We start from the raw sequence: 246,386 nt of genomic DNA on the forward strand, positions 1-246,386 counted from the left end.
GCTCGCTTACAATCATAGCAGCTCTCAAACGGCTCGCTTACAAAAACGGCTCGCATAATAACGACTCGCATACGGCACACACACCATACACACACCCATTAGCATAAGAAATACACGTGGAAGAAATAAATGAAGTATCACGTGAAAAGTGGAGTGTTTTCTTGTGGGCCCGCTAAAACATCGAACCTTAGCGCCAAACTCAACACTCGGTTTCCGAAAGCTCCAAAAGATATTACGAAAGAATAGAACTTTTCGTTACGCTCTAATGTAATCAACAGAATTAGCAGTCAACATTGGACAGAAAGGAAGAAAATTCTTGTATTCCGTATCACATTCTTATGAGATTTATTTATATTTTGTAATAATCGTTATTTAAATGAGGCACCGTTTAAAAGATATGCATTTTGTCTTATTGTTAGAACTTTACAAGATATTTTATTAATTTAACCCTACTTCCTTACAGTATAATTTTTGACCCTTTTTTTTTGGTTTTGAAAAATAATTAATTGCTTGACTAAAATAAATTTTTTCTCTTCGTAAACCTATTTTGGATATCTAGTTTTCTTGAACGTGAAAAAATGAAAAGTTACAAGTACCTTGTTAAGGTCAAAATTGACCCCACATGAAAATCCAATCGGCTATGTTACGAAAGATATATGTCCTAAAATAAATGTTCATAAAAAAAGCTTTGATGTTTTATAACATGATAACATGTCTTCAAATAATATGATCATTTTATATTTCGTTTTGCTCATCATAATTCACTTTGCTTAGTAGACTCATGGAATTCAGATGTAAAACTCTTGCCAAAAAATATGTCCACACTGAAGACTTTATATTTGAATGAACTTGGACCTTACGATTTTGATAAAATTTAAGAAATAGGTTCTAATCGGGAGACCAATGTTGTCTTCAATTTAGACTTGGAAGGGTCACAAATCGAGCATGAATGTAAGTATAATCCAGACTTCGTTTCCAAAGATGGGAAAGTTTATTAGCATACAGAACCGACCGCCAAACAACTGAGTTAAAAGAATCTATCAATTCAAATCGATAGGTAAATAGACACAAATAAGTTGACAACATCAGAGGATAACTGCGCTTGCAAAAACCGGGTTCCCCACATAGCACCACATGAAGGAAGTCAGTGTTGAAGATAATAAAAAACCGATCATGCTCATGATACAACAATAAACCAAGAAGGTGTGGACACTTGTGGCCAAATGATTGACACATTCTCCTGCAAACAAAAATAGGTCATTCCTATTTTTATAAAAGTATGCTAGGCATATCCGGTATTAGAGCATTTATCATTTATGAACACATATCAACATAAAGTCTGCATCCGCAGTTGAGATATGTAGGCGAGAGTATTTGGAATCGCTTTTTCTTCGATGAGAAAAGAGGGCACACGCAGAAAATGCTATTGCTCTCGTCAAAAATATTGAAAATCAACTGTCATCATAAAGTCAAAAACGGTCAGCTATAGAGCCTATTATAACCAATCCGAAAATAATTGTTCGATGCGAATTATGTCCCTATAACGCAGGAGGGAATAAGTATGGGAACTTCTGCTGTTCTTGGCAGAAGTCTTGATGTCCTAATCATCAACTAAACTAAAACATAATAAAACACAACTAAAAACTAAATATATACCAATTTTCGTTAATTAAATTAAATAGTATTATTTATGACCCTAACAAAGAACTAAGGGGGGTTTTTAAACAAGGAAGTTGGGTTAATATATACAACTTTAAAATATAGCAAAGGAAATCTATATTTCAGAAGACATTTCTTAATCTTAGTATACAATATAATATAAGTAGTGAGAAGTAGTAATAGTAAGTAGTACTCAGTGTAAATACAAAGATTATTTATTTCCCAGTTTTATTTTTACTGTTATCGATTTTGTTTATCGATCTAGTGGAATTCACATATTTTCCCTGGCTTGCACACTTATTGCTAGTTAAACTAATGAAACAAATCAAACTTAAGCATACAGTTTGGAAGCACTGCGATTTGGATTAAACTAAAACTAACCTTCCGTTAGTTATCTTGTTTTTAAATTCTAATGTTTAGATGACGCTGCAATTTTTGCTTCTGTTCATTCTCCGATCTTTCCTTTCGCAATCTCAACAGTTCGAGGCCCTGCAAATCCTTACAAGTTTCCAACGATTGTCCTGGGTTGTGAGCTGGCAAGCCGTTCAGAAGCCTCTTGGGCGACCGACGATAGATGACAAAATCAGAGGAATCCCTGCCGAATAAATTCTGTTGACGTATCCGTACCGTGCGCTTAGGCGTTAGATTGTATGATTCGAGCTCGTTCTTAGAATGGTTTTCACTTTCTGCTTCTTCCAGCTGGAGCATATCCTGGAACATTTCCTCAACGGCTGTGAAATAAAGTGTCGAATTGAAGGACATTGTGAACCTGATGCTGGTGCAAAGAGAACTGAAGCCGAAAACTGATTGAAAACGAGAAATGCACAAATTTTCAACCCTCAATTAGTAGCGTCTACCTGTTTCTAACAAAACCGTACACAGGAAAAAGGAAAACAATTGAAAAAACAGCTGGTAGTGAAAACAGGTTTACCTAGGTTGCAATCTACCTCTGTTTAAAAACGAGGGCAGTCTGTTAAGTTCGTGATTATGATGTAGACTCAGTGACGTCATAAATTTTCTTGTTGACTAGCAATATTGTGCTTCATCTTCATATTAGTGCGCCATTTGAAAACAAATTTCTAACATTTTTAATTTCTGTTTAGCCGTTTTGGTGTGAGTGTGTGTATTTGAGATGTGTGTGGGTGAGGCTTGCAGGAAATATGAGCTAACTGCCTGCCGTTGAATTTATTTGCGGTTTTGTGTCCCACTCCCGAGTCGACGCCTCCTTCAGCAGGACTTCACATAGTCGCAGTAATGCATGTGTCTGGAAAACTCTGCACACTGGCGTTGACAGTTTCGTTGCAACAGTTGAAAAGTGTCCTGCTTAAACACAAAGCATAAATTTAATGTGCCACAATAACAGCAGCAGCAGCAGCAGCAGCAATAGAAGCAAAAGGAGTAGTTGTCGCAGAGCACCTACCTACCTATATGGAGTTGGCAAAATGAATTTCCACTTTTCTTCAAGCCATATTAGACTAGTGCCGTCTCCCGGAGTTTGTGGAGTATTATAAAAACAAATTTCTTAAGTTTTTCGTGGCGAGTTTTAACGTTGATTCAATTTCAGTGAGAGGTAAAAAAACTTTTACGAGTTGCTGTTGGCGGATGCGAATCGCTGGCAAAGTTTCCAACACCAGCAGCAATATCTACGACGTGCAATTAGTTATAGTGAGAAAAGAGTGGTTGAGGGAGGGAATGAGGGAGCCAGAGAAGTGCCGGCAATGTTATGAGATAATTGCTTAACAATATCAGACAAAATGGGCTCACAACCCCACGTTTACACGAATTTCAGTTTCACTTTTATAACGCCCGCCAAAGCTGTCAAATTTCAGACACAAACAAGGACACACACACACACACACACACACACACAGAGAGACAAAGACACAATGAATGCAACGAGGCTTTAAATACAAAAAGGGGCATATCATAAACACGCTCAACCGCACGTTGACATGAGCAAACGTTTAAACCGCAATTCCCGACCCGGCAGAGGCCTATCCCTTCCGCCTCCCCCCACCACTCGCTTTCCAAAACAGAATGTGTATGAGTCTGGTGTGACTAGGTATTATGCACCTGAATTCCATTTAGTGCATCGAGCATTTAATTTAAAATGTGTTGGCCAATGAAATTGTTGGCATCATAGCAGAAATTATTTAGACACACCCACACAAATTGTTAGTTAGTGTTGCCAAGATTGAAAGGCATCTGAAAGGAGAATCTTTTTGGCATAATCTTCCCTTGTATCTAGATATTTCTTTTATGCCTTTGACAAGAACCAGGCAAAGAGTCATTTATTCTTTTGTTCTTATCTCAGAGACATTTGGGTTTGGGACATCGTTTGTCTTTGACACAATCTTAATGTTGGTCAAACTTTGATTGTAAGAGCCGTATAATCCTTTATGGCAATTAGCTAGTTAGCCAATGGTCAAAGCCAAAGATTTAGATAAATTTAAGTTTCTTTATGCTCTGTTAATTTAATGTTCAAGCTAAAAGCAGCTGCCCAGAGTTGAAAGAAAAAGAGAAGTTAAGGGATTATGAATAAAGACTTATTCACACTCACTGTCTCACACACATAGCCCGTTTCGTATTTCCTCTTAGTCAGAGTTTCTCTGCATCTTGAGCCAGTGGCACGTCCTTGCCTAAAGGAAAACATTAAATATAATTAGAGTTGTATTACACACACACACATACCACCCAAAGGGGAGGACCATTTCCACATTTACTAGTCTTTAAATATGAGTTGAAAGCATCTGTAACTCAGCATCCTTTTTCCTTCCACAAGGCGTCCTAGAAATGTTAGCAGAAATTCATTGCAATTGCAATTTCGTTTTTGAATTATTATTTCTGCAATGCCAAAATATTTCAGCTATTCAAATACAACCTTGATTAAATTCCACTGACTTGCCCTTGTCCTTGTTAAAAGTAAAGTGTAGCCAAGTAAATGGGGCTTAAAGTGAAAGGGTGAGGACGAATAACTAGGAAAAATCAATAGCAAAACAATTGGTACTTTTCCCAGGAGCAAACGCAGTTGATGACAGCAACTTTACTCCATCTATCCCATTCCCAGTTCACTTGGCTGGCAGGACACAAATTGAATGACTGACAAATGCACTTATGTCTAAGCATGCAAAGGATGTTTGGCTCAAAACCTCTGGGATTTGCATACGCAATAGCTTAAACAAAACCAACCACCAAGGTGGTGGCCAATGTCGGAAAACATTTTGCAATATCTAACCGAATGACTTGAGGGTAAACTCTACACACATACACACACACAAGTATATATATATTATATATTTGCATCAATAATAAAAATACCAAACTAAAGCCTTTTCTATGCTAATAAAAAATATTCAACGAAATTAGATTGATTGAAATTTATGTGATTATTTCAGTTTGCTTGACAGCTTTGCCACGAACCGCATTCTAGAATATTTATTGTATGTTGAATGGACAAGATGCATATAAAATATGTCAAAAATCATAATTTTCCATAAAAAAGATTTCGTTTTTTTTTTTTGGTTTGCACATAATAAATAACTACAAAAGCAATGCAAAAGAAATAACTACACACGATGGAGGCAAGCAAGCGAAAAGGAGAAAGGAACTTGGCTGGGTGAAATCAACGAGAAAGTGGTCAACAGAAGAAAAAAGAGTATTTTTTTTTTTAATAAAAGCAAAATGACCATCAAAGCTCTTAGGAATTGTTGGTTAATATTAAGGCAGCCATTTTGCCCAACGGGCAAGCCAAGAAAAATGAGAAAAAATACAATAAAAATTACTGAACCAAATGCATCATAATGTTTATGTCAAAAATGAACAACATAAAAGGGCTGCATAGTCCACAAGGAGTGCAGTCGGCAAACCGCCAGATGGCTATGAGATCCCTCCCCCAGTCCCCCAAGGGCCGTAGGGTCACCAGGGCCAGGCAGAGTCGACTCTAGCCCGGGCCCGGACCAAGCTGAGCCGTACTGTTTTGGGCTGGGCATATTGTTTGTGGTCTTTGTTCCAAGAAAATGCAACGGCAAGTTCTTTCAGCCCCTTAGACGGCAGTGCTTCAGTTAGTTGCAATGTTCAGAGTACACATAATTGTTGCTGCCTTTGTTGTTTCTGTTGATGCTGTTGATGTTGATGCCAAGGAAGCAGCAACTAAATTGATTATGTGCAGCTGCTCTTAAGGTATGTGCATCCGTTACAGACCAAGAGAAAAAAAAGACCCAAGGGACGAGCAGTTAGAAAGAGGGGATCCTTGGGTAAGTCGGAGTTTATTTCCTACAAAAAGTTGGTAAGCTCAATCAGAAAGTAAAGTTAAATCGGCTTTAAGTTCAACAAAGTTAAACAAAATATAAAAAACAAAACAACAATTTAAAAAACAAACTTTAAAATAAGCTACTAGACCAAAGTCAAGACTGCCCGACTTGAAAATCTTTAGTGTGAACACAATTGAAACCTTTGGTTATTCAAGAAGGCTTTTTTGTAAAAGCTAGAAGATTGAAATGATAACGTCCTTATTCTCGTTTGTTAGGGTAAGAAGTAGTCTAACCTTTGAAGACAGCATAATTATCACTTTCCTACTACCATCTGCCATTAGAGTTGAATCTCCGTCACGTGAACGACCACAAAGTGTCATAGAAAAGTGGAATAAAAAAAATTAAAATGCTTTAAAAAAAACAGCATTTATAGCGACATTTCTCTATCACAACAAACGTTTTTTTTCTCATTTCCTACTCCAAAACGCCGCAAAAAAAAAACACCCAAGTGCACACTTCATTCACACTCGATGCGTTTGCCAGGGACGGTCGGAAAAAGGGGTTCAGTTCTGATGGCAGGTGAAAAGGAGCCAGCTCCTTCTCTTGCGATTCTTCCTTGCCTTGCCGTACTTCGTCCGCCTCTTGTGTGAGTTGGTGTATCATGGCAAAATATTTACGATTTGGCATGTAAAGTGCCATTTCTTGTGCGCTTTTCCGGCTAAATTCAGGCATGTTGTTTAGTTGCAGTTAGTGTTTGCCCCTTCTAGGATTTTTTTCCCCCATTTTCATTTTTCATACTGTTTTATTTTTGTTTTAAAAGCCTTCTGACGTCTGGCTTTTGTTTGCTTAGCAATCCTTTTAATGTGTCGCCTCAAGTGTTTGAGTTAACTGTAGAAATAAATGGGCTTAAAGCTCCATTGCATCAGGATGGAATTAAAAAATATTCAAAGGTTGTTGGTTCTTGCTCACCCACTCTAATCTTTGCCATTTGGTTGATTGAAACTCAGCCCTCAGCGGTCATATTTATTTCCATGGCGTTTCCATCATCCCCACCATCATCATCATCGAGATAGACTTGATGTGATTTCCTTGTGTCTTGGCATGCCCTTGGTTCTTTTGGCATCCCTGGAGCCGATCCAAGGCTCGACTGGCTTTGTTATTGCGCCCGCCTGTCAATTTATTTTTCTCCCTCTCTTTTTGTGGGTTTTTTTTTGTTCCCTCTTTGATTCGTCCACTTATTTCTCGTCACTGCCGTCGAATGCATTTTTAATTGGCTTCAAATTTCCTGTCAGAGCTTGAAAGTACAACAGAAAGCAGAAGAAAAACTAAAGAAATTGAATTTTATTATTAAACACTTAGTGCAGAGAGCGGAACAGAAGCAAAGGACGTGCCAGGATACTGGCCAGGACAATTTTATTTTTTTGAAAGTCGAAGCCTTGGCTTTTACCGTAAGAGAAAGAATAAAAGAATAAGGAACACTCAACGGATTCAGATTGCATTTTAAAAGATGGTTTTATTGATGTAAATGAATGTCCTTTGGTTGGTTCACTTTTTCCTTAGTTCATTCACATAGATAGATCATTAGCTCAATGTAATCGATAGGTTTATTTGTTTCAATTTACTCATACTTCGTCCTTGGCCAATCTAAAAAAGTTTCACTCTAAATGAGCTCAACTTTGACTTTTTCTCATGTCACTAGCACACTGAGCCATTTTTTGAACATTTATTGATTTGGATGATGACCCCGAAAATAGCCTCAATGAAAGTAGCTGCACTTCGTTTGCTGGATCAGTTTACTTATGGCACCAGAAAAACATAACACAAAAAATAAAAGAGGGGGTGAAATTTAGTTGATAAAATGAAGAGCTATTTGTTGGCCAAGTCGAAGTTTCTATGCACTACAACAATATTTTTTGCGCCAAAGTTGCATCTTAATTTAAAAGAAAACTCTCTAGATTAAAGACCCCTGTATGATTAATGTTTTAGCGGATAATAATCAGTTTAATTAAAAGAAAAAGAGAATTATTAAAGTGCATTAAATCAAAAAAAGGAAAAAATTTAAGGGCAACATCAGAAAGGTGTTGAAATTCTTGACATCTTGGCTTTTGTTGATATCATGATTACTTGGCAAAGTATTTAATTAAAATGGAACGATATCACACACACACAAGAGTCACACACACACTGATATATATACAATTAATCCATCTGCACTTTGGGGGCTGTCTTCAGTGCTGCATTTTACCGCAATAAATTCAAAGCCAACTGCGTGCAATGCTCAAACAAACTACTCGTAACTAACACACACACACATGTAGTCACAGGACGAGACATACATACACATATCTACATACATATACAACATAGAGCCTGCCTGGCTCTGCACATTTTTGTTACCAAAGATTTTAACTGTCAGCAAGTTGGGCGACTTAATTTGAATTTACGGTGCCGCCAGGAGCGCCTCGTTCTGGTCTCTGGGCTTTCGGTTGGGCTTGGGGTTTGCTTCCTCTCTGGTTGCCGGTTGCCAGTTGCAGCTTCAGTTATAGAGTTCTCACCCGTTTTGGCTATTATTTCGCACAAACACCATTAAATACTGAGTAGAGTTTACTTTTCCGGCTGTTATTGGTGTTGTTGTCTTCTGGTCGATGGGGGCGTGGGTCCTGTCCACGTACATGTCGCCAAGTAAGTGTGCATGTGTGTTTGTGTGTGTATGTGGGCGACAATAATATTCAAATTCTACTCTGTTGCAGTGGGTTGCAACACTTTTTTTCCTCTTGTGTGTCCAAATGGGCCATGGGCGTGGTATGACACTTTTACACTCAATATATTTGCCTAGGTAGTCGCCACTCGGCTGCTTATGCACTGAAAGAAATACTTGTCCAGAAATTTGAAAAAAGATAATAAGCATAAGGTCATAAATCAAAAGGTCATAGGATAAGGTTAACTATATAGGGTAAGAATTCTTTATCCATGTAGGACAGAATAATTTTGCGTTATTTTTATATATTTAATACTTCAACCATTTAGTTTTGTGTAGTGTCGCCTTTTGACTCCCGCTTGCATTTTCATATTTATGTGTCTCCAGATAGCGGCAACGTTGCAGTCAAAAGTTATTCTTCGTTCGCACTTCAGTGTGTGTTGCCTTCTCTTTCTAACTGTGTGCGTGTGTGTGTGTGTGTTTATATGCTAATACTTTAGCTCACATGCAGGGCCCTGGCGCTATTATCGCGACTGCCACTTGGGCGTCGAACTTCGGTTTTAACGCCTTACCACCCAACCAGGATCTCTGGCCCAGACCGAAAGCATTTGCAATTTCGGTTTGGAGTTTTCTGCTCTTCACCACTCGTACGCTGTAAAATGAATTTTACTTCATTTTGATATGTTTTCCCAGCTGGTTTTAGTGCCAGTCACATAAATACTTGCGGGTATATGTGTGGGGCGTTCAGTTTCAGTTTGTTGTTGCCCCACTATCACAATGATAATAAATTTTATTAATCTCGCTGTCACACAAATACACATGCACCCACATCTCCATCTACTCACACTCGCACTCACACTCACACATACATTGTGTCTATCTTAACACTCGCTGATCAAGTGTTCAGCTAACTATATAGTCAAATATATACATTTGTTAAACCTGGCATCGCCCCTCCGAGAGAGAGAAAATGCCACGCGAATGCCTTGCAATTTATTTCCATTCCCATTTCGCTGCACCCCGCACTCGCCAGAAGCCATAATTGTGTGGAGCGGCGCATGTGCAGCCAACGAGCTTCAGCAGAAGGGTATTTATTATGTAATTATTGTTGTGCATTCTAATTGCGAAACTTATTTATATTGTTGATGCGGCTCTCAAAGGCGGCAAGAACAGAAGCGCGGGTGGAGTGTGGTTGCATCGTGGTTCGAGCATAGAAATTCTCTTGAGCCCTTTTGGCACTTAGCGTCACTGCACAGTGGTTCTACTTAACCCAATAATAAAGTCAATTAATTGAAATAAAAAAAAACAACAACTCGAAATATGTGATTAAAACGCAAAGCAATTTACATTAAACCAGAAGAAGTCTTTTAAACTTAAATAAAATTTTCTTTAATACTTATGATGTTTAGTTTCCTTTGGATGAACTCACTTAGGAACAACGATAAATATTAAAATTGCAGTTTAATAAGAATAGAAAACAAAAAAAAACAAAATAAAGTCATAAACCCCGTATAGAAATTCACCAACTTAAAGATGTTTTCCCTATTCAAGTACTGCAAAAGAAAATTCTCAGTAATAAAAAACAAATTAAATTCTAGAATAAAAACTGCCAACAAAACATTGTGTTCTCTTTTTATCGTTTCACTTTATGACACACTGATCGCTGAAAAATATATTTATCAATACTGAGTTACTTACTAATTTATAAGATTTTTAATCATAATCAGCATAAAAGGTAAAGGTTGTCTGTATAGCTATTTCAAGAACCACCAAGTTCAATTATCAGCAGACTTCGCTAAAGAAAAGTTGTAATCTTGTTTATATTCAGTTTCTATTAGTAGAAAATGTCTAAATTTAGCACGAAACCTAATAAACGTAACTACAAATAGGTAGTAACAGGGTTATCGAAAAAGTGTGTGGAAATAACTGCATTTGCAATATTTTATTGTATAATGTAAATAGAATGTAATTAAAAACGTTATTGTTTGAACCTATTATATATTAGGTGGCTTAAAGAAATAATATAACAGCAAATTACAAAATATCACAGAGGTTTTTTTTTGCTATAATACGTAATATCTCGCGCTTTGGGTAGGGTTCAATATGTGAAATTTGCACCCAAATAGGAAGTAGAATAATTTTTTACATTTTTCAATGGCTTAGTATTATTGTTGGCAATAATATTTCCGAGGTCACCCACACGAAGCAGAATACAATGTAATATATGAAATAATAAATAATAATAATAATTTAATAATTTTTAAAAGTAGTGTTAGAGAACTATCAACTCATGCATCGTCAAATCACATCATTACTAACAACAGTCAAACTCAATTTAATCGCTATTTCAATTTAAACAAATTTTAAATTATGAGAGCTTTAGAAGCCCTTCCTGTGTCCCAAATGCTTGCATGACTTTTACATATATTTCTATTTACGTTCCTATAATTTCATTACAATGCAGTTCAATCCACTGTAAAGTAAGTGCACCCACTAGAAAATGCTGCCCAAAACCGTCAACCGCTGGTCACAGAGACGGCCTTAATGTGGCCTCTAACATGGCCAAAGAGGAAAGAGAACAAAAATTTCTTTTTTTTTTAGATATTACAGGCAAAGCACTTAGTCAGTCAGCAAGCCAAACAGTTGGCCAGCCACTCAGAACACCGTCGCCACAGCCAGCACCCGCCACCACAACTGGCTAATCAAAAATTTATTTAATTTCTTGTCCAGCACAAAGACCGACCCTTGGTCCTAGTGAAAGTGCGTCCAGGCCAGCATTTCGTATGAGGCGGGAGCCCAGATGGAAATTAGGCCCCCGAAGGCAACAGAAACAGATTTGGTTGCTCTGTCCTTGACTGAGCGACTGAGCGAGTTAAGCAACCAAATTTGTTGATGTTGACCGCAGTGCACAGCTCTCTGTGGCAGAGTCCCTTGCTGCTGTCGCTGCCACACCCCGCCCCCGCTGTAATGCTATGCCTCTGTCCATGTCGTGTCTGTTAGTATAGCTGCAGGAAATGCAGTCTAAAAACCAACAAACGGCGGAAATGCGCCGTGGCCGAATTCGCGTCTGCGTCTCTGGCATTGCGATTAAACTTTTTGCATTAAATATTTCGACGCGCAACTGGCTTGGGAGCGCCACTGAAGCTGTGGATCTATGCGGATGCTGCGGCTACTTTTTTCACAAATCTAATTGCAAATTTTATGTAGCGGCAGCCGCCGGCCGTGCGTCCAACTTCACCCACATCCAGCTCCAACGCCCCCAGGCGACAGCTCCTCTCGAAAACTATACTGTATAAACAATGTGGCCGCTGGCAGCAACTGGCAGCGTTTTTTCCTCCTGTTTCCTGTTTGCCAGCAGTAAATCATGAAATTTATTTACCAGCATGCGAGCAGACAACAGCGAAAGCGACAAAAAAAAGCAAAAACTAAAATTGCAAAAATAAATTGCAAAATGTTGTCCGCACTTCGAGTGGCACTAGGCACGCCTCGAGCAACATCCAGCATCAGGTCAGGGGTTAGGGGTGTCCGTTAATTTAGATGTGTTTTTAATTTGGTTCTGTTGGCTCTGGCCAAAAAAGAAAAACTCTGTTGACAAAGCCACAAGAACATCTTTGCCTCCCGCCTCTAGTTGCCCAGTGAACGCCTACTCCTATGCCTAAAATTTCGTTTTCCGATTTAATTAAAACTAATGAAAACTTTTGTCTATGAGCAGTCAAGTAGTCGACCACCAACACCAACTGAAGAAGAAGTAGCCACAGCAGTCAATCTTGCAATTTTGCAAACGACAAAAGTGACAAGTGTTGGACCCACCAAGGACGAGACGAAATCTAGCACAAGGCGAGGCCAAACACCAAAAGAGGGGCCATCTGTGCGGACGTGTGGGGCACTTCACCATCGACCTCAAGGCGAAAAATGACAGGCAAAAGTTGTGCCACAATTGCACAAAGTGAGCACTTTAAGCCCTCATCCGAGAGCCCCACGAAAATGAGCAGCAAAGGTGCGTTGGGCAAGAATACTTAGCTGCACCTGAAGCCAGTGGAAGCAATTAAGCAAACCGTGCAATTTGAATCTCCACTCGGAAACTCAAGTAAACTACTTGAAATTTAAATTATTTCTTGGCAATGGGAATGCCAGGATAATCGTAAAATACTCTTAAATGCTAAAATTACGGGGCTGCTGCTAAAGTCAAACTAAACGAAAATAAAAGATCAGATGGAGAATTGGAAAGCCATTCAGTTGAGGCTTATGTATTTAAGCAACATTAATTAAAGAAAATAGTTTTATTTGAAATATATTTGAACTTTAATTTTTTAATACTTTAACTAACATTTCAGCATAAGTTGCCCTCGATGCGAATAAGAGGAGAGATTAAGGACACTTTGCATTAGATAATCTTCTTGATGAAAACTCTAGAAATGTGTTTTTAAATGCATCCAAAATGACTAATATTGAGGGTTGTTTGAAGCTCGTGATCTTCGTTGTATGCCCTTTAAAGTGGGAGACGTTCGTGGTATATCCAGCAAGCCCAACATGATTCCAGAACAATTCCGTTTACTCTGCGCCGAGAGGCGTGGCAATTTCTTAGTGTTTCTTTCATTTTCAATTGCCTCAGTCTTAAGGGAACGAAGGGATGGATTAGTAGTATCAAATCTATTGGTTGATCTTGGAGAGAATATGTTTATAGTGGGATTTCCTAAAGCTGGCATTGCAATAGTGACATTCGATCGAGACTCTGTTAATAGCAAATTCTGTTCTTTCTCGATAAGTGAATTGGGATTATCAATTGGCCGCAGGATGCATTTGTTAACTGCAGCTTCTGGATTGATAGTGACCAAGTAGGAATAGGTGGGTTTCTTTCCAAAGTTTTGCAGATGACGTTGCTTCTGTTGATATTGCATAATTAAATCTCCAATTTGATTTATAATATGACAACTTTCAAGATCTTTTGGGCAAGTATTAGTCTGTTCTGGGGGCACATGTGAAGTTAGCTTGCTATCAGTATGATAAAGGGGTATCTTGGAAAATTTTGATGTCGAAGCGGAATCTCCCGACTTCGGAGACTTGTTGCTTTGTTGCATAGGGATTTGAAGGCTGAGCGGACCATCTAATCCCTCCCGATGAACGTCATTTGACACTCGCTTGATGTCAAAGGTGGCCTGCCTTCTGATGCTAGGTCGTTCGGAAAAACCAGAGGAAACTTGTAGCATTTTCTCCTGCTGATGACGCAACTCCTCTAGCTTGCTGCGTATGTGGTCCAAATTTGAGGTGGTCTGACCCAGCGTAAGGTTTTGGGCATCAGCAGTTTTTGAAACTGAAGTCTCTGAAATCTCGTTGTTTGAGGAATGGACAGTGGGCGCTTCCGAGTCTGATACAAGTTCATTCTTGTATTCAAGCAGAAGCATGGGTAAGCAGAGATCTTGCATATCATTCTGGAATTTAAGCTCATCCTCGATTGCCTTTAGTGAGGCCATGGCCGCAGCTGCAGTGGCTGGCGTTCCTGTGAAAGTCGCATCAAGTTCGGGAGGTGGGACGATGGACTCCAGTTGAATCAAATGTTCGCATTCCCTCATCGCTTTAGTCATACGCTCGCCCTCTTGCCGGGCCAGAGACTTGTCCAGTCGGGTTCGAGTGGCCACAGCCACTCCATCGACCAGAATAAAGGGGACACCTGCACTCAGGCCATGTGCTATGTCCTCCATGCCCGATAAGCTGGCATCGTTGTCATTATTGAATGCATGAGATGTGCCTGGGATGGCAGGTGGCTTTGCGTGTCCACTTGACTTGTGGTCGCTGCTCTTCTTCTTGCTCATTGTGGCTAATGTGGAACAAATAAGCTCGATGCGAAATGCCAGATAAATAAACGCAAATAAACGCAATTCAAACTAACAAATGGATGTGCGAGCGAATTGGATTGAGTTTGATTTGCATTTAATTGAGGCGGAAACAATAGCCAAATCTGTGAGCACTCACCTGACCGCGAAATAGTTGATGCTACCGCTCCCACGATTGCCAGCACCAGGAGTGGGGGAGGATGATAGGTGGCGGGCGGAATGGGGCACACACACACACAACACACACAGAAACGCACCGCAGAAAAGCACCAGAGGCAAACGAAATTTAAATCCTTCAAAAAGTACTCCACAGAAAATAAAATTGAAAAGGATAAAAGTTTTTAGAACAAGCGTATAAAAGAAAAGGAAAACAAATGTTGCTTCAAATCTTTTTGGCCGTCCTTTGGGCTGCCGCAGTGAGCACTTGTGGCACAGGGCAAAAGGCAGTCCGGAGTGGGAGCTGGGAATAGGTGGGAGGGTGGGTGGTTGTATTTGGTTATACTGTTAGGCAATCCGTAAACCAAAACTTTATTTTGCTGCTGATAAAAACTTAAATGTTGTTCCTGCTGCTGCTGCCGCTGCCGCTGTGCCACGCAATCGTAAATGTTTGATATCCCCAAAAGGTTAACAATTTCCGTTGGCTTTGCCTCACTTTGCTCAAGAGTTAGTTTTCTCCTTTTGTTGTTGTTATTATTTTTGGTCTTCTGTTCTGTGGTTGTTGTTTTTTGTTGTTGTTTTTCTGCTGATGTCAAAGAATTTTGCGGTTGGCCAAATAAAACCACAGAGCTGGCAAATACGTTGTGTAAATGTGTGTGATCTACGTTTCGTTGTTTTTGTTTTTTAAGATAATTTTTCATTTGTTATTACAACATGTGGAATAGCCAACCCTGTTTAATTTTGTTCAAACAAAGAAAACGAAATTGTTGTTGAGAATTTGATGTAATTGAAAAAGTAAATAGCAAATAAATATCTTAAATATCTTTATGACAAACAACAGAAAGCATCAATGACAAAAAGGAAGACAATGTAAAGAGAATATTTTCTCTTAGCCACATTTACGATAAAGTAAAAGCTCTCTCCTGTGTACTAAAATGGCGAAAAGAGACAAGCCGAATTGCGAGACGAACTCCAGCCGAACGCAACCGAAGCCGAAGTAGCAAACAAATCAAACCAGTTCATATACATGTCGCATGTCCTTTCAGTTGAATACGGTACGAGTGACGGCAAGGACGCGAGCTGCGGCAAATTATTTGTGTTTCCCGCTTAATCCTTAGCGTATCCGTTCACGTTGGCATGTTCGTGTTTCGGCTAAAGCAGCAGGCGTGAAATGAAACATTAGTGGCGAGTCCTTATTATTTTTTACCTCAATTAAAGTTCACATAAATTGCATGTCAGGTGGCAAAAAAGTGCATGTCGCTGTCGTTAAACTGCAAAAGAGAATTGAGTAAAGCGCGAAATGAGAATTGAGAAAGTGAGTCCCAAATAAAGTAATTCATATACACATATGTAGATATATGCATACTTATGGATATATGCTAGAAAAGTGTGGCAAAGAGTTCATTTCTGGAATTAATAAACACAAATTCAAACTCAAACACAAACAGAAGTAAAACGGCAAAGGCAAGTACAACAAATTCCATACCATCCTGCCCCCTCCCCCACAAAAAAAAAGAGAGAAGAACAAAAATCCAATTAAAGGCACACAGAGACATATGAAAATGAAATTGTTTGATATGGAAATTGGTCCAAAAGCAAATGAAAGTAATTTATATATACACATTAAAAGTACAGTGAAACCTCGATATAACGAACTTCGTTATAACGAAAAACCCAATATAACGAATTTTTTGTTAAGTCCCTTGAAAGGACTAAGGTTTTACATTTCAGTACCTATAGCGAATCAATAGATATAACGAATAATTTTGCGATCCCCCTCAGATTCGTTATATCGAGGTTTCACTGTATTTACTTATTTATGTACATATTATATACGTACTCAAAAAGACAGAACTCGCATTTTTGTAGAATATAATGTATAGAAAGATTTGTTGGATATGTGTAAAATAATTGTTGGGTATGTGTGGTCAATCATTGAGCAGTGTTTTGCTTATAGACAATGTGAAGTTAGTAGAGCAATTAAATTATAATTGTTGTAACAACAGTCCGCCACAAAATTGAAATCCCAATTCCCTTTTCAAGGTGGTGGGCGACCCAATCCTTGGGCCATCTGTATTTGACTTTTAACCCCACTTTGCTCTGGTTACGAGGACCTTCCCGCCGTCGCCCCGTAAACTAACAGCGCCTCAAAGTGAATTCCCATTGGGGGTCGATAACATTGCGTGAGCTGGATTATTGGGCAAACAATACATATTCTAATAAGCTAAATGCTTGGCCCCGCCCACTCAACAACGTACACCCTTCGACCTATGCCTTTGCCTCCATCTAACCGCAACTGAAATCATGGGTCCTGCTTAGGCAAACAAAAGCAAAACAAAGGCAAACAATTTGGTATACTGGTAATGTCGTAGGCGTCGCCGTTGCTGTTGCTGTTGCTCCTGCCGAATCCTCATAATTTCAATTAAAATTCAATTGAAAATATATGCAAAGTCGACAATCGAGTGTAAATCATGAGGCGTGGCAATGCAGCCATAAAACTCAATTGAATTATGCATCGTATGATATTTATTACGCTCACACTCGCTCCCACCTTCTCCCACTAGTAACAATTATCTACACGTATATTATACATGTGTACATATACATACATATATCTAGGTACATGTATTGATGTTATTCCCTTTTCCATTTCGTATCGATTAGCCATTGAAAGGTAATTGACATTTCAATAATTCCATCAATATTTAAGTAACTGGCATCACCTTGTCCTTTCAATTAGTTTATTTGCTTTAGTTATAGTTTCCAATTTTGCTTCTTTTATTCGATTTATTTTTGGTTTTTGTTTTTTTTCAATTTCTTGTATGCCACTTAAATATATTTCTTCACACTTTTTCTTTCTGTCTGCATCGTTGAAAGTTTTCCAATTATATGTTGTTCGCTTAGTTTTTTCTATTTTTTCTCCTCTTTTTGGCAGCAAAGATTTTGGCCCAGAAAGCGTGCTTTAAACTTATTTGCCTTCATTTTTTAGCAGTCTTGTCTCTTGCGAATCGCCTTTTTTTTCGTGGAGAAAGTTTTTATCGCTGTTAAAAAAACAAAATATAATTCTGTCTTTGCCTTTCCCCATATGATTGGCATAACCAGGAACAGGGCCAAAAAAGTTTTTCCTCCCTCAAAAAAGGAAGCAGAAATAAAGAAAATCTTAAAGTAAGTGATTCAGCATTGGATGTAGGTGAAGCTATATGGCATAACTATATAGATCGACCAATATTCGATTTATAAAGAATTTATATGAACAGAATTGACAATTGTTACAGACAATTGACATCAAGATACTTTTCACTTCGTTCTGTTTTTGCTACATTCCGTCCATGTTGTAGTTGAGAGTTGTCAGCAAGTAGAAGGTGGGGTTGGGGTGAAGTGGGGTGGGGTGAGTGCCTACCTACACGTTATTTCACTTTAGTACATTAAGGCAGACTTCCTTTTGCCGGTGCGTTTAATTTCCGGCATAAACAACAATGGCAATGGGCTTGGTCGTTGGGCTCACTTTCTGTTGTTTTGCTTCTACATTAAACATTCTGTTTTACAGTCAGTCGACGAATAAGTTGACAAAATGTGAAAGTAACCAAAACAGCATGGGTAAATTGGAAAGAGACAGTCAGCCGAAGAGTAGAAAATAGAGATAGATACACATTGGGCGAGAGGTCAACCTTAGCCTAGATATCGACAAATAAATAGTAGACCATGAATTTTGTGAATTTCTTCTTCGCCAACATTAATTTATCCTTTTGCGTCCCTTTTAATGAAATAATTCAGGTGTGACAAACCTTAATTCGTTGACCTCATTTGAAAAAGTGGTTAATAAAAACATTTTCCCCCCCTTTGGGCATAAAGGTGTAGGTGGAGCTTACTCTTAGTTTTCCTTTTTTTAAAGACTTGAATAAATTTGATTTAAACTCTTTAGAATTGAAGATTTTAATGTTACGACTTAATGAAAGTCCTTTGCCTAGAGTTCCAATATTTAAGGTATTTTCAGACAATTTTATCACAATACAAAAAAAAATTTTTAAATTTTGTAAATGAAAATATAAAACTGAACGGTGTAGTCCGATTTGTATTTGACACACATCAAATTTGTATTTTTTCTCAGTTTTTGAATTAAGTTTAAAGTTTTGTTCCCGGCGCATGACGCAACTGACTCTAACTGCTAAAAACGGTGTTAGGATAGAAAATACTAAGATTTCGAACAATTTGCCACTATATATCTATTATAGTAAAATTAATTACTTAATTAATTAAATTAATTATAAAATTACTTTATAATTATTTTGGGATACATTTTCTGTTCAGGTTTTATATGTTTAAAACGAATTTTTTATAATCGTTAATTTTTAAGACACAAATTTTACATCGAATTAATTGTCGTTTATTGTCAACAATAAAAAATTGATTTAAAACATTCGAAAACCGAGGACAGTTTAATGCCATTTTAACTGCTACATTTTGATTTTGTCACATTACATTTTTTGACTGGCTACTAAGAATAATTCTTGTAAATTAATGATTGGAACGAAATCATCCACTAATATTTTCCAACATATAACAAAATATAATAGAACAATATCTTAAAGCCATAATATTAAGGATTCTATAATAAAATCTGCAATAACTTTACATTCTGACCGACTCAATTTCGATTCGGACAAAATTGCGCCCCTTTCAGAACTGCTCAGATCTGTTGACCAGTTGATTTTTCTGGAAATTCCAATTTCCCATGAAATGTGCAATGTTAACACACAAATTAAATTATTGTGTAAAAACTTATTTGCGCGGTAATTTATAATTCTGTCGGTTCAGGCTTCCCATTTATGAACTCTACTCAAATTATATATTTCGAAAACAAAAGCATTCTGAAATAGTTGAAAAGTAGAGTGGTTTACTAACTTAAACATGCCCCAACCAAACGTCTAAAAATGTTTAAATTACCCTTATTAGCGAAGTTGCTGAAAAAAAATAATGGAGAAAACTTAGTTAAACAATGGATTGTAACTTAATATAATTTGTAATTGGTGTAGATTGAGTTTTCTATTAATTATGGAGTTATATTAATCAAATATTTATATGCTTTTAAATTTGATGAGTTGAATGTAATTTAATTAATCAAATATTTATGCTATTCCTCTTCTCGCTCTCGCTCTCTCTCTCTCCTTCTCTCTCTCTCTCTCTCTTATGGCCAATCAATTTTAGGTTGATTTGTTTCACATGGAAAATTTATTTTACGCTTCACGCAGCCATAAAACTTGCCACTCACATACGCAAAAATTATATATGCATACATATATATGTATGTATGTACATATAACTCATACGCACCGTTGCCCTAAGGCTTTACAAGCTCAACGCACACACTCACACACACGCACAGAAGCCATGGCTTTATTTTGGCGTGCCTCTGCCGTCTGGCTGTCTGATGTACATGAAGGCATTTTCATAACCAACAAATCGTCCGCATAACATTTAATTTTTTGACTTCACTTGACGCTCACGCGCAAAAGTTTATTGGGAGAGTACACACTTTGGCGGAGGGCAGAAGCCGGATGAGTAGCATACCCTGCAGAAGCTGCAGGAAAGGTAGAAATAAGCTTTGAACATTTTGCTATCGTGTTACTGAACGGTGGAGATGAATGGAATTCCATTGAGTCGCTAGATGCCAATACAATTGCCATGGCAATGCAACTTGTGGTTGGAAACATTCTACTAAAGCTTTAACTTTGACTAGTTATTTATATATATGTATTAATAGGACTTAAGCAGCAAGCAGCTTGCGTGGAATGGGAGAAAAAAGGTCGAGTTTGGTTAAACTTAATTATACATTTAATGTCAATGTTCCTTTTCAAGTCTTAAGTTTTCGTGGAAATATTTATTCATGTTTTTGCTTTCAGCACTTTCATTCACTTATTCCACTTACTTTCACTTTGTAGCCGCTTTTGAGTTTTCCTTTGTGCCATATTAAGTACTTTTTCATTTCCTCTTCCGTTGTGAGAAATTCCAGCTCATGCTGTTCCTATCACCCAACCAGCCATCTGCCCACCTTCCCTCTTTTCTGTATACTGTGATTCACTCCCTTGCTTTGGGTTAAAAGACAACAAAATTTGTTTGCCATAAAAAATTGTCGCAAGTTACGTGGCTGGGTGACAAAATGTGGAAGATTCTTTTGCTCTCTCTTTCTGCCTTTGCTGCCACAGCCTTTGTCGCGGCCTTCACATAAGCCGCACAATTGCGGCCTGCCATGGCTTTCCATTTGCCTTTACGCTACTTGGCCAAGACGAGACAAACCAAGCCAAGCCGTGAATACGTTTTTTGTTGCGTTTTTTCGTTTGGTTTTTTTATGCTTCTCTCAATTCTTTTTTGTTTTTGATCATTTATTTTTTATGTGCCTGGCACCTGAATCAACTGAAACCACACGCAGAGAGTAGCAAAAATGCTGGCATTAAAAATTTAACTTTTATGTCATACGAATTTCATAGTTTGCCCTTTCTCCGTTCTCTTGTGTTGCTAGTTTTTCCAGTTGTCGTTTATTTTAGTTTCCTCAGAGTGTGGAAAATGTGTATGTAACTGCGAAATATATTGACACAAAATGTTGAATGTTTAGCACACACACATATACACACACTCGTAGACACATCCTTTTTATGTTTCCTAACTCCCCCTACGTAACCCACATAAAATTTTGACTCATTAGCTTTTGTGTGTGTGTGTGTGATGTATGCGATGAAAATGATAATTTATTTGTAATGTGGTTAGTTGTGGTTAATTTGTGTTAGGGACTATCAACAGGACAGGCTATAAACACTTTGTAGCCACGCCCATTGCGCCGCTGCCACATGACAACAAGTTTTTATCCCTTCGCTCATAAACTCATTTTATTTGCAGCACGTGAGCCACTTCAACACAACACAAAATATGCTCAGATGTTCCCTTGCCCGCAGTCCTCATAACCATTTATCAGTTTGCCACTCTATTCAAAGGACATGAAAATGAAAAAGAAAAACAAAATGACATCAAAAGAAATGTTGTTTATGAAATTGCAAGAACAAAGTGAACGTTGTTATAATAAGACTCATCATATTGCTTTCCATGAATCGGCATTGTTCAATTTTGTCATCGGTGAGTGATCGAAATGTAGACAGAACTTAGCAGCCATCAAAATTTTATGTTCAAAAAGACTTGATTTTGTTGATTAAACTTTGACTATATGGGAAATTGAAAATGTCTGCAGATGGAAAATAAAATTTGAAAACCAATGTCCAATAAATTGTCTTCGCCTCGTTCTAGTGTGGAGTTAGTGTCTGGTCTAGTCCAACAATAAGCTGCCACATGTTAGCCACATGAATTTTGTTGTCGAATGCCATACGAAAATGTCATTTAATAAATTGCAAGACCACAAACTTTCGCACACACTCAACATATAGCCAAAGTCATAAAGTATCTGACAGATTAGCAGAGATTGAGTCTGCGGCGGTTTGCAAGATGTTTCATGGCCATTTCTAAAAATACTGTCGACCAAAAGGACACTTGATTTGTGTTTATGATAGAGAAAAATGTATTTTTGTTATTATTATTTAAGGCTCTCACACACATACGTAGTAGTAGTAATAAAAAAAATGGAAACTTGCTCTTATGCCCCAAATATTTTATATCCTTATGACTGAAAAAGCCAACTGACTGAAACTCTAACCTCAAGTCAAATTGTGCCATGTTTTAATATTATTGCAACTACAATTTCTCTCGTTTATTATTACAAAATAGTCTGTACTGAAATCAATGAGTTATATGTGAAATCAACGCACTTCATTTACTCCTTAAAGTAAAAATTGTCTATTGTATTGCCTACTTTAGGGAACTAATTTTTCTCATATATCGACCACTGCGTCAAAATGTGTTTGAATCGCTTAGTAGATATAATTTTTGTGGCTAGCAACTTCTAAATATATCGTATTAGACTAAGCAACCTCTTTTGAAACATTAAAGACTCTAAGATATTGCCTTAATAATAGTTTTAGCATTAGCTAAACGCACAAGTTATAAATAGAAAGGATAAGCAAAGTTATTCAGTAATCTTGGAAATTTAGTTGCCACAACAGTTTATTTATGTAATGTAATATCATAAGCCGAATGGGGCTCCCTTATCATTATTATTTAAATGTATACTTAATGTGGATTATGTTCAGCTCGTGCCACTTTAATTAACTGCCAACTTTGTGCGTGTGTGTGTGGGTGAGTGTGAGTGTGAGTGTTGCAGGTGTTTCAGATGTTTTACATGTTGTGCAGCTGCGTTGCGCTCCCATTTAATTTCGCTTTGAGCGCTAATGTAAAATTTATTTTTAATTGGATTAAATGTCAAACATTTTGACTTTATGCCAGAGACGGCTAGGGTCAACAACAATACTCCCTTTTGAATTTTAATGCGATTTTTGGTAATGGTAATGCAACACCCACAGATGTGGCTCTTCTATCCATTGGCCACAATGTGTACTCTTGCCCCTGTCCCTGTTTATTTGTCAATTCGACAATTTATATACAATCTATATGCAGAGTGTGGGGTCAATCCGAAAATCAATATGAAATACACACAACATACAGGTGAACATATTTGCATGTGTGTGTGTGTGTGTAAATTAGTAACGATTTGACATTTTGACAATAATAAACCAGATACATGGTACCCCACCTAGAGGTAGAAAGGGGGTTTATTAGGTCAGAAGGTTGCATTAAAATAAAAGTTTAATACAAAAATAAAACATTTGTAGAAATTTATAAACTATTATGTACTAGAAGCTGGAAATGATAACCCTCAAAATAAACACACACACACAGAACCATAAAACTCTTCTTCAACAATAGACAAGACAAACAACAACATAAAACTCCACTCAACGCTGCGGCAGGGTGCAGAAGGAGGACCCAACTTGTGGCTCGAGTTGTTTGCTTATACTTTTTTTTATTTGTTTTTTTCTTTATTGTTGCACAATAATAAAGTGCGGTTGCAGCTTTAATAACTTCTACAGTAACAAAAGTTCTTGATAGAGACAAAAAGATTGCAAGAGAAAAGGAAAGAGTATAGGATGCAGGAAGCAAACACAAACCCACAAACATTGCACTGGCAAAAGTTCGCGGCGGAGTGGCATGAAGTTCCATTCTAATATCAGACCAAGACCGATGCAACCGCAGACGCCAGAAAACTAGAAAACTTTGTTAAGTTGGTGGGACAGACAAAAAGATAGCAAGCGTAAGAGAGATAGAGAAAGAGAGACAGAGAGAGGGCGCTTACAATGCCAAAGAGACGAATTACATTTGTCGTGCAATGTTTGCACATATTTAAGCAACTTAAAAATTAGCTAACTTTGCCAAGGGAAAATGCAGTGGAAAAATGCTTGCATCTCTCATTCCGGAGCACCGAAGCTCCGACACTTTTTCCTCATCCATTCATTCATTCATTCATTCATTCCGTTAGTCAGCCAGTCATCCATTCAAGCCAACATCAATCCAGCTGACAACTCTTGAGCAACCCAATTTGAGTTGCCGCGCGCTTTGCAATGCAAAATGGCAAAGCGTTGCAAAAGTTTTTGCTGCATAATCGCAGGCGCAGCACTTTGCGTAGCAAAACAAACTCCACAAGGGATAATGGGTCAGAGGATGGAATAGAAAGACTCGGGCGGGGGAGCACCAAAACTTTCCTGGTTGTACGCATAATGAAGCGACGAGGTAGTGGGCTGGGCTTGCCTCTGCAGACAAATTCGTCTTCAAATGTGGACAGAATGAACAAAAAACGAAACAAAAAAGCCAAGCAAAAAAATGACAACAGAAGGAAGACAGAGAGAGAGAAAAAGAGAGAGAGAGAGAGAGAGAGAGAGAAAAAAAGAGAGTAGGACCAAAAGCCAAAAGTTTAGTGCCAAATGCGAAAAGAATAGGCAGCCACCCAGATGATGATGCTGATGCTGATGATGATGATGATGATGCCAGCGTCGTCACAGTTTACTTGGCATTTACATTTCCGTTATAGCCCGCCTGCCTCTCTGGCTTCAGTCTGCAGGTCCTTTTTGTTTTTATGATTATTTCAGCTTCATTTTTCATTAAAAGCAAAGCTACGCCAAATGTTTTCAAAGCTTTAAGAGCCACAAGACGGACTGCCAGATGCCGTCGCTTTTCAAATCTGCTCCTCGCTCCCTGCTCCTTTCCCTCTGCTTCTTTATTCGCCACTCTTAGCCTCCGCCGCGTACCCGCTGAACTGCTGGTTCGTTTTGATTTATGCACATTTCATGAGCACATTGACGGCTCAGGGCCAAAGCACATGTCCTTGGGCATTTTAGGTTTCCTACATAGTAAGCTCCTGATGCTCAGTAGGCGAATGGGTAGATTAGAATAAAGTTAATTGAAATATCATTAATGGCAATATTATTTTCCACATAAAATCTATTCATGCCATGTTTTCTGTTCAAATTTTCTTACAGGATAGCAAAAAGTTTTCCAAATCCGCTTATACAATATTTCGATGATGTTTTATTTTCCATATATTTTCATATTGGACAATTTGCCGCCAAATGTGTTTTGTTTTAGTTTGGTTCGCTCAGATTTTCTTTTTTGTTTTGTTTGGTTTCCTATAAATGAATTTGTAATTTGATTTGGTGAAATGTTTAAGGACTGCATAAAAAAAGGACACACTTAGCCTTGTGACCTCAGTTCAGCTGTGGCATATGCCAAATGCCTGTCAACGCCAACACAAATACATCAGAAACACCCACACACGCATACGGAAATACATTAACCTTTTATATTTGGCTTGGCCATTTACTTGGCTTTTTTATAAATAGACTTAATTTTACTTAAACGAGTTCCTTTTTTTTCATCTGTTTGATTGAAACAAAATCAATGCGAATTGCCGCAAAAAAGATCAGAGATATTATACCCGTATATTTATATAACATGTTACCATAACGATTTGTCATTTTTTCAATGGGCAAAGTGTTAACAAAAGAACAATAGCTCTAAACGTTAGTCAACTAAGCGGCTGCCTCTATGAAAATCAATATAAATCAGCAAAAAAAAAAAGAGAGGAAAATGTCCTTTCAATTCAGTAGCAAACAGAACTCATTTGGCTGAGTACGAAATTGAGGTTGCTGTCGTGGTTGCTTTTCCCACATGGAAAGGAGAAGATGAGAAGGCGGAGGGATGACATTGATGGGGAAACTGTACTCGTATTCGTTTTTCTATTCATTATAGTTTTTCCGCCACTGTTTATTCAGTTAGATGAACAAAAAAAAAATATAAATTGTACTGTCGTTAGTAAGAAAAGCAAAATTTATATATTTTGAGCTCAGCCTTTAAGTACCCATGGATTCTAGTTCTAGTTTTTAGAAGGATAAGTTACAAGTCACATTTATTATGGATTTACATAAATTGCCATAACTTTTACCCAACTGTAAGCATTCCAAGTTTATTAAAAGTAATTTATTGTCTTTTTTGCACAGACTTTGAATGACTTGAAGCTGAATTTAATGAGGCCGTTGCAGTCCATAGCACATGAGACTAAAGATTTGAGAGAGCGAGTACGAGAGCAAGACCAAGTCATGCCTATCGAATTGAGCCAACTTATAAATGGCAACATGGGCCAAGTTTATGCGAAAAGTTGCAGAAAGTAATAAGGAAACGGAAAAACAGAGAAAAACAAACCGAAACCAAAGAACAATGCAAGAAGCTGTGTAAATGAGAAGAAGCAGCAGCAACAAGAGAAGCAACAGTCGTAAACAAAGGCATCAAAAGACTAAGCCAAGAAACTATCAGTGAAACGGAAAGAGGAAAAACGCTTAAATCAGCAAAAAGAAAATACACACTCAAACAAACACACATACAGCTTATAAAGGATCACATAACGGAGAACCGAAAAAAAGAGTCACAGGAAACTTCTACAGTGCACAAAAGGAGGCGTCATCATCATCATCATCATCAGCATCTGCAAGGGCATCGTCATCGTCATCATTATCGTTTCATAAAGGATTATATATTATGTTGTAAACATGAAATACACAAACGATATACGCATCATTGTGCTGCTCATTTGCTCTCTGCTGCAAGGTAAGTGCAAAATTTCTTACGAATACATTGCCAAAGGATGTGATGGTCGGGGTTAGAGAGGATGAAGCGGGGCATGCCGATTTCCACTTGATTGCTCGTTTCGACACCTTGCAAGTCAATAAAAAGCAAATTGTAACTGCTGAACAAAGTCACTTGTGGCATTTTAACACCCCAACGCACACATAGAGCTCTCGCCCATAGCCAGCTTGGCATATGTAACTTTCTGTGCGTGCCGGCAACCCAACAACAAGAAAATGAAACGAGAAAAGAAATCCCTATCAACTTACCTACGTCAATCCACAAAGCGCCTGCTCGTTTCACTTATTTCAGTTATTTTTCTTGTGTGCCACATGCGGCGCGCATACAAATGAGTCGGACTTACTCTCACTGTGAGATAGGGCGGTGGGTGGTGGGGGGAGGTGAGTTTGTGTTTGGCAATTTTCGGTTTTTTATTCCAAATAAAACATGATAATTTTTTTAATACAATTTTCAAGACTTTTAATATGCTTGAGTTAGCTGTCAGTTTGGAATTTTTCTCAATTCCCCCCGCCACGTACATCACATACATATGTATGTACATATGTGTGCGAGAGGGTAGCAACGATTTGTGTGGCAAATGACTGCAGATTTGCTACAAGAGAAATCTCGAATAATCTCGAAAACGACTAACCTTCAAGTGCACACATAAGAGCTCGACAAATATAAATACCATAAAAGTTAAAAGAACAAAAAAGAGTGCTGTTGCCTGGGCAACACTTTGATCTAATCTTCACGTTCAGATAGTTCAGTTCGCTTAGTTGAGATCTTTTTTATTTCATTTACCTTTAAGTAGCTGTGGCGCAGTCCCCACTTTTCATTTCCAATTACAAGTCAACTTGGTAACTATTTTACTCACTCTTTCACTCTGCTTTTTTCATTCTTTTTTTACCCGTCACCTGCGGTTATTTTGCTTTTAATTTGTTCGCCTTTTTTGCTCGCTTGTTACTAGCTTGTCATTTGTTGTTGCTGTTGTTGCTGTTGATGCTTGTTGCTTGTTTCTATTTTATTCATAAATGTTTCACTCACAACAGACACACCCACTCACACAGATATGCGAACGCTCAGCTCGCCTTGTCAGAGTCGTTTAGAGTTGTGTTTGTTTGTGTGTGCGAGGATTTGCGCCAGATTTGTGTCAACTTGAATACATCAGAAGCGCTTGAACAGATTTGCATGTTGTTGCTGTTGTCGCCTGCTAGCAATGGCAACAGAAAAAAAAACAGCAACAACAACAACAACAAACGCAGTAGCAGCAGTAACAATGACAACAACAAAAAGTGCACACGCAATCGCGTCGGGGCAACGAGGCGTATGAGTATTTCTCTTACCCCTAACCTCTCGTTGCCTTTGAAAACTGTTGCATACTTTTTTGCTGGCTATGTTTGTTTGAAGGACTCGGCTGCTGCCGCTGCTGTTGTTGTGGTGGTGGTTCAGGCTGCGGCAAGGCTAGCCTTTGTTGCAGTATAAACTAAACTAAAACTATCCCAAAGGCTTTTCATTACTGTTTTTTTTCCACACCTCTCCTCCTCCTCCTCCTGCTGTTGTCTGCTTAACGCTCACTCTCTGTCTCTTGCTTGCTAGTTTTATTCTTTAATATTATTGTTTGGCGTATTTAGCACAAGGACGAAACGCTTTCCACCACAGCAAACTTTTGTTGTGGTTAAAAATTCAGTAAGCCCCACACAATAATTGTTTTTTAAATGCAATTAATAAACAGCATTAAGAAAAGTTTAAACTGTCAATGCCGAAAATGAATATTCATCAGGCGTACGAACAACAAATACAAAAAAAAAACAACTAAAATAAATAAGAAGAAATAAAAACGGACTTGAAAATTCAGAATTTTTAATGAAGTCTAGACACCGCAAATGAGATAACAACACCAACAACAACATCGGCAACAGCATATTACGAGAACAATAGACGAGTCCTTAATGAGCTGCCCAGCATTCGACTATCAATGACAAAGGCGTTGTTCCCCTTCCATCTATCGCCAGTTTCTCCTATCTCTAGGATTGTCCCCTCTTCGACATTTTGACATTTTCTTTTTTTTTTCCGGTTGTTGTTGGCAACTTTTTCATTCATTCCCCATTCAGGTTGGACAGCAAGAGTAGGAAAATGATTTAGCAGATAGCAAAGTTTGGTTCTGAGAACCTCTCTGACTGAGGGGCGCATAATTGCTGTGAAGGCGCAAACTCATTAGTGGTGTAAAGTTTAAGCCGCATGTCCTGCCCGCCATCATTTTGCCTTCCATTTCCATACCATCGGTATCCGTTGCCGAATTGATAGCACAGAGCACTGAGCTGCCGCACAATTTCACTTGATTTTTGGCTTGTCTTATCTTCTAATGGCGACCTTCATTATGCGCTATTTGGCAACAAAAGTGTGGGCCAGTTCACCCATCTCAGTCTATTCTCTCCTTTCCACCCCTCTAACCACTCCACTAGCGTTCTCTTTCTCATTTTATTCCATTGATTGTGTTTGCTCGTCCACTTTTCTTCGGCCTTCCACTTTCAGTCTATTTTGTTTACCAATTTTATCGAATTATGCTAAACTCCCGCCCGCTGGCTCGCTCGCTCGCCCATCTACCCACTTGGAAAAAGTTAAGTTATGGTCCGTGAAAGTTGCCTGACCTGTCTGTAGGCAGGTAACTTGGCATCTCCTTCACCTGCTTAAATATGCGTTAATGAACAGTATTATTATGCATACTAAATGATTTCTTCGTCCTTGCTGCTTATGCATATTCAATTTCAAATTTAAGTACATTGCTGCCCCACAGATACTAATTTGCATAATTGTGAGAGTGAAATGCCATTTGGGCTCTAACCAATCTAGTTTTTTTTTTCGCCTCCCCTCTCAACAATTGGTAACAAAGGGCATACAAATCAGACAAATTAATCCAGAGAGACATACACACTTTTCTTTACTTATACATATGCACATATGTTTGTATGTAGGTCGACATTCATTTGTTGGCAACAACATCATGACACAGTGAGCCATTGCAATGGATGGAAAAGTCTGGTCTTTAATTAGCCAAATACTTGGTTGGCTGTGCATACGATATCAGTATTACCTACAATTCTTCTCCTCTTTTTTTCGTTTTGCTTTGTTTTTGTTGGCAATTTAATCTGATTTTATGCAGCTTTCAACCATTGTTTGTTCTTTCGTATGGGCCTTTCATTACCATTATCATCGTCCTCTTCTTCGCCTCGGGCGTCCTTCTCACAGGGTAACAATGCTTTGTCTTTTCGCCTTCAGTCGCTCAGTTTGGTTATGTGCCCAGAATGTTCAGTTGCTTTTTTGTTCTGATGTGACTTTGTTGTTTTTAATTAACATTAAGATACTTTGTAATGTAGCCAAAATGACATGTGTTTACTCTGCTTGTGTGTATGTGTGTGCTTTGGGTGGGCGTGTGTGTGTGTGTGTGTACATGTTGATTTTGTGTTGCCATTCTTTAGTTTTGTCCCTGTGGACGTATTTGAATCCTTGCTTTGGCCTTTTTGCTTAATTTTATTAAAATTACTCAGTTGGCTTTGCCATCTTGCTAACTGTGTCGTGACATCAGCATAGAGCACAGATAGAGCCCAGGTTTGAAGGCGGTGTCTTCGGTGTAGGTCGTCCATCAAAGTCGTACTCATATAAATTGGCCAATTAGATTACGTGTGCCAGCCATTAAAGCCCACACAGCCTGAGAATATCACAAAATTTGTGTCCCAATTAATGTTCAAATGCAATTAGTGTTAATTGAATTTGAAATATATTTATATGAGACATCATCAATAAATACCTTTGCACCATATAGATGGCCAAGATAAGTCAAGCCATTCGTTCGTATACATTCTGTGTGCACTTCAAACAGTTTTCACTTTCAACTTGCCCTCAGGGGTATGCCAGAAAATAGAGAAGCCAATTCCGTTGGCTGTTCGAAGATTGCAATGAAATGTAAAAGTTTCAGCTTGTCCCACATCAGAGACTGTCTATCTGATGTAATTCAATTTCATTCAATTTAAATTCACAATGTTGTTAAAGTCGGTTTTGTTAAAGGTTTCAAGTTTTACCTAACAATTATTGGTCAGAGTGGGGGCAATTTGGTTGGCTATAAAAACATTTATGACCAAAACCTGTGTGTGTGTGGGTGTCGGCGTGTGTGTGTGTGGCTGAGGGGAAATTCTAATTTAACGCTCAGTGAACAGTCGCTGAATAAACGGCTAAACGGCGTATTTATTTAAGTCCAACACAAAATGACAAAAGCAACATCAGCAGGAGCAACGGCGGCAGCAGCAACAGTAAGGATGCCTCCCAATATCCTGTTCCTGTTGTGTGGGAAGGCAGTTCATAATTTGTGGCCTGCCGGAGTCGTAATTTCACAAAGGATTACGCTCCGATTACGCACTCATTTATTAATATTTACGACCAAGAGCCACAGAGGATAACAGATAGCTCTAGCCCTGCTGAGGCTAACACATGATAACACATTGGACCGCTCCATTCAGAATTCCACCCAAAACTTTTTTTTTCTGTTTTTTTTTTTTTTTGAAATGGTCACTCATAAATACGCAATTCGACAGAAAAAACCTTTTGCCTTTTTTAATTAAAACGATAATTGTTAGTTGCCGAACCAGGCAATCCAGGGGATGATGGATTTCGTTAGAATATTTCGCTTTAAAAGGGCCAAGGGACAAATCAATTATGCAAATTTTACTTTACTCAAGCAAACGATAAGCGGAAAACGGAACATTTGCGCGCTCCACAAAACTTGACTGTGCATATAATACATGAATATATCTATATGTATGTGTTGGTGGTATATACATATATATTTTCCTTTTGAAATATTTTCCTCTTGTTGTTGAGGATTGCCGTTGGGTTTTTGGCGCCGTGGCATCCGCTCGGCATGTCTCAGAAACTCAGCTTATGCAAATATGTTTAGCATATCTTTCGGCGTCTCTTGGTCTATTGATTTTTATTTGGCAAGTTGCATTGATTTCAATACTTTGTTGTTATTCTTTTCTTAGGTCTGGCTGTAGGCCTGCGCATGATCAAGGTCTCCATACCCGCCTACAAATTGCGCGGCGAGTCCGCATTCCTCGAGTGCCAATACGAACTGAATCGCACCCATCATCACTCAGTGAGTCATGGTCATACACATCATCATCCCGATCGCAATCAGGATCATGGCAGTGATTTCAACTATGTAGACGCCGAATCCTTAGATGAGGAGAGTAGAAAGGCAGCGATCCGTGGAAGAATGCGTTTACCGCGTCCGCACAGTCAGCGACGCCAGCAGCCCATGGCAATGAGGCAATATCAGGAGCCCATGAAATATCAAAGCCAGAGTCAAGCTCAGATGCCACCCCAACAATCGCCCTATGGGCACAGTGTCTATCGGGGAAGTGCAGCCTCTGGCTATTTGGGGGCCCAAGTCGGGGCCAGCACGCACAATGGTGGATTCAATGCCAACTCCAATTTCAATTCCAACATGGGCTCTGTCTCCTATGTGCCCAGCTTTGAGCGCGAGGATAGTTTTGATGACAGCGCCAACGAAGAAGACGAAGAAGAGGAGCAGCAGCCATTGGAGGAGGGCGAGTCGCTTTATGCCATCAAATGGTACAAGGACAACGAGGAATTCTATCGCTATGTGCCAAAGGCGCGTCCGCCCAAGACCAGCTATCGTGTGGATGGAGTGCGAGTGATTGTAAGTACTAAAAGGAAAAATGCAAAAGCCAAAGGGAAATGTAATGGCAACAAACTGCCAAAGCTTTCCCTTCATTTCTCCCGATTGAACTCGTAGTCGATGCCTATCATACACAATGTTTACACAGGCTAAAAATAAGCTATTGTTTTTGCCCTTTTCTGTTCGCAGGAGGAACTCTCTGATGCTAGTCGCGTCCTGCTGCGTGGCCTGACTCTAAACTCCACGGGTCTCTATCGCTGCGAGGTATCCGCCGAAGCGCCTAACTTTTCATCTGTTCAGGGCGAGGGACGATTGGATATTGTCTGTAAGTATTACTTAGTTGAATATTTAACCGAAAAAAGCGATGTGTGAATGCCATCAGAATCATCACCAATTGGGTAAATTTTCATCAATTCAAAGTCACGTTTTCGTATGCTGCAAATATTTTGTTGCAATGCGCAACCGAAAATTCCAAAATCAAACACAACTGAGTCAATATTTGATCAGAAATTTTTGTGCAATTACAAGCAAATATTGAATTTACAAATAAAATACCTACATACACACACAAATGCATCATCCAGCAACAAAATAAAAACCAGGATAAAAATAAATGGTATTTGTTTAACCAGAGAGCAGATTAAATTTCAATCTTTTCCCCCACATCGGCGACAATATTAAATGGATATTTTTCAATCCATGTGAAAGAGCTTATTTCCATTGATATTCAATGAATATTTACACACAAGTTTGATTTAGCTATGCAATTAAAATTGAAAGAAAAGACAACGAGCTTATCTTTACAGTGAAAATTAACTAGCAATGAATATGAAAACTTATTATAAATATACGATTCCACATCTTAGTACTGAAGCTGACAAACTACGTACAAGTACATTATTATATGTATTTAATCTGCTTTCCTGAAGTGTGCCTTAAATTTATGAAGACCAATAGTCAAATTTGGTAAACCGGGAGTTTCCCGCGTTTTAATTTTTCAACTCAAAAGTTATCCTTTCAATAAAGCCGTTTTAAGATTTAGGCAATTGCTGTTTCTTTTGCTGCTTCTAATACTTTCACATTTGTTGTTTATGATCCTACATTTGTAGTCCCAGATATCTGTGGTAGTATAGTACATATGGTAACTTCAGTTTAAGTTTAACCCCTTTATAGGCATCTCAGAAGCTTAAAAATTTCATAATTTTATAGGTATTGTTGGGGTCCTGTGTTTCTTATCTGTAAAAGAAACACTCATATGTTAATATTAGTTGTGGCCAACTGTTGTGCTCGATAATTTTCCCTAACTCTGCCTGAAATAGTTAGGGAAACGATTTTACGCATGTATGCCACTAAAAAACTTCTCGGATTCAATTCAATTTGGACGTAAGCTCTACTATATACGGCGAGGGGGCAGCTGACAATTACTACCACATCTGGATACTCAATGTAAATCATGTTCTTCTGAATCCAGTACGATTACCAAATATAAATGATTTTAATTTAAAATTTCTATACCCTTGCAGACCTTGACAATTAAATCTTAACTCTCAATGAGTAACTGAAGAGAACCAAAATATTTTCAGAAATAGGTCAATATTGTGTCCTTTTACCCTTGTAAATGGTTCAATTCAAGAACACAAGCAGATATAGCCTTGTCTTTCTGTCCTTATGTCAGTCTGTGGCTATTAACTTCACTCGCTCAATTAAGAACTTATTAGAATGCATTTAGGCTTTTTGTATATTCGACGGCTCGGACTAGAATAAGATATAGCTGACATTAAAACCAGCGTACGAACAGCCTACTTTGAGAAATATCTGTTAAATATTTGTTAAAAAAATATTAAAGTGAGAATTTTCTCGTAATGTGAAGGAACTTACAATTTTGAAAGAGTTCGCAAGATAAGGGTATATAAACTTCGGTGCAGTCAGAGTTAGCTTCTTTTTATACCATACACCCATAGGGTGAAATGGTATATTAAAGTCGCCAAAATGTATGTAACAGGCAGATCGAAACATCTCCGACCCCACAAAGCATATATATTCTTGATCAGGATCAACAACCGAGTCGATCTAGCCATGTCCGTCTGTCCGTCCGTCCGTCCGTCCGTTCGTCCGTCTGTCCGTCCGTCCGTCTGTCCGGATGAACACCTAGATCTCGGAGACTGTAAGAGCCAAAGAACCAAATTTGGTATGTAGACTCGTGTAGTATGTAGAGTGATCAAGTTTATTTCAAATTTTTGCCACGCCCCTTTCCGCCCCCGCAATTTAAAAAAAGCGTTTATCTCAAAAACTATTCCAGCTAGAGACACTATATTTGGTATGTATATTCGCTTAGTAAATGCACACATTTTGTATGTATAAAAATTTTGCCACGCCCTTTTCCGCCCCCGTAATTTGAAAAACTTGATTATCTCCCGTATTTTTTTACCTTATGCAATCAAATTTGGCACACTAATATGTAGCAAAATATCAAATTTGATCAAAATCGGACAAAAAACAGTCGAGTTATGCATATAAACGTTTTTCCATAATGCCGGAGTTGGCCGTTGGCTGGTGAGGGCGCTAGGGTGCTCGTATGATTGAGTGAACGAGATACTAAGATATGCTTGTAAGAAGCATGTGAAAATGCATTTGTTTAATAAAGTTGAAATATTTGCCTTACTGGTGTATGGTATACCTAAGTCGGCGAGACGACTTACTTACTTCATTTTTTATTTTTCGTTTAATTTAAAGAATTTGGTACTGCACTTCCCTCTCTTCCAATAAAGAGAATACTATTTGAAAATCCTTTGAGTGAATTTCAGTCTCGTTTGTTGTTGCTTTTGGTAGGTTAATGTGAATTTTGCAGAGTTTTTTGTTTTGCTTTGGAAACGCTTTTAAAAAGCCATTCATAAGCCTTAGTTTCATAACAGCATATTTTTGTAATCCAACAGCAACTTCCGTATATATTCTGGTTTGTTTTTCGTTTTCGTTTTGTTTTTCCAGCGCTTTTTTATCTCATTTTTGTTTTAAACATTTTACACTCCTCGGTATAGTGGGCATTATTTATTTTATTTGCTGACAAACCAAATGGGCAGCAGCCACAGAAGCAGCAGCAAGAGCAGAGGTTTGAGGATTGGGCGGTCGATTGTGGGAATGGAATACATAAAAATGCAGGCGTAAAATCAACATGGCGCTGGTCAGAGCGGATTGGGGATTAAGTCTGAACTGGTGGGATGGATGGGTGGCTGGATGGCTGGGTGGCTGGGTGGCTGGGTGGGGGTGTGCGCGGGGACAGGCACCGGCATTTATGGGCATTGGAGCACGTTAGCGATTTATAAGTTAAAATGCCATTTTAATGGATATTTCCGCAGCGAGGCCGCTTACAACATATTTTGTGTAGTCCTCTCTCCGTGTGTCTATTCGTTTGTGCTTCTGTTTCTGCTCCTGTTTCTCTTTTTTAAAACTGCCCCATCCTCCCGCCATTTGGCTCTACTTCTCTCCATTTACAACTGAATTGCTTTATCTATGGGTTTGTATGTATTTTATGTTCTAAAAAAAAGCAGAAAAAAAAGAACAAAAAATGCGAAAAGGGAAAGAGAAATGTGGTTCTTTCCATTGAAAAACGTTTGCCAGTCTCGCTTTTATTCTGGTTCCCTTGCTCCCAATCCGCTCCTTAGGGTTTTGGGCCCCCTACCAGTTTCCCTGTGTGTGTGCCATCCAAATATTTGCAGAGCAAAATAAGAAAAAATTGTTAATAAATTACTTGGCCAGCGAAAGCCGCAACAAATATTTATTATGGTTTTTCGGAAAGGGAATTCATGTAGTAGTCGAAGGACAGTACATCATATGAGTATACGACCATATGGCCATCATTAGGTCTGCTTTTCTTTCAACTAATTAACGAAAAGTCAACCATAGATGAAGATTTTTGTAAGGGTGGGAGAAAGAGTGTCGTAGTTCGTTGATATATGTACAAAGTTTACCAAAATTTGACTAAATTTATTTGCTTAATTCTCCAAAGCGTTTAATGTTAATCCTTGTTTTCTTATTTGCAGTTCTACCACGCGATGGCCCCCACATCAGGGGACAGCAATATCAGTATCAAATTGGTGAAAATTTATATTTAAATTGTACATCGGGGAAATCGCATCCAGCCTCCCATTTGCAGTGGTTCGTCAATGAACAGCCGGTGAGTTTTTTCAGTTTGTTAACACGAAATTTATACAGAACATTTTACAGCCAACCCTTTTTTGCTTTTTTAGTTAGGCCGACCCTTTTTGCACCTAAATGCGATTCATACGCATTCGCCCTCCTTCTTCACACCCGCTAATCAGGGACCAGTAAGAGCGGCGATAAAAAAATGTAAAAATTATGCATACAGTAAATATTTAAGCTGCTAACAAACAGTAGCAGACAAACGAATTGAGCGTGGGGCAAAGGGAGCAAAAAAAAGAGTATTGTGGGGGGAGAACTGCAGAAATGATGAATAGAAGTGAGACAAAGAGGAGCCTCGACTTAAAGGCTGCTTGAAATTATTTCATGAACAAAAATCATGTAGACGGGGCAAACATTTTTTCCCATAGACTGTCTCTTGCCCTTCCCCTACCGCATGCTGTTGCCGTTGCTTCCTTTTTTCGGCTTTGGCATACTTTATTATGGCCCAATGTTGTTGGCTGGGTTTAGTTATAAGAGGTGTAGCTTGGGTAACGGTGGCCCATCCATCTGGTCGAAAGCTCGTTACATGTCTGGCATGGCCGGAACACGAAATAGGAGAAAAGCGGGCAAGAAGCAGCAAAATCAACTGCCTTCTGTCCGTACTGCATTTTATCGGGCCCAAACCCATCTTTTTGCCCATGCTCATAGTTCTCGACTACATGGCACTCAAATTGTGTGAATCGAGGCGTTAAGGTACGAGTTAGTTCATTGTACCATGTTCGTTTTCCACGCTCAACCCATCCAACCCATCTAACCATCCAACCACCATACATCCCCTCCAGTGCTTCCGCATTTTCCACCTCTTTTTGCCTTGTCCACTTTGTATAAATACAAGGAAAATCAATAAGTGCGATTAGGCACGTTTCCCGGTTTATTTGCCTTTCGACAATGGGGGAAGACAAAGAGAAAAAAAAAAGGCTAGGTAGACACAGACTCTGCGGGAGAGCCAATTCTCATACCAAAATATAAGGTCCTAGCATTGATAAAACTGTTGAACGTTTATTTAATAACGTACATTTTCATTTCCAATGTGGACAACATGTCGTATGCTTATTGTACTCGATCCAACCATCCATCCTTCTCTTGCTCCCCCATGACTTTGAGGATATTTGTCCACATTTGTGTATAGGACAGTAACGAGAATATATGTATACTAAATATTTTGCAAATTTCAAAGGACTTTTTAATGCTTTGCATGCGTAGAAATAAATTTTATTCCAGGCATTGTCGGAGGCCTTGGAATGCGACAGGCATTTAAAATGCCCTCATTTTAGGCTTGTGGCCAGACTATTGCCAGGATACAGGACTTGGGACGTAGCAGCATGTTTGTTCTTATCCCCAATCTCTCTCACTCTCCTCTGCGCTTTCCTTGATGCCTTTGCTCGAGTTTAATTTATGCTTTTCACTTTGAATTCAAGTTTTAAATTCAGCAGCTTTGTAATTTTTATGGACACCATAAAGAAAAGGCAGGCAAACCAATCGACTAACAAATGGCAACAATTTCGTTGGCAAAGTGCTGTTCGCATTCAATCGCAAACCCAATTCCAAACCAAATCGAATACACCACTACAGAGAGTTTCAGAAAGAGAGAGAGAGAATGAGAGCAAACCTAAAAGAGGATGATGGTGCGTTGGTATGGGGTAGCCTCTTGAAAGAAAAGTTCAAGTTATTTATTTGAGCATTTCACATTTTTTATCTTTTCCTCGCATTTTTCTTATTTATGGCAAATGATTTTTTTCTTGTTGTTCTGTACTCATTTCTTTTTGGCCCGTGTTCTTTTCCTGCTCCGCCATTCAATGTGCACTTTGCTGACAGCAGCAACATTGAAAGGGAGGAATTGTAAAGCTCTTGTAATTGTAACCCTCGGCATAGCATAGACTTTAACTCTCACTCCCAATCTTGAAGCATTCGCTAGACATGTCTGACACGCCCTGTCGCAGTCTCCACTCATCTAGTGTCATGTCATGAGACTGTGTGTGTGTGTGTGTGTGTGTCAACCCTTGGCATTTAATAAAATTGCATTGCAGACAGTTTAATACAGCCCTGAACTCTCCTACAACCTCTTATATGTCTCATCTCCCTGCAGATTCTGGACGAACGCTACCTATACAAATACAACGACATTGTGCACAAACACGGGCTAATCACCTCGACATTGGGCCTACAGTTGCCTCTGGAGTCGCGACACTTTCACGATGGCGACATGCGAGTCAAGTGTCTAGCCAGTATATCACCCGTATTATGGAAGGGCGGCAAGGAGAGTGTCCTTCAACGACGACCGGGTATCATCGACAATCGCGAGGCAATGCTGCTGGGTGAGTGAACTCAATGGGCCCCCCTGGCCATGTATTTCTATGCATATAACTAATTCTCGTTCTCATCTCCTCCCCCGTCTATATATATATATATATATATATATATACAGTTCGGAGTGCAGCTGGCCATTCACAGAGTACACTATTACGTTCGCTCACCATAACGATTATTCTGGCGCGGGCTAGCCAATGGCTATTGGGCTCAGAACTTACCTAAGCTGCTGCTGGTTTAGATGTTAGATCAATTAATGGACACGTATTCGTTTTCAATTCAATTCAATTCAATTGCAATTGCAGAGCATAAACGGTGATTTTGTATACTTTAAGTGTAAAATGTTTAGTTGATAAGTTAAGATGAAACGAGATGGCCGAGTTCCCGATTGCCAACCGCATTCAAAGCATGATGGCATTCAATCAAACAAAAAAAATAAAACAAAAATGAAGCGAAAGGCAAACGAAATTGGCTAAATGTGTTATAGCATGTAAAAAACAAACAACCACAGATAAACCAAACTGCAAAAATATATACATACATACATATATACTTCATTTCAGATTTAGAGATACATCCCGACACTCAAGCATTAGAAAAATGTGGTGAATTTAGTGAAAATAAATCATTTTCCCCTTCAATCTGGCAAAAGTTGAAACCACTTTCGTCCTTGTATGGGAATGTGAGTTCTTTTTTCTGGCTTTCAATGTGTGACCAAAAACTGAAATTCAATTAGCAAATTTGTTGAGCGACAAAATCTTAATGCCAATCCTGCTCTCTTCACTCCAAATGAAAGCCATCTATTCATCCAGTTGTGCGTAAGTTCAGTGTGTAAACAAACATATAAAAAATAGTAGTGCAAAAATGTTCAAAAAGAAAACCTTCTGATGTCAACTCTGATGGCATTTCAATTAGAAACAAAAAAACAAAAAGCATTTCAATCAACAAATACATCAATTACATTTGTTTTTTGGGTATTTTTTGTAATTCAATTGGCCAGGAATACCTTTATTACATCTGGCAATAGTGTAATTGGTTTAGAATCGAATCCAATCCCCTCATTGTAACACACATATCTATTCTTAAATGTATGTTTAACTAGAATTGTAAGTTAATTGATTAAGTTGTAGTTGAGTTACTTTTAAATCAAATTTAACTAAGTTTCGATTTCCATACACCTATTGACTTGTATGTAGTATAAATTAACTTGAAATAAAAAAAAAGTGTCATAAATTACCATATATACATATATATATATATATATAGAGAGAGAAAGAGAGGTATATAACTTAGTTATGTATGTATAAAAAAAAAAAATAAAGCAAAAACAAGAGCCCTCTTCCCTGAGTGTTTAACGAAATATAAATGTGAAAGCAAATGTTCAGTTTTATATGATTTTTGGCTGGTTGTTTTTGGTTGGACTCAGCATTTTATCAGCAAACGACACGCATACGAACATTAACACCTGTAAGACCACATGGCAAAGTTTTGTGTCTCCCTTCATCTTTGTGTGTTTGTGTGTGTGTGTGTGTGTTGGTATTTTGTTTCTTTTGGCAAAGGTGTTAAAGTTGCTACTGAAATTGTTTGCCGCTTTTGCTGTCTCCTTTTGCTTGGCGTTGTTGTTTTTCTGCTGACACACATATACATATACAGGCTCACACAACAATAACAAAAAGATACAAAAATTATATAGAGCATAAAAGTGGCAAAGTTAAAATAACACGTACACAAATTTTGTATGCAAACAAAACCACATCCAGCACACACACACACACAAAGACACGCACGTCGCCCATGCTGCAAATGAAAAAATTGCGTGCAGCCTTTTAGGCGCGCACTCGCGTAAAAAGTAAAAAAAGAACATTCTGTCGCTGCCTCAGCTTCTGCTATTTTTTTATATTTCTTGGTTTTTGTTTTGTTTTTTTCTTTGTTTGTTGCTTGATGGTCCCTCCTAAACTTTATGGCAAGCACATAAATAGAAATGCAGGCAAAAAACTTTCTCAACCAAAATGGGAAAGGAAAAACGCGCCAAAAATAAAAAGTTTTGTGATAAAGAGAGAGAGCAGGAGGGAGACGTAGCTAGGCCATGCAAGTGGGCGGGCACGCAATCACCTTTAAGACATGCGTGGCCTGGAGTCATCGCCTCCAGCAGGACTCTCTTAGCTGGTGGCTGTTTACCTTTCGCCTCTTGGCCAATCTAATCTGCTCCTTGCACCAACCTCGGAGGCAGTTTAACCAAGATTTATGTTTGCCTTTGCATTGCATAAGCGATGCCATTTATAGTAGAGATGCCTACTTCAGGGCCAAGCGACAGCACCGGAGATGGGTGTGGCTTTTGCCTACGGTGAGTGCGCAAAAATTTATTGCCCAACAAAGGATGCCGGAGGCGGCGGCGGCATAGCTGATAAATTTCGTTTGCACTCGACTTGGCTGGCTAAGGAGGCAATTATGACGCCAATCGAGAAACTAGAAAGCCCACGAAGGATTGAAGGTGCGTGTACTACGGAAGTGGCTGACTAAATTGCAGCGCACAAGAAACAACAACAACAATCGCTGTTGATTTAAGTTGCATCAAATTAGTTTTCCATTCCTTCTTTCTTTTTCTTCCTTCCTTGACTTCGAAAGCGAAAAGTGCATGAATAGCAAGTGGAGAATATCGTTGTCGGCTGCAAGTAAACATTTAAAATAGCATACGAGTATGGGCAATCGAACGTTTTCTAATTTGTATTTAAGACAGAAAAGACATTTTCACTTGTTTTTCGGAATTTCAGTGCAAAATTAAATAACGAACATAAATTTGCTTTTAAAAGCACACACGCTCAGACACACACAAATACATAATATATGTATGAATTCATACCCATGTATTATTTAAAATTTTTGCCGTTTCTTTGCCTGTCCGTGATCGATTTTCCTTCTGGCCATTAAAGGCAAGCGCAGAATGCATTTTTACGGCTACAACGAAAAGAAAATGCAACAAAAATATATAATGATGGAAAATCTTCAATGAGCCAGACAGTCGTGTTTGGCATTGGTATTGGTATTGGTATTGAGAGGGAGATTGGCTCTGTGGGTATGAAATTGTGGGCCTATTTGCATAACATTCATTCCATTTGCTGCAATGCTTCTGCTTTTGGTTGGTCCAGTTCAATGGAACATGAAGTCATGGCATAACGTAACATAATGTCCATTCATTGCTCTGGCCTGGTCTGGCCATGACGTGGTCTTTTTACAAATAAATTTTGCAGTCCACTGTAACCGAATGAATTGAGTAAATGGAAATCACTGAAACATAAACATATGAAAGTCATCAGCTCCTCAAACCCTTTGCAGCACTTAAACTGAGTGAAATAGGAGGCGAGACGAAAACTGAGAAGGAGGAGAGAGGGCTGAGATTGGAGGACATGGTAGTTTGAAGCCAAATTATGGAAATGAACATAGTGCAGAGGCCGAAACGTCGGCCAGGATGAACTTGGTCAGATGAAAAGCAGTTAGGAGACACCATTAGAAAAACGCATTTAGCCAAAGTTGAACAATTAAGAAGCATCTCCTAAATGCAAAATTGAAAAATGTCTACTGCGAGTTCAATGAAAACTCATACGAATCGTTTCCATTCCCGCAATGGGATTACAGAGAACTGGGCAAGCTAGCTCCCTTAGCAACGTAATGATGTTTCACTCGGTTCCTGATGCCACTGTCAGGATGCCTAGATGCCGCCTGAATACCTCTGTGCTTCTGTTGTCAGCTGACTGCTGCTGCAGCTGCAATGCCTCAAAATTGTTTGCAATTGAGTTTTATGCATCTCCCCATCCATCGTTCCATCCAACCATTTAGTGGCGTGCCTTGCCTCGACATATGTGTGCCTATCAATGGTCATGACGATATTGTTGTTCCATGGCCGTACGACATTTGCATCTACAACTCTCTCGTTACTCGTCGCGTTATGAATAAAGTAGTCAGTGGTCTGTGGAGTAGGAATCAGAGTTGTAGCCTGATCCTGGCATATTTACGCCCCAAATTAGCGGCCAAATGTTGCACATTTGGGCATGTCAGTCATCAGACTGACATGTTGATTTGTTCTGCGCATCACGCATCGCGGAAATTAAGTGGCCAACTGAACCGAACTGCACTACACTGCCACAATGATTGATGACCGTTCCATGTGGTAATAGTTCCACCATTCTCAAAGAAAATTCTTAAATTGATACAGACCCAGTGGGAGATCTTAAAACGATGGTATTTTTCGGTTGCCATGGCTCCCAACCAATTGACTGTCGAGCACGCTGGGACGTTGCAGGTGCCTTGTTGTTAGCCCTCAACGAAAGCCATGCATATAAAATTGTTACAAGTATGCGGCAATTAGCATTTAACGAGCGCCACATGCCGACAACCACAATGGCACGACAAGGCTCAAAAAAGAGGGGACAAAGGAAGCATCTACCCAGCCTGCTGCTTCAACTCCGACTGTTGGCTCCTGAAAGTGTCCTGTCGACATAATAATATACATAGAACTACAAATATGTTAGCCTGCTCCACCTCCCAGAGCACACACACACACACAAACTGAAGCCGGAACAATGTCATCGACAAAATACAACCCTGAGCAATGGCGGCCCTGACCATGCCAGGAAACTCTTTTGTTATCCTAGCCAACAATTTGAAAATGAACATTTTGTGCCTCTCAACCAAGCCAAGTTCGTTGCGTCCGTCCACGCCCCTAATCCACCAGAGACTGTTCGCCTCAGTTCCTTTTTTTTGTTTGGTTTCTAATTTTTGTTGCTGTTGTTATTTCTGGGACAACAGTTAAAGCCTGATTACTTAACTAAATATGGCAGCTTATGGCGAGACACGAACTCGAACTGGGCCACTAAACGCTCTGATTTACTCAATTTGCATATATGGTAAGCCAAAATGCGTGTGAAGGTGTGTGTGTGTGTGGGGGGGTGGGGATGGATCTGGTAATCGTGCAGGGTTTTAATTAGCCAGGTTAAAACTGTACGCTGTTACCCGTATCATTGGGATGTAATTAACCATCCAGCCAACTGTGGCCTGGCCTTTTCATTATTTAATTGATAGCCATAATTAGAAATGGATACAAAAATTATCTCATCAATGTATTAATTACATAAGATATATACATTAAACGCGGTAAACACCGTCAACCATTCAATTGAAATCGATTTTTTGACCCTTGCAACAAAACATTTAAATGGCAAATTGTATGGAGATAATTAAAGCTTTGCTCACAGACTCAGTCTGTATCTTTCCCTATCACATACTAAAAACCATATTTATTTACGAAAACTTTTAGACAAAGACTATATATTTTTGTTCGAGTTCATTAGCATGCCACATCGTATACTCGAATACTTCGAGGCATAGACAAGACCCGTTCCCCCGTTCCTTTTGTTGGCCAAAGGCTCCGCGGCATCGTCTTATCACGCAGCTCTTATCTGGGATACATAAATTCTTGGCCCGACTTGCGTCGGCAAAGTTTTTTTTTGTTTTTGCGGTTGGCATTCGAAGTGCGGGGGCGCTAATTAAGACACGCAAAGTGCGGCGGCAAGACAAATGGTTTTCTGGCACGTAAGCGGCGCGTCAATCTTGCCAGTGCTCGGAAAGGGTCCTCCAGCTCAAGAAAAAATGGCATTTTTCTAGTCCAGAGACATGGTTTTCTTCAAAATTTTTCTTTTCCTTTTGGTTTTGAAGGCAAAAGTTTTTGCGCCACCAATTCGACGCCTCATAAAAAATGTCAATGAAGTGATTTATAAAATAAAATAGCAAACACATACACATACACCCACACTCACACACACACACACACATATATAGGCAGGGAAACATGAAACTTGAAGAAAAGAAATATGCTAATGTGCCTCGGTTAATCAGAGGCTGGACTTTGCGGTTCTCCATAGCTTATTAGGCTAGCCGCTAGCCTGTTATTTGGGCTTAGCCAATGCCCAACGAATTCCTTTTTTCATTTTTATCAAACATAATGTCTTTATTTCCCAGTTTTTTTTTCCCACCCCACCACGGATTGTGGTAGCTTTTCTTTTTTGCGTGCTTAGAGTTGCACATTAAATTTTAATGCCATATTTTATGCAGGCTGAATTTACATAAATTTATTTGCTGGCCGAGTGGTCGGTCTGTATGTGTGTGTGGGCTAATCAAATCAAAAGACTGACGGCCCCCGCACATACACACAAACCCCCCACACACACACTCCGTATACATGCAAAGTTAAACCAAGTCTCTCTAGAGTAGAAACTAAACAAAAGTCCCGCTCCCATAGAGTTTTGGCAATCGTTCATGTATGTGAGTGTTTATGTGGTTAGAAAAAATAGAAAAAAAAATACGAAGCGACGTATTCTGGCAAAGGGCCAAAAGCATAGAACAACAAAAACTAAAAAAAAAAGAGAGAAAAGCGAAAACAATAACAACATTGCCATGGACGTAAGTGAAATATATTGTTAAAAGAAGGGTCCAAGTGAATACTTCCTACCCTTACTTTTAATATTCCTAATAAGTAGAGCATCGATCATACTGAATTTTAATTAACGTTATTCAATTGCTAATATGAAAGCAGTTTTACTTTCACCATTCTTCACCAATTACTTAATGTATATGACATTCTTTTGAAATAAAATTTCTAAGAAAATAATGATTTTGTTATTGTGGCTTCTATTGTCAGTTACGCCTCTGAACCTTCTGTTCTGCTAGAGGGTCAGTGTAAGGATCTAGAATAACAACAACAACAACAACAACAACAATGGCAAGTAAAATTTTTGCTTTTGTGTTTTCATTTCCATAGTTCTTGTTGTTCTTGCACGAGGCTCCAAACGTTAGCGCCAACAAAAGCGGCGGAAGGCGTTTCTAGGAAGGCGCATGTATAATTAGAGCTATGAAGCATGTCCGGTGAAGTTTGGCATTTAAATGCAACAGCAGCAACAACAACAAGAGCAACTGAACACACACACAAGATCGAATTTAGCATTTTAGCCTCACTATATAGTATACAAATTTGTAGTTATATATGCCAACTTTGAAGTTTTAAATTGGGAAAAAAAAAGGGAAAACTTTTGCACTGAGCTGCGATATTATTGCCACTGCCTTTTGCCCAAGACTCATTGGTCTGGTCTGTGGCTTGTTGTTGTTGTTGCTTTTGTTAGCCAGATATATTTTATAATGCCACAAACATGCAATGTGACTTTGTATGCATTCGTTTAGTTTACGTACTGCGTCCTTACATGCAAAGAACACACACACACACACTCACAGACAGAAGCCAAGCCATACCAGCCCAATATAGTTCCATCCAGACGAGACGTGAAAGGAGTGCAAGAGAATATAGTAAAGTGGAAATAACTTTGTGTATATGTGCAACTTTATCTTTTGATTCAGACAATAATAAACAGAAATATTCAGAGTTTTTGGTTACTCTGTCAAAGGGAGAAAGAATACATAAAAACCATGTTGAACTTACAAATATGCATTTCGAAATAAATGTTGAATATTCACTGTTAATTGGCATAAAGCAATGGGATGTCAACGGTTTGTAAATCAAAACTAGGATAATATCAAACTCATAGTCCTCTGTAGACAAATAAACACACACACAGACACACACACACACACATGTTGAAGAAGAAATCTTTGTACACATTTCAATCATTGAATCATGAGTATTTAAAAATCAGACATAAGCCGGAATTTAAAGGAGTTAGTAAATGGATATATATTGCTGCTTGGTTTACCCAAGTACATGTAACGACTTACTTACTTCATTTTATACAGTTTAACTATTACTTGCCAGTTAGAACTATTGTTTCTCGATATCTTATAACTAAAGAAAACTTAGAGCGTTACGTCTGTGGTTCTACTTTTAAGGAGTAAACAAATTTTAAATTTTATTGATTGTTTTATCATTTAAGCATCAAGATGAAACATCAACATTTTTAATTTAAGAATATCCTATATATAATTTTAACAAATCAATATTGACATTTGTCAGATTTGTCAATTTTTGGCATCGGTGTACGTCATTACTTGAACGGCAATGTAGTTTGCGTATACTTATTGCATTTCTCGTTAATAAATGGAATCATACTGTTAGGCATGCTTTACGGTTTCGAATGTTGTTCAAGGTGTCGACCATTTTCTTTGCGATTCGCCAAAACGAATTGTTTGAACGAACTTTGCTTCATCCCAAGACTTGACGTTATTACAGATGGGACGCTTTTTTAAGGAATTTTCAGCGGCCGAAGCATGAGAACCCGCGTCCTGGTTAACCGTATCTGCGATCAACTTGAGCGAATGCTTACAGTTCATGATCATTTGAGTTCCTAGAGACTTTTAATGGTACAATATTTCCAACATATCATAACATATATATCTGTAAGAACTAAATTTACTTGAACCGATTTCCGTAGCGATATATGTAAGAGGAGAAAGGAGCCTGTGAGCAAAGCAAGCGTGCGGCTATAGTTATAAAAAAATATATTTTTTATCTTTCTGTGTTTTTAACCATTTGCCGATTCAAAATATATAGGTTTACAACCTTCTTCACTCAAATGCATCGTAAACGTTATGACTTTAGCTGGCACATCGGGCGTATACGTTATGTCCTTGGCTAGTGCTACTAGGATTCCTATACCTATACCTATGGCAGCTTTCCTGTTTGCCCCTAGCAAAAAAGGTGCTTTTAATTTTATGAACCTTCCAAGGCATGCCCCCACGTTATTTGCCTCACTCATCTACCACGTGGCACATGGAGGGACCATTTAAGTAGAGAGACCCCGGCAAAGGAAATGGCAAATGGCGTCAATGTGCTACACATTGAACGGTTAACGCCATTTCGATGCGAATGCAACCTTAAGTTTTTAAAGTGCTGACTGTAATGGGTGCAGAAGCAAAGCATTTGGTATTTACTTCCAGACGCCGCGTAATAATATTAAATGTCAGGTGCAATGCAGTTGGCAATTTCTGTGGCAGGCTGAAATCGAAGCAGTTCTGCCAACTGGCAGGCAGACCCTAATTAAGTTGGCTCGAGCCGCGTAACTGCCATAAAATATGTAAGCGCAGTGGGTATTCGAACTTGGATCCGCATCCGGATCGGGTTGGCCTCAACCGTAACACAGATGTTGCCATTGCCGCCGTTGCTGTTGCTGTTGTTGTTGCCGTTGCCGTTGCCATTTCAGTCGTTGCAGTTGGTGTGGCGCGTATTTTATTGGCATTGGCCGGAGAAGTCGACTTGAGTCGAGAAGTTTTTCATTTGTTTTGCGGCTTAAATTTACACAAAACATGCAAGCAATGACGGTAAGGTGGTTGCTCTCTCCTTCCCTACGACCAATGAGCTAGTGGGTGGAGCAGCAGCAGCCGGAAATGCACACCACATAGATTAATGTCTTACTTCAGTGGCCACTGCTCGCTCGAGCAGCCGTATAAATTTTACTTGCTCCTAAGCACATACATAGTTCCTGCAACCCGAATCAAGAACTTTTCCATACACTTAAATAGTTATACAAATACCTTAGCTAGATATCTACTAAAGAAAAAAAGTATTCTACTGGCATTTCCTAAAACAATATCCTTACGAATGTATGCCTTATCAGCTGCCCAAAATCACAAAAGCGAAATTCGGGCAATAATTAAACTCAGGAATTTGTATGGAATTAAGTTTACGACTTTAATTAATAAGGCGTCCTTTTTTTTTGCAATGGACAGAGACTAGAATACAGAGGTATTTTCTATAATCCTTATTCAAATAAATGATTATCTTGTAATGATATTAAATTGTGTTTCATAATAATAAGCATTCGAGATTTGACACTTTGCTATATAACTCAGCTAGATTAGTTCTTTTCTCTTTAAAATACCATAAATAGTCTAGTTAACAATTCTAATTAGGGGCAGTGTCTGCAGCATTTTTTTGTTTCATCAATTTGACACCTCGAAATTTACTTAAATTGGACCAAGGTCATTGTTTTAAGGGGTGGGTTTTTTGTGTAAAAAAACACCTTTTTGTGAATTTTGTTTTTAAATCTGGGTTAAGCTGTTTACTCCAACCTTTTGTACATTATTTAGTATACTTTTAACAATATTTTTGAAGTTTTTCATGGTTATAATTTTGAAAAACCAGCCAGTGACGGAGCTTTTCCCAAAACGTCTTAAAAAAAAACAAAAAACATGCGGAGTTCACAGTATCTCGGTCTGAAATTATCTGAATTCAAAAACCATCAAAATTTAGTTAAAGTATCATCAAATCCTCCCCCCGATAGACTCTGACAATTTTTATTTTCATTTAAAAATTTTCGATTGCCATCTAAAGTATAAATTTCAATTTTTCGCGAAAAATTTCGCCATATTAAAAGTAAAAAACACTCATAATTAAAAAAATGAAGTAAGTAAGTCGTCTCGCCGACTTGGGTATACCATACACCAGGTGAAACAAATATGTAAAATTTTAAAAACCAAATGTATGTCTATTAAATTGTTTTATTATGCTCATACCATGTGCTATCTCGCTCACTCTACAAACACACGAGCACTCTAGCGCCGCCACTAGCCAACGGCCAATTCTGCCCTTATGGATCGCGTAGCAAAATACGTTCATATTTATATTTTGTATGTTTCTAGTCCGATTTCAATCAAATTTGGTAGTTTGATAGAAATAGATAAGATTTATTAGTCTGCCAAATTTGATCGCGATCGTCAAAATATTGCAAGAGCCAATCGGTTTTTTCTAAATTATGGAGGCGGAAGTGGGCGTGGCAACATATTAAAATATATGTATTCTGCGCGCATACTAAGCCAATATACATACTAAATTTGGTGACTTTAGCTTTGTTAGTTTTCGAGAAAATCTGTTTTGTTTAATTTTCGGGGGCGGAAATGGGCGTGGCAAAATTTTGAAACAAACTCGATAAGCGTACATACTACACGAGACTGCATACCAAATTTGGTGGCTCTAGCTCTTATAGTCTCCGAGATCTAGGTGTTCATACGGACGGACGGACGGACGGACGGACAGACGGACATGGCTAGATCGACTCGGTTGTTGATCCTGATCAAGAATATATATACTTTGTGGGGTCGGAGATGCTTCCTTCTGCCTGTTACATACATTTTGGCGACTTTAATATACCATTTCACCCTATGGGTGTATGGTATAAAAAGGGGAAAAAAATTTTTAAAAAAGCAAAACCCTACCCACCCCGTTGGCACCAAAAACTACATTCTGGTAGGAACTACAAACATTTTATGCTATGTATGCATGGCCTAATATGCTTCCACTGGGGACCCTTCAGATCTAATTTAAGAAAGATGGATACTTTGCAGTATTGACCTTTAATTATTATTCAATAAGGGTAAGCAACTCATAATTTCTTATTACGATATAAGGTTTTGCAGGTTCAGGTTGCCGTCAAAATTATTACAAACACATAGCATGTAAAAGACCTTAGTCACGTTAAATTATTTATCATAGTTTAGTTTTCTAACGAGAAAAATTTGAGTGTGCTGTGAACAGAAACTGAGCACTTAAATCAGCAACAATCGGCAGTTTACCGTTATCTTTGACTTTGCTTTTCTGTAACAGGCATAAATGAAAAATAAATGGCCTCGTCACGTAAAAAACTTTGTATATTTCTTGAAAAAGGATATAGTGTCAGATAATCATGAAAGGGCATAACAAGAGGCATAACTAATTTTCCACAAGTGATACTCGGGTTTAAGTTCCAAAGTTAAGAGTAAAGAGCTTCTAGTTCTCTTTATGTCTTTAAACCTCCACTAATTAGCATTAAGCATTATTTATATTTGTTCAAGGACTTTACGTTGCCATAAGTATGAACAGTTTATCAACTCTTACCTTTCGTCAGACACACTCATATAATAGATATAACCCTGAGTATTTTTAAATCTAGCAACACCATTATGATGTCCACCTGACGTTCTACCATACTTTGATATAAAAAAATATCTAATTTGTTCTTTCGACTTAATTCTTATTAACTCCTTACTCTTAATCTATGTATACTACATTTAAAAAATTACTTGAATGGACAATTAGTTTAGCTATTTTGAACATAACACAAGTATTTTTGTAACTTAAATAAAGTTTAATTTATTTGCTATGTTTTCTATGGAAACTGACAAAGTTTTTAAAGTTTTTTGAGTTCACCTTATTGCTCTCCACTGAGAGATAATAGCTCATTTATAATTTTTTTTATTCGTGACCTAATAATGACTAAAGTCCTTTGTGTATGCTTATTTGGAACTCCTTCGTCTTACTTAATGCTTGAAATGACGACTTAATGAACGCACTGTAAACCTATTAATTTTTGTTGAATTTTTGCCGGGCACTTTTGCCAATAACTTTCAAAGCATTAGCTCATCATCAATTTGCTGCTTTATGAAATTGGCAGCAATCACGTTATGCTCACGCTAAGGCACGCCCCCGCAGCCTAGTTACACACATATACACACACACGCGCACAACCACCCACCCACTCATCATTTCACATAGATACATTTGCTTAATTTTCGAAATGAGTTCGCATGACTTACATCCACACCGTTCCTGCCCCCTTCACATCACCATCGCCGTCATCATCTAGCGTCAATCCCCACTCCCAATGTGGCTTCTTTATGACTGGTTCTCCTTGTATCTTTTGCCTTTTGCTGTTGAAGTCTGATTGTGAGTCATTCGTTTGCTTTCTCGTTGATTAAATACGGAAATTGTTTGACTTTAGTTGGGCGCATGCAATTAATAAAATCCGAGTGCCTCCCGTCTCCTACCTCAAGGAGAGGAAGAAATAATACCCTTCCTCTCAGAAACCCATTAAATATAAAAATCGTAAAATGTGTACAAAGCAAATGGAACACGCATAAAAACTTTTGCTTCTCTGATTTCAATAGGCTTATTGAAATTGAATTATCATTTTCGTGACACTCTACGTTCTTCACCGCACCCACTCGATTAAGTTTATGTAAATTTCAATTTATGCAGCGCCAAACATCTCGACCACCTCCTTTAAAAAAGAACAAGGAGAAGCAGAAGAGGAAGGCTGACATAGAGGCAGCTCCTTAGCTACAGGGTTTACGACTTTATTCCATGACAGTTTGTCATTTCGAGTTGTGGGTGGCCGACGAGTTGAGGTAAGTGTAACACGCCAATATCGGTTGCCCTGGCCATAATGACGAAATGGCGTTTTCTCTTCATATTTTATAGACCCAAAGCCTATTCGTCATGTATTGCATATACACATACCTACATAAGTATATATAGTAGTATATATTGGAATTTACAATGATGGATTGAGGGACCGTGGGGGTGTTCATGGCACGTGCCATAAAACGGCGCGGCGTTTCCAATAAACTCCTGGCACGATAATAAACATGCTAATGCCCATTAAAATGCGAATTTGAATGAATTCAAAATCCCTGAAACTAAAAACGAGAAAGTACTGTAATTAAATTGAACATGTTGGCCGTGTAAACGCATAATTAAATTACTTGCCAGAATACTTCAAGTCGAGCTATATCATCTGCCAAACTAAACGTGCAAAAAGAAATACATAGGTAAGTTGGTAAAAACACCGCACAAAACTAATTACTACATATAATAAATTCATTTAGTTAAACGGCGTCGAAAAGTGCGGTAGCATAATTAAATGCACTCTATCTGTCTGTATAATTGCTGTAATTAGCTTCAAATGTCATTTAATGTTTATAAAACATACAAAGGACACGCAATTATGTCCCAAGTCCAACAAGCAACAACAAATTGTAACCAAAATAAAAAAAAAAAGTTTTATATAAATAGAAAACATCCAGCTTAAATGAATAACATTGTTTCCATACCCTTTTTGAAAACATAATGGCCAAATTCCTAAAATCATACCTGAATGTAAATCGATTATGAATATACCTTACTGTAGGTTTCGTAAGCAATCGCTCTGGAGTCGCACCGATGATTCCCTATATCAATAATAATAATAGTGAGAAATGTTGTTCAAATAATCTAATTGAGATATTATTTACAGAATAATTAAAAATAATAATAAAAAAGAAAACAATAATATTTTGCCTAGATATTTATTATATGTACTTAAAATAAAAGAAAAAAGAACCATTTTTATAAGACTGATTAAATAAGAATATCAAAAAACGATAAAATATAAACGAAACCCTTAAAACTTATTCTTTAGTACACATTTTGATGTACTGAATAAAAATTCTGAATAAATGTTAGATGTGAATAAAAATTGTTTTTAGACCTTTAACCTTTTTATGACCTATTTTACTAATGTCTTTATAAACTATATATTTTATTTATATTCATGTACATCATTTATATAGGTATTATTGTATATTGTATTATTCATTAGTCAAAAATGGTATTTTGATTTCCATTAAAAAATGTGTGTGCCTATTGTCAATAGTAATTGTTCAATATACAGAAATACTCTGTATTTTAACGGTTGATAAAAAAAAAGACCGTATAAAAAAATAAAATTTTGCTACATTTAAAAAAAAAAAAATAGAAAAAAAAAATTTTGTCAGAAGTGGGATTCGAACCCACGCCCTCAGAGAGGACCAGAACGCTCATACCACCTTTCTATGAAAGGCAAGACTTATCATCTTGAGTCTGGCGCCTTAGACCGCTCGGCCATCCTGACATGTTGCGATGGTTAGGCCAAAGCTCGTATACATTACACAATGCTCACACTGAAAGCTATTTTATCTATGTATGTACCTATATATTTTTATTTTGTGGGGGTGAGTTCGACGGCTGATATGGAAGAGCTAAATACAACAACACAGGTTTTCGCACCAGAGCGGTGTGGCATGTCTGGAGGTTATTTATAGATGAGAACATGTGGTTCTCTCGCTCTCTTGACTCTTATTTTCTTTCTGCCTGCGTTCGAAAGCTTGCGGGTTTGAGGGCTTCGAAAACTCAAACTTTAATTACTGCAAGTGCATACTTTTAGGCTTTAAACTTAAACTGTTTTGTATGCATACTTTCGGGGTGTACAATTTAACGCTTGAAATAATCAATCTGAAGACTATTGGAAATTTGATTTCATTAAATTAGTTGCTCTAATAAATACAAGACTGGTAATTGTTAACGCTTTACAAAGACAAATCCGTCAAACCTTCTCCTCCTTACACAAAAATGCTGCGCTAAATTCAATTTCAATTTAACAAATGCTTCAGCAATTTCTCTAATTGAATTTTATTCCGCTTTGGCAGAATATAATTTACAAAATATTACATTTCCATTGCTCTGGACAAAGAGAATTTTGCACAAAAAGATTCAAACTCCCATATTGATGCCCATTCACTCTCTAATCTATTGTAAGTTTCAATGACCAAGATGAACGTGGATGGCCTAAGACGGTAGGGGTGTTGTCTGCCGTCCGTTGTCGGCCATAACGTAATCATTTTGAGCGCATTCGCAGCATTAAGTTTTGCTTATAAATCACAAAACGTCCTTCGGCAAGAGGAAGCTAGCTGCCCAGGCTCCTGCACAAGGATGCCAAGCTTTTAAATCGATGAGCATCCCAGATTGACAATAATATTTTAAAAATAATTTTATTATTCGATTCCCCCGCCAAGCCAAGGCAAGCGGTAGCATGGGGGCACCGAATAGTGCAAAGACGACCAGGAGCAGGGCCAGTCCATCATGGGTAGGCAGTCATGCGTGAATGTAAATGCTTCTCGAGTCCACTGAAGGAGCAATAATACAAATTTGGCCAGATTTCTTCTTTCAATTCATTTTTTTATACGTATGTACATATATTTGTTCGTTAATTAAATGACAAAAGGCAAAATCTAATTATGTTTGCGTTTCCGCTTATTTTTTCTCTTCTTGTTTGTTTCTCTTTATTTTGTTTTTATTTATTGAAAGAATCAAAGCAATATCTTTTGCCATTTAACAAAAACGGGCATCATATTGCTTGATAATGTATGTCAGTTTCTTGATGACCAGTTCCACCTGTTCGTCGTTCACCTGATGATAGAGCACCAATCTGGCAAAGGGCCAATCACGGGCACAGGCTTTAACAACAATGCCCAAGCCATCTTTGTCGGTGACTCCAGCTGTCAGCTCTTCAGGCTCAACGGTAGCCAAACGTTCGGCCAATGCAGTAGGTAAAATCTTTGGCTGTTTGATTTCTACCAAAAGTATATTACTTTGAACACTTGGAAGAGTTACACCGATATTGGGACTGTTTAAACTATCAATGGCTGAGAAATAATTTCACAATTACAAAACTGTATTACATTATCTCTCTCTCTCTTGGTTAACTCTTACCCTCAGCAATGCGCTTGGTGCGCTCATGATCTTTGCCAAGTAGTGGAACTACTTGTTCTAAAGCTACTAATCCAGCAGCAGCTAAAATGCCCACTTGACGCATGCCTCCGCCCACAGCTTTACGCAGACGTCGAGCTCTGAGGGAGAGATTGTGATTGTGGAGAATGAAATTCAGAGAGACTTAATCGGCACAAAACTATTTACCACTCACTCTGAAATGAAGGCCGCTGAGCCTACCAGCACGGAGCCTACTGGCGCCGATAAGCTCTTGCTCAGGCAAATAGACACCGAATCGAAATCCCGACAAATGCGCTCCACACTCACGCCCAAGGCGGCGGCTGCATTAAACACTCTGGCACCATCCATATGCAGAGCTATGCGCACCCGGGGACATCCCAAGCCCGGCTGTCGCACTATCGAGGCAAGTTCATCCAGATAGGCCAGTGGAATTACCTTGCCACCGCAAATATTGTGGGTGTTCTCAACCACAACCATAGAGGTGATTGGCTCATGGATATCATTGTGTCGTATCTTGCGGCGCAATTCCGAGAGACTAAAGGTGCCATCTCGCTCGTTCTTAATCGCGGCTAATTGCACACCAGCCAACTGAGCGGCACCGCCTAAACGCATAAACGTAGATAGTCCATAATAAACAGAGGGGAACTCCAATATAAAGGTACAACTACTCTTACCTTGCTCATACAGAAAGATGTGCGATAAATCGCCCACTATAGCCTCCGTGCCGCGTTGCTGGCAATGAACCATAACTGCGAAAATAAATAGGACATCGTTGAAAAAGTTTTCACTTAACTAACAACTTTGTGGTGAAACATTTCGACATATATATCAGTGCATTTGCTTTCAATGAAATGCAAATTTCAAATTCCATTACAAATATTAATTTGAGACAGAGTATAAATTCTAAAGCAATTGCCCAAAGCTGTTTTACATCTACTCACCCATCTCCCGGCCCCCAGGACTGATATTAAAGTCCATAAAAATTAATGTTATGCTCATGGCCGCCCTTTACCTTTACGATAATGCTTGTGATGCATGATATGAGAAGCTCTTTTCTGTATTTTCTTTTCCGTTTTCTTGATTTCTCTGTTTCGGTCTTTTGTAAACTGAAGCTACACTCAATCCCCCCTCTTTCCCATCATCTGTTTAAAGCCATAAATATAAGGCACTGTGTGTCTCGCTGACTGACTGAGCAGAAGTCTCTCAAGTTCAAGGTGTGTTATTTATTACTCACTTGCCAGCAGATTTCCCATGGTGCCACTGGCCACAAATAGGCCAGCTTCCTTGCCAAAAATGGCCGCTGTCCTGGACTCCAGCTCATTCACTGTCGGATCCTCCCCATAAACATCATCACCAATCACAGCCGAGGCCATGCGAGCTCGCATTTCGGGAGTCGGTTGGCTGACAGTGTCCGAACGTAAATCAACAACATGGCTAGACATTCTTGTTTAGTCTGGTCTACCTACTGTATAAGGGCGGAACTCGATTAGCTTTAGTTTGTCATATGTGGACTTGCCTTATTTATACACTGTCCGCGTATCAAGCTACACTGACAGTTTGAAAGGCATTACTACCGGCATACACAAATAATTATGAAATTGATTAGTTAGCCAAATACTGATGTGGCTTGTTCCAATAGGATGAGTTCCACTTCAAATATTTTCCACGCTTTTTTATATAATCTTAATGACACTTCGGGGAAAACGAAAGATTTGCTCGGCCACTTAAACACAATCAGTTCAATCAACTTATCAAGAAAACCATAAATTTGACTTTGTCCATTAAAGAAAACTATGACACACAATTGCTTGGGTGCCCCAGTAAGAGCGAAAAACTCACACAAACAATAATTTAATTGATAAAATAATCAGAAATAAGCACCATGTGCTCTGCCCCAAAGCGATCAAGTAACTAATGAAACGACCTCCAGCAAAGCGCAGAGCACGAGCAAATCCAATACAGTGGACCCTCGGGTAACAAGCATCTTATCCGTTAAGCGAAGGTATATTAGGGATTTCCCCCGTTTTCGTTGACTAAAACGAACAATTTTACGTGCAATTAAGGTTTCTACCTTTGTGCGTTAACTTTTTTCCCCAAAGAAAACTGTTCGTTAACCGAGAGACCACTGTACTTTGTTCTCACTATGAAAGTGAGAGTGAACAAGAGAACACCACGTTCTCTCATTCTCTTCTTACCGAGAGCCCCACACTATCCGCCGAAAAGATAAATACCCAGCGATAAATAGATAAAAATTTGACCGCTCCTAAAATAATTTGTGAAGGTGTAGGGAGACTTGGAATTGAATTTGATCTAATTGTTAGTATAACTACATATATCAATACAAAATGAATCCATAAGACATAATTATTATAATAAAACCTTGTACCTCTACAAAAGCTGATTGCTTTAAAATTCAAATATTCTTTCAATATTACAAAAAAATTAATTAATTATTAATAAACTAAACTAAACTATTGGCCGACCGTGCAAGTGTACGGGAGCTTTGTGGCCTTGCCAATTCTCCCAAGCTAAGACTAGTTGGAAACTAAAATGTCCAAAAAAAGATAAATTTATGTGAAATTAGTTAGAAAACCATTATCTTATTTAATGCAAAAGTTAAGTTGACTAGTTATTTTCGATTAATCGGGAAAATTTATGTCAATAAAAAAAACCAATTAATAAATTTTAAAATAGATTATGTAAGATATTGTTTTTATTTAACTTACCATAAATCATTATAAAAAAAAAGAACGGTTATTATTTTCTTTGGTATTTATTTTTTGTTTTTTATATATTTTTTATTACTGAAATTTTTACTAAAATTTGTTCTAATTCTAGATTTTCTTAGTTATATTTTCTGTTATCGGTTCTTTTCATTATTTCATTTTAATTTTACATTGTGGCCAACAAACAAACTCTTGATCTAGGACAAGGTACATACATAATATATAATATAATAAGGTTGAAAATGATGATGCGATAATAAAAACCAATTAACTTATTTTATACACACTCAATAATGACGATTAGTTAACAATTAGTTTGTTGTACATAGTAGTAGTTGTAGTTCATGGTTTCAAATGTTCAAATGTTCATTTCTTGAAGTACATAAATTGGACTAACTAATAAAAACGAATTTCGGTTTGAATTCGGATAAAGCTACGCCTGATATCGATCGTATTATATAGTAGTTACATATAGTAGATACATAAATATATATATATTTATATAAACTGTAAAACCTATTAACTAAACTTTGCAACAATTGTTTCATTGAATTTGTTTGCCTTTTTTTCAACAAAAAATTCTAAATAAATATTTAGCAGTTTCGATTTCTCCTATTTAAAATTGTTTTAGATTGTTGTATTTAAATATTCTTTTTTTTAGTCTTTTAAAGATGTTTTTTTTACTTAAAAACATTGAACAAAACATTTGTTAAATTTGTTTTTTTTCTTTCTTTTGTTTTGTTTTGTTCAGGTTGGTTTACTTTTGGCACCCACTGTGATAAGCAGCAACATGAATGTTTAGTTAAATGAATGGGTGTTTGAGTGAATGAGTGAGTGAGTGAGTGAGTGAGTGAGTGAGTGTTTATCTGGAAAGGTACTCAAATTCCATTGCCAATCATTTCAGAAACAATCCAAATGGTTCTTATGAGCTAACTTCCTAAGTAACTACTCATATACATACAAATTTATTCGTAAAGTATATAAAGAAACCAAACAAAACTATCAAATTATTAAATTTGATTTGATGCTTGCCTTATTGTTGCTGCTTTAAGTTTTTGTTTGTTTTTTGGTATGTGCAGTCCGAGCTACAGAGGATAATTCACTTAGGATCTTGATCTTTTTCAAAGATCGCCGACACAGGATTTAACAATAGAGCTAACAATACACAGGACACGCAGGACTAATAGCTAAGGTTTAAGCTTACGCTCTAGGATGATTTTGCGAATTGATTTAGCGCTATGACGACAAATCCGTCTCTGAGTTGTCCATCTCGCCAGGTGGATTTCGTTTGATGCAGTCACGTATGCTCTGTAAAATAATGCCAGTACGTCTATCGAGAGCCTCCAGATGCGGCTGCCAGAGCACAGGACTCACTGGATCATTACTCAGTGACTCCTGCATCAATTGCGACAAAGGCTGCGGTCCATTGTGAAACCTATTTCAACAAAAATGATGCATTCAAGGTTATGTACTGGGTCGATTTTCTGGATTATTCCTTATGGGTTTCACTTACTCGAGCAGCTTCATCAGTGTTGATTTGCGCAGCAGGCAGCATTGCAGCACCGGTGCCAAAATCGATAGTTCATCGTGAAAAGGACGACCAAAGCCCCGACCGTGGTCCAAGTGCAGGGGAAAGGTCTCATTGCCATAGACCCTGTGCAAAGGTAATAAGGTGATAAGTTTGCATTATAATTGGCTGCCAAATGTGTACGGCAAACGGGGGAAGGGGCGGATAGATATAGAGCAGGTGTGGTTGGAGCAGCAGCAAAATTTTGAGATTGGCTCAGTCATGTATGAACAGGGTGACATCGCCATAAGCCCGACAAAACGCTTTTGCATAACAAACAATTTAGAAGCAGCCAACCTGGCAAGAGGACACGCTGCCACCCACCACCACCTCCTTCTCCCATCATCTATGCATGCGCTATTGTAGCATTTTGCAGTCAGAGCATTGAGCATGGAAATATCTTTCCAAGGCATTGCCTGCTCCTGATGCTTATGCTATGGCAGTGGCTGTGGCTAAGGCTCCTGCTGTTCCTGCCGCATATCCCTGCCAAATGCATGCTGCATATGGGACGAGTTAGAACGCGTTGGGGACGGGTTGTGTAAGTAACATGCTAAAGCTTGCAGGCATGAAGCCAACAAAGCCATTTGTGCGGAAATAAACCGATCGCATTAGTTGCGCCTGCCAAGGACACACCACTTGTAGTGGTGTGAGTGTGGCCCATCTACTCATTTATGCATTCATTCATTCATATGTATATATGTATGTACATATGCATGTATATAAGCCCCTCTCCTTGGTCATAATACTCACTTGAAAGTCTCGTAATGATGACGATCCATGTTGCCAGTTAGAAAATCGAAGACTGCCATATCCATTAGGTCCAACAGTCGCCTTCCCTCATCATAGGGTGGTGTATCACGGACCTGGGTGGAAATCAAATGCAAAATTAAATTGCAGCCGAGGAAAATGAATGCAAAAAAAAGAGAGGAAAACAAAAAAAAATTGTTGAAGAGCAGAGTCAAGAAAATGGTAAATGGAAAAGTGGCAAAAAGGAAACCCTGTTGGTCGGCAAATGTCTTAATTAAGTCAGCTCCAAGTAAAGCTTTAGTAGCGTTCCACAAGCAACAATAAAAACATTTGCATTTCATTCGAGTTTAAATGCAAATTAAATAAAAGTAGCCGCAACGCCGCAAAAGCTTCAGACCAAGCAAGGATAACTGTGGAAGGAAATGGAGGAGCCACAATTCTTCCCCTTATCCTACACATATACATATATATATAGACCACTAGAATATGTATGTACATACCAAGGCACAATAATTGGCATCTGTCTCCCAAAGAGCCTTCTTGCGTTTGTGATAGGAGCGTCGCCAAGGATGCCGCCAAAGCTGCCAAAAATGAAAAGAAATGAAAGATATAACTATAACCAATTGAAATATTAATATCTAGCTTGAAATCAGGTAAAATGTAGGTATACACATATAAATAGATATATAGTTGTATTTATCATCCTTGCCAGCTTGATTTTGAATATCAAAATTTTATCATTTTGCAAGGGAAATTAATTTTGCCGGCTTAAATGAAATTAAATATTTGCGCAATGCAGCCAAGAGCAAACCAAACCAAATCAGAAAGAAAAACAAAAAAAGGAAACTTAAAAAAGAAAAAGCAATAAAACTTTATCTTGACCCCTTGGCTTGACTTATGAACGGAGCTAGGTGAACTCTGGTCATGGTTACGGCAACAATAACAATAACAACAACAACAACGGCAACGGCAGCAACGGCAACTTACCTTCCGTCCCTAAGAGGGAAACGCAAGCGGTTTGGTTTTTTTGGTTATTGTGGGACAACGACAATGGTAACGGTACAGGTAACGGTAACGGGAGCGGGTACAGGATCAGGACCAGCAACAACAGAAATGAAATATATATGGAGGTTGGTATTTGTATATATTAAAGAAATTTCAAATATTTAAACCAAACCAACAACAATTATAATAATAATACAAAAACTAGGCGTCTAAGCGTTGAAAGTTGTTCGTGGCGGATGGCGTTTGGAGTGTGTAATGACCGGATGCGGCGGAAAGCAACAAAATTAAAAAAATAAATAAATAAAACTGCAGCGAACTGCAAAATGCAAAAAACAACAACACACAACGAAGGAAAAAAGTACAGAAAAATTAAATGAAATGAAAATAAAAAGCAAATATAAAAGCAAAACGCAGCAAACCAAACTAAAAAGGTGAGCTAAAGGCAACATGCTGACAGCGGGGAATGGATGGTTAGAGGTGGCGAAGGAGGAGGAGCAGGAGGGTGTTAGTTGGGAAAGCAATTTTTGTGCAAAAAATGCAAAGTTAGAGAGTTCTCCCTCATGGTCCCTGACCAATCCCCCCATGAAAGCTGGCAAAAATATGCATAAATCAAGCAAAATTAAATTCTTGAAAAAAAAAATTGAGGAAACCCAAGATGAGCAAGGGGAACTAGTTAGAATGTGGTACAAGTATGAGAGGTGTGGCCGAAAATAGTGAATGAGTGGGAAGGTGGGCAGGGGAATGTACGCAATTTTTAAATTTGTTAGTTAATGGGTTTGATGTATGAGGTAAAGCATGAGGGTGATTGGAAACGCAAACGAAAGTCTTTAAAATTGATAAAGTTTGCTTCAAAATGGCAAACAACTTGATTTTTAGCTCTTGCCCAATTAAAAGTAATATGCGAATTCTAAAGAGTAATTTAATCATAACGTATATTTAATATGGCGATAAATAGGTACTTAATTATTAAGCAATATAATCGCCAGACTCAAGGCTTAAAATACCCATTTGGACAAACAATTTAGCTCATTTGTGACAATTTTGTTTTGGAAACTCTATGTACGGTAAGTGAGGCATATTTCCAAGCTGACAAGTGTCATTGTGGAGGAGTGAAATAACTATAGTTATTGCAAAATTATCTGACAAGCAACATTGCCATAAGAAAAATAATACATTTTATTTACATTTCATCTAAAAAGTTATTGAAAGAGTATCGAAAGAAGTATATATGCAAGTGTACTTCACTTTATATTTTGCATTCTTTCCTTACATTCTTCCCCTTGTTCTTCGCTTATTTTGTCTCAATTCCGATTTAGTATTGTTTTGTTTTCGTTCACTCTTTACTACCAATTTAGTTTCATTCTCCAAGCGTTTAACAAGCGTACAAATCAAATTTGCAACTTAATTAAAATTCTGCACGGTTAGAAAAGAAAACACAGCAAGAAAAAACGAACGTAAAACGGACGAAAAAGAAAAGAAAAATTGTTGCTTGTTGTTTAGCTGCTATACACCCATCTAGGTTGGCAGCCCCAAGCCAGGGGAAAAAAAAACTTGGGCACTGCTGGAAAAGTGGTAAAAGAAAAATGATCTCTTGTGCATAATTTACAGTTTCGCCTTACGCCAAATCTCAAGTATACACTTAACCATTTTCTACTTGTAAAACTGTTTGGAGAGTAAAAAGCCGCACAGTAAAACGAATAGAAAAAAAGAATATCAACCTACCAAAAAAAAAAATATATATATAGTATAAAGAGAATTATTCCTTTGAGGCCTCACTGACCGTAGGAAAAAACAGAAAAAAACTGGGAAAAACACGAAAAAAAGGTGGCACGAAAATAAAATGCTTTTGCTGTGGCAAATCTGTGAGAAAAATGATTGTGCCCAGAGTCCAGAAAACAGCCGAAACGATGAACCCTTTTTCACTAGGCCAGCCCGTTTCTAAACGTCAAAATTGCTGGAGATCCTTTTGGCCAGGGAAGGGACTTTAATTTTTCAGTAATTTGCATTTAAAAGCTGTTGCCTTTGCCCGTGTCTGGCTGCTTCTTTTTCGGATGATGAAGTGGACTCTGGAATTTATTAACGCCACAAGTCACTCCCCAAGTCCCAGTCCCAGTCCCAGTCCCGCGATCCGAGCTCATAGCTGCCAGCTTAAAGCTCCGAGGTCCTTGTCTCTGCAATTTTATATTTCTCATTTTACGCTTTACCAGTCCACGAACTGAAGAACTGATACAATATTTTTCCTTTTAATTCAACAAGCAAAATGAATGAATGAATGAATGGAATTGCCGAGTGGCAACAAGGCGGAACAAACAAACAAAGCATACGAAAAATAAAAAACAACAAATACAAACACACAGTAAAATAACAACAGCAAAAATAAAAAATTATGCAAATTAAAAGCGAATTTCAAGTCTTATTTTTTACCGTTTTCTATGTTATTTTTACCCTGTTAGAAGAGTATACTTAGTTGACTTAAGGACAGTGGCGTCCCTTTTTCATCTCCAGTTAATAAATTTATTTTGTATCCTCATCGTTTAAATTTATATGTCTAAGTGTCTCTTGGGATCAATTAACATAAAGAAGAGTCTCTCGAATTATATAGTAGACTGTTTGGTCTTTGCCAATTTTCCTTCCGAAAAAATAGACAGGAACATTGAATCAATTCCTATCCAACTTCTAAACTTTTTAGTTGAAAAGTAGTTTTATTTTTAGTTAGAGAATACTTTTCTGATTATATTATTTGCTATGTAGTGTACAAATGTTTCGTTGGTGTCACATATTTGGTTGGTTTATAAAAAATTCACTCATTTAAGTAAGTTGTTTTATGCTTAGAGTTGCCCTAAAATGGTCTACCCTACGGACAAAGCGCCTGGAAGTTCTAGGAGTTTACCTGTTGAGTCTTAGCCTACCCCTGGTAGTGCCACCCAGCCATACACTTACATACTAAGTAAATAAAGTGATTTGTTATTTAGTCTGACCAAGCGTATGAATTTCAGTAGCCACTATAATGAAAGCAACGACTGCGGGAAATGACCAAAAGAACATAAATTGTAATCTGCCCCGTGTTGAGAGGTTGTTGGTCGTGCATTAATCAAAAACCACTTAGCTGTCCAGCCATCCAACTGTCCAACTGCCTAGCCAGAAAATCCAGACAGACAGTGTGGGACAGGCCAGATAGGAAGCTTCTTGCCCCGGTTGCGAATTATGGACATGAATATGTGTAGGCCAGCAGTATGAATGAATTGGATGGACTTGGTGCACCTTTTGTTCTTCACTTACCTTGCGATTGCTGGACTCAAAGTTGGGGAGAAAAGCAGCAAAGGAACCCTCCAGCATGTCCGGATTGCCACAAATGGCATGCGAGGTGTCACAGTAGTACGAGCACTTGCCATGGAAGCATAAATTCAACGATGGCGAAACAAAGAAGGTTTTCAATAAATTCTCTTCGGCCAGTTGATAAATTTCTGTCGTAATGTTCAGTGTGCGACCCGCCACAGGCATGGCTCGACGAAATCCTAGTATTCTGGAACAAGGGAGAGGTGAGAGTGTTAAAGCACGTAGCGTTAAATACAAATGAATCACACAAAAACCGTAACAACAAAAACACAAAAATAAGAACCCAAATAAAAACCCAAAACAAAACAAAACATTAAGGGGAAAACAAAAAAAAACTTTTCGCCCACAAGAGAACGTGTGAAAAGGAAAATGTAATCAAGAATTTAAATTCTGTAACATCGACTGAACAATGCTCTATCAAAAAATTTTGAAATTGTATATTTAAATTAATATTAAGTTCTTGTTTTTAACATATTCTTACTTTAGTCTTTCTAATAAATATTATAAATATTTCACCTCGATCTGGTTTGCCTCAGCATTTATTAAAAGAGAAAGCATGTCTAGTAGTAAGTCTAGTAAGCATGTAATTAATTTATGGATTCAATTCATTAAACAACACAACGCTTTGAGTAACCTCATTGTTCTTGTGTGTCTGTGAGGGTATGTAAGAATAAAAAAATACCGAGAATTGCTTTATAAGTGTTTGGCCAGGCGAGGTGCCGCATATGTCAGACGACGGCCGACGATGATGATGGTCAGAAACAGCAGGACCTTAAATAATGGTGGTCAGAGTCAGTGGCTGGGTAACTGACCAAAAATATTATCGAAATTATTTTGCAACACGAAGAATGTTCACTGTCTGGGGTGCGTCCATTGCCTGAGGTCATCTGGGAATGGCGGTTTTGGTATGGGTATGTTTTTGTGTGGGGTAAAAATTGCCATAATTTTATATTTGGCCGCAGAATTCCTCCATCTCCGTCTCCATCTCCATCTCCATCTCCACCAGGGCCACCAGGGCCCACAACTTTATACGCAGTCTGTTCCGTAGGTCAAACAACACTCCATTTAGTGGGGCTGACAACAAGTTGAGAATTGAAGCTAAAAGTTTGGCTTTAGAGCGACGAATTGTGTGGATTGGGGCTAGCTTTGCGGATTGTGGGCGATTTGGGGACGTTGCGTGTGTGCGTATGGCAGCCACAACAATTACACAAGTTATGACGCCTTATCTAAATTCAAAAAATGCCTCAGCGGGGGCTGACTGGGATTGCAATTAACCTTGCTGTCAAAGTTTTGTCAAGAGCGAGCAGCTGCTAACTATGCAGACAATTTGAGTCTAAATTACGGCAGGACATGTCAGTTGAGTCGACTCCCTGAAGTTAAGGCCGCAACCACTTGGCTCAGTTAATTAGCCATGAAAAGGTCGCCTGAAGTTGGAATTTGAGTTTGGCCCAAGTGAAATGCGGGTTACACCGCACACAGAGGTGTCCGGCTGGTGTCGAGAATTATGAGCTCACATTATTCACATGCAAGGACATTAGACTTTGGTTCGTTCTGGCTTTTCTTTTTTATTGTCATGTTCGGTTTGAAATATACTTTTAAATATCGTTTAATGGCAACTCATTTTTACAACTCACAGAATATACATATGTGAAAGGTGTGAGAATTTTAATTTGTTGAATTTGTGTTCATTATTTTCTAATTGCAAGAAGCTTTAAACTGAAAATGCCCAATTTGTTTGTTTGTATTATTTGTGTTATTTCCGAAATTGTAAATGTGAATGTAAATTATAAAATATTATTAATTGGCAAATGTAATTCAACTTAATTGTCCATCAGTTACAATTCATGTAATTGATGTAATATTCACTAATAGATATATAGAGAACATGCAAAAGTAAATAGTGCAATGTCGTCCCTTTAGTTTTGATTTAATTGAACATTTTAAATTATTTTTACAATTTTGTGACCCTGCATAAATATTTGTATATAATAATTGAAAGAATTTAAATTGAAAATAAATAAATGCTTGCTATCGATTTACATTGGGTTTTTGTTGTACAATTTCCAACTGATTTTTTCGCTTTGCAATTTGAGAGCTGCTATTAAAAGGTTGAGGGACAACTTACCTGTCCAAATGAAAGGCAGCAATCTCGGCATTGTGTCGCTCATAGTCCGTGAAGTAGAAATGATTGGGCAACGTTTGCTGGTCCCTGGGAAACCTGAGAACACGGAATGCATGGTGAGTAAGGAAGAACGTAATAATAATGAAAAAAAATGAAGCTGTGAAAATTGAATAGAATCCTGCGGGTCGGAACACTTTTAGTCGAATTGAAGTTGCTGTCGATGTTAACCACCTGCATTACTGTTGCTGATGTGTGTGTTTGGTTGTGTGTGTGAGCTTAATTACTTACACGGCAACACGAAACGGGAATGCAATTTAAAAAACGTTTCATTTAAATTGCAAATGAACAGCATTAAAAGGACACTTTGCACTTTGGCAGCTGCCCGGTTTCTGCTGGCTAGCCACCAACTCAACTGTGGCTAGAGAGGGAGAGACAGAGAGAGCAATAGCAACAGAAGCGGCAGCAGTTAAAACCACTGACCAAGGCAACGCGTTTAAATCTCATTAAAAAACTGCATAAATGTTTTAAATTGTGCATTGGTTTATGGCATTTTCATTGACAAGCCGCAGAAAAGTCAGCGTATGGCATATAACAAATTTTATTTACTCAGAGTCAGAGTGGAAAATGTTGCGGACAAGTGAGTGAACGGAATGACGACAAACAGTGAAAAAGGGAGAGGGAGAAAAAGCTGGAAAATTCTTCAACATCCTTCTCAAAATGATATATATTGATTGTATAAAACACATGTCCAAAAAATACTTACCGCATGGGCTTCATTAAGGCCTTGATATCATTTGGATATTGAATGATCAATTTCAGCTGGGTGCCACCCTCTTTTTGCACTGAAAATAAAAAGAAAACCAATCAGTGAAAGGCAAGGGAGAAATTGAGGGAAAAAAATCGAAATCGGCAAACGAAATCAGAACCGAAATCGAAGTAAAATGAAATGCAGGCACTCGAAATTAATTGAAGCAAAAACCTTTTTGCACTTGGCTGAGTCGGTCAGTTTGAATTATGCAATCATTAAAATTGCTGCAAACCAAAAGTCCATGGGCATATTAACACTTGACTAAATAGCAATTAAATTGCAAAGCTTTTCACATCACCAGAAAAAGCCTCAAAAATGCAACAGCAACAACGTACGATAAATAAAAACAACAAATGCAACAAATAGCTATACAACATGGCCGCACAAAAGAATTATGCATCTATCTCTGTGTGCGCGTGTGTGTGTGTGTGAATGTGGGTTTATGTGTGTATTCAACCGTTAAAATTGACCATTACAATAATAAAGCTAGAAAAGAAGAAAGAGACAAAGTAAGAGAAAGGGCAATAAATGAAATTAAAAGCAAATCTTGAATATGGTAGACAAAACCACACACACACACACACACACACACACATAAACTGAAAAACAACATTCCATTAGAATTCATTGGCTATAATAATAAACTTTTGCAGTCTGTTGTCTCTTGTCTATTTCTATTTCAAAAGGGGCCAATGAAACTTAGTCTAAGCCAAGTGAAGCAAAATGCGAGAAAGTTAGCTATTATGTAGTTGAGGCGGCGTATGCGTGATAAATGTTCTCAAGACACTTGGCAAAAAGTTGTTACATTTATGAGACATTGTCTGTCATTCACTACAACTAACTCTCCATTCTCTCATTCTCTAGCTCTCTTCTCTTTTATGTTAAGACTCTTCCTTTTACAAGTAATTAGTTTTCCCTTTTGCTTATTTTAATTTTCCTATTTGTTGTCATGTTTCTCATTTCTTTTTATTTTTTGTTGTTGTTCGTGCTGTTGCTCATAACTGCATAAAGTTTCTTATTAATAAATTGTAACTTTAATGAATGTGCAAGGGAAAAACTTTCAAATTGAAAATAGTTTCCTGCCAGCACCTCAATATAATAATCCAGGCAAATTTTTGCATAATTAAGTTAAGCATAACTTAAAATAAAACAGAAAACAAAAAGAGGAAATGTACTTATATAAAATGCAAAGATGGCAAGGCCAACCAACTATATTGTATTTATAGCCAACATTTCGTTTGTTGTTTATTTTTGCTTTCTTCCGTGTTGTCCTTAAGACAGTTTAGACAGTGTAGTTCAAATACTTACCCACATGCTGAATTGGCAGCTTGATCATGTCACGTAGCACCGCATCGACCAGAGTGTCGTGCTCGCCATATAGTTCCTTTTTCGTGATGCGCAATTGGAAGCGCTCCAAATTGCTGGCATTTGCTCTATGAAAGACGGAAGAAGAGAAGAGAAGAGAAAACGTAAAGAAACGTATAATATAAATCGGAAATCGAAGACAAAAAAAGAAAGACGAAACCTAAGCCAGCTGTCGTTTTTTCGGATGCAGGCAGAAAGACAATCATCGTCTTCATTGCCATCATCAGACTGCGCTCATAAGTATGCTACATAAATGTTCCTTCCTTCCTTTTTTTGGGTTGCACATAAAAGATTTCTTACATTGATTTGTCAAAGCAATGCAAGCGGGAAAAAAGAACAAGTTGAAGGCGAAGGGGGATAGTGCGTGTTCTGTAAAAACAATTTGGTTTGCAAATGTGGTCGAGTGCCAGCTTTTTACACACACAGTCACATCATCTGTCATCAGCAGCAGCAGCAGCTCCAGTCTCTATTATCCTTTGCCAGGCAAAGAGACGAGCACTAGATATTTCTTAACCGTTAGGTTGCTTTTCCCCCCAAAATAATCTTTCCTTTTTACGTAAACTTTATGCTTATGCAGTTCTGTTTCAACATCTTTGGATGTGGTTTTAATTTTTTCCTCTGTTTTCTGTCTATTCCTTTATCTGGTTAGTACCTAGTTTAATGTTTAAGAATCAGCTTTTCTAGCAAAACTCAGTTACTCAACTTTTGTCATGTTTATCACGATAATGTAGTCACATCCTGTGCATATCCTCACCTCCCTCGCCAGCTCTTGCCATTGCACTCACGTAACCCGATCCATTGTCTCTGACTTCTATTCATAATTTGCTTGTTGACGTCTGTGATACTTCATTCTCAACCACCTCAGCACCACCACCACTACCACCGATACGAGGACTAGGACCTTTTGTTCGTTGGCAGGAAACAAATGTCTACCCTCCACCCACTGGAATGACTTTCAATATTTTAGCTTTTTATGGAAATGGCGACAACTTCCTGAGACTGCAGACTTTTCCACTGATATCCATTTCATAGTCAAGAGAAAGGCTTTTAAATTTTTAAAGTCGCCTGGCGGCAATTAGAGAGTAACATGGCAAGAGTCAAAGGCAGTTGGCAATTGTCATGAGCTATACATGTTGCTAGGCATAAGACCCAGAAATGAGGATGAGGATGATGACGATGATGATGAAGACAACCACAAACGGAAGGCCCAATGACAAGGGTTCGTTTGAGACACCAAGTGTGGTTGAGTCGCGTTGAGCCAAGTTGAGTTGAATTGGGTTTAGCCCCTCACATGCTCTCGACAGTAACCCCCTCATCATACTTCATTCATGGTGCAAAGTATGTTCTGTGCTGTTGCCATGGTAAGTCAAATTTCAGCGAATGTTTCATTTGTCAAATGCGGTCCACACTCACTTGGACTCAAAGTGGGTGTGGGAGGAAGAGATGTTAACGGAGCTGGGGAGGGGGGTTCGTGAAATTGTAATTGATGAAGCAGCCAGTTTTGGACATTGACTAAGCACTGGACGCTGTCCAAGTGGCAATATGTTGTGGTTAGCGGCTTGTTAGGATGTTACAGTAGCCAATAGGTTATACATAGACTCAAGAAAGAAAAAGGGGTGCTAGATAGCGAGTGAAAAAGAGGGGAAGAGAGAGAGGTAGTAACTAAACTATCAGCTGTTGCTGCTGCACCCGAAATCCCTTTGGTAATTGAGTCACGTAAATCAGTTGCAGCGGCCGGTAGTCACCAAAGCAAAATCGCATTATTTTTATGCAATGCATTACCCATAGAGAGATAGACAGACACACACACACACACACACACATATTGAGACAACGATAGAAAGCAAGCGCGAAAACGGTGTTGAGGGGAATTAGCATGGGCACGCGGCACATGGCCAGAATACAGACAAAACGCTGACAGCCGCACTGACAGCAACGCATGGCACTTAAAACCCACCATCCAACTAGTCAAGACCCAACCAGCCATCCAACCAGCCAACCGACAATGTCTCCTTCCCTAACTCTTTATTTAATCCATCCACAGATTCGTGTTATTCCCTTGTGATGACAACTTAAACAAAAATACCACAGACCAGAAAAGAAATACATATAATTGAAAAAGGAATTTTTTAAATAATTGTTTGCTTTAACTAAAAGTTTACTTTGAATTATGTTTTGAGGAAATAATATTAAATTGTGGGAAAGGGAAACCAGTCCTTACTCAAGGATCACGTTAATCAGCTTAATTATGCTCCGTTGAAAAGGGGGCACAGTGGAGTATATAAGCAATGCAATGTCTTCTTAAAAATATGAGTACAAAGCTTAGAAGAGATGGAAGAGAAAATTGACCATAATATAATCTATACATATGAAATAAGTTGAGACTTTCAATAAGTCTTCTCGATGCATTTGATATTATTTTGATATTAAGTCACGTATTTTTGCCCATTGTGTGCATAAAAGATTCTTTCAACTTTAAATAAAACTCGGTGAATATTAAGACCGGACAAGTGTCTTGCTTTCACTTGTTATTTTTCCTCCAGCCCTTCCCGCTCTCGCTTCCGCACTCGCTTCTGATGATTTTGCTGCTGTTGTTATCCTGACTGTAGGTACTATAATAACAGCTGTCAGTCGGCATGTCCTGGCCTTTTGCCTAAGCCTCGACATCGTCCCTTTACTGTTTAGTCCCTTCTCTATCCTGGGCTGTCCTTTGCTATGCTGCTGTCCTTTTACTCCTCATGCTGTCCCCGCCTAGCAATTGTTTCAGCATAAGAAAAACGCCAGTAAACTTTTTACCAAACGCAGTACCTTCTTGCCAGCTGGGCCATCCTCAAAGTGGAAGCCACAGCAGAGGACACAGACAGAGACAGCTCCAGCCACAGCCACATCGTGTGCTGCTTAGAACATACACACACACACACACACACATATACACATAGAGAAAGAGATGGATAGAGTAAGAAAGATGGAAATGCAAGGGCGTGGGGTACTGAAAGTAGGAGACAAGCGAAAACTTTGTGCGTGTGAAATTTTGCGGCCGCGACCAACCAACCAATGGATGGACCAAGATTGCAGCACACAGCTCAGATGAAAGGACCACGGGGCGGACACTTTTAACCGAGTTCCAAGGATGGTGGGGATAGGGACTTGAAAGAGAGGAAGAAAAAAAAACAAAAGTGAAATTAAACTTATATTGTAGCGAGGATAAAACTTCAGCGGCGAGCATTAAAACCAATGACAGCCCAAACAGCTGCAGCTGGGATCGAGACGACCAAGCTGAGAACTACAAGAATGGGCGGCTAACAGCCGAGAATAGCACAAGGAGTGTACAAGGCAGCGGCACCAGGATAGGATGTGGCGCAAAATGTCAGCACGTTCTCAGAGTTTTACACACTCACCCGACATTGAGCATAGTCTTTGATTACCCAAACCAAGATCCGGGTCGACAGCTGCTCAATTTGCAGTCGAGTGTTTTTTCCGTTTTTTCTCTTTTTTTGTGATTTTTCTTTGTTGTTTTTGTTGATGAAATAAGATTTCGGATTCACAAACTCTACAAACCCCAAGTTTAACGCGACCGCAATTGCAGGCTAATTAAAAATTTGTCATACTAATTAAACGCCAGTCCAATGAGGATGCCAGGACATTCACAGGACTTGTGCTGATTCAGTGGCATCTGTGAAAACTTTTTTTTAACTAATTATATTTTAGCCAATTTTGGCCATGTACCTGACTTTTTAGACTGTCGCCCTGTGTAATATATCATCTTGTGTAATTTTAGATGAATTTGCATTTTTTTCTTCCCACCTTTTCTTTATATTCTCTTTGCCTCTTAGTTGCTTTTTTTTGCTGCAGAGCTACCTGAGTAGCAGCAGCGGCATGAGCGTTGCATACTTTTCGGCTGTATGCAAAAGCGCTGACTGAACGAGAACAAAAAGCCGCAAAGCGAAGAGGCTCGAAGAGATAAAAGACAATGTCAGGCATATATAACTACATAGACGAGATATGAGGAGAAGGAGATTCGAGGAGCATGGAGAAGCATTGCACCAGGCCAGGCGTGTCTCCAGCGGCTGCTCAACTTCACAATGCCAAGCGCGAAACGACAGAATTTTAATGAGATATAACTCTCTCTCTCTTTTTTGGCGACAGCAGCCAGCCAACTAACTATATGTTGATCCAATTTCAGCTAACATATAAGTACAAAAATTTTAACAATAGCCTTAAAGGGTAACATGAAATAAGGATAAGGCTTGTAACGGAATGCAGTAAAAAAGAAAATTCCTATCAGGCAAAAATATATGTAAGAATCAATTTAAATGAATGGATTGAATCGCTAGTTGACAAGTTGGAAATTTCATTTTCTTTTACAACAATTTCCTTTTTACCAAGTAAAAGGCACAAAACCTTCCATTTAACTTACATTAACAAAAATCTTAAAAGTTTGCAAAATTTAAGATAATACGATTCTTGAAAGATTCTGAGATCAATTTTGCGAATTGTGAAAAAAAGTAGCATCTTCTCCCTCTTTTGATTATTCTAAGCGTGCTTATCGTGTAAGTGTATCTCATACCTTCATATCCCTCCCTCTCTTTTTATCTCTATAAAACAAGCAATCCCTTTTCCTTTCTTTTTTTTCACTTGTTGTCGTTCCCTTTTTTTGCACTTTTACTGGCAGCAATTTCGCTTGTTAATGAAATTTGCATTTGTGCTACGTGCAGCACAAAAAAATAAAAAAAAATCAAAAGTAAAGAAGAGAACAGCAGAGGAGAAGGAGAAAAGTTTCAGCTTGGTTTTCGGTGATGTGCTATAAATTAGAAAATCAAGCATTTTATGCTAATGCCAACGCCCACTTATCCACACACAAACATACAAACATATATACACACACACACACACACCAACAAACAGACACACCCACTCGTCTACAACAACAATAACAAACAGCAAACTTTTAAGTTTGACAAGTTTTTGCCACTTTGCATTTTCCACCTAACCCTTTCTCCTTCTCGATTTCGCTTTCTCTCTACCATTTTGGCTTCTTTTTTTCCTCTTCTTCTTATTTTCTCTTCCTGCAACTTTAGCCAACTATTGAGGCAAATGAAATTACTCATACGCTACGTTTTCAATTTTCAATAAAAAAAAAATAAAGGGAAGAGGAAAACGAAAACGATTTTGGTGCTTCAACATTTTTTTGAGTGTCTGTGCGTCTCGTAAACGTAAGAAAGAAAACGTTAAGAGGTGAAGAGGGGAAAAGAAAGAAAACTAAGCTGATTACTGGAAAACTCAACGAAATAAATTTCATTGCAGCATTAAGTTGAAGATGGAAGGGAGACCACGACTTTGCCACGGTAACTGCTCAAGAGTACGGTTTTGGGTTCAAATTGAGAGTCGAGCTTCCGTTTTGGGCTTGGGTTTTGGGTTTTGGTATATTGGACTTGTGTTTTTTGAGAGGTTTGGGTTTTGTGGATGGTGGAAATCCACATTGATTTCTTTATTGCAATTTTATTTGATTGTGCTCGTATGAAATTACGCATACGCAATGTTGAGACAAGCAAAGTCATCAACGTTATCGCTAAGCGGCATCTCTCATCGTTGTCAACAGCTACAACAACAACAGCAATAAGAACGCTAGCAACGACAATCAGGCAACACTTAACTAGAGATGGGCCATGAGGGAGGGAGAGACACAGAGAAAAAGCAAAGCGTAAACGTTGGAGCAAATGGCTAAAACGTAAATGTGTCACGTAAATGGAGCGTAAATTTCAATAAAAATCATTTCAATTCCGTTGAAGCCAAAAAGTACCAGTAGCATAACGATAGAGGCTCTTCGTCTGTGTCTGTGACTCTGGGATTTTAGACATGGTCTAGTCTTGGGTCTGATTCTGGGTCTATGTGTGTAAAAAAACACTCTAAGCATTATACCTTCCGCTCAGGGGAAATTGAATTTTTCCTCTTTTTTTTTCTTGGCCAACTTATACTGAATTTTCTTTTGCAAAGGCACTTACCCCCCTCTCAGGTGCAACATCTCGCCCAACGTTGGATTATCCATTGTCACATCCGGCGCATTGTCGGCTATGACATGCGAGTACTCATCGGTAAGCAGAAGCTTCTGTAGATCCACATACCGATCGTGTGGTATGGGTTTTCGTGTGGACATGCCGCCAGAGCCGGCTCCAGCACCAGCACCTCCGCCAGCTGCACTGCCTCCACCATCTTGACCGCTTGTGCCGGCCACCCCGCCACTTTGACTGCCAGTGGCTTGAGTGGATGCCTCTTTGGAGCCCGATGAATTGCTGCAAATGCCAAAACAGAAAGAGGAAAAAAATTGAGAAAGATTAATACATGGGCAAAAAAAATGTGGTAGAGAACAAATTTACGGGGCCATAATTAGTTGGGGCACACTTGACAATGGTCTGAAGCTCTCCTGCTGCTAATTGCAACTGCCAAGTGGTCCTTGCTCTTAACTGCAGCAGACCGAAGAATGGCAGTAGCAGTAGTCGTTCAGCTAAGTGCCCCATGGCTAAGCATATAAAGACACGCACTGGCAGGTAAGTTGAAACTTTGTTGAGCTGCATTTATCTAAGATGTACATACATATACTGAGTTAGGTTCCCAAGGAGTGTGGGGCCATACAAGAAAAATAAACCCAACAGCAGTAAACTAAAACTGCTGGCTCTTGTCTCACTCTCTTTCTCCAAGTGTATGTGTGTGTCTGTGTGTGTTTAGAGAAGACATCCTCGGTCTCCGATTCTCATGTAAGCAACTCTCTGGATTTTCAAAAGTGTTACAGTGGCACAAATTGACTGCTTAAATATTAGAAGTCGCCTTAAATATTTGTTTAAAACTTTCTGTATCTTCCTTGCTGCATCCCTCAGTGATACCCCTTTCAATATAGTCATTTAATTTAATAATAACTATTAAGAACAGATTTTCAACAAAGAATCCAACAAAATAAAACACACATTTCCTCATTAGTTTTCACACAACTATTAGCTGATTTAAGAAACTAAAAAAAAAATATGAACTGCATCTGCCCTGTATAATTCAATCCAAAATTTTATCAATATGTTGGATTCCTAAAGATATAATTTTCAGACTTTTATAAATAAGTCAAACATTGCCCTAATGTACAGCCCATAGTCATATGTGTAGTAATCTGTCGTAGTTTAGTCCTTGTACCAAAAGTGCTTTTCAGAAATAAATTAAAGTTTTTGAATTTGTCATAAAAGTCTTAACTGTTTTGCAGTTGCAGCTGCTTGAAATTTTAAGATCGTTTTCTGTATGGGAATTGCTCTTACCTTAACCTTAGGCCTCCACCTGGCCCTGGGCCTAGGCTCGTTAAAATAAATGACTAAATATATATGTATTTAAATGTTTTTAGCTTTGCAGTATAATGACGAGGTCTAGTTAGTTACACATGAGAAAATAGGAAATGTGAAATTTGCATCATTAGACGAATGGCTTAGAACTTTTGGGCCCAAAAAAAAAATCTGAGCTGGGCCACAGCATAAAGGAATACAACAAAGGAAAATAAAGATAAAATAATACTTGGTTGAAAACTTTATGTGCTGTCGTATTAAATTTTTTCCAAATTGTCTTAAGCCTTTTCCTCACTTTCAAGTTAAATGTGCGAGTGAGTGTGGGTGGAAAAGTATTACAAGCCAAAGGTGAACGATTAAATGTGTGCTAGGAGTAGGTATGCGAAAGTTTTTCAATTAAACAGTTGCCATCAGTCGGCGTCGGCTGGGTGTACTTTTAACTTTTTTCAAGTGTGTGTTGTGTGTGTGTCTCTATGTGAGTATTTGTTATGGTTTGTTTTGCAGTCGCCAAACCGAGAAAGCCGCTTTCATTTTGCCAAAGGGCTTATTAAGAATTTTCCTCACCATAACAAAAGGCATGTGCAGATTTTACTCGCTTTATGGCCAAAAACAGAGTAAATGCGCACACACACACACGCGTACTCAGAACCACACAAACACACAGGCACAGTTAGAGAGGCAGACAGACGCACAAACACTTACCACATAATGCCACTTTATGTGGTAATAAGTATTAAAAATCTCTATCCTTCTTTTCCCTTCGCCATTTGTCTATCTGGCTGTGTTATATCAGGGGCGGATTAGAGCTTATTGGGGTCACGAAACAATTTTTGCGAATTCTGATATGATTGTGTCAATTGGCTTAAGATTCTAGCAGCTTTTGGGAACGTTTGCTCTTAAGAAACACATATAAATAGATTGCCTTAATAAGTAAATGTCGTCAGGGTTTCACACTTGCAAAGTTTTATACCAACTTAGTAGAATGCCATAGTTAATTGTTTTTGTCCTTCTACTGAGGTATAAAACTTTGCAAGTGTGAAACCCTGACGACATTTCCTTATACCATCTAAAATTCCAATACGAAAGGTTCACATGCAACAACTTTGGTAAATTAATCTTTGATCCCTAGATCAATCAGTAGTGCTAGGATTGTACCAGTCAGAATCGGTCACTTTTGTTTTGTACTGAACACCATTATTACTTGTCATAAGGAGAGTCTTTCAGTCCAGTCTTCACTGATTTTGGCTTAGACAATAAAAAAAGGCTCACAAAGAATGATAAAGTTATGATTGGGCTTAATAGATGGCTAATCTATATAATGTTATAAATATTTAAATAGGATAATCCGATATAATGTTCACCAACTCAGATCACATAAACTATCTTGCTGTTTTTTCAGTGTCTAACCTTGACTTCAATGTACAAACTTGACATTCAAAAGAACAAACGATTCACTCGGTTTATGAAAGGTCTCAAAACTCAAAACTTTATTCGCTTGAACGAGTTCATGAAACAAAGTATTTGATGTTCGATAAACAAATAGAGTTACGTCTTCAATTGGTGAATTGTGAGTCATTGACTTGTCACAACTAACTGTAAGAGAAAATAGGATTCGATTATACCTAAATCTTTTTAACAAAAATTAGCAAGAATTCATTTAACAATAATTATTTAGTTATTTTTTGAGCTTGTGTCCTTCAACGAATTGAATACTTGAGCTCCATTCACACAGTTATTTGGTTTATGAATGTATTTATGTAATTGTCTAGTGTTTAGGGAAGTTAGGATTTGTAAATCTCCATTAAAGTGAAAAATATTAAATTTTAGGGCAATCATGTGAAATAAAAAGTAACAAAGTTTTGATAAAAGCCACTGTTTTCGACCGGTCGTTTCTATGGGAGCTGTATGATATAGGACGGACGGACATGATATTATAAACTCGTAGCGTCGTGCTGATCAAAAATGTATATTCTTTATATGGTTAAAGTTGCTTCCTTCTATGCGTTGCACACTTTTAATCAAAATCACTATACCATATCACATCTCATAATCCGGACCTGAATGAATCGTAAGTATTCCTCCCCTACATTTTATCTAGTACTCGCTCCTGCCAGTGGCTTTGTATTTATGCAATATGCTAAATTGATTCTGTGGCCAAAGCCGATTAACAGGGAGCCTTTGTCAATAGCAGCTTTGCCGCAAGTTGCGTTGTGTTGCACATTCAAAGCTTGATCGATGATTTTGGGGCATGCACTTAATTAAACATTATTGCAAAACTTTCCTCATTAAAATGTCACGTGCCATTTAGCCACGGGGATTGAGCCAGGCCATACGAATAAAAGGATGTACAATATACATATAACAGACTACAAGTCACCATTGGTCGATAGTTGGACATGTGTTGGACACGTGGATAATTAAGCTATTATTTAAGTAGTTGCGACAATGTCACTTGCAGCCGCTGAAGCTCCCAAAGCAGAGTAATTTTAACCCCTTATTTAATACATGGAAGAACTTTTGAGAAATTTAGTCACAGTTGAGAAGTTAAGGATGTCGTCAAACGGTTTTCGTCCCAGTGAATCCTTTACGGGGATTATGCGCTTTGTGCGCTTCATTGGAAAAATACTTGGCGCTGATATCTATGTGCCGAACTATCGATTTAATGTGATTACAGCGATAGTTACGGCCATAATTACGATCTATATATGCTTTACGGTTTTCACTGTTATCGAAGAGATGAACTGGATGTTTGGCTTACAAGCATGTTGCATGATCGGCAGCGCCGTCCAGGGTGTAAATAAATTGTATACTGGAGTATCTACAGCACGCCAAGTCTACGATTTGATGCAGATAATCACTGGAATTTATGAAGAATACGAAATGGAGGCAGATCCAGAGGGCATGGAGTTGTACGATGATGGCTATAAGGATATTCTGTGGCAGAGTTTACATCGTACAAAGCGGTCACTTATCGCAACTGCCATATCCTATATCCTGGCAATGTTCGGCATGGTGGGTACACCTCTAATTGCAGGCTTGGTGACTGGCAATCGTTATATGATTATGCATTTTCGGATTCCTGGAGTAGATCCAAGTGGCCAAATTGGCTACATATTGACACAAAGTGCACATGCATTGTGTATTTGTTGTGGTGGTTTCGGTCTTTATGCCGGAGATATATGCATCATAATCTATTTGCTGCAATCGTTTATCTTTGCCGATATATTAAGGCTCAAGGTGCGGTCTCTTAACTTATATGTGGAAGAGCAGTCGGAAGAGCAGTCGAAAGAGAAAAACAAACAGGCCACCAAAATGTTAACAAATATTATTGAATGGCAACAAAAATATCAATCGTATGTTTTAACACGGTTATGTGTAAATTTCTTGACATTATTCTCGAAATAATTAATATTTCAGATTCGTCTGCGATTGTAATGATGTTTTCTATAGCATGGTTTCGGTGCAAATAACAACCTCAGCTGTCTGCATTGTGTTGACCATATTTGTTACCCTGACAACAGAATGGCTGGCCGCCTATCCATATTTAATATGCATTATTCCTAATATGTATCTCTATTGCATATTGGGTACCCTGCTTGAGAATTGTGTAAGCATTAATTAGTTACAAGTTACTACTGGAGCCTGAATAATAATCACGTTTTGGCCATTTGACAGAATGACGACATCATGTACGAAATCTATAATATATCATTCTATAATCTGAGTGCAGAACAACAACGTATGGTGCTCTTCATGCTGGCTAAATCTCAGAGACCGGAAACGATTCAACTGCTTGGAGTTTTGCCATTGGCCGTGAGCACGGCCCTGGCTGTAAGTGGGCAATTAAAGAGATGCTGCAGTAGGAATTCATATTGGTTTTTTTCCCCCGTTTAACCGCTTTTCCAGATAACAAAAAACATCTATAGCATCACCATGATGATGGTACAGTTTTTAATGAAATAATTAAAAACTTATAAAGCAGGAGGAGAATCACTAGATGACACGAAAAGGAGGAGCAGCAGGAGCTGGGTGTCTCTGGTGGAGGTTGAGGCCAAACATTTGATGCTTAAATAGAATTTATTACGTTTCACGGAACCGAACAAACCACCCACCCAATGCAGATACAGCCACAAGAGACGTTTTGGACGTGGGGTAAAGGAGGAGAGAATCATGGAAGAAGGCATCATAATTTTGCATTTGCCTTGGCAAAAGAAGCTCACGCAGCTTTTGACCGGGAAAATATGGCAAGCGTTTTTCTTTTCCGTTTTTGTTGTTTTTATTTTTTCATTCCATTTTCTTCATCGTTTTTGTTGTTGCTTCTGTTGAGGCAGTGGCAAGCGACTTATGAATTAATTAAATATTTACTGGCTAAACATTGGCGTTTTATGTTGCCGCTGCTGTCAGTTCAGGTCAGGTCGAATGGAGTCGAGTCGTAGTCACAGACGGAGTCTAAGTTCAGTTCTGTTTTGGTACGCTGGTTGGTTGGTTGGCCCGATGGTTGGTTGGCGTTGCCATCGTTTGTTGCACCTGAAAGGAAAGGACTTAACAGGTTGCCTTCCGCCTTGCGCCTTGCTGCGTCATTTTGATGTTTTATTACTCGGCTTCCGCCGCAGACCCGCCGCACATACCATTTAACGCAGCTGGAGAAAAGCGCAAATGTAAAGCGACTTGGGATCCCCCTAAAGCCCTCTCCAAACCTACTTCTACCCATGCTACCTATTATACAGGGGCATTAAAATTTTTCCCTCCCACAGGTCGACGTCGACTTGTGTAGTTTTCCAAGAAGTTTCTTGGGGTTTAATGTACCCATTTTTTGCGTTCCCTTCTACTGTCATTTTTTCCCTCTTCCTCTTTTTGAGGGTAGTAGCAAATTACGTTTTAATACCGAGCCAACCAAGTTTTATTGCAACTTTTGTTGCATTCAACTAAATTGAATTATGTACCTGGTCGTCCTTTTTTTCTGTCTGTGGTATGGAGGTGAGGGTGAGCCGGTGTAAGGCCATAAAACTAAAACTGACCTCCTTGAGATTTGTGTATAATTTTTTAATACCCAAAGAATGTTTATCCAGAGCATGAAAGCCACACAATCAATGCCCAGATCCAGTGATATTTGGTCTTAATTCAATCATATCGGATTCACCTACCTCTTTTGTAAGAATTTGCGTTTGAACTCATGCAATATACCAGCACCCATTGCTCCTTTGCCGCTGGCTGCATCGTAATCGTTGACGTTGCTGCCAAAACGGAGTTTTTGATGTTGCTGTTGTTGCTGCTGTTGCTGCTGCTGCAAGAGGTGACGATTGGCCACACCAAAATCCATTTGCACATCGACAATGAGCAGAAGTGTGAGTAAGACTAAAGTGGCACCCAAGCTTATGGCCAGACGCTCCTTTAACTTCATAGTTCGCAGGACGGCCATGATTGGATTGTTGCTGTTGTTCTTGGTTTCTAGTTGACTTTGAGTTGCTGTAGATGTAGATGTTGGTATTGATGTTGATGTTGTTGTTGCGCCAACCACTTGATTGTTCTTTTCGCTTTGCAGTCTAGAGAGCCATGCAATGCCACTTTTTGGTTCCCTCTTTGTTGTTGTTGTTTTTTCGTTCTTTCCCTCGTTGGCTCGAGCAGAGGCCAAGGGCGACTGCTTGGCAGTGCGCACAGTGCGCCGTTTGATGAGCACACGTTGTCGTCGTCGTGGCGTTAATTCTTCTTCGAACTGCTGCTCTAACTCAAAGTCTGGCTCTAGTTCGGGCTCTGGCTCTGTCTCATCAAAGGCCTCCGGCGAGTAACGCCCGATGGCATCAACTAAACTTGATACGTTGCCCGCACTTGACCGACGATTCGTTGAATTTCCGAAATTGTTATGGCTATGCAAATTGGCTATGCCTATTTGTTCAGCTGATAACTGAACTTGGCCAATGAACGGTATGTTATCGATATCAGCACTAACGTAATATTGCTGCTGTTGCTCCTGCTCTTCGTTCTGCTCTCGCTGCTGTTGCTGGCGGTTGCGGAATCTCTGCAATCGCTCGGCTAGCGGTGCTGACCGCCCTACCGTTGCCTGATAGCTGTAAATAGAGCAAAAGTTTTTTTTTTATTATCATCAAGAGCAAAATAAATAATAGGCGGCCTCATATTGATTGAGATGATGGAGGCGGGAGGCAGGAGGCAGGGCAATGTGTTGTTAGTGCGTAACCAATATGAAATGCAATCAAATGTGGTCGTAAAATGAAATTATAACGCGAATCGTATGCAGTACAACAAAAAAAAAAACTAAATAAAGTGAAGCAAGCCAAAAAAAGGAAAAACCCAATCAACTAAAACAAGTACTCAATTGATCTATAGACTGTTTGGCTTGTGTGAACTTCCTAAATCTCATTTTTCCTTCAATTAAAGACATATAAGTGACATTTTGTGTGACAAAAAACTTAATTCATATAATCATAATTTTTTAAAGGTATTTTTTATAGGTATGAAATTTTATAAGGTAAAACAAATTTACTGTTAAGACAGCAATTGGTAAATATTAAACGGATTTGTGAATCTGTAGAAATCATCAAAGAAATCAGGATTTTGGAAAAACTTAAATTGAAGGAGAGACCGCATAAGTGCGGTTATAAACACAAAGTTAAACTATTTTCCAACTGAATTAAGATCATTTTCCCCATTTATTAAATAACTTTTGTAGTATGTGTTATAAAATCGAATGCATTTTATGTTGATGAACAGATCAAAATAGATTCAAACTCTATTTTCTAGTGATGCCAGGATGTCAGGATGGTTGTCATTATTATGTAGACTGTCGGTGGGTGTATAATCAACAGAATGGCATCTTAACTGATTTTATATACAAAAGTGTTGAGTTTCTATAAATTGAAGGCTCTATTGGTTAAATATAATTTTGGTGAGACTCAACATGGAGTTGGAAACTCGGCATTCTGCGGTTGTGTTATTCTAGTCTAACTTAAAATTTCACAACGCGTGTGGTTATCTGTCATTCTAGAATATTCAACGCTATGTTAGTTAATTTTGAAAAAATAACAGTTGCATTGTATTTTTCCCCAGTGTATCTAATTTCTTTATTACTGTTTAAAGACAGAAAACTTAGACCGATTTTACACCTTTAGAGCCATAATATTTTCAGAGTTACATTCGACACAAGTGCCACAACTTAAATCTCTGCCAACTTGATGAGATTGTTTCTCAGAAAGTCAAAACAAAGTGAGAGAGAGAGAGAGAGAGAGAGAAAAAAAAAGAATACAATATTTTTGTTTGGGCTTGCATATACAGACATTTGGTAGTTTGGTTTACATAACGGCGGCAATGGCGGCGTCATGACATCCGCCATGTTGACTGCTGCCGGAAATGCGACAGCAGCCATTTATTTTTGTTCTTGTTATTTCCCTTTTTTTTTGTTTTGTTAATGTTGTTGCCGTCTGGTTGTAGTAGTTCTATTTTATTGTCTCTCTTTGTCTCTCGTCCCCTGTCTGTGTGTGTGAAGCATATTTTTCATTTTTTTTTTGTTTGCAATTTGTTTGTTGTTGTTTGGACAGGATTTGAATTGTAACTATAACAGGAACGGTTGTTGGAATGGCTCTCAAAATGGTGGCCATGGCCATTGTTGCCAGTTGACTGTTAGACGAGTGTAAAGTTAACGAACCTTTTTCGCTTGCCCACATGAAGAATCAACATGGGGTTATTTAAGCCTGCCCGAACCTGACAAAACCAAAAACAGGAGGTTACCCGGGGCAACGTCGTTTCCTGCTAAAGGATTATGGGGTTTTCTCTCAGCTAGCTAACTAAGTATTGCAAATTGAATACAATGCTCAGTGATTGACAGACTTATGCTTGCATAACACTTGCACTTGTCTTACTCCTTCAGTATTTTTCGCTGACGTGACATAACCAAAACTTGCGACTGTTACACAAATTAAATGTCAAAAAGACAGAAACAAAAAGAGGATGAGAAGGTAAGGACGAAAATTGCTGATTAGAGACGAAGCAACCGACGAACGATATGCAGATAGATAAGTAAAGTGATATAACAAAGGCAGGCACCAGAAATTGACAGAAAACGGCATATGCCTCTCTCTGTCGTTGGCTAAAAGGAGCAATTTGGTTTGGAAGGGTAGAGCATAGCATAGCAACGTCAATCAAATCAAATATCGTGCCAATTGCCAACGCTGCTGGCGCCTGAAAACTGTAGTGTGAGCGTAAAAAGACACAGTAGCTCATATCCATGACGAGATGATTTGACAGGCAGACAGCATGACTGGTTGAGCCAAGTGGCATTGAAGGGATCATAGGCGTAGCTCAATAGTTTCATCCGGTTAGACCGTTCCAAAGAGTCTACAAAACAAAAGACGTTTCACAAACACAACGCGGATTAAATCAATGTACAGTTTCAAATGAATCCAGAATCACCTTTTTGGACTAATATCGTTTGAGTATTTAACACAATGCGCTCTACGTCCATGTTTCGGATTACCAATCGGGTTATGATGGGGCAACACAATGGCCAGTTGAATGCAAAGCACACACGTAATCTATAGACAGGACTGAATGGAGGATTTGCTTGGAATGATGGTGATATATACAACGTTAGAGAGAGAATCATCCAGACAAAACATCAGCGATAAGCGCTAGCCATCGAATGTCTACACACACACACACACACATATGTCTGGGTGTGCGTGTTGCGTGTGTGTGTAAACGGGTGTGAGGTATAGCTTCAGTTAACAACAATTGCTTTCGTCGCATTTTGTTGTTTTAACACGCTGTTGTTGTTGTCGTTGTCGTCGTTACTGTTGCTGTTGTTGCCTGATAAAGTTGCTGCGTTGCATTAAATTAAACTGATGCGGTATATTTAAACGCCGCACTTACGATTGAGTCGAGTTCACTAGGGGAGACTGTTGGTCAGAGGAGAGGAGGAGGGGACAGAGCAGAAAGGGCGAAAGCAACATCAACTGAAGTCATCGTTTTAATGCAATTGCTGACAACACAACGCTAGAGCAAAAAAGTCGTCGCGTCGCTGAGTGACAGCAATTTCCCTTCCAATTTGTGCTTTGTTTTTATTAATCAGGGGGAAGCAAAGAGACAAAAGATAAATGAAAGCAATGGCAAAAATTGAGAAGAAAACAAATTCACAGAGCTAAACTAAATTTGACTATACAGCAAAGAGCTATATACTCTTTTGACTGATCACCCTGTAGGCCTAACAGAAACCAGTTTACTTTTCTTCCAACTAACTACATGCATTAAATGTTTGAAAAGAAAATCAACTTGCAAATATAAAAAGCTTTCAGTAGTCTTATTAACTATTACCAACTGGCTTGATATCAATTTTACTTTTCTTTTTTCGGTTGCAAGCTTCTGGCCATAATAGACAAACCTTTCTTTTGCAAGAGTATACAATGAGTACTTAAACGCGTCATAGTATGGAAAAATTAACACGTGTAAGTTGTGGCAAAAAAAAACACAAAATTACGTAGACAGTGATAAGAATTCATGCCGATCGAAATTGATTAAAGATTGATACGGGGAGAAAAACTAGACAGCCGATTATTTAGATATCACAAAGATAATGACAGATAATTTTCCCTTAGATGTAGTGGAAAACATTCAGATTGCGCAACCAAAATTAAAAATATATATATTTTTAGACGGGCCTAATTGGTATACTCTTGAACTGGCCAAAGCATGGTATCTATACAATGTTTGGTGCCAATACAATTGAGCTTCATTTTCAATAAAAGTAGAATTTTAATAGAAACTTTAATAAGATATAAGCAATCTATTTAATATGTATTCGTGTTTTCTAATCAACTTGAATGTTTTTAAGTATATTTTTAATGTTCAACGAAGCACAAAAAATTTGCTTATCAATAGAAATATTTCCTTTTTCTTTTCCATGTTAGAAAGGAAAAGGGAAATTGCAATAAATCAAATTCACTTTCAATCAAAACTTGACAAATGCCTTAACGCTACCTTTCACTCAGCTCAATTAGCCTGTTCAGTCAATGAACGCGGACCCTAAAACTCAATCTTTCCCCCCTTCCTGTGTGTGTGTGTGTGTGTGTGTGCCCTCCATGACCGTAGTCATTGCTGCCCTCCTTATTCGGCATGCCTGATTGCATTTTGGATGGCTGCGTAACCCGCGTACCCAACTTACTCTATAGTTACAAATCAAATCAGCGATTGTGCAATAGCTAGAAATTGACACGCTTAATGCATTACTCCACCACTCCGTCTCTTTTATACTCCATGGCTTCTTCTCCGGCTCCCTTCTCGCCGGATTCTAAGCATGATTTTATTCTCTGGTACGCTTGAATGCAGTTCGAGAATGTTGTTCATTGTATATGAGTGTGCTTGTTAAAACGAATAGATGTATGATGAGAGGGATGGAGGGTGAGAGGTAGGGACTATCAATCGCAAATTGAGTGCAGCTGACATAAGACATATCGATTTGTTGTTGTTGTTGCCTTTATATGCAATACAGCGGTTGCACTTGAGCTACATTTCGATTTCCGATAGGGTTAGTAACCCTCTTCTATCCTATCGACCATGCAACCAAGCGACCAAGCGTCCAAGCAATCAATTCCAATTGCAATTCGATATGCAAATGCTTGGACAAACTGTTGCGATTGCAATTTCGGTTAGCTCAGGGGTGTCAAGGTTAGTTTGGCTTACACTTTTTGGCTCATTGAAGGACTGTAGATGGACAAAACTTCAACAAATTGTTCAAGTCTTGATGGTGGACTAACAGGGGAAAAGCAAGAATGTTGGCATTGAATGGAAACCCAAATCGCAATTGTGTTAGTTGGCAGCATTTTAGGGTTTTTATTTTATTCTTGTACTTATTACTTTTCTTTGTTTGCCTTTTTTTTGTGTACTCTTTTTTGTACTCTGCTTTGCTTTGGCGCTTTGTCAATTTACCTTTGGCTGTGCAAACTTTCACGCTGCTCCTTGTCCGGCAGCAGCTTACCAGTGGCAGTGGCAGGGGCGTCATCATCATCATGAGCATCATAATCATCAATGTTAAAATCATTATTATCATAAGCATTAGCGGCAAGGGAAAATCTTGCTTGCACTGACGACAACGATGAAGGCGACAACGTTCTCAGGTGATTCAATGCCTGCGATTTCTCTACAGATTTGCCCCAGGTCATTTCATTACCAAAGTCAACAGCCATGTCCTGCTGCTGCTGCTCCAACTCCAGCTCCATCTGCAGATGCTTTGACTGTTTCTCTTCGTTGCTGTTAATAAAATTTTCCAGCTGGCTCGTTGACTTCCAGCTTTTGTGCTGACGAGAACGCAAAGGCACTGGTGGTGGAGCATGAACTAAGGCTGAACCAGAAGCTGGCTTCATGGCCAATTCGAATGCGCTCTGATGCCAGCCATTGTTGCTTTTGTTACTGTTGCTCTGGCCGTCCTTGTGGCTGGCTTTGTTCTGGCCATAACCGTTAACGGCATGGTATTGTTTCATTGCTGATTGATTCCCAGTCATTGGCAATTGATTTATGCCCAAGGCGTTCAAGACTCCCATGCCATGTTGATCATCATTATCATCAGCATAGTGATTACCATTATTGCCATTGTACAAGTAGTTTTGGCCCATTTCCATTTCCGAATGGTTACGCTGGAGACTAACACTGCTCTGGCTACGCTTTCGTGCCTCCTTACGCTTGGCCATTGCAGCCGGCGTTGGTGTAAAGAGATTCCGTATGTTGGCATTGCGTTGACTAACATCGATTTCACTGCCGCTTGATTTGAGCTGAAGAATTTCGATTAATTCATAACACAATTTACACGAGTTCTTGACAAAAAGTATGCTAATCATGCTTAAACACTGCTTGTAGTTAGTTAGTAGAACACAACGAAGTCAGCAATTATTATTATTATGCTTAAATGGAGAACGGATAACGAAGAATTGGGAACTCAATGCAAAGGACGAAAGGGCCAACACTTTGGTCAATTTGTCACCCTTTCATAATAGGAAAAGAAGTGGAATAACGTAACGAAAGCTACTTACACTCATCCTCGAAGTGCCACTAAAGGAAGGAAGACAGGAAAACGATGAGGAACTTCAAGTAGTAGCAGAATGTTTCTTTCTCTCTTTCTGTCTTTTTCTCTGTCTCTGTCTCTTTCTATAGTTCCCACCGTCTATCGTGTTTGGCTATCTTTTAAAGCTGGTTTAGTCTGTTCATGTGTGGCAGAAAAGAAAATTGGACAACGGATACTAACACCATAAAAGACAGTAAGAGAGAATAAGAAATTTTTGAAACGTAAGACAGATTAGCATAAGCGGATAATTCCCAAAAACAAAAAAGGACGAAAAAACACAACTGTAAAAGCATTACCAGCAGCAGCAGCGGCAAACAATTTTCTAAACAAAACAAAACAAAACTAAGGCAAAAAATACATAGGAATAGAATAAGAAGTGGGAGTAAAAGTAAAAGGCACTTGAATAGTATGTACTTTTAGTATGTGTGAAACGTTCAAGTGCTGATACAGCTAAACGACTCAAAATGTTGGTTGAATTTGTTAGGTTGAAGTGAGTCCGTGACCCCGGCCACATCAATGCCAAATGGCGCATTCGACTGACTGAATGCATGGATGGATATATTGATGTATGGATAGCAAAAATGAGGATAGAAAGCTGCTTTTGTCCCAAACTGAAAGCTTCCGGGATTCCTTTAAACAAACTACAAACACTAATACATATGTTTCTTACTTGCATACACATTCACTACAAGGCGACTAGGTAAAAGAAAGCAAAATGCAAGCAAAACGGAAACAGTATTGCCATCCCTGTTTGTATGCTATAGAAATTTTGTTTTCCTTTAGAGCATTATAACAAGATCAAATTGAATAGAAAAAGCAAAAGGTAATTCGATTATAAATGTGTGCAATATATTTTTGAGATACCAACTTAATCCCTTACTCAACTACAGCTCAATTAAATGCTAATCCTTAGAAAGTAAATTCAAAATACAACCCAAGGCCATAAACAACCTCTGCTGGTTTGGTTGATTTCATCAAACTAAGATATTAAGCTGTTTTAAGTTATAAACTAAGCGGATAAGAAACACTTGTTTGACTGATTCCTGGTGAAAATATTATTTAAACCTAAATTGCATACGGGGAAATCAATGGAAGATAAGCATAAAGCATTCCCTTATCAATGCCCCGGTGTGCATATGCTCTTTGTGCACTTCTTCCATTTGTCTTGGCATTGACATTTTTCACTTTTGCGCAGCTTTTGCGGTTAGATAAGAAAATACTTTCGTTCTTTTTTGTTTGTCAGGACAGAGTGGGACAGGGAGAAATGGAAAATCAAAAGTGGTTTGGGGACACATGCTCGTCTCTCTGTGTTTAGTTTCATCTCTATCTGATGCAACGTTCTTGCTATTCCATTTTGTTTGTGCCAGAGAAAAAGACCGAGATGGTGACACGCAAAGAAATAAAGGGATAGAGAGCGAGATAGAGATAGATGGCTCACAAAAAATTGCATGTCAAGTGAAATTACTTGTTTGCTCTAGAAGGCAAAAGTGGGCAACGGGTCGTATGGGATCGGGATATCTAAGAGACTGAAAGTCATTCGCATGACAAGTGCAGTACGCACACAATGCCAAGTGAGAGTAAGTAATCGTAACATCAACTCCACACAACTGAGTCTCTGCCTCCGTGTGGGGGTGTATGTATTTCTGAGCTGGCGACTTTGATATACGTAGACGACACTTCGATCTGCCCCGGATATGCAGCTAAGTACGATAAATTGAGATGAATGTCTGGTATGCAACTAAGTATTGCTACAGCTATCCATCTTTCTTTTTATCTATCTATATGTCCCTCTAGCTAGCTTGCTAGTAACCTAGCGACACCATGCGGAGACTGTCTGTCTGATTTTCTAAAAAAAGAATGTAATCCTAGATATATATTTCGTTTTATACCTTGCTTTCTGTCTCCTTGAAAGTACATGCATACAAATATTACACAGTTTAGCTGTTACTTGTCTATCTTACTGTCAACATATCGAACGATTTTTGACACTGTTCATCGATTGAAATATTTGTGTGACTTTAATATGTTTTTACATACATAAATATGTATGCCTCCTGTGCACAGAAAGGAATGAAGATGCTTTTTAAATAAATTATAGTGAAAAAAACTTAAAAAAAAAACAACAATATGAAGAAAGCATGCATTTTAACTTGCATTGTATCAAGTGTTGCATAATTTAAGGCGTACGCTTACGCAGCCAACTGAAACAATCGGCAAGAAGCAGAAAACGCCACTAGCAATACCCATAAAATATTCATTTAAAATGCAACACGCAACACTTTGCCATGACGCATTTATGTTAACTCCATTGGACTCCATATACCCCAACGCTCATTTGTCTTGCCCCACCACCCATCCATACGATTCACGCATTTAATTGCGAGCGTCACATGCAAATGTCAAAAGCAGGCGAAGAAATTTGCATGCCGATGACATGGCTCAACTGGTCAGAGCCCCATGGTGAGAGAGTTGGCAAACAAAATTCTAATCCCACGGATATCAGTAGGTATGAAGGTATGCATATATCAGAATGGTTCCCCCTCTGTCAATGAATTCCCTCACCAAGCACACTGACATGTCGTGAATGTATGAACATATGTGTCGGTTTGTCGTCGCCCCCTACCCCACATTTCTACTGTGTGTGATATCATGGATGGGCATTTTAAACACTTTGACGATAACGAACGTAACAATTCAAAAAAAAAAGAATAATATATATAAAATAACCAACTAACCAAACAACGAAATAACAAAAACTTACCACACACACACCACTCACTCTCCCTCTTCCTTTCTTTTTCCTCCACCTCCTCCTCCGCCTCCTCCCTGCTGTTGCTGCTGTTAGCTCCCAGGCAGACAGACAGATAGACTGACACAATTCAATTGTATGCAAATTCCTGCTCTCTGGTCCAACACAAATTGTCAACTGAAAATGGCATTAAATTAAAACATTTTGATTAGCATTTAAAGTAAAAACAAACATCAGCAACAATCAGAAAATAATATCACTAAATGAAATGTTAAGTGAATAGCTCGAGAGACAATTGATTCAAATGCAAATTAAATATACCTACATACATACGTACATGTGATATGAAATACACCCAAAGAGACAAAATGATGATGCTGATAAATAATACACTAAACTGCAAACTGATTGAAACTGCATCAATGACAATTAGTCTTTTAAATGTATTGACTTGATATAAAACCCTTTAGCAGAATTATTACTATGGGTGGAGACGGAACCAAAAAGATCTGAATTAAGTACGTTACTCTTAGCTAACCATGGGCTTCATATGAATAGGTATAATAAGGAACGAAAAGAACTATAGCAAACTACCTTTTGGTCAAATTAAAATGTATGACGTTTTAAATACTAAGAATAGCCCGCCTTATTGTCAGCAATTTTCTATTTCTATTCTATTTCTATTGTCTGTTGTCATTGAGTTTGGCAAATTTCTTTTGAAAGATTTCGCACGTTATCGATTGTCTTACCTCAACTTCACCCAAATGAGCATATGTTGTTGATACTGTTATGGAGTTCATATAATGTTTTGGTAATTGTTAAAGTTTAGCTAATTGTAAATCGAGCAAGATTGGCTTAGTGTAAAATGAGATAATTTCAAACAACGTAGCGACATCCATGTGTAATAAATACTTTGAAAATTGTTTCTTTTGCTAAAAATTTATGCAGGATTTTGCAGTTGCGGCAGATGTTTTATATAAATTACTCATTGTCAGTCAAATAACATCAAGTGAACCACGAGGATGTGCCTAGGCATCTATATGCAACTATGCATTGAGATACAGATAAAGAATTTGGAGCATATATAAATATTATGGACAACGACTGCAAGGCTATATAAACTTCAACATTAGCTTCTTTGATATAATCAGATTCTATAAAGCTGTTATGTGGCTAATATTTAAAATTGCAAGCGCTCATAATCAATAATAACTGCACTCAAGCCCAATCAACCACTTGTAGCACAGTGTTGATTGATTGTCTTAAATTCTAATACTATCGCTTTGCCTGCAAATGAAGCCAGAGAAACATTTCTGTCAGTGCCATTGTTTCAGATATTACATCAACTGCTACGACTTGCCCATGCCCATAGGCCCACATAATGGACAAAACATGTATCCACACATTTCTGACATCAGTAGCGAAACAGATAACAACAAAAGCATTCAGAATTGATATGATGACGTTGTCCTTATATTAGGGTGAAGATATAAGGTTAATCCATATGCCCAAACGTAACAGATAACAGAGCTTGAGACTGGGAATCGAAACTGAATGTCTAAGTGACTGCATTGGATAGTAAATGGAGCTGGGTAATTCATTCGGCCCACTGTCTGAGCCATTCAAATTATAACCAATTATCCAATTCACTCAAACGTAGCCTCATCATCCTCATCGTCATCGTCATTGCCATCGTCATCATTGGGTGCTGGTCCTCAGTCTTATTTAGCTTTGAGGGCTGGCCTCACCAACAAGCTCACGTTTTTTTTTTTACCCAAAACTGCGATCATGAGCCTGAGATTATGAGACACCAGAAAGAGACTCGACTTAAGACTTGCACGTTTTGTGTGAGCAATGGAAAAACCGACAACCAAAGGCAACAAACAAAAACGGGAAAAAAAGAGACTAATAATAAATAAAAAAAATCTCAAAAAAGGGAAAATTTTACGGTGCTCACGTAATTGAATTGCAGTCAGCTAAATTGGCATTTATTATAATAAAAGCAAATATGCAATTTCGCTTTTTGCCTGAAACACAACAACAACAAAAAGCAACAACAGTTACAGTAAGAAAATGTATAAAAGCAAAAAGGAAAGCAGTAAGAGGGAAAGGAAAATCGTTTGCCAACTCTTATGGTAAATGAAAATTTTTCGTATTTTAGATTTGAAAAGAGCTTAAAATTGACTCACTCGCTTTATCCGATTATATGCTTATACAATCCATATCTTTTCACTACAATTGTCAGGTATTCACATGGTATATATTAATTTCACAATTTTCGTTTTGTAAAGAATTTTTAATTATCTCTCACTGACAAAAGCAGATAGATGGCTCCCTTCTACCTCAATTCTGGCCTATTTACGTAACTTACTCATTTACAATTCTCCACATACATATATAAATGACGAGAGAACAAAAAAACAACAACAACTTGCCACAAATCAACCGCACGGATATTCAATTTAAATAAATAAATTCACAATAGTAAACCACATAACCAAAAAAAAAGGGAAAAAATGGTTGCCAAATAGACACGATATATAAATATATTCTCATATATGTATATATATATATTATAAATAAAGCAGTGGTGCACTTAAAATAAAACAAATTAATCGCATAAATATTTAAAATAATAATAACAAAATATAAATAGGCTCACATAAAATAAGCCAAAAACTCAGCCAGTATCATGAGATGGGATTTGTATGAAAAGCTCGGACAATATTATAAATATAATTGTAATTTATGCATAATCTTTTATTTAGTTAACTATGGTGTTAAACAAAAATATTATTTCACTTTGCTCATTTTTTCTATTTTGAGAAAATTAAATTATCGTTTCATGCTATTAAATAGAATATGGAAATGATATTGAAATTGATATTGAAATGGACTAAAAACAAACAGACCATCCTTAAATTACACATTCTCTGTTTCACTCTCTCTCTCTCTCTCTCTTTTTATATGTGTCTCTTTCTGCTCTCTTTAGTCCTTGTACTTCTATGGCAAATGCATTTATATTCCAATTTTCTAATTATGTGGTTGAACATTTTGGCGGCGATGTTGTATTGAAAGCAATTAAGCTAAATAATTGCGAAATTTTCATTGCGTGTGTTAGTGTGAGTGTGAGTGTGTGGTTGTGTATGTGTGTGTGTGAAACGACAGCCAAGTTCCTGACTATTTGATGAGTTTAGCTGGTATGTCTGACACCATTTGAAATACCCTTTCGAGGGGTTCATAAACGAAAAGTTCAAAGAGAAGTTAAGAAAGAAACTCTAGAAAGAACTCCAACAATAGGTATCTATTGCAATTACTATCCGTCTCAATATCACTTTGCGATATTTGAAAATGTGTTCTATATATTATTCGGGGTTGAGTATCGAGTCTTCGTATTTCTGAATAAGTTGCCAACGCCCATTCTTTTTTCGGTAACTTGTCTAATGATGTTGGCGCCGATTTGAAGCTAACGCTTCAAATGGAACGGTTAACATCCAAGTGCCAAAATGAGTTTTTCACTGCGCCAAACAATTTCCGCATTTAATTACATTGATTATGCACTCAACAGAAAGAAAGAGAGAGAGAGAGAGAAAGAGAGGACGAAAAAATGGAGAAAATGGGACTCCTACAAATTTTCATTCCCTTCTCTCATGTGGAAAATTTCGTTTCAACATTGAACTTGAAATTGATTTAGTTTTTTTTCCCCTGCTTTTTGCAAAAATGTTGCAAATTGTTTTTGGGGCGGTGATAAATGCCCAACAAGCGTGTTGACAACAACACAGCTAACACTTTCATGGTCTGTCAATCAACAAAAGCAACAACATTGACAATAAGAAAAATATTGCTTTTGTTAAAGTTTTTATTGCTGTTGTCTTAGTGCAAATATATATGTTCATATGTATGTGGTTACAACTGCCAACCAGAAAACAATTGTGCTTATATAAAAATTATACACATTATAAAAATATACACAATATATATGTGTGTGTCATGTATATTTAACCAAATCCATTAACTCATAATTTTCTGCTATGTTGAACACACACACACAAACGCACACCAATCGAATCGGGGAACTGAGCCAGAGTGTTCAGTTTGTTGTCGTTAAAGCCAAAAGGCAAAATTGTGCGCAATTTTACGGCAGAGCGCATTTTGCCTGCCAACACCATTTTCATTCCCATTTCCATTCAGTAACAACGACAACCAAAAAAAAAACGATGAGCACGTATGCGTGAAATATTGTGCAAATAGCAACAACAGCAACAACAATAACTGCAGCAGTAGTGGCAACTGCAATCGCAACAATAGCTACAACTGCAAATGCAACTGCAATGGCAACTACAACTAGAGCTACTTGCAGTTAAGTGCTGCCGCACAATTGCAATTGAAATCTTCCCAAAAACCAAACAAAAAAACTTCAAAATAAAGTTGACGGAACAAGTTTTTGAAAATGAAACAAAAACAACCCAAATAGTGACAAAAAACAAAACAAAATTCACACGACATCATCGCCTCTTGACAGTTAGTTGATTATGGGAATTCATTGGAAAACAAGTTTTTTTTGCTTTAGTTTTTTCAGTTTCGCAATTTGACTTTTGCATGTGTCATGCATGCATTTGTTGCCTTAGTTTTATTTATGATTAGACCTAACAAGTTCTATCTAATTTGAGGGATCCAATAACACTTCCTATAAATTGTATAATGAATCACATATTAATGGTCGATACTTAAATTGCAATTTAAATTATTTATCAACCATATGAATAACAATTTAAATATGACTAAGGTTTATGATGCATACACTACAAAATAGAAATTGTTTTAATGCTAATAATTCAAATGTTTATTTTAAACTGATTTATTTCTGCTTTAAAACGGTTTCTACATTTTTTATATTATCTGAGAGATTTACATGAGTCTGTTGTTTTCCAAGACATGAATAAATTAGAAAAAAAATTTACTCAGACGAAAAGAACACAATATTTAGTATTTGGATTCTTTTTTTTTTTTAGTTTTTAACTGTAAAAAATGTTTAAAATTTTAAAATAATATCATGTCAGCAAAATAGTGTTCTAGCCTAGAAACTTTAATTATATGCAGCACAAAAGGTGAGTATATTGTCTGTAATAGAGATTCATGTAGATGGAATTTCCAAATGCTTATACCATCGAAAATATGGTATTAATGAGCATACCATATTTCCAATGCTCTTGACCCTTTAATAAAGTCAGCTGATGATAGAACTTGGTGGTTCTTGAAATGGCTATACAAACTTATAGCTTGATCGCCTTGTGTGCTGTTGATGATATAAAATTTGAGATTTATTGCTTTCAGCTGTCACAACCAAATTTTGATTAACTTCAAAGGGTCAAAATCTAGACAAAAATTATAATGTTAATTGAAAAACTTTAGTTCAAAACAAACGTTTGGTTATACTCGTATTTTCGTAAATAAAAATAAATATACATAAATTAAAGTCACTTTGCCTGCTACTTGACCTGCCTCAAATCTGACCCTAAAATATTTACTTTAACCCGTTTGATTTCGCTTTTGGTTACAAATTATTAATCAAACTGCTTCTTTTAGTGTAGTATGACTTTTGTTTTTTCTTTTATATACATCTGTATATACAATAATAATATTTTTTCGTTTTGTTTGTTTGAAACGAACTAATTGAATTTGTTTGTATTGTGGTTATTTTTGACGGTGTTTGGTTTATGCATTTTTATGAACTGTAAATTGGTAAATTATAAGCAATTATATATAATTTCATTACCAGGCCCCGGCCTATTCAAAGTTATTTTGTTTTTTTTTTTTGCTCACACGGCAGCAGCAGCGCATTTTGTCAGACAATTTCATTAACAACAATTGCCGCTTCGGGGCTGTGAGAATGTGTGTGTGTGTGTGTTTGTGCGTTTATATATATTATATATGGATGTTTTCAGGTCTCTCGATGTGCGCATAACCGCTTCATTTCCATTAGCCATACAATTTGATTAAGTTCCCGAGCAACATATTACAATAATTTCTTTATCAACCAGAAGCACGCACAAAAGCAACAACAACAATCAGACAAAAGAGAGTTGCATGTTTAACAAACAACAATAACAACGCCAAAAAGAATGATTTTCTTCGGTGTTTTTTTTTTTTTTGAGGGAACTTCATCTCATTGCATTGAGATGGATTTGGAGTTGGAGATGGAAATGGAGATTGTGATGGGGAGAAGGCAAAGGATGGAAGACGTTGACAACGACCGGAAACTAGCGGAAATCATTAGACTCTGCACAAATGACTACGAGATGCCAGTTTTCCTGTTGTTGCTTTAAGCAGTTTTTTTTTTGTTGCTTCCTTCTTCTGAATTCACTCTGTCCACAATGGGCCAAAGTTAAGAATTGAAAATTACCAAAAGGCAAATTAAATAGGCACCATTCTAAAGGGCAAATACATATATCATCAAGAAAAAGTAAGTTTCTGCTTACTAATGATTAAACGGAAGACTTTTTGTTATTTACCTAAATTTAAGACAGACTATAAATCACTTCCACTTTGTGTTATTTTGAAGACGAAAATTATCATTGAATATTCTATTCATTAATATGATGATAAGCTCTTTAATCATAAAATTCTTTTATTTCAGTTAGTTCAGGTTTCTTATTTCATACACTAATGAAATGTAAATGGAATATTCTTATAAACACCGTTTTCAACCCACAGGATATTTTCCTTTACATATGTATGATATCTAGCCTTTTAGGCCAACCACTTTTAAGACCTTATTGAGGCCAGAAAGTCATATTCATTCAAGTTTTTCATGGTTTTACTACCACTGTACTGTGTGGCAATAGACTTTCCACTGTCTTCCTATGCTGCCTTTTGCCTTTTGTTCTGGTTAGATTTTTCTTCGTCTGCTGCTGCTGCTTCTGGTGGTCCCCTGACCTCTGCCCGTGGCTATTGGCATGTCTGTTGTTGTTACTGTTGTTAGTCGTCGGCAGCTTATGCTCACAACTACTTAAATATCCGGAATCATTATTATAAAAATCAAGTGGGGAGCCAGAAGAGAGCAAATGAAGGGACTGAGCATAAAGCGAAGGAAGCAATTAGGGGAGCTAACGCATAATTGGTAAATTTTTCGCCCAACAGCGTGCGAAAAACTTACTCTTTCGTTTACTTTTTTCCCCCCAATATTTTCAGATTTTTCTTTTGCCATTGTTTGGCTTGAAAGCCAAGTGGAGAGCAGAATAAATAGCCAGACAATATGGCTGGCAGCGTTAATTAAAACGATCTAAAGGTGCAAAAGGATAAAGGTATGGATAAACCGTTGGCTTTGTGCTGTGATTAGCGGCGATGAGGATAATAACACCCCATAACGAAAGGCCAACACAAACTGTGAAGGAGCCAGAAACCCCATAAGAGGAGTAAGAACCAAAGTGTTGAGACTTTCAACCAACTTGCACATTCGTCAGTGTGGAAGATGCTTAAATAAAAATCAACTGGACGTGCAAATGAGACGCCAAAAGCTTACAACATTCAAGTAGAAGATTGTGTTAACAAACAAGAACAAAAAAAAGGACAAGCGAAAAAATGAGAATGAAAATAAATAAAAAGCAGATAAAAATCAAATTAACAAAAAAACCAAAAAGAGAAATGGCGCTGAAGTAAATAAAATTGCCCCAGTTGTTGGCGCTGCCAGCCGGACGGAGTCCACCTGATAAAAAATGTTTTTTGATGGCAGACCGAGGCAACATGAAGTAGGTTCTTTTGGGTGGGCAGCCGACACGCCCACATCTAGCTGGGACAACCCAATTTATATTTCACCGTTTGCTGATTGCGAATGAAATGAATTCAGCTGCTCCTACCGCTGCGTTGAGAAATGACATTGGAGGCGACGCGTCGGCTGGTTGGTTCAAGGATGTGATGGGCGCCGTGTGTAGCCAGAACATTTACAAAAATAAATTTAATGACTTTGACTGTCCAGGAGGATGCTGATACACAAAACATAAAAAAATAAGCAAGAACGAAGAAAAAAGTATATGTAAATGAAATGAGCATGGACACACGGGACTGAGACGGACTGGCAATGGCAATGGCGAAGCCGAAAAGTGTCCTTAATCTGTTTAAAAGAGCGCTGAGAGCCATCCCACAGACCCAGTGAGGGCATCAAAATTAATGGCAAGAAATTTAAAATGTAATTGACAGGCCAACTGACGGCCTCCAGCCACGCCTGACATTCCTGCCACGGCCGGCAGTTATTAAAACACACATTGCGTATACGCAACACGGAAACGGAAATGCAGCATTAAATGAAAATAAAACAGAACGACCAAAAAAAGGACATGGCCAGACATCGTTTCATTTCACTGCTCCTGTTTCAGCTTTGGCTCGAGCTCGAACTCCAGCTCATTTCAGCTCAGCGTAATTGCTCTCCTCGGATCGTCCACATCCTGCAGCATCCTCTCTGCTTCTGTGAGTGTATGAGTCTGTGGATGCGCAGGATGGGGGGGACCTCTTGAATCGTTTGTCAATGCTTTATTTGCGTTTATCGCAATCATTTTTGTTGGCCGCTTAATATGGCAATTTACATTGACATTATTTTTATTATACAACAAAATGAAAGTGCGCGAGAAATCCTTTTTTTTCCATCGTTCTTTTTTCATTTTGTTTTACATAATTCCATCATTATCAAGTTGATGAGCGTTTATCTCCCAATTTAATTGCTGGATTGCTGTTGGCTCAACGCCAGCTTAAAAAGTTGACAAATTTTGTAAAACAAAAATGAACCGAAAATAAAGGTAGAGTGCAAAAGCAAATGATAAAGTTGAAATGCTCGTGGCCATAACGATTAGAAGCAATTGCTACTCTACCCCAAAGCCTGAGTGCAATTTCTCTTTTTTCCACGTGACGACAGCCCCTGACTATGACTGTGCCACTGCACTTCGCTTCAATGGATGGCAGATGCAGATGCTGATGCTGATGCTGACGCTGGTACTGATGTTGTTGCATTTGCCATTTGCCTTTGCTGGCTGCTGCAAAGGTAACAATAAACTTGAACACCTTCCCACTCCTGCCCTCATGTCAGAGACGGAAGCAACGACGAGCCAAGCATGTGAAAATTTCACTTTCATGTTTAACTTAGACATCTCACAGTATATCTACACACACTTGCACATACTCACGCACACACTCATCTTATGTAGCATGCAGTTTTTGTTGTTTTCTTCTTTTTTTTTTTGTGGCATGGGATGCAATAACACATAACAGAAAAAGCCAAACAATGCCTGTTGGTGTCTGCCACTCTTCCTTCTTACTTTCAACCGCCCGCGCTTCTATCTGCCTGCCTTCAACTCTGCCAGTGACACACTTTGAGTCTCATATTGCGTTTTGGTTTTACCTGTGTGCGCAGGCATTATGTGACATCCACCAGCCACCATCGAGGAGCAGGAGCAGCGCATTTGAGCATGAATGTCATAAGGCGCTGCCAACTAAGAGCAAATAAAAAAGCGAAACGAACGAATGAAACGTTGAGGCACGAGAAAAAGCCTCTGCCACATTGTTAACTGTTAAAGCAATGTGTCCACTTAAAGCATCCAAATGCTACAGCATTCACAATTTGACAGCCATTGCATAAGTCACTAGAGACTGAGTAGGAAGCGTTAATTATTAAGCGAAAATTCAACAAGCAACTGTAAAACTGAAAGACAAAATGCTTTCTATAAATAAAGTATAATTTGATGTGTTTTAACCACAAAAGGTTGACCTTTTTTATGAAGTTTAAAAAAGAAGAAGCTTCAAAAACCATTTCGTCACCATGGAAATCGAGTCGACTGATGTGAGTATTGGCTAGAAACCAAACTGCAAAGTTTTACTTACTTATGATACTTTTAGCAGTTAGGTAGAAGTATAAATTTATCCCCAAATTAGTTTCACCTAATGATAGTTAAAACTTTCAGAGAATGAATCAATATAAATACCAACTATACCGAATCTAAGCCAATTGCGGTTTAAGTACCCATATGTACCATATCAAAGTACTTTATTATTATTATGAGTAGTTTAGTTGAATGAACAAACAAAAAAAATTTCAAAAGTTTGTTATTTATTTTACCCCTTTCACTGGGATAGTTTGTTTTAGTTGGAACCAGGAGCATCAGGAACTGGCCAAGCCACCAATCAACCATCTACAGGCAAACAAACAAACAACAAGTAAACAACAAACAAAAAACAACTGCAATCAATTGCATCTTCTGCCGCATGAATGCGTGACTGAATAGCAGCACATGGTATGAGCTCATGTGTAAGCTGAAGCCCCCCATCCTAACTCTCACACATATGAAACACCCTACTACCCCCTACTACCCCCCACCACCCTTCACTCCTTGGCATTTTTGAGCTGACCAATGTGGTAACAAAATGGCCGCATCAAGTTATTTTTTATTTCCATCTACAACTGCAATTCAAGTGCATTGCACTGCATGACTGACTGACTGACTGACTGACAGACTGGCTGACTGACTGGGGGTGAGTGGGTGGGTCGGTTGATTGTTTGAACGGTTGACTGAGTGAATAAGTGAATGAGTGTTGCTGCTTCCATGGTGAATGTGTCATACCAGCGGCGCCAAATTGAAAGCATCGCCTATGAAACACAATTCCAAAAAGCCAGAACTGCGAAACACCAAACCAAAAAACGAAATGAAACAACCAAAACCGAGTTACAATGGGGAAAAGAAAAGTCTGCTACTTTGGTGGACCCAAACGCTGCCCCGAGGCCTTGGCCATGATGATATTGATTTGCTGTCATTATGGGAAAGAAATAAAAAAAGAAAAAGGTTGGCAATAACAAAATTGTAATTTGTGGATAAAAACTACTACTTGCTGTTGCTGCTCCTGATAGTCCTTCGGGTGTATGTATACCAATGGTGGCAACAAACAAAATTTGAATTTACGCTGCGTTCGATACGCGAAATTGAAATTGTTATTTGTTGAGCAGCAGCGTAAAAGTGCACAGAGAAAAGTTATCCGTATTTTTGTTGTTGCTGGGTTTTTTTTCCTCCCCACGACCCCTCACGAGATCGCCTAGGGTGACCACTCAACAGGCGCGATTCGTATACTGCTCACACTCAGACTTTTAACATCATATTTTTTCAGGGCAGTGCAGCACTTTTATACCCCTCATTCCTCCTGGTTAAAGCGGAGTATATTCAGTATATTTAAATCATATGCACTAGGCAGGATTGAAATGCCTAAAGGGGCTAATAACTCAAAGTTTATCATTCGCTTGCAAATACACACACAAGGATTATCTCGTTTGAACATAAATATCCAAATGGTCTAGAAGACAGTTTCAGAAACCTTTGAAATGTTGTCAAAAATATTAAATCTTTTTTTGGCTAGTAAAAGGTATTTCAAAGACCATCATTTTTTGACATTTTCCCAGTTTTCCCGTTCCTGTTTCCTTTCAGCAGTTATTGACTTTTTCTCCTTGCAGCAAACAAATGCAATTTGCATTTTGATAACAATTTCCAGCAGCTGCTGCATTTTAATTGCATTCATTGAATGGCATAAGTTTTTCTCCCTACAGTTTCGTTTTTGGGTTGTACAAATCTTGAAGGGAATGTGGAGAAAGAAAGCAAACCCCGAAATCAATTGTCAGGTCATCTGTCAATTTGTTTGTTTTTTTGCTGCAACTGTCAGCTGTCAGTTTGGTTGAACAGAGCAAATAAAATGGTTTTAATGTGACGTCGCCTTTTACCCCCGGCTGCAAAACCCAATGCTGTAACTTGCAACAAAATTGCAGTAAGATAGAAGGTGGAGGACAAGGCATAGAAAAGGAGTGGAAACATGATGGCGGTAGCCTCCGAAATCTACAAGAAAAAGTTCAAAAGTTCGTTTGCCGCTTGTGTAAACAAATTATTTGTTTTAGCTGCTTTTTCCTGTCAGGTAATTGCCACACGACGTCGTCGACAATGGCAAAGACGACGACGAAAAGTCACAGTCAGAGACAAAGACAAATTCATAGGCAGTGAGGAGAATTAGTCAAAGACAAACGTTTTGTTTGCCTTTTGCCATTTTGTGTGCAAATTATCAAGTTGTCGCCCCAGCTGTGCCATTGTGCAAGAATTGGGATAAATCCCAGCCAGGCCATCAACTGGCCCAGTAATTAGTTTACACTGGCTAAATCCTGGGTAAAATTAACCACAGCAATTACACGCACAAAATGGCAAACAATTAATAAAAATCTGAGATGGAGGCGGGGGGCAAAGCGAAGGGAAATCAACTCAATGCCAAACAAAAGAATCTGCGAAAATCTATTAAAGGGCGGCCGTTCGGGGTGTTTTCCATAAATCAAATTAATTGAAATTAATGGTGTACCTAACTAGGAATACGTTTTTTTTGTTTTTTTTGTTTTTTTGAGGTTCTGCTACTACCAACTAGCCCTTCTGGTGCTTGTGGGCCTCCATTTGCCTTTGCCTCCTTTCAATTGCGCGCACTCACGCAAATGTTTATTTGTTTTTTGTTGCAAGGATTAAGGACCGAAAAAATGGCAAGACGAAACGCAGCCAGCAAACAGGACTGGCCAAATGCTTTACTCCCCTTTCTGGCCCACTAATTATTTTGGCTTACTGGTCTGGTCGAGCGCGTTAAGCCTTTTGAAGCCAAATGGAACCCTAATAAATCGAAGGCAAACAAAATAAACAAACCAAAAAAAAAAAAGCAAAATACAAAGCAAAAGGATAATACGTTTATGCGCTCAATGAATGTAAAATCAGATACTACATTAATAGATTAACTTATGCAAATTTTACAAATAATTTTACAAAGAATTGTTTTAGATTACAAAGTTATAAAGATCGAAAGTTGATTACCCCCTTGTCCATAAAATGAAGCTATGTTCTATATGTTCTTCATTTGAATTTGTTGTTTTCTTTTTAGTCTGGATAGTGTGAGTATCACCCATACGAAATGTTCTCCAATCATTATTTCGGATGTAAATATAAAGTGAAATCGTAGAAAGTAACCCTAGCAGCCCAATCCTGCTTTAAACTGAATCAACATCCGAACTTCTTTAATTTCTCTATTTGAGCCCAAAGCATTTGCTACTCTGCAAACATGGGAAAAGTATCGCTGTGTCCTTGTCTTTCAATTTCAATGTGCCACATCTGTAAATTCAGTTTCTGAAACATGCTCTTCAGTTTTCCTTTCTAGATCTCAATTTTGAGCCAAGCATAAACGAACAACGAAAACCCACTTCTAAATATTTGAACTTCAAAGGCTTGCTTTGGTGTATTTGGCAGAACATTTTACGCGATGCTGAAAAAAAATTAATGAATTATTTGTCTGGTGCCGGTTTGCCACACTCATTAAAATGATTTAATAGGGCAAATCCGGATATCCGAAAGCTCCATTGAAAAACAAACAACGAACCAGCAAACAAACATTCGAAATGGCTGGGCCAGGAGCAGAAACGAATGAACAACCAAACGAACGGACGAATGTCATTTGTTGCCTGACTAAATTCAAAATGAAATTCATCAAAACTAAACGTGACCATTAGTGAATGCATGAATAATGAATAAAGCCTACAAACAGATTTTAGTATGCCCAAAATACTTTGCTCATATTTGCATATTAAATATTTAGGCTTATGAATGGAGACAGGGAGCCAAGTTGGACGGAGACGCAAGAAAAATGAAAATCACATTCAAATTCATATGCCATAATATGTTTGTACATACGTACATATGTATGTATGGGTGGAGGAATTTATAACGGAAAGACATATGGAAATCGGCTCTCTCAAATCACCATGAACATACTTAGCTAACTATGTAGGCGGGGGCGTGTCTGAGGGATTGAACGAAAACATCGAATTTTCCAATCAATTGAATTTCAATTTGCATAATTTTCTATATGTCAACGTAATGTATACGAAATTCGATTATTTTCCATTGAATTGAACTGAAGACATCGAAAGTGGACAAAAGGCACTCGAAACCACTACAAGCAAACCGAGTCTATGGACTCTGGACACGCACATAAAACAGGCAAGGACACAAATGGGTGTGTCCTGGAGTGAACAAACATTATTGCAAATTTATATGTTTTGTCTGAGCGTCTCACAGACATACACACACACACACACACCCATCCGCATCCACACCCACATTTTGACCTCAAAAAGTAACCTAAAACGTATAAAATTCAAAAAACTTTTCGGTGCAGGGGTTAGAGGAATACAGAGTAGAAAAAAAGGGTCAAAGCGAGTCGAGCAATAAAAGGCATGGCAATGAAATGCTCCGTTCGGTACGGTTCGTTTCAACTCTGAAAAACTATCACAAATGCGATGAAAACGAACAAACGACACAAACAAAAAAAAACAAACCAACCCAAAGCACAAAAATAAAATAGGAATAAGAAATTTTTACTAAAAGAAAAATAATAATAACTTCACGAATTGATGGTACTCTTGGAGGAAAAAACTAAATAAACGAAATAAAAATAGTCACAAAAATTAAAAAGTTTTCTAGTTATATTTAACGTTTGACTCTTTCTCTTTTTTGTTAAATCTTACTTAAAATTTTGCTTTGTTGTTTAGGAATTTTTGTAAAACGAAATTGTCATTGTTATTAAAGAAGAGGGGGAAATCAATTTCTAAACAGATCATAGTCCAAGAGACTTATACCCTATAACCCGAGAGTAACAACAACAATGTGCGTGTCCTTTTTTGCGCATTTTACACGCCCACATGGCAGTCCTTTTCAAAAAAAAAAAAAAAATAATAAAAATAAAAGAAATGAAATAACTAAAAAAGGGTTCAAATGTATTTACCGTCCTGAGGCACGCTGCTTTTATTCTCTCTCTTCTTTATTTCTGTATTTTTTTGTTCTTCTCTTTTTATTTTGTCCAACCATTCCTTATGCTTTGTTACAATGTGCACGGAAAAATGCACCCAACACGCAAAGCAGCCCACAGACACCCTTACGACCCTAATCTCTACCCGCGACACGTCGCTTCCTTCGTCCGTGTCTTCAAGAGTGGAAGTTTTGTGGCAGCCACAATACTATTCCATATATATTCTAGTACACCAAAAAAGAAAAAAAAGAACAGAAAAACAGTTAAAAGATTCAAGTTTTGTCCATGGCACATGGAAGTTTTGTTTTGCCCTTTTTTTGGTTCTGGCTCACTCAGCGCGCGCGTGTCGTAAAAATTTAATTAAAAAATAATTTTGTTAACAATAAAAATCAACACTTGGGGAGTAAAAACCGCAAGGCAAATAATGATTAAGAAGCATACGCCCAGGAGTGAGAAAGCGGGTTTATGTTGTTGTTTGTTTTTGTTAGTGTGTGTGATTTGCCACACCCATTAGCCAAAGCAAAATGTGCGAATTATGTGCATGAACAGCGGGCATTTATGGCCATTTATTGTAACGCCTTGCTTTTAGCCACAAGATCCGCCCACAATACCTTATACCCATACCCTTAGCCTTAGACACACACCATTTTGTATGTGTCAGGCCAACGAAATTATGATGACGACTTTTTATTGAAGCCCAAAAAGCCATTGTCTGCTCCTTATCCTTGTTGCCTTGTTGTCCTGGCTGACTCAAGTGGTCCTGTCTGTCTTGCTTGAATTTTAGCCTTCTCTCCTTTCGGTGTCTTCTGTGTCAAGTCAATAAAAATTCAGTAAAAACGCTCTCGACGTAGGCTCAAGGATTATTATTGCTACTTTATGACAGTTTAGGTGAGTGTTTGCCTATGTCTGTATGTGTGTGTTTGTGAAGGATACCAGATTCAAAAGGTTATAGACACAGGCAAATATCGAGTGACTTGTCATGCGGCATCATCCAAAAAGTATACAAGGCTCAATTTGCCTCCATGGGATAGCAAAAAAACTGTTGTCAGACAAGTTGGTAATCCGACCTGGTAATACCCTTTACTTTTACGGAAAACAAAGCCGCTACTCTCTATTTTAGACACTGAAGGGAAACTTTTTTTTGTTGTATGCTCGCTCTATAAATAACAAATAAATCGGTAAAAAACTTATTGCAGTATCTGTCATATTCAATTAAACATTCCCAATATACTCTTTAACCAAAATATAATGTTCAACTCACTAAACGACAATTTGGGGGGATAAGTGAAATGTTACATTTCGCTCAACGAAAATGATGAGTGCGTTAGTCAGGGGATGAATTAAAATTATTAAAGTTAAATGCCTCTTTAGTTCTATTTCCCAATAGGTCAATCTAAATGATAACTTTGTGCATAGCTGACCAGAAATTTTCCTAAATAGACAGCTCTTTCTTAAAACAAAAACAACCAATTAACAATTTTTTTCCGCCCACTGCCAATTTTGATTTCATCGTTTGCATTTCCTTGACTCGAATGTTAATTTAACCAGAAAAGTTAGCTGAATGAAAACAATCAACAGTTTTCATTTCATCTTCATTACAGCAAGCTTTCCAATGAGATGAATGAAAACCCAAGGAAAATTAAGAAAAACCTCTCTCGAGAAATGCAACCAAATTCACAGGCTAATTGTGCTCGGACTAAAGAAAAACTCCAAACCCAACAAAAGTTAATGAAGACTTGACTCGAGCTGAACACCAAAAATATGGCCACGTTTCAATGTCAAGTCATAAAATTTGCATATTTTTCCAACGCAGCTATTAATGTTACTTTATTTTTTCTAATTTTTTCTGTTTTTTTCGTCTTTTTCGGCTTATTTTGGGAGGGGAGAAAATAAGTTGACACCTTTTATGTTTCGTATTAATTTTTTTTTTTTGTTTCGAGGGGAGGAAAAGCCGTTTGCTAATTGCCAGAGCAAGGCTCAGCAATGGCTTAATTACGTTGTTTCTGCTGTTTTGTGTTCATTTGTTGACCTTTTGGCATTGGCCAAAAGTTCATTTGCATAATTTGCATGGCTTACACAATATTCTTGTTTTTTTTCTTTCGGTTGTTTCCCTACTATGCATAGTACACAGCGATTTTCACGTAGAATTTGCATAAAGCTAAATTTACATTGTAGGCAATCAGCATATTTTTTTCTATCGCTGCCTTTTGCTTTTTAGCCGGCTTATTGAGTAGACAGCGAAAAGTTTATTTGCACTTTTCCTTTTTTTTTTTGTTCGTAATATTATGGACAAATATTGAATTTTTTGTACATATAATATGTATATATGTATCTTTATGTAAAAGTATGTATTTGTATTATTTTTCAACTTGATATTTGCTCTTTAAATTAGTTTTTTTCCACAGGCACACGTTTTCAATTTTGGCAATACTAAAAGTTTATGGCCGAAAAGAAACAGTAGGAGCAACCAACAAGGAGTCAGTTATGTAAATGTCCAACTGACAAAAACTGTTATGTGAGATCAACACAAATAAACAGATAGACAGACAAACAGACATAGAGACAGATACGCACACATACGCAGAAAGCGTGTCAATTGTGTAAAAGGTTTAGTTTGTTCAAAATTTGAATGCCACCTGGGTGAATTTTGAATTTAAATTTGCAATTCCACCATCAGCATGATGGCCCAAACAATAATAATTACAATGCATAAATCAGCCAGCTTGACAGTGCAAAAATTTTTTTACTCTCTACCGCATACTGCATGTTTTTGGGCTAGTTTCGGCTATGGCATTTAATCGGGATTAACTAACTACTGTTGCATTACTTATGATCATTGTATGATGATTCAAAACATGCAGTACCCTTCATTAGTAAATTTGTTCACTAAACCTATTTTTTCTTATTTGGTTGTTCCCTTACTAGATCTATTCACTAATTCACTCCTTTAGTTCATGATTTTTCCAGTAATCGCTCTCTGCTTATTTTCTCAATCGGTTAGTAGCTTTCTGATCTAGCCTTATTTCTTTGTCGCTAATCTGCTCGGGAGAAAAATGTTTACAAGGATCATCTACTATATAAAAATGATCAAACAGCATAATTACCAGAATCTAAAAACATCATCTTACGGTGAAAAATAAACTGAACAAGTGAGTCAATAGTCAAGTTAACAAATTAATAAGTGAGCTACTAAATTAGTTATCCTATTATTTGATTGTTATTTACCTAAAATCGTGTATATCAACTTTGTCAAATTTGGTCACTTTTACAGGGTAGCAGAGTGCATTATTTAACATAATTGGTAAAATCCCTTTTGACAATTCGGTTTCGCTCGATGTTTTTCTCACTCTTTGTTTCTCTTTTTGCATAATAGTTAACAATGTTGCAGAATGTTAATGCAATTGAAAATTTGCTGTGCCAAGTCTTTTATTAAATCATTGCACTATGGCCACATTGCGTATGCTCAATATTTTAAATGACTAGCCAAATATAAATATTTATATACAAAATTTATTTGCTGCCGACTAGTGTAATCGATATGCTACATGTACATACATTGGACTAAAACTATTGATTGCTATTAGCTCTAAGTGGATGGGAAGAGAAAGCAGGAGAGATAAATTTATTAACTGCATTGCATTTCAAAATCATTAGGAATTTTCGATTTGTTTGCTATTAAGCCAATTGAATATTTTAAAGTTCAACAATTTAATCAATTGCTTAGCCTTAAAACAGAAATCAGGTACATCTTAGTAAAGGTGAACAAACGAAATGAAAATTATGTCAAGTCACAGCAAATAAATATGACTTATTGTTAGTCTGTGTACTCTTTGATTTAGCCATATTTACTCAAATGTTTTCATTGATAACTTAATCAAACAGATCATCTTATTTATGAAATCTACAGCCGTATCTATAGACACATAAACTCTACCTTAAGCAAATATTAAAAATATGATAACAAACTTATATATTTGTTCTGATTTGTGCTGCTAATTGAGGATGACTTTTAGGACTTAGTTTTATTTTTAGACAAAGAAATATCTACAATTGTTAATATCTTTTACTTCGATTTGTTAGTTTGGCCTTGAAATCAAGTATCAAGTCAAGAAATTGATTAAAATTTCATAATATCTGAACATTTATTTCGTATGCCGCAAAACCGCAAATTCAACCAGCAACTGTGTGTGTAGTAATACTTAGCAAATAATATAAATACATACACACATGCTCACAGTTCCACACATTTGTATACATACATATTTTGTTGATTTTTCCACAGACAGAGGAATGAAGCAAAAAATAAATATATAAGTGGAGAAATATTGTGTACACAATAACTAACATACATACGAATTTTACAACCGAGTATATTAGTGTTCTTATAAATTGTGGATAAAGTGATAAAATCTTGCATTTATCTACATATGTACGTATACATACATACATATATATATATATTTTATGATTTTATTTATAGAATCGAAGTTTATCAATGATTCTTTTTGTTTAAGGGATATGTTGATAGTAATAGTATTCTATCTTTATTTAAAAACTTTTTTGTTTTGGCCGCTTATTTAATTGAATGGATGACATTAATTTGTATTAAGTATTATTTATACTGAAAGTTATTTGGATAAGTTATTTGATCTGCTTATACCTTTACATAAGTCAAATATTAATTTTATCTTTAAAGTGACTTGTCTGTATGTACTTGACCCTTGTCTTGAATTCCCTATCTACGTTCGTTATTTTCTTTTTTCCGCTTAAACATTCTCTTTAAGGTTAACATTAAACACAAACATCCGCTTAGGCGTACAGATTCGTGCAACACATTCATAGCTAGAGTATTTCTCTATAGGATCTATAGGATACAAATTATTTGGCATCAAAGTTATCGCATTTATTCAGTCCATATTTTCGCTGTCAATTTACACATTTTGCACATTTCATATGTTGGTTGTTTTTTTTTTATTGAGGATTTTTATTTAGTTTTCATTTTATTCGCTATCATAATTCCGCAATATGTTGCAGGGGTTAAGAGCTCGATAGAGGTGGTATACCATTGGACAATATTTCAGGTTTGGTAAATATTTAACAAAGGTATTTATATTTGTTTACTACGCCGCCTTGTATACACAAATGGACAACAAAATTTTGTGCTTTTTTTTTTTGGTTTTGGTTTATTTTACGAACATATTTACACGTTTCTTTTCTGGGGATGGGGCATTTGCGTCTCTCTGTCCCACTATGTATGGGTAGGTAGGTATCTCTCCCTCATTTTTATCTACCAGTGACATGCGAAAGCCCCTAAATGACATGCAACAAAGCCCTGGCCAACTACGTGTGACCCGTTGGCAAAAACTACCAGAAACAATGAACAATTTCATACAATCAGAGTTGTGGCACATGATCCAACAACATCACAGAGAGCCTAATTATGAACAAGCTGTGAAACCATATAACAAATACTAGCATATCCATAGATAAGTAAAGCTGTCAAGTAGTTAGATGGATTTACAATACAATTGAGGAAACTTTGCCAAAAACTGGCTTCTTCTATTTTTTCGCAAACAATAACTAAAATGTTTCTTTCCCTTGCAAAAAAAAAAAAAACAATGTTTATGCATTCCCAGCATTGTGAAACATAGATAGATAGATAGATAAATAGATGACCCCTTCGCTCTTATCTGAACTTACCTTCCACCAACTTGGGTGACGTCTTGGGGGCTTGTTCTTTTTCGCTTGGACCTGTAAGAAAAGAAAAGTAAACTTGATTAATAAGCAAATGTCTGGGCAATTTGATTTACTGGCTAACCCAGTTTTTGAAATTATATTTTACCGCAAGCTTCCGCCTACAAAATACGTGAGTAAAACGAACAAAATACGCACAAACCAGTTTAATGCACTTGACGCGACTCAAGTCAACTTGACTTGACTTGACTTCTCAAACTCGTCTCACACAACACAATAACTCATAGTAAATTGTAAAAAAAAACGTTGTTAAAATGATAATAAATGGAAACACAAAAAAGTTATTAACAAAATGTGCGGATAGTTAACATAGTGCATGTATTTAGGAAAATTAAAATCATGCCAAACTAATTAAGATATTTGTCAAGTATCTGAGTTATGGGTCAGTCAGTTGCAATGAGTGAGACAGAGAACCAACCAGAGGGTGAGTGTGCAGGCCAACAGACTGGGTCATTAGCCAGAGGCGTAGCTACGGGCTAATAACAAGCACAGCCATTTCAATGATTTAGTTGGAAAGGAATTAAATGAAACCTATGTAGTTAGAAATAAGTCATTTTGCTTACATAATTTAATCCTGTCGTCTTGATTAGAACTAATCCATACTTTGATTTCTAGAAGAAATTGAATTTTCCCCAGTTTTAAATTGTTGCCTACGTCCATGCTCACTTGATGATGTTAAGCGGCTTAGGTCGTTAATTGAATTAGTTTACAAGCATCGTCTATATAGTTTACATTTCTATATATATATATATGTATATGTGTGTGTGTTTGTATGGGTGTAAGCACCTCTGCGTTCTCTTTCTCCTTCTCCCAACATAGTCTTTCTCATTCTGGTTTACCCACTTATACAATTGCACTTGCACTTGATATACAATTAGATTCTTTGTTGCCTGCGGCTGGCCGCTTAAGCCAAACATTTTTTGCTCTTTATGCAGCTTTCTCATTTTACAAGCCACGCGGAATTGCCCCACCTCTTTTGAGTCGATCCCCAATGCCTCTTTCACATACCCCCTCTGTGCACTTAATACCCCTCCGCTGCACCAAATATCTCGTGCAATTCTTTTTAATGAACTTTTAATTGTTGGCATCTTGGTGAGATGCTGAGGCGTTGTTGCGGCTTATGCTGCTGATGCTTACATAATTGAACTCTGCTGGTGCGCTTAGTTAATTGTTTAATTAAGTCATTAAAATGCCATAAAAATAATTAGCAAAATGCCTAGTCTAACACTGTTGCCAGACTGTCTAGGGGAAGGGTTACCCACCGAGTTCAAGTGACTAAAATGACATACGACACTTGAACTTAATGAGCTCTCAACTAATGATCTTAAACAGAAATAGTTGTTGTATAATCTGAAACTGACAAAATAACATTCAAAAGCTATCACGCAATAGCATTTGGCTGAGAGGCAAGGAAAAAGAATTAAAATGTTAACGAACTTTGATTTTTAGGAAATAGAAAGCATTTTATACTTCAAACCAAAGAGATTAGCCTCTATGAATTGCAACCTAACCAAATTAAGACCATTAATATTTTTCATTTTGAAGAGTTTTGACTTGACAATTTATACAAATAGCTGAAATCAAAATTATTTCAATATTATTATCATTTGATTTACAAATATTCTGAAGGAATATTTAACCCATATTTATCATTCATCAATCGCGTGACTGTCAAAACTTTTTGACATACAATCGTAATAATGAAAAACTGTTGATGATGGAGAGTCAAAGCAACAACAATTAGATGGCCAACAAAATTGCCATCAATAATGACAGAGAGACATCAACAGAGGAGACAACGTCAACTTCGACGACTACGACAACAACAACAACAACAACAAGCAACAACAATTGCTACTGTCACCATGGCGATAAATGATAACAAAATCATTAATTAAAAAATCTGCAAGTGAATGGCAACAATAAAAGCAAAAAAAAAAAAAAACAATAAGGGAGCTTGGTATGCAAATTTAATTTTTATCTTCACTTTTTATTTTCACAATAGGTGAAAAGCCCTGAGCGTTTATTCTATTTTGAGTCGTTATTTTTATACCCTTGCCAAATGTCAACTAATCCAAAATAAATATTTGGCCAGTAAATTTAAAACAAGGGCACGAGTTCAAATTCATTCAGATGGAGGTACAACACTAAATAGAATATATGTTATTTATTCTTGACATTTAGACTGCAAATTAGTTAAAAGAATTTGCAATTATTTGGTGTTAAAAAGGTTTTAGTCATTCAATGTCAAAGTCACTTTATTTTTCAGTTTTGGAAATGTTAAACAGCTGTTATATTATACTACTGAAGTTGCTTGCTTGTCTTGCTGTTTCATTGTATAAAAACGATAAAAACAAATTGCGTTTTGGAAAGACCAAAGAAATGCAAAGTTCAAGACCTGCAGGCATTGTCTTTTGAAGGTCAGAGAGAAATCCCTGAAAATGGCTAAAAAGAATACAAGAAAATCGAATAAAAGTCAACTTGTGTTTCGTTATCTACATATATCGAAATACTAACAAAATTTATATTACCCTTTTTAGGTAGTATATACGCGTTACACAGAAAATTCAGCAAATAATATGGCTTTCTATTAATCAATAAATAAAATACTCAAAAAAAACATAGTAATTAATAGTAAATTATTAATGAGTGAAGCACTTGAAAGTTATGCTTCAATTACAATCAATATTAATTGTGTTTTTTTTTTTGTTTTTTGTTTTTGATATTGTGTGGGAACATTATATTTTTTCTTGGCTAGTATTGAACAAAAAAATATATTTTTCCATAATGCAACGCGTTATCTTTGTTTTCACTTTAATTAAATTTTAATAGCAACAAAGATTTATAACGTATACAACAGCAAAAGCCACAACAAAAACAATCCAAATCCGATTTAATTTGAGAAATTTAAAAGGTAGATGACACACATGTCAGTATCATAATTATAAGGCAAAAGTCTTTTTGAGAAAGCAAAAAACAAAAAAGAAGCGAAAAGTAAGATAAAGATACCAAAGAGTAACAGAGAAGGAAAAGGTTGACAAGGCCAAGAATGTGAAACTTTTACTTGCCATTTTAGCTGGTGTTTCTTTAGCATAAGTTTTTCATTGCAGAAAACGAATTTTAAAAGTTTTGAACAAAAAGTTGCATTCTGCATATGTATATGAATTAAAACGATCATTTCATGCCACTTTAATTTAATCGACCCACAAGAAAAACAGAAGATTTTAATCTTTAAGAGAATTATTTGTATATAAATTTTAAAAATCACAAAAATGACTCGATAAATATATTTTAAATAAGAATGATAAGAATCTGATATACTCATACAGATTTAGTTTCACACTTGATTACATTTTGACTTTAAGAACGGACAGAAATGTCAATAGAATTAAATATGTTTAAAATTTATTTAAATTATTTAAGTGCAATATGAAAATACAATTAAAAAAGTGTCAAAAATAAAGCTGGAGGTGCAATATTTTCATATATAAATTTTGTTCCACAAACGCAACAAAATTTCAATTTATATAAAATTTGCGTATACAGAATTTGTGCAATTTTAATTGTTTAGCCGAGTGGCGGAGAGGAATGTGAAATATATTGCTGAACAATATGATAGATAACTAAATAAAAACTAAAATAGAGTTCAACTTAATGAATGCAATCAAAATCAAATTAAACTTGCTTCGTTCGGATTCTGGCATTTTATTTCGTTAAATAAATATGCACGAAATTGTTGGCATTTCAAAAGGGCCACGGAAAATCCGCTTATAGACAAATTGTGATTGAATCAGCCAAAAAGGAGAAGCAGAAAATGTGCAAAGTATAAAAGGAATGACCCAAAAAAAAAAAAACAGAAAGGGGAAAGAGGGGAGAAGCAGACAAAACCCTTGAGGGCTCTGTTTGCATAAAAAGCAATGATATATATATATATATATATATATATATTTTGTATAGCTATATTGGAGACAAAATATATAGTACATATTGAAAAGTATTATATCTTTACTTTAAACATTTCTCTCTCTCTCTCTCTCTCCATTGGCAGCGCTCTTTAGCGCTTTATTGCATTGCGCAAAGCTTTCGCTTTGTGGCGCACTGTAATTGAACTTTCATTGAAACGCAAGTCATTAGAAAGCAAAAGCAGACAGAACCAAAAACAGAACCAACCATATAGAAATGACCCACAGTCATGGAGAAATTTGTATACCCTTTGTTTAAGTGAAATGTACTAGAGAACAATTGGTTTATCTAAAGATGATAAGAGAGAATTAAAATCTGATCAGGGGAAGCAATGACATCTAAGCTCTTAAGTTACTAATGAATTGTTTAACTCTCATTATTATCTTTTTGCAACAAAAGTGAGTTAAAACAAATTATATACCTCACATAATTGTGTGGCGATCCAAACAACTTCAATAATGGCTCTAGTTAAATGAAGATCATTCTTGTATATGCGTTACAAATCTCTCAATCAATTTCACTTGCTCCAGCTTTATAGAGTATAAATAGAACTAGTACAGAGACAAATACCAATACCAATACCAAGAACCAGGCTAACGTCAGTTTTCACGGCGATAAAGGAGGAACAAGAGAAAAGACCAACAACAACTAATTCAAGACAAAATGATTAGCTGCCTTCAATTATCCAACTATTGTTTTCTCTTTCTCTTTTCTACTTTTATTCACTTTCTCTTTCTCTCTCTCTTGCTGTTTCTCTGTCTCTATGAAAATTCAATGAAATTAAATTAAATGCAATTATTTTATCGGCACTTGGCCAACTAATTGGGTTAAGTGCGTTTTGTCTTTATCAGCCTTAGACTTACTCCATGGCCCATAGCGGATATCTGATAGCCTCTGAGTAATCAATCAAAAAAGACAACAAAATATTCTGTGCTAACATTGTTGATGAAATTTAATTAGCACAGCTATTCGAAAACAGAAAATTAAAAAGGCAAATAAAGAAACACAGCCACCAGACCGAGTACAATTTGTGTACACAGAAATTCAGATTCTAATTCTATTGATTGAGGAAGAGCATTTTTATTTTGCTCAGAGACAGCAAATAAAAATAGCTAATGCTTATGTGCGTAATAGATAATGAAATTTGTATAATGCATGAATCATTAGTTAAGAAAAGCCATTTTTTGTTTCTTCAGCTACCTTTAATAATTGATCGAAATAAATCAAAGAAATTTATTCTATCTGAAAAATATCATCAAAAGATTCATCCATATTAAGTTCGTTCTAAATATGGCACGGAAAACAAACTTAAAGACTAAATTTCATTTAGAATTGCTCCTTTAAGGTTTCAATTTCATTTTAGCAGACCAAACAAATAAATTTCTACATTCTCATAGATTCCAAAACAAAAACAAAAAAACACAAACGTCCGTGTCTCGTGCCAAAAATATGTATTTCCCATCTATTGCATTCTCTCACTATTTTTGCCTCTCATGGCGCAGTTGTCGCCAGGTAAGATATCTGCCCCAAAGGTCTCTAGAAAATAAAGGTGTGAAACGAAGCGACCACAACACAAACACACAAATGCCCGGCACACGCTGTGTATATTTAATGTAGCTTAACTTGAAACCCAAAAAAGAAAAAACAAAACAGAAATAAAGAAAAAAGCAAGAAGCAAATGCAAAGACAAAACAACCAAAGGTCAATATTGAAAATTGATAAACAGCGTAGCCAAAAAAAAAAAACCAAGCAGAAGCACCAACGAAATCTACCTAACCGAAACCTGAGCTATCAGCTCTTGGCTGTCCTTGCGCATCGTCAACTTCGTCGCGGTTTCATAATTAAAAGTAAACAGTGGAGCGTTTTCTTCTTGAAAATTCAATTTTCACTAAATTTTGTTTTCGTATCTAATTCGAAAATTCAGAAAAATTAAACAATTTTGAAGTTGATTATGTTTGCGACTTTTACATGCCCTGCAAAACACTTTTATTCTCTCTTGCGCCAGTTAATTGATAAGCTCAATTTTCCATAAAAGTTATAAAGTATTTAAAAGTTATTAAATTCAAAATTAATGGATCTTAAACTACAGAAGCATGCCAAATATTTAAACCAACTCTTCAGGAGCATTACAAATTCATTTCCCAACCTAGGCCCTAGGGTCACATAATTTATTGACTTAAATATACCCTTTCATCGCATGCGTAGAGGGTATAACAAATCAAATACAAATACATCAACATTAACTGGGTGGATGGCTGGGCAAATTGGGCCAAACAAAAATAGAGAGGCGTCTATTTCTGTAGACGCCCGCCAAAAACCAAAAAATAAAAACTATGTAGAAACCAAACAGAAACCAAAATACCTACACATAATATTAATGATGGGCGAGTCTTTTAAATTTAATTTGCAATCATCACAATGGGCAAGCCAAGGAGAATACCAAATTTTTAGAATCGACCATGCGATAATTGTATAGAGTGCGAACAAATTATCTTTTGTATACTTATTGACTCTATAATGTACAATGTTGTTTGTTTGCCTAAAATACATATATGTATGTATACCTAAGGTCAAATTTATTTGACATACAAATAGAGAATCGTTGAAAATACCAGTAGCTACCAGAATGATAGGGAAAGTCATGTGATCATTAAAAAAAGTTGCTGAAATTAGCTAAACGGATCTGAAGAGTACAAAGCAAATAGAATATGCTTCAAAATGGTTTAACAGATAAATACTTAAGTACTTCAGGTGAAGGTATAAATCTTCACTTATTGTAATCGACTTTACCTTGGCATCAGCTTAGATACTTTGCTGGCATTATTTAAAGAAACGAACTTTGATCTTTGGCAGGCAACTAAGTGGCTTAATATACTGTCTTAGTTTACTGTAGTTAGTTGTTTGCATTTGCTGCAGTTACAGAGAAATTTGATTCTGGCATTAGCCTAACTAAATTTAGGTAAGAATTAACCTTATATTTGGCTTTCTTTTAGATATAACTATTTACATTTTCATAGTTTCTTATTTGTGAAGAATGTGTTTGAATAATGGATTTAATCCTAATAAAAAGATAAATATATAATATATACTGTGATTGGGCAGTAATTGTAAATTAAAGCCAATCTTCTTACTAGCTATAGCTACTAGGCCTTAAGCTAAAATATATAATAGATAAATTATAATTGCTTAAGAAAATGTTGTTCATACACTAACTACTTTAATTTTTCACATTGTTATTTTAAATATGTTTGATAAATGAATTTAATTTAATATTCCCCTTTATTTTTGCAGCAATTATCGTTTTTGCTTATGAGTGCATTTCCAAATGAAAAATAAAAATGGCATAAACGGAAATCAAAATCAATTGCTTTAATTAAAATATAAAACAGAAAATAAACTGCAAACAATTTGTTGTTATTTTACAAATAAAAGGCACAAGAGTTTCTTATAACTTTTTTACTCTTTTGATTTTTTGTTTAATTTTTTGTGATTTTAGCTTGCTAGGCACATTTTGACTTCAAATGTTACGCTTGGCTAAATCTAAACAGAAATACCAATGTACAACAATATGTTTCTTACTTTTTTCCTTTTAAATTTATTTGTATCTATATTTATGCACAATATACATATGTGTATATGTATGTATGTGCATTGTATAACAATATCGAGGCCAGGGAAAAAATGTAAAAGACATTTTCTGTAGAGTTTCTCAATAAAATTTTATTGATCAAGCAGATTAAAATTTTAAAACTGAACTTTAATTAAACAAAAAAATCCAATCAAATTGGATTTTTCTAGTCGAAAAATGTCGATTGTGGAAAGGAAAATGATTGTAAATTTTAAGATTTGTGAACTAAAGTTTAAACTATTTTCAATTTTTTATTAAAGTCTTTATTATTAAGTATTTCAACTTCTTTTTCTGTGTAATATTTCAAAAACAATTGTAATTGGAACTATAATTTATTTAATAGAAATAAAAAATTACTGAGAATAATTACCAAATTAAACAAATAATTTTCATCTTAATTGCTTATGAGAATGTTAATTGATTTGCTATGAACAAAATAAAAAAAAAAGCATACATTAACAGGGAAAGATGAAAGAGTAGCCGTAATTCAAAAAGTTATGGACAAGAGTCTAAGGCATCTCCACTTTTTTCCCCTTTTATTAACTTAAAAGATTTATTTTTACTTCTGAATATAGAAATGCAAGCAATCAAATCGACAAAATTATCACAAGAAATCTTAAAAGTAATTTATTATTAGCAGCATTGTTACAAAATTATTATGAGCCTTCATAAGGATTCATTTAAATTAAAAAATATATCTATAATAACCTAAAAAGCATATACATATGTATATGCATGTGGGTGGGAGTGTTTGGATGGGAATGGGTGGGGCGTTGCGTTTGTATGTTGTTATACCCTTGCAGAGGGTATTTTTATTTTCATCAAGTATGAAATCAACCTAATCGATTGCAATCGTAAAACCGTTCCGTACAGTTAGACAGGAATATTTTTGTAAAAAATGGTTCTATAATCTATGTCTGTCCGTCCGTGGCTCTGTATGAATACAAACTAGTGTCAATGTACACAGGCAAATCATCAATATTAGAACTATGCGATAAATATTAAAGAGAGAAACAAAGAGGATAGACTGCAGGCAGGATTGCTAACTTGACTTCAGAGGCAGAAACGGTTGGAGAAAAATATTTTGGTGTTACAATCCGAAAATGTGTGATAAGCAAAGATAATCTATCTTTAGGTTTAAAAGATCGTGTCTGAAGAGAGTCCGACCCTTTTTGCATCCGTCGATGTGAGTAGCTGTTCCATTTTTCAATCCACACTAAGTATTACACGTAATTTTTGCTCACTTTTTATAAGTTTTTGGTTGAAAAGATGGCAATATTAAAAAGACAGAGAGTTTGAAGTTAATATTTAATATAACCTATTGATACGAACTCACAGATACCAAAAGAGAGTTTAGAGTAAAAAGTGCAAGGGTATATGAACTTTGACATAGTCAAAGTGAGCTCTTCTGCATTTATTTATAGTATCCAATCAAATGTGAAATGTTTCATCAATTTGGTCTCTCACAGCCACCGCCCACCCGGTTTCCCACACCCACATCTCTTGTCTATCTTAATTTAACAAAAGCCCGCAAAATGTTTAAAACCATTTGAGATTGAACAATATGCGACATCAATGAACAATTAAATTGAAACCTAAAAAAAAGTACAGACAAAAATAAAATAAATCAGCTAAAAACAGAACAGTAAATAAAGCAACAGCACGCGTTTGCAAAAACGATACAAATTTCGAGTTCATTTGAATTTGGGGATTGGGAACGAAGAGAACGACGATGAGAGGGGCAAGTGGTGGAGTCGAGAATGTTGTCGGGTTCACAAATGAAGTTTGCATCCACAGTGTTTTGATTTTTTGGCATAAAAATTCATTGGAAATAGTCTGAGGCCATTATAAACAAAGGGGGCAAAAAATGTTTACAATTAAATCAGTTTCTATGTTATCAATTTTGCTGAATACACTCTGAAAAAATGTGGTTAACCAATTTGACATAAAAGTAAGGTGGAGTAAAATTTATCAACTTTAAGTTTATTGTAGTTGGCTACGGCGTAAAGCATTCTCGAATGCCCACCATGCTAAATAGGGTAGAGTAGAATGGAAATCAATCAAGCCGAACAACCACATTGGCCCTTTGACTAACTGACCAAACCAAAAACATATACATATACTCGTCTACATTGGTTAAATGTAAGCCAACGTTAAAATTGAAATAAAATTGTTAGCCAGACAGAAGCATGGCCAGACGAGACCGAAATTCGAGGACTTTTAAGGTCATTATTGCCACATACTTGAGAGGGCCAAGTGGGGGGGTCAGACAGTGTCAGTGATGGAGTTGGTTGCTGTTGAAGAGAAGTTAACTTAAGGCACGCCCATCAGCTGGATGCTGCAGTTGGCAATTGTTTAAATTTTTTAAGGTTGGGCCAAAGTAGTGATGGCAGAAGCAACAGCAGTTAGTTGCGGTTCGTCTACTGCCAAAAAAACGAAACAAAAAAAAAGGTAAATGAAAAGAACCGTAAGAGCAACTCAGGCATGGCGAATGTTTTGCTTGTTGTTGCTCTTGCTGCTGTTGTTATTGTAACAACAATTCTCGTATGGGTCTAGGCATATTCTATAAGATTTAATTACAGTAACCAGTACCCATGGTCCCCTTTCACCTGTTTTTCTTTCCATCTTTTTTTTGGCCAAAATGAAACACACAACGAAAAAAGAGTAAAATACTTGCACAGTTACGCTTCTGCTTTTGCTTTTGCTTTGGTATATTCAACCTTCTGCCTTCTGCCTAAATGTTGGCCCGTTTCTTGGCCCCCATTTTCTTTTCTTTCCTTCTTTTTTTTGTATTTTTCTGTTGTTGCTGGTATTATTCTGTTTTTGCCATTCTGTTCATGAGCTTTGCACTTTTCTAAAAGGTTTGACACAGTTTTCTGACTTCTCGCTCTGCTCTTTAAATGGTATTTAAGTTGGCTTTATTCTTTTGCTACTGCTGCTGCTGCTGCCTCTTGTTCTTATGCCATTTAGATGTCTTTATTCAGCTAAGAAAGCTGGCGTGAAATTCTATGACCAAATGAAAGTCAGGCCAAAAAAAAAAAAAAAAATACCAAGTCATGTTCTGGAAAGCGTAACAAAAGCCACAAAGCACAAGGCATAAATGAAAATTGTATCTATATATATTTAACAGACACAACACACACACAAACGCATATAAGGCACATTTTAATAATGCGTATCGTTTACACTAAACAAAGTAAGTGGCATAAGTTTTATAACTCATTAACCTTTCAGAACAAACAAAAGGCAGCTGTGTTTGGTTTTTGTGTGTGTGTGAGAGTGTGTGTTTGCTTGTTGTTGGGTTCACTTCGGTTCTGTGTCACTGGCACAGCAAAAGAGAAGTCGAGAGTTTACTGGAAACGTATATAAAAGATACACACAAACAGACTTATATATACATATATATATCAAACACATTTGAGCTTCCTTTAATGCGCTTCATTAGCTTAAACATCACACAAACACACACACACACAATGTTACACTCATTGAACGACAGAGAACCAACCAATTTCATTACACACACACACACACACACACAAACACACATCAGATCACAATGATTTTCACTTTTTTTTTGCTTCATTTTCCATCAAGACGAGATGCTATTAAAATTATATTTCTGATTAATCATGCACTTTAATGATAGCAACAACAACAATAATAATGACAACAAAAGCTTTTAATTTTCTTAACCAGAAGAAGGAGAAAGGAACCTACATAAATAATATTTAGACTTTCATTCTTTTGGTCAAATGAACTTAACTTAACAGTTGTATGCAGTTAACACTTTTTCAGGGCAATGACCGATTCCAAAATAATGTTATTAATAACAATCACAATTATTTCTTATAATGCAAGTAATGGAAAGCTTTTGTAAGTCTCAGCTTATGTCAAAGCGAATTGTGGAAGAGATAGAGAGAGGGAGAGAAAGAGAGAGAGAGAGAGGAGAAAAGAAAACGTGCCCAAAAAACAGACACGAAAAGGTATATGGGTATGATATAAATTGATTGACCAAAACCCTACAAATTCATCACAAAACTAATAGGAAATCGACATTCAGAACCGCTGCTCTATTTTCCATCTTTCTGCTTGTAAGAAAGTTTGAAATAAATGTCTCAAAGGTAGACAAGAAAGTTAGTAAATAGTTCAGAAGATAGACGAATGCAAAGCGGGACTGAAATTATGAATGACGATTAGTCGTTCCTCGAATACTTCCAAATGTCAGCAAAGGAATCCCTCTATTAAAGTCTTAAACAAAACCTATATACATTGTATCTTTCTAACTGCTGCGTCTCTTAGAGAGTTTCCAATACCAAACTCTAATAAAATCGTCAATAGAATGTTTGGATCAAAATTCCAGCTTTGATTCTACATTTTTTGACAAAATGTTGACCCAAATGCTTGTCAACATGGTGGAGAGAAAACAATGATGTAAGCATAATAAAGTTTATACCGATTAAAATGCACATTTCCTGAGGAATTCGTAAGTTTTGTGATAATTTCAAATTATTTATTCTTTCTGTATGCACAACAAACATCAATCTATCCGCAGAGTGGAAGTACTTTTGCTATCTAGTTAGATATCTAGTGTGTGTATAGATACATACAGATGAGTACATATGTACATATGTATGTATATATGATACAATAAATGTAAACCAACTAACAACCGAGGCGGGCATACAAAATACTGCCATCTTGTGGTGTGGCATGTGCTGGGTGCTTCCTGCTTCGTATAGAAGGTACTATGCTGCTCTGCATACTAATGGATAGATAGATGAAATAACAACCAAAGACTTAAAAGTTATTTCAAATATTTAACACCGCTAGCCAAACAAGCGAACATGGCCCAAAAGAAAGAATGGGATGTAGTCAGTCTCAAGTCTCAGATTCAGTCACTAACTGCTCATTTCAGATTGTAGTGTGTGTGTATGCGCGTGTGTGTGAGACATAAGCCCAATCAACTTGGCCAAGACGATGATGACAACGATGACGACAAGAGCGACAAGTTTGACTTGTTTTTTTTCCCAAAAGACGATCGAATATCTCAGCATAATTTCGGCAGTCTTTAAAATTCCACAAACTTATTCTTGACAAGCAAACCAGAAGTAGAGATTAGTTAAACAAAAATAAATCAGAATGAATTATAGTGCAGTTAGTTCTTGTTCTCAGCCCTCGGCGCGCAAATCTGAATTGCAATTTCAAGCACCAATAAAATCATTGACACAGTTTTCTGAGGTTGTTAAAAACTTGTCCGGTTTGTCTTAAGATGGCATGCATTTCTTTGGCATATAAATGAAAACAAAACAAGAAACGTTTGCCAAAAACTGGTTAAGACAATTGTGGCGCGGGGAAGTCCTCTTCGAAAAATATTGATTGAGATCACGCAATGTTTTTAAGATAAATAAAAGTTATAATATGGGTTATAAGTTGAATTTTGGTTACGATTTACAATTTTTATATTAGCACCTCTCAGGGACGCTTTACATAACAAATTAAATAATTTCTGTGCATTTTCTAACACTTAGTTCAGTGATGGATGATCTGAAAGCTTTAGTTTTAACTTTAGCTTTAGCTTTTGCTCCTCTGTGGTTGGCATTAAAATTCAATGCAAATATCTGTTGGCACGTTTCAACGTGGTTTACATTTTATGTGCATTATTTGTTGTTATAGTTACTGTTTTTTCTTCCTCGCTTTTTGCTGATGTCATGCCATTCATTTTGTTTTGACTTTTTTGGTTTTATTTATTTAAGTATTTATATGTAGTTTTATAGAGCTGGGAATATTTAATTTCCTTTGCACAACAATTGGCAATTGTCATTAAAACTTTTTCATTGAATTTTTTTTCCAAACGTTTGTCTATCTGACGGATTTGTAGTTATTAATAAAAACTACAAGATGAATTCATTTTTGGGTTTGAATAAAAAACAACAAACAGCTTTATTACATAAAACGTGACATTTTGCGCAGTTTCCTATAACAATTTCTCTCACTCTCTTTTGGCCTGTTTCGCCTTGTTTCAGGCATTGTTAGTAGTAGGATTGGGACAGTCACGTTTTTCGCCCACGCGATACGTCAACTGATTTCACTTTTCCTGTCGCATATTGAATTAAAAAAAGAAAATAATTTTCGATTTCTGAACTAGTTGAACAAGAATTAATCTCCCTGCCGGAATTCCCAAAAATTGAAGCACTTGGGAGATTCCCTTTGTACTTGTATTGGGTTTTTTTCCGTTTCCAATGATAAGATAACGCAGATAATAAGTTGTTAATGTTATAATGGGGGAGAAACATTGCAGCAATGCAACAGGTTGTCAATGGGAGAAAAACGTACAAGCTTTTTGAAGGAGCTACCGGTCGATACAAAGTTCTAAGCCTGTCAAAGCTCTAATAAACTCACAGCGCCATCTAGATAAAATTCAAAGGAACTAAGAACTTTGATAATGGCTTTTAAGGTCCTTGCAGTAAGGGTATATGGCCTTTGAGAAAAATGTTGTAGCAGTTATAGTAAAGTTATAGATATCATAAATTATCTTTGCCTCTTAGAAGGAAAATATATGTTAAAAAAAAATATTGTGAGTACCATAATTTTGTTGCTTATAGATACATTATTCATAAATACCAAATTTAAATAATTCAAATTCTTGTTAACCATCTTAGTTTTATTTAGTTTTGTATGAAATACTTATACTTCCTTTCAAGCAAATTACTGTTTTATTTGTACTTTTATTTTAAAATCCAAAACCTTTTAAAAGTTACAAATTGCTTTGCACAAAAAAGCAAAATAGTGACAAATCGACAAAATCCAATTCCACATAAAAATTGTTGTTAAATGCAATCACAGCGGAATATCAAAAAAAAATAGCTAACAACAACACATAGCAACTATATATATATATTTTTATTTGATGTATGTTTTGCCGGCTCGAGGTCAAATTTTCTTTTGTGAATAAAACAAAATAATAATATTTTGTGTTGTTCTTTTCCGATATATTTCGACCACTCATCGGTGGTCGTCTTCAGGGCAACTATAAAAACATTTAATTGTGATTAACTTTAACATAACATAATATAACAACAAGAAACACCTACTTATTTTTACACGTCCGCACACTGTGACGTGGAGCTACACACTGACTTGTCCCTAATAAATGCCTGTATAAATGCGCGCAGTTGTCTGTATCTACCTTATAATTAAGTCTTATATTTGTCGGTGTATTTATTATGTGCAGCATCTCCAAAGTATAACGTTTGTTGTAATGTTGTTCTTGGTCTATTATGTTTACTTCGTCAAAATTTGGGGAATGTCCACTGGCAGCACAGTGGGCCATAAGTGCTGTTTTTTGTATATTGGAGTGTTGCCGAAGTTTATAGTCAGATCTATGTTGTGATAGTCTAGTTTTTAGCCTCGATTTGGTTGTCCCTATATACATTTTATCACAGCTTTCTTCGTTTGTCCCGTTGCACGGTATTTTATATACTACGTTACTCTTGTCCATTGTATCAATCTTGCTTTTTGTCCTGTTGAAAATACTCCGTAGCGTGTTGTTGGGTTTATGTGCTATCTGTATTTGTTCTTTGTCATAGCAATCCGAGTTTGCCAATCTTTCCGACAGTTGTGGAACATATGTGACAGACATAAAGCGTTTTGTCGAAACCTCTTTATTGGTTTTCTTATTGTTGGATTTTAGTAAAGTCCTTATGGTGTAGTTTGGAAAGTCATTAGCCTTTAAAATTCGTCGTATTTCTTTCTTCGTTTCTTCGTGAAAAATTGGGTCCGATATGTTGAGCATCCGTTGTATACAACCTCTTGCTGTATTCATTATCATCGACTTCGGATGTTTGGAGTTGAAGTTGATGATTCGTCATCACTATGTAAATACATAGTCAACATATTAAAAAATATAACAGCAGACTCAACATACAACGTAAAGAACGCCTCAGAATTTAAGACAAGGATCAATGACACATATATTTGCGATGATGAACGATTGATATCATTTGACGTAGTCTCCCTTTTTCCAAGTATTCCGATAGAATTGGCACTTGACAATATTAGGGAAAAGTGGATAAAAATAAAAGCGCACACTAACATTCCAAAATCAACATTCATGGAAATAGTACGTTTTTGTATACAAGAGAACAGATATTTTAAATACAAGGACAAGATATACACACAACTAAAAGGAATGCCTATGGGCTCACCAGCATCACCAATAATAGCCGATATAATTATGGAAGAACTCTTGGACAAAATGATGAGAACACTACAACGACCACCTAGAGTTATGACGAAATATGTAGATGACCTTTTTGCCATAATTAAAGAAGACGAGATCCAAAACACACTTGACAACCTAAATTCATTTGACAGAAACATAAAGTTTACAATAGAGTTAGAAAATGACAACAAATTGACATATCTAGACGCATCAATACACAGACGAGGAAACGAGCTAAAATTAAAATGGTACAAAAAGCCAACATCATCAGGACGAATCATCAACTTCAACTCCAAACATCCGAAGTCGATGATAATGAATACAGCAAGAGGTTGTATACAACGGATGCTCAACATATCGGACCCAATTTTTCACGAAGAAACGAAGAAAGAAATACGACGAATTTTAAAGGCTAATGACTTTCCAAACTACACCATAAGGACTTTACTAAAATCCAACAATAAGAAAACCAATAAAGAGGTTTCGACAAAACGCTTTATGTCTGTCACATATGTTCCACAACTGTCGGAAAGATTGGCAAACTCGGATTGCTATGACAAAGAACAAATACAGATAGCACATAAACCCAACAACACGCTACGGAGTATTTTCAACAGGACAAAAAGCAAGATTGATACAATGGACAAGAGTAACGTAGTATATAAAATACCGTGCAACGGGACAAACGAAGAAAGCTGTGATAAAATGTATATAGGGACAACCAAATCGAGGCTAAAAACTAGACTATCACAACATAGATCTGACTATAAACTTCGGCAACACTCCAATATACAAAAAACAGCACTTATGGCCCACTGTGCTGCCAGTGGACATTCCCCAAATTTTGACGAAGTAAACATAATAGACCAAGAACAACATTACAACAAACGTTATACTTTGGAGATGCTGCACATAATAAATACACCGACAAATATAAGACTTAATTATAAGGTAGATACAGACAACTGCGCGCATTTATACAGGCATTTATTAGGGACAAGTCAGTGTGTAGCTCCACGTCACAGTGTGCGGACGTGTAAAAATAAGTAGGTGTTTCTTGTTGTTATATTATGTTATGTTAAAGTTAATCACAATTAAATGTTTTTATAGTTGCCCTGAAGACGACCACCGATGAGTGGTCGAAATATATCGGAAAAGAACAACACAAAATATTATTATTTTGTTTTATTCACAAAAGAAAATTTGACCTCGAGCCGGCAAAACATACATTTAACAATAAAAGGTCGCAAAAAATCAACAATTATTTTTATTTGTATAATGTACATTAAGCATTTTTTTATATTCTTATTTTATAAATATTTTACAATATAATTCTTTTGCTTGTCATGTACTACTAACTATGCATGTAGTTTGGTTACTTCCATTTAAATTATGAAACTACCGTTAAAACTGCCGCATTTAGTTAAAAGAGAACCGAACAACCAAAAAAAAAAAAACAAAAAGCCATTATGAAATATGGTAATAAACCTGCTTTTTATGGGCATGGTCAGGTTAACGGTTAAATGGCTATCGTGCAACCAATGTCAAAGTCTTTAATAAAAATACAAAATATGAATATATACGTATGTATATTAATAATTTGCATGATGCATGGAGTCAGGACTCCCGTTTGGCGGCATTTAATAAATTGAATGACATGCCGTTAACTTTGCACACTTTTCAGTTAAATTTCGCGTTTTTCTTCTTTTTTTGTATACATATTTCCAAGCAATATATCAAATATAAATAGCAAAAAAATATAAAAATAAAACGCTCAAGCTCGTCACTTGTATGTATAAAGCAATAAAATGTGATGGCAAATAACATTAACTGTGATTGATCAAATAAAAACATCGACATCAATTATGAAAGATATATAAAAAACATGCATCATTATATATGAGTATTTTGCGTGACTTTAAATGTTGATATACAAGAGGATGGAAAATGAAATTACAATATTACAATAAAGAGAAACCACTAAACATACATGGTAAAAAAATAAATTAATGTTGGTTATAAAAAAGTTTAACTAGGCTTAGGATGGGTTAGGGTAATCCTAAAATTTAATTCACCATGTAATACAACAGTTCCAGAAAAAGAATAGCAAAGCGCATAAAAACAAAGTTTAAGTAACATTTCTTTTACAAAAATTTGTATTAAGGGGAAGTTATTCGAGCTAAAACTAATATTAACCGCAACAAAGTTGCTGAAAATAGAGAAATTAAAATCTTTGCATATGTATGTAAAACCTTCTTCAAAGCAATTTTTTCTGTATTATGCAGTGAACCATTTATTTCCACTAGACAAATCAAAAGGCGTGGCAAAACTCAAGTTTCTGGCACAATAAACACTATAAAAACGGGAAGGCCTCAGCGTCGTTTGTTGGCTCTTGAGGGAAACGTATTAAAAAACCATTAAGCAAGAAAGTAACTCACAAAGATCACAAAAATTGAAAGCGAAAATTGGCTGAAAGGGAAACAATGCGGTAGTTTCAATTTTTTTTTTTGTCAATGTAGAAGGCAACATACGAGAGCAATAAAAATCATTAGACGTTGAAGTTGTGCATGAATTTCCGAGTGTTTGACCAATATAAACAAAAGCCAATCCAAATCGAATTGAAAAACAAAAAAAATACCCACACAAGCCGAGCCGAAAACGTGCTGATTAATGTTCAACATTCATACAAATGGCAGAAATGGAGAGAAAAAAAAACTATCAAATGGCATAGGTCAGTTACACTAATTAAAATAGAATGTTGTTGCTGTTCCAAAGTTTGTGCGGTTTTTGTTGTTCTTTTTTTGTCTATTATTTTTGGTTTTGCTTTTATCATCAACTTTTTTGTATATATGTTTGTGGGTGGCTGATCTGATATAAGTATTTTTGAGTCAGAGTGACTCCGAAGTGGCCTCAGTTCGGAGTAATGGTCTTGTGAATGGAGCTCTTGATGTAAAGTTGATATGTGAGTTTAGAAAGCAGCCAAAATATCAGAAGCCGCACCATCTTCATGTCTACCTTTCACTTTAGAATGCCCAAAAAAACAAAAAAAAAAAAAGAAATGTTCAAGTTGGGGCTGCTTGCTTTTACTATACTCTGGAATACCAGAGCGAACCAGGTTTAATTGCAATTATTCTGCTTAAATTTTAAAGTGTTGCAGTCAATTTCACATATGTCTTGTATATTCTGATAGTCTAGTTCTTTGTTTCGTTGATTATCAAGTATGTATAAACAATTGAAGTGAAATTGCAGACATCGCACAGAAAAAATATTAACTGCGCAGGAAACAAAATAATTGATATTCATTTTATCAATGGGCAATACCCAGAAATGGGAAAAATTCCAAGTTTGATTTTTGTGTTGATAAGCTTTGATTTTAATTGAGAATACAAAAGTAAATAAATCAACAAGTGGTTGACCAGCTTTAGGATAACGCAAAGCTACTGCAAAGCTTTCAATATTTAAAGCCTGCAGGCAAATATTGAAAGTCAAAATTCCAGCTGATGGTATATATCACGTGGTTGAAGCTTTCAGGAGAATCCTGAGAACGGCTGCACGAGACAGAGAGAGAGAGAGAGAGAGCAAGCGAGGAGCAAGGATACGCATGTCCCACAAATGTCAAAATAATACAAAAAAAAAAAGAGACAACAAACATACAAATAAATCCTGCAACAATCTTGTTTGGAGATTATGGATCTGGCCTGATTACAGATGACGGCGACGCCTTTAAAGTTAAAGACTCCAACCTTCGACTATGGCTTTATGTAGAGATACATAAGTGTCATTATGCACTTTACGATAGCTCCCGTGGAAAGTGGGTGCGGTGGTCGACACCAACGGACAATTGTGACGTTCTCTTAAATGGTAAACAACACTCAGACAGGGAACAAACTAATGAGGCGCCAGGAAGCCAAGCCAAAGCAACGACAACAATTACAACAACAGCAATAAACGACTCCCCAACATGCAACAGAGCGGAGAGAAAATGCTACTTCTCCATCCACATGATGAATGATTCTAGTGCTAGTATCCTACAGTGAAAACTAGCTGAGAGGAATACTAATAAAAATATTCTGAGAATTTCGAGAATTAGAGCGGAAAGTCGTTTCGATTTATAGAAACTGTTGATAATAAAAATATATTCGATGAACTTTGAAATTGTAGAAATGTGCTTTTTCGGTTTATCTACTTGTAATTGTCAACTGGTTATAGAAGTCCTAAATTGGTTAGCAAAGTCTTCTAACTTATATAATTTTAACGACCTTAAAATTTAATTTATGTGACTAATTTTAATACTCTTTACAAGCTTTTCGTTTCAAATTCATTTAAAAATCATCGAAATTATAGACTACTTTTTTTCAAGTAATTTGTTTTTAACAATCGAAATTATTGTAATTTGAGAATTTGATGACCTTTTAATGAATATTTTGCGTCGAACTAATCAACGTGTGCGAATGTTCACTGTAAATGAAGGCGTGCCAAGGTTAAGCGTTTTGGTGAATGAAGCCAACACATAGGGGTGTGGAGGGGTGAAGTGGTTGAGACCGCGAGGTGTGTTAGACCAAAGGCCACTGGACATTTCAAAGCAGAAGACAAGGGGCAGGAGATGTGTATCGGTTGATGGCGACTTGTGCAATCAGCTGTTGCTAATGAAAAGCAAGAGTCAAATTCTTATTGATTTTCTAGCGGGGATAATACAAGCCCCTTTTCAGAGCGGTTTTTTGTTCTTGGTTTTGTTCTAGGAACTAGCAAGACAAACAGAGATAATGGAATCCGATAATCACTTAATTAACTAATTAGGACACACAACTTACCCTCTTCCAAAATGGTTAAAAACGATGTACTATATCAATGATAGTAAGTAGTAGTAATGGGTACTTTTATTTTTTTGTTGTAATTGTTTAATTATATGCTTTTTTTTACGCGGTTTAATTTGGTTTTCTCCTTTAATAATTGTATTGGCAACAATCTTGATTTTTCTATTTTATTTTTTATTTTTGTTTAGTTGTTGTTTTTGTGGTTGCTGTTGTTGCAAGTATTTCCGCTTTAAATTAAATGCAATTATAAATATATATGTATATATATATATATGTATATATATATATATATACATATATATATGTATGAATATTTATATATATGTATGTTGAGGAGAGATTATGGCAATTATTGATGCACTCGCGTTTTATTAACTACGCCGTTTTGCATTTTTCCTTTTAATTATGCATATTTTGTATTTTTTTTACGATAAAGTCATTCACAAGGCAATTTTCCCAACATACAATAAAACAAGTCGCCATGAGGAAAATAGCGTTTTGTTATATATATTTTTATTATTATTCATGTACATGTACATATGTATGTGTGTTATTATAGGCGCAGCTTGAAATTCAAGGCTAGACAGACAAACAAAATAATTTGGATGATTTCTAAGGTCGCCGGTAGGAGGCACAAAACTAAAACTGCGACTGATAATACTGTGCAAAAAAACGACACATTTTAAAATGCTTGTCAGGGTCTTTAGCCAGAAAAGAGAGAATAGGAGATGGACAGGAGAGGATGGTGGAGAACTGTGAGAGAATTTGTGAGAAAGAGAGTGGTGATTAAATGATAGACCTTTGGTATTAGGTGGAATTAGCTTATCAGTCCTTATCAGTGCTATAATGACTGCCGTACTGGCTGCTAATTGAAACAAACTGAGGTCGATTGAAATACATTTACAATAGTATAATGCGTCTACATTAAGATACCCTATAAAAAACACATAAGAAATCGCTGGACCATGTACTAAGGCCAATAATCCTTTAAAATCCTGACACTCTTAGGCACATGTGAAATTTATTAATTAAGTTGTTAAATCTATAAATCTCACGTATTTTTAACATTTGGGAGATTAGTTTTTGTGAAGAATATCTCTATGTTACCAAAATAGTTGAATTATGATAATAGGTCTAGACTAGGGATATTAACACTAGGGAGATCTAAAATAGGGAAAATGTTCCCATTCATTGTTCCTTTTTGATTGTTTTTAAGCACTCTTATATTAAAGGTAGCGATTATATATCTGAACATAGACTAACCATGTAGGGATATACATATAATTTTATTATACAATTTTTTTTTATAAAAATGTTCAGATTTTAAGAGAATAAAAAACTTCCTGGTGTTTGGTTCCTGGATATCCTTTTACCCTGAGCCTTTTTACTACATTTTCCAATTTGCTTGATGAATGACAAGCAATTTGTGAATAATGTCTTCATATAAAGTTTTATACGACAATCTATTTAGTAGTTCGAATGAGGAGGGGTTTTAATGATGGGAACTTCATATTTCCGAATATAAAGCTATACTAGGCAATATTCTCAAATTTCTACAAATTATTAGACTTTCCTACGATGAGACGACTTTGCCAACTTTGGCGGATTAATGGGTATAAAAAACATACAAATTGAACAACGCTGCAGTTTTTCTATATCTCTTTAGATACATTAGTATGTCTATCTAACTAGCGTGTACCTACTATGTGCTTATGTATGATTGTAGCAACAGCTTGTTTAACACCCAAAATGTATCTTTGTATCTTTTTGAGTTTGACGCTCTGTAGAACAACAAAAATGATGATAAGCGGCAAAAAAAAAAGAGGCAGGTGGGTGGGCAGAAAGGCAGGGAGAGACGTTAAGGTGTATGTATATGTATGGGAAGATTGCAAAGATATCACAAGATTTCACTTTACGCAAGTACACATGAAAATTTATTATTATTATTTTTATTTTCTTCTTTTTTTTCAATTAGTTGTTGTTGTTGTTGTTGTTTTGACAACCAAACAAAAACACCATGAACTTGGACACAGAGAAAAAGCTTTGCTTTTGCTTATAGAGATTAACGAATATCTATATATTGATATATGTATTAACAAGCACTACACACGGAAAGCTAATTTACTATAAATAAATATATATTTAAATTTATTTATTAACAATTTGTTGGTTTTCTTTCGAGGTTTTTTTTAATTTGGCAAAAACTACAACAAAATTTATTCTTAATTTATGATGTCAAAAACGCCAAAAAAGAGAGACAGAGAGAGAGAGAGTATTGTGTGTAAAAGAGAGAGTGGGTGAGAGCGCGCGCGTGAAACGAAGACCAACAGCACAACAAGAGGTACACCAACCCACAAAGAAATAACGTAAATCCGAGAGACGACCGCTTCTTTTACAGCTCCAACATCATGACAGCGGCAAGTTTCGATAACAACTGACTGAGACCTGGCAGCGGGCTCCACAGTTTTGTCAGTCAGCCCCAGTCCCAGCAGCAGCGTATACGCTCGCACACAGACAGTGTGTGTGTGTGTGTGTGTATGTAAAACCATATGCACAGTGGTTCTTGGTATTGTAGTTGTTGCTAGTGCTCAATCAATTGACAAAAAGCATCGTCTAGCGCTTAGCTTTTACATTCAGTTTGACTCTCTCGCTAACAGTTACATGTTTACTCACTCTCTCTCTCTCTCTCTCTCTCTGTTGCTTCTATGCTCACACTCTCTATGCGTGTGACTAGTCACTAGTGCTCTTGGTATCTGCTTAGGCGCTCTCACTAAGCAGTGAAACAGCTGATTACGTATAAAATGTAAACAGACCCGTGAGAAAACAGAAAAGCTCTAGTAGGCTCTCACTTTTGTTTTTGTCTTCTCTGCTTGGTGCCGCTTCCCATCCGGAGAGCATTAATCACAAGCGCTTATTAGAAGCGCTTTGAAATTGAAAATAGTCGTTGTATGTAATTGTGAATAAAGCAAATAATTAAAACAAAGCCAAGGTAGACGGAAACGGGTTTCCAATGTGGGAACGACCCTGTTGCACATACAGCTTAGAAATCTCATAGATCGAGTGCATTTAGCTTATTGATAGATAAAGCTATGAAGAGGGTTAAAGAGGGGTCTATTGTTAGAAACGGGAGACGGCACCAAAAATTTCAGTCGTTTTTATGGCCATTTACCTACTCTACTATAAATCCAATACTAATTGTTTCAAATGAGTAATAGCTAATAAGCTTTGTGTTTTATTTCACTTATATCTTTACGTATCAAGATAGTTTCAAGTATTAATGTGTGTAAGCTAATTAACTATGTCCTTAGAACATATAAATATAAAGAGAACGATTTAGTTTTGAAACTTTATGAAGAACCTGTCTCTCTTTAGTCGACTTAAGCCAATTCTAATCAGATTAAATTATCTCTAAATTGTTCTCTGAAATTGACGTAAAGTTTTTTTTATATTTTGATTCGAACATTTTTTAAATAGCTAAAATGTCGATATTCACTGACCCTTCATGGTATTTTCTATTAGAATAGACTTAGTTATATTCTAGAAGTTATGGCAATTTTAATTAGCATTAATTAAATATGTTAACGTGAAAGCGTTTGATCCTTAGCCCATTCCGTCCAATTGTCATTAGACTTTCCAGATTTTTTAAGATTGAAAACTCCTTAGATAAACATTCTTTACTTTTAAAAATAAAATATACATATAAGTATGTATAAAAAACCTTACCAAAGGTTTTTCTTCTTTTTTCTTAAAATTTGTCAGAATCTAGGGTTTTTCAGCATAACGCTCACCACAACAAGTTAGGGTGCAGGTTAGCAGGATAACACACATAGTTTTTAACCGATTCGCTTGAAAGGTATACATATATGTTATGTACATATACAAATATACATATTTATAGACATATTCTCCAAGATATGATTCTTTGAATGAATATTTCTTACAACAGTTTCTTACAGTTTTTTTAGGCCAATGAAAAAATATGCTGTCCTAAATCTCGTTAATTTATTATACCAAATTATATGGTTATAGTTTCGTCATAATAATTTTTTAGTTTGGGAAGTTTGGTTTTGGATTATGCCTCCCTCTTTTAAAAAATCCTTGCTCTTGAGTCTATTCAAGCTATCTATTCAATTTAAGTCAAGACAATCACAATGAGGGAATAAGTGAATAATTAAGTTGACTTGCAACTCATCTTCCACACTGAATTTTAAACTTTCAAACTTTCTAAGCTGCGAATTTACAAAATTTTATTACCTATATTTAGTAGAAAACGTAATTATATTTTTAAACTTTTAATTACTATAATACTTTGTTTTCCACAATGTGTAGATAAGCCTTTGCCTAGCCTACTTTTTTCCCACACTTGGCCAAGAGTATTTGCATTTAGCCGTTGCCTAGAGGCGCAGTAGCTTCTAAATTTGGCAGATGTGGTTAAAAAATTTTAATTTATTTCTTAACGGATGCCGCAGAGACTAGTGCTAGTACCACATAGAGAAAAAAAACATATACATACATACATATGTATGTACTTAGTTACATAAATATACATAGCTGTCTATGCAGATGAACATATGTGTATGCGCGACACACTAACCGCCCAAAAGGCAAACAGAAATAGATGGCAAAGAATTTCTAGCTGACTGAGCACTAGAACTGAAAATCAGCTGTCCACAGAACACAGAACGCAAATGAGAACAAGAACGAGAACGAGAATGACAACCAGTACGACCTAGACCCACATTTGACACTTAAGCTATGGTTAACGGAAGCCAATTGCCTACCTTTTGAGTTAGAGGCGTCATAAATCTTTTGCGTAATGCCTCATTGGCATGGTCTGTGGACTGTGAACACCTTCTAACAATGAGTAAAGAATCAAAGAGCGTCACTCAGAGCCAGAGCCAGAGCCACAAGCCAGTCAGGCCAAGTTGAGTCGAAGTCAGATACAAAACAATGGCTATTTGCACCGCATAATTATGCCCGTTTGGCCGGGTCGTGAATGCTAACTCCGATTCTAATGGCAAAATTTGTTAGCCTGGTCGGTGTGTGCTAATGTGATTAGAGGTGGTTTTGGCCGTTGCTCAACGCTTCAACGCCGACAGCAGCAGCCTTGCCAAAACATTGAAGTTGAAGAACCCATGAAGAGATGCAGATTCTTGGCTCGTAAATTTTTAGTTAAGCTCGTTGTTTCCGGTTTTTGGCCTCGACTTCATAGACAAATATCCCATGACTGAGCACATAAAGAAGTAGGCAAAGTAATTTGTTTGCTTATAATATTTTCTCTCCCTCTCTCTATCTCTGACAGTGTGTCTATTGGTTTATTATTGTTTTTGTTTTTCTTTACCCATATATGTGTCCCCAATTCGCAGTCACTTACTATTTTCGGTGGCAATTATGTGGCAATTATAAATAAATATCACACATAATATTTATTTGGTTTTGGGCCTCATTTTTATCTGGCTCTGAAAGCAACGTAAGCTAACCCAATTATAAGTATGCCGTAGTATCTTGTGTGTGAGCTCACACAGTCTTGAATAGGCCAAGATTTATGGGAAGGTGCAAGGCACGTTCAATCATACGCCAGCAGTTCGCACGAGTGCGTCATCATGATGATGGCCCACAGGTTATTGGCATCGGAACTAACTGTTTTCACTGTGATCGCTTTGTCCGGCTATTGCACTCAATACTCTCAATACAAGTGCCACAAATGTTGCCGCTGCTGGGTTTATGTGAAAATGGAATTTAACCGCAAGCTATCCACCAAGAACCAGTTTCTGTCCTCCAGACGGCATCTGTCGACAAATGTTCTATAAACGCAACAAAATCTTATACCCCGTATATATGTATGTATGTATGTGCGGTAATACAAAGACCTTTCGATATTTGGTCGAATGTCAAAGTTGGTTCAAAGTTGGTTATTTTGGATAATTTGCTCGTTTTGCCCTGCAGTAGCAGCTGCATGTGAAAATGCATTTTCAGTTTCTGACAACTTTTTTTTTTCTTTTCTGATTATTCGTTTTTATTTTTTCATTTTTTGTAGTTGTGGCGTCATTTAGTTGGCTCATGCTTGGCTGGTTGCATGCGCGGCAAAGCTTTGTTGTTGTTGTTATTGTTATTGTGGTTGTTGTTGTTGTTATTGTGGTTGTTGTTGTTGTTGTGAGGCATACCCTACACAAAAAAGCAATGCAACCAGCAATGCGGCATAAGGGAGAAGCTATTTGGCAATATGAAAAATATGTAATCTTATCTTTTTATTTGGTGTTGAATCTTAAAAGCTAATAAATTAATATTTCATATATTTGCTGATGATTAATTATAGGAAAATTACTAAACTGTTGATAAATATTTGAGTTAATAAAAAGTAAAAACAACATTCAAAAGTAAAAAATTATAGTTTTTCAACGTGCTTGTAATAAGAAATTAAATTTTAATATAAAACTTGACACCAAAGTAAAATTTATTATCTCTTTAGATATAGAAAGTGCTAAAATAATTTGGGAATCATAACAGACAATTTATTAAATATGAAAAAGTATACTCAATGGTTTGCTTTTGAATGAGGGAAATTAAAATATATCCCAAAAGAAAATTGAAATAAAATTTACAAGTCTAATTTATTATTATTAAAAGATTTTATCTAGTAGTAACATGACTAAATCTCGGTATTTTACTTCCAATAGAATAGTTATAGTTACTATTAATTACTTAATTATCTAATCTAGCACTTTTTCGCCTAAAAAAAATACTTTTGATAAGGATCCACTTTTTAACTTGATATTTCTTTTATTAAAAAACCCGTCTTAGGGTGCACTTAATAGATTTAATAATAATTTATTACTATAATGTTAATCTATTTTAAAATTCCTCAACGATAGAAAAACAGAGCTCATCATTTAGGACAGAGGCTTTTCAGGGTATATCATATTCTCATATATGTATGTACATAACTCAGAGCTAGTTATAATACCTACATTTGCACGCAAACCAAGACGAGACAGAGCAATGAATATCATCATCATCATGTAATAGCCAAGAAAAATGTATAACGATGCCAGGCCGATGAGGCAATCTGAAGCAAAACCAAAGTTATGGCAGATTGTATCAGACGTCTCTGTTTGAAATAAAATCAAAAATTGACAATGCTTTAGGCGGATATAATGTGCATTTAGAAGATAAAGCCCATACTAATTTGCATAAGAAATCATTTTAGAGACGCACATTATATACCCAAGCACGTTCACTCGATCTCTCGTAAAGAAAACGCATTCTCTGTTGAGCTTAGCAGCACAATAAAACACAAGGAAAGACGAGATCATGTACACATAGCGGATATAATTTCAACAGTTTATGAAAAAAAAGACAACAACGAAAGAGTGAATTTTTTTGTTCTCTTACTGCAATAAGAGAAAGGTTGGTCGGTCCAATGGTCCGATGGTTATGCCTCCAGCAAATGATATGCACAGCGGCAAAACGAAAAATTTCTTCCTGGCATTGGCGAAACTGGTCCACCGTGACCCACTAATGAAAAAGTAAAACTAAAAAACAACAAAACATTTCGTGCAGACTCTCTGAAAATCGTAATTTAACACTTGTGTTTGCCAATTCGTTTGCTGGTCATAAAATCAGGCAACAGGTTTTTGCATTTAAGAATAAAACAAATGACTCAGACAACGGACTTTGATATGAATCTTGCGTTTAACATTATTCAGGAAGAGTTTTCGATACAATTTATTGAGAGGGAGGCGAGTGTGAGAGAAAAAATAATAAACATTCTGGGGAATACTTTTGCGATCTTTGGATGAATAATAACATTTTTGGTTTTGGGTAGGTCTGGAACACATGATACTAAGTAATTGGTTAATTTTCTGAAATGCCAAATGTCTGTACAAAAATGAAATAAACAAAAGCAACACACCAAAAACCTAAAATGACTAATCTTCGACCGTAAATATTTCATTATTCATCCATAAAAATGCACGAGCTAATGAATATATATTTATATCAATGTATGCCTGTTTTTACTATTGTTACTCACAGTGTAATATTATATTACCAACCAATAGTTAAAGTATATTAATTGATTTTAAAGTGGTTTTTGATTCATTTCACTTGAAAAAAAGTTGCAATTATAATTTTTTTTTCATTAGTTTGCCTTCTATTAGTATTCTGCAAAGTGAAGTCTAGAAGTTTACATAGTTATTTTAAACCAGAAATTAGTTTAATTTGTTTTTTTTCGTACAAAGTCTTTCTGAAAAAGGTTGGCTTTAATTTTTATTAAGTTTATGAAATCTTTTTGGCTTAAACTTTAAGGTTGAAGCATTTGGGTAATGTTTTTAAACATACAAAGCCCAAAATTTGGACGATGCAAAAAAAGACAGACATGAAAAATTGACAATCTTGAATCCTTTGAAAAAAGGAAAAATAAGAAAAACTGTATAGCACAATATTTAAAATTAGACCCAAAATCCAGTTTGAAGTTTTTGGTTTTTTTATCTTTGCATTTTATTACGACACTAATTATTTATAAAGTATTATTTTTCTCCAACCAATTTATTTATTTATGTATGTTAAAGTTAGGTATAATTAAAATTAATACCAACTTAGGGCCTTCTGCTTGTATTAGCTGACTTTTCATTTTACATTACATATATCCTAACTATTTACATATTTGTTTCTATTACACTAATATACTCTATAGGGATGTTTACAGTTTATAAGGTGTGGTATTAATTTGACTCTTTCAGTAATTTGATTATTAGGGGGATGCTTTCAAGGATTGGGTCTAAGAGGATTGCTACAGGACATTGCTAATTAAATATTTGTTTCCAGAGACATCTTAAGGGATCAGAGGAAGACGCGAAACATAGTAAGATACAATCCAGAATAAATATGATATATGATAAAGTTCAGAAAATATAAATATATATAGAAAATATCTACAGTCTTGCCCTTAATTTCAAGCAATTGATCTATATGATTATGAAGCAGACTGGATTTAAGGATTTCCTAGCTATATTCCTATAGGAAGTGTTTACTCTTACAATTAGTGCCATTTTCTTTTTGAGAATTCGCAAGGGTTAAACTATTTAGGCTCAATGCGTTTTTGGACAACTGCAGAGATCTGAATACAGAGACAGACAGAATAAATGTTGGTGGCATCGTTTGCTTGACTTGGCTTGTGGTTACAAATGTTGCAATGAGAACAAGAGCTCAGGCCAATAAACCGAAGCAGAAACTACAGAAAATAGACCAGAAGAGATTGCGGTGAAACAAAGCGATAGCAAGACACAAACCACAAATCTCAACGACGACTTAAATGCAAATTAGAAAACTCCACAAAAAATACGAAAAACTGGAACAGACTTAGAAGAGCAAAAAGAAAAACAAAAAAATACTGAAACACCATAAAACGCTATTCGTGTGATAGCCGGGAGCTATGGGTCCCCGTCTAAGATGCTGGGCCGCATAATCCGCAAGCATGGTCAGACAATTCTCGTCGCGTATTGGTCAACAGAAAGCAATTTGGGTTAACTGCAGCTGCAACACGTTTGCAACGAATGCCGCCAACTGCCAATTAATGCCTATGCACACACACACAGACACACAGAGACAGTTAAAGGCTAAAAGCGGAAATCAGCAAGGGGCTGAAAGCTGAGAGCAGGCACATCATAAACCACTGTCACTTTTTTCTCTTTTTCTTCCTCCTATCTATGGTTATCCTCAAGTGAGTGTGGAGATGACGAGTTGATTGCAACACAATTAGCTGACCATGGAGTGCATTCTTGTGTGCATAAAGCCTTGACCATGAAACATCCAACTATTTCGAAACTCTTTGGCAAGGCAATTAAAGCCGAGTCGAGCGCAAGCGATAGAGAGAGAGAATTAGTTAGAAATTGAAATTGCTCAACTAACTTCAAGTCAAACTGATGGTCAATGGCACTCTGCAAAGGCAAAGCTATGCGACAGTTATATCTACACATCTACTCTATATATACTCTAACAATAAGTGGTTGTTGTTCAACTGGTTTCTTTCCCATCCCCCCTTTATCTTTTATGTTTTTGGTTTAAAAACCGTTTTGGCTGCTTGCCGGTTAACCAAAATGGGGCTCTACCTGTCAATTAGCCAACCATCAGCAGTAAAAACAACAACAACAACAAGTTGACAGTGCACTGAACTTGTTACACTTTACTGTAGTAAAACGTTTGATAAGTTCATTGTTTATGATTTCGTTAACGTCTTTTAGCTGGCCCATTTGGAATAAATAATTATAGAGGCGATTCCTCTTAACGCCAAGCAATATTAAAACCAAATGTTGCCACATTAACCCAATTTTGTTCTCGTTATTGGGTTTGTTACAACAAACTTTACAGTGGAATCTTTAAACAGGAATACAAAATATTGCGAGCGTCTTTTAAAATTTGTTTTGCGGGTTTTTGACGTTCAATAAACAATAGACCATTCAATACTTTTACATTTTGTTTCTTGATATCAAAATAAACTAAAATGAAATTATGAGCTTTCGAGTGGAAGAAAAAGACATAATCTTATAGCCACGACGATATCCCTTTTTGTTATTTTCAACAAAAAAAAAGCTAGATTCTTAAAATAAACTAATTGTATAGTACATATTACCTAGGTCAAGACCAATCCTGCATTTGCACTGTTCATTGATCATGTCGTAACTTTAATACCTCAACTAGTTTGAAACTGTAACTAGATCAAACCGGACCGACAACACTTCTTTTCAATAATAGATGGATAGAAAGATATGAGTAAGGACAAGTCATCCAGTTGTTGGCAGTTGTCTAGCCTTATTGAGTTTCACTCACAATCTTCCTGCGGAAAAGGTTCAACAACTGAAAGGAGTCCTACAATTTGTGGATGGTTTCCAATTGGCCAGTGTCAAATGATGACCGCAGAAAATCTTGAAATGTCCTTTTAAGATTTGCTAAGAAGCTCCGGCGAAAGACGCCTTTGGCATTTTCAAGCTGATTAAAGATTGTCATCGATTGTTGGTGCTGTTCTCATATTTAGTGTGGATATCGAAATTTTTACTAAATCAGTGATAATATTTTTTGTTCAAAAAGTCTTCTTACTTGGATAATTCCCATTCTTGATTATATGTATATGATCGAAATCATAGGTATAAAAACCAAAAAGAAGAAGCTAAGTACCAAAAGGGACCTGTTTCTTTTTTTAATACATTCTTTTTTTAATTTTGTAAAGAAGATACAAGTAACTCAAAGGTTACACTCGGTTTCAACAAGGTTACTTCATGCATTGAGAAATAGACTTTGTAAAAACTTTGCAATAATGTTATCTGTCCAGATTACGACCTTTATAACACCAACGGAAGGAGAGGCATTTTTACAAATGTAGAAAGTATAGCTGCAGTAATTTGCATTGTGTATTCTAAAAATAAAAAACATTTTTTCTTTTTGATTGAAAATACAGTTTACGAAATATTAGGATGTGATGGTTAGTTTGTTAAGGGCGAAGCTTCTTCTCTGCCGACTTAAACGCGAGGCTCGATATTATAAAAATTATAAAATTTAAGAGTTTACTTTTTGGGCTGTTCATTTTATGTAATGTGTTTTTTTAGCTATGACCGTATTAAGAATATTCCCAACAAATATTGAATCGATAATCAGATAAGCAATTCAGATTTTATACCAAATATCTAAAAAAAAACAAGTTTTAAGTAACGATTGTAACGAAGTTTACTTTGTAATTTGTCAAAAAAAATATTCAAATGTATGTAGAGGCCTTTATATACCAGTATAGAGTAAAACTTTTATCTATTAATAAGATTGGGAAATTCTAAAAATAAAACAAAAAGTCCACAGAAATCCACAGAAAGCTTGGGAAAATTTTAAGAAATTGATAGAAAAATATATTATCTGAACTAACTTTACTAGACCTATAAACGTGTATGCATTAGTTACAAGCATAAAATATATATATGTATATATGTATATGTATATGTATATATATATATATATGTATCTAACTATATGTATGTTGGGTTTTTACACTTGTCAAGAGCATTTAAATAAAATGTAGAATAGTAGATTGTAGATTTATGATCAAAGAATATATGGGCATATTTTTTTCTCGGTTTAGCTGCATGATATTCGTATGTATATATGATTGTATATACTAACTATATAGATAACCACAACAAGTGTGACACGATGTTGTTTGCGGAGTAAACATTCGCGCTCTTTGGAAATTGCCGGAGAGTAATCGTATTTATAGTTTAATGGACGACAATCCAGAGCGACCAGCAATATATTCAAATCTATATAGAACAGTTGTGTTTGGTTTGTGAAGCTGGAAAGAGTGGTAACGCGGTGCACGAGATACTAAAATCTGACAATGAATATTATAAAATGGAAAATCAACTGGGCACTTGTCATAATTATAATCGTCATGATGTTCGTTATGTCAATTGCGGATGCAGAGCAGCAGCAGCAGCAAAATGTGACAACTGACACAACAGCAACAACAATAAGTGACCCAAGACCGAGAACTGCATCTAGAGGCAAATTGCTATTGGCTATTCACTATGAAGCTTTGTGTCCAGATAGCATGTTCTTCATAAGGCGAAGGCTATATGATGCTCTGCAGGATAACGCTTGGTGGCCACGCGTAGATTTGAAGCTTTATCCCTTTGGCAAGGCGGGTGTAAGTAAAAGAAAATATTAATTCCCATCGGTTCTTCAGAAAGTTGTGAAGCCCTTGCGACATCTTTCTATTAGAAGCTTTTTAAAAAAACAAAAATTTCACATTTTGAAAAAGACCACACATTTTTACTTATTAGCAATACAAATTACTGAAAGTAATAAATATACACATATTGCTTTTTATATATGTATATATGTATATGTATTTAAGAATACTTGCTGAAAACTTTAGGGAAATCCGATAAAAAACTTTGTAAATATACACATATGACCAAAATATAAGGTGTGATCTTAACGATTTGAAATCTGTCTATGTCAGACAAGTGATTCTCAAAAAAATAAAATAAGTATTATACTTTTTCAAGTGGCCAAAATCCAGATTTTGTCACAGAATTCAATTTGCTTGATTGGTTTTTTCTTTAAACTCTAAATATTATCAAATAGTTATTTTGTCAAAGTCGACTATGACAAAACTCGATATTATTAATATTAGTGTCTAGTTTCATAATCTTTTAATTTTTTGAATTTCCAATCGTTTTTTTTTTTTTTGCTACAATCTTTTATATAAATTTAAACCAAATAAGTAATATGAAACAGTTCTCTTTAGAAAAATATTCTCAAAAAATATCCCTTTTATCGACAACACTTTGCCTATATTCAAATGGATCATTTATATTTAAAAATGAATTTCTTGGATACATCGCTTATGCGACTGAAAAGATACAAGTTTTTTTAATTTACAGTTTTTTATGTATATATAAGGCACGATGAGCATTTTTGGTTTGGTTAAAATTAAAATTGTATGGAACCGATGAGAATTAAACAATTTCATTCAAATGTTCCTGTATTTTACTCATAAAATATCGATGTATACAAACATTTATTTTGCTAGTTCTACAACAATACGGAAATCGGAGAGATGGAAGTTTTCTGTCAACATGGCAGCGAGGAATGTGAACTGAATGCTCTACATGCTTGCATTATAGAAACTCTCGACATAAAATCGGCTTTTGAGCTTATCAATTGTATGCTTCGTTCGTATACAAATCAAATTGATAAATGTGCTGAACATTTTCAATTGGATGTGAATGCAGCCAAAGAGTGCAAACGTTCAAGGAAAACTCCACAAATCCTACAACCTTATGGTACGGCAACATTGGCTTTGGGGATCTCCTATGTTCCAACCATTGTCTTTGAAAATGTGAGTGGAATTTAAAAAATTCGAATACTTTATACACTATCTAATTGAGCTTCTATTTTATTTTGATTTTTTAGAAATTCCAACCCTATGATCAGAGCAGCATCCGCTACAATTTCGAGGAACATTTCTGCAAGGAATATGAGAAGAGATTCCATATTAAATTGCCCACTTGTAATCTTTAAAATTAAAAAAAAATACGTACAAATATAAATTTATCTCTGACTCATCTCGAAATTTCATCTACATCATTATCAAATAGAAATGTATAAGAATTTATTTGCCAGCGATAAGGCGTATCTGTTTTTAAAAAAATGGAATATAAAATTAAATATTACGACGCTGACCAGACGCCTTTTGCCTAGCTAATATTAGTTGGTCTTGCCACATATGTATGTACATATATATATACATATGTAGATTATGTATTTCAGCTGCGGTGGTTAATCAGTAGCTTTGTTTTCTTTTGTTCTGACGCAGGAAAAACTAAAGGAATTTGCTCAGTGCAGCTGATTAAGACTAAAGACAAAGGCAGCTGCGAGGGGGGATTATCTGATATCCCTTAATTGGTTTTTCTTTTACTTTACTTTTAAGCCAAATCGTAAATCGAAATTGCAGATAAGGTTCTGTAGGTACAATCAGTGACGGATTTACTTTAAAGCACCAGATATTATAGCGGCTAATATTGAAAAGACAGGTCTACCATATCTACCATAAAATGTGAACATTTTTGAACCATTGTCAGAACTTTGATATTGAATAAAGCCAGTACCATTAACCATTTCATAAGATTTCGATTCATTTCTAAATCATCTTTCTGATTAAATAGTTTCAAATGAACTCGTTTTTTAACCATAAATGACTTCTTTAACGGGAGCTAAAAGTACCTTAGCCCCACTTCTCCTCCGCTTATGAACCTCCTTTAATCAGTCTCAAATCATTTTTGAAACCTACTTTTACTAATAAACATTTATATTTATCAATGTGTGTATTGTAACATTTTTATTGTGTGTATTGTAACAGTTTCGAGAGTCATATTTAATTTATGCACGATTAATAAGAAAATAAATAATAATACAAAAATAATGAACATTTTTTAATCACCAAGTGGGCTCAAAATAGACTCATCAAGTTGACTTACGGTAAAGTAATCTTTCAAATGCTGGGTAGGGACAAAGTCTAACTAGACTGTAACCAAAATATTCAATAAAATTTATTAAGTTATAAACAATAGTCGAAAATCTGACAATATTATTTAAAAATGCCATGTTATAAAGAAAAGCCCTCTACCTCAGAATATATTGTTGGGGCAACGATTTCCTAAGGGTCAAAAAAACAGGCCAAGCGACTTAGGCCGAACCAACTTGTGAATCCGCTACTGTTCCGAATACTTTCCATACTTTTCTTTTGGTCATCTAATCTTTTGTTTTTCCCGATTACACCCCATTGAGTAAAATTATTCGACGCGCATGTGGTCAAGCCTTAATTCTGATGTGAGGCATTCGTGAATGACTCGTGGTTAGACCGCTTTCAAATTGAGACTTCATTTCAGTATCAAGCTTTCGTTCAAACAGAGCTGGTCCCGCCCTGACTAAAGATTTTCATAAACGAAATTTAATAATCTTTCATTTTTTAATATTCGCCATGAAGTCACTTTTGCTCTGGCTATTGCTAGTCATTCCTCTCGTCACGGAGATCACTGCCAAGGTAAGAGTGAAATTGCATTTTTGATTACTTAAGTCTTAAGTCATTGCTATGCACTGCAGCATCATCACAATCGAGGACTTGTGGTCAATAAACTGCCGATTACCCTGTACTACGAGGCTTTGTGTCCGTTTTGCATGGAATTTGTGACCAAACAACTAAATCCATCAATGATCCACAAGGATCGGCTGGCTTACACAGACCTTACCTTCGTCCCCTATGGCAACGCACAAGTAAGATTGTAAATTAACGCACTCCTGTTTGATCCTAATTGATATGCGGATTGCAGACCAATGCTGATGGAAATGTAACGTGCCAACATGGTGTCGATGAGTGTGAATTGAATGCCTGGCATGGCTGCATTTTGGAACATCATAATCAAAATGAATCATTGAAACTGATAGCTTGCATGATGCGAGGTAAGAAGAATAAACTGGATAATTGTTCGGAACGCTATCAAATTGATGTCAGCGACGTGAAGGAATGCAAGCAAAATCGTAGTGTGAATGAAATTTTGGCCAAATATGCCCGAGAGTCAAGCAAGGTTCAATATAGAGGAGTTCCTGCCATAACAGTGGACAATGTAAGTGAAAATATTAAAGAGAATACAAACAATTATTATTTAATAACACTGTATTATAGATCTTTGTTGAGGACGATCAAGATAATCTTTATGCAAATTTCGATGCTGTTTTCTGTGCCAAATATAAGGCTAAATTTAATAAAACTCTTCAAAACTGTTAAATTTAATTTAAACTCTAGATCAAATATTTTTAAATTTGCCGCCGTCGAACCAAACATTAATGATGCCAACGTCGAACCAATGAGTGCAACTCCAACCAATGAGTCGAACAAATGGTGCCAATGTCAAGCGCACTATGTCTACGTGCCGCGTGTCACAGCAGCAAATGTAACAAAAGTGGTAGGGGAAAAATACTAAAAACCATCTCACCACGGTCACATTGAATTAGGGTAGTTACTTTCACAAAACAAAATGTCGTGATTTTTTTAATAATTGGTATAAAGGTGGATAAATTAATATTTACAAAACAAAAATAATATTCTGAAACTTAAAACATAAGAATTTTTATATAGCATATATTAAATCATGACGACATGGCCTCAACTTATGTTCAAGAATCTATATTTAATCATTTTTTCTAGTATTAATTGTGATTTTAGATTCGATCGCATTAGTAGCTAGCACTCTTTACCCGTTAGTTATTATATTATTTTGTATAATAATAAATAAATAAAAATAAATATCTATGAGAGAGAACTTATGTTTGTTGGGTTACCATAGCTGCTCAACGCCAGTGTTGCCGAAACTTTTTCAGCTAAAGCGAGGTCTAAAAGTAGCTAAAAGTAGATAACTTTAAAAGTTCTCACTAAAATTTCTTAAAAAACAGCTACAAAAAATAACTAAAATAAAAACACTTTAAGCTCTCGTTCAGCGTTCGAAAATTTTTAGTGCGAGGCTAGCTAACTACTTATATGGATTGGAAAGGGTGAAGTCTTTATAATTATAAACTTCGGCCCAGAACATTTTGGTATTTTCAACATTTTGCCAGGTATAATATTGCAAGTTGTCATATCGCCATTAATTTAGTGATTTAATTGCGATATTGTTCACTTTTTTCAGCTAATTTAATTTTTGAAAAAAGCTAAATTTGTAGCTAATAGCTGTTTTAAAATTGATTCGGCAACACTGCTCAACGCTCATCTACTCTTCGCAAATGTTTGCTGCACAATTCAATGGCGGACACGACATCGCAAAGTAAAGCAAAACATAATAAAGAAAAGTGGGAGTGAATAACGCATAGATTAAACTAAACAGATGCTGAAATTAAAAGCCTTAACCGAGTGGTAATAGTGTTTTGAGCAAAATGTTCGAACAAATGTTAAAATTAACAAGGCCACGTAGATTAAATTGAAAAAGAACAACAAAAAACTAAGACGGAAGTGTGAACTTTGTACGCTACTCTGTGTCTGCCATAGTGCGTGTGTTTGTGTGTGTGTGTGTGTGTGCGCCCTAAAAGTGCAAGAACAACCAACAACAAAAACCAAACAAAGAAAGAAAAAACGAATAGCTTGAAATCAAAAATGTCGACACAAAAACTAAATGCAGCCGAAAAGGATGTGGAGAAATTTATCAAATTTCTAGCCCTGAAGACCACCCAGGTGGTGGTGCAGTCGCGTCTGGGCGAGAAAATGGAAACGCAATGCAATCCCTTGGCTGGCAACGATTGGTTCAACATTGTGGTCGTCGATCATCCCGATGTGTTGGACGAGACAAAAAAGGCGTTGGCCCTCAAGCAACAGGGAGCAGGCGGGGAGAGTATACTCCAGCGTCTGCCTCTGTGTGTGGAAATCTCGCTAAAGACATCCGAAGGTGACAAAATGATTTTGGAGGTGTGGTCCCTCGACTTGATACCAAATGGTGGAAATAGTGCGCAACGTGAAGGAGGCGATGGGAAAGTAAGCGAAGGAACTGGAGGTGGAGACAACGAGGGACAAACTCTTAAAGCAGCACATGCCATATACAATAGAATGAGTATCATGCTAAAGTCATTGATATCCTTAACGAGGACAACGCCAGCCTACAAACTCTCGCGTCGACAGTGTCCGGACTCGTATGGAATATTTTATCGCATTTATGTGGACAGGCCGGAAGTGCATACCCTAGGCGAGGGCCATAAGAATGTAAAGATTGGTCAACTGAACACCATAGTGGGCTCTTTGGTAATGTCTGTGGCATATCGCACCAAATTGACAATTTCACCAACTGCCCAGCAGAAGGAACAGAATCAGATAATTATGCTTAAATCGGATCATTTTCGTCCACAAAGTGCCACACAAAATGACAGTAGTTCACCCACTACTCTGCCTGCCACAGGATTACAGAGATCGGCGGCCAATGACGCGAAACGCTTCATCGATATCGAGAAACCGTTGCGTCCCGGGGCCTTTGCCGATACGGGTAAATTGCGTCAATATACGGAAGATGATTTCGTTTTACCCGAAACGCCGCCATTTGAATGGTTACTCAAGGGTCGTGGCTCATCAATTGAATCCCTCAATCGCCTGGATAATCTCAACAATCTGAACAACAACAATTCGAATACTTATAATCACAACAACAACAATTCAACGGGCTTTAAGAGCTATGAGAAGCCAAACGAGAGAAGCTGCATGTCACCCATCAAGAGTCTATTAATACCCGCCCCAACAACCTCCAATGGTAGCGCCAGCTCCACCCTACAGAATCATCATCATTCAGATCCTTCTCTAACCTCACCCATCGATGATGATGATAATCTTCTTAAAGAATTGCATTTTCCATTCGCCTCGCCCACATCGCATGTAAATGATTTGGCCAAGTTCTATCGGGAATGCTATCATGCTCCACCTTTGCGCGGCATCAACGAGTTGCAGGCAGAAGTCTCCTCATCATCCTTATCATCCAATGCCAATACACAACCTACAGCGAGTAGTAATCCCACGGGCATAGCTTGCGGATCGTCTGCCTCATCAGCCATGTCAGCTGATCCTAGTGCTATGGATGATTTATCCCGGCAGTTGGAGCAATTCGAAACGTCGCTGGAGGATTACGATAAACTTGTCTCACAATTTGGTCTAACTGGCTCCTCATCCACGGGCAGTAGGAGCAGTGGTGGTCTCCAGATGAGCAATTAGATCACATAGACACCCCCAGATAGAGAGCGAGAGAGATTGAGAGACAATTTGCTAAATAATATTTATCATTTCTTTTCATGTATATGCCATTTCTGTTTAGTTCAAAATTTATATATTATGATGACATATGTATGTACATACATATATATAGGCTGCTATGATATAATTGTACATATACCAAATAGTGTGTGATGAGGATGATGATAAGGAGAGACAGAGAGCAGAAAATATTGAAATAATCTGGAAGAATGCCAAAAAGTTAACTAATTCAACAACTAAACAGTAAAGCAAAAACTGAATATTCCCCATTTCAAATTCATAATAATTTTTGCATAAACTTTTGCACTACTTTTTATTAATGAAGCATTTGTTTTCGTATTCCGAAACCTAGTTTTAGTGGTTCGTTGAATTCTAATTGATTTTCATAAGTAAATTTTGTAATTCTCATAAAAATCTTTCAACGTCCTCGAATATTAGTCATTTGGTTGTAGAACCGTGTCCCAGATTTAATAGACGTGAAATTACGAATCGGAATTCATAGCTAGCGCATATTTACTTCTGAGAAAAAATGTAAAAACGAGAAAAAAAACTAGCAAAACAAAAGTTAAATAAGTACTGCTTTCTTATCTAACAAAGTCAAGGTTGATCACTCCAACACTTTTTCATACATATTTGTATATAGAAACTCTTCCAGATTACTCTGTAGTCTCTCCTTGTCCTCACTTCTGTATAAAACTATTTAAGAAAGGGCTTGCATTAAAAACCTATTACTAATAATTGCTGAACATATTTGCTATATAGTTAAACAATAAACATAGGCATTTCAAAACAGTCCCCAAAAAACATACATATATATATTTATACATAAGTAAAGTACATAAACAAGTATAGGCTTTAGTTCTAAGTTTTGTAAGTATATAAGTTAAAGTTGTGTCTTTATACTTATCTTAGCAGAGGGCTCTTGTCAAGTTTAGAAATTCAAAGCAGCAGTTTAGCCTAGCCATAGCCACAAAGTAAAATACAGTACATAAGATACAAATACACATACAAAACATACATATATACTACTACATATTTATAAGACTCGTAGCTGGTTTTTGTTTGTTTCGTTCTTCAAGTGCCTATGAAATAATCATTTTGTATGTATAATATATATTTATATATGTAGGTATATGCGATAGATATCAACAATTGATGATAAAGTTTATTACACAAATGCTAAAACACATTGGAGATAGTAGCTACAACTACATCCATATCAGCTGTAAGATTGATTCTTACAACCTAAGTAAATGGTTGCCTTTGTTTTGTTGTCTTGTTTTGTGTCACCCCAAATATATAATATTAATTATCAATGAAAATGTTGTATAACAAAATTGTTTTTTGAACTGAAAGTCTGTCAAAAGCATAACGAATTATTTGATGTATATAAAAAAAAATTGTACGCTATATAGATACATATATTGGATATATCTACCTTGTAATGCAATTTTGCGAGCTATGTTATTATTACTATTTATTTTGCCTTCGCATGAAATTTAAATTCAAATTAGTTATTAATCAAGAAAGAAAATTTAAAAAATAAAAAAACAACTCGCATTGTTAATACAAAAACAAAATCATTACATATAAATTATCGCCTTTCTTTTGCCGTGGTAAATGATTTTTAGCACATGCTACGCCAATGTGAGATAGGGGCGTGTTTCCAGTTGATCACGAGATGTACGTCAGTATATAGTATGCATAAATCTTGGTAGGTATATATATTTTGATTATCACTATTTCAAAAAGTGATCGACATATTTATTTTGTTCTACAATTAACATTGGGTTATCAGTGATTCAAAAATGACTCGATCAGCTGACAGTTTACTTTTTTACATTCCAAACTAAGTCTCCGCTCACTATATAAATTTATCTAACATGAATTTAATATATGTATGTAACTATGTTTATGTTTAAATTAGTTCGAATACCATTTTAGCTAATCCTGACCTATGCTGACGAATGTTCTTTACCAATTTGGTAAAGCCGGTTATCAGTTGTTGTTGTTTATTTATTTTCCTTGTTTTCTTTTTTTTTTTATATGTATGTATATAATTTGTTGACGTTTAAATATTGTATAATATAAAAATGTCAGAGTTACTCTTACTGTTTGTTGATTAAGCTGCACCTGACTTTCAGTCAGACGAGAATACAATATAATTTAATGTATATATGTATATGTATAACGTTTGTTGTTGCCATTATCAATTAGCATTCACGATCGCACTCGCTCAGTAACAGCTGGAAGCGCTCTCAATCCCACTCCCACTCTCCTTGTCTCTGAACATTTGCCATTTCTCTGGCATAGGCGCAGTCAAAGGGGGTTGGCAAAAAGTGTGCAACTAATCAGAATATTTAATAGCTAACTTCATGAACTTCACTTTAGTATATTTTTCCTATGTTAAATCTCACTATATTAATTTCTGGTGACAGGGAACTAATTTTTAAATTTTTATGCCATTACAGAGGATATAAATAATTTGACCAGTGACGGTCTGTGTGTTTCTATGCAGACAAGTCTTTTATTTTTGAGTTATTTCAACAACATGTTCATATTTTGGCACGTTATCGGTTCCGAAACATCGCTTCCGGGTATTAAAACTGCGATCTTGTCATTCCTCGCTCGTAATTAGTTGTAATCATCTTTATTTATACCTATCCTGTTTTCTTTTTATATGTAACCTATTATCTCATTACATTTAATATTTTCTATTTCTTTAGTTTAATTTATGTTTATATATGTAATACGCCTATGCCCTTAGGTCGGAGTGGGTAGAGGTTGTAACATTAACTTTACTTAGGGTCATTCGTAACAGGCCCGGGCCTGGTGTCATATGGGCCACTTGTTCGTACTGAGCGTTGTACGACTACGTCTATATAAAAAAAAAAAAAAAAAAAAAAAAAAAAAAAATATGTAAACTTTCTTTTGTCTACTTACCTACTATCTACTACGTTATAGAAATCAACCAATTCCTGTTTGCTATACAATATGCTACATGTGGGAGAGGGATAGCCACGTTTAACACTTAAAAAAACTGTTGTGGGAAATCACAAGTTCACCATCCTTTGCCCGCTGGGCCTTATCGGCAAATATTTAGAATAAAGTTCAATATTACACATATTAATTCGATATTTCGCATAATCATTCATTTTTAATATTTTACCAAAATTTTTAAAGTTAATTTTGCCATGTCTTTCTGTCAGCGCTTACACACATATACGGTGACAGAGCGTAAACGCAATTGTAGAATAAAATTGTTGATAAAAAGCTAAAAATTGAAAAGGAAAAGATATATACATATTTATTATTTTTATACCATACACCCATAGGGTGAAATGGTATATTAAAGTCGCCAAAATGTATGTAACAGGCAGAAGGAAGCATCTCCGACCCCACAAAGTATATATATTCTTGATCAGGATCAACAACCGAGTCGATCTAGCCATGTCCGTCCGTCTGTCCGTCCGTCCGTCTGTCCGTCTGTCCGTATGAACACCTAGATCTCGGAGACTGTAAGAGCTAGAGCCACCAAATTTGGTACGTAGACTCGTGTAGTATGTAGAGTGATCAAGTTTATTTCAAATTTTTGCCACGCCCCTTTCCGCCCCCGCAATTTAAAAAAAGCGTTTATCTCAAAAACTATTCCAGCTAGAGACCCCATATTTGGTATGTATATTCGCTTAGTAAATGCACACATTTTGTATGTATAAAAATTTTGCCACGCCCATTTCCGCCCCCGTAATTTGAAAAACTTGATTATCTCCCGTTCTTTTTTACCTTATGCAATCACACTTGGCACACTTAAATTTAATACTAATATCTAGCAAAATTTGATCAAAATCGGACAAAAAACAGTCGAGTTATGCATATAAACGTTTTTCCATAAGGCCGGAGTTGGCGGTTGGCTGGTGGGGGCGCTAGGGTGCTCGTATGATTGAGTGAGCGAGATACTAAGATATGCTTGTAAAAAGCGTGTGAAAATGCATTTGTTTAATAAAGTTGAAATATTTGCTTTACTGGTGTATGGTATACCTAAGTCGGCGAGACGACTTACTTACTTCATTAAAATAAATAATGATAGATAATTATTAAAATATGAAATAAATTAATAATTATTATTTTTAAGGGGTTACGCCACCCCTGAGGTCCAAAAAACAGGTGAAAAAATGAATTATTACTGTGCGGCCAGTATACAATTTAGGAAAAAACTTTTATTATACACAGATTGAGGGTACTTTTAAGAGTATTTATTGAAAAAAAAAATTTTTTTTAAAACAAAATGGCGGAGATGTGGGTCGGCAAGTGCCACCATGATTTGTAAATCCTTGCAGGTGGGGTGTCAAATTTCTCGGCTAAACATCACCCGAAAAATCCGAAAAAAAAAATCTTGTTATTCAGGAACGCTATGGCTATCCGCCCACGTAGGATTTTTTTTTTTTTATTTTTTTTTTGGCAAATTGGCGGCTGTTTTAACAAAAAACGCTCTTTTTCGGAGAACATTTTTGGCTAAAAAAATTCATAACTTCCAAACAGGACCTTAAATCAAAAATCCTACGTGGGCGGATACCCAACACTGTAAAGAATATGTGGTAAAAATTTAAGCCAAATCGGTCCAGTAGATTCGGAGATATTTGACACCCCGGTTCAAAAAAAGTAGTTTCGAGAAAAACGAAAAAGAAAAAAATTTACCGCGTCGGGGCCGACTCGGCCGCGCTCACTTCTAAACGCTGTAACTTCGGAACTAATTCGAATACCGATATGATGTAAAGTGTAAAAGATTCTTCAAACTATAGAGGATTTTTAGAGCCAAAAAAATGTTTTTTTTTTTCAGGGGTGGCGTAACCCCTTAAAACATTTAAAGTACCACTAACGGTACATTAACAGGAATAACATTAGAACATTAGTTTTTCTCCATTAGATTTCTCTCTTTTTGGAGAATACAATTTGAAATATTCAGTGGCGGTCACGAATTTATGATGTGTTTTTCTAAGTTCTTCTCTTTAAAGAAGCTGTATGTAGTTGTGGTATATACATTGGAATAAAAGAAACTTTAGGTTAAAATACCTATACACCCTGGTCTTTATACTCCATTACTTCTAATATTTACTTACCATTTTTCGCCAATTTCGTCGTAGAAAAAAAGGACATAATTAGCTGAATTTAGATGTCGATATAAATTTCATTATTGCATTTTGCCAATATTATTTATTAAATCATCATACATATATAGACAATGTACTAAGTTTTATGAAGTAAAATTACAAGAATGTTCGAGTTTTGTTTATGCCAAATAATTGGCGATTCGGTCCAATGTGGATAAGATGGAAATTTAGTTATTATTTGAAAAAAATTGAGAATCATTTATTTATGGATAAAGAGTTTGAAGCATACTAAGATTTAATGATTAATGACTTCAGGAATAAAAAAACTTTGCTAAGAACGATGCTTGCAAAGACGGTAATCACAGATCAGCTGATTAATTCATTTTAGAAACTTTCCTTATAAAGTTTCGCTTGAACTATTTTTATCTCTCTTTATATCCTTTCACCGCCCATGTCCTTTTCTAATCTATGAATATTTGCTTATTGCGCATTCTTTGACAAAACCGTTATCTACAGATTGCAGTTTTAGTGTTGCTTATTTTTTTTTTATTATTATTGTTGTTTTTTTTTTGCTGAATTTACGTCACTATGGCAACGGCAACGACATCGTTAAGGTTAAATAGTTTATTTTTAACAAAATCTACACATACATTTGGGCCTTTATGTATGTACATATACAGTATATGCAAGTCTGTTTGTAGTTGTTTTTGTTGAGCCACAAGTTATCTGGGGTTTTTGTTGAGTGCTAATGACATTGCCACAGCAAAACAAAGCAGAAAAAAAGTAAAATAAAATAAAAATGAACTCTCAGCAGTTGCACATACATATGGCAGGAGGAGGGTGAACACAAAAGTTGCGAAACTCACAACTCATATAATTAACCTTGCATTTTAAGTACTTTTCAAGTGACACTCGCAACCCAGCAGCGGCGAATTCGTCAAAGTAAATGCAAATGCAAAACAAAAAAACGAAAAAGACGAACTTTGACACCCTATATATGTAATAAGGGGAGAACAGTTCTTTGTCTAATTGTAAGTGAACATGGTTGCATCCAAACTTATTATCGATCTCGATTTTAATAATCTCAGAATCAAAAATAAAATTATTTGTTTACAACTGGTACACTTATTTCCGCAGTTCCCATGGATCGATTTAAAATAGATCTAGATTTTAAATGATGCTTTTTTCGATATAGATCCAAGGGAACATTTTGACTTTAGCCCGGACTGATGAATCAATACTCGAAATGATAAAAAATTAACGTTTTTAAATAGAACTAACTTTCATTTAAAAACGTTTTTAACCTCGATGAAAACTCAAGTCTTATGCAGGGTAGACAAGAGTCGTCGTCTTAACTTAACCTACAGACAGGTTTCTTATTTTTTGTTCGTTTGTTATAGCTTTTGACGTCTAGTTGTTGAATATTTGTTGGTTTTGTCTCTCTCTCTCTCTGTCGCTTTGTCTCTTAGCTTTGTCTTTTGCTGTTGCCAAGGAAACATTGACGCTTAATGAAATGATTTGCCATTTGACTTTGATTTGCAATTGCAAAACAGAAAATCAAAACCGAAACCTAAACCCCACCCGCCACCCCATTAAGGTTGAACTACTTCGAAGAGCCATCTGCCCCCTGACCACCGACCATCTCCGCCCACTCGATTAGCCACTCCAAGCAATCAGTGTGTCTGGCCTCACGTTCGCCATCTCTTTTGCACTCTTTCTTTCGCTACACCCACGCCTATAAAAATAAATTTCATTTTGTTGCCAAAAGGCAAGAGCATTTTGATTAAATTCACGTGCCGGTCAGCGAACAAAAAAGTGTAATAAACAAATTTGCAATGCAAGGTGTCTTTTTGGAGATCGATAAGCCTCTTGCCTCTTGCTATCACTGCGATAAGACCTCGAAATGGAATGGAAATCCAAATGCAACGCGGACATTCGGCGCCGCTGACGATCAACGATCGACGGTCGTGATTGTTAACCGTGGTCGTGGGTTGTTTTTGTTGGTAGGTGGTAATTGCGTTTTTATGCAATTGGAATTTTTGAAATATTTAAGCAAAGCTCGCAAGAAAATGAGCTCGATCCATGGCTCACAAAAGCTTTGAACACAGTTCGGTAGAAAAGTCTTCAGGCGGACGAAATGTGATGTGACAGAAATATAAAAATCATCGAAAATAGTTGTGAATATTGACGGTATTAAATGTATTCAGTAACCTAATGAACCACAGTAAAAAAATGATTAAACAGTGGTTAAATTTTATTTTGGTAAATCATCTATATTAATTTAAGATAGTATCAAAAATGTTTAAAAACCTGTTATTTGATCACAGAACTTGCTATATATACAGTTTACAAATCCTTTAAAAGGCAAATTTATTTGATGTACAGTAGTGGCCACGAATTTAGTTCTGATTTCCTCAAATCCCAAGTAACTCAGTAATTTGTTGGTATTCAGATTATGTATTCATCTCAGTTTTCGCCCTATTTTGCTACAAATATTTATGAAGATTTTTCATAAATATTCATTTTTTGCTTAATGTAGTCTATGGTATGGTCATTGCAAGTCTAGATTCTTTAGCGAAGTCTGCTGATGATACAACTTTGTGGTTCTTGAAATAGGTATACAGACAACCTGCTGACCTTGTGTGGTGCCTATGATTAAAAATCTTATAAATTAGTAAGATTTATTGACCTCAAGTCGGCTAAAACCCAGCCAGATATTTCTAAAATCTGTAATATTGCTGTACTTACATATATTTATGACCCCTTGGAAGAAGTTACTTACTTAACTTTCTTACAATTTCTGGTTTAATATAGTTTAAAGTCTCCTTTGGTATCGTTTGTATCTACGTTTTCATACAAAATATTTAAACATATAGCAGCGAAATAAAAACAAATTAGTTTAAACTGACCATTCATACGCACTGCAATTGCTTTCAGTGCGTTTCCTTTTTTGACAAACTGTACGCAGATGCAGTTATTTACATGGGCGTGTACCATATCTATGTGTGTCTATATAAAGAGACAGTATTTTGTGTGTATGTATGTGTGCAGACTCCACAGTAAAATTTCCAACTACAAAACTCGAGTTGTTTGTTGTTTATCTGGTTTGCCGGCTTTAGGCCAGCTGCAATAATAAAATAGCATAAATTGAATTTAAATATAGAAACCAACCAACAACACCCACTGCATCCGCTTGGAAAGCGCCCATTTTTTGCATTTTCAAATTCGGTTAGGGTCTCTAGACTGATTAGCTGAAAACTAATCGAGAGCCTTGAATCGGCGAAATAAAGTTCATCATGTTGTTTTTTTTTTGTTTTGTTTTTTGGTAAACAACAACATAAAAATAAAATGTAATTTAATTACGAGGCGCCCAGACGGTTCTATGCTGTTGCTACGTGCCGCTTGTCGTGTGGGAACGCAGACGGAAGACACAAAGACGGACGGACAGACAGTCGTAAGACGGCCGGTGACAGTCCGCTCTCTCCTTGCCGCTCTCCCTCCCACACTCTCGCTATCACACACACACCTATCGTGGCCTTGTGGTGTCGCTTTGTTTGTTAACTGAATTAAACAATAACAATTTAAAGTATATTTTTTTGTGTTAAATGTTACAAAAAAGCAAGAGGGCTGGTCCTCCATAGATTACCGTAATTTATATACCCTTAAATATGATGCACGCAAATTTGGCTAATTGTTTTCAACATCAAATTAGTTTATATTTTAAAGAGAACATTAAGATCCGGGGGAAGTCACAAAATGCGTACAAATTTCACTCCTAAATTAAAATTTTTCTTGGGTTATCAATATTCTTATTCTCTGGGTAGGTCCATATTTATTTATCAGCTTAGCCCAAAAGTTATAAACTTTAAGGTAAGGTGATATTAAACTAGCAATAACAACTTGGACCTTTAACTAAATACAAGTACGTTGACTCTTAAAATAAGATTTTAGTCATGTATTTGCTTTTTAATTGAAAGGAAACTTAATAAGTAACTTAAGTTTTATTAAATTATGTTATACAATTTAAATTTTATTATGCATGGTATTAGTTGGAAGGTCAAAAAATAAGAAAAAAATGTTGTATTTATTGCTTTTAAACTACATGATTAAAACTTTAGAATTATCAAATAGTATAATAAATATTTTAAACTTTCATACACAGCGAATAATAATTATTCTGCATTTAAAAATAGATAGAATCATTGACTAACATTTTAATAAAAATAAATAAGTTTCTATTCAATTTAAAGTGAACAGTGAGTTTACAATTCTTATCTTGTTTGCCTATCGGACTTATCAGGAAGAAAATTAACATATGTATTTTTCTTTGTTGCGCTACAAACTTCTTATAGAAATTAATAGACCCTTTCTTAGTTGGCGTATTATAAACAAGGTAAAATCTTTCGAATAAAGATAAAACAAAAGCCCTTTGATTCGTGTTGGCAATGCATTATTTGCATTGTGCTGATATACAAATAAAGAGCAATTGTTGCCAACTGAGAGTTTATTATTATTAATTGTAAATATTTTTACATTGCGGAAATCGCGAAATTCGACCCTCAATGCGGCGCAAAGGCGGAAGTTTTTTTCATTTTTGCAAATTGAGAGAAATAGAAATTGTAGTGTAATTAAAATTGAAACTAATATCAATAAAATGAGTCAATCTCTTTCCAATTTAACATTTCAACTTTGTTTATGAGTACCTACCCTATATTTATGTATATACCTGCCTATAATTAGTTAGAACTACTGATAAGTCTATCGTTACGAAAATTTGTAGTGTTTTTATACTCATAAAACGAACACACATGAAGCTGATAAGGGAATCGAAAAATAAAGAAAAACAAAGCACCTTAATAAAATCTTATCTCTAGACATTGTAAGAATTTTACTGCCGAATTCGTTAAGAAATAAAAGGTTTGCTTATTTCGCTTTTAAATTTATGCGCCCGGAATTGCAGTGTTGCCTACCCAAAATATAGTTATCGATATCACTTTGGTTATATTTCCGAGAATCATTTTGGCCCGGCGAATTGCGGGCTGGGCGAATTCGAGTATAAGTCAGGAGGTTTGACTATTTTAAGCATTTAACACTTGTTATTTGTATCATTGTTATTAATTAGTATTATCATTTAGTATAGCATGCAAATGGAAAACTATCAAAATTAACTATTTTTTTAACTTAGGCGACAACTATGTACATCCCATGCCCTACCTAATCTGCTGTATATGCACTTTTGAAAACTATTTTGCATCTTTCGTTATTACCATGTACTAGTTAATTATTTCCTTAGTTTCTTAACTACATATTGGGTTTCAGGTAAAAGCTTCGTGGGCTTCCGTCGGCCCCAAAAATAATAAATAGTACTTTAAAGATGCGGCGTTGGTGTGAAGCGACAGAGTGTCCAGCTGTCGGTAATGGACGCAGCTACGTAGTTTTCCTGAGTGTTACGTCTTTGTTTACGTGGGTATGGTGTGACCAGATTACAGACCAGATTTTGCTGCAAAGAAGTTAAATTTCTACACAAAAAACACAATTCTATTTTAAAGTGTTAGTTGTTGGTATACATTAATTCTGTTTATTTAATAGAAAAGGTGCTTGTAGTTAAATTGTTTTGATAAATATTTGATTTTAAAAACAAATGATATATAATTAATTAATTAATTTGTGGAATTTGATTGTTGTTGTTTTCTAAGCAAATGATGTTGACAGTTGTGGCCCTTTTTGGCAGTTTCAGCTTACTCGCGAACCGGATTTAGCTGGAAGTCAGCTAAATTGGCATTGCCAATACGAGCAGCAGCAGCAACAACAACCACATTAAGTGGGAGATATAATCTTTACCGATTTCAATTTGCAGTGTCTATCTCGTCGTCGTGTACTAAAAACGCCTTGTAGGCCAGGCCAATACCAACAACAAGTGCAACAAGTGAAAGCGATTACAACAAATAAACATGCCACCCGTGCAGTAAGCAAAGAATGACACAAAATCTAATCCAAAAACTGATTAAATGGCCTTGGAATTCAGCTGCCTTTACGCCCACTTCTAATTCCACATTACATCACATTACCCCTTCTCCTTGGCCGAAACCCACTACAATTCATTATAATACGGCCTAATCTCGCACTGACCCACTTGATGCTGCTTTCATTCACTTGTCTCTGCGTCCTCTCTCTGTCTCTCACTCTCCTTTCAGTCTGTCTGGCTTGTTGCATTCGCTCATTTCGCTAATCCCCATTGAAATGCTTTCTCCCCCCACCCAACACATCCATCAATCGAAATATGCAAATCTCTTGGGTCCATTCCATGGGAGGCATTGAATTTGGATGCTCAGGTCTGCTGCAGATGCATTTACCAGGGTGTTAATGCGCCAGATGTTTGTTTCTATCCATCGATGACGTCATGCGGTCGTCATCAATTCAACAATTTATTTATAGATGCCGCCGCCGTCGCTACTCTTGTTTACCATAGCCCCTAAACATATGTATGTGTGTGTGTGTGTGACTGATGTGCGTGTATTTGATGTGTGTGGGTTGATTAGTTTTTTTCAAATTGGCGGCAAATTCTATTTCATTCATTTAGTTTAGAGTCATCGATTTGTTTCATAGAATTTTAGTCCGTGTTTAGTAGTTGGAATCTTCTAAATAACCCTTAAGAAGTGGCAAATCTTTGAGTGAAATTGAAGATTATTATTCTGCTAATACACACCTCGATCCCACACTATTCATCTGACATAAAAAACTTTATTTTAACCCAATATTAAAAGAATTCTTTAATCATACGCCGGTCTAAGCGGGGGAAATAAGGAAAATTTGCTCTCAAAAGTATGAAAAAGCTGTAACTTCTAAACAAATTTGTAAAATACTCTTTGCATAAAAGAAAAATTCTACTAAATGTTATAAATTTGTTGCAAATAAAAAAAGTTGTATATTTTTTACTGTTATTTGATGGACGTAATGAGAGCCACGAAAAATCAAAAATTATTTAACACATCGATATTTTGGTGAGATCCCCGGACCTTTTCCCTGAAATCCGTCCATATTAAAATGTGAAAAGGATAACCAAGTTAATAGATGTAAGCCTAAAGATTTCAAAATGTCCATATAAAAATTATGTGGCAAGTTCTACGATCAGAAAACAGATTCATAATACTCAATAAAAATAATGGAGTAAAAAATGTAAGTCGTGGGACCTATTCGGTTAAAAAGTCAAAAAGTAAATATAGATTTGATAAGAACAATTTATAGTTCTTTATAATTTTAATTTGTTTGAAATGGCATCTCCGATTGCATTCCCAGATTTGGGCAGAGGGTTAAATTAAACACTTTTTGTTAAGACTTCATTCAATCTCAGATTGAAATTTGAATCTTGGCCACGCCCTTGTTTAGGGTTTTAGTAAAACTTTCATCAAGTTTTTTCATCTTATGTCAAAAAGAGGCAAATTATCAATTTCAAAAGCTATAAATTTAATATACAATGTGTAACTGGAACAAAAATAAGTTTCATTACAAAGTTTGGAGATAAGCACACTGCAAACCAGGGATTGGGTAAACTGTTTTCCGGGACGAGAAATGGATTTAGTTATAAATTGTTAAAAGGAAAAGTTCTCTAAGAATTTGAAATTGAGTTTGGTATAGGAATAGATTTAGCAGACTAAAAGGTACAATAGTATAGAAAAGAAAGCCCTTTAAATCAACTTGTTCACTTCATCGTAATCACTATCTTTATACACAATTTATAAACATTTAAGGATTATTTATGCCTTATCTTTGTCAAATTGATATTTTGTCTGCCCAATTATTCCATGTAATGACACATTTATATCGGGTTTCACCTGACCATATCGGTTTTCACTTCATTCCCCATTGCCGCAGGTTGCAGCCAGCGCCCTTCCGTGCCGTATAACGCTTCCACTAGAACTGTTCGCTCTTTGCATTGCACCCGAAATGAGGAATCTAAAGCTTTTATTTTCATTCTCGTATGTATTGTATCGTCTTTGCATTCGTCAGAAATATGATTCACAAAAACGACAACTTGATAAGAGGTTCTGAAGCTCACAGAACAAACAAACTCCCAACTAAAGCAATTTCAGTCTCCAGTTGCTCATAATCTGTCCAGTTTAGTGGACACACAAACTAAACTATATTTATTAACCATTTGTAACCATGATGTACTCCAAAGCAGAAGTGTAAACATTAACAGAATATCTATTAAAAAGTACTTACTAATTCTAGTGTTCCTTGGTAATCCATTCCAGAGTCCAGGCCGTCAATATGTCGCTGGGTGCAATGCATTGTACGCGTTGCGCCGATGGTTTCGAACCCACCGAGAAGATTGTCAACTCTAATGGAGAACTCTGGCACACGCAGTGCTTTGTGTGAGTTGGAACAATTTATCTTACCATTTGTCTTTGACTGATTCTATCTGTAAATGTCTTGCAGCTGTGCCCAATGCTTCCGACCATTCGAGGATGGCATCTTCTATGAGTTCGAGGGACGTAAATATTGTGAACGTGATTTCCACGTGCTGTTTGCTCCGTGCTGCAATAAGTGTGGTGAATTTGTTATTGGACGCGTCATTAAGGCCATGTCAGCCAGTTGGCATCCACAATGTTTCCGCTGTCAATTGTGTGCCAAAGAGCTTGCGGATTGCGGATTCATTAAGAATCAGAATCGTGCTCTATGCCACGAATGCAATGCCAAGGTTAAGGCAGAGATAACCGGAAGATATATGTGTCAGAAATGCCAGTAAGTAAGAGACAGCGGCTGTTCCAGACAAGAGATTGATTTAAATCTTCACTTTTAGTGGCCTCATCGATGAAGAACCTTTGCGTTTTCGCGGAGAAGTCTATCATGGTTATCATTTTAATTGCACAGCCTGCGGCACTGAATTGGATTCCACTGCGCGTGAGGTCAAGAGTCGTCCTGGCTTAGCAGCCAATGATATGGTGGGTTAATTCCAAGTGATCTGAATGAGTGAATAATAATAAGAAAAACTATTTTTAAATGATCAGAATGAATTGTATTGCTTGCGCTGTCACGATAAAATGGGAATTCCCATTTGTGGCGCCTGTCGACGACCCATTGAGGAGCGTGTGGTCACTGCCTTGGGCAAGCACTGGCATGTCGAGCATTTTGTGTGTGCCAAATGCGAGAAACCATTTCTGGGTCATCGGCATTATGAAAAGCGTGGTCTGGCCTACTGTGAGACGCATTATCATCAATTGTTTGGCAATTTGTGCTTTGTCTGCAATCAGGTGATTGGAGGAGATGGTAAGCAAATTATTCACCAAATCATTGGTCAAAACACTTTGTGATCAAAATTTCCTTTCGTTTTTAGTTTTCACTGCTTTAAATAAGGCCTGGTGTGTCCATCACTTTGCCTGCTCGGTGTGTGATACAAAGATGACTCAGAAATCGAAATTCTATGAATATGATGAGAAACCTGTATGCAAGAAATGCTATGAACGCTTCCCCAATGAGTTGAGGCGTCGTTTGCGCACTGCCCACGAAATGACAATGAAGAAGAATGTCTAGTTTGAAGCTCTATGCCAATTTGAGACCAAAACACAGTGCCTTTTTGTCTATTAACTAAATACATACTAAAAAATGCCTTTCTCCCGCTCTCACATAATTAATTGTATGTGTATGTGTATCTAATCCAGCTAAGCAACAACAAAACAAATCAGATATGTATTAACAGCTTTTAATGTTGTTATTTAATTTGAACTTTTTATTTATATACATATATTATATATGAATGTTTTTTGTAATATGAATTTAAATATATTATTCTTTCCATATATGGAAATAATAAGAAGGCATTTGAGTGTTAACTTATTAGCTACAAATTTGAATTAAACCAAACCAGGTCAAATGGTATCGGAATGATTGTCTGGAATTTATAAAACTTTGACACTCTTGACAAATAATTAAACAAAAAATGTAAACGAATAGTTTTATGATAATTATGGATCAATTAATTTAGCCAGACAGCGAAGAGAATATTTATATACTAAAGCGCAAGATGAACGCGTTCAAGCAAAGAAAAAGCATCAAGAAAGCACTGAAAATAATATAAAAATTAATAAGCCTGTCAATTATGCACATATAACCAAAGGCTTCACTGTGGACAATTCGCTGAAGTATGTCATTAAAGGTATTTACAGCCATAACTATAAATAACTAAAAATTGATGATAATTACCAACAAATATTTTGTCTCTTAGGTGGAGAAAACGCAGCTGTTAATGATGACTATATCTACGCTGGTTGTGAAGACCCAAAAATCATGTTAACCACATCGCACGATGCCTCGTCGCGAATGAAAATTTTTATGAAAGAACTTCGCCTGATTTTACCCAACACCCAGCAGATGAACAGAGGCAAATACAAGATGAGAATGAATGAAGAATGCATGAGACCGTGATGCATGCATTATAATTGTACATGGACACCGTGGTGTACCGGATGGCCTCGTTGTTTGTCACCTTCCTTATGGTCCTACTGCATTTTTCAATATATCTGATGTTGTGATGCGGCATGATATTCCTGATATTGGTAAAATGGGCGAGCAAAAGGCTCATTTAATATTTCGACGCCATAAATATAAATACGTAAATTGAGAATTGGAGCTTAAAGAAGTTGGACCGAGATTTTAATTGAAGCTATATCAAATTAAACTGAGTACATTGGAGAATATTAAAGCAGCCGATTCCGAATGGGTTAATCGTCCATATTTAAATTCATCTGTAAAAAACAAAATATTTTCTAACGATTCTGGCATTCCAAATAAGAAGTCGACGGATTAAAATAAATTCTAATAGAATATATTTGCAATTATTGGATTTCTTTATATTTCGTACTATCTTGTATTGTGCACAAGTGTCAATATTCAAAATATTATGATGTGATTATGATTATACATTAACTGGGAATTTTTAACCGTTGAAAAACCAGGATCCAAACACAAAGCTATCGTTTTGGAGTTCATTTGCCATGAAAATTACTTTCAACTTAAAGCGGCTTATCTGAAAAAAATACGTATCTGTTATCCAATAGTGTTCCTTCGCTGTTATCGATTGCCTAGAACATTCATACATATATATTAATTTATTTTTAAATTTTAAATGAAATCACTGCAATATCAATTCAAAACACATAATTTCATCCGCCTTATTGAGGGAAGAAGTAAGCAAATCTTTTCATTACATAAACGGTCTGCAATATTGTATACGATTATAGTAAAAATGTTTTATTTGTGTTGCGCAATTGTTTACAAAAAAGGTGTACATAACTTTTACTAAGTTTTTTAAAACTATGGTCTTTTTCAGTTTCTGACAAAAACCGGTGTAATATGTTGTATGTGGCTAAGTACGATGATTATGTTTGCAGCGTATCATCGAGTTCTTCTTCCTTAACTGGTGTCTGTGCTGCTACCTTTTTCAAAACTTTTGTCACAACTTCGCTCAATGACTCTTTGGCTCCAGATTCTAAGATATCAGCTGTTTTTGAATAGGTTGTGTCATCAGTTCTTAACCTTAATATAGAAATTAGGGCCAATTCTGAGTTGGATTTAACATATCCATTCTTTTCTTTTGTACCGTTCACTAACATGGTAACCAAATATTTCATCACTTCCAAATTAATCTCATCAGCAGTTAGACTTTTTGATAGATGAGTGCAACTCTTTGCAACCAATTGTTTAACATCGTTGCTTGTATGATTCATTGCCCTAGATAATGCTACAACAATACTATTTGGGATTTCACCTCTACTAGAAAGGACATGCTGCAAAAGATATGTGGCAGCTCGAATTGCATTGCAAGCAATCGGCACTTTGTCTGATGAAATATTACCTAAAATATTGGCTATGATTCCATCTTGTAATTTTGGTGTCAACACTTCACTTGGACACTCTTTTAGGGCAACAAATAGAACAATTGTAAAGCCATGCTTGACCAATGGATCATCAGAATTTTCGGCCAACACATTATTATTCAAGAAATCGCTAATTTGAGCTGATGGCATATACTTTAGCATAGCTCCCAAACAACCGCCAACAGCATTTCGTGTTACATCCTCTGAATGTCCAATCATATTCAACAGAGTACCAAACACTTGTTTTTTAATGGGTTCGGACATTTTATCGCCAGACGGGGTAAGTATGCTTCGAAGGGCATGCAACATAGTTTCTCGGACAGCAGAGTCATCGGAATTCTTAATGCCAGTGTGAATTTCATTAAACAGCGGATCGGCTCTTGAATGTATTGCCACCAATTCGGAAAGAGCTTTGCCAGCCTTCATGCGCACATTTCGATTTTGGTCATGGAGCGCTTTAAGGAAAGTGGTTTGAAGTTGTGGTAAGAACTGTTTCAATATTACTCCCACTTTGTGAAGCAGTATGGCCAATGTTTCCAGAACAGCTGCTTTGACACCAGAATTGAAACGATCTCCCAAAATACGAATCAATGGTCCAGTGATATGTACGACCGATGGTTGCAGAGATTGTGCACTCGTAAGGAAGATAACTTCGCCTAGTCCTTGGGCGGCATTTTCTTTTTCCTCAGGCAAACCGTTGAGAATAGCTTCCCGGAAAACGGGTAAAAGTGGCGTAATGCCCTTGGGTAAGCAAAATCCTGGCAACTCCTTCTCCTTTAGATCACTGGCAGCGAATCTCACAGCTTGACGCACATCGCTGACATAGGCAATTTGTTGAGTCGAATTCAATCCCTTAACTACAGCATTGAGAGCTTCCCATGATTTTTGTAGAATTTCCTTATCGTTATCAGCCATTAGTCTGAGCAGACAACGCAGAATCTGAGGAATGTATTGTGAATAATCTCCAGGTGAATGAATGCAAAACGCTGACAATAAACTAGCAGAAGATTTTCGTGTACACAAATCATCAGATTTGGCAGAAACCATAAGAGTATCCATGATTGTCCTGATGCCAACCTCATCAGTTACCGATAATATGACAGTTTGGCAATATTCCAGTTCCTGAGCCTCATTGGCTGTGCCATGTGATTCTGATAGAGCGTCCAACAATGCAGACAATATTTTGGGCAAATATTTTGTTAACGCATCACCAGCAACAGACACAAGTATAGACAACGCCTTTGTATTCACAGGTGGAGCAGTCAATTGCGGAACAAGATAGGGAAGCACAACTCTTGATTTAATGGACATCACTTGACGCAATCCATCCAAAGTGTTTTCGGCGACCAATGGATCTGGATCCGAAAGACCTTCCAACATAAAGGGAAGAATATCATCGAGAGCCCGAGAACCAACAGTACTATGCAGGGACTCGAATGTTTTTGCAGCCGCTTCACGAACTTCTGGCAAAGGATCCGACAGAGCTTTGCGTACGGTTGGAACCAAACTATGTACAAATGACAGAACCATTTCCTTTGATGTCGATGCCATAATTTCTGACAATCCAATACAAACGCCCTGCCTTTGATCAGGATGATCAGAGTTTAATCCACTTTCTAGAATGGGTATAATTTCGGGTAAAACTCTTTCGCCAAGTTTTCGCACCAAGTCTCCCAGAGTCCGAGCTGCAACTTGTCTTTTATCATAACTGGTGCTGGCCAAACAACCCAGCAAGAGGCCAAACAATGTGGGCAGAATCTCACGCAGAGTACGTGGTGTATTTGTAACCACAACTTTCCACACATGCAATGCTGCTTGACGTACCATCAGGGACACGTCACTGCGGCCCATATATAAACCGGATAACACTCTGTTACGACGTTCATCGCCCAAGAAACGAATAATAGCTGTGTGGGATTGCTCGGTTCCGAAATTGTCATCTTCGCTGGCCGTTTCCGTTGTCATTTTTCCAGATACTCCTGATATGCGATACAGTAAATCACCTAGTAATTGAACTGAGCTATATCTAATGCGCCAATTGTCGTCAAAAAGTCCCTTCTCAAGCTCAGGCAATAAAAGAGCCACTGCAGTTTCAGCATAAAGATTGACAATCCGCTGTCCTGCTTTCAATGCAGTTTCACGCACATATTCACTTTCATCAGCTAGAGCTTTCAGAATCGGATTAATAATTTGTCCAATGTAGGGTGTAAATTCTTTTGGGAACGCTCCGGGCATGTAGATGAACATCATAATGTAACCATCCTTAACGTGTGGAGCGATATCCACTCGCTCTGCAGTGGCAATTATTTCGGGCATAAGCTTGTGCATTTTTTCCACACCAAGACCGCCAACGACCTCGGATAGACCTTGGGCAGCTCCGCTTCGATCAACACTGCTCGATTCAGATGTCAGAGTTTGCATTAGCCAAGGCAGCAAATCTTCAAATGATGATTCACCCATTCCCTTAACCATAGCACCAAGAGCACGGGCAGAAACGGCTCTCACTTCGGGCACAGGATCCAGCAATGATGACTTTAGGCCTGGTATTATACTTGGCAGATAGGGGGCCAGGTCCTTCTGATCGGTAAGCGAGTACATGTTTCCAATAATTTGAGCAGCCATCTTCCTTGTTTCTGTTGATCGATCCATAAATGCCCTCTGAACGACCGGCATAATAAGAGCCAGAGAAGGAGCATCAATAAAGTGCACAAATTTGGTTTTTAATAAGCTTTGTAGGCATGCAGATGTGTTGTTAGATGGATCCTCTAGAGCCTTCAATAAAACTGGTACAATCGCTTGAATTTCTGGATTTTTGATGACAGATCCAATCACCTTAAGGGCATCGGCACCAGCCTCCTGCACTTTGGTGTGCGAGTCACCAAGTACTTCAATTAATTTCGGAACTATACTCGGCAGACAAGACGACAGCTGCTTCGGTGCACAGAATGCCATAGCTCCGAGAAGTTCGACAGATGCCGTCTTTGTCCTCCATGAATCTTCATCCAGTGCGTCCAAGAGCGATGGTAGAATAAGCTTTACACCATGAGCTGACAATTTTCCCATAACCACTTTGGCTGTGTCATCGGCAGCTTGTCGAACATATTGCGAAGGATCACCAAAGCATTGCAATAGATGTGGTAGAACATGGACAATATATGGCTCGAATAGGCGTCCAAGTGTTGTGCATAATACCTCAAATGCAAATAGAGCTCCTTCACGGGATTTGTAGTTCTTCTTCTCTTGAATGTATGTGGTCAGTTTGGACATAATATCCAATTGTTTAAGCGACAGAATTCCAAGACCTTTGACTATACCGGCTATACCATAGGCAGCACCACGTCTTTCTCCATATTTTTCCGATTTCGCCAACGAATGCAACAGTTTTTTAATCATAGCTGGTGCTTCATCTTTAACGGAAGGCATAAGATGTGGCAAACAATTGGATACCGCCTCCTGTACTTGCTGGGAGGGTGTAGAAAGTGCCATTAGCAAACGTTTAACAATCGGATCAATGCGTTTATCATCCTTCTCCAAATGTCGAGCTAACGAGCCCATTAGAATAACAACAGCCTGACGTATGTTATCAAAACTTTGTGATTTTGGTGCTTTATCCAGAAATTCCTCAAACACTGGTAATAAGCTAACAATCGTCTCTTTGCCATGTATATCGACAATCTTTAATGCAGCTGCTAGCATTTCCTTGTGAACAATTTCCTCACGATCACCAAGCCCTTGCGATACCATAAATTGCATAATATAATTGATATCATCGACCGACAAAAATTGAGCAATACGTGAAAAAGCAATAGCAACTCCTCTCCTTGGCTTCCATTCGTCCATAGCTGGTTCGATTTCCCGATCAAATTGATCCAAAATTGGTGGTATCATTGTGAGTTTTTCATTGTATATTTCCAATAACTTCTTGATTCCATATTTCATTAATGTTTGGTCACGTTGTATAAGAGGTATTAGGGCCTCGGCTGATGCTTTTTGGATACACAATTGCGGATGGGTTATATCAGAAAGAATATCGTCGAATTCTGGAAATGGAAGATTAGAGCTATCCCATAGACTGATGGCCAAGTCTTCGTTTTCGGGTGTTACATCAAACTTAGCAATCCAAAGCCTTGCAATAATTTCCTTCTTCAGGTCGTCATTGCTATTCAAATGATCAACAATGGCCTCAATCATTATTTGCAGAGTCCGCAATGCGACATCTCTGACTGTGTCTATATAACTCTGCAGAGATTTAAGAAATAAATCGATTATTTGATTATCAGGATTAGCATTTGAACTGCCGCCAGATGACGATTTTGCAACTTCTAGAATTGCGCAAATCGCCTGCACTTGTACTTTATTGTTTTTCTTGATTAGATAAAGTAATATTTCAAACATACCCAATCTTGGCAAGTACTTAGGATGATTGCGTTCGGTTTCCTTGTGCTGCGCATGCACTTCAATCAATTGTATGATGGTTAATACAAGTTCTTCATTAGATTCAATGTTAAGGAATAAAATTGCACGTTTTAGAAATTCAAACGTATACGAGAATGACGGTGCGTCTAAATAATTATCATTGACAAGCGTTAATTTCCTTAAACTTGCAACAATACTTTCAATTTTCTCATTTAAATTGAATGCAATCCATTCTTCTTTCAAATCGAACGTAGGTTTCTGAAGCTTTATAGTGGCAATAGCAATGTCACGTGACAAATCTTGCTGATCCTTAAGACACATCTCATGCAAAAAGTAGTATAAGTTTGTCAATGGCTCAGCACTCAAAGGGCTTTCAGTTGCTTTTAGAATATCATCTAATATGGTATGGAAGTATAAAGCAATATATTCGCAGTTTCCAGCACAAGAGGCTTTAAACAAAGATATTTTACACATTAATTTTTCAAACAATTGTTGAAGACGAATCTTAATACGAAGTTCCTTTTCCGTTTGATTCTTGATTAGCTCCTCTTGCTTCTGGGTCAGCTTGATAGTTTTCGATTTGCCTTCTTTCTGACGCTTCTCGTCAATTTCTCGACGCAATTGGATTTCCTCCAGCTGTTCCTTGTAGCTATACACTTTGTTTTCACGTTTTACACCAACTGTGGCATACTGTGCATCGATATGAGGTATCACACTCTTATCGTAAAGTTCTCCATCGGGTGTTAAATAAGTTAGGTATTCTTCGTTTGTGACCGATACATTTTGAGCATCCTGAAGATATACTTTGAACTTGGATACAACAATGGGCACTATAATGTCAGGACTAATTCGAACCAATGTTGATATGATATTTTCATAGGTTGTGCTCACTTCAAAGTTTTCAATAAATTCTGTTATGATTTCTTGTTTCTTCTTTGTAATAAACTCTTTAGAACTTATTTGAAAATGCTGTTGGATGGTGGTTTCCCAAAAGAACGGATTATTGGTTACAATTGCTGGATGATGCGAAATACTTAAGAGTTGCAGGGCTAATTCCATTGACTCTTCATTGCTGACGTTTTCCAAGTAGCTTAAAACTTCTAAAGCTTTAACAAATGCCTGAGATGGGGTGCTAGATTGGTCAGTACAATCGCTGCTTTCGTATTGAATTTTGGCTACATTTATACGCCGACCGAATTCAGTTAACGCAGTCCTAACAAATTCTATAGCTCCTGAACCTTTAGTGATTTCTTTTACTTGGCCTATTGTGAATGTGCGAACCTTGGCGGAATTGTTGCAGATATTATACACTATGGCACGATACAATTGGTCTATTGGTCCCTTAATTTTATCTGGATATTGTTTAAGGAATATTTTTGCAAGCAATGAAATATGACACAATGTCTCTGGAGTGGCCGTGGTTAAGAACTTTTCATTGAAGAAGCACACTTTGTTCATGTCGAATATAGAGCTCCAAAACGATCCATTATTCTCCGACGGTTTCTCCAAAATCAACAAAATGCAAGCGATACATGCTGCCTCAGATGTATAGCTCAATTGCGAAACGTTTTGCATTGCGCTACTATATAAGGTAATGAGGGTTGGTACAATATTACTTGGATTATTAATCACTGTGTTTTGAATTGAAGACAGCATCCAATCCAGGTAGCTCTGTCTAATAGCCTGACTTGTGTTCTTCTGCTCCACACCAGTTTTGAAAATATTTATAATAACAGCGGGTAACTCGCATCGAAACTTTTCAGTCCATAGGCCAAACATGTCTAAGGTAGAGCATATAACCCGCTCCTGTGTTTCGGCTTCAAGAGCCTTCCAAAATAGATTCACTGCTTCGTCCAATATATTATGCATATTGTCCTGAGACACATTATTGAAGCTCAAATAGCCTGCACCCTGAAATATAATAGTATAAATAAGTAGAATTTATAAAAAATGAGTACAAACGAAAGGAAAAATTACCTGGATTAAATTAATTCTGTACTCGACCACATTTATCTTGCCATCAGATCCATTTAAAACCGAAAATATACGCTGCAATAACTCCTTGACAACGAGAACATCTGAGCATTTCCTTGCCAAAGATTTTAACGATTCCAGTGATTCGCGTCGGGCTGCATCTCCTTTGCTATATAGATTTTGAATCAATATCTTTCCAATCTGATTAGCATATCGACTACAATCGACATTTACTATATCAACAATAACACCAACACTTTCTAGCGTATTTTCAGGACTTCTCAAGATTGCCCGCTGCAGAGGAGGATATATTTGTGAATCAAATTCAGACTCCACTAGAGAGGCCAGAAATGGTTCGCAGCATATTATGAATGATTTGTGAGGCTTGCTTTTAGATGAAATCATACTTTTTACAAAGATATCAGAAATTTTGTTTTTATGTGTTTTTAATATAGCCGATTCTGTGCTTTTGCTCTCAAATCGTATCATCATCATTAGCATAATTGCGACATTTGAATTGGGCTCCATGCGAAATAGGATATCAAGAGTGTCATCAAAAACACAATTATTATCCCATAACTCGAATAAGATTTTTGTAGCAGCTTCCGTAATTCGTGGATTTGGGGCCGTTAGAGCGATTTGATAGAGCAGCGACTGATATTCAATAAAACGCTGCTTTTCGGTTTTAAATATGTTGGAATCGGCATCCGATTGCTTTATAATTAATGCTATCCATCCTAAAGCCACACAAGCTGGCTTTGACGATTTCTGCGGCGATGTTGATGGAAACTCTTTGAACAATAGCGTCTTGAACACATTTAACATATGCTCAATGGTTAAATCATGATGAACCTTAACTAGCTCGGATATCAGTTTTCGAACTAGAAGCTGAGATGGAGGATCCTTATATTTAGCAATCGTTGTTCCGATCACTTTACAAATACCTCGAACTATTGAAGAATTAATGCCTTTAAAAAAATTGAAAGAGAACGTTGGGAAGTCAATTAATAAACAGAAGATTTCTTAGAAGTAAAACTAGAATGTTGGCTTTAAAAGTGTTTACAACCATAAACCAAGTTGCAAAATGTTGTTTGTCTAAGAGACTCATATTTCCACACAAAAATATGAGTCTTTTTTTTTATAAAATAACGATCCGACATTCAAGTTTTAGATCTTTTTTCATAGTTATAAAAATATGAAATCTTTTATTAATAAATGCTTAAGTTTCTAAATCGGTAAAGATTCGTACAAAAATCAATAATTAAATATGCCTGTATATTAATAAGTAAAAGCTTCCGAAAATGCCAAAAATGCATACCTATAAATATTTCTATGGTATCAAAAATGAAAAAAATAACAATTTACAGAAATATTTTTGAATATTTAACGAAATATCGTTATGTATACAATACATACAAAACTAGGGCTAATGCATACGTACATATGTACATATGCATGGAGTAAATCTTAAATATGTATGTATGTACATAATTACACTCTATACTTTGATTATAGGATAATAACTCTTTGAATCTGTTAAATTTTCTAATAGACTTCACTTTATAACACTTATCGTTTGATTTGTATATATGTACATATCTAATTTTGCATACGTGCATTTTTTTGCAGCGATTCTTATATGTATGTAGGTGCATATTATGACTTACCGGGGTTTGTCAGCACGGCACATACATTTTGAAATAACGTCGAACGCTCTTCCACAGGGACATTTAGTACCCTGTTGGGTAAATCGCGCAAAGCGTTTGCCAACTAATAATAATTTTCATTAGTTTTTTGTAGTTTTCATTCATTTTTATAAAATTACCTGTCCATCAGCCATATTCACAAAACGTGTGATTAAAAATCGAGATGACACTGACACTGCCTGCCTTATTTATCGATAAGGCTATCGATATGAACTGAAAGCAATCAAAATAATCGGCTATACTTTATTTTGAAATAATAATGTATCTTGTCTTATTTTTATATACAACAAGATTCTTACTATAAATCAGCTATTTCTATTAAAGCTTGTTTATATTTCTTATTGTTCAATAATATAATTGAAAGTCGGTGTAATATGTGTTTCATATTTCACCGACTCCTTACCGTCGCTATCTTGACCCATGTTTATCGCACTGTCCCTAAAAAAATCCATAGCAAGCTGAATTGTAAATTTCTGGACCGGTCTATTGTTTTTTAAATCAAATAAAATAGCAATATTAATCAACAATGAGCTTACCGCCAGCGCTCTTAAAACGATTGAAGAATCGAGGACTTGTACAAAAACAAAATGGTAAAGATATATTTATATACGTAAAAGATGTTTGTACATCCAACTTTAAAGAGATTCATATGTATGTACATATGTATGTCGTACATTATGTGTGTGTACACAAAGAGAGCAAATGTTTTCTTTGTAATGGAGGTTTTAACTAAAGGCCATATGTCTCTACATTTAAACATCCCTAAAATTCTTTATTTGTCCTTGCAGCCACTGGATCAGTTCCCGAAGCTATAGAAGAAATCATTGCTGAAAACTATGATGACGATGATAAGGTTCGACCCCATGCATATAAGGAAAATAGCCATTCGTCCACAAAACGTCATGCCACCGATGAGAATATGTGGACAGATAGGATTAAGGAGCGTATAGGGGTTACAGAGTCATTTCATGGATACAAACTGTGTCCCAACAAATATAATGTATGGCATAAGTGCAATCTCTATTGCGTGAATAAGTGGACCAATATGCGATCCAAGCCAACTGAAAAGTACCTTCAACGTTACAAGCGATTGCTTCGTAAATATCCTTTGGAAGCTGGCTGGAAAGATGTCTATGATAGTGGTTGTGGCTCTTATTATTTCTATAATACTATAACACAAAGAGTTTCATGGCTACCACCGTCCCATCCTAAAGCACGGGTTTCGCAAAGTGCTGCAGTATTTCGTAAACAATTGGCTAACACGAATGATGAATACAATTTTGATACATCAGAGTTAGCTTTGTGTAAAACAAGAAATAACTCTGCTTTTGACACATCAGAATCTGACAATAGCACGGGACCGTCTGTTCCAGTGCCCATCAAGAAACAGAAGGTACGCGATCTTGACCGAATGCTTATGAGAAGACGCCAATATGAATCATAAGAATGATAGACGTATTAAAAATGTTTATAAAAATAAAACAAAAAAACATAATACAAAGTTTGATCATTTTTTATTTTATTTTATAAAGCCATGATATACTCTACTAGACTATAATTAAGATGAATTCAGAAAGTAATGTAACGGTTTAACAAAAACCGTCAAAATCACAAAAGTTATTAAAAATCGCTGAAAGAACCAGTTTCTGCTGACACTTTGGTACCAGTGCTAAGGTCTTCATTTTTATCAAACAATATCTTTGGCCAAGTCCCAAGTTTTGCCTTTAGATTTAAATGAGTTTGTACGCTACACTACTGATTTTATATGTGTTAACAAATAGTACAATTTAAGTAACTTAATCTCTTCTTCTATAGACTTATAATAAAGATAAATAAATTAAATGTAATTGTTTGTAAACCATTTAAATAATTATCGAGAAGAATACAAATATTTAGTATCAAAAACAAATTTAGCGGCTAAAACAATGTCAACTGTTTTGTAACAATGAATTTAATATATTGCTGGTTGATTTTAATGGTGACTTTGAATAAAAATCTATGTTTTGCTAAATCTCAAAGCTGCAATAAATATGAAAATAGAAATCATATTCGTGATAACAACTTAAATAGAACCGGTAAATTTCTTTTTGATACTATTTTTCGAATCAGTTCCGGAGTGTCAAATGCATTTGGACTTGATACAGAAGATGATACGGAATATACTGAAAATGTTAATCTAAAAAATTGTGATTGCGGTAAGTAGTGTGATCTCCACGTATCTTTCAAGGTCATTGCGCTAAAGTGAAAAGCTAGTGCCATTTCAAATGTTTAGCATAAAAATGTGCAAATCAACAGTTTGTCAATTTTTTCCATCAGAATATTAATTTACATTAAAAGACAAAAAACTGCGCATCTCTTTATTAAATCCATGAATCGACCCAGTTTTTGGCAGAGAAAGCATACGGCCGGTCACCCATTTCACTGGAACGACGAAATTACTTTCCCGTGCCTATTTCGTGTCCGTTGTTGACACGAATCCACTTAGCATAATAATCATAATACTATGTATCTTCTTTCTTGTAACTTAAAAATATTCAAGATATCTTCCGTGTTTTGTGTGCTACATTTATTTATTTAAGAAAATTCTTCAAGTAAATAGGTCAACTTAGCTCATTGATCATTTTTGTACTAACCAGCTGACGCATAGTATCTTTTCCGTATAGAAAGTAAAAGTGAAGTACTTAGTGCAAAATACCATCTTCAGAATACAGTAAGAAAACTTTCCCTCAGAAACCCGTTTAGAAGAAATAATTTAATTGGTTTTAGACTGGTTTTAAGCCAGTTTAAAATATTCTAAATTAGGCTAGTACGAATCAAAGTACCGAACAACAAAACATAAAACAAAAGTTTTAAAGGTTCCCTTCCCCCTAGAAAACAGCAGCAAACGCACACGATTTGACATTCGGAAAGAAAATGTAATGAAAAGCTTTGACTATTACCTCTGAAGAGCTTCAAATGATAGCACTTCACTTTCACTCTAATGCGACGATTTTTTATGCACTCCATGGCTCAGTTTAATTATTTTCCGAATTGTGGTGGTTTTATTGCCACGCTTAAGGCTTTATAAAATGTTAAATGATTTACTCACACTACATGAGAATTTATCTTTTTCAGATTGCGGCTTTTCAAATGAAGAAATTCGAATTGTCGGTGGAAAACCAACAGGAGTAAATCAATACCCATGGATGGCACGGATTATATACGATGGCAAATTTCACTGTGGCGGATCATTATTAACCAAGGATTACGTCCTATCTGCAGCTCATTGTGTTAAAAAATTGAGAAGATCAAAAATTCGTATAATATTTGGTGATCATGACCAGGAAATCACTTCAGAATCTCAAGCCATTCAGCGAGCCGTAACGGCTGTAATAAAACATAAAAGCTTTGATCCAGATACCTACAATAATGATATTGCACTCTTAAGACTTAGAAAACCAATCGCATTCTCCAAAATTATAAAGCCAGTCTGCCTACCCAGATATAACTATGATCCAGCAGGTATTTAAAGATTTTTAATTGTATCTTAGAAATTGCTTACGAACTATTTCTTTGATCACTTCTTTAGGTCGTATAGGCACCGTGGTTGGTTGGGGTCGCACTTCAGAGGGAGGAGAATTGCCATCGATTGTGAATCAAGTTAAAGTTCCCATAATGTCGATTACAGAATGCCGGAATCAAAAATATAAAAGCACTCGAATAACCACAACCATGTTGTGTGCTGGCCGACCAAGTATGGACTCATGTCAAGGTGATAGTGGTGGACCATTATTGCTGTCCAATGGAGTCAAATACTTCATTGTTGGTATTGTATCTTGGGGCGTTGGCTGTGGACGTGAAGGATATCCAGGTGTTTACACGCGTGTTAGCAAATTTATACCCTGGATTAAATCTAATTTAGATAACACATGTTTGTGTTCATAGTCAAGTGGTAGTAATATGCCTAATTATAGAATACAATTGTTTGTTTTAAAATTATTTATTGACAATACATTTTCCCCTTGCTGTTACGTTTAAATATGCTCAAATTATTGCAAATTTGTTTGTTCCAAAGTTTCGAATTGCTAAACGAAGTGAAGAAAATTTCCAATATAAATCCATGCCGGATTAGATAATGAAAAATATTTTAAGATCTAACTTACAATTTTCTTGGGAAAAGCAACAATTTCGGATAATCTCTTTGTTGTTTTTCTATGTTCATTTGTTTTTGATATAAACAACTTTACTTGTTTACTTTTTAATCCATGTAGCATTGGCTAGTCCTTGGATCCCTGAAGAATCGTCTAGGGATCCTTTAAATAACGTCTTTATAGCCCAGCGAATTGGCTTTTCAGGAGCAGAAACCAGAGCATTTATTCCTAAAAAAAAGAAACAGTAGTTAAAGTTTTAAAGCGAGTGCACATATAGTTAATGACTTCTTAAAAATGTATAAAATCGATATTGGAAAATCGATTTTACTAAGCTAAATTTCATATGAAAATACATTTTCAGTCGTAAAATTCTACGAAACTTACAGAATGACAATTCCAGATACTCATCTGCCAAAAAGTCCAAGTTGCTAGACCATTTCATCAGTTAGCTATATATCTATGTAAATTCAAAGATAAATTGTGAATAACTAAACATTTTTAAACTTTGATTCCATCCATAAAGTGTAAGGAAAACAAATATAAAGACCATTCTTTACTTTATCTGAAAACAGACTCAAAAGATTTGACTGAAAAGAAGAGTATGAATGATAAGCATTTGGGTTTAAATTTATTTTGATAATTTGATTATTATCCTACCAAAAGTGTTCTGGTATAAGACAATTATGCATATTTAATACTAAGGATAGACAAGATTGTTTACTTAATTAGGGAACTCACTTATGCTATTCTGATATATCGCTTGACTTGAATAGTCATCCAAACTGTTCCTACTCTGAGCATCGCTACTAATTACCTTAGAATTTAATAGAGCTTTTGAGCCTCTACTTAAACCATCATTAACACAAAATTCGGAAAATAGTTTTGAATCGCTAGTAGTAGCATTATTTTTGCTATTGCTATTACTACACATATTAAAACCATCCATTCTGTCGATTTCGCTTGGGCTTGCATCGAGCAAGGACTTTTCGGGAGCAATGTTTGAGCATTGCTGCGTGCAGTTGTCACATGAGTTTTTATCAGTGCGAACTCCACTGCCCGATTGGCTAGAATTCGGTGACGAAGACGGCTCATATTTTCGAGGTCGCCCTCTAGATAGGTGCCGCCTTTTAATAAATTCATTATCATCGACCATCCAAAAAGAACCGAAATCATCTTCATAACGCACAAAGCATTTATGTAAAGATAAATTTGTTCGAATGGCATTCTAAATAATTATTTTTATTTTTACATTTGTTTTAATAAGTAAGTATATAAACGAAGTGGAAATTTCACAAACCAGGCAAGCGCAAGCAATTCAGTATTTAAAATGAAAAAATATGAAATATAAAGTTATATTTTGTATATAGACATAGACATATGAAAATGGATATTTATATAACATATATCCTGAGAAAAATTTAATTAGCATTTAAATATTTAATATGGTTATCTCATTAGTGTCCACATTATACATGAAAACCAAGTAAATATTTCATTATGTAGTAGAAAACTTGATATTTAGATCCCTTTCTTAAGTGCAGGCTGTGGGTCTATAGTTTATATTTGAACGATCAGACAAAGTTTAAAATGGAACTCAGAGGAAAGAACTGAGTGAGAGATGGATAACATTCAGATCACAAAAATGCAGAATACAAGTAGGTACATGGACGGATACACAGACAAACATACGGACAGACAGTTGGACGGATAAACTGGAGGACGGACATAGTTAAGAAATACATACCTAAAACTCCCAAATACACATGGTAAATATATAATATTTTAAATATTTTCAACATTAGTTCATTAGATATTTCTGAACAATATTGTTATAAAAGAGTTTAAAGTATTGGCGTAATAAGTTGAAAAAAAACTTTAAGAGTAATTAATTTTTTAATGAAAAAAATTGGAATGAAAACTGTTTTTTAAATGTTTCCCACATACCCAAAGTTAAGAGCAACAAAGAAATTTGAATCTACTGAACTTTTGGCAGCTGCTAAATTGCTTGCCACGGCTGCCGTGCGTTGGGGTCGCCTTTTATAGAACTCGATTTCGTCAACTGTCCAGACGGCGCCCTTCACATTCTCGACGCGCATAAAGCACTTGTGGAGCGACAAATTATGTCGGACTGCATTCTAAATTGTATGTGTTGGAATTAATTAAGTATTCGGTAAAGATTCGGTGCATTTTTCTTTTGTTCTAGCATTTTTACACAAGGATATTAGACAAAAATACCCAAATATCCAAGCTAGACTTGGACTGTAATTGAAAAAGTTTTTTTTTTTTTGTGGAAAACATACAAACTAATATCTAGGTTGGGCCGAAAATAATCTGAAAGTTTCGTCGGCTAGGCTTTCCCCACAGAAATAAATATAGCGTATACGCACGATATGCCAGCTAACAGTCAGCATAATATTCGGAAGATTATCAAATGGCCTAAATGATGACGGATGTTGAGAATTTGAATACAATTCACAAAGTGTAGAAAAAGTTCAAGATTTCTTTTGTTGTTGAAACTTCCCATGAATGAAAGTAATAATATGATCTTGATTGGGCAATTAAATAGTTCAAAGCACGGAGTTTTTTTCGATCGGAAATATTGTAAAATGTAGCATAAGAGTGATTTTCAGCTTTATATAATAACTGTGTTGTGTAGTTGGCAGGATGGGAAGTTACAATATAAGATATGAAATAGTGCCATATGTACATATATAGAAACCTATATACCTAAGAATAAATCCTATAGATAACTTACCTTCCAAGTAGCTGCATTGCGACGAAAGTAACAAAATGTGTTCTGGAACCAATTATAGATTTCATTCAAAGTTAATTGCTTGTCGGGGGAGTCTATGATGGCCTTCAAATAAAAAATAAAATTTAATACGCACAAGAAAATGAATATAAAGATTTGGAACTATTTAATTGCGGCTTACCTGTCTTATAAGAGACGCATAAGTAAATGGAGGTCGAACATCAGCATTTTTATAAAATTCTCGATTTCTTTGGATCTCTGTAAGGTAGTGTTGAAAATAAGGGTTTTTTTTTACAGAAAATACAAATTTTGCAACATACATACTAATCAAAACTTTTCTGTACTTTACAAATGAACATAGTCTTTGGTAATGAATATACTCATAATTAAAATTATTGTACCTTGTTGTACATCTAGTCCAGCTCTTTCCAGCATGTAAGGTAATCCTAAGAATGAAAATATAATAGAAAAGATTTAAATTGTTTAGCTTATGTGATGCATGTGTGTTTGAGTATTTGTAAAATTTGGTTTTACATACTCACCACCATTAATGGAAAACGTATTCTTATCATGATTCCTTTTCTTCATTCCGCATATATTGGTTGAGTTAACCATGGGAAGATTCATAGATCCTGGAGAACTTGACTGATGAAATGGTCGACCTATACTGTTAATTGTTATTGGACTGGTCATATTGCAGAATGTGCCATCTTTTGTAGGGATGTCCTAAAAATGTGAATAAGTTAGTTAGGGATGTTTACTCAAATATATCTTTACTCAAATATATCTTTACTTACTTTTCGATCCAATTTTGTTGGTGATAAAAGTTGCTTAGATAAGTATAAATGATGCATCATGGCCTGCAATCGATCTCTTTCTTTTTGAAGATGTGTTTCCAATTGAGAGACTACTTGCATTTGAACCCGCGCTTGGGCAGTGGATCTATCATCCAAGCCGTGTTCTGAATTGAGATGCCTAAAATTTAGATGCATTTAAAGCCATTTCATTGATCTGAGACCATAACGAATACTAACAGCAGAAAATCTGCCTTGATTTTGAAGGTATAGAAATTAATTTTTGCCTTTATATAGGGAATACCTACTTTACGAACGCAGTTATATCTTCCAAATCCATCTCACATCCCGGCCAACGGCAAACGTTATGAGCAAACAGCGGATGATAGAATTTTCGCATTGCAAACTCATCATGCATGTGGGTATATTCATTATTGCACATTTCATTCTCTTTTGATCTTAAAAATCTTTCAGCATCAGACATTATAAGCTTCTCCTGTTCGGCCATCATGTCGGGCATATTGTAGAAATTAAGATCTGGAATCGGGGCCATCATATGTTGGCCTTGGGGCAGATGTATATTATGGGAGCTGGCGGCGGCGAACTGTGCAGTTGTTTGGGATTCACCTATACTCGATGCCGGAGAGCTACATTTGACGATATGGGATGCATAGGATATTGTATTATGTAAAAATCCGCCCGGTTGGAAACAGTTATTCTTTGTATTATCGGGACATATATCTGATGGCAGGGAAAGTTGAAATCGCGACTTAATGGCTAATTCTTTTTGATGAGTTGTTTCTTCAGGATCTGATTCCTTTATGTCTTCAGAATACTCGTCATCCTGAATTCGAATCATTGTTAAGATACTGTAAGAAGGTAAATATATGAAATGCCAATAATTTTTCAAATTCTTTGTACGTAGATCGTTTTATAAAACCTCACATTGCATTGTACACGTTTGAAAATACTGTATAAAATACTCCTTAGTAAATTTTAATAGAAAAGATATGTATTTTAATAACCTTATAAGGAAATTGCATACTTCTTAATTATTTTTTAATATATTTAAGCGTTTCAAGCTATATGAAATACATAAAATTCGGAGTTAGGGGCAACAGACTTTGAAAACCTTAAAAAAATATATTTTATTTTTCAAAAAATATGTTTTTCCTATGAACTTTTAATAGATTGAGGATTATTACATTAGTTCTGTGCGATTTTATTATAGGAAAATTCGACTGCATATATATTACTAAATGAGTAAATGTTTTTTAAAATATTCCAGATACTTCATCTAAATACGTACCGTCTTAAATTTTCGTAACACATTCTTAGAAAATAAATTGGATAATCAATTATTCATCAAAATTCGCTATCGCGCATAATGAGATATTCAATTCTTTGTAGCATTGTTGGATGTGTCCTATAGAATTGAAGATAAAGGCTATCAAAAAAGGGCCAATAAGGACAATCGAAAAACATTTTAAGTAGTCCAGCCTGCAAATACTTTGAATATCCAAGATCTTGAGCAAACGAATCAGCCGAATATTCAAAACGTCGCATAATAAAAAGCAAAAACCAATTTGCGAATCGTGTATAGGGTGTAATAATGAACCATAGCGCCAATATTATTCCCACAACCATGGGACATACTCCTGGTGCAAAGCCAACACTTTCATAAATATATTTATTTTCATAGAGTAATCCAATAAAAAAGACACTAAGAAATAAATGGACTTGCGACAAAATCAGAGTTATGAAGAAATGGCATCGACTCCAATGTCCCAGTTCGTGGGCAACGACAGCAGCCACTTGTTTTCTTGGTAGACCTCGTCCGGTTGGATAGCTCTTTTTTTGCTTTACATTTGACTTGTTCAGGAATAATGTATCACTTAGAACAATTCGTTTGCAACAGGCCATACCAAAGAAATAGGCATTTGCACATGAATATGGATCATCTGTGTTCATTATATATATGCTTGATATTGGAAATTCCACAAATTCTGTAAGATCGAGTATTTCATCATAAAATGTCTCGGGAATTTTATTTGTAAACTCAAATATTAAGGGCTCAATTAAGAGAGGCACTGCAAAAGTTACTATCACAGATATTACACCAATTAAAATCCACATAAATAATATAGTATATGTGTTGACATAATGTGCGATTATGATAATCACATATGTAAGGGGCAAAAAGTAAATCTGATTTATAATAATCCCTCTTACACTTGACATAAAGAATACCCAAAACGATCCCTCTATTTCACCAGTCTCTTCTCGATTCAAAATACACTTTTCATACACAAGAGCAGGAGTCAATTTCAGAGTGACATATAAACTTAACAAGAATACAAAGAATAGACTGAGAATGGTTTCATTATCACTTTGGGATATACAAAGGGCCACGTCCCATAGGAAGGGGAATAGACCGAGATATAGTTCCAAAAAACCAAACACCAGGGCTCCAATAAATATTTTACACATAATAAACTTAATTTTATGTAATCCAAATACTCGTAGCTGATTTAATTGATTAGGTGTAATATATTTACTTAATATTCGTGGCACGTTATACGTATTTTTGAGCACTTTAATCTGTAAAATCGACATATTAATCAGATGAATCTTATTTTTGTTTTTCTTCAAAAACCTACAAGTATACATATTCGCAACATGGATTGATCAGAACAAAACTGCAGTCTGAGTTGAATATTCGAAAAATGAATTTCTTAATATTAAAATTTTTGTTTTAATTTGCTGAATAATTTTAAAGAAAAACCGCAATCTTTCAAATTTTGAAAAAATTTTCGTAGTAGGCGTCATAAATATGTGTTTTAAAATACTATTTAATTAAAATCTGCTCAAATTGAAAAATATCGGACGACTAATACTATAAATTTGTTGTGCATTTTATTCTGAAGAAATATTTAAAATATTTGCTTTATGTTGTGCCAATTTTCCTTACCTGCCTATAGTTGATATAGATAAACCATATATTATCGCAAACTAATATTACAATCATTATTGTAAGCCAAAATGTGGATGTATCATAGAACATAATGGTTTTTATGGTCCAAGATATATAAAAATTCAATGCTTAAAATATATATAAAAGAATAAAAGGCAAAACAAAAACAAAATACTAGAATTTAAATTGACAAACGACCGGGTAAGTTGATAAAAAAAACATTTAAAAGGTTCCATGTTTTTGATTTTGAGTAACAATATGTTAGTGACAAGTTTAAATTTAGTCCAAAGAATGTCAACTAACAAAATTTAAATATTAGAAATCCCGCATTGACTTCAGAAAAGGGGGAAAAAATAAACTGCTCAACAAGAAACGGCTCTTTGAAAAATATGGAAATTTTCGCGAGAAGTTTCACAATTTTTTAAAGAGCCTGGTGAACGTCCAAACTTTATAGTTTTTAAAGAGTTTCCGGTCCCTATTAATAGATAGGTACATCCCTCGTTTGTTTGATATTCGTTTTTTTTTTTTTTGTTATGTTAAAGTAATACAAGACGTTTGGAATGTCCTTAAACCATAGAATTATAGGACATGTGGGCCAGTAAAATAAAGCACATCGGCGTAGCCGAAAGTTATACTTACTTATCCCTTAATAGGATAGATGAAAAATTTGATTCAAATAATGTGGAAGGATCTGAAATACTATTTCGTGTTAGTTGGGTGAGGACAAAAACAAACTGGTCAGTACATTCAACATTTCTTCGAATGTTTTCATCTATCCGATTAAACGTTAGAAACCCAATTTTATTTTGATCCTTTTCAGCAAGTCGCTACTGAGACAATCGGACGAAAAAGAGAAACAATCGGACATGGAGGACTATTAAACAGGAACGGACTTTTGGATTCAGATATTTTGGAAAGTAGACATCATATTGTTTAATACTTTCCTTCAAGAGGCAGAGAGAGCAAATTAGATGCTCTCCTGAATCGCCCTCCAATCCAGCTTCAGACACTAGACAAAATATATAAACGTTGACGGCAAATACATACTATACATACATATTAACAACCACAGACACAAAACACAGGCCGACAAATATGCGACAAACTCATCACCTAAAACTATAAGTAGCTAAATTGTCACAAATTACACTTTCGTCGGCCTGTATTGATCCTTGTGTCTGGATATTTACTATCTTAAATTTATGGCAAGATAGTTAGTCAACCTCTCTAAAATGTAGACTGAACATTAATTGTGTATTTGTGTGTGTGTGTAAATATATTCATACATATGCACGTACATATGTATGCATATATAAACGTGAATGTAAAAATCAATATCTTTGAAGAGAACAAACTATTAAATACTAAATAAGATATTTTTCACACCATTTAATATTAAACAACGATTTAACAATTCCTAGTTGTTTTGATATAAAACAATTAAATATAACTATAAATTTCATTTCACTAATGACTTCTTCTATCATCTGTATTTTCTCCATTCGTCTACGACAGCTACCTATAAAAGAATGAAAATTTTTGTGTATGTATGACAGGATACATGGTGGATGTTTAATGTCAATGTCCTTGGCTTATCTACATGTCAAATTTTTTAGCATGTACATTAGGGTGGTCTCAAATACGTCTAACGTTAGTACAAGGATTTAAGACATCTGAGTTCAAATGACATCTTTTAGCCAATATAGCATCGTCTGCAATTTAAAATATTTTTCTTGAAATTGGTGTTTTTAAAACCCTTTTTTAAACTCAACAAATCGCCAACTACCATCCCGGCAAACAGAAGTCTATAAATTAGCGGAAATCCTCTGAAATTATTTGTAGTTAACTTTGTTTGATAAAAACAAAATTAATTTTATGTTATTTATTGCTGAAATTGTCTTACAAATAACTATAACTTTTTATTTCAATGTACGTTTTCCCTTAACAACAGTTGGGCGATTCCGGATGTAACCCTTGCGACGTTTAAGGTTCTGAAAATATATAAATGTTCGTATAGAAATTAATAACATTCTTGAAATGCCACATAGAACAAAGATATATACCTTTCTAGATATAAAGTTAGTGGGTGGGAAATGTCTCTCCTTTGCTTTTAAAGATGGTCTATTAAACTCAAAGGGCTTTTTAACCCTGTAGATGCGGACTAGCCAATGCTCAGTGGTATAAGCTTCCTCCAAATAAGTCAAGTCAAAATCTTTGTTACCGATTACTGCATTTCGAGTACGATCATACCCGGATGGTCCTCTGAATTAAAAATATAAGAATAGATTTTATAAAATATAGAATTATATAAAATATATATAAGAGTGGGTTGAATTATACCTGTAGTCCAATTTAAGATCTCCAAAACGATAGTAGCTTAACTTGTACATAAGGCAGTTGAGTAGGGCAGGTGCACCCTCTGCGTCCACTCTAAATTCTCCTCGATCGGTAAAGTAATCGCTTTCTTTGATGTCCTTAGGATGCTCTCCCTCGGCGATTCGAACCATCCAAAGGAATTTATTAATATCGTCACCGGAATATCCAATTACACCACCAAATATAACAAGAACATAGTCCACATCCAAGGATGTCATAATCTCATAAGACTTTTCTTCTGTGGAGGACATGGCTTTGCCAACCAAAGCGATATGACTATTGTTCCAAGTATTGTTGTCCACTAAAGTTGTTCTGTTTGCCATTCCAGCTATTTGGTATCCGTAATCCCACCATGACATTATTCTAGCATCATCTGCGGTATTTTGCGATAGCCAATAATAAGCCTCCCTAAAGTCATCTAATATATTACGAGATCTAGAGGAAGTTTCATTGTATTGTAGTAATGGTCGTTTTCAAATCAGTCTTAAGTTACAAGCCACAATAACTTACCCATCCTGACTGTTGTGGAATGCCAGCACAATAGACGGGCTAGAATAGGCATTACTAGTTACCCAGGTGCAATGCACTGCAAACATCATCAGAATCATTAAAACAGCTAATATAACAATGCTCTTCAAGTTTGAACTAATTCCATTGTCATGTGCTGGATCATGTTTGGTTCGGTGTTTCAACTTTCCGGCCTGCAAATTGGATAATTCAATGAAATTGAATAATTCAATAAAATTGGATGGAAAAAATAATACAGTTCGATGTGTCAAACGATTGTGCGTGTGAACACACACACTTTCATTTTCAGTATCTGGTTTTCTGGAGCGAGTCATAAAAATGTTTGATAAGGCAACTAACCTTTATCACAACTCCAAAGAAAACATAATTTAGTTGTTACTTTTCTCTTAGGTTATGTGAAACTTAAAATGTCATTTTACTTACAATCTATGTTCTTATCTAAAATGCTTTATAGCCAACCGTAGTACTTACCTTATCGTACAGAGTTTTCTTTTCCAACGATTCTTCGTGTTCATCAGTCTCCGCAGGAGAATGGCCAATACTGCCCATCCGTTTCGATGCGTCTTCTTGAAGGAAGACGTCCAAGAGGCCAGAGAATGCGACACCAGCCAGCATACACACCACTGGTGTTAGGGTTAGCATCAAGCGCACCATAACCCCGGCAAAATAAACGGCACTTATGGCATACAAGACCACAAAGACACGCTCATCGTTGATTTGCTTGATGCAGTACCAGACTCCCACGGGGAAAGCGCATACCAAAATGTGCAAGTCAAAGAAGAATGAGAACCAAGTTGTTGGCTGATGCTCAGAAACGGATGCAATGATTGGAATGTGAATTTTCGCATAACCAGTATCCCAAAGAGAGTAGAATCGTCCACTCCATGGTGCAACGACGCCCATCATTGTCAGGACGACGACAGCAACGAAAACCAAAACTCCGGCCAACAAACCTCCAACTATAAACAGCTTACGGAATTCATTTCGCGACAGCACCGACTGAAGATGCCGAAGTGTGGCCACAGCCATGAGGAGCACGAAAACGCCCATAGCTGCCATGTGTTCACTTGTGCGGATTGGCTGAAAGCCGACAAATGGAATTTGCATGGAGAACAGCAAGCCAAGAATGTAGAAAGTACTGTAGCTGGTAAGCAGACGCGGTGAGTATCGGCCCATTAGAAGAAGGACAAACACATGTAATGGAATCAGGTTAATGATGAAAACATAGCCACCCCAGGCAGAGACCATGTAAAAGTAGGAAAGTGCTGCAGCCGCTGACCAAAACACAGATCCAGTCTTCACCGAACGCACCCAAAGGAAGTAGGTGAATTGCAGGGCAAATATAGCAATTCCTTCGTTGTCATAGGATCCTGCCACTGAACGACTGATGTATCCTGGTACAATGGCAATAAAACTAGCCGCAAACAAACCGGCTCCAGGTGACCAAAGTTCCTTTGTTAGTAAATATGTGGAAATCGATGTCAGGCCACTGAATACAGGTGCCAGAAACACACAGATATCTCGTATATGAACCGGAATATTCAGCATGTGCAGCAGATAATGAATTCCACCTGACGTTATCATAAGACCTGGGTACACTGTGCCACCAACAATACGGCCCAAAGGATACCAGGCGCGCTCATCAAACCAATTCAGAAACTTGTACCATCCATGTTGCACCATATACGCGGTGGCTCGGTAATTAAACCACGGATCAAATTCGTGAATAATTGACTCAAACCGTATGACAGCAAAGAGGCGTGACGAAAATCCAGCTAACCAGGCTATCAGCAGAACAGCAAAAGTTATAAGGCTGCTGTAGCCAGCTACCTTGCTATTTAAAATTTTCGGTGTCCGATTCATGATTTTTGATTTTAATCTGAACCAGGACTTTTAATTAAAATGAACGCCACTTTTAAGAACAGAAAACCAACATTACTTCGACACGTAGCCTGAAAATTCACCGGCTTGTGTTGACAGTACGTGTCTTATCGATTTGGAAATGTTAATGTCGATAAAAAGGCCACTGCCAGTGCTGCAAATTTAGCTATTTTCCCACTAGATCTACTGGGTTGCAACAAGGAAATGCGGGATAAATTGTGAAATAGCGGCTAGCGGGATATAGCTGTTTTTCAAGAAAAACTAGCTTTACTTTATATTTTGAAACATTTAGTAATAACTTCATGTATTTTTATGCTCTATGATGCCACATTTTCATACAAATAGTATTTTTTCATTTGAATATCAAAAAAACATCGATAAGCGAAACGAGTATTCAGTCTTATCGTTTTCTGTGAAGTTTACTAAATGTTTCACAATTTTTAAACCGCGAGCAAAAGTTGAAAATTCGAAAAATTTACAATTAAAAACCGCGTGGTATATGCATGCAAGACCCTGCATTTAAAGATTGGCTGACTTTAATTGCAGCTGATGCGGGCAAATGTTATTGCAAATACTGACATGGTCGAATGCAGATGGTTTTTAGTCAAATGAATATTGTCAAAACGAAGCAAAGAAATAGGTACGGCTAATACAACTTTGAACGTCATTTTACATAAAAGGAAAAGCTTTTGTAAAGCTAATATTTTACAAAATTGTTAATTACAAGAAAAATGCTGCCACGATTACAGATTACCAGCATCATGTTAGAGAAAGATGGGGACCAATGAAACCTACATAAACCAAGATGATGAAGATAAAGTCATTGATGAAATCATCCAAAATATTGAAATAAACCAAAACAAAACAAATACATATTTTCTTTTTTTTGGCTACGAAGAAATATTTCTAGCTATTTCTAGCTTTTTTCAAAGGCTTATTTAGCGTTTTGATGCAACGAAATGTTGGCAGCACTGACTGGGAGGACACAATGTGGAAACGATGAAAATGTAACACCCACTTGTTTTGAAAAAGTTATTACTAACAAAAATTTAAAGATATTTTGAGTTTAAATATAAAATTCCTATATAAAATAATAAATGTTAACAATTGCAATTCTTGAAATGGTATATAAAACAATTGCGCATAATTTTACTATCAAAGTTAATAGTTAAAAATTACACAAACTTAAATAATAGTAAAGACAAGGTACGACTTTATATTTTTCAAATAGATTGTTAATAGACCCAAATTATTTTCAAAATTAATTATTATTAGTAATAATTTATTACGTTTAGGAACAAGAAAAAAATATCTATTAATCGATTATGTGAATTTATCGACACCGCTTGAGTATCCCAAATATGTGTGGGTAATTTTTTAAAGATTTGGCCACACTAACATATGTTGTTTAAATTAAATTTAATTTGTTTATATTTAACTTTGAAAAATGAGTTCTGGAATACGAAAACACCTCCAAAAGAAAACATCATCTTTATCTAAGGGAGTCACTAAAATTGATTCGCCAATAGCAAAATATCCTTTTCAATAATAACAAATACTTTTTGGATTTTAACTGATAAGTTTGAAAATTAATTCGGCTTTAATTAATTTCAGGCATTTGTAAAGATTTATCTTGGTTTTTCTTAACTAGCTTAACACGTATGACTCTTCAGGTAACTTGACATGCATAATGTGCAAGATTCCAATTAAGCCGAGTGTTTGGAAGGTCCATATAAACTCAAAGCAACACAAACAGTCAGTGGAATTGGCCAAGCAAAGGAGTACCACCCAAACTGAAGAGAAGATATTACCAAAAAAGGAAACAATCATTAAGAATGTATCTGCAGATGCACCCACAATCGCCAAGAATGATACTCCTCAAGAGATACCGCGATTGTCAAGTTCCATTCCCGCAAAGGTTGCCAATGTAGAGGAGACAGTTTCATCTACAACCGAAACACTTCCTGACAAATTTTTCGATCCGGTGAAATCGAGTAAATCCGAATCATCTGATCGTACTCAAGATGAGGAATGGAATCGGTTTCAAAAGGAGATTAGAGACGCAGCTACTGAATCCAATATAATCATAGCAGAAGAACAGGATGATGTTAACAATCAAAGACATCTTAAAGAGATTGATGAGCAAATCGACAAATGGAATAGGTTTATACAAATAAATGAAAAAAAAAATACTATCCTTCACAGTCAGCGGAGAACGGTGAAGAAAGAACAACAAGTTTCTGAGTCTAGCTCAAGTGAGGAAGAGGAAAATGCTGTAGAAGATCTATACGACTGGAGGATTAAAAGCCTAAATAAGTGAAATACTTATACGTATGTTTAAGGTTATAGACAGAAAAATGATTAATCGTGAATGTATATCTACATATGTATGTGTATCTATCCATGAACAGTATATGTGAAAACTTGTAGAAATAAAACGTAATAAATATTTATGAAGATTGCTTTTAATAAGATCCTTTATAAAGAATTTATTACAATCAATAAAATGTACGTACATAAAATGACATGAATACAAGTAAATAATACATTAGTACATACGTACGTATAATGTTTTGCGAATGTAATTAAATCTATAAACTTAAACCCATTGCTCATTGCGTATCATTAGACATATGTATTTTACTTAATATAAATGCAAAATTACTGTAAAAAATTTACGCTTAAATTATGAACTGCTACTACAAATTAATTTATTCTTATTTTGATTCGATATATATATATATATTTAATGAAGGTTCGTGTGTGTGTGCAGTATTTTTTTTGTTTTTTTCTTTTTTTGTTATATGAATTTGAATGTAATAGACATTGTAATATCGACGTTGAGCTGTGTGGTTCACTTTAAATAAGGGCTTTAACAGGTGGTTTCTAGTAATGGATCAGGCTTGAGGTTAATGGTGAAGGGCGTTTTGCTATTGCTTGCTGAATCTTTTGCGATCTGTTTTATGGTCAGAAAGTCTTCCGTAAAGCTTTGTCCCAGTGCCGCTTTATTTGAATTATCCCCTTGATCGTCTTCGCAATTATGTTTGGAGTTCTTATTCACATTGCAATGGCTCGCAGACAATGGTGCAATCTTTTCCAAAGGCTCCTGACGCATTTGATCTGATAATCGGCGGATATTAAGCTGCAACTCGTCAGTGGACTGAGTAGATAGAGATGAAAAACTATGTCTAGCTTGAGAAAGACTGGGGTGAAAAACGGTAAGTAGGTTTCGATTTGAAGTTTCCTTTTTAAGTAATCTGTTTGACGTCGGATTGTCATGATAAACATTGGATTTAATTGGATTTATGCCTGGTGGTGCTTCATGTTTAGGCTCTGTAAATGGATTTTGAAATTCCTTTCGTCTACCGGGTGAAAAACTCGCTGATTTAACTTGGGAATCCTGTTTTGATATTAGATTTGTTGCCATAAATATGTTATCTGGCGCGTTTAAATATTGTGGGGAAGATGGAGCGGATAACATTGTGCTCAGCTCGCCACCAGCCTGTTTATGTTGTGGTTCCAAAAAGTATGATTTATCATATGATACGGAATAAAGTTCGATTTTTCTGGAAGAAATAGATTTTATTTGTTGAAATCGGCTTTTCCTCTGAGCTTGTGATGTTTCCAAAGGGCCCTCAGAAGATTGACGTTTGACCCAGGGATCAATACTACATGGTAAACTTATATTTTTTTCCAATTTAGCGATGCTACCCAATCGGGTTTCTTTTTTCTTAATCCACGGATCCGTCGGATATGCTAAGCAGCCGGTACTTCTATTTGTTTTATCATATGAAAAATTTGTTTTGTTCACATCCAAATTATTTGGTGAAGTTTGCTCCGATTTGCTAATGGTAAATGTTTGTTGTCGATTAATATGATTGTCTAAGTCCCTGGAGCACTGACCACTAATGGGCATTCCAAGATTAACGGAAGTATTATTTTCGTGTTCGTCGGAAACAATAATTGCTTGCTGAAAATGATTTTTTTGATGAAATGGAGATTTAATTTTCTTTTTAACGCCACTATTTGATGTAGTTGTGTCCTCAGATCCATTTGCGACTTCATATAGATTGTTTCTTGTGCGATTCGATGGAATGGAATACAGTTCAGTGTCATGTTTTGATGGATGATGTGTTTTTGAAATCGATTTATTCGTGGAATTAGTCTTCTTTGAATCGGACCCATTAGATGCATTTACTTTATCGCAGCTGCACACAGCTGCGGCGTTTTTCTGATATACTTCTTTCACATCTTTATGTGGGGGTTGTGGTGGTGGTGGTACTTTGTTATTTATATATCGACCGGAAAGTTTATTATTCTGATTAGTTGGATGGAAATTTGGATGAATTGGCGAATGGGGGGAAAGCATTGGTAGTGTTGGAGCAGCGCTTTTGATTGGTTTATTTCCAGTGACAATGAATCCATTTGAATTTGTTTCGTTAATCTGATGTTTGTCTTTTCCTATCTGTCTATTATTACTATTTTCGCACATATTTTTTGAAATACCTATACTTGATAATTCCGCGGAGGAGGCTTCTTGGGCTGTGGATAGAAAGCCCATAATTTTTTGCTAAAGAAACTTCTCTGCGAGGGGTTTGGTTGAAGTCGAACTGGAAATTGAAGCACCTGCAAAATAGTAATAATTGCTTTAAATATATTTTTAATCGGTACTCAAATGTCTAGTCAGTAAAGGCAAATAGGGAAACGTTTAAACTTGGATTCGTTTTAAACTCAAATGATTTCTTAAAAGTCTTTTGTATTGTTTTACAAACCATCGTTATCCCTTCTTTTGCTGGTGGACTCCAGACATTTATTGTTTGTTGTTTCGTTACCGGCAACTGTTGAAGTATTCTGGATCTTTGAACTGAGTGGGACGCTTGTTGCCACGGGATTTGAATTAGATGCTCCTCCACCAGAAGCGGTGTTGTTAACGCTTCCGTCGACAGTATTCTTTAATTGTCATTTGATTAATTCCACCGAAAGAAATTTTCTTAAGCGCTCATAGTACTGAGGATGTAATTCAACATCATTATGTCCTGCTCCCTGAAATTAAGTAAAATCAATAGATTAATCTACAATGTTTGTTTCATTTTTCTGGCTGTTTATTATAATAAAAAACAAATAAGCATTTAATTAATTTAATTCTGACTATAACCCTAGACTTGCAACTAATATATAGACAAAGATTACCTCAACCCAAAAGGGTTCCACAGTTTTCGGACAGCGCTCATAAATACCAATGCCATGGGAAAAGTCAATGACCTCATCGTCAGTTCCATGAATTACCAGCACAGGAGATTTCACTTTGGCAACTTTGTCGATGCTATTTTCAAGTGTATTAAAATGTTATAAATCGATTGCCAAAAAGAGAGCTATACAAATAAATTGTTTACCTGGGAAATGCATCAAAGAACCATGTTCTTTTCGTGTTTCTGAATACAACTCGGAGTCCGGACATCAGAGGCGAATGTAGTATTACAGCTCCAACTTCATGCCGCGAGGCAAGATCAACGGTTGGAACGGTGCCAATGCTCTGTCCATATAAGATTATTGTCTCTGGGCTAATGTTAAACCTGTGGTTGCAAATTGGGAAGATAAGATGAATTTATAGCTTTTGGATGACTCAACGTTGAATCATAGGGTACTTACCTAGTCCGCATTGCTTGCCAGGCGGCTTCAATATCTGCGTATAGGTTCTTCTCAGAAGGCTTTCCGCCACTCATCCCATAACCAGAATAGTCATAGCCAAATATATTGCAATTGATTTGGGATCCCAGCGTGAGGTAGAAGCTGCTCATTTGACCCAAATCGACGGCATTGCCGTGGGAGAAGAGCAGAGTGTACTTTGCGTTCTTGCTGCAGCGTACATAAATGCACGTAATCAAATTGCCACGCGATGTCCGAGTAAAGAACGCCTCCACTTTCGATTTCTCACGTTCGGAATATTGCCATTCGGCACGGTCAAAGAGTTGCAAGTTATACTTGATGTTTGTGTCATCAGCTGGTGTCAGTTTGTACGTTGGCTCCGGCGGCTGGAAGGCCAACTTGGCAGCAATTGGTCCGGGACATGGTGGACAGCAGAACATGCAGCACAGCTCGCTTATGCTAAACATATTCCACTCTTTGTTTAATGCAACACAACGGAATGTAACTTTATCTCAATTTCTACTTGGTTTACTTGGTGCTCTACACTATACGCTTCAGGCGAACAAAGGACAAGAAAAACGCAGAAAACGCAAGTTCACACTTATTTGCTGAAGCCCGGCCCGATCGATTGAACAATTAGATCACAACATGAACATCACAATGCGTTTTCAACACACAATTATCGCCATAATGAAATGCCTGTTTTTTATTTAGTTGTTAACTGTTTTATTTTATTTTCACTCCTCTCAAATTTACTGTTAACACAGGTAACATCACACAACAGTCTTGCGCCATGTTGACGTTGAACCCAGTGAACATATTTTATGAATTTATATATTTACTGGTGTACATACATTTATATATGTTATGGTTATGAATTATATTAATATATTATTATATATTACATTATTTGAAATTTTGTATTATTTTAATGAATCGATCTGGTTTATATCCGCAAATATAAATCCAGGAATCTTTTACCCGGAATTCATGCCGGTTTGGAGAAGTAATATAGTACTTCTGATACACTCGAAACATAACTGCTGCAACCGTCCTTTTGGAAAACGGGTAGCTCCTAAAACGAACGCCTTGATTATAGGGAAAAATGTATTCCCCATCGTCCCACCAGATGGGAATGCCGAGCAAATTCAGCTCCCGAGTTTTGGGAGCCTCAACGCGCTCAAATGGCAGCAACAACGAGGCGTACAAACTCTTCAGCTCCTCGGGCGGGAAACCTAAAAGGCTGCAGCATATGGCAACCACGTCCCAATCTACATTTCTGTCAAAGCCACCTTGAGCATTGACAGAATCGTAGAGACTGAAAGATTTACAGACATTTATAAGTACAAATGTATGAATGTGACAAATAGAAAAGGCTAACTTACCTAAAGAGGCATATATGGGGATATGCCTTAACAATATCACTGGGCACTTGAATATCTTCGCCCAGTCTTTCAAAAAATTTCTTTTTTTCGTATGTCAAAGTTTGCCACTTGTAGCCGCTTTCCTTGGGTTCTACCCCATCTGGTTCGATATTCACCACTTCGAGGAGTTGGACAGGTGGCTCCATTTCAACGGTCTCTTCTACTTCTGGTGACGCCATTGACCAATCAATTGGCGCAAATGGCTCAGGTGCCGCGAAGCCCTCAGAATGTGACACCGAAGAATTTTGGTGCGCACTTTTAATATGCCTGTCAACATTATATTTCCTTTTGCTTTTGTATTTACAAAATTGGCAAGAAAAGTTTGCAGAATCCATGTTTATTTCCAAATAAAAAGCAAAAAATAATATTTGCACAAAGCTGTTTCCGTTACATCCATGGCGGCTCCACTCGATGGAAAAAACTATCGATAGTATCTATCTTAAGTTATTATTTATAATTAAAAAGAAAGAGTTAGTAATATACATTAATTCAAACTTCATTTATTAAAAATCAAAAAGCTAATAAATTCATTGTTTTAGTAGATTCTTAATAATAATAGATTTTTCATTGTATTTCTAAATATTAAAAAAGCTATTCGTTTTGTTTCAGTTTTTGTTTAGGTTGTAGAACTTATAATTAATCAGATGTTTCATCTTGTAAATAAACGTTTTTGTTTAAAAACAATAAAATATTTACATTTTTTGGCTTCAATGCCGATCTTCTTTGGGAAATTATTTCTCCTGCCTTGCTAAAAATGCGTTCCGACTCCGTTGAACTGGCGGGAACGCATAAATATTTATTTACCAGACTCATTAAAATGTTAAAAGATCTAAATGCCCTATAAAATGAAATTATGTATACATGATATTAGTTATATTGGTAAAATTAATTAATTAAAAAATAAAAGCCAGACCATCTTCGATGGTTGAAGAACTTCCATCGATATATCGGAAAAAACAATCGATGGTTTTGCAGCGTTGTAACGACTTTTGTGCGCCAAACGGTAACGGTAAAACACTTTGAAAGCGATTTGAACAGCGAAGAGGCGACAGGATTTTAAACAGGATAAGTAACAGGTATTCATAAAAAATAAAATGTTTAATTTAAATCAACTTCCAGGACTCACGGACCTTGGCCCAGAAGAGCTGATACAACTGAAGGGTAGACTGGACATTCTAATGGAGAGAATTGTGGACTATGACTACTTTGACCCCGGAGCGTTGGCGCTAATGGAGGCGTCGCAGGCTTACAGCCTAAATATAGACGAATTGTGGGTGCGTCAGGTGCCCCACATTCACAGGGTAAGTCCAGCTTAAAGCTATAAACATATGTATGTATGTTTGTATGTACCTAATATATGTAATACATTTCATATATATTTTTCAGATTTTCGTCGTCCTCCTCGTGAGCGTTAACATGCAGGCGCTCAAATCGTTGCGGCGCTTCATCAAGACGCCGACGGTGATTTATGATGGCACACACCTGATGCGCACATTAAATAAAAAGGAGTGCCCAGATCCTTACGATACACAGGTGCTGCAGGAATTGTTGTCAACTTTATACAAGAAAGAAACATTCCGAAACCAGCAGATGATCCGCGACAGTTGTCGGTCGCGAAGATATGAAAACTTGGCGCTCATTCGGGACTTGGTCAGCGCCGCGGAGGACATATTGAAGACTATATTCGCCATAGAGGACATTCACTTTAACTTGTCGAGCCTAATCAACGACAAGCTGGAGCAGTATGGGATGGTGGCCATCCGGCATGTCCCTCAGATGTCGCTCGAGGAGTCGAAGTCTCTGGCTGGAATTGCGGCTTTCTTGGTGTATGAGGCCACAAAATATATGGATGGGTAATAGATTTAATATTCAATGTACATATGTTTTATTTAGATGATTATATGTATATAGTTTTATTGTATATATTTAGATTTAATGTATATTTTTATATTTAATAAGATAGCATTTAATTTAGATGTATAAGTTTACCTATAAGATTATGGATTTAAAAATAAAAAAAAATTATTTAAAATTTTTTGACATAGACATACAGTTTTTATTTCATTAAAATTTACAGCTATGTTTTTCTGAGCACATTCATATTTACAATGCATATCTAAGTAATAATCTTAATATAGAAATACATATATATTTTAAAACATATATGTATGTGTGTGTGGGTGTAGTTAATGAAGTTGTCAGTTATTGTTCGTTTATTTAATTAGTTTGTTCGCAAACTAAATCCTTAACACTACGAACATTGATAACTTAGGACTAATTTTTCTTCAAGTGAAATTACCATACACCCAGGGCCGTCGAGAAGATATCAGGGCCCGGTGGTAGTCTCTGGCCAGTTGTGCTTCCAAACACAGGGTAGCTAGACTTGACACTCTAGTTTGGGTCGAGCAGGACCGATGAAAGTTTTTTATTCTTGCCAAAACACTGAACGACCGCTCAACACTCGCAACAGATACTGGAATTGTGCAAAATATACGCAGAGCAATGCAAACGTTTGGGAAAAGTCTGTTCAATTTCTTCGCACTAATGGCATTGAGTAAATCGCATAAAAATATATACGTATGCAACGTTATAGCGCGTGATGTTTTGAACTTACAAATGTCTGATTTCCTAACGTTCAAACGAAAAATTTAGACAGTTTTTTTTTGTTTTACATAAAACCATTTTTTGAAGGTTGGGCCCGGGCCCGTGTTCATAATGCCTGATTACGATTAGTAGATAATACACAAGTGACATTCTTTTACGGTTCAGATAAAGTTGTAAAGGTACATATTAAACTTTTCCCAAATTTGAAAATTTCGATCAAAAACCGGGCCCCGATAAAAACTTCGGGCCCGGTGGGAATCCCACCTTTACCACCCCCCTCTCGTCGGGCCTGCAGGCACCCATAGGGTGAAATGGTATATTAAAGTCGTCAAAATGTATGTAACAGGCAGAAGGAAGCATCTCCGACCCCACAAAGTATATACAGGTATCCATCGTATAACGCGATAGTTACGTTCCAGAAGAATTGCGCGTTATGTAATTGCGCGTTATCTAAAACATAGTTTTCATATAAATTTGTGGGTTATGTTCCAATAGGTTTTTTTTAATTAAATCCATACAAAATAACAGTTATATACATAACATAAATAAAGTTCATACTTTCTTATACAATTAAATACACAAGATATGAATAATAATACATATGTACATACATATTTCGCGTTATATACATATGCCTAAATTTCGCGTTGTACTGAAACCCCTAATTTTTCCAAATCGCGTTATATCGAAAACGCGTTGTATAAGACCGCGTTATACGAGGGATACCTGTATATTCTTGATCAGGATCAACAACCGAGTCGATCTAGCCATGTCCGTCTGTCCGTCCGTCCGTCTGTATGAACACGCAGATCTCGGAGACTATAAGAGCTAGAGCCACCAAATTTGGTATGTAGACTCGTATGTATGTAAATACATATATAGAGTTGATTGGAATTTTGGCCACGCCCCCTTACGCCCCCAGAATTTACATAAAACTGGTTTTTTTTTTAAGTATAGCAGATAGAGACATCAAATTTGGTTTATATCAGAGCCCGGCACTCATATCCCTGGGGGGGACGAACTCGTTCGGCACCTCTTATGCGTGTAAGCCGAACGAGGTGGGTTTTAGTTTCCCTCAGCATTTCGACGCAAGCAGATCTATGTCGCTTTGTTGAGAGAACACACATGAAAAAATTGATCGCTGCTTTGTTTTCTCTATCTTTTTCTTGCATAAGATTATTTGCTGCACTCATTTTCTTGATTTGAGGCAGAATTTGATGAAGTTTTATTTTGCGCAGTGTAACGCACACAAGCAAGTACACACATACAACTAAACTTTTTTAGCGCTTTTTTTGTGCCGGGCCCTGGCTTATATACACTGGTCGGCATATGTATATATTTTGACATAGCGGTGCCTTAGTTAATTTTTTTTTTTCAGCAGAAAGAACTCACAAAACATAATAGACAAAATATTTCGCCAATTTACAGTTATTACTGTGCACTTTACTTTGGCATTCATTTTCGCTTCGTTAAATGAAACGGTACTTTAAATGTGAAATGTAGAAGCAATTTGTCAAAAAAGTCTTGAAAAATACAAAAAATCATTGTTTTTTAACGTTATTAAGAGGAGGGAATTAGGTGTATGTAGACTTTTTTCCCATCACTTTTTCTGTTTTTTGCCAATAACTTTGATTGTTTAAAATTTTTTGAAATTTTTTTTTCTCGCATAGAGTTAACTTTTGGTCCTCTAAATTATAGCATAATTACATTTTCAATTTTTAGAGCAAAAAGCCGAATTATGCCAAAATTGGAGGTGTATGTTGACTTTTTTCCTTTACTGTATGTATGCCGACCAGTGTACAAACTAACCAAAAAATATCAAAGAAGCTAACTTCGGCTATGCCGAAGTTTATATACCCTTGCAGTATACTTGGCAATAATATTTTTTTTTTGCTTTTTGAAATTTCTTTCCCTGCAACTCAATTCATCAATACACAAACAAAATATTATTTCTCTTTTTACCACAAGTTTTTCTTCTTCCATCATTTTCTAAGCAAAGCACGGCACGCATACACATACAGTTCATGTAGCGTTGCGTCTGTGTGTGTATGCGTGTGCTCTGTTGATTTGATGATGGCAGTAGTAGGCAGCAAGCAGCGCTGCCGGCAGCGTTTGAACCGATTTATATTGACTGTAACTTGTGTTCTATTTATCGGATTAGATTCAAATTTTGGGATCTGAGATTTTATATCTATTACTATCATATTGGTAAATTTCATGGGGATACTCCAATTTTTGCAAAAATGTTTCTTCTAGAGCTATATGATATAGTGGTCCGATCCCAAAGATTTTCATACTTTATCTCACCCGGGTAAAAAAAAGCTCCCAAAAAAAAAAATTTCATCCCGATAGCTCTTTTTTTTTTTTTTTTTTTTTTTTTTTTTTTTACTAGCGGACGTTGACGATACTATGCGCAGTACGTTCAAGTGGCCCCTACGACACCAGGACAAAGCCTGTTACGCGCGAGCCCAAGCAGATAACTGCCCACCTCCCACCCGACCGACCGAGGGGTGCAGCCGTATAACGCACGGCACGAATCGCGTGGACAAAATACACAATAGAAAAGACAGACAAACACATAATACTATAGCTATCTATTAACTAAATGGGATAGGATAGATGTTTTAAGCATATTAATAGAAAACTCTGAGCCGATTACAGGGGATAGAAGATTGTAATCAGAGCAGAGGACCCTAAAAGGTTCATGCATAGCATAGTTAGAAGAACAACGACTAAGGGATAAAGGTATTAAAGGATGTCTACTCCGTCTACATGGTACCGACAGATTCACCTGAGCTAATAACTCAGGCGAGTCGATATCACCAATTAGGAGCTTGTGCATAAAAATGACACCAAGCATAATTCTACGGTTAGTTAGGGACGGAAGGTTAATCAAGAGAAGTCTACTAGAATACGAAGGCAAATTGACATTGCGATCCCAGCTTAAGCCACGAAGAGCAAATAGCAAGAACTGCTTTTGAACGGATTCTAGTCTAATCTGGTGCGACTCGTATTGAGGTGACCAAATGCAAGATCCATACTCTAAAATAGGAAGGACAAGCGAAGTAAAAAGAACTTTAGTTGTATAGGGGTCATCAAATTCTTTTGACCATCTTTTAATGAAACCCAGGACACTCATGGCCTTTGCGACCGTGGTGGAAATATGGGTGTTAAAATTTAACTTATGGTCCATAAGTACGCCCAAATCATTCATATTATTTAGACGTTCTAAATGGCTGTTGTTTAGAATATAAGTGACCAGTTGAGGAGAGTTACGAAAAAAAGTCATTACCTTACATTTGGTAGTGTTAAGATTTAGTAGATTAAACTGGCACCAGGATTGAAAGTTTTTAAGATCAGCTTGTAGCCGACTAAATGAATCTGTATCTTTATAAGTAAGACAAAGCTTGACATCGTCAGCATACATAAGCACACGCGAATGAACAATGACTGATGGAAGATCGTTAATAAATAGTGTGAAGAGCAGAGGGCCAAGATGACTACCTTGAGGTACACCAGAAGTCACAGAAATGGAAACGGAAAAAGAAGACTTAAAAAGTACCTTCTGTTTTCTATTTGTTAAATATTCTCGAACCCAAGAAAGGAAAAGGGGTGGAAACCCAATGTCGCTCAGCTTAGAAAGTAATAGGGTATGATTAACGGAATCAAAGGCTTTGCTGAAGTCAGTGTATATGACATCAGTTTGTTTACCATTTTTGAACCCCTTGATAATTATTGATGTAAATTCTAAAAGGTTAGTGGTTGTAGATCTACGTTTCACAAACCCATGTTGGGATGGCGAAATAATAGAGCTGCAAAAATGTTGCAATTGAGAAGTTATAATTTTCTCAAAAGCTTTCGGAATAGCGGACAATTTTGAGATACCCCTATAGTTAGAGGCTTCGGACTTTTTGCCATTTTTATGCAGAGGAATAATATATGACTCCTTCCAAATAGATGGAAAAGAGGAAGATTCTACAGACAATAGAAACAATTTTAAAATGGGTTTACATAATGCGTTTGCACAGAACCTGAGTATACATCCAGGAATACCGTCTGGCCCCGGAGAATAAACAGGTTTAACTAATTTAAGTTCGGTAAGAATAGAACTTTCATCAATCACTGGATTGAAAATGCAATTAGCCTTTTTTAAATGATAAGGATACGGACTTGCTCGATATTCCGTTGAGGAATAAGTTGTTTTGAAAAAACTCGCAAACATATCGGCAATTGCCTGATCAGTGCTCGCTTTTTTATTTTGAAAAGACAAAAAAGATGGGTGCACAGAGGTCTTACGTTTAGAATTAACAAAATTATAAAATTGTTTAGGGTCAGAAGAAAACTGAAGCTTACACCGCTGAAGATAATTCTTATAGCATTGTGTATTAAGCATCATGAATTTTGAACGAGCGACTGTATACAGAGCATAATCTAATGAACGACGTGTTTTTTGGAATTTCTTATAATATCGTGTCTTCACATTTTTCAAATTGGATAGCTCGCGAGAGAACCAGGGAGGTTTGTTAAGCCGCTCCAGCCTACCAAGAGGCACACAAATATCAAAGAGTGAATTCAGAGTATCATAGAAAAAAAGAACAGCCGAGCTCATATCACTACAATTGTACAGATAAGACCAATCGGTAGTAGCAATGTTTTCATTAAGGCTGGCAAAGTCAGTCTTACGAAAGCACCTAGTTAGTGGTAACTCATTTGAACCAAGTAATGGTGAAAGCAAGGGCAAATCAATTTTTAAATTTAATGTAGGATGAAATTTGTCTTCTGGAAGAACAAATGGTTCGATCCTAGAAACCTCACAATAAGAAGAATCCAATACAAAAATAAGATCTAACGATTTTCCATTAGAATTTAAGACAGGATTGACTTGGGATAAAGATAAGCCTAGAAGGCCATCAATAAAGTCATGTGACAAAGAGGGCAGCAACGTGGTAGATTCATCTGTTAGTGACCATGCTAAAGCGGGTAAATTAAAATCACCTACAACTATGAGCATGTCTTGGCTCGAAACTAAAGAGGAGACAAACTGAATTGCCTCTAAATGATTTAAATATACCACCATGTCTGACAATGGTGGAATATAGGAACAAGTAATGAAAGCATTGAAAGATTTAAAATTTACTTTAACACCGACAAACTCAATCTCCTGGGTACTAGAAAATTGAATCATTTCAGATGATAAAGCAGCATCCACAGCTATCAGAACGCCACCACCTATGCGAGAAATCCGGTCACGTCTGAAAATAGAAAAGTTTGTGGAAAAAACCGATGCATCAGCAATATCAGGTTTTAGCCACGTCTCTGTGAAAGCTAGAATGTTATGCTCAAAAGAAAGACTATCTACATAGAGATTAGGAAGTTTAGATTTCAGTCCTCTAACGTTCTGGTAACCCAGGTTAAGGGACGAAGCTAGTTTTTTGACACACCAGCAGATGCTGATGTGGCAGGAATAGTATTAGTTGTTGTTGTAGGCAAGCGAATCGGTTGCCGATTTTTCTTTTTTACAGTATATTCCTTAACTATTATATGTTTAGGCCAAAAATCTTCTCGACATATAGTGTCGAAGATATTGGCAGAAACACTAATTTTAAAGGACGAAATGTCCCGAGAATAAGAAAATTTAAACTTTTCCACCGCAATATTCGAGACGTTAACTTTCTTCCGAATATAGGCTATTACATCATCAGATGTGACAACAGGGTCTAGCCTAGAAACAAATATATGTTTCTTTGGTGGTATGCCAACGAGAGGCCGCGGTCCCGAAGCGTCAGCCGCAGCAGTAACGTTGGACAAGTCACCCACTGCAGCAGTCAACTTGTTCACGGGGCCCTCGATACCCTCTTAAGATGGCTGAGTAAAACGCGTACGCACCGACGGACAGGCGGACAGACGGACATGGCTATATCGACTTAGCTTCTCATGCTGATCAAGAATATATATACTTTATATATATACTTTATTTAACAAACGAACTAACCAAACTACCAAATTTTTTCGAAATCGGACTAGAAACATGCAAAGGGCAGAGGGCATTTTATATATGTATGTATGTACATATGTACAAATATAGCATGTACCACGTGTAATTTTTTTATACCCTTGCAGAGGGTATTATAAAATTGGTCAGATGTTTGTCACGCACAGAAGGAGACGGTTCCGACCCCATAAAGTATATATATTCTTGATCAGAGAAGCTGAGTTGATATATGTAGCCATATCCGTCCGTCCGTCCGTCTGTGCGTTTGCGTTTTACTCAGCCGTCTTAAGAGCTATCGGGCTGAAATTTTTTTTCGGGATTTTTTATTATTGGGAAAAAATAAAGTATGAAAACCATCTGGATCGGACCACTATATCATATAGGTCTAGAAGAACTAGAAGAAACATTTTCATAAAAATTGGAGTATGCTATGAAATTTACGTATGTGATAATATTGGATATAAAACCCCAGATCCCAAAATTTGAATGTGATCGGATAAATATAACACAAGTTACAGTCAATATAATAATCGGCTCTGCTCCCAGCTCTGCCGGCAGCGCTGCTTGCTGTCTACTACGTCTTTCGTCATCAACAGAGTACATGCATACACACACAGACGCAACGCTACATAAACTGTGTATGTGGGGAATGAGGGGAGAAGAAGAACAAATAGTAATATAGAGAGTAAAATTGTTTTGTTTGTATATTGATGAATTGAGTTGCAGAAAACAAACATGTAAAATTATTATTACCAAGGACTGCAAGGCTATATAAACTTCGGCATAGCCGATGTTAGCTTCTTTGATATTTTTTTTGGTATAAATTATAAATACATTTAAAATATATAAAGTTTTCCTTACATACCTTTACAATTTTTGACAGTTAGTAGAATGTGACTGGGTCAAGTGTACGCCACAAGTTTCATTCATTCATTCATTTTCTTTTTGGCCCATTCGCAACATTCCAAAAATTGGTAAGTATTTACTATAGCTACTCGGGCCCAAAACGCGCTTAAACTACATAAATTTGGTATCAAACGAAAGAGAAAAATTCCACGAGCACGACCTCAGGTGCACCTTGGCGATTTCTTATGTACTTTTGTGCAATTAACAAAAGAAAAATCATGTTTTCAGCGGGATTATAGCTAAAAGTAGCTTTTTCCGGCTAAAAGAAGCTGTCAAATTTTAAAATAGCGTTGCCAGATGCCAAATATCGGATATGTATTCGCACTATTCTCAACAATCGAAAATATTGTTGAGTTTACATTATTTCTTGATTTTAGAGAACAAATATAGGTCAGAATACAATATTCGGCTGCCAGAGCAGCGGAATATTCCTTAATTTTATAATTTAGAGTAAATTATTTAGTTGCCAGGGCGGTCAAACAACGCGCCAAATAAAAAATAGCATTTGCCAACACTGAAATCTAGCTTTAGCCGATTTTTTCACTTTTCAACACTGAAATCGAGTAGCTTAAGTAAATATTTACCTTTGATTGCTCATGGGGATGTGAGCACTGCCAAGGCGGGATCCAAATTTAAGTAGCGAACCTTCGAACACTCCGCATCCACCGAAAGATCCACCGAAAGTTGGTTATGATCCAGTGGGTGTAAAACATGTAGGCATAGATGTCCCAGGTTATATAAGGCCAGCTGCATTTCGTCAATTTGAATGTCCCGAAGAGCGATTGGGTCCTGGAGCAGGTCGTGGGAAAAAATAAAAAAAGCCCAATATTTTGGGCATAACATACATTCGATTGTCTGCGGTCAATGGTATCCAAGATGACTAAATCTAAAACTTAAAGTTTACTTATTAACTAAAAAATGTAAAACTAAATTAAGAAATATAAAAACAAAAAGTTTTTCCATACTTAAAATAAACTTAAAGTTAACATTTTCCTTACATATTAACTTTAATTCTATAATTAAATTCTATTCTTAAAATTCTATACTGCTGCCAGCTGGCTGTTGGAATCTTCATCCTGCAATTGGAAAAGAAATGTTACTTTGATATGCAATTGAAAATATATTTCATACAAACCTGGGTGTGCGCCGCAGAATCGTAAATGGTTCGATCTGGCATATTTGCCAGATCCAAAGCCATCGTCCTGGCGGGTCGAACTACACTTGGCGCGGCAGGAACGGCATTGTACGCACTTTTCGCATACAGTGCCCAATCGGTTGTGTCGGCCACCTCCTGTGACCCGACCAACTTCGCCCGCTTCTGCCTTACTTGCATGAGGCAAGGGTCATCCTTCTTACATACTCGACGGTGGTTCGCTATCACAAGTTTTCCCTTCGGCCGGACAATATTGCAAGTGTCCGAGTGTCCGATCAAGGCAATCCGGGCGGTGGCCGTCAAATTCCTTCAGTATTCCGCAGGAATACCCGGTATGGATTATCCCTGCGCAAAACCACCTTCACATTCGGTGTTGGTGCCTGTGGAACCTGTACCACATTATCAGAGGTTCCAGGATCACGGGTTCCATGATAACTGGATCCTGTGGCATTGGAACCTGCACCGATTGTACTGGTTCCGCCTTTGCCTTCCGGTCCTGTGGGGAGAAGGAAAAATTTCAAAAATTAGAATGGTAGAAATATCATAGATGGAAACTTCAACTTTTTATACCCTTGCAGTCCTTGACAATAACATTTATACTTTTTGAAATTACCTTCACTGCGACGGACAGGCAGACGGACATGGGTAGATCGACTCAGCTTTTCTTGCTGATCAAGAATATATATTTGATGGGGTCGGAAATTTACGTACCTCCGCAATTTGCTTAAGTACCTCTCTGGTGAGGGCAATCTGGTCCCTCAGAGACGCAACGGTACCGTCCGCAATTCCACGGAAAAAGCACCAAAAGTAAATTAATGTAAACAATGCACACAATGTAAACTCTCGAAATACTTACATTCCGGTTGGACTCCAGTGCCAGTTGCATAATTTGTTTGCTTGCCTCAGACATCTGGAAAAAAAGATATGACAAAAATAAAAATGAATACAAGAAAAATTTGCAAAAAAAACTACCTTCTCGTTTGCGAGCAAAAAATTAAAGACCGTTACAATTTTCAATATTGGAATTCATTGTCTTTCATTCATTTTGTTTCTTTGTATTTTTGATTTTCATTTTATTTCTTTTATTTTTTCGGACAACAACAAGTACTCTTAAATGCTAAAAGAAATACTAACTCTAATACCCCATCTAATACTAAATTATAATCGCTTACATTTCTAATTTCGATTGTTTACCAAACTGCAAAAAGAATGTAATGTCATAATTTAGAGGACGGAAACAGTTATTGGCAAAAAACAGAAAAATAACTTTAATTGTTTAAAATTTTAAGAAATTTTTTTTTTTTGCATAGAGTTAACTTTCGGTCTTCTAAATTATTACATACTTACATTTTTAATTTTTGGAGTAAAAAGCCGAATTATGCCAAAATTGGAGGTGTATGTTGATTTTTTTTCCTTAACTGTAAGTTTATGTCGTTTTTTTTTATTTACAAAATAGATCCTCTTAACAATATTAGCGACACAAATGCTCCGGTTTCGATTGAGCAGCAAAGCTACAATCGCAAGAGAAACGCCTCGGAAGTTTGGTCTCATTTTGAAAGATGTAAAAATAATTCTACGGCCAAATGCAAAGTTGTGGAAAAGAATATAAAACGAGCGGGATTACATCTAACTTAATGGATCATCTAAGAGCGTTGTCACTCTCTAAAACTTGGTGGCTGCACAGAATCGCCAATCATTACCCAACTTGTGAAACGCAATGAACATTCAATGATAAAGGCATGTGAAATTTTATCAAAAAAACATTTGCCCTGCTTTGCACATTCAATAAATTTACTGGTGCAGGATCTCTTGTCCCTCGAAAGTGTGAAGGCATTATTACGCACTGTAAAACAAATAGTGACCTATTTCAAAAGTAGCACAATTGAATATGCAACTAAAGAGGCTCAAGGACAAGAAAAACAGTATAGCCTAGAGATTTATGTGAAATCTTAAAGCCATTCGACTACGTGACAAAGCAGGCTTCAGCTGTGAAGGCGGTGTCAGTATCCCTAATTATACCAAATGTTTATGGCTTGGGATGGACTTAAGAGCAAAATGAGGACTCCAATTGGTTCTGAAGCTTGTTCTTTCATTATGAATCGGCTTAAATCAAGACTATTACGTTATGAGACTAGGACAGTTCCGCGCTTGGCCACAATGTTGGACCCTAGATTTAAGAAGGAAGGTTTTGGAAATCCTGCCAATGCCCAACAAGCCTCGGCGGCTCTAGAAAACGAAGTCACCAGTTTGATTAATGTTGACGAAAGTGAGCCACCCATGGAAGAACAGCCAAAGCAGTCTGACAATGTTCTTAAGTTTTTGTCTGATAGGATTCAGCAAAAACAACGAACAGGTAGATCAGATGCGATTATAACTATGAGGCAATACATTGAGCAGCAAAATTCTGAACAGGATATTGACCCCTTGGAGTACTGGAAGGTAAATTTTTAGTTCCACTATTTATAAATATGATTCATTAAAAATTGTAAATTTTGCAGATTAATTCGCAACAATTCAAGCACATTGCACGGTGCGCTTCAAAATATCTTTGCGTACTAGCTAGCTCCACTGAATCGGAGCGCACTTTCAGTAAAGCCGGGGAAATCATTGGGAATAGAAGAACAAGGCTAAAATCAAAAAATGTTGACACTCTTCAACAAGAACTTGTGGCTACTTGATTGAAAGCATCTCAGTTTAAGATCTCATATCGAACGACGAATATTTTGTTGATCTCCCTTACTAATGATTGGGATTAAAAATTAAATTGTTTAAGTTTTATATATCTTTGCCTTTCTTTACTTTATGAATGAACTTTGAATATTTTGTTGATTTAATTGTAAGCTGTAAATATTGCTGTTTGCTAACTTGAAAATTAAATGCGGACTTAAAAACAAGTTAAGCTTATTATATTTCACATTTTTTATTATTTTCCTTGGGATTCTGAAAATGCAGACTTTGAAACATAAATTCAAATATTTTCAAATTTCCGATAGTACTATCGATAGTATCGATTGTTTCCAACAACGATGGCGTGACCATCGATAGATTCGAACTTCGAACGTAAACACAACATTACTCACGAACTCGAACATGTTCGCGCGGTTACTCAAATGTTCGAGCGGTTTACTCACGCGTTTTAAGTCGCGTGAGTAAACGCTAGCGTTTTTATGAAAAAATACCACAGTGAATACTGGCCTAAAGATGAGCTTTTTAAATACCGCCATGGAATAAAATACATCGATATATTCCCAGTGTGTACATACGACTGTCAAATTCGGAACTGATAAATATATTTTTTTTCTTTCTTTTAAATTTCGATATAAATAATAATAAGCATAGCTAGATAAATTTATATTTTGATATACATTCATAACTGGATAATTTCAGTGTTTGCTGCTATTATTTAAAATTTATTTATTGGTTCCAGGATTATTGATTGAAGGTAAGATACTGCAAGCTCACTAATAATGTGTGTATTTATGTTTGTGTTAAATCAATTGAATTAATTTAAAAACCGGCTATGTATTCTTGGTATTTCGGATGAGTATTGTTATAATTATTTTCGGATGAAGAAAATGGAAACATTTGTAAATATGCACTCGATTTCCCGATTGGCTAAAAAAACTTTTATGATAACTTTCAAATAGATATTTCTAAAAACTTAACGTCCTTCAAGACTGGGTGCTTATGCTTAATAGGCAGTGTAGTTAATATCAGACATTTATTATACTCTTGCAAAAAGGGTATATTAATTTTGGTCAAAAGTGTGCAACGCATAGAAGGAAGCATCTCCGACCATATAAAGTATATATATTCTTGATCAGCACGACGAGACGAGTTCAAATAGCCATGTCCGTTTCGGACATCCCAAAACACTCTTTTAGTCGCACAACTTCCTTTTTGAGATGATAAAAAATGATGATAAATCCAATATTTTTACCTTTCTTTTTGGGTAAGATAGAGTAAATATCATTCCATATAATAAATAACTCACGAATTTTTCAAAATCAAACACCAAAGGAACGAGATTTTGTGCATTTACGCACAAATAAATGTATTACATGTGTATTAAATATTAAAGTTTTTAAATTTTGTGAGTTATCTCTGAAAGCTAACTTATTAATTAAATAAAGATATTAGTAAAATCTATAAGATTATTCAAATTACCCCACCCTTTCTTTTTGAACCAAATGCATTATTTAATGTTTATTTGCAATGGTAATTGTTGCCTAGGTACTTGTTCAGCCATATTTATACCCTTGCAAAAAGGGTATATTAATTTTGGTCAAAAGTGTGTCAAATAGCAATGTCCGTCCGTCCGTCTGGATCAACGCAAACTCCTCCTAGACCGTAAGAGCTAAAGAGCTGAAATTTTGCATGTAGGCTTGTATAAACTGCAGGCGTTGTATATCTCGGATTCAGCCGGATCGGATCACTATATCATATAGCTCCCATACAAATGGCAAAGTCACGAACAGTGACTTTTCTTAATAACTTCGTTATTTTCTAAGCTATGATCATGAAATTTAATATTGTTAAGTTAATTACACATATAAACAACTATGCCAAATTTGATCAAGATCGGGTGACTATATCATATAGCTCACATAGGAACGATCTCTCGAAAACAGTGACTTTTGTCAATAACTTCGTTACTTTTAACGCGATTGCTTTCAAATTAAACATTTGTTAGTTTAATAGATCTGTTAATGACTGTGCCGAATTTGATAAAGATCGGGTTACTATATCATATAGCTCCCATAGGAACGATCGGTGGAAAACAGTGACTTTGATCAATATGTTATGCTAAGATTGTAGGCCGTTCTTTCGCATACATTAACCTTTTTAGCTTGAATGTTTTTCCATTTTGATGGCTATAGGTAAGGAAAGAGTTACCATAAAAGTTGCAAGGGTATACAAACTTTGACGCGGTCGAAGTTAGCCCCGGCCCTCTGGTTTTTTTCTGAAAAGTACCACTTACATATACAGTAAATTCTAAAACTGGTTAAGTCTGTAAAAAATCTGGTGAGGTAAAAATTGTATCGTGATTTACGATTTCAATGCTTGGTAAAACCTAAATTTATAAAAATATATTTCATTTGAATTAAACACTTTAATTCTAAAAACATTTCAAATTCACGTGATAATAGTAAGTATTTAATATATAAATACATTCATATAACGCTAACAAGTCTTTGAAATAAAAATTTGTAGTGCTCTGTAATTGAAACAATAACTATAAAAAATAAAAGCAATTTGTTAAGGACATAAATAAGTATTTTATTACCATCTAATTAACACACGGAAGCATTGTCAAATTCAATTCTTTTTCAATTCATTTAAATCTCACTTTTAAAGATTAAATCTTAAACAATCCGTGTCTTATCCATGTGTTTTGAATTGCCTAAGTTAACTTGGCATTTGGCAACTCCTTAATTTATTCATTTCCATAAATATATTAGTTTCTAAAACTTGTGATACTTCAATGGCGACCTCACCATCATAGATTTTTGTATATGCCAATTTTTCAATTAAAAGAAGCATATTTTACTTCACTTAGTTACTCACATTTTGCTCATAATATCCAAATTTCGACGTGGAGTTCTTCTTTTCTTTCTGTTATCATATCTTTCTTTTTCTAGAAGTGAAATCCTTGTCTCTATACTGTAACTTTTGTAGATATATTTGATACATAGGTCAAATGGCTTCCTAAAAATGTGTGAAAATATATGTTTGGCGTGCATGTTTTCTTTAGAAAAATAGTATCATTTCAAACATTTAAATTTATCCAGAAATGGTTTTACATTTTCTTAGCAAAAATAACTTTTCACAAATGTTGTAAACCGCCTTTTAGCATTTTTGTATTAAATATTTTATTTAGTTATATGTACTTACTCAACTTAATACATTTAGAAACTTATAACAACTACAATAATCCGATGCTCTAACTGCTTAAATCTAATCTAATTAACTGCAGCAATTTGCATAAATATTAATGTCTGTATGTAAGTTACATGTGTGCACATAAACCAAAAACTACAATATCACAAGTAATGTGCGAAGTATTAAAGATTCGCTATAAATTCATAATGTTTTTTGATATTAAGTAATAGTAGTAAGATGTTTGTTGGTGATAGTGTTTATCAAAATACATGTAGAGGACCATTATAATAGTCCATTAATTGTTCCTGAATTTGTTGATGATGAGCGGATATGCTGTGCTGAACATTGTACAACATATTTGTGAACGTCGGCGAACAGAATTGATACTGGCTAACTAATTGATTAAAACTAAATGGCAATAATTCCTCGCCGGCATTATTTCTCGCGACGCCTTCTTGAATTCCATAATTAATGTGATTGAACTTCTTGTCGGCTATTTCCATAGTATCCGGAGCTATGAGACTCTCAATTGTAAACGCACGTTTCGGCCGCGTCGGTGTATTATGGTCTAGTTCTCCCGACTTATGTGTGGGAACTAGTAGTTGTTGAAATGGAAATTGTGGATTTTGATAAGCGGGCGAATTGATAAGTTCGCCGTTCTGCTCATTGTCGGCGTTAAATGTTTTCCTAAAATCCCAATTAGGTGTCGGATCATAGATTTGCTGGCTAAACATTTTCCGATACGACGACAAAGTTGCCATTTCGCAATTGAGAAGATCCTTTTCCAGCTGCTTTACGCGAAAACGTTTACGTCTTCGCAACAAACTGCCATTCTCGAACATATCAAAAGCCTTGGGATGAAGTGTCCAGAAGGATCCTTTACCCGATTTGGTTACATTGCGAGGAACTTTAATGAAGCAATCGTTGAAACTCAAATTGTGCCGCAACGAGTTTTGCCAGCGCTGTGTGTTTCTCCTATAGTAGGGAAACTGTTCTATAATAAATCGATATATTTCACTCAGCGGCAGCATTCTTTGCGGCGAATGTATAATGGCCATGGCTGTCAAAGATATATACGAGTAGGGCGGCTTCTGGTCACCGTAAGTAATTTTCAATGGACGAGGCATTGTAACGTGGTTATTTTCTTGCGTACACGATGTTAACTCGACGGCTGCAGCGTTTGGACTGACGTTTCGGAACAATCGATTGTAAACTGGATTTCCAGCCGCCGACGCCGTAACTGCTGGCTTCTATTAATCACAATATTCTGTATACGACTGGGCATAAAAGTGAAGGAAACCCATGTTTTATGGAAGCGTCTCTTTTGTGGGGGGTGAAGAGATAGAGCACTTTGAAAGAGACGACTCTATATGCAGGGAGCAGACCATTTTGCCGGCACATACTGGTTGCAGCAACTAGCTGTCCCTTTCGCTTCTTTAGCACCAATAAAAACGCAAGGTGTTCTTTTTTAGCCAGTTTTCAAATGGGATGTTTAAGCAATTATGGCCAATCATCTGCAACTTGATTAGACACTAATACGCTTAATCCAGTTGAAAAAAAAAAAAACAAAACAACATGCTTAAAAAATATAAAAATTAAGTATACGTCTATATATATGCCTGGGTACGGAATTAATATTTGACACTGCCGATGCCTCATGTCTATTTATCACTCCTTAATTCTTGTTCACCACTTAATTTTCTTTCATATCACTCATTCATCCCTTAATATAAATACAGTCAAGCGTATCTATATACATTTGTATGTAAACAACTGTATATTTATGTACATATCCATTTTGGCATTTGCATATATTTTAATAATTTTAACACATTTTATCTACTTAGTAATTGGAGTAGTTAATTTAATTTTGGATTAAAAGACCGACAAAGGTGTCCATAAGAAGAAAGTTTTTGTGTGCCGCAACTCCTTAGAAAGGAAGAATACATTTATGTTATATAATGTACCTACTTACTATAAAAAATCAATTTCCTGATAAAAATGAGCCTAATTTAAAAGAAGTTTAGTGCTACATCTTAATTTTAAGAGATCTGCAAGTCTGCAAGAATTGAACGAATTCTATATACTCTTGCTTTAAATGCTTAAACATTTGTTTACTAAATTTTCATAATTATAATGGGGTTGTATAAACCTAAATAAAAATGAGAAATGAACAGAGTTATTAGAGTAAGTTCTGGCTTATTAGTTTAAATACAGTATTATGTACAATAAGCTCTGTTTATTGAGTATATTGAGATTGTAATTCACAATTAATCGCATAAGATTTACCAATAATCCTTGTTAGTTTTGATACTCAAACAAATAGATTTTTATTAATTGTTTTTGTTAGTTTCGAAAAACCTTAATAATTCAATTTAAATTTCTTTTTAGCGAAACCATCAAAATCATCTTAGTTACGACTCCTAGTACTATGTTGTTAAGTCTAAGCTGGCTAAAACCTATTACCAAGCCATCCCAGGCTAAGTAGCTTAGCACCTTTCGTTCAACCAATTCAGAGTTGAAGTCACTTTTACTAACTCGGCCGAAGTCCAAGCTTGCTAACTAATATAACTTCATAAGTTATAAAATTAGACATTAGAAATCCAATTATATATATAGCTGACCACTGGACAAAAACTAAATTTACTTATCATGCTTGCTGTTTTTTAAGAGTTTACCAGGGAAAGTGCTACAGCGCAAAAGACTATCTACATATGCAAATTACTAATATAAGTCTCTCTCTAATTACAATCGGACTTACTAGGCTACCTGTAATTCATGCAACTTTGGTGTATTACACATATGGTAATTATTATTTAGCCTGTTCTTTGGCTAAGTAGATTTGTTTAGCAAATTGCTTACATGCTAGCTCGCAATCTGATATCTTATTCAAACTTGCAGTTTAAATATTTTTTTGTATCAGTCTTGTCTTTAATTGCCATGACTAGTGGCCTCAAATTGGAGCATCGACTTTGAAATACCTTAATAAAAATAATTCATTTTTTATGCATTAAATTCATTACAATTTACACAAAAAGTGGTTCATACTGTCTGTTCTGTCTTTCGTTGTCAAATAAACATTTCCCTGTGATTCGCTTTCAAATAAATATTTTCATTGGCATTTCCGATTCCAAAACCACCTGAATACTAAACGAATTAGCTCTCTAAAAATTTCAATAGTTTTATTAATTTGAATAAAACTAGCTGTGCATCTAAAAATCGACATTTTGAAGCATGAGTATCTTTAAACTAAAAGTTTACACTTTTATATGTACATCTGTATATATACGAGTATTTATTTTAACAAGTTTTTTATTAATACAAAATATTTGTTTGCAATTTTGGGATAATTTTAAAAAATAACTGTTTAATGTTACGTTACGGGTCTCAGGGTTTAAATGAGTTTTTTGTTAATTTTTATGCATATTTTAAAATGTTTTCTAATAATTTTTCTGAGGCATGTGCTGACAGTTTTAAGTCATATATGTATATAGTTTGGTATCAGGGCATTATTTATTCACCTCGATCATTTTTGCCATTTTAAGCTTTTTTCATAGGATTTTTATTATATCTTTTTCTTTTCCTCTGCCTATCATGACGAATATACTAATTATAGTATATTATTTTAGAATATGCTTTTGTATACAAACTTATATATATTTTTGTTTTTGTAGAATCAAAAGACGGTTAACACAATGTTACTTAGGACAGCGCCAAAGTATTCATTTTTTGAGTCGCAAGATTTGTCACAAGAAACAAGTTTTTCTCATGCTAGGGTTGGATAAAAAAATGGTGCAAGAAAAATCTTATACAAGTAAATTATTGATTTACGCATTTATTTTTTTCTTTAAGGATACAAAGAATTTAAATATTTTGGGTCTCAGTGCAGTAAGTGGGAATACTTTGAGTATTCGAAATTCTGATAACGAAATCTGATAAAGTATTTGTAGGGTAAAATGTAAGGTACATCCAATAATTATTTCTAGATCCATCCCTGTGTACATCCGAACAATTCGAAAATTCTCTTTTCTCTCTAAAAAAGTTTTTGATTTGTAATTTGGTTATTGGAATCGAATTTTGTAAATCACATCTGTAACATTTGCATGTAACATTTGTATAAATTCTATATACTCAAAACAAACCAAAATTAGATAACAAATTCCCTATAAATATGCTTTGTCATTGTGTAGGAGTCAGCTACTTCTTTAGTTTTGTCCAAAGAGCGTTGAAATAGTCGCTATCATTGAAATATTTATCCGTTCCGGTTCAATACGAGAACATATACGAAAGGTGCATTGCCATATAAACGATGCCGGCTAATATTGACGAGAGGATAAGCGGATAATACTTAATTAATCTTTTAAATAACGACCTACAAAATAAATGGTGTGAAGTAATAACATGTTTAACAACACGATCTCGATTTTGACTTTCAAATACAGAACGCTTCTCGCCCAACGTTAAGCACCGACAAAATCTTTGTCTGTAGTCGTCGTCGACGTCGTCGTAGTGGTCGTAGTCGTTGGGCTAATAACTATCAGTATTTATTATTTTTCATCTGGTGGGATTTTGTCTGCTTTGTATTGCTTTATACTCGTCAGGAATAAATGTTTGAAAGCAACAAGCCGCCAATTTATTGAAGGCTAACACACTAATTTGAGGAGTTGAGTTGTGTTTACCCTGAGGATGTATGCTCGTATGTATTTTGGGTGAAGCCAAAGCCGCAGTGCATCTTTCATGTTTTCTACCTGCAACATAAATATGCCAAAAACATGCTGCCCAGTTGGAACTTGGCTAAGTAAAAAATCTTTCCATAGTTTCGACTGTTTTATGTTTGTGTATTTTTACGAAACTTTAATGAATTAATATTTCCGTTAAAAGTTAAAGTTATCTCTCTTATGTTGTTAATTTTAACATTAAATAGTCCTAGGTCTACATTTTCAAACAACTGTATAGCAGATTATCTTAAAAACTCAAGTACTTGTTGTAATTCATCTAGTTAGCCCATTCATGGGCAAATACTTAAGTACTTACTTTCGATAGTTTTGTGTGTGTGTGTTTTTTATTTTTGTTGACTCATTTTCCACAGTGCCTTTGGTAGTGGGCACTGGAAGCTCTATCAAGCCTTGTTTATCGTTATAGTGTCGACGTGGACGAGGTGAGAACGAACATCGTCAACTCGTTCCTTTACCTTAAATCATTCACCTGGCAGATTGTGGAAGATTTTGAAAACCAAAGTGCTGCATCTATTTTCGGTCCATGCTTTATACGTGTGTGTAAATGATTTGGGAAAGCGTCTAACCAGAGATTTTTCTCGTTTCATTTCGCATTGAATCGAAATCAAATTAAAGTTAGTGGTGTTGCTTCTCTTCTCTCTCTCTCTTTCTTTCTCGCTCTGTGTGTATGCGTAGACGAAGGCGGAACACATTGTATATTTTGCAATTTGAACAGCCTCAAGTTGCGGCATCCAGTCTTTAAAGTTTGCCAGTATGTGTGTGTGTGTGTGTGTGTGTGTGTGGTTGTGCGTATAATAAGAGGTGTGCTCAGACATCAGGCTAACAAACAGACCGCGCTCACAAGCAGCCACAGTAAAATCACTTCGATGGAAGCCATAATGGCTTGAGCGAGCTCCTTTCTACGAACCAAGAAATGACTACCAATTTGAAAATGCCGCCTTTGACTTGCGAGACAGTGTGGCGATGTGCTCCCGCTCGATCAAGAAACACCATTTGATGCCAAAGTGGAGGACGCTGATATTCTCTCAGCGAGTCCATGGATCCAGCAGCATTTTACCTTGTTTTTCTTTTTCTGGTTTCTTTTCTTTTCTTTTTTTAGTGCAACTTTTGTGCAAATGTATTTTAGTCCACATTTGCACGAGGGGTTGATTGCATTCGTTTGCCATTCAAGTTGAGGTATATTTGTTTTAAAGTGGGTCTTGTAAAGACGTTGTCTAAAAATATAATTATGGGATTTGATATCTTAAAGATAATTTCGGGGTTAAATGTAAGCCATTTAATTGATATTTCTAATTGTATTTCAACAGATAAAGTCATATTTCAACAGTATAGATTTTAAACATCTGCACTTTTTTCCTACCCCCAATACTTTTTAGAAACAGCTTTTTTTGGAAAATCAATCTGTTAGAATGAAAGCTTTGTTTATAAAGTTATTTTATTGTTTAATTATTTTTTTTTAAATTTACTAGTTTACTTTGAATTAAGAAACATAAATATATTTTCATTTATCCAAATGAAGTCTGATATGGACAAATTATGTTTTATTATCCTTTATACTCATGGATTACAATTGGAAATTTCCAATCTATCAGATTACTTAAAACGAGTATTAAGTCATCAACTTATGATAGATAGAGAAATAAATTGTACTGGGAAATTTTAGTAAAAATAACAATTTCGAGGGTATTTTGCGAAAGGAGACTTCAAATAAATGTATCAAATTCTTTAGCATAATTTGCATTTTTTTCTGGTCTCTTAACTCGCTTTTGATCTAAAAAGCCGGATATTCAATTTTTGTGTATTAAAAGAAGATATTTATTTGCATCCATCCAAATTGGTGCATTACCTTTTGACTGGCTTATATAATGTCGAGCAAGCCCAATGTGACGCTCGAGATCTGATAAAGTCAAATCTTTTGTACAATGTTTAAAGCAAATAATAACAATAATAATAATTAGTATGAACAATAGCATTATGTACATAGGTACATATAAATTATATATACATGGGCATGGGTTCGGTTACTTGCATGACAAAAACCCTCCAGATGAATATGCCAAGTAATGCTAAGTAACTTAAATAGAATGTACACGTGACATTTGCGGTTGTAAATTATGAAGTGGCAGGCGAATGCTCAATAACAAGTGGCTCAATGCTATTGCGGCTCATTAACTCTTCATGGCAATTTAAAAGCCACACACACATACACACACACAACCGACTCTATTGGTAAAATGAAACTTATTTTTGTTGCATTGTCAGAAGTGTTGGCTTTCTTTCTTCTCAGCAACAATGCCCTTGGCTCTTGTCCGGTCCTTGTCCGTGGTCCTTGCCGTTTGCCGTCAAGCCAGTGTTACCCTTATCGGCCGTCATCTTAACACATTCAGCATCCCTTATTGTAAATAGGCCAATCATTTTGTTAATATTAAACTGCCACACCATGACGATCCTTTTAAGAAGTTATGTTGATACGTATTTCCTTGATTTATGGTATCATTACATTTATTAGCCTTTTCTCTCTTTATTTTGAATTACATCTCTGATTGTATATAATCACATAATATGACGAAAGACATTTGATTTATTTATTTCCTCTAAGGATTTTTGGGTTGTAATGTGTTCCTATATGGATTTAACCTCGGCAACATTTTTAACCTGTCAAGTTCAAGAATTTTTGAGCGTCTCAATCAAGAATTTTTCACTTTAGAATTAAAATTTAAACTTGGTATTGAGAGTAGTTCTATCAAAAATTAACATAATATTTTAACTGAACTTTGATAGACAAATTTAGGCGAATACTACTCTCTTTTGCAATTAGCATATTTATTTAATACATTTTAATTAATTATCCAAATTTCTGATTTCTACTTTTATATTCACATATGAATTCTTGTTAGTAAGAAAAGATGGAGATAAAATTACAAATTTACCCGTTTTCAACAAAGAAAAAGAGGATGAAGAATGAAAGGTTATAGGGCACTTAACTAACAATAAGACAATCAATCAAATCAGAGAATTTACCGCTACGAGGCCATTGCCGGGACTAAAGGCAAGATGACTCCTTTGTAATCGCCTGTTGTGTTAACTGTTGTCCAAGAGGTTAAGTGGCAGATAGTTGTCGAGGTTTTCGAGTCTTGAGCAGTATTGATCGCTGATTCTCTGAATTTTCTTGTTTAACAGATGGTATGCTTAGATCCCTGCAAATGATCGAACCTTTAAACCAAAACCTGGTACGAACCGAGGCAGGAGCTCATTTTGAAATCTCTAAAGGGTCTTGTTAAAGAAGGATATTGATTTTAGATTTGACTTTCTGTTAGTAATTCAGTAATTCAAGTTTTTGACTTGTTCAAGTTCTCTATACCAAAAACTAGTGAGTCTTCAAAGTGACCGTGCAATTTCGTTAAATCATCATACTGGCAAAATGGCTATATCAAAAATGATATATCAGTAATTCTGAACCGAAAGTCTTTGTTTTTTGATCGGTCTATGGTAAGAGATACTTACAATTGGAACACTTAGTGGCAACAAATATGAAAATAGCATTAATTTATTTAGTTAGACAACTTAAAGTACTTCAATTACTATATTTTTTCCACGATAGATTAAAAAATTAAATTTCTATTAGTTTTTTATTTCTGTGAAGGGACATTTTGCCAAGTCTGGTCTGCTTTGGTTTTACCAAATTGGGATATTGAGCTAAAGTTTATAAATTTCTTTGATTTTTAATTGAAGGCAGCATATTCATTATAGTGATGAATTTTAAATTGGATACTGTGAAGCAGATACGTTGGTTATTCTATCAAAAAGAAAAAAACTAATTAAATGATTAACTAAAACAGAGAAAAAGAAAGTATTGCCAATGCAGTAGTTGTATATAAACAAGTGCAAACTTTTGGCTAAAGAAGGTATTTCTATTCGAGTTATTTTTTAATTTTTATTGGGTTCTTCTTTGATCTGCCGTCTGAAAACATAAAAAGAAAACATGGGCATTTCGATGGTTTTGTTAATGGATTTCTATAAAGGTATCCAACTGTTAAAGAAACCGCTCGCAAGACACCCCACGGCGGTAATTTTGAAGCCATCACACCTTTTTATTTATATGTATACGTATGTATGAATATACGTACATATGTATTTTTTAATACATTTAAGCGTTTGTGTATACAAATTGCTTAAAATGCGTGAAACTACTTATCTTTTGGTTTTGGTAAAAATTCAATATATAGCTTTTAAAAAATCGTGATTCCCTGATTACATTTATATCCAATTGTTGACTAAAGATAATTAGATTGTGCAAATGCATTGAAATTACACATTTTTAAGTGAAAAACTCTCTTGAATTTAAATGCAAAAGTCAGCTGTCACCATTATTTATTAAATTACTTTTCATAAAAAATATACATAAATATTATTAAAAACCAGAGGGCCGGGACTAATTTCGACCGCGTCAAAGTTTGTATACCCTTGCAACTTTTTTGGTTACTGTTGGTAACCATCAAAGTGGAAAAACGTTTATCTAAAAAGGCTAATGTTTGCGAAAGAGCGGCCTACAAGCTTACTGTTATATGATATTGTTACCCGATTTTTATCAAAATCGGCACAGTCATTAACAGATATATTAAACCAACAAATGTTTAATTTGAAAGCAATCGCTTTAAGTTAGTTAATGACAAAAGTCACTGTTTTCGAGCGATTGTTCCTATGGGAACTATGTGATTTGATCCAGACGGACGGACGAACGGACTCGTGTTGTCGTGCTGATCAAGAATATATATACTTTATATGGTCGGAGATGCTTCCTTCTATGCGTTGCACACTTCTGACCAAAATTAATATACACTTTTTGCAAGGGTATAATAAGCGCATATTAATGAATCGATGGGGAATGTAAGCTACCTTCTATTCTTATTCAAGTAAATGAGTACTTTTTAATAAGTTTAAAAAAATCATTGAAATTTAAGGGAAAGTAAAAATAAAAGACAAAATGGGACACTAAATGTGCCTAGACGCCAATTGCCGCGGAAGGAACTTCTTTAACTGAGTCGAAATATCAAACAAAGTCAACATCTTTGAATTCTATGGGTATTTACAATCTGACAGGCGTTAAGTAAATATTATGATTAATGGTTCCTTTTGATCAATCAGGTGGCAAATGGTGATCAAGTATATGCAGGGGCGGATCCAGAGAAAGATTTTGCGATTTTAAATATAATATTTGTTTTTGAGCCATCTAGTGTGTTAGCTTGTGTCCTGAAAATAAGTCTAAATTAATTAACATAGATTTCCGCTAAGTCTTAGGATTTTATGTTTGCAATTTTTTAATTTTCTTATTTAAATCACAACCGAGTTGCTTACAAACCTTAAGCATTTTATTCTTCTGCCTCCTCTGGGGGTATGTTTATACGGAATGTGGAGATGATTGTGCTGTGTATTCCAAGATCCATTTCGAAAATCCATTCAAAAATAATCCTGGAATATGACACACTTACCAAAAAGCAAATACTGCTTGTACAAACTAAAGGAATATCCTGTTTTATGAAATTTAAAACAATTTGTCTAATATGAAACTCTAAATAAAATTTGTTTATTATTATTTGCCTTACGGATACATTTTCGTATATCTACCTACTATAATTTATGCATATTAGAGGTCGAAAGCGTCTGGTTGGCTTTTTAAATCCTTGTTGTGGCTATTATAATTTTTATCAATTTGTGTATTTTAGCCAACATGTCTGACTGCATGTGAGCCGTGAGCCTGGTCTTATGCAAACTGGTCTCATGTTTATAAACTGGTTTCCAAAAGGATTCATTTACTCATCCAGTCAGCATCAAACTAATTTGGATCCCATCATCATGCATACTTATGTTTTGTATACACATGTATATCCTCGTTTTCAGTTGGTTGTATTGATTTTTATAAAACAAACAATACATTTGTCATAATGATTGTTTTGGCCTGATTATGTAGGAACATACATACCAACATATTTAGGGTGAGCAACAATAAAAATCGTATTTATACATATGTATGTATGTATGAATGTTTTCGTTTAAGTAATTATTACAAACAAAAGAGAAACATCACTTCCATTCACAGCGGGAGGTAAAAGAGAAGCTGCGCTTAAACCTTTTTCAACTTGCCGCTAATTTTCTATCAGAAACTGGTTTCGATCTTTTAGGGATTTACCAGTGTATATCCCAAAACAAATATAATTAAATAATGAAGCGTTAAAACCAAAATTAATGTGAGAGCGGCATTTTTCATCATTATACATACTTAAATGCCAAACATATTGAAGACGACCACTGTGCAGGAAAAAACTGTATATAAAGAAAAAACCACAATCCCCAGAAAACAAAAAAATAATATAAACGATGTAAACAAAATTAAAGACTATGGTTAGATTGATATTTATGTTTTTTACGAATGCATGCTTAGCAATGAAAAATAGATAGACCTTCAATTTCAATTTTTAATAATTAGTTTACACACTTTGATATTAATTGGTTACGACTCTAAAAAGGGGGATTAAATTAGTTGGATTTGGGCCAAATTTAAATAAAAGTTAAAGAATCTAAAAAGAAAAGAATAATTTTTCCAGATATTTATTTCTTGGTCCCTAATATGTTCCTTTTAGACACATACATATATGCTTATCATACTGGAACTAACCACTTATTTGGCCTGTTTCAGTTTTTTTTTTTTTTGGCATTTTGTAATTATATGGTAAATATGTATGTATATATGTGTGAGTGTGTGTGTCGGTATGCATGATAATGTATACACATATGCCATTATTCTGGCAAGAAGCTGAACGATTTGTAGTCCAAGCCAACTGAATACTAAATTTTAGTTTTCCGATTATAAAGAATTATTGCACCGAGAGACAGGGAAAGATACATACATAATATGGCTAAGTCAATACACAAAAGGGAAGAACGAATCTGCCAAATTATTGATGATGGTTTGTTTACGGTACGGTCACTATTAAGCGTTAAAAATATTCTTTGCGGTGCGATGGTGTCGATGAACATACATAATTGGATGGCGGCAGTAATAATACATTTTGGCCGCAACACACAGAAAAAACCACTCACGCGGGCCCGAACTCTTTTCCGTTCAACATGACCATCATTTTAGTATTGCAAAAATTTCTACAAAAACCCCTGTACACCCTTTCATACATATATACGTATGTATAAATGTGTGGAGCACCTACATATATTAAGCCACAAGCTGGCCGCCTGGTCGACTTATTCTTGGCCAAGAAATGATGTACTCAAGTTAAGTAGCTTTGGGGGAGAGTAAGGGAATATCTTAAACCAGTATGCTGGAGAAGCTTTACCTCTTTTTTTTGGTTTTGGCTTTTTTTTTTTGTTTTTCTTTCCTTGAGTGGCGACGGAATGTCTTTTGGTTAAAGCAATTTGATGAATAATCGCTGACGGCTGCTTGAGTTCCAAGTTAAAGGAATACACTCGAAGCATCACCGAGGTGTTGGCTTCAGCTGTAATTGAGTTGGATTCGTTTTTAACCTTATTTTCCTTTTAAAGCCGACATATTATCTAGAAAAACAATTGATGCATAAACTTACCCAGATTCAAGATATTGTTTTTATACCATACACCCATAGGGTGAAATGGTATATTAAAGTCGCCAAAATGTATGTAACAGGCAGAAGGAAGCATCTCCGACCCCACAAAGTATATATATTCTTGATCAGGATCAACAACCGAGTCGATCTAGCCATGTCCGTCCGTCCGTCCGTCTGTCCGTCTGTCCGTATGAACACCTAGATCTCGGAGACTGTAAGAGCTAGAGCCACCAAATTTGGTATGTAGACTCGTGTAGTATGTAGAGTGATCAAGTTTATTTCAAATTTTTGCCACGCCCCTTTCCGCCCCCGCAATTTAAAAAAAGCGTTTATCTCAAAAACTATTCCAGCTAGAGACACCATATTTGGTATGTACATATATTTGTTTAGTAAACACGCACATTTCGTATGTATAAAAATTTTGCCACGCCCTTCTCCGCCGCCGTAATTTGAAAAACTTGATTATCTCCCGTATTTTTTTACCTTATGCAATCAAATTTGGCACACTTAAATTTAATACTAATAACTAGCAAAATACCAAATTTGATCAAAATCGGAAACAAAAAACAGTCGAGTTATTCATACAAACGTTTTTCCAAAAGGCCGGATTTGGCCGTTGGCTGGTGGGGGTGCTAGGGTGCTCGTATGATTGAGTGAGCGAGATACTAAGATATGCTTGTAAAAAGCATGTGAAAATGCATTTGTTTAATAAAGTTGAAATGTTTGCTTTACTGGTGTATGGTATACCTAAGTCGGCGAGACGACTTACTTACTTCATTTAATCTAAATACTTACTTCAATTGATTCAACGTGTTGACAATTAAAACCAAACTTAATTCATATAGAATACCACCATAAATTACAAAACAAATGATCTTTGTTGTGCCTATCGCAAGTTTTAAAAGACCAAATTGCACGATTATATCTTAAAGCTCCCTTAAAAAACGAAAGGCTGTAACAATTTTAAAGCAATTACCGGCAGCTTGTCAATATTATTAACCATTTTTATAAACAATATAAGCAATTCAATCAAAATCAGATATGCATATTATAAAAACATGCAACAGCTCAGTTTAGTAATGAAAGCAAAGGATTAAATCTAATTAATTTGACTAAACTTTTCATTCAGCAGGGCAAATAACGAAGAGCGGGTTGTGTCGAAAATACTATGCTTGAAAACTAAGTTAATTGCTATCTTGAGTTTTAGTCCATAACACCGATTAAACAAGTTAGGAATTACCGCCATTTAGTACTATATCATAGAAGAGCACATTTTTTTTTACTGCACTCCACTAAAAAATTTAACACTATAATGGAAAGTTCTCTGTATCTATATGCTATATCCTTAAATATATTCTTGCGTAGAGTAGTAAAACATATACAGATTCCGTTAAGATCTACAAATAACAGCAATTAGGATGCTATATCTAAGGATCACTAAAGAAATGTTGGTGGGACTAAAAACAAGAAGCTTCGAAAACACAATTAAAATATTCTAACAATTTTTTAAAGTGAAACCAGATTGAATTAAGTTAGTTATGATTTTCTCTTTTACCTATAAATTAACAGATTTTAAAACTATATATAATTTTAAAAAAATATATTATTTAGCTAAAACACTGTTTATAAACACGATTTCAAATAATATTTAACCACACGCAAATTCAGCTTATTTAAAAATAATAACGCAGCAGATATATTAAAGTAGTATTTATAAAAAACATATATACAAATATGTATGTATACCTATTCCGAATCTGTCTGTACTGCTGAACCCAATAACATGAAACTATTCATGCAAATATTCTATCTGGTTTAATGTTATTTTCTCCCAAATTTTAATTGAAAAATATTTAATTTTATGGTGCATTAATTTTATAGTTTGGTTCTTTTCAAAACGATCCTCGAATTTGGAATTTAAGAGTTTGGTATAGATTGTTCTGCGCCAAGTTAATTTTAATGAAGATAATTGTAAAATTTCATTTAGACAGGAATTGCCATTCTTGTCATTGTAAAGTATGTAAAATATTAAAAATCAACTGAAATCCAGTGTGTAAATTTTTTGTTTTACGAATTTTGAAACTAATTGTTTTTCTTTTGCATCCAAAAACACAACTTTAATAAGAAAATCTATGTACATTTTTTTGAAATTGTTAGTACAGTTCATTTGAACTGTAGAATCTATGAGTTTTAGTTTTTTATTGCCGAAATAGTAAAACCAACCATACTCAATACATCTGTGACATTTTGGCCAATTAAGAAGATTATATAATTATATAGAAACTATTAAAGATGACATTTCTATCTTTAAACTAATAGTACTAAGCAAAACTTGACAAATCCTTTATAATTTTAAACTGACATTGGCATATTCAATTTTAAATTGTAATTTGATAATCATCCTAGCAAATTATATAATGTATGCTTAATTCTCCAAAAATAATGTAAGATGTGTGCTAAAGTTACAACAATTCTAATTAGTAGACCTATTAGTGGAATTACTTGTTAAACTTTTGTACATTTAGCTCGAATGAAGTCGTGTGGGTAAAATACATAGGTAAATATTTATTTATTTCCCCAATGTGAAAAACGAAAAGAAAATTGAAATTAAATCTATCCATTTCCACTGTGAGAGTCTCAACCAACAGTCAGACAGTTGCCTCGGGGAATTATACTGATACGCATCAGAGACTAGAGTAAACGCATGAAGGAAAAAGAAAACCATTTTTATTTTATTGACTTTGCTAAAAAGTATTCTAATAAATTAAGAATTTGTAGCATAACAAACATTTAAAATTGTTGTACACATACATATAGAGTATATCGTGTGTTTTGTTGCCTGAATTCTTTCGTGTCTAAGTGGAATTACCAAGGAGCTGATATTAGATAGTCTCCCAAATTAAGCTAACGACCATTTTGTAAAATCAATTGAAACACAACTTGGGATTTCCTTAGCTATAGTCGAGTCGACTGAAGAATACCTAATGTCCTAGTTGAGCCTATGATTTGAAATAAACTTTGTTTTCTTTTTATGATGGTAAGAGTGAGTAGGTTTTTAGTCGGAGCTGCCTTTGTAGTATTCCCTTTAGTCCTTTGTAATGGGTATAAGAACAACAAAGTCTGCTATTATGTAGGTATGATTATTTATTTATTTGGTGGGTTGCGAGTCTTGTTTTTGCACAAAGCAGAGCAACCCTCTTGGTTGGCATTGCTTGGTCCTCTGGAATGTTCTTGGCATTCAGTTTACCACAACGTTCACACATTATCAATGATGAATATATACGAGTCTTTGTATATACAAACATTATTCTAAGGAGCACAGTTTCCTTATTGCATTGCTGCTATCGGAGTAAGTCCCTCTCGGTATGAATTTCAAGTTTGATCCAATTTATGGTCATTAAATATAAGAGTATACATTTTCCGTTTGTGTACATTGCGATATTTCGTAGAGTAGTTTTTTTTTTTTTAATAATTATTCGTTTTTCAAAATTGGAAATACTAATTTACAAAATCAGCATCACATTTAGTATGCATATAAATTAATTTATTTACATTAGAATAGTTCGATATCATCATTTTGTCATTGGAACTGTTGATCACTTTAGATAGAATAGTCTTAATTAAAATAAATAATTTATTTTTACTTAAATTATGCATAACATTTCAAATTGCAAATTTCACTTTCACTACTTACTAACTAGAACTACTATATACTATCATCTGTATCCGTATGTCAAATTGTTGGACCTACTAACCTTAATACAAAAGGAACTACGTTTATAAGGATTTACATGCCCATTATTAAGTCTGCACGAGTCATGAGTGATCATGCGTTCTCTAGAAAAGATCGTCTATATAGTTCTCATGCCGTCTTCGATTCTATTCTGGACCTCCGGCGTTCGATATGTCGTTTGCGTCGGAGGCGTTAGAGGGACATTATTGTAATAGCTGCTATGCATATTCGCTATGGGTGTTGTCATCATTAACAATGGATGCGACATGGCCAGTTCATAGGTGGTGCTGGGAATACCAGATGGTGGAAAGGTTCCGGTGGCTATGCCGGATACATTTACACCGGCTGCGTAATGAAGGAACGGTAGATGGGCTGCTGCAGTTATCGTGTGCAACGGCGGAAGTGGACGTTCGCGTTGATCCTCAGTGCAGATGGGTCGTGATACTGACAAAAACTCCTCCGACGATGTACGCGTCCGTGAATGTCGTGAAATGTCGGTATAGGTGTTACCACACTCCACCACATCAATGTCTCCGCGGTCGTCCTCGTCCTCTTCTTCCTCCGATTGGTGCTCCGGCTTATCGGGCGTGATCAGACTCTCAATTGTAAAGGAACGCTTTGGCCGGAAACTAATGTTTCCTTCACTATCCGTTGCAGTAAGGGAACGCAAATTTGACATCGTCATATCGGCTAAACTTGTGCTATCTGTGCTGGATAATGCTAACTGGGCAGGATCAGTCAATGTCGTGCTATGTCCCATTGTGGTTGGCAGGCGATTTGTTAAGTGGGGTGGAATATGTTGTGCCGGGGAGGAATCAATCCTCATAGATGCATTATTAACATCCAACGGCGGCAAATGAGCAGCACTGTTGCCGCTTCGAGCCGTGAAGAAAAATCGATTTAGATTCGCTAGAGCAGTTAACTCCTCGTTAAGAAGGTCCTTATCGTTTTTATGAAGTTTAAATCTCTTCCGGCGTCGAAGCAGGCTACCGTTCTCAAACATATCGAACGCTTGTGGGTGTAGGGCCCAATAGGCTCCCTTTCCAGGCCTATCCGGACGACGGGGAACCTTTATGAAGCAATCGTTAAAGCTCAAATTGTGTCTCAGTGAGTTCTGCCAGCGCTGGGTATTCTTCCGATAGTAGGGAAAACGATCGGTTATAAACTTATATATGTCGCTAAGAGGTAACATCTTTTCCGGTGAGCTCCAAATGGCCATCGCAGTCAATGAAATGTACGAATAGGGAGGCTTCTGATCGCCGTAGGACTCACGCGAGGGTCTTGGCATTATTTTTGTGCAATAGATTATGGGTTCAGTATATGTTTTGTCAACGTGGGGGCAAGGGGCGGGCTTTTGCTTTTTAGATTCAATTCCACATCACTACGTTCATTGGCGTTTGTATTGACTTTCACTTTGATTTACTTTCACACTTGCATAACTTTGCTTGCCCAGATTTATTGTGTAATATTTTTGTTGTTTTGTTGTTTATTATAGTGTAAATTTATGATGTTTTGAATATTCTCCTTAATACGACGACACGTTGCCAACACAATGACACCGGCAATATATGTGTGTGCACAAATGATGATGTATTATTATTATCCGATGTATTATCCGATTTGGTAACACACAATGTTCTATAGTGCTCAGACACGACATGACGCGAGCGACGGCAAAACTGACGGCAATAAACTCCGCCGACTACTGCTACGCTTGTGATAAGCTCCAGCCGACACCGAATGTAAAAGCTCTCTCACTCACTGAGGTTTCCCTGGCAAATTACCATCTAAAGTTGAATACGAATACGTGAGCGGCAGTGGCAGCGACAGCGAAGTTGAGGTGGAAGATAACGATAGAGACGGGACAAAACAAACGACAACAAACGAAGACCACGGCTCACAAAAAATTACTGATTCACAGCAGACTAACAGACGACGTGCCGTATTAAGTGAGCAATGTACAACCAACCACGTTGAGCTATGTAATCAAAATATAATCACTCACATCGTTGCCCCTGTGCTCTCTCTTCCAATCACCGCGATGAGAATACGAACCATGCATCATCCCTCCGAAAACGGTGAAACTTCAAAGAAGAGAGCCAAAGTAAAGAGTCTGAGATTTACTAAGCGAATGAAAAAAAAAAAAACAGCAACAACAACAACCAAAAACAAAAACCAGTCTGGTCAGAACCCGGACCACACTACCAATTCGAATGCAGGGTGAAGAGTTAATGGGTGAAGTGGGGTAGGGAGTATAGGATAGTGTTTCCGACCAGGCTTAGTCGCAACTGCAGCTAAATGTGCATTCTACTATGGGCAATTTTTAAACTTTATTGCATGAATTTTATTTACATAGATATCCTTTTTAATATTTCAATAAAACCAATTGTGCCCAAAAAAGTATGCTATAGTTTTTGAAAATACAAGCTATCCTGGCAAATTAGAAATTACGACAAGCCAAGCTTGACTTTACTTTGCTATCTAATCCCTTAATCGGTCGACAGAAAAAAAGTGCTTACAAAATGAGTGAAAAGGCCCATAGTGCAATCGACAAAAGAGCAGCCGCCCCGGCAGCTGGTTTTAGCTCTGGACTCCGACCTGACGCTGTCTCTGGGCCCTGACTATGGCTCTGGCTAGCGGCCCAATGCGCGCGAGGTGTTGAAAAAGAAAATTACAACCACTTTACCGATTTACTGATTTTACGTTTTCATAATCTTGTTAGTTAATTTGCCTGGTTCGGTTCAAACTTGACGGCGATTCTATACAGCACAGACAAACAGTAGAACAGTAGAAAGCATACTGCCACTGCCATTTTATACGGCGCACGTGTACTTCTACAAGGACTTATTTTTGTTTTAGTAACTCTAATTAAAAACGACAAATTTGTCGTCTATTTTTGTGCAGTTTCCGATACATCGCTGCAAAGAAGAGCCAACGATTTGAATTATCTCAATGCAAATGTGGAATGCGAATTATTGTGTCAATCTAATTTCAATATCGATTCAACTTGGCAATTATTGCTTTTTTCTTATTAATTCTTCCGTTTCTGTCTAAAGAGAACATTTAATTTGGTCATAATTAGGCTTCATAGCGATAATGAGATACTCGTCATCAAATATGTAGTTAGCCAGAAAAAGCGAAATAAACGATGTGCCCTAACAATAACAACAACGTTGGAGCCATTTAGAGAGCATACCAACAATGCCCCTCTCACAAACAGTGAGAGAGACAGAGAGCGAGAAGGAGAGGGAGAGAGAGATAGACAGAGAGCGGTTAAAAGAGTGAGTGAGAGAGTCAACAAGTACAATGGCTGTGTGAGCAGGACATCATGTCAAATGTAAGCTTGCTCACTTCTGCGAATCGGAACTTCATTGCAATTGGTCGCACATTTTAATGGGCGGAGCTTCAGTTCGTTTGCCAATCTTGATATGTAAAATGCTTATTATGGGCATATTTCTTCAGTAGCGCCGCTAAACCAATGTATCCAAATGATAATTCATCACTTATTTACAAAAGTTTCAATTTTTTCAAATGCTTAACAAGCTTTGAATATGAGGGAGTATAAATATTTGGAAATTGCAAGCAATCACGCAGAGGTTATTACATTTTTTCTCTTTAGTTTATACTAGTATTCTCCGTTCCAGTCAGTTTCCGTCCCTAGTCCGTCCTTTGTTAGAAATGACAATTTATTATTAAATTATTATTTTGTATTTGAATGATATGTATGTGAAGCTAGTCATTCGACTTTTAAACTTGTGTTAGTTGAGTATTAAAGTGTATGTAACGAACAATTTTTAATTCAGATAGTATTTTATTTGAAATAATTTGCTATTTGTTTTTCACTCCTTAGAAAATAAAATCAATTAGCCGTTTAATAATAATTGACTGGGCCGGATTTATTAGGAGTATTAAATACCATGGAACTTGAGCTTTTGGGGGCCGCGCACTTACTTGAGAGATTCAACTTTAGACATATTGTAACATACATACATATATGTATGTTCATATTTTACCTAAATAAATCATCCAAAGAAGCAAAGCAATTTATTCTTTTTGCCTAAAGAGAAATTTGAATACTAAAATTCTAAAAACTTTGTCAATCTGTAATTCTGAACATTTTTGTGCGATTTTCTTTTTAAATTTGCAGTTTTTAACCTTAAAAACTAATATTTTGTCAAAAATTGACTTGAAACAGTTTTCTAATATGCTAATTTGACATACAACGTTTCGAAGTCGGTTAGAAATTGACCAAAATACGGTCTGAAGATCATAAGTGGAATCATCAAAAAATATTTTCATGATTTCTTTAAAATTTTGAAAAACCCTAACCTTTGCAAATCTATAATTTTAAAAATTCATTCTATTGCTTTGTTGAAAAAATATTTTTTAATTTGCATTAATGTTATTGTCCTGCGAATTGAACTGCACCATTATTTTTTTAAGTTGGTGGTTTCGTACAATATTTTTTGTGTAAGTTTTTAATTAATGTCGCCATTTCTTAGAAAAAGTATTATTTTTAATTGACTTAAGACTACCAAAATAGTTTTTTTTTGGCAAACAAACAAGGAAAACAATTCTAATTTGAAGACATGCAAGGGAATATGAAAATGATAAATATTATTATGTCTAATCTCTAAATGTCTATTAAAAATTACACCCATATTTTATGTCTTTAAAGATTTATTTTCTTTTGTTACCATATCTAAACAAAATTAAAAATAGGTAAATGATTATATTATTATATTTTGAATGGTAATATAATGAAGTAAGTAAGTCGCTTGCCGACTTAGATATACCATACACCAGGAAAACAAATATTTCAAATTTATAATAACAAATGGATTTTCATACGTATTTTTAAAAAATTCTGATCACATGGACAACAAAATCCCACTTTATGAATAAGCTATGAATCGAATACATATTTTTAATGCTAGCCAAGTGCGAAAAAAAAACATTGAAAAATGGTTTAGGATTAGATTTTTTATCAGATCTCGGACAAAAGCTCCCGAAGAAATAGAAATAGGAGCTAGATGTCTCTCCAAGATTTGTAGCCTATCCAATTCTGTTATTAAAAGTTTAAAGAACAAAACTGAATACTGTAAGACTTAGAAGTCAATGAAAAATGAGCCTTTTTCGAAAACATGGAAACATTAATGAAAAACATCCATACAAAATTTTGTATGAAACCATTGTGATAACTTAAACTACTGACGATGCAATTCAATTTACAAGACCCGAAATACATACATAGGTTCATAATTAATTTATGCAGCAAGCATAGTAAAAAAATAAACATTTTATGTAAGTAATTGATATCTAATACTCCTATTGGGTCAACAAATTGCATTGATACTGACCATTATGATTTTAATATTGTTGGCGTTGGTATTTCAAATGTCTAATAAATATAAATAATAAATAAAACAGTTCGAACATAGAATTCCCTTGCATGTTAAACAATTTGATTTAAACTGATGTTAAAAAAAGTACCAGGAGCCATAATCTAAGATACATATTTGTTAAAGACAATAGATTATTTTTTCAACAGACTGAAATATTTAATCACCAACGGAAATGCAGCCCCGATTGGAATCATTGAATTTTCCACACGATGAAATTACAAATATATGTACATATGTATGTACATACATATATACTACACGTTAAATTTCGCAAAGCAATTTTCATGGGTATAGCCAACTATGTATATATGGCGGATGTGTGTATTAAATTCAATTTACCAACTTTTATGACTCCTCCCACTAGACACCACCGGAGCCCCGTTTCCCATATCGTTAAAGTGCTTGGCTATTGGCCAAGCTGCTTGGTGGTTACTTTACATATTCACACACTCACGAAGTCCTACTGGTGAATGACAAATACAATAATACATTCAATATATGTATGTGGCTATATGCTTGTATGTATTTTCGTTCAACCATATTTGTGAAATGCTGAGGACAAACATCATTTACATATACATATGCATGTATATTTACGAATATGATGTGCAATCTGATTAAAAAACTCTTGTACTCTCAATTAATAACTACTTACAAACATCTTAAACAAAGAAATCGTAGCACAAACTGGTTTATTATGGTAAATACGAGTCGGCTGAGTTGATAAGCAACATTAATTAAGGCATCTATCGTATAATTTTCGTTGATTAAACAATGATTACTGATAGCTTTTGCATTAAAATGACAGTTGCTGATTAACTACTTACACTTACAATTAATAGCTTTTAAAGTCAAATTAAGTATAATGTTTTCTTTTTTAATATCCAACAGGTAGATCTGAAGGAACTATTTTTAGCGGTGTGACAGTTTAGTTATTATTCGAGAAAAAGCTCCTTTAAAGTATCTTAAAAATATTCTAAAGCCGCAACTTTTTAACTGAAAAAGTTCATCACTAATAATTACTTTTACTTTTAGAGTACTATCAATTGTAAAAATAAAATGGGGCCTCCTGCTTTTATCTGTTGAGAAAAAAGCTTCTAAAGAGCGGTCACTCACACCACATCAAATATACATACATGGGATTAGACATCATTGCTAATAATCGCCAAACTCTGCGAATGGTCTGAGAATTTTAAACTTTGAATATTTTTTGCATATATTAGAAATGTTAAGCTATTTTTGTACACTTATGATTTTTCCATATTGGCATCGACCTTTTTTTAAAAATTATTTTTCTGAATCACTCACACGACATCACTCACACGTAATTTTTTCCAGTACAGTTTTCAATGCATTTACATATACATATACATATATATATTTTAGTTAATATTCAGCTATTAATACAAACTAATATATGTATGTATATATAAATATACATAATTGATATTCGATTTGTATGAATAGACGTTTCGCGCTACTTTTATTTTCTTCTCAGGCTTGTACGAAGTTAAGTGATTTCTCTTGATGCCAACAGTATTTTTGGCTGCTTCCCATTTCTGGTTTCATTTTTGTTGGTGTTTTTACTATGTCGTCTGATTAAGAAAACACAGTTGTTCTTTTCCAGAAAAGGTACTGCGAAGGGCGTCCTTCATAGTTTTTTGTATCTGCCACACTTTTATTTAAATAACGGCACCCACTCCACCAACTGCCCCCCTGCTTTGTAATCCGACAGTTTTTGTGGTTTATTTTCTTTTATTTTCTTTTTATATTCCTCCTTTGATTTTCAGTTTTTTAGAATTTATTTTTTGTTGCTCCATCTAAATTTTAATTTAAAACCGCTAACAATAACTATGCAAACTTTAATTTATATAATAATTAATAAAAAAAAAGTATTTGAAAAAATAATGATTTTATTTTATTTTTATGATTATTGATCCAATTTAACGTAAATAATACATTTTCATCTATCATTTAATGTTTTTCGGTCACTCACACGACAAAAAAATTACTTAACAGAAAAGCAAAATTACGGTAAATTCGATATCTTATGGCTCTCCTTATATTTTTCATAGTTAGTTCACTTATCTAAGTTTAATTTAAGAACAGAACCTTTACGGTAAGAGAACTCCAAATGTCCTAAATATTATTAAGAGTAATCTCTTATAAACGTAGCAAGTTTACTATACACACAAACTCAAATTCTCTTACAAATATTTTGTACATGTGAACTTTTTTTTTACTATTTCTATCTAAAAATATAAAATTGGAACATTACTTCATACAATATAATGAAAAACACCCAGAACTTTGGTACTTTATGTTTAGGCCCTGTGGTTGACCTTTTTCCCGAAATGCCCATATACATATGTATGTACATATGTAGACGGTTAAAACATAGTTAAGGATAAATGCAAAGGATACGGTTTGTTGAGTCTGCTTCAATTAGATTGTATCCCAAAATCCCAAAATTTAATTAAAAAAACCAACCAATGATAATCGATCATTTTGCTTCAACACCGTTTACGAGATCTTCATAAAAAGATGGATATTTTGGAAATAAATATCTTATATTTCAAACTGCCACTTCTTAAATTGTTATCAATAAATTCCCATCCTTGTTAGTCGTTGGTTTGTTAGTTCAATGAGATTAATAACAAGATTTCATAACATTTGGATGTTACTTTTAAGGATATTGTGTCCTTTTCATGTTAGTCTTCTATGAAACGTTATGCCAAGATACTTGACATTGTCAGATTATGGAATTAAACAAAAGAACAGATGTTTTTTTCACAGGGTACCGAGTTTTTCAAACTAAATGCATCTGTTTAATGTAAGACTGTAAAGCGTATCGTTTAAGCCATGTTTACATGGGATTACATTTGACTCGGTTAATGTAAATTGAATAGTTATATATTTTCCACATACATATAATGGATTTTAGAATCCTGCAGTTATGCACACAGGATCGTTATATTTGGTTGCTCTTCTTGAGAAGATTTCGAACCTTTTGAATGAATTAAAATACTTTAGAATTAATAGTGTTTTGCCTACATTACCTCTACCCTAAGACATTGGTTGTGGTTTTCAAAATAACGATTCGATACAGCTAGAGATGCAGTCAAAATATGTGAAAATAAATTTTACAATTGTAAAATATATTACTATTGATTGAATTCAGTTCAGTGTGCGAACTTCCTTCGGATGGCATGTCACGTCGTGTAATTCAATTTAAGCGTGCATTTTAAAAATAATAGTTTACATAAATATGCACAAGCATAGAGAAATTGTGAAGCGTGACTAACTTGAAACATAAATTTTATTTTTGTAAAGAAGCATATTCTTAACAACAATTTTATTGCTGCTGACGTTTGCTCAATTAATTGTATTATGACTTTTTTCCATTTTTCTTTGTGAAATAATGTAATCACAACCACAATCACAACAAATTTCACGGCAAACAATTTTTAACACAACATAGGAAATTCGTTAACGGTGACTGAAGGGGGTGGGGGGATGGGCCGGGTCGGGTCGGTTGGCTGGCTGGCTGTTTAACCCGAGATCATAAATCTCTTTTGTATATTCCGCGCCATTGTTGCTTTTACTGGGTAACCCACCCAGTCGATTTGACATTTGCCATGTAAATGCGTAATAATCAGGACTTCCTATCCTTGCGAATGCAATACGGACTTCCAAATAAACGCTTTAATCTAATTGGTTGCGGTATACGGTTTACAGTTGTTACAATTATCCCATTGTTTGGACCACAGAAGCGACATGAAACCAAAAATGTATACGTAAATACAACCAGAACCAAGACCAAAAACACGAATAGCATAGGTAGACCTCGAAAGGAAACGCTGGCGTCATGTCTTCTAAAACGCTTATGAATTATGGATGTACATATACATATACCCTTGCATAAAGGGTACAAAAGGTTTGGTCAGATGTGTAGTACGCATAGAACGAAGGAAGTTCGGCCACCTAAATTATGATCAATATGCATTCTTGTCCCTTCTTAATATACTTTCTCATTCTGTCGAATTTGATGGAATTTAATGTTATGGCAAAATTGCAGGCAATATCGGCTTTAATTTGCACGAATTCGGCTTTTTGGTAAGGGTATACTAATATCGGCATCCAAATCTTTTAATAAAAGCAAGCAAAGATAGATTTAAAATCAATTACTCGTGCAAATCATTATCTAATTTGAATGAAAATATTGAAAACGGATCTAACTAAAAGATTTTAAATTTAGTTTAAGGTGCATATTTGTAAAATGTTTATTAAATATTATTACATATAATTGTGATATATATAAATATACACCAGGTAACAGTTATTAACTTAAACATTCCGTCCACTTGTTACTTAAACAACTATTTCCAATTCAATTAGACATTAAAGCTGACATTTTGCCGCCCAGCTGAATAAGTGTGACAATTGCTGGCTTTTTCAATTGTCAATTGGCCAACTCAATAAACTGTTTTGTAAAGAACATTAACAAAAATTGTGGTTTCACATAGACCATCGGTTTGTCCATAGTCTAGCAGCCAAATCCGAGTGCGCTCTTCAGTTGGTGTTTTAACAATCGCGTATAGTCATTCACTTTGGGGCTCTGCAGCTGCATCTGCGTTCCATCAGATTGGATCATTTAGACTGGATCATACTGGCATGTCCAACCCTCAGTTCTTCATCATGATCTAGGCCTCCCTATCATGGCCTAGAGCTTGTCGGTCGCAACTGGCACGCGCTATGTCGACCATTTTGCATACGAATCCCCTTGCTGACGACTTGGCCATCAATAACGCCTGACATAGGCAACATCCACTGGATGACAGGCGATAAATATGCGCGGGTATTGTGCCCTTATACTATAAACATAATAATCAAAAGCATTAGTTAGCAAATTCTGTACTTACTTGCGAAATATTAAAGGTCTTATGTGCCAATCTAGACAAGTGATAACACCTATCAAAAGGCTTACCAAAGCCGATTTCGACTAAATTTTATTTGTTAATAGATATTAATTGTAGATATCGGTTTATCAGTGTTTTTATTTGTTTATTTATCAGCACTTTTACTTATTTTCATACATACATATTTCTTACAGGTATTACAAATTTTCAAAGTTCGTTTAATCATTTATTTAGAATTTAGATCGGCTCTTGGCTTTTCACTAATTACTTAGTCATGAACAAAATAAAACAATATGCATGTAGTAGTTATTAGTTATTGAGCAATTTAGATATATGCCGATATACATACATATGTATGATTGAGATTTTACTAAAAATCAGACAAAAGATGTTGTTTTTCTTTTATCAAGGGCTAAGCAAATTCAGATTCGATCAAATGCATATTAAAATACTAATACTAATAACAATGACCAAATAAAGCATGCGAATGAAATCGTTTTCGAAACTAACTGCGATTACTCTGAGGTATTTCAAAAATGAAGTAAGTAAGTCGGCTCGCCGACTTAGGTATACCATACACCAGTAAAGCAAATATTTCAAATTTATTGGAAAAATGCATTTTCACATGTTTTTTACACTTATCTCGCTCAATAAGGCATACGATTGTAAAAGTTTTTGAGATAAACGCTTTTTTAACTTGATCACTTTACATACTACACGAGGCTACATACCAAATTTGGTGGCTCTAGCTTTTACAGTCTCCGAGAACTAGTTGTCATACGGACAGACGGACAGACGGAGGGACGGATGGACAGACGGACACGGATAGATCGACTCGGCTGTTGATGCTGATCAAGAATATATATACTTTATGGGCTCGGAAAAGCTTCCTTCTGTCTGTTACATACATTTTGGCGACTTTAATATACCATTTCACCCTATGGGTGTATGGTATAAAAATATTATTGCTGTCGATTATACATTTCCCAGAATGAATAAGTTTTGCAGAGAGGTAAAATATTCACAGAGGAAGCGTTTTGAATAATAGGGAATGTCCTTACAAACATTACGAAACTCCAATATCCTTTGATTACTCTTTTAACCAGGACATATTTTCATACTTCTTGTCCCTCCAAAGAGGTATAAGTTAGCTTGTAGCTTGAATTTAAAAGGGGTTACTTATTGTATATTAAAAGCGCCATAAAATAACACACAAAAGGAAGCACTTCCGGCCTTCATATCTACACGTAAATCATCTTTAGTGAATGGTTAAAAGGTATTTTTTGAAAGATGAGTTAGTAAACATGTGTTAAGTAAATAAAATTTAATGGTGTATAAAAACCTATGGTCCACCAAATTTTGCGTCAATCCAAAGCAATTCGTAAATGATTCGTTGGATATCATTGGAAGAACACTTGAAATGTGGCTGAAGGATGTTGGTTTTGTTTTTAGCAAGAGTTGGTCTAGTAATAACACCACCTGTCGTATGGTGAAGCCAACAATGCCTTTAGTCATAGTTTACATTAAATAATGAAACCCATAAATTTAAAAAGGTAACTGCTGTGCTAGGTGTCAGAACCGTAATTAGAGATATTGGCTTTAAATAATCGAGGGGCACACATTTGTTCACTTTTTACTCGCCGACATCGCAGCGGCATGCCTGTGTTTCGGCACCGAACCACACAACAAAAAAAAGGTGTTAGAAAAGGGCGATATAAAGGTAGAAAAGGTAGATACATACATATATATACATATGTGTATACATCCAAACAAATGTATATCATTCCCATTCTTGCTCATCCGTACGATTGTAAGTATGTTTTTTTTCTTTCTGTATCTCTTGTACGAAACAACAATCATGTGTGTTGGTGTGTGTGTGTGTGTGGTTTATCTGCCTGTTTGTGTGTGCTCCTGCTTGCTGATCATCGATATTGCCAGTGATAGGCTGTCTGTCGTCTCCAACTGGTGTCTGCGGAAACTAGTTAACAGCATGTTTTCCATCATTAACATCAAGACAGCTGTTAAATGATAGGCCGAATTAGACTAAACACCTTTAATTACATGGTTAAGGATTGTCAGGTGTTTTGCACCTCATTAGATCAGATTAGTATTTGGAAACATCCGAATATATATGTGTATGTATATGTGTGAAGATCTTTTGCAAATTCACACTTTGACTGACGGAAATTCCCATCGGATATAATTAGATAGAATGTACGCTAACAAAATTAATCAAATAAACAAAAAGAACCCTAAAGTAATAGTTTACTATAACAACTAATAAATTCAAGTAAAATTATGTTTTAGAAAGTCGAACTTAATCAACAATTGCAAACTCTGGGTGACCGATGTTCTAATGAATGTCGCTATCTACATAACTATATTTTAAAAAGATTAAAATTTGAAAGATTAATTACAGGTAATAACAATAATATGTATTTTAATTTTAAAGAAATTTGTTACAAATTCAAACATACATTTGTTTGATTAAGTTTAAGTAGAGTACATTACCTTTATGTATGTATATATGTAGAAGATTACTTTCCACTCTTTCAATATGAAACTCGCAAAGATAATGTTTTTTTATGTTTTTTATTTAGAACTTTTTAGTATAATTTTTTGGTACATTTTTAGCAATTTAGGGTATCTAAAAATGATACAAAGCATTCGTATATTTGAAAAAATGATTTTAGACTCAATTTCTGAAAAAAATGATAATGTAATTTTTGGGAAATTTGACAAAACTTAGTTCTCGAGATTTTTATGGATTTTGGAAGACATTATTCTAACTTGAAAATAAAGTCATGAATTTTTCAATAACTGAAACAATGGAGCAAATTAAAGCTTCATGAAATTAGGGTTTATTCGATTAATTTGTTGTTTTTCGGCAGTTAACTTGTTTTTAAGGTTACAATTTAATTTAAAAAAAATTTAAAGCCTTAAAATGGGATATCACTTTCAAAAATCGGTTAAAATTTGGCAATGTTACAGATTTTCAAAGTTCTTAAAAGTTTGCAGAATTTTTCAAAAAAAAAAAAATTGTAAGTGACTGGATTTTTTCAATAATCAAAAATCTTTTAACCTTAGCATTTGTTATCCTGATATATAGCTAACTCGGCACTGATGTATATGTATGTATATAGTGAATCTAAAAGGTTCGGTAATATCATTCAATGACAGATACGAAGACCATATTTGACGAATTGACAACTGTTGGAATACGAAGTGTACGAAGTAAAAATTAATTATTTAAACTGAGTTCTTGGCAATGTTTTAAAGACTTATTTAAATAAAACTAGTAAAATGGTTTTTAGGAAATAAAAAGTGCAGCGTTTTTGAAAGCTTCAAATGTTTCCAAAATATTTTGATGTATTTGTAGCACGCTAATTACCGATTAAAAAAAAATACAAAAGAAAGCGGAGAAAACATACAGAACAGCTGGAATGCGTTCTGTTGCTCTACTTGCCTGCAAAAACGAAATTCACTCATTTTTTAAAGTCCCCATTGTTATCTATGAAAAGCCTTTAATCATTTCATACTAATATAATAGGTATATGGATGTTTTCCGATGTTAAAAAAGGTAAGTCGAAAATTCAGCTTATTCTTATTGTTGATAAAATGTAGAGATAATTAAATTTGAAATGTAGGGCTTAATTAGAAAACCTATATAGGTAATACATACAATTTATATTGTTACAATAAACATCTACTTAATGCTAAGCTCAAATTAACAGACGGTTAACATAGATCTGCAGAGCGCCGAAATGTTAGCCGAAATGTTAAAAATGTTGTGCATACTTTTAGGCTTCTCTTTAGTTTTTTTGTTTAATTTTTCCTTTTTTAATATATTTTTTTTTTTTTTGCCATTGCACATTGCACTATGGGTAAAAAGGCCGAATTTTTGGCATTAATTGTCCCTGAAGAGATAGAAGCCTGAAATTTTTTATGTATATTAGTATGAGTTTTTAGTAATTTCGGATTTTGAAATTGGCCACGCCCACACCCCCGCCCTTTTTTAAAAATATATTTTAATATTAAAATTAATATTGTTGCTTACATATTCGTTGTGTATATGCTATGTTAATTATATTATAACCTATATATATATTATATATATATTTTATTAAACATTGAATATATTTATGTACTTAGATGTCTACATTAAGGCTAGTTTTGATTCATTTAGATTGCTAGAAAAAACAAAATAGATTAGCATAGGTCAATCAAATATTTTTTCAATTTGCTTTTCTTACCTGGGCAAATGCTTCAATTTATTCATCATCTTCTTCTT

The 246,386-nt window shown here is 36.0% G+C and overlaps 20 protein-coding genes, 2 long non-coding RNA genes and 1 other non-coding gene across 33 annotated transcripts; 10 read left to right on the forward strand and 13 right to left on the reverse strand.

Annotated features, from left to right (window-relative positions):
- Positions 1–1,911: 1,911 nt before the first annotated feature.
- LOC6651571 lies at positions 1,912–2,449 on the reverse strand. Its single transcript, XM_002072915.2, has one exon. The coding sequence runs from the start codon at positions 2,419–2,421 to the stop codon at positions 2,062–2,064; it is 360 nt and encodes a 119-aa protein (XP_002072951.1). The 5' UTR covers positions 2,422–2,449; the 3' UTR covers positions 1,912–2,061.
- A 10,448-nt stretch (positions 2,450–12,897) lies between these two features.
- LOC111519429 lies at positions 12,898–15,386 on the reverse strand. Its single transcript, XM_023180365.2, has 2 exons — positions 14,578–15,386; positions 12,898–14,422 (listed from the first exon to the last, which is right to left on the reverse strand). The coding sequence occupies exon 2, from the start codon at positions 14,415–14,417 to the stop codon at positions 13,050–13,052; it is 1,368 nt and encodes a 455-aa protein (XP_023036133.1). The 5' UTR covers positions 14,418–14,422; positions 14,578–15,386; the 3' UTR covers positions 12,898–13,049.
- Positions 15,387–15,635: 249 nt separating this feature from the next.
- Positions 15,636–39,967, forward strand: LOC6651573. The gene is made up of 7 exons (XM_002072917.4): positions 15,636–15,909; positions 26,081–26,684; positions 31,739–32,418; positions 32,587–32,722; positions 36,435–36,568; positions 38,681–38,909; positions 39,020–39,967. Exons 2-7 carry the CDS (start codon positions 26,627–26,629, stop codon positions 39,124–39,126), a joined length of 1,344 nt encoding a protein of 447 aa, XP_002072953.1. The 5' UTR covers positions 15,636–15,909; positions 26,081–26,626; the 3' UTR covers positions 39,127–39,967.
- A 13,490-nt stretch (positions 39,968–53,457) lies between these two features.
- On the reverse strand, positions 53,458–53,579 carry Trnal-caa. Its single transcript has 2 exons — positions 53,542–53,579; positions 53,458–53,502 (listed from the first exon to the last, which is right to left on the reverse strand). It is a non-coding gene; the product is annotated as a tRNA-Leu (tRNA).
- A 1,193-nt stretch (positions 53,580–54,772) lies between these two features.
- On the reverse strand, positions 54,773–57,140 carry LOC6651575 (probable low-specificity L-threonine aldolase 2). Its single transcript, XM_002072918.4, has 6 exons — positions 57,074–57,140; positions 56,469–56,699; positions 55,909–55,983; positions 55,428–55,836; positions 55,217–55,353; positions 54,773–55,149 (listed from the first exon to the last, which is right to left on the reverse strand). The coding sequence occupies exons 2-6, from the start codon at positions 56,674–56,676 to the stop codon at positions 54,836–54,838; spliced, it is 1,143 nt and encodes a 380-aa protein (XP_002072954.1). The 5' UTR covers positions 56,677–56,699; positions 57,074–57,140; the 3' UTR covers positions 54,773–54,835.
- Positions 57,141–58,006: 866 nt separating this feature from the next.
- Positions 58,007–88,418, reverse strand: LOC6651576 (extracellular serine/threonine protein CG31145). The gene is made up of 13 exons (XM_023180639.2): positions 88,256–88,418; positions 87,248–87,997; positions 84,648–84,769; positions 81,371–82,291; positions 74,913–75,200; positions 68,854–68,978; positions 67,501–67,579; positions 66,741–66,833; positions 64,559–64,802; positions 60,775–60,855; positions 60,278–60,390; positions 59,474–59,614; positions 58,007–59,395 (listed from the first exon to the last, which is right to left on the reverse strand). Exons 1-13 carry the CDS (start codon positions 88,259–88,261, stop codon positions 59,197–59,199), a joined length of 3,162 nt encoding a protein of 1,053 aa, XP_023036407.1. The 5' UTR covers positions 88,262–88,418; the 3' UTR covers positions 58,007–59,196.
- Positions 88,419–91,105: 2,687 nt separating this feature from the next.
- Positions 91,106–132,473, reverse strand: LOC26529249. The gene is made up of 3 exons (XR_001450498.2): positions 132,264–132,473; positions 111,584–111,634; positions 91,106–91,213 (listed from the first exon to the last, which is right to left on the reverse strand). It is a non-coding gene; the product is annotated as an uncharacterized LOC26529249 (long non-coding RNA).
- A 12,101-nt stretch (positions 132,474–144,574) lies between these two features.
- LOC6651120 (GILT-like protein 3) lies at positions 144,575–146,494 on the forward strand. The gene is made up of 3 exons (XM_002072920.4): positions 144,575–144,951; positions 145,843–146,151; positions 146,226–146,494. Exons 1-3 carry the CDS (start codon positions 144,643–144,645, stop codon positions 146,331–146,333), a joined length of 726 nt encoding a protein of 241 aa, XP_002072956.2. The 5' UTR covers positions 144,575–144,642; the 3' UTR covers positions 146,334–146,494.
- A 1,216-nt stretch (positions 146,495–147,710) lies between these two features.
- On the forward strand, positions 147,711–148,602 carry LOC6651121 (GILT-like protein 2). The gene is made up of 4 exons (XM_002072921.3): positions 147,711–147,855; positions 147,915–148,085; positions 148,142–148,435; positions 148,495–148,602. The coding sequence occupies exons 1-4, from the start codon at positions 147,793–147,795 to the stop codon at positions 148,594–148,596; spliced, it is 630 nt and encodes a 209-aa protein (XP_002072957.1). The 5' UTR covers positions 147,711–147,792; the 3' UTR covers positions 148,597–148,602.
- A 987-nt stretch (positions 148,603–149,589) lies between these two features.
- Positions 149,590–153,018, forward strand: LOC6651122 (autophagy-related protein 13 homolog). The gene has a single exon (XM_002072922.4). The coding sequence runs from the start codon at positions 149,956–149,958 to the stop codon at positions 151,546–151,548; it is 1,593 nt and encodes a 530-aa protein (XP_002072958.1). The 5' UTR covers positions 149,590–149,955; the 3' UTR covers positions 151,549–153,018.
- A 9,239-nt stretch (positions 153,019–162,257) lies between these two features.
- LOC6651123 (LIM and senescent cell antigen-like-containing domain protein 1) lies at positions 162,258–167,521 on the forward strand. Of its 3 annotated transcripts, none has more exons than XM_047010054.1 (7): positions 162,258–162,289; positions 164,951–165,070; positions 165,135–165,440; positions 165,499–165,640; positions 165,707–165,965; positions 166,033–166,851; positions 166,921–167,521. In XM_047010054.1, the coding sequence occupies exons 2-6, from the start codon at positions 164,967–164,969 to the stop codon at positions 166,227–166,229; spliced, it is 1,008 nt and encodes a 335-aa protein (XP_046866010.1). In that variant the 5' UTR covers positions 162,258–162,289; positions 164,951–164,966; the 3' UTR covers positions 166,230–166,851; positions 166,921–167,521. The 3 variants fall into 3 exon arrangements, with proteins under 3 accessions (XP_046866010.1, XP_023036198.1, XP_002072959.1); XM_023180430.2 differs by lacking the exon at positions 162,258–162,289 and adding an exon at positions 162,422–162,660; XM_002072923.4 differs by lacking the exon at positions 162,258–162,289 and adding an exon at positions 164,797–164,881.
- A 403-nt stretch (positions 167,522–167,924) lies between these two features.
- On the reverse strand, positions 167,925–176,849 carry LOC6651124 (eIF-2-alpha kinase activator GCN1). Its single transcript, XM_002072924.4, has 4 exons — positions 176,787–176,849; positions 176,629–176,731; positions 174,965–175,929; positions 167,925–174,898 (listed from the first exon to the last, which is right to left on the reverse strand). The coding sequence occupies exons 1-4, from the start codon at positions 176,799–176,801 to the stop codon at positions 168,074–168,076; spliced, it is 7,908 nt and encodes a 2,635-aa protein (XP_002072960.2). The 5' UTR covers positions 176,802–176,849; the 3' UTR covers positions 167,925–168,073.
- Positions 176,850–177,083: 234 nt separating this feature from the next.
- Positions 177,084–178,168, forward strand: LOC6651125. Its single transcript, XM_002072925.4, has 2 exons — positions 177,084–177,257; positions 177,456–178,168. The coding sequence occupies exons 1-2, from the start codon at positions 177,194–177,196 to the stop codon at positions 178,109–178,111; spliced, it is 720 nt and encodes a 239-aa protein (XP_002072961.1). The 5' UTR covers positions 177,084–177,193; the 3' UTR covers positions 178,112–178,168.
- Position 178,169: 1 nt separating this feature from the next.
- LOC124460011 (trypsin-1) lies at positions 178,170–180,685 on the forward strand. Its single transcript, XM_047010070.1, has 3 exons — positions 178,170–178,862; positions 179,782–180,168; positions 180,236–180,685. The coding sequence occupies exons 1-3, from the start codon at positions 178,613–178,615 to the stop codon at positions 180,589–180,591; spliced, it is 993 nt and encodes a 330-aa protein (XP_046866026.1). The 5' UTR covers positions 178,170–178,612; the 3' UTR covers positions 180,592–180,685.
- LOC6651127 (forkhead box protein P1) lies at positions 180,638–187,467 on the reverse strand. Of its 7 annotated transcripts, XM_023180334.2 has the most exons (11): positions 187,315–187,441; positions 185,653–186,944; positions 184,652–185,212; positions 184,347–184,524; positions 184,092–184,275; positions 183,951–183,995; positions 183,731–183,807; positions 183,553–183,654; positions 181,182–181,254; positions 180,810–181,025; positions 180,639–180,731 (listed from the first exon to the last, which is right to left on the reverse strand). In XM_023180334.2, the coding sequence occupies exons 2-9, from the start codon at positions 185,673–185,675 to the stop codon at positions 181,243–181,245; spliced, it is 1,182 nt and encodes a 393-aa protein (XP_023036102.2). In that variant the 5' UTR covers positions 185,676–186,944; positions 187,315–187,441; the 3' UTR covers positions 180,639–180,731; positions 180,810–181,025; positions 181,182–181,242. The 7 variants fall into 7 exon arrangements, with proteins under 7 accessions (XP_023036103.2, XP_023036102.2, XP_046865977.1 ...); XM_023180335.2 differs by lacking the exon at positions 181,182–181,254 and having other exon boundaries at positions 180,638–180,731; XM_047010021.1 differs by lacking the exons at positions 180,639–180,731; positions 180,810–181,025 and having other exon boundaries at positions 181,181–181,384; positions 187,315–187,467.
- Positions 187,460–188,754, forward strand: LOC124460013. The gene is made up of 3 exons (XR_006953968.1): positions 187,460–187,518; positions 187,860–188,054; positions 188,138–188,754. It is a non-coding gene; the product is annotated as an uncharacterized LOC124460013 (long non-coding RNA).
- Positions 188,755–189,184: 430 nt separating this feature from the next.
- LOC6650903 (dolichyl-diphosphooligosaccharide--protein glycosyltransferase subunit STT3B) lies at positions 189,185–192,219 on the reverse strand. Its single transcript, XM_002072929.4, has 5 exons — positions 190,693–192,219; positions 190,204–190,394; positions 189,658–190,128; positions 189,381–189,579; positions 189,185–189,308 (listed from the first exon to the last, which is right to left on the reverse strand). Exons 1-5 carry the CDS (start codon positions 192,082–192,084, stop codon positions 189,237–189,239), a joined length of 2,325 nt encoding a protein of 774 aa, XP_002072965.1. The 5' UTR covers positions 192,085–192,219; the 3' UTR covers positions 189,185–189,236.
- A 1,263-nt stretch (positions 192,220–193,482) lies between these two features.
- Positions 193,483–194,624, forward strand: LOC6650904 (zinc finger protein 830). The gene is made up of 2 exons (XM_002072930.4): positions 193,483–193,635; positions 193,762–194,624. The coding sequence occupies exons 1-2, from the start codon at positions 193,550–193,552 to the stop codon at positions 194,420–194,422; spliced, it is 747 nt and encodes a 248-aa protein (XP_002072966.2). The 5' UTR covers positions 193,483–193,549; the 3' UTR covers positions 194,423–194,624.
- Positions 194,625–194,858: 234 nt separating this feature from the next.
- LOC6650906 (alpha/beta hydrolase domain-containing protein 17B) lies at positions 194,859–198,531 on the reverse strand. 3 transcript variants are annotated; one of them, XM_023180140.2, is made up of 5 exons: positions 197,752–198,531; positions 197,496–197,675; positions 197,293–197,425; positions 196,875–197,145; positions 196,673–196,728 (listed from the first exon to the last, which is right to left on the reverse strand). In XM_023180140.2, the coding sequence occupies exons 1-4, from the start codon at positions 198,213–198,215 to the stop codon at positions 197,062–197,064; spliced, it is 861 nt and encodes a 286-aa protein (XP_023035908.1). In that variant the 5' UTR covers positions 198,216–198,531; the 3' UTR covers positions 196,673–196,728; positions 196,875–197,061. The 3 variants fall into 3 exon arrangements, with proteins under 3 accessions (XP_023035907.1, XP_023035906.1, XP_023035908.1); XM_023180139.2 differs by lacking the exons at positions 197,293–197,425; positions 197,496–197,675; positions 197,752–198,531 and having other exon boundaries at positions 194,859–196,728; positions 196,935–197,060; XM_023180138.2 differs by lacking the exons at positions 197,293–197,425; positions 197,496–197,675; positions 197,752–198,531 and having other exon boundaries at positions 194,859–196,728; positions 196,875–197,060.
- Positions 198,532–198,654: 123 nt separating this feature from the next.
- Positions 198,655–199,482, reverse strand: LOC124459745. The gene is made up of 2 exons (XM_047009352.1): positions 199,134–199,482; positions 198,655–199,066 (listed from the first exon to the last, which is right to left on the reverse strand). Exons 1-2 carry the CDS (start codon positions 199,349–199,351, stop codon positions 198,655–198,657), a joined length of 630 nt encoding a protein of 209 aa, XP_046865308.1. The 5' UTR covers positions 199,352–199,482.
- A 12,317-nt stretch (positions 199,483–211,799) lies between these two features.
- LOC111519490 (E3 SUMO-protein ligase ZBED1-like) lies at positions 211,800–212,607 on the forward strand. The gene is made up of 2 exons (XM_023180666.2): positions 211,800–212,266; positions 212,326–212,607. Exons 1-2 carry the CDS (start codon positions 211,850–211,852, stop codon positions 212,503–212,505), a joined length of 597 nt encoding a protein of 198 aa, XP_023036434.1. The 5' UTR covers positions 211,800–211,849; the 3' UTR covers positions 212,506–212,607.
- A 3,298-nt stretch (positions 212,608–215,905) lies between these two features.
- On the reverse strand, positions 215,906–216,963 carry LOC6650908 (fork head domain-containing protein FD5). The gene has a single exon (XM_023180519.2). It carries the CDS (start codon positions 216,835–216,837, stop codon positions 215,971–215,973), a length of 867 nt encoding a protein of 288 aa, XP_023036287.1. The 5' UTR covers positions 216,838–216,963; the 3' UTR covers positions 215,906–215,970.
- Positions 216,964–231,733: 14,770 nt separating this feature from the next.
- LOC6650909 (fork head domain-containing protein FD4) lies at positions 231,734–233,528 on the reverse strand. The gene has a single exon (XM_002072935.3). It carries the CDS (start codon positions 233,057–233,059, stop codon positions 231,890–231,892), a length of 1,170 nt encoding a protein of 389 aa, XP_002072971.1. The 5' UTR covers positions 233,060–233,528; the 3' UTR covers positions 231,734–231,889.
- Positions 233,529–246,386: the final 12,858 nt, after the last annotated feature.

The sequence above is a fragment of the Drosophila willistoni genome, chromosome 3R, assembly GCF_018902025.1.
Source record: "Drosophila willistoni isolate 14030-0811.24 chromosome 3R, UCI_dwil_1.1, whole genome shotgun sequence".
Taxonomy (NCBI): Eukaryota; Metazoa; Arthropoda; class Insecta; order Diptera; family Drosophilidae; genus Drosophila; species Drosophila willistoni.

Excerpts from the sequence above, each read along its gene's own strand:
- LOC6651571 (XM_002072915.2), bottom strand. The coding sequence starts at position 2,421 with ATGTCCTTCAATTCGACACTTTATTTCACAGCCGTTGAGGAAATGTTC.
- LOC111519429 (XM_023180365.2), bottom strand. The coding sequence starts at position 14,417 with ATGAGCAAGAAGAAGAGCAGCGACCACAAGTCAAGTGGACACGCAAAG.
- LOC6651573 (XM_002072917.4), top strand. The coding sequence starts at position 26,627 with ATGAAATACACAAACGATATACGCATCATTGTGCTGCTCATTTGCTCT. Across the intron at positions 32,419-32,586 it reads TGGATGGAGTGCGAGTGATT|GAGGAACTCTCTGATGCTAG; the intron begins GTAAGTACTAAA and ends TTCTGTTCGCAG. Across the intron at positions 32,723-36,434 it reads GGGACGATTGGATATTGTCT|TTCTACCACGCGATGGCCCC; the intron begins GTAAGTATTACT and ends TCTTATTTGCAG.
- LOC6651575 (XM_002072918.4), bottom strand. The coding sequence starts at position 56,676 with ATGTCTAGCCATGTTGTTGATTTACGTTCGGACACTGTCAGCCAACCG. Across the intron at positions 55,354-55,427 it reads TCAGCGGCCTTCATTTCAGA|AGCTCGACGTCTGCGTAAAG; the intron begins GTGAGTGGTAAA and ends TCTCTCCCTCAG. Across the intron at positions 55,150-55,216 it reads CACCAAGCGCATTGCTGAGG|CCATTGATAGTTTAAACAGT; the intron begins GTAAGAGTTAAC and ends ATTATTTCTCAG.
- LOC6651576 (XM_023180639.2), bottom strand. Across the intron at positions 75,201-81,370 it reads CGCAAATTCTTACAAAAGAG|CAATTCATCGGGCTCCAAAG; the intron begins GTAGGTGAATCC and ends TGGCATTTGCAG. Across the intron at positions 68,979-74,912 it reads ATGTTGCACCTGAGAGGGGG|AGCAAATGCCAGCAATTTGG; the intron begins GTAAGTGCCTTT and ends CGTCTTTCATAG.
- LOC6651120 (XM_002072920.4), top strand. The coding sequence starts at position 144,643 with ATGAATATTATAAAATGGAAAATCAACTGGGCACTTGTCATAATTATA. Across the intron at positions 144,952-145,842 it reads ATCCCTTTGGCAAGGCGGGT|TTCTACAACAATACGGAAAT; the intron begins GTAAGTAAAAGA and ends TTATTTTGCTAG. Across the intron at positions 146,152-146,225 it reads CAACCATTGTCTTTGAAAAT|AAATTCCAACCCTATGATCA; the intron begins GTGAGTGGAATT and ends TTGATTTTTTAG.
- LOC6651121 (XM_002072921.3), top strand. The coding sequence starts at position 147,793 with ATGAAGTCACTTTTGCTCTGGCTATTGCTAGTCATTCCTCTCGTCACG. Across the intron at positions 147,856-147,914 it reads TCACGGAGATCACTGCCAAG|CATCATCACAATCGAGGACT; the intron begins GTAAGAGTGAAA and ends TATGCACTGCAG. Across the intron at positions 148,436-148,494 it reads CTGCCATAACAGTGGACAAT|ATCTTTGTTGAGGACGATCA; the intron begins GTAAGTGAAAAT and ends ACTGTATTATAG.
- LOC6651122 (XM_002072922.4), top strand. The coding sequence starts at position 149,956 with ATGTCGACACAAAAACTAAATGCAGCCGAAAAGGATGTGGAGAAATTT.
- LOC6651123 (XM_002072923.4), top strand. The coding sequence starts at position 164,859 with ATGATGTACTCCAAAGCAGAAGT. Across the intron at positions 165,071-165,134 it reads TGGCACACGCAGTGCTTTGT|CTGTGCCCAATGCTTCCGAC; the intron begins GTGAGTTGGAAC and ends AATGTCTTGCAG. Across the intron at positions 165,641-165,706 it reads GCTTAGCAGCCAATGATATG|AATGAATTGTATTGCTTGCG; the intron begins GTGGGTTAATTC and ends TTAAATGATCAG.
- LOC6651124 (XM_002072924.4), bottom strand. Across the intron at positions 175,930-176,628 it reads TGCCGTGCTGACAAACCCCG|GCATTAATTCTTCAATAGTT; the intron begins GTAAGTCATAAT and ends ATTTTTTTAAAG. Across the intron at positions 174,899-174,964 it reads ACAGAATTAATTTAATCCAG|GGTGCAGGCTATTTGAGCTT; the intron begins GTAATTTTTCCT and ends ATTATATTTCAG.
- LOC6651125 (XM_002072925.4), top strand. The coding sequence starts at position 177,194 with ATGAGCTTACCGCCAGCGCTCTTAAAACGATTGAAGAATCGAGGACTT. Across the intron at positions 177,258-177,455 it reads ACTTGTACAAAAACAAAATG|CCACTGGATCAGTTCCCGAA; the intron begins GTAAAGATATAT and ends TTGTCCTTGCAG.
- LOC124460011 (XM_047010070.1), top strand. The coding sequence starts at position 178,613 with ATGAATTTAATATATTGCTGGTTGATTTTAATGGTGACTTTGAATAAA. Across the intron at positions 178,863-179,781 it reads TCTAAAAAATTGTGATTGCG|ATTGCGGCTTTTCAAATGAA; the intron begins GTAAGTAGTGTG and ends TATCTTTTTCAG. Across the intron at positions 180,169-180,235 it reads ATATAACTATGATCCAGCAG|GTCGTATAGGCACCGTGGTT; the intron begins GTATTTAAAGAT and ends TCACTTCTTTAG.
- LOC6651127 (XM_047010021.1), bottom strand. The coding sequence starts at position 185,675 with ATGTGTTACGAAAATTTAAGACG. Across the intron at positions 183,808-183,950 it reads TGGACTAGATGTACAACAAG|AGATCCAAAGAAATCGAGAA; the intron begins GTACAATAATTT and ends ACTACCTTACAG. Across the intron at positions 181,385-183,552 it reads GCAATGCAGCTACTTGGAAG|TCAAATCTTTTGAGTCTGTT; the intron begins GTAAGTTATCTA and ends TCTTCTTTTCAG.
- LOC6650903 (XM_002072929.4), bottom strand. The coding sequence starts at position 192,084 with ATGAATCGGACACCGAAAATTTTAAATAGCAAGGTAGCTGGCTACAGC. Across the intron at positions 190,395-190,692 it reads AGAAAACTCTGTACGATAAG|GCCGGAAAGTTGAAACACCG; the intron begins GTAAGTACTACG and ends TCCAATTTGCAG. Across the intron at positions 190,129-190,203 it reads TTCCACAACAGTCAGGATGG|ATCTCGTAATATATTAGATG; the intron begins GTAAGTTATTGT and ends AACTTCCTCTAG.
- LOC6650904 (XM_002072930.4), top strand. The coding sequence starts at position 193,550 with ATGAGTTCTGGAATACGAAAACACCTCCAAAAGAAAACATCATCTTTA. Across the intron at positions 193,636-193,761 it reads ATTGATTCGCCAATAGCAAA|GTATGACTCTTCAGGTAACT; the intron begins ATATCCTTTTCA and ends CTAGCTTAACAC.
- LOC6650906 (XM_023180139.2), bottom strand. The coding sequence starts at position 196,663 with ATGGGCTTTCTATCCACAGCCCAAGAAGCCTCCTCCGCGGAATTATCA.
- LOC124459745 (XM_047009352.1), bottom strand. The coding sequence starts at position 199,351 with ATGGCGTCACCAGAAGTAGAAGAGACCGTTGAAATGGAGCCACCTGTC. Across the intron at positions 199,067-199,133 it reads CCCCATATATGCCTCTTTAG|TCTCTACGATTCTGTCAATG; the intron begins GTAAGTTAGCCT and ends TAAATCTTTCAG.
- LOC111519490 (XM_023180666.2), top strand. The coding sequence starts at position 211,850 with ATGTTTATGGCTTGGGATGGACTTAAGAGCAAAATGAGGACTCCAATT. Across the intron at positions 212,267-212,325 it reads ACCCCTTGGAGTACTGGAAG|ATTAATTCGCAACAATTCAA; the intron begins GTAAATTTTTAG and ends TAAATTTTGCAG.
- LOC6650908 (XM_023180519.2), bottom strand. The coding sequence starts at position 216,837 with ATGCCTCGTCCATTGAAAATTACTTACGGTGACCAGAAGCCGCCCTAC.
- LOC6650909 (XM_002072935.3), bottom strand. The coding sequence starts at position 233,059 with ATGCCAAGACCCTCGCGTGAGTCCTACGGCGATCAGAAGCCTCCCTAT.